Below are 288,358 nucleotides of genomic sequence, written 5' to 3' on the forward strand. Positions count from 1 at the left end.
TGAGCTCAGGTTCATCCTGTTTCTATTGATCATCCTTGAGATGTTTCTACAACTTGGAGTCCACATGTAGTCAATTCAATTGATTGGACATGATTTGGAAAGGCACAGACCTATCTATATAAGGTCCCACAGTTGACAGTGCATGTCAGAGCAAAAACCAAGCCACGAAGCCGAAGGAATTGTCCGTAGAGCTCCGAGACAGGATTGTGTCGAGGCACAGATCTGGGGAAGGGTACCAAAAAAATTAAGGTCCCCAAGAACACAGTGGCCTCCATTCTTAAATTGAAGAAGTTTGGAACAACCAAGACTTTTCCTAGAGCTGGCAGCCCGGCAAAACTGAGCCATCGGGGGAGAAGAGCCTTGGTCCAGGAGGTGACCAAGAACCCGATGGTGACTGACTGAGCTCCAGAGATCCTCCGTGGAGATGGGAGAACCTTCCAGAAGGGCAACCATCTCTGCAGCACCCAACCAAATCAGGCCTTTATGCTAGAGTGGCCAGACGGAAGCCACTCCTCAGTAAAAGGCACGACAGCCAGCTTGGAGTTTGCCAAAAGGAACCTAAAGGAATCTCAGACCATGAGAAACAAGATTCTCTGGTCTGATGAAACTCCTTGGCCTGAATGCCAAGCATCACGTCTGGAGGAAACCTGGCACCATCCCTACGGTGAAGTACGGAGGTGGCAGCATCATACTGTGGGGATGTTTTTCAGCGGCAGGGACTGGGAGACTAGTCAGTATCGAGGGAAAGATGAAAGGAGCAAAGTACATTGATCCTTGACGAAAACTACCTCCAGAGCACTCAGGACTTCAGACTGGGGAGAAGGTTCACCTTCCAACTGGACTACGACCCTAAGCACACAGCCAAGAAAACACAGGAGTGGCTTTGGGACAAGCTTCTGAATGTCCTTGAGTGGCCCAGGCTGAGCCTGGACTTGAACCCGATCGAACTTCTCTGGAGAGACTTGAAAGTAGCTGTGCAGCGACGCTCCCCCTCCCCAAATACAGTTGTGCCAAGCTTGTGGTGTCACACCCAAGACGACTCAAGGATGTAATCGCTGCCGAAGCCGATTCAACAAAGTACTGAGTAAAGGGTCTGAATAATTATGTAATTTTGACAGTTTTTTATATTTAATACAGTTGCACAAATGTCAACCTATTTTTGCTTTGTCATTATGGGGTATTGTGTGTAAATTGATGAGGGAAAACAATTGAATACATTTTAGAAGAAGGCTGTAACGTAACAAAATGTGGGGGAAAAAATCAAGGGGTTTGAATACTTTTCAAATGCACTGTGTGTGCAGATATATATCCACACACTACCAGTCAAAAGTTTGGACACACGTACTCATTCCAGGGTTTCTCTTATTTTTACTATTTTCTACATTGTAGAATAATAGTGACGACATCAAACTATAAAATAACACATATGGAATCATGTAACCAAGAAGTGTTCAATCAAAATATATTTGATATGAGATTCTTCAAAGTAGTCACCCTTTCCCTTGACAGCTTTGTACACTCTAGCCCTTTTCTCAACCAGCTTCATGAGGTAGTCAGCCGGAATGGATTTCCATTAACAGGTGTGCCTTGTTAAGTTCATTTGTGGAATTTCCTTCCTTCTTAATGCATTTGAGCCCATCAGTTGTGATGTGATAAGGTAGGGGTGGTATACAGAAGATTACCAAATATGGCTAAGGACCAAGTCCTAGAAGAGTGCAAATAAGCAAAGAGAAACAACAGTCCATCACTACTATAAGACATGAGTCAGTCAATGCGGAACATTTCAAAAACTTTGACAGTTTTATCAAGTGCTATGATTAAATTGGCTCATGAGTACAGCCACAGGAAAGGAAGACCCAGAGTTAACTCTACTGCAGAGGATAAGTTCATTAGAGTTAACTGCACCTCAGCTTGCAGCCCAAATAAATGCTTCACAATTCAACAGACACATCAACATCAACTGTTCAAAGGAGACTGCATGAAATCAGGCCTTCATGGTCGAATTGCTGCAAAGAAACCACTACTAAAGGACACCAATAAGAAGAGACTTGCTTGAGCCAAGAAACATGAGCATTGAACATTAGACTGATGGAAATCTGTCCTTTGGTCTGATTACTCCAAATTTGAAAATTCTTGTGAGACGCAGTGATGTTGAATGGATGATCTCTGCATGTGTGGTTCCCACCGTGAAGCATGGAGGAGGTGTGATGGTGCTTTGCTGATGACACTGTTTTATTTAGAATTCAAGGCAAACTTAACCAGCATGGCTACCACAGCATTCTGCAGTGATAAGCCATCCCATCTGATTTGCGCTTAGTGGGTCTATCATTTGTTTTCAACAGGACAATGACCCAACACACCTCCAGGCTGTGTAAGGGCTATTTGACCAAGAAAGCGAGTGATGGAGTGCAGCATCAGATGACCTGGCCTCCACAATCACCTGACAACACAATTGAGATGGTTTGGGATGAGTTGGACTGCAGAGGGAAGGAAAAGCAGCCCAGCATATATGGGAACTCCTTCAAGAATGTTGGAAAAGCATTCCTCATGAAGCAGGTTGAGAGAATGCCAATAGTGTGCAAAGCTGTCATCAAGGCAAAGGGTGGCTACTTTGAAGAACCTCAAATATAAAATATATTTGTTTAACACTTTGGGCTACTACTGTACATGATTCCATAGTTTTGATGTCTTCACTGTTATTCTACAATGTAGAAAATAGTAATTATAAAGAAAAACCCTTGAATGAGTAGGTGTCTACAAACTTTTGACCGGTACTGTATATGTTTATAAAATCTGGCTACGGATCCCCTGCAGTACCCCACCTTGAGAACCCGTGGTATACAGTAATTCTATACTGAACAAGAAGATAAAACGCAACATGTAAAGTGTTTGTCACATGTTTCATGTGCTGAAATAAAAGTTCCCAGAAGTTTTCCATATGCACAAAAAGTGTATTTTACATTTTGTGCAGAAATTTGTTTACATCACTGTTAGTGAGCATTTCTCCTTTGCCAAGATAATCTATCCACCTGACAGGTGTGGCATATCAAGAAGCCAATTAAACAGTATGATCATTACACAGGTGCACCTTGTGCTGGGGACAATAAAACACCACTTGTCACAACACAATGCCACAGATATCTCAAGTTTAGGGAGCGTGCAATTTGCATACTGACTGCAGGAATGTCCATCAGAGTTGTTGCCAGAGAATTGAATATTAATTTCCCTACTTCACATGCGGGATCGTCCGAGACCATCCACCCAGACAGCTGACGAAACTGGGTTTGCACACCAAAATAATTTCTGCACAAACTGTCAGAAATCGTTTTAGAGAAGCTCATCTGCATGCTCGTCATCCTCACCAGGGTCTTGACCTGACTGCAGTTCGGCGTCGTGACCGACTTCAGTGGTCAAATGCTCACCTTAGATGGCCACTGGCACGCTGGAGAAGTCTGCTCTTCACAGCTAAATCCAGGTTTCAACTATACCGGGCAGATGGCAGACAGCGTGTACGGTGTCGTGTGGGTGAGTGGTTTGTTGGCGGTGGGGTTATGTATGGGAAGGCATAAGCTACGAACAACGAACACAATTACATTTTATCGATGGCAATTTGAATGCAGAGAGATATCATGACAAGATCCATTATTGTGCCATTCATCTGCCGCCATCACCTCATGTTTCAGCATGATAATGCACAACCCCATGTCACAAGGATCTGTACACAATTTCTGGACGCTTGAAATGTCCCAGTTCTTCCATGGCCTGCATACTCACCAGACATGTCACTCATTGAGCATGTTTGGGATGCACTGGATCGATTTGTACGAGAGCGTGTTCCAGTTCCTGCCAATATCCATCAACTTTGCACAGCCATTGAAGAGGAGTGGGACAACATTCACACCAGATACACCAGACTGGTTTCTGACCCACACCACTACTTTTTTAAAGATATTTGTGACCAGATGCATATCTGTATTCCCAGTCATGTGCAATCAATAGATTAGAGCCTAATGAATTTATTTAAATAGCCTGATTTCCTTATATGAACTGTAACTTAGTAAAATCTTTGAAATTGTTGCATGTTTCGTTTATATTTTTGTTCAGTGTAGTTAAAGCCCATAAGTTTCCTACCCCTCTTGGGGTTGTTGTACCTTAAAATATATAATCTCACTTCATCTTAATTTGAATACAATACCTACTCGGCGGTAATTAAAAAAAAATAAAAAATGCCCCATGACCTGACAAGTAAAACATTGCTACAAATGATAAATTAAACATATCACAGGTTTTTGCTTTGTAATTAGGTTTGCTTTGCTACTACTGTACCCCTCATCAATGACTGCATGCCCATGTGACTGTGGTATTGTAATGAGTATTTTCCTTTTCTGACATCCATTTCTTTGTAAAAAGATGCTGTATATTTATATTATGCAGAAAGACAGTCTACTTCTTAAGGACAGCAAAATGTTTAGGATTATAGACTGGGCCAAGAAAGTTTAATTAAACCTAAAAAAACACTGACATGTAGGCCTAACACACAAGAACTGGCAAGAGTCACTGGCAAGAACTAGAGCAATGTAAAAATCACTAAAATGTGTAATACCACCTACTATAGTCAGTAACTCTTTGTGCCACTGTAAAATGGGCATTTCATTGGTTTTAGTCTTGCTTTGCAAATAATCACTTGGTTTAAAATGGAGGGAAGGGGGGGGGGGGGGGGGATTCTTTAAAGCAACATATGTTTAAAAACTAAACAGGAAACAAAAGACAAAAAACATGGTGTTCCTAGTATTTTTGTGTCGCAGCACGAGGGGTGTCTGCATAATGTGCCTGTGTATACGTTTAGTGCTAACTGCACGCGAGGAGGATAATGGCAAGAAGGACCTCATTCAACCTTGTGGAATGAAGGAACTAGGCAATTGTTTTGAATGCATCATGTCTCAGCTCCACCCTCAACAGACTGCAAAAATCCCAATACATGTGAGAGACCTGATGGAACACATGCCCCCCCCTTGCTAGAATTCGGAAAACTCCTTCGCACACTTTTCTGTGTCGGACACACGGACATCCTCCTCTTCGTAGTCGTCAAAGTTGCTTGTGTCTCCTGGTCCTCTGCACTTTGGTATGAAGGGAGCTTCCACCTGAAAGGCAACAGGACAAGTGTGGGAGTGGCTCTAAAGACCACAATACAATCACAACAGCTACACATTGTTTATGTGGCAAAGGCAATCAACCTATTTTGGTGATTGGGGTTAGAGGGGAAAGTACTGAACTCCCAACATCCTTGCCTACAAGCCTTGCAAAGCCTTTATAGTGCAAATGTGTTATATCTGGCAGTGTTTTTATGACGGTAAAGTTCATATTTAATTACACCTGGAATGTCAATCTTTCTGGGGATACATAATGTGTTACCTGTTTTTTTTACTGTTCCAAACTAACAGTGGTTATTTCACACTTAAAAAAAAATAACGATCGGGACGTACCTTCCTCTCGTAGATTGCGATCCAGTCTGTTGTGGCGAACCACTTGTGGTTCTTGATGTCATTCACCCCATTCTTCAGGTTGCCGTAGCGCTTCGTCAGGTCCACCTGGAGCAGGTTCCTCAGCAGGTCTTTCAAGTCTGAGCTGAAGTGGGAGGGGAATCGTACCTGGAACACAGGAGAGGAGTTGGGCTTTAACTGTGGAGCTTATTGTTAAAATATGGATAAAAGTCACTGGGACGATAGAAACATGCACAGCAATGTTGGCAAATAACCAGAACATCAAGGGACACCATATAGGCTAATAGCTCTGTCATTCTTGACAGTAGGGGCCGCTGCAAAATCTATAGGCAAATCAACCGTGAAGAAAGTTTTGTAGGACACTAATACGTATGCATTAGTTTTGCATAACATTCAAGAACGCATGGTGTCCAGTAACATGTCAGTCCAGACTACACATAACATCAATTCCTGGATACCTTGCCAGACACGATCTTCTCGTAGATCTGGATTGGCTGATCAGCGAAGAATGGGGGGTACCCAGCGGCCATCTCGTAGATCAGGACTCCCAGTGCCCACCAGTCCACAGCTTTGTTGTAGCCCTAGCAGAGTACAGCAGCGAAAACAAAGTTCAGCGACTTTCTTTGCACATACTGTGCAAACACTGGCAACTAATTCAAATCTACAGGTAGGTTGCAAACAGTCACACACACTATGTACAGCACACTATATTGGACACAATGGCCCACCTTGCTGAGGATGATCTCTGGAGCCAGGTACTCTGGAGTTCCACACAATGTCCAGGTCCTGCCTTTGACTCTTTTGGCAAAGCCAAAGTCTGTGACCTGAAACGGACCAACAAGGGCATTAGAACTATGTAATAATAGCAGTCCACATTTGCATGGACTGTCAACGTTAACGTGATGTCTAACCTCTCATTATTTGCTATTCAATCTCAAGACAGAAGTCTTAGATGAGAGTTCATAGACAACAAATGAGAATATGCTTTGGTTTGGATATCGCTGCATCCGTACCTGGATGTACCCTTGGTGATCAATGAGAAGGTTTTCAGGCTTCAGGTCTCTGTAGATAAGGTCTAGCGAGTGGAGGTACTCAAAAGTGAGTACTATCTGAGCTGCATAAAATCGTGCGTGATGTTCACTGAAGACAGAAGAAGAATTTAAGTTGACGTGATGTCAAACGGGCAGAATTTTTTTTAACCAAAGACAACACAGCACATACCTTATAATTCATAGATGGTGCCCATTTTTTGTATCTCAAGTATACAGACATACCAGGCTATGAACATGGTGTCAAAACTTTTTCGATTCACCTGAACCTCCCGATGCGTCTCAGATGCGAGAACATTTCTCCTCCTGGAACGTACTCCATCACCATGTAGAGGTTGGAGTTATCCTATGTTTCAAATAAAGTTAGAACACACACACACACACACACACACACACGTACCTTGGGTTGAAATTGATACAATATTATTTGTCAAAATGTACAAGGTCTTTTCCAACATATTTGCAAGTAGAGCGATAAATTACAATAAATAAATATTGGAATTAATTAGGTATTTCTCTAAATAATTAACACAGCCGTTCACAAAGGAGAGATGTTAATGCATCACTAATTTCACAGCACTGACAGATAAGCAACCTCTGTTGCTAGGTGGGATGGGAGGCATGCTTTCTTTTGGGAGGTGGGTCAGGGTTATCTTTGTATGCATTTATTTGATTGTTTTTGGACCTGTAAACCCCCCTCTGAAAAAAAAGAACAAAATAAAGTTGGTCACCAACTTTTTTACGCTAAATTATTTTGGGGGGGGGAGTTGCTAGAGCAGAGCGTTATGGACAAAAAGTAATATTGTGATAAATGTAACTATTTTGCTGGATAACAATAAATAAAACAATATTTGTATTTATTTCAATAGACAGTTACTTAACATTCGCATGAGGGCTATAGACAATTTTCCAGTACCAAGTAAGACAGGTGAGATGGTAGCCTATGATTAAAAAAGTAAGCCATTTCATCTAACATTTCCAAGGAAAGCATGATTGTGCAACTGGTTAAAATAGAATCCATTATTATCAGATTTCTTTTTGGCTCTTTGTGAATATTGGCCTATAGGCTATATTATTCAGCACCTGAGGAATTGGGAACTCAAAACACTTAGCTAGACTAACTCTAAACATGATATTGTTGCTATATAGCCATGTAGGCTAATTGATTCATCTATCGTACAAAAAAAATCCAGCGCTAGGCTTAGGCTACTTGATGTGGGCCTATTCACAGCAAATGGCGCACTCCGCGGGCGCATCAAAACCAAGCCATACTACAACTTACTCCAGTTGTAAAGTGGTGCCATGAATTCAATATTAAGAGTTGAGAAATAAAATACTCACAGAAAGCTCCTCTAACTGTAACAGTAGTTGCTTTGAAAACTGCATTTATATTTTTCCAGCAATTGCATTTTGAACAACGGTCCTATGCTTGTGTTTTGCAGAAAGCATCTCTCCCTCCTCCAGGCGCACAGTGGGGAGTGAAAGAGGCTCGCTAACACAGCAGCCAACAGGAAAACAGGGACAAGCAGATACTTTTATAGCAGGGATCAACATACTCTCCCCCGGTTTCAATCCCAGGCTGTGTCACAGCTGGCTGTGACCGGGAGACCCATGAGGCAGCGCACAATCGGCCCAGCGTTGTCCGGGTTAGGCCGGCCAGGATTTCCTTGTCACATCGCGCTCTAGCGACTCCACGTGGCAGGCCAGGCACCTGCAAGCTGACTTGGTCGCCAGTTGTACGGTGTTTCCTCCGACACATTGGTGCGGCTGGCATCCGGGTTAAGCGAGCAGTGTGTTAAGAAGCAGTGCGGCTTGGCAGGGTCGTGTTTCGGAGGAAGAATTGCTCTCGACCTTCGCCTCTCCCGAGTCCGTACAGGAGTTGCAGCGATGGGACAAGACTAACTACAAATTGGATGTCATGAAATTTGGGAGAACAAGGAATCAACATAATGCATAGGCTATTACTGTCGACCAAATAACGGTTTAGAACAATCTACAGCACGTGTCCAAATCATTCCACGGAGGGCCGGGTATCTGCAGGTTCTCTTTGAGACCCCTGATTTACAGTAACATTGTGTAGCAAAATAACGGAAAATTACCGACGTACCAAGGAAGGCCATTTTTGGTTTATCATCCAAACTCAATTTGCAGGGTAACACTGCTTATCTTTTTCACCAATCGTATGGTGCAGATTTTAGGACATCCTACTGCTGCTGACATACCTTGAAGGAATACTCTAGTCTCACGAGAAAGGGGAAGGACACCGCCTGCAGTATTCTCTTTTCGTTTAGCGTGTGTTCTATCTGCTTCAGCTTCACCACCTGTGAGAGCAATGAGAGAGGAGGCATAACGATGAGGAGAGGAGCACAATAGTACAGAGAAAAGTCACCAGTCATCTGATAAAACTAATGGATGTGACCGTACCGCTAATGAAGAATATGACCGTATCCCAAAGAATAATTTATGGTGGTGGCTAACTTTGGAGGAATGAGGGAATGAGTGCCTGGGCAATAGGCAATGTTTGTAGTACTTCAGTCCATTTTTTTTTTTTTTTTTTACATGCATTGAACGTGCAACTGGACATCTGTAGCATATTTGTTATCAGGATGCTAGTAGTGGGAATGTGTGATGCTTACAAATCTACACGCGAGAATAAAGAAAACAAAGTGTTTGCCTTTCCACTTTAATTAATTTGATACACAGGAAAATAATAATGTAAGAGACAATTTCAAGGGAACATCCCTACTACATTTGGTGGCAGCCAATGCGATCTAGTCACCACAAGGCAGCACCATTTACGATGATCAGGGCAATTAAATATCAATAGGCCAGTCCAATTGCTAATCTTCAACAGCTTTAGAATACAGCATGTGGTAAAAATACCACAGTGTAGGTTTAAAGCCAAACTGTCAGAGGTCATTTTCAAAATGTCAATGGTCATAGGTTCAAAAGGCACGTCAGTCACTGTTTGAAACCTGCATGGGATTGACATTTCCTAAAATATCCTTCAAGTTAACAGACCAAAAGCAGTCAACTGAAAAAAGGGAGACGCAAAACAGTTACTTTGTAGCTAACAGAATATTGTTGCCTCAATGACTGGTTTACATTTTTTCATTCAGATGTTCAACTTTTAACAAGGTACAGGATCTCTCATACTGTGTCTCATTAAGTTTCACTTTAAAAATGTCAGGCAAAAAAATACGAAATGTATTTTGTGGTTAACCAAGCCTCACAGTACCTGAGAAGATGCATTTCCATTAGAACTAGTGTAAACCCATGCTAGATAAAGCCAGGCTTTCTCTGACGCCAGCCAACTTTACTGTGCTAGGTGATTTAACCGGCCTAGGTTTTGTTCAACTTCATTCAAAACAAAACAGGGTCATGTTCATTAGGCACTAAACAGAAGAAAGCAAACTGAAACAGGGAAGGACTATCTGGACTTACCCAATAAGGAAAGCTCATTTTCTTTTTCCGTTGCCTAACCTAATTAACACAACCCAGTGCATGTTAATGCATGGTACCCACTTTCTGTTTGTCCAGGATCTTCATTGCGTAGAACTGTTCTGTTCCTTTATGTTTCACCAACATAACTCTACCGAACGAGCCTGTGCCCAGAGTCTTCAGCCTGTCAAAGTCATCCAGTCCAGTTGTGCTCTGAGGAGGAAAACACATCCTTAAAATGTGACAGCAAACAGTGAGCCGACATTAAAGCCGAAATTCAATACAGGGCAGAACACTTTAATAAAGGTAATTGTGTAGCGTTTACTGTCTATGCGATTTCCGCAAAGAATGGGTAATTTGCCTTTAATTAAAAAGGCACATTGTAGGCTGCTCATAGACTGTAGAAAGAATGGACAGAGCCATCGATGAGGACACCCCATCATTTACTTTGTGATGTCTCAGTGGCACATTTGAAGATCAGGAAGTGTCGTTTTAGTGTGTTGCCATCTTGCTTCATGAAAGTTTTTGGAACATTGCATGCGCAGTTTGAGCTACTCTAGGAAGTGATGTTCAGGGTTCTTCCAATGATTTTTTTAACAAGGTGGTGCTGCTGAGTACAAAGGCCAGAGATTTTCGTAAACACCTGTAACTGCAATTTTGTATTAGTAATTGTATTTTGTAATTAGCCACTAATTATATCCTTAAAGTTAAGGCTCAGCCATTTTGAATGTTCTATTGTTTTTGTGCATCTCTGTTCTATCGATTCTCTGGGTCATTTCATGTTTATGTGAGTTATTGGTGTTCAAGCAGGCAGAAATACGGCCGGTATTACGTAGCACCGTAAGTCAGTCAACTTACAAAGTTGTGAGAGCATGTCAGATTTGAATGCTGACCGATGTCATAACTCGGGAGAATGAGCCATTTAACATATTTTTGCGATATTCCTACATCGAGAAATGTGTCATTTAACGGAGGGTCTAACACATTTTTCCTATTTGTCAGCCTCTTCAGTCCAGGATGCATTGCATGGTACAGTTGCCAGAGATACAGTTGAAGTCGGAAGTTTATATACACTTAGGTTGGAGTCATTCAAATTTGTTTTTCAACCACTCCACAAATTTCTTGTTAACAAATATAGTTTTGGCAAGTCGGTTAGGACATCTACTTTGTGCATGACAAGTAATTATTCCAACAATTGTTAACAGACAGATTATTTCACTTATAATTCACTATCACAAATCCAGTGGGTCAGAAGTTGACATACACTAAGTTGACTGTGCCTTTAAACAGCTTGGAAAAATTCCAGAAAATGATGTCTTTGGCTTTAGAAGCTTCTGATAGGCTAATTGACATCATTTGAGTCAATTGGAGGTGTACCTGTGGATGTATTTCAAGGCCTACCTTCAAACTCACTGCCCCTTTGCTTGACATCATGGGAAAATCAAAAGAAATAAGCCAAGACCTCAGAAAAATAATTGTAGACCTCCACAAGTCTGGTTCATCCTTGGGAGCAATTTCCAAATGCCTGAAGGTACCGCGTTCATCTGTACAAACAATAGTATGCGAGTATAAACACCATGGGACAACGCAGCGGTCATACCACTCAGGAAAAAGACGCGTTCTGTCTCCTAGAGATGAACATACTTTGGTGCGAAAAGTGCAAGTCAATCCCAGAACAGCAAAAGGACCTTGTGAAGATGCTGGAGGAAACAGGTTCAAAAGTATCTATATCCACAGTAAAAAAACGAGTCCTATATCGACATAACCTGAAAAGCAGCTCAGCAAGGAAGAAGCCACTGCTCCAAAACCGCCATAAAAAAGCCAGACTAAGGTTTGCAACTGCACATGGGGACAAAGATTGTACTTTTTGGAGAAATGTCCTCTGGACAGATGAAACAAAAATACAACTGTTTGCTTGGCCATAAAGACCATTGTTATGTTTGGAGGAAAGAGGGGGAGGCTTGCAAGCTGAAGAACACCATCCCAACCGTGAAGTACGGGGGTGGCAGCATCATGTTGTGGGGGTGCATTGCTGCAGGAGGGACTGGTACACTTCACAAAATAGATGGTCTCATGAGGAAGGAAAATTATCTGGATATATTGAAGCAACAACTCAAAACATCAGTCAGGAAGTTAAAGCTTGGTCGCAAATTGGTCTTCCAAATGGACAATGACCCCAAGCATACTTCTAAAGTTGTGGAAAATGGCTTAAGGACAACAAAGTCAAGGTATTGGAGTGGCCATCACAAAGCCCTGACCTCAATCCCACAGAAAATGTGTGGGCAGAACTGAAAAAGCATGTGCAAGCAAGGAGGCCTACAAACCTGACTCAGTTACACCAGCTCTGTCAGGAGGAATGGGACAAAATTCACCCAACTTATTGTGGGAAGCTTGTGGAAGGCTACCCAAAACGTTTGACCCAAGTTAAACTATTTAAAGGCAATGCTACCAAATACTAATTGAGTGCATGTAAACTTCTGAACCACTGGGAATGTGATGAAAGAAATACAAGTTGAAATAAATCACTCTACTATTATTCTGACATTTCACATTCTTAAAATAAAAGCGGTGATCCTAACTGACCTAAGGGAATTTTTACTAGGATTAAATGTCAGGAATTGTGAAAAACTGAGTTTAAATGTATTTGGCTAAGGTTTATGTAAACTTGCGACTTCAACTGTATTATAGAAAGGAAATAGGAATCTAATGAATGAAGGAACGTACAACGCCCCACCCAGCAGACTGTCGACCAATCACGTTCACGTTGTCATGCAGTTGCTAAGCTAATCGTCACACAATCCTTTCTCAAAGTCAGTGTATATGTCGAGAAACCTGCCTATTTTCCTCAAAAGCACGTAATGTCACGATTTCAAAGCTATACGATTCAACAGATAGCAAGTTGATTATCTCACATTTCGGAAAGTACTGGTAATTTTGTACTTCTTGTTGACGAGATTCGTGCTAATGTTTTTCACTCCATGGAGTGCGCTCTTTGTTGCAAAAATCACCCAGAATGCACCGCGCGGCACATTGACGTAGTGTGGGCACCGTTTCCCTATCTCCTTAAAAGTATGTGCCGTTGCAAATGTTAGAGTCCACTCTGGCAGGGAACGAAATATAGCAGAAGCGGATGAAGTGGATTCTGAATACAATGGCGGTAGAATCAAGCAGAATTGGAGTATTGTCCAAAAGAATGGAAAACAGAGCAAAGTAGTGAACAGTGATGAGAATGACCCTTTGTATCTAGTAGGAGTACAGTTTGTTAATGAGGAGCAGCTGAGCAGAATCCCAATCTTGAAGAAACCATTGGAGTTACATTTACTTCATTTAGCAGACGCTCTTATCCAGAGCGACTTACAGATTGGGTGCATTCACCTTATGATATCCAGTGGAACAACCACTTTACAATAGTACATCTAGATCTTTTTTTTTGGGGGGGGGGGGGGGGGTTAGAAGGATTACTTTATCCTATCCCAGGTAATCCTCCGCTGTCCTGGCGTCGTGAGGGAGCTTGTTCCACCATTGGGGTGCCAGAGCAGCGAACAGTTTTGACTGGGCTGAGCGGGAACTGCGCTTCCGCAGAGGTAGGGAGGCGAGCAGGCCAGAGGTGGATGGACGCAGCGCCCTTCTTTGGGTGTAGGGACTGATCAGAGCCTGAAGGTACGGAGGTGCAGTTCCCCTCACAGCTCCGTAGGCAAGCACCATGGTCTTGTAGCAGATGCGAGCTTCAACTGGAAGCCAGTGGAGTGTGCGGAGTTAACCAAAATGGTGGAGAGAGTGCTGGGTAAAATGAAGGCTGTGAGGATCACTGGAGGCGGGCTTATTTTGATTTAGAAACATTCTCAGGGAAGCCCTTTTGTCCTTACCAGGGTCTTAACCTGACCAATGTTTGGCGTCACAACCAACTTCAGTGGGCAAAAGCTCACCTTAGATAGCCACTGGCACGCTTGAAGTGTACCTTCACGGCTAAATCCCGGTTTCAACTGTACCGGGCAGATGGCAGATCGCGTGTATGGCGTTGTGAGGTAGAGCAGTTTGCTGATGTCAACATTGTGAAGAGTGACCCATGGTGGCAGTGGAGTTACGGTATGGGCAGGCATAAGCTACGGACAACAAACCCAATTGCATTTTATCGATGGCAATTTGAATGGACAGAGATACCGTGACGAGATCCTGAGACCCATTGTCATGCCATTCATTTGCTGCCATCATCTCATGTTTCAGCATGATAATGCACGACTCCATGTCGCAAGGATCTGTACACATGTCCCAGTTCTTCCATGGCCTGCATACTCACCAGACATGTTAACCATTGAGAACTTATGGGATGCTCTGGATCGACGTGTTCCAGTTCCCGCCAATATCCAGCAACTTCAGACAGCCATTGAAGCAGAGTGGGACAACATTTCACAGGCTACAATCAACAGCCATATCAACTCTTATGCGAAGGAGATGTGTCACGCTGCATGACGCAAATGGAGGTCACACCTGATACTGACTGGTTTTATGATCCACACCCCTACTTTTTTATTTCTTTTTAAGCCATCTGAACAGATGCATATCTGTATTCCCAGTCATGTAAAAATCCATAGATTAGGGCCTAATTTATTTATTTAAATTGATTTGATTTCCTTATATGAACTGTAACTCCATAAAAACTTTGAAGTTGTTCCATGTTGCATTTTATATTTTTGTTCAGTGTGGTATTTTGTTACCTATGGGAAAGAAGTATTTTGTTATTAGTCTCTTACCTGTGGTGGGCACTCCCATTTTCGTAAAAAATCTTCTTTGGCTTTGGCTAAGAACTCTTTCACTGAAAGTTGAAGAAAGAAGACAATTAGCACAGAATAAACACAGGTTAGACAGGTCTATAGACCTATTGTCTTTCTACTTAGATCAGATTTGCTGGGTATTTAACAGTCAACATGTTCAGGGGATCACACTAACTACATAAACCGATAGTAAGGTCAGGCCAAAGTAGAGGTACTGTACTTAAAACATCTTTATTAGCTAGCAATTTACAACGAAGAGATGCAAAGAGCACTCACAGGCTTTATAGATAGCCAATTCAAAGAGCAACAACGGTACATTCCTTTCAGAGGGTTAACACTATTCAAGGGGGAAAAAAATTAAATAAAAAAAATTACAAAATTCAGCTAAAGTTTTAAAAGCCACAGCAAACTAACTACAGTGCAGACATAGAAAGTGCTTTGCGGAAACCACAGCAGACATGAGCAGTCCATAGTCACCGAGGAATGACAAAGTAATTGGCTAAATCCATGAGTTAGTCATGATGTTACTACTGAAGAAAATCCACAAATGCTAACCATTTGCAACATTTTCTACTGTTTTAGCAGCAGCCAGGTTGTAGTCCTAGACTATTTGTTGGGTGATATCTAGGCTATTGGCTGTCTGCTCTCTCTGTGACTTAGGACAGCTTATGGAAGAGAATGCGCATACCAAAAGTCTCTAGTTCACGAAGGGTTTTTCAGGAACATTCACCCACATGGATGGAAATGATGAAGAGGAGAAAAAGGGAAGACATTTTTATGTAAAAACAAGAACATTAGCTAGATACTTAAGTGGGTTAGATGTAACAACAAAATTACATTGGAGAAGACAACTTAAGACTGTGCAATTTCAAATAGCCTAACTCAAATGGATCAGCCTGAAACCACTGGACTTGGGGGGAATCTCAGTTTAATAAATAAACGTGGATTTAATTCTTGAATTGAAAGTCCACAATCTTCACAAAATCAACTCTCATTAAATGAATGAAACTTCAGTTCATTCCCGCTCTTGACTGGATTTGAACCTAACTATGTCTACATATCAGATTTTTCTAAATCTCGATTATGTCTCTAAAAGGCAATACGTTAAGACTGAGCTAGCTGTTGAGCTGACAGGGTTTCTGCATGCAGCCTAAGCCATGTCATTGGAGAACTTCCTGTCTGTCTGTAGCAGGAGTTGTAGCTCACTGCTGTAACTACACGATAATAGGGGCGTCTATTTCCATGAGCCTCATGTCTGACATGATAGTAGGCCTAACTGGTAAGGGAGACTACGTCTCTCACTAGCTGTTCGAAAGCTCACTGACCCCTCTAACTGACATTGAACGTAACATTGGACTGTTAAGGCCAGGTCATTAGAGACAAGAAGAGAAAAAAAATGTTTAAAAAAAATTACAATCAGAATAGAATACAAACCATGCACCCTCCCCGGCCAAGAAGTGGCACAAAGAAAATGACAGGACAGAGAGATCTCATTCAGACGAGGCGACAGACAATGCCACAATGTTGCTGTGCATTTACACTATTCATTACACGTTGTTGATGACAGTGCAGTTTGTATATTATGCATCTTCGAAGTTACAAAGAAGGTTTTAAGAAGAACAAATAGTTGCATAGACCTAGTTACTGGTGTGTTTTCTTCCTGGTGAATTTAATACATTATCTAATAATCTCCTGACTTTGGGCACTGGATTCCAGGGCACATAGCATTAGGTAGTGTTTTATGGGACTGACTCCGTGTAAGACCTAGCCTAACTCTCCATGCCATTTTAGATCCATGGTGAAGCTCAACCGAACACTTCTATAGTTAGTAACATTGAGGAATCAAGAAAGTTCCATGGTTGTCATATGAAAGAAAAAAAACCCAATGAAAACAAGTTTCAAGTAGGTCCCTCCTGGTTTCATACCATTTGCTTCTGATAAAACTTTAGTGTGTTTTAAGATTAATCTCTTGGTTTTTCAGACCCTGTGTCCCTTTAGTTTAGCCTAAACCACCAGTCTGGTCTCACTCTGGTTTAATTATCAGCCCTGACAAGTTTGAAGGAAACACAAGGCTCAGTTAAAGGGTATAGACTCATTTAGAAAAAGCACCAAAAAGTCAAGTGTTTCTGTGTCCATGTAGCCATAGAGATACCAGGGGTGTATTCACTAGAAACGTAATATTTACTGGATAGGGTTTTGCCAACGTTGACGTCAGCAATTATCAAATAAAAGCAGTTACACAAGTTGAGAGTTTGAGCTCGTCTAATAATTAGACTCACTTGGTCACACCTGGCTATTTCGATAGCTACAGCATGAAGAGTACACAGTAACTTACTCAATTTATCCCAAATGATGGTGAACTCTGAGACATGAGGCCCCTCACTCTCCTGGGCTTTTTGCTCTTGGTTGCCTTTGCGATACCTGTTGAAGAATCGGCTGGCAAGGTCGTCCAGCTTTAGGAAGGAATGATCCTTTCCCTGGGCCATTTAGAAATTAAATGGCGTTTTTCCCTTCCCAACGACTAGATCAAACTTACAGCTAAAAGGTAACCAAACCGTTTTTCAACTGGAGGCCATACAGAGTGATATACACTTCCTGTTTGTGATAAATTGCAAACTGCGATGCTTGGCTAACCACATACTAAAATGGTATGGGCTTCCTGTTCAAGTGTACTTCAGTTCTTGTAAAAGAAAGACGCTTCAGAACTCTAGACCACTGTCTAAACTATTTTCACTTTCATACTTGACATTTACAGCACTCATGGTTTTTTTTAATTAGTAAAAACAAAAACGTACAAAAACATTGCATCGCAAAACGATGTACTGTGTTCAAGAACGTTCAATATTTTGTAAACAACAGATCTAGGTCTATGATATAGGCTATTCTAACAAAGGTGATATTGCTCTCTAGTGGTAATGCATAAAAGTTCTCCAGAGTTTTATAGTCTGTTGCATGCCCATCACTACAACTTGATAACCTTATTTTTATTAGATTACATTGCAGAATGGACAAATAAATCTGGAACCTGTAGAATATATAGAAAAAATACAGTACCAGTCAAAAGTTTGGACACCTACTCATTCCAGGGTTTCTTTATTTTTACTATTTTCTACATTGTGAAATAATAGTGAAGACATCAAAACTATGAAATAACACATAAGGAATCATGTAGTAACCAAAAGTGTTAAAAATCTAAATATATTTTATATTTGAGATTCTTCAAAAGGAGCCACCCTTTCCCTTGATGACAGCTTTCCACACTCTTGGCACTGTCCCCCAGTCATAACGCTTTTGTGTGGAACTTGGGTTTTCAAAATCAACTTTATTTTATTGTCAAGCAGTCAAAGGCAATATCCTAGTCATATAACCAAGCAATGATAGTTGTTTGCATCTTCAGATATCCCCTCTTTCTAAATTTCGAACAGATATTTCCATCTTTGTCCATGAAACCAATCGCATGCGCATTTTAGAATGGCACTTTCCCACAAATTACATTTTGGAACATTCGCGCGTACCGCCATGTGGGCACATTCATACCTTCTGAACCATTTGGGCTAGAGACACACGGTTTTCAGTAAAGTAATGGTGAAACCATGCCAGTGACGAAGCTGTGCCCAGTTTTTATGGCACTCAGGCTGCACTAGGAAGGAACACAGTTTGACTGTGGAAAAAGTTGCCGGCTGAAAATGAGTCGTACAGGCTACTTGACCAGTGACCGGCACTTACAGAAAACAGAGCCGTCCCTATGCTTTTGGGCAGATTCAAACCCTACCGTTACGCTTGTTTACACTGAGCTGCACTGGGGTCGGAACGCAATCACGGGTACGTTAAGACACCGTGGACCCGGCGCCATATATGGGTAATGGAGTACAGTGGCATATCCAATCCCTTCATTGAGGTACATTTTCTGACAAATCTTGTGCCAGCTCCATAGTGTCTTAAGGGCCAGGGCCCGATTTGACAAAACATCTAAAGTTAATTTCCCCCTCATCTTTTCCCTTAAAGTTTCCTTAACTTTAAGTCAGTTGCACAAAACATGTTAAGGTTAATTTCCCCCTTAAATTAAGTGAAAAAATTAGGGGTGCCAATGACGTCCCTTAATAACCTGTTGGGGTGTAGGGGGCAGTATTTTCACAGCCGGATGAAAAACGTACCCAATTTAAATAGGTTACTACTCTGGCCCAGAAACTAGAATATGCATATTATTAGTAGATTTTGATAGAAAACACTGAAGTTTCTAAAACTGTTTGAATGGTGTCTGAGTATAACAGAACTCATATGGCAGGCAAAAACCTGAGAAAAATCCAAGCAGGAAGTGGAAAGTCTGAGAATTGTAGTTCTTTTGATTCTCTATCGAAACTACAGTGTCTGTGGGGTGACGTTGCACTTCCTAAGGCTTCCATTGGCTGTCAACAGCATTCAGAAAGTGGTTTGAGCATTCTCCTGTCACTGGGCAGATAATAGGAGCTCAGTTACTGAGTGGACTGCCTGTGGACAAAGGGATTGGATATGCGCGGTCACACGAGCGCGTCGTTCCTTCTTTTTCTTCTTGAATTAATATGCTATTGTCCGGTTGGAATATTATCGCAATTTTACATTAAAAATACCATAAAGATTGATTTTAAACAGCGTTTGACATGCTTCTAAGTACGGTAATGGAACATTGACTTTTCGTCTCTGGTACCATGCCTTTGGATAGTGACCTGAACGCACAAACAAAACGGAGGTATTTGGACATAAATATGGATTATTTCGAACAAAAACATTTCTTGTGGAAGTAGCAGTCCTTGGAGTGCATTCTGACAAAGATCAGCAAAGGTAAGACAATATTTCGAATACTAATTCTGAGTTTAGGTTGCCCCGAACTTGGCGGGTGTCTGTATAGCTCGCTGTGATGGCTGAGCTATGTACTCAGAATATTGAAAAATGTGCTTTCTCCGTAAAGCTATTTTAAAATCTGACACAGCGGTTGCATCCAGGAGTAGTCTTTGTTATATATTTTGTCAACGTTTATGATGAGTATTTTTGTAAATTGATGTGCACATTCACCGGATGTTTTGGTGGGAATACATTTTCTGAACATCACGCGCCAATGTAAAATGCTGTTTTTGGATATAAATATTAACTTTATCGAACAAAACATACATGTATTGTGTAACATAATGTCCTAGGAGTGCCATCTGATGAAGATCGTCAAAGGTTAGTGCTTCATTTAGCTGTGTTTTGGGTTTTATTGACACATGTCCTTGCTTGGAAAATGGCTGTGTGATTATTTTTGTCAATGTACTCTCCTAACATAATCGAATGTTTTGCTTTCGCTGTAAAGCCTTTTTGAAATCGGACAATGTGGTTACATAAAGGAGAAGTGTATCTTTAAAATGGTGTAAAATAGTTGTATGTTTGAGAAAGTTGAATTATGACATTTTGTTGTTTTGAATTTGCCGCCCTGACATTTCACTGGATGTGTCCCGCAGGTGGCCCACGTAGTCCATAGAAGTTATATAAGTGCTTAATTCAGTATGGATATCAATGTAAACAGCATTTGTGGAGGTGAATGTTGCTTTCATCTGCTCTGGTTACAAAAGGAAAACATCAACCAGCTAGCTACTGTACTTAGCTAAACAATGGAAGTTGCACAATCCATGGCTACAAAGTAGAGGTCGACCGAATAATCGGAATGGCCGACTAATTAGGGCCGATTTCAAGTTTTCATAATCGGAAATCGGTATTTTTGGACGCCGATTTTTAATTTTAAAAATTTTATTTAGACCTTTATTTAACTAGGCAAGTCAGTTAAGAACACATTCCTATTTTCAATGACGGCCTAGGAACGGTGGGTTAACTGCCTTGTTCAGGGGCAGAACGACAGATTTTTACCTTGTCAGCTCAGGGATTCAATCTTGCAACCTTACGGTTAACTAGTCCAACGCTCTAACCACCTGGTTTACATTGCACTCCGAGGTTATGCGAATGCAGTAAGAAGCCAAGGTAAAAGTTGCTAACTAGCATTAAACTTATCTTATAAAAAACAATCAATCATAATCACAAGTTAAACTAGTAATATCATCAACGTCCTGCGTTGCATATAGTCGCTTAGGTACACGTTGCTCCAACCATAAACATCAATGCCTTTCTTAAAATCAATACACAAGTCTATATTTTTAAACCTGCATATTTAGTTAATATTGCCTGCTAACATGAATTTCATTTAACTAGGGAAAATGTGTCACTTCTCTTGCAAACAGTCAGGGTATAGGCAGCAGTTTGGGCCGCCTGGCTCGTTGCGAACTGTGAAGACTATTTCTTCCTAACAAAGACAGCCGACTTCGCCAAACGGGAGATCATTTAACAAAAGCGCATTTACGAAAAAAGCACAATCGTTGCACGACTGTACCTAACCATAAACATCAATGCCTTTCTTAAAATCAATACAAAGAAGTATATATTTTTAAACCTGCATATCTAGCTAAAAGAAATCCAGGTTAGCAGGCAATATTAACCAGGTGAAATTGTGTCATTTTGCGTTCATTGCACGCAATCAGGGTATATGCAACAGTTTGGGCCGCTTGGCTCGTTGCGACCTAATTTGCCAGGATTTTACGTAATTATGACATATCATTGAAGGTTGTGCAATGTAACAGGAATAACGTTTCGAGATGATAGTTTCCGGATTGGACCATATTAATGACCTAAGGCTCGTATTTCTGTGCGTTATGTTATAATTAAGTCTATGATTTGATAGAGCAGTCTGACTGAGCGATAGTAGGCAGCAGCAGGCTCGTAAGCATTCATTCAAAATAGCACTTTCGTGCGTTTTGCCAGCAGCCCTTCGCAATGCATTGCGCTGTTTATGACTTCAAGCCTATCAACTGCCAAAATGAGGCTGTGTAACCGATGTGAAATGGCTAGCTAGTTAGCGGGGTGCGCGCTAATAGCGTTTCAAACGTCACTCGCTCTGAGACTGGGAGTAGTTGTTGCCCCTTGCTCTGCATGGGTAACGCTGCTTCGAGGGTGGCTTTTGTCGATGTGTTCCTGGTTCAAGCCCAAGTAGGAGCGAGGAGAGGGATGGAAGCTATACTGTTACACTGGCAATACTAAAGTGCCTATAAGAACATTCAATAGTCAAAGGTATATGAAATACAAATCGTATAGAGAGAAATAGTCCTATAATAACTACAACCTATAACATCTTACCTGGGAATATTGAAGACTCATGTTAAAAGGAACCACCAGCTTTCAGATGTTCTCACTTAAACGTTAGTTTTTTTACATGGCACATATTGCACTTTTACTTTCTTCTCCAACACTTTGTTTTTGCATTATTTAAACCAAATTGAACATGTTTCATTATTTATTTGAGGCTAAATTGATTTTATTTATGTATTATATTAAGTTAAAATAAGTGTTAATTCAGTATTGTTGTAATTGTCATTATTACAAATAAATAAATAAAAAATAATAAAATAAAAAAAATGGCCGATTAATCGGTATCGGCTTTTTTTGGGGGGGGGGTCATCCAATAATCGGTATCGGCGTTGGAAAATCATAATCGGTCGACCTCTACTACAAAGCTAGATGGCTAGTTAACTATAGGTACTCTAAACTAGCTTGACATACTAGAAAGTAATATAAAACTAGTTGCGAAAAAAGTTACTACAAGAATTGTGATTTATTTTCTTCTGAAGCAATTTGGTTATTCTGTCGTGATTGTAGAAGTTCTATTTTGCTATCTTACAAAATGAAAGAAATCTGACGAGACCTTTAGTCAGTGAATCAGGCAGTCTCCATGGTAACCAGATACTCTTTCTGCAATACATGCCTTCAAACTGCCTTAAAACCCCTTAAGTACGGCTTTACCTAAGGAAATATTTGAGGGGCTCTACGCAACGCCCTTAAACAATTCCCTTAGGTAAGGGAAATTATTCCTTAAGGTAAACCCCTTAACAGAAACAATGTTTTATGCAACCGGGTCCAGATCAAAATTTGGTTCAAACTATGAGAGGGTTGTGCTTTTAAAAAAAAAAAAAGTTTGTTTTTTTTGCTTTGGGAGGGTTGTGCTTTTTTTCTATTTTTTTTTTTAATTCGGCACAAACAAAGGTAGTGCATTTTTCCCTGGTTTACATTCACTCTTTTGCAGGTTTACTATTTAATTTCTTCCATCCTAGCCAAATTCCCACATCCGATTGTATACGCCTTCCCTATATCAAGGTGTTATGGTACTTTCCTTATGCACTACGCATTTCCCCACATTAACTTTTTTTTAAATAAATTGGGTGTTTCGAGCCCCGAATGCTGATTGGCTGACAACCGTGGTATATCAGACCGTATACCACCAGTATGACAAAACATGTATTTTTACTGCTCTAATTACGTTGGTAACCAGTTTCATAATAGCAATAAGGAACCTCAGGGGTCTGTGGTATATTGCCAATATACCACGGCTAAGGGCTGTGTCCAGACACTCCACGTTGCGTCATGCGTATAAACAGTCCTTACAGTCTACCAGACTGTCTATTCTGCCCGCCATCCAACATTCATAGTGACAATAGTGGTAGGTGGATTGTTTGTCCAGATCTGCAACAGGCTAAGTAGCAATCATGCCACACAAAAGCATTCAAAGCTGCATCAATTTTTAATATGAATCCACAACAAATAGGAACAGCTCATCGGCAGTGGAGGCCAGGTGCATCATTGTGCATGAAAGAACAGTGAAGACATGAGACAAGCAGCTCAGCTCAACTCTAGATTTCTTACATACTCATATTATTTGACTTATTCCGTTTACTCCAACACTTAAAACAACTTAAGTTAATACGAAACAAACTTCCAAAATGGGCTGACTGACCAAACTTAGATTGCTTGAGAAAATGTTTTTTTTTTTTTTTATCGCATTTATACTTTTTGTACCACAACATTTCAATGAGCTTCCAATGCATTTCAAATGGCAATGGAAATGCCATAGACTGGGCGAGTATCTCCTACACCATTTGTGACCATCAGGTCTTACGTAGCAAAATTTGAAATTGTGTTTTCTACATTGGATAAAATTAGAGACTCCAAGGTAGAAAATGGTATATCATACACTACAGATGAGGAACAATGGGAAAGTTATTCGGCTTTGAAAGTTGATAAACTTGCAACCTCACTTTTGAGAAAATGGTCCTTGAATATTTTGGTACTTAGTGAAGAGCTCATCTTTGTCTACACCTATTCAGCATCGTTCACACACTCTTAAGCCTTAGCGCCACCCATCTCTTTAAGGATTCAAATGTGAGGCTATGTACTAAACAACCAATGATTAAGACTAAAGGCTGGTTTACACTACGGGTGTGTTCTTAAATTTAAATCTGGAGTGCCAGAGAGTGCTCTGGGCGTTCGTAAACTCAAGAGCGTTTTGCTCTCGGAGCGCACACAGCACACTCTGGCCGAAAACTAGTGTTGATCCGAGCGTTCTGGCTTAACAGCAGCAGTCAAGCACCCAAGCTAACTGGATAATGTTGGCTAGCTTGCTTGCTACTTCCAGACACAAATGAGAGAACAGCTCACTCTGACCATTTTACTCAACCTAGCAGAGCTGGTTAGGCTGTTTTTATATTATCCAGAGCGTTGGCGACTGCAACTGTGCTGCTGGCAGCAATTGAACTACGCTTTTGTTGCCAACGCTTACTGACCCCGGCCATACTCAACGGGTGTTGAGCGTTCATAAATTTGTCAGTTAGTCTGCACTCTTGCATACTAGGATGAGAGTGCTCTGAAATCAGAGTAGATAGCCAGAGCAAATTTACCAGCTACATCTATCGATAGTTGCCGCAGTGACATCAAACATTCTATTGAAATAGTTACTTGCATAGTGGAGTCTTTTGTTTATACATGTAGCTAGCTAGCTAAACAATGAACCATAATCCCAACTCATAATGTTACTACCCTGCATGAATCTGCAGGTAGCTAACCAACCAGGTCAATGTTAGCTAGCTAACATTAGACTATAACTAGCAATGTAAATGACTGAGTTACGAATAATATTACTACACAGATCATACACAACGTTTACAAGCTAGCTAACAGTACACTAACTTGAAATGAAAACGACTTTTACAAAATTAAAAATGTGTAATATCTGAAAATGTAGCTAGCTCGACTCGCACCCATTTACATGGATGGACGCTTCTCCCTCTCTGTCACGGATGCCATGGTTGCCCTTAGTTTGAAGATGTAATCTGGAGACTTCTGGGTTCTCTTTCGACTCAGTCTGAATAGATTGCAATCTAACGGCAGAATTTTCTCCCTCTCCTTAGCCATCATACTCTAATTCCACTGATATCAAAACTCAGTCCTCCAGAAAGTAGAGAGCAACACTTATGCAATTCTACTACGTCATAGCTTTCAAAAAAGAAGCGTTAGAAAGGATTACCTACATATACTGACCAACTCATATTATAGACAGAAGCATGCTACATGGCAGACCAATCCAAACTCATCTCTCGGCATGTCCAGCCCACTTATTATCTCAGCCAATCACGGCTAGCGGGACGGTTGCTGTCTTTTTCCATGGCTCAACCAACTAGGCTCGTAATTTAACAATTGTATTCGTATTTACATATGGAATACAAGTTTGTTATTAAGACACATGAAAGTTCATGTTCCAGAAGGCATTTCTGCCAAAACAGTTCAAATGGCTCTCTTGTGAAGTAGTGACGTGCGACATACGCCTAGTTTCCTGAAACGAGTCACCATAACGCTAAACTAATGTTGAGATGTTCAGACTGACAACTTAAATTGATTGCATTCAGATTTGATACTATTTATACTTAATTTATGCAAATGTAAAATTATTAACATGGTTTGAATTAGAACCACAGTAATACAGTGGTAGCTATTTAAAATAGCCCTGCTCCTTGGACAGTTAAGTTACAAAACCAACTTTAAACCTTTCAGGCTATCCTAACATAAAATACTTAACTTCTTACAACTATTATTATAGCACCAACTCTTGAACCGTTTCAAGCTACAGACACCAAACCAACTTTCTCATGTTCAAGCTAACTTCAAATTCGTAACTTTCTTTTACATTTTTACTTCTGATACTGAGATGTGACGTCTCTTTCAGATCACTCACAAGTCGTCCTATAATACATGTGGCCAGATATGCTCCTGGCTGGTCCAGTTATTCAGGAAAGCTTAACACATGCTCTGCCTCCACTCCAATCATTGGTTATTCCTTGCGCACCTAGACCATAATGCTTCAAAATTGCCAAAATGTGTACAATTTAACTTTTTAAATGTATTATTTGTTATATGTGGCATGAACAAGTCACAATGTTTTATTTGGATTAGGTTACTTCAAAAGTCTCCTGTAGGCACGTGCACATTAGTCCAAAATATAAATTCCAGCATCCTCAAAATGGATTGACATCAACCAGGTTTCCATCTAACCTTTTTATGAGAGTAAAGTACATACTGGATTAAAAAAAATGTCACGACATCATGGGAAAGCATGCCGTTTATTAGGCTACAGATTAAAAAAATGTATGATGGACTTCACAAGGTGGTGAAAGTGCCGGGTGATGAACTTACTCTGGTGACATGATTGATGCTTGGCTGCCGTTTGACAAATCTAAATAATCATGCACTTTTGTCCATATAAATCTCATGTAGTAGGCTATACCCACACTGTATCTGCGAGCTGTTGGCTAGAATGCATGTGCCAGAGTGGGAATATTTGACATACCCTACTTAACATTTTTGGTGACAAAACCATCAGTAGGCCTAGAGTTGAAAATGCGATATATGGGTTTCTAACTAAACTCAGCAAAAAAAGAAATGTCCGCTCACTGTCAACTGCGTTAATATTTAGCAAACTTAACAAGTGTAAATATTTGTATGAACATAAGATTCAACACCTGAGACAAACTGAACAAGTTCCACAGACATGTGACTAACAGAAATTGAATAATGTGTCCATGAACAGGGGTGGGGGGACAAAATCAAAAGTCAGCCAGCATCTGGTGTGACCACCAGCTGCATTAAATACTGCAGTGCGTCGCCTCATGGACTGCATCAGATTTGCCAGTTCTTGCTGTGAGATGTTACCCCACTATTCCACCAAGTTCCCAGACATTTCTGGGGGGGAATGGTCCTAGCCCTCACACCCCGATCCAACAAGTCCCAGACGTGCTCAATGGGATTGAGATCCGGGCTCTTCGCTGGCCATGGCAGAACACGGACATTCCTGTCTTGCAGGAAATCAGGCACAGAACGAGCAGTATGGCTGGTGGAATTGTCATGCTGGAGGGTCATGTCAGGATGAGCCTGCAGGAAGGGTAACACATGAGATAAGAGGATGTCTTCCCTGTAACGCACAGCATTGAGATTGCCTGCCTGCAATGACAACAAGCTCAGTCCGATGATGCTGTGACACTCCGCCCCTGACCATGACGGACCCTCCACGTTCAAATCGATCCCGCTCCAGAGTACAGGCCTCGGTGTAACGCTCATTCTTTCGACAATAAACGCGAATCCGACCATCACCCCTGGTGAGACAAAACCGCGACTCGTCAGTGAAGGGCACTTCTTGCCAGTCCTGTCTGGTCCAGCGACAGTTGGTTTGTGCTAGAGGTCGTCCGATTTCAAGTTTTCATAACAATCAGTAATAGGCATTTTTGGACACCGATCATGGCCGATTACATTGCACTCCACGAGGAGCCTGCGTGGCAGGCTGACTACCTGTTATGCGAGTGCAGCAAGGAGCCAAGGTAAGGTGCTAGCGAGCATTAAACGTATCTTATATATATATATAAAAAAAAATCTTAACATAATCACTAGTTAATTACAAATGGTTGATGATATTAATAGTTTATCAAGCTTGTCCTGCGTTGCATATAATCGATGCGGTGCCTGTTAATTTTTTATTGAATCATAGCCTACTTCGCCAAACGGGGGATGATTTAACAAGCGCATTCGCAAAAAAAGCACTTGTTGCACCAATGTGTACCTAACCATAAACATCAACGCATTTCTTAAAATCAATACACAGAAGTATATATTTTTAAACCTGCATATTTAGTTAAAAGAAATTCAGGTTAGCAGGCAATATTAAACTAGGGAAATTGTGTCACTTCTCTTGCGTTCATTGCACGCAGAGTCAGGGTATATGCAGCAGTTTGGGCCACCTGGCTCGTTGCAAACTAATTTGCCAGAATTTTACGTAATTATGACATAACATTGAAGGTTGTGCAATCTAACAGCAATATTTAGACTTATGGATGCTACCCGTTAGATAAAATACGGAACGGTTCCGTATTTCACTGAAAGAATAAACTTTTTCTTTTCGAAATGATAGTTTCCGGATTTGACCATATTAATGACCTAAGGCTCGTATTTCTGTGTTTTATTAAATTATAATTAAGTCTATGATTTGATAGAGCAGTCTGAGCGGTGGTAGGCAACAGCACGCTCGTAAGCATTCATTCAAACAGCACTTTACTGCGTTTGCCAGCAGCTCTTCGCAATGCTTCAAGCATTGTGCTGTTTATAACGTCAAGCCTATCAACTCCCGAGATTAGGCTGGCAATACTAAAGTACCTATTAGAACATCAATAGTCAAAGGTATATGAAATACCAATGGTATAGAAAGAAATAGTCCTATAATAACTAAAACTTCTTACCTGGGAATATTGAAGACTCATGTTAAAAGGAACCACCGGCATTCATATGTTCTCATGTTCTGAGCATGGAACTTAAACGTTAGCTTTTTTAAATGGCACATATTGCACTTTTACTTTCTTCTCCAACACTTTGTTTTTGCATTATTTAAACCAAATTGAACATGTTTCATTATTTATTTGAGACTAAATAGATTTTATTGATATTAAGTTAAAATAAGTGTTCATTGTTCATTCAGTATTGTTGTAATTTTCATTATTACAAATAAATATATAAAACATCGGGTTTTTTTTGGTCCTCCAATAATCGGTATCGGCGTTGAAAAATCATAAATCGGTTGACCTCTAGTTTGTGCCCATAGGCGACGTTGTTCCCGGTGATATCTGGTGAGGACCTGCCTTACAACATGCCTACGCGCCCTCAGTCCAGCCTCTCTCAGCCTATTGCAGACTGAGTACTGATGGAGGGATTGTGCGTTCCTGGTGTAACTCGGGCAGTTGTTGTTGCCATACTGTACCTATCCCGCAGGTGTGATGTTTGGATGTACCGATCCTGTGCAGGTGTTGTTACATGTGGTCTGCCACCGCGCGGACTATCAGCTGTCCGTCCTGTCTCCCTGTAGCGATGTCTTAGGCGTCTCGGTACGGACATTGCAATTTATTGCCCTTGCCACAACTGCAGTCCTCATGCCTTCTTGCAGCATGCCTAAGGCACGTTCACGCAGAGGAGCAGGGACCCTGTGCATCTTTCTTTTGGTGCTTTTCAGAGTCCGTAGAAAGGCCTCTTTAGTGTCCTAAGTTTTCATAACTGTGACCTTAATTGCCTACCATCTGTAAGCTGTTAGTGTCTTAACGACCATTCCACAGGTGCATGTTCATTAATTGTTTATGGTTCATTGATCAAGCATGGGAAACAGTGTTTAACCTGTTAGGGCTAGGGGGCAGCATTGACACGGCTGGATAAAAAACATACCCGATTTAATCTGGTTACCACTCCTACTCAGTAACTAGAATATGCATATACTTATTACATATGGATAGAAAACACCCTAAATTTTCTAAAACTGTTTGAATGGTGTCTGTGAGTATAACAGAACTCAAATGGCAGGTCAAAACCTGAGAGATTCCTTTACAGGAAGTGGCCTGTCTGACCATTTCTGGAACTTCTTTGCCATCTCTATCATTTACTAAGGATCTCTGCTCTAACGTGACACTTCCCACGTCGTCCATAGGCTCTCATAGCCCGGGAAAAAAGAGAATGTCGTCATTCCAGCCCCAGGCTGAAACACATTATCGCCTTTCTCAAGTGGCCCATCAAGAGACACTAGCTTATGCGCGTGACCCCGACCGCCCCGCCTTTGGGATTTTTTCCTCTGTTTGCCGAAAAGGAGATTCCCTGTCGGAATTTTATCGCTTTTCTACGAGAAAAATGACGTAAAAATTGATTTTAAACAGCGGTTGACATGCTTCGACGTACGGCAATTGAATACTTTGAATTTTATTGTCAGGAATTGCGCCAAGCACGCGACACTTCTTTACTATTTCGGATAGTGTCTGGAACGCATACGAACAAAACGCCGCTATTCGGATATAACGATGGATTATTTTGGACCAAACCAACATTTGTTATTGAAGTAGACGTCCTGGGTGTGCATTCTGACGAAGACAACAAAAGGTAATGACATTTTTATAATAGTAAATATGATTATGGTGAGTGCTAAACTTGCCGGGTGTCTAAATAGCGAGCCCGTGATGCCTGGGCTATATACTTAGAATATTGCAAAATGTGCTTTCACCAAAAAGCTATTTTAAAATCGGACATATCGAGTGCATAGAGGAGGTCTGTATCTATAATTCTTAAAATAATTGTTATGCTTTTTGTGAACGTTTATCGTGAGTAATTTAGTAAAATGTTAGCGAATTCCCCGTAAGTTTGCGGGGGGTATGCTAGTTCTGAACGTCACATGCTAATGTAAAAAGCTGGTTTTTGATATAAATATGAACTTGATTGAACAAAACATGCATGTATTGTATAACATAATGTCCTAGGGTTGTCATCTGATGAAGATCATCAAAGGTGAGTGCTGCATTTAGCTGTCTTCTGGGTTTTGGTGACATTATATGCTGGCTTGAAAAATGGGTGTCTGATTATTTCTGGCTTGGTACTCTGCTGACATAATCTAATGTTTTGCTTTCGTTGTAAAGCCTTTTTGAAATCGGACAGTGTGGTTAGATTAACGAGAGTCTTATCTTTAAATGGCTGTAAAATAGTCATATGTTTGAGAAATTGAAGTAATAGGATTTTGAAGATTTTGAAAATCGCGCCACAGGCTGGCAGTGGATGTTACGTAGGTGGGACGAATTCGTCCCGCCGGTCCCATAGAGGTTAAACCCTTTACAATGAAGATCTTTGAAGTTATTTGGATTTTTACTAATTATCTTTGAAAGACAGGGTCCTGAAAAAGGGACATATCTTTTTTTGCTGAGTTTATTTTGGATTTACTTGGAAATTGAAGCGCAAAAGTACATTTTATGTGCACTATGTATTTACCCAAAGACTTTTATAAGCGACAAGTAAATACGATGGAAACAAATCTGATGGTTAAATGCGCATTTTGTTTTTATGCAGATTTTAAAATAGTTACATGAAAATCTGTCGCCAAGTGGATGGAAACCTAGCTATAGACACCCTAAAACTCTGGCAAGTGCGCTAGTCCAGTCTCACTTTAATTATGCCTACACATCATGGTTCACCAGCAGCCTGAAACATCTAAAGAATAAGTTACACCAGCTAAAACAGGCTTAAGAATTGTACTTAAGCCCCTCTATACTCATCTGGAGGTTGAGCATTTTTGGTAATCTGTATCTAAGACTGTGTCTATGTAATTGTATATGTATTTATGTAAAAAAATAGGGACACAATGGAAGTAAGCCTGACTGTGTAATCCAGGTCACTTAAATTCTGTACTGTCAGTATTTTTTATAACTGACAAATAAAATCAAACCTAACTGTGCAGCGGCCTTTTGAGGAATGGAAAGGGACATCTGTTACAAAACAAACACCAAAAATGTATGACATTCGGAGAATGTCAAGCCAAGCCTTTGATACTGGGTAGGCCTACAAGGTAGAGACGGATGTATTTTCTATTTGTTGAGATTGCCACTATTTATTGTGGTGTTGAAAATGCAACCATGATATTCAAGTGCCTGAAGTCAGTATGCTTTGTTTATTGGTTGTGTGGTGCTTTGGCACAGAAACGTATTGGTGGAAAATGTGTTGAATATATTTTATATAATTAGAAATATGGCATCAACACGTTTAAACTCTGATTTGCCCCTAGCTGATCATTGTCTTCTCTGATCGTAGTGTAATCAAACAAGCATGGAGAGAGCGTGCTCATCCTTGGTCAGGCAACCCTCAAACCTCTGGTCGTAACCCTGTGTGGCATCGACTATGCCACAAAAGCATGCTGAAGAGGCAGAGTCCATATCCATGTTTAGAAAAACAGGGTCGTAACATTATTTAGAGTCAATTCTATGAGGGGGAGGGTGGGCAATTTATTGAACTGTCCCTTATGTAACCATGATTGCTTTCTGAACCCAATGCAGCACAGTGTAAAAAAGCGTAAGGGTAGGGTCAGAATCTGCTGGCTAATGTATGATGGCCCCACCTAAAGCTAGCAGTCCAAAAGTCAGCTAGAACTTAAAACCATGAGCTACATAGCTAGCTAACATTAGCGAAATAAACACTGTTCCCATCTCTGACATTAGCAGCTAGTGGACAACTGCTAGGTTAGCTTGCTGTTACTGGCTTGTCTACCAGTTAAAGTGGAACTGATAACATTTTAGCACTATGAAATCAAATTAAAATCTGTTCAAATACACACCCAGATTTGTAATATTCTCTAAATCATTTTCTGAAAAGTGATCACTTACATATGGTCATTTTCACATTTTCATAAATTCTTAGTATATGTAATTCCCAAACATTCTAAGGCATTTGGATAAATTCTATAGCAATATAGAGTGGAAAAGCGGCCGAGCATTTCAAAATACATTTTATTGGTCACATACACGTGTTTAGCAGGTGTTATTGCTAGTGTAGCGAAATGCTTGTGCTTCTAGCTCCAACAGTGCAGTAATATCTAACAAGTAATATCTAACAGTTTCACAACATATCCCAAAATACACAGAAATCTAAGGAAGGAATGAATTAAGTACACACACACGCACCAGAGCGGCATTAGACTAAGATACAGTGGCATAGAATACAATACAGTATATACATATATGGGTGATGCAATATTTACACACAATTAAAGTGACTACGATACAGTAAAATAGTCTGAAGTGCAGTTTATACATATGAGATGAGTAATGCTAGACACGGAAACATTAAAGTGGCTAGTGATCCATTTCTAAAAGTGGCCAGTGATTCCTAATCGATGTCTATATGCAGCCGCCTCTGAAGTGCTAATGATGGCTGTTTAGCAGTCTGATGGCCTTGAGACAGGAACTGTTTTTCAGTCTCGTAGTCCCAGCTTTGACACACCTGTACTGACCTCGCCTTCTGGATGATAGCGGTGTTAACAGGCAGTGGCTCCGGTGGTTGACGTCATGGATGATCTTTTTGGCCTTCCTATGGCATTGGGTGCTGTAGGTGTCCAGGAGGGAGAGAAGTTTGCCCCCGGTAATGCGTTGGGCAGACTGCACCACCCTCTGGAGAGCTTTGCGGTTGTGGGCAGTGCAGTTGCCGTACCAGGCTGTGATACAGCCTGACAGGATGCTCTCAATTGTCCATCTGTAAAAGTTTGTGAGCATTTTAGGTGTTAAGCCAAATTCCTTTAGCCTCCTGAGGTTGAAGGGGCGCTGTTGTGCCTTCTTCACCACACTGTCTTTGTGGGTGGACCATTTCAGTTTGTCAGTGATGTGTACACCAAGGAACCTTCACTGCGGTCCCACGGCTGTTTCCTGAAGTCCACGATCATCTCCTTAGTTTCGTTGGCGTTGCATGAGAGGTTGTTTTCCTGGCACCACACTCCCAGAGGCCTCACCTCCTCCCTGTCAGCTGTCTCATTGTTGTTGGTAATCAAGCCTACTACTGTTATGTCATCTGCAAACTTGATGATTGAGTTAGAGGCGTGGTTGGCCATGCAGTCATGGGTGAACAGGGAGTATCGGAGGGGGCTGAGCACACACCCTTGTGAGGCCCCAGTGTTGAGGATCAGCGAAGAGGTGTTTCCTACCTTCACCACCTGGGGGCGACCCCCTCAGGAAGTCCAGGACCCAGTTTCACAGGGTGGGGTTCAGACCAGGGCCTCAAGCTTAATGAGTTGGGGGTACTATGGTGTTGAATGCTGAGCTATAGTCAATGAACAGCATTCTTACATAGGTATGCCTCTTGTCCAGATGGACAGGGCAGTGTGCAGGCGATTGCATCGTCTGTGGATCTATTGGGGCGGTAAGCAAATTGAATTGGGTCTAGGGTGGCAGGTAAGGTGGAGGTGATATGATTGAATTAAAACCTCTTTGGGCAAAGGGGCAGTATTTTGACGTCCGGATGAAAAGCATGCCCAAAGCCTGTTACTCAGGCCCAGAAGCTAGGATATGCATATAATTGGTAGATTTGGATAAAGAAAACTGTCTAAATTTCAAAAACTGTTAAAATAATGTCTGTGAGTATAACAGAACTGATATGGCAGCCGAAACCCCGAGGACAAACCAACCAAAAAAATATATATTTTCAGCCAATCACTGTTTCTAATAGCGCGAAATCCTCCCAGATTGCAGTTCTTAGGGCTTCCACTAGATGTCAACAGTCTTTAGAAAGAGTTTCAGGCTTGTTTATGGAAAAATGAGCTAGAATTTGTAGTTTTTCTAAGTGGCTCCCATTTTGGCCGTAGTGTTATCATGCGTGGATGAGTGCGCGTTCTTTGTTGTTTATCTCCAGTAAAGACAACAATTCTCCATCTTAAATTTTATTGTTTATTTACATATTAGGGTACCTGAGGTTTGATTATAAACCTTTTTTGGAGAAGTTTATTGGTAACGTTTGGGATTCATTTTGTATGCATTTTGAAGGAGGGGAACCGGTGGATTATTGAATGAAGCGCGCCAGCTAAACTGAGTTTTGGGGGATATAAAGGAGGAATTTATCGAACAAAAGGACCATTTGTGATGTAGCTGGGACCTTTCGGAGTGCCAACAGAAGATCTTCAAAGGTAAGGCATTTATTACATTGCTATTTCTGACTTTCGTGGTGCACCTGCCTGGTTGAAAAACGTTTTTCATGCTTTTGTTTGCGGGGCACTGTCCTCAGATAATCGCATGGTGTGCTTTCGCCTTAAAGCCTTTTTGAAATCTGACACAGCCGCTGGATTAACAAGAAGTTAAGCTTTATTTTGATGTATGACAATTGTATTTTCTATAATTTGAATTTCGCGCTCTGCAATTTCACCGGATGTTGTAGAGGTGGGTCGCCTGCGCCAGAATAGACACTGCAGTAAATTAAACATCCGTCACGTACAAGACCGGCGTCTACGCAGACCGGTGCACCATAGCCAATCAGAGCTATAGTAGTTATTTTTGCAAACAAGTCATTGCCACAGGCATGCCATCATTCATTTTGAACTGGACTGTGTGTTTATAGGCAGTTGCAACAGCGCAACTTTAGATCATTAGAACGCATTTGCGAAAGCCACAAAAGACACCTGAATGAATTAACCTGTTGGGGCTAGGGGGCCGTATTTGCACGGCCGGATAAAAAAACGTACCCGATTTAATCTGGTTACTACTCCTGCCCAGTAACTAGAATATGCATATAATTATTGGCTTTGGATAGAAAACACCGTAAAGTTTCTAAAACTGTTTGAATGGTGTCTGTGAGTATAACAGAACTCATTTGGCAGGCCAAAACCTGAGAAGATTCCTTACAGGAAGTGGCCTGTCTGACCATTTCTTGCCCTCCTTGATCATCTCTAACAAATACAGGGGATCTCTGGCATGACGTGACACTTCCTACGGCTCCCATGGGCTCTCAGAAGGCGGGAAAAAGCTGAACGATGTAATTCCATCCCCAGGCTGAAACACATTAGCGCGTTTGGCAAGTGCTCTATCAGAGGGCCATTAGACTGAGGCTCGTGCATGAGGGGATAGCATGCTTTTACTTTCACTCTCTTTGTAATAAAAAACGATTTCCCGGTCGGAATATTATCGCTTTTTTACGAGAAAAATGGCATAAAAATTGATTTTAAACAGCGGTTGACATGCTTCGAAGTACGGTAATGGAATATTTAGACATTTGTCACGAAATGCGCCATGCTCGTCACCCTTATTTACCCTTTCGGATAGTGTCTTGAACGCACGAACAAAATGCCGCTATTTGGATATAACAATGGATTATTTGGGACCAAACCAACATTTGTTATTGAAGTAGCAGTCCTGGGAGTGCATTCTGACGAAGACAACAAAAGGTAATCAAACTTTTATAATAGTAAATATGATTATGGTGAGTGCTAAACTTGCCGGGTGTCTAAATAGCTAGCCCGTGATGCCTGGGCTATGTACTTAGAATATTGCAAAATGTGCTTTCACCAAAAAGCTATTTTAAAATCGGACATATCGAGTGCATAGAGGTCTGTATCTATAATTCGTACAATAATTGTTATGCTTTTTGTGAACGTTTATCGTGAGTAATTTAGTAAAATGTTAGCGAATTCCCCGGAAGTTTGCGGGGGGTATGCTAGTTCTGAACGTCACATGCTAATGTAAAAAGCTGGTTTTTGATATAAATATGAACTTGATTGAACAAAACATGCATGTATTGTATAACATAATGTCCTAGGGTTGTCATCTGATGAAGATCATCAAAGGTTAGTGTTGCATTTAGCTGTCTTCTGGGTTTTTGTGACATTATATGCTAGCTTGAAAAATGGGTGTCTGATTATTTCTGGCTTGGTACTCTGCTGACATAATCTAATGTTTTGCTTTCGTTGTAAAGCCTTTTTGAAATCAGACAGTGTGGTTAGATTAACGAGAGTCTTGTCTTTAAATAGCTGTAAAATAGTCATATGTTTGAGAAATTGAAGTAATAGGATTTTTAAGGTTTTGACAATCGCGCCACAGGCTTCAAGTGGCTGTTACGTAGGTGGGACGAATTCGTCCCGCCTAGCCCATAGAGGTTAACCTGTTAGGGCTAGGGGGCAGCATTGACACGGCTGGATAAAAAACATACCCGATTTAATCTGGTTACCACTCCTACTCAGTAACTAGAATATGCATATACTTATTACATATGGATAGAAAACACCCTAAATTTTCTAAAACTGTTTGAATGGTGTCTGTGAGTATAACAGAACTCAAATGGCAGGTCAAAACCTGAGAGATTCCTTTACAGGAAGTGGCCTGTCTGACCATTTGTTGAACTTCTTTTCCATCTCTATCATTTACTAAGGATCTCTGCTCTAACGTGACACTTCCCACGTCTTCCATAGGCTCTCAGAGCCCGGGAAAAAACAGAATGTCGTCATTCCAGCCCCAGGCTGAAACACATTATCGCCTTTCTCAAGTGGCCCATCAAGAGACACTAGCTTATGCGCGTGACCCCGACCGCCCCCGCCTTTGGGATTTTTTCCTCTGTTTGCCGAAAAGGAGATTCCCTGTCGGAATATTATCGCTTTTCACGAGAAAAATGACGTAAAAATTGATTTTAAACAGCGGTTGACATGCTTCGACGTACGGTAATGGAATACTTTGAATTTTATTGTCAGGAATTGCGCCAAGCGCGTGACACTTCTTTACTATTTCGGATAGTGTCTGGAACGCACGAACAAAACGCCGCTATTCGGATATAACGATGGATTATTTTGGACCAAACCAACATTTGTTATTGAAGTAGCTGTCCTGGGTGTGCATTCTGACGAAGACAACAAAAGGTAATGACATTTTTATAATAGTAAATATGATTATGTTGAGTGCTAAACTTGCCGGGTGTCTAAATAGCGAGCCCGTGATGCCTGGGCTATGTACTTAGAATATTGCAAAATGTGCTTTCACCAAAAAGCTATTTTAAAATCGGACATATCGAGTGCATAGAGGAGGTCTGTATCTATAATTCTTAAAATAATTGTTATGCTTTTTGTGAACGTTTATCGTGAGTAATTTAGTAAAATGTTAGCGAATTCCCCGGAAGTTTGCGGGGGGTATGCTAGTTCTGAACGTCACATGCTAATGTAAAAAGCTGGTTTTTGATATAAATATGAACTTGATTGAACAAAACATGCATGTATTGTATAACATAATGTCCTAGGGTTGTCATCTGATGAAGATCATCAAAGGTGAGTGCTGCATTTAGCTGTCTTCTGGGTTTTTGTGACATTATATGCTAGCTTGAAAAATGGGTGTCTGATTATTTCTGGCTTGGTACTCTGCTGACATAATCGAATGTTTTGCTTTCGTTGTAAAGCCTTTTTGAAATCGGACAGTGTGGTTAGATTAACGAGAGTCTTATCTTTAAATGGCTGTAAAATAGTCATATGTTTGAGAAATTGAAGTAATAGGATTTTTAAGGTTTTGAAAATCGCGCCACAGGATAGCCGTGGCTGTTACGTAGGTGGGACGAATTCGTCCCGCCTAGCCTAGAGAGGTTAAGCTAAATAACAGAGTGACAAATACAGGTAGCCTAGTCAAATAATTGAAACCCAATCACATTACTCATTACTTTCTCGCAGGTATTCCACTAAAGGTCTGTATGTAGCCAAACATAGCTGCTGCTCATGTTGGCATCTGTGCTGATGGCGTAAAAGCCATGACAGGGAGACATAGTGGAGTGGTAACACGCGTGCAAGCAGTTGCTCCCGACGCCACTTGGGTACACTGCAGCATCCACCGAGAGGCTCTTGCTGCAAAGGGAATGCCTGACAGCTTGAAAGACATTTTGGACACTACAATGAAAATGGTTAACTGTTAAAGCAAGGCCCCTGAACTCTCGTGTATTTTCTGCACTATGCAATGATATGGACAGTGACCATGTAACACTTTCACAACATACAGAAGTGCACTGGTTATCAAGGGGCAAAGTATTGACACGTTTTTTTTTTTAATTGAGAGACAAGCTTAAAGTTTTCTTTACTGACCATAATGTTCACTTGTCTGACCGCTTGCATGATAACGAGTTTCTCACATGACTGGCCTATCTGGGTGATGTTTTTTCTCGCCTGAATGATCTGAATCTAGGATTACAGGGACGCGTCACAACTATATTCAATGTGCGGGACAAAATTGAGGCTATGATTAAGAAATTGGAGCTCTTTTGTGTCTGTATTAACAAGGACAACACACAGGTCTTTCCATCATTGTATGATTTTCTATGTGCAAATTAACTCAAGCTTATGGACAATGTCAAATGTGACATAGCGAAGCACCTGAGTGAGCTGGGTGCGCAATTACGCAGGTACTTTGCCGAAACGGACGACACAAACAACTGGATTCAGTCCACTTACCGATATCTGAACAAAAAAGCCTCATCAAATTGCAACAAGCAGTTCTGTGAAAATTGAATTTAAATCAGAAGCCACTGCCAGATTTCTGGACAGGGCTGCGCTCAGAGCTTCTTGCCTTGGCAAATCACGCTATTAAGACACTGATGCCCTTTTCAACCACGTACCTATGTGAGTGGATTCTCGGCCCTCACTAGCATGAAAACTAAATACAGGCACAGACTGTGTGGAAAATTATTTAAGACAGACTCTCCAATACAACCCAACATTGCAGAGTTATTTGCATCCTTTCAAGCATACCCTTCTCATTAACCCGTGGTGAGTTATTCACAATTTATGAACAAATAAAGTTTTATATGTAAGATGGCTAAATAAAGAGCAACATTATTGATTATTATTTGTGCCCTGGTCCTATAAGAGCTCTTTGTCACTTCCCAAGAGCCGGGTTGTGATAAAAACTCTCTCATTCTTATGTTAAATAAATATATTGTATAGTGTGTGTGGCTGGCTTACAATGACAGCACATAACTAAATTTGAGAGTGCGCTGACCCTGGTGCTAGAGGGGGTACGCAACTGGAGGTTGAATGTTTGAAGTGGTACGAGACTATAACAAGTTTGGGAACCACTGGTGTAGACAAAGAAGAGCTCTCCAGTTGGTGTACCAAAACATTCAAGCGCCATTTTCTCAAAAGTGGGGTTACAAGTTTATCAACTTTCAAAGCATGCAATGTATGATAAACCATTTTCTAGCTATGAGTCTCTACTTTTATAACAATTTCAAGTGTTGCGACATAAGACCAAATCGAGGCAGTCGGTCACATATGTCAACAACCTGGGTGGGAGTCCTCTTCTATTTGGGAACTTTACAGTCAAATTGCCAAATTGCCTATAGATCAAACAACCATGGCAAGGTAAGTCTTCTTATTCTGCGCTCTGGCACCTTCAGACAAGAGTGCTCTGAAATCGGAGTACATAGCTTGCCAGAGTGAATTTGCGAACACAAGCGATATGCTAACTGGACAACAGTCGTTCAGTATAGCTTGCGAGCAAAGTTATTCACATTTCATGCTAGTTAACAAAATGACACGTGCATCTCTAGCTGTGTAGCTACTGAAAAACGATACAAGGAGGAAAAAGCCAGTCAGTCATCCACTCCTCCAATGACATTACACCCTGCTAGCAGCTAGCTAGATAGCTAACATTAGGCTCTGTTTTTAGCTTGCTACATAAATATATATTAGCATATTAGTTATGACTGACTTGGGATCATTGCCCTTGCTAGTTTGATACATTGACATTCCCTGCCTTAGTTACCTTTGTCCATGTTATTAAGTCATTGAAACTTTAACAGTGCATCCCGAATGGAGGCATTAAACAACACACCAGGCCAGCTGTGATTTACACCCTGAAAATGTATTGGTGAATATGAATCATGCACTGAACTGCATCCATTTATTCTGCCACTAGACTAATGCCTTAGTGTAGCAGTAACTTACATCATGGAATGTTGAATTAAATAACCTATTTTTAAAACTTCAAAGTTGGTTTTGTATTATAAACTGGGAATGTTATATTTTTTACTGAAACTATGAAATGATGATTGTCTGTTTCATATCTGCAAAGTAGTTAAAACGCTGCCAGTTCCACTTTAATGTCAGCTGTTATCTGAAATAAAATAAAAACGTTAGCGAAGAGTTAAAGTTACCTAGCTATAGTAACGTTAAATTACTTTACTTACGTCGCTACTAAATTAGGTAGCTGGTTAGCCAACTACAGTAACTGGACCGCCAGTGTCTTCGTGAATATCAACATTAAAAATGTAAATTGTTATTTGTCTGACACTTTGCAAAAATGTTTAGCTAACTAACGTTACTCAAACACAAATGAATTAGTATACCCTCCCTCCCTCCCCCACCCTGTTGCACCGCTGGTAGTACAACCGCAGCATCATCTACCCAACTGTCAGTGGTAGTTAGCTAGTTAGCTCGTTAACGCACTGTTGCTAACGTCTGTTACGTTACTTAACTAAGCCAGTTCGTCCCCAAACGTTAGACTGCAATCCTTTATCAACTTGGTTATTGAAATAACGAACATCATTAGTTAGCTAGCTTTGCAGGCAAGATAGCAATAATCACTTACCGCTCTCTTGTTCGTTGCCTTTCTTAGCTGTAGCAGCATTTCCCATCGTACTAAAATGAAGACACGGCGATATATTTGAAACGATGGTGGTGTTGATGGGTCCGTAGCTAACAAGCTATTAGTCTTCAGACAGATACTTAATGTTCTGCTTATTAGCCAACGTTACTGTAGCTGGATGGCTAACTAACATTTACTCCGTTAGTTGCACTACCGAATGGGACTCTGCCAACCCCTTTTACCTTTTTTTGCAGTTTACTTTATCGTTAGATGCAAATTAGTGTAACACCTCTATGTCACTGACAAAGACATAGTCAGGCTTTTCACCTCAGCCTGTCGTTCCACCAGCGCAAAAAAAAAAATAGAAATATATTTTTGCTAACACCGGAAATTACGAAAACTTAATCTTCTTCTATAATATTATGACGGCCCGCAAACAAACGTTAGAGGTGAATGCCGCCACCTACTGTACTGGAGTGTGTAGTTAATCACAGTTTAGACTAAATGAATAAAGAAACATTGAGAAACTACACCCTACTATCTAATCCTGTACTACCAACAAAATAAAAAAAGAGCCCTACTAACTTCAAACCCTACCTCACCCCCCAAATCCCTACACATCAATCTTTCCCTCTCTTCTACATACCGGTACTTACAACAATACATCAACACATGCTTTACTGTTTCATCAACCATACATAAACCATTTGCATGCTCGCCAACCAGATATAAGGATATAATACATTCAATGTACAATTTCCGAGCAAACACTACCTCTTCCTTCCTAATCTGACCCTTGAATCTAAGTCCACCAACCTTTCTTTGGAGGGCATAAAAATGCCACCCTTGGGCTCTGAGTCCTACCTCTTTTGCCATACAGCTATCATAATGGCTCTAATCTTACATTTGGCTTCACTTCTACCCAGTGGAGTACGAATATAAATTGTATATCTTTTTAAAGCTCATTTGGCCCACACCCGAATGCACTACACCCTGTCTCTCGATTCTCCATAATAACAATACTGCCTCCAATAGTAGGTCACGTCTATTACATTTGCCAGATGACAAACTATTCAATACAGAATCTGAGCATACTACAATTCCTACGTCGACAATTTTGACTCCTTCTGGAATAGGCCTGGCTACTTTGTGGAAGACGGAATTCACCTGGGTGAAAATGGCTCCCGGCTGATGTCATCAAACATTGGAAAGGCTGTTGGTCAACTAAATTGATGCGAGGACAATATTAGCATTACATGTAAGTCAGTTTTTACCATCTCCTCTTTGGTCTCTATGAGAGTTCCACATGTTGTATCTGAAAGTGGTGACATGGCAAATGGTGCTAACTGGAGAAATGTAATTGTTATTCCTACTTTGTTTTATTTTCCTAATAGGTATAATCCAATCTTTCCTGTTGTTCTGAAATCTCAAAGTAATCTGACTTGTATTGAAACTCCATATGATTTTAAATGCAGAAAAGGTTTGCCATTTTTACTTTAAAAAATGTGTAGTTTATTACCTGAAATGGATCATGTCAAGATCTGGGCCTCTCAGGCTACCCTTATATTTTTATTGATTTTGAGACATGGTTAAATGATAAAACACTGGACTCTGAGGTTTCTATGGATGGTTACAATGTGTTTAGGGCGGATAGGAAAGGCAAAGTTAGTGTTGCTATTTACACAAGGAATATTCTTTCTGTGTCTCTGTTAAATGCTACCTCCAGTCCTAAACAATTTGAATTGTTGGCTTTTAATCTTCAGTTGGGTTGAAACTCAAAAATAACAGTTATAGGAATCTGTCATCCACCCTCCGCCAAGAAGTGTGTACTAAACAAACTCACTGATTTAATTGCCATTTTTACTACCCCAGAGGTGTTGATCACCGGAGATTTTAATCTTGCATGGGGAACGCAGGATGCTGACTATTTAAATGATTTTTGTACTAATCTAAATTTGACCCAGCTGATCACAAAGCCCACTCGTCCAAACATCAAAGTGGAATGATGAATTTCGAATAGACCAGCTAGAATACAGCGAAAGCTGATTATGGCAACTTGGTATGAACTTTGAATGATTATTCACTAAAGAAGAAGTGATACCTCCTAGACGTTGAGTTATCAGCTGCAGCTGTAAACGTATGTGGCCTAGGAAAGGACAGACAATTTCAGAAGAACAACAGGGTACTTTAACGTATCCACTCTACCCCAGAAAGATTCTTCAAAGGACAATGGCGATCTCTGCTGGGTAAACCAGTCTTCCATCTTCGACCCATCTATCAAAGCGCAGCTCAGAGTAAATATACAGTTGAAGTCGGAAGTTTACATACACCTTAGCCAAATACATTTAAACTCAGTTTTTCATAATTCCTGACATTTAATCCTAGAAAAAAAATCCCTGTTTTAGGTCAGTTAGGATAACCACTTTATTTTAAGAATGTAAAATGTCAGAATAATAGGAGGGAGAATGATTTATTTCAGCTTTTATTCTTTCATCACATTCCCAGTGGGTCAGAAGTTTACATACACTCTATTATTTGGTAGCATTGCCTTTAAATTATTTAACTTTGGTCAAATGTTTTGGGTAGCCTTCCACAAGCTTCCCACAATAAGTTGGGTGAATTTTGTCCCATTCCTCCTGGCAGAGCTGGTGTAACTGAGTCAGGTTTCTAGGCCTCCTTGCTTGCACATGCTTTTTCAGTTCTGCCCACACATTTTCTATAGGATTGAAGTCAGGGCTTTGTGATGGCCACCCCCGTGCTTCACGGTTGAGATGGTGTTCTTCGGCTTCCAAGCCTCCTCCTTTTTCCTCCAAACATAATGGTCATTATGGCCAAACAGTTCTATTTTTGTTTTATCAGACCAGAGGACATTTCTACAAAAAGTACGATCTTTGTCCACATGTGAGTTGCAAACCGTAGCCTGGCTTTTTTATGGCGGTTTTGGAACAGTGTCTTCTTTCTTGCTGAGCGGCCTTTCAGGTTATGTCGACAAAGGACTCGTTTTACTGTGGATATAGATACTTTTGTACCTGTTTCCTCCAGCATCTTCACAAGGTCCTGTACTGTTGTTCTGGGATTGATTTGCACTTTTCACACCAAAGTACGTTCATCTCTAGGAGACAGAACGCGTCTCCTTCCTGAGTGGTATAACGGCTGCGTGGTCCCATGGTGTTTACAATAGCATTCTATTGTTTGTACAGATGAACGTGGTACCTTCAGACGTTTGGAAATTGCTTCCAAGGAGGAACCAGACTTGTGGAGGTCTACAATTTATTTTCTGAGGTCTTGGCTTATTTCTTTTGATTTTCCCATGATGTCAAGCAAAGGGGCAGTGAGTTTGAAGGTAGGCCTTGAAATACATCCACAGGTACACCTCCAATTGACTCAAATGATGTCAATTAGCCTATCAGAAGCTTCTAAAGCCATGAAATCATTTTCTGGAATTTTCCAAGCAATTTAAAGGCACAGTCAACTTAGTGTATGTAAACGTCTGACCCACTGGAATTGTGATACATTGAATTATAAGTAAAATAATCTGTCTGTAAACAATTGTTGGAAAAATTACTTGTGTCATGCACAAAATAGATGTCCTAACCGACTTGCCAAAACTATAGTTTGTTAACAAGAAATTTGTAGAGTGGTTGAAAAACGAGTTTTAATGACTCCAACCTAAATGTATGTAAACTTCAATTTGTGTATTGCTGATTCAACTTATTAGCTAGGGTTCGTGCAGATAAACAAGTACTTACGACAATCAGAATGAGACCGATCGAGGTGACGATTAATAATTGACTGCTATTGATATAAAAGAGCTTCAGATCTTTAAGAGAGTGGATTCGGGAGATAACCGCTCTATATAAATGAATGCTTCCGTGGTGCCCCAGGTTATTAATGGTTTAATTGTTGCATGGTTTAATTCAATCACGTAATCAATTAAACGTTAGGTAATCGATTTGATAAAATAGCATGTCATATAATTTAAATCAGTCAGAGACATGACAATACATTACCTGAATGTACAGGGAACCCAACTACATTTTGGAAAGCTGTTAAATCACTGAAGGGTTGTGTCTCCTCTTCTCTCCCCCAATAAATGAATTTAGATTCTGGCCCCATTACTGACAAAATGTATATCATTAATGCATTTAATCACCATTTTATCCCTGCTGGCTTTATATTTGAATGAATTTCAAAGCCAGCTCTTGAAAAGAGTAGTTTAGATGTAAATGATGAAAATCTATTGAATGATACTGAAAATGCAGGTCGGGAGTTTTCTTTTCGGAAATTCACTGATAAACTAGTCCTGGATGCTTTGTTAACATTAGACCAAAAAAATCCACAGGGGCTGATAATTTGGATCCTGTCTGCTTAAGTGTGCAGCACCCCTTATTGCTGGCTCGGTAGCCCACATTTTTTATTTAACATTGTTATCAGGAAGTATTCGAAAAGCATGAAAATCTGCATATGTGCTGCCTCTCCATCAGGGTGGGGATAGAAATGATCTTGAAAACTATCGCCCCATTTCAAGACTACCTTGTTTAGCTAAGATTCTTGAATCCTTGGTTAATGTACGAATTTGTTCCTTTCTATCTGATAATTGTATTCTTAATATAAACCAATCAGGGGTTAGGCCTGGGCATGTACTACCACAGCAACCACGCTAGTTGTTAATGATCTTGTCAATGCCATGTATGCTAAAAAGAGCTGTGCTGCCTTGTTCATTGACCTGTCAAAGGTGTTTGACACTGTTGATCATTCTGTTTTGCTGAAGAAATTATCAAGAGTAGGCCTGGAATATACAGCCTGTTTATGGTTTCAGAATTATCTTAGCGACAGATAATTGGCGCCGGAGAAGATGGCTGACGTTTTACGTGCTCCTAACCAACTGTTTTTTTGGGGGGTTTTTTTGCGTTTTTTGTAACTTTTTTTTTTTAAACTTATTTTGTACATAATGTTGCTGCTACCATCTCTTATGAAAATAACTTCTGGACATCAGAACAGCGATTACTCGCCCCGAACTGGCGGGAGCTTTTTTTCCATTAATAAGTTCGACGAGCCCGGTGTGAAGGACATACTGCTTTCCTGGGAACAGGCCCAAATCCCCGTCATTTGCGTGAAGAGAATAAGGAGAAAAAGAGGGTGGAAGTTGGGATGCCTTCTGAGAATTCCTAGGCAATCGAATTAACCAACCACTGCCTTCCGTTCTACTAGCTAATGTGCAATCATTGGAAAATAAAATCGATGACCTACGAGGAAGATTAAATGACCAACAGGACATTAAAAACGGTAATATCTTATGCTTCACGGAGTCGTGGCTGAACTATGACATTATCAACATACAGCTGGCTGGTTATACGCTGTGTCGGCAGGATAGAACAGCGGCGTCTGGTAAGACAAGGGGTGAGGGACTATGTATATTTGTAAACAACAGCTGGTGCACGATATCTCAGGAAGTCTCAAGGTTTTGCTCACCTGAGGTAGAGTATCTCATGATAAGCTGTAGACCACACTATCTACCTAGAGAGTTTTCATCTGTATTTTTTTGTAGCTGTCTACATATCACCACAGACCGATGCTGGCACTAAGACCGCACTCAATGAGCTGTATTCCGCCATAAGCAAATAGGAAAACGCTCATCCAGAGCTCCTAGTGGCTGGGGATGTTAATGCAGGGAAACTTAAATCCGTTTTACCAAATTTCTATCAGCATGTTAAATGTGCAACCAGAGTGAAAAAAACTCTAGACCACCTTTACTCCACACACAAAGACGTATACAAAGCTCTCCCTCGCCCCCCATTTGGCAAATCTGACCATAATTCTATCCTCCTGACTCCTGCTTATAAGCAAAAATTAAACCAGGATGCACCAGTGACTCAGTCAATAAAAAAGTGGCCAGATGAAGCAAATGCTAAGCTACAGGATTGTTTTGCTAGCACAGACTGGAATATGTTCTGGGATTCTTCCGATGGCATTGAGGAGTACACCACATCAGTCACAGGTTCATCAATAAGTGCGTCGATGACATCGTCCCCACAGTGACCATCATACTCCACCAGAAGCCATGGATTACAGGCAACATCCGCACTGAGCTAAAGGCTGGAGCTGCCGCTTTCAGGGGTGTGGGACTCTAACATCCAAGGCTCATCGGATGTGGCAGGGCTTGCAAACCATTACAGACTACAAAGTGAAGCACACCCAAGAGCTGCCCAGTGACACGAGCCTACCAGATGAGCTAAACTACTTCTATGCTCGCTTCGAGGCAAATAACACTGAAACATGCATGAGAGCACCAGCTGTTCCAGATGACTCTGTGATCACACTCTCTGCTTCCGATGTGAGTAAGACCTCTAAACAGGTCAACATTCACAAGGCCAGACGGATTACCAGGACGTGTACGGCAAGCATGCGCTGACCAACTGGCAAGTGTCTTCACTGACATTTTCAACCTCTCCCTGTCTGAGTCTGGAGTACAAACATGTTTTAAGTAGACCACCATTGTCCCTGTGCCCAAGAACACGAAGGTAACCTGCCTAAATGACTACCGACCCGTAGCACTCACATCTGTAGCCATGAAGTGCTTTGAAACGCTGGTCATGGCTCACATCAACACCATTATCCCAGAAACCCTAGACCCACTCCAATTTGCATACCACCCTAACAGATCCACAGATGACGCAATCTCTATTGCACTCCACACTGCCCTTTCCAACCTAGACAAAAGGAACACCTATGTGAGAATGCTATTCATTGACTACAGCTCAGCGTTCGACACCTTAGTGCCCTCAAAACTCATCAATAAGCTAAGGACCCTGGGACTAAACACCTCCCTCTGCAACTGGATCCTGGACTTCCTGACGGGCTGCCCCCAGGCGGTAAGGGTAGGTAACAACACATCTGCCATGCTGATCCTCAACACAGAGGCCCCTCAGGGGTGCGTGCTCAGGGTTATCCGTACGGCCCAGTACATCACTGAGGACCTCTATACCAGGCGGTTTCAGAGGAAGGCCCTAAAAATTGTCAAATACTCCAGCCACCCATGTCATAGACTGTTCTTTCTGCTACCACACGGCAAGCGGACTAACCGGTGCCCCCGCACATTGACTCTGTACCGGTAACCCCTGTATATAGTCTCGCTATTGTTATTTTACTGCTGCTCTTTAATTACTTGTTCTTTTTATTTCTTATTCGTATTTTTTAGACTGTATTGTTGGTTAGGGGCTTGTAAGTAAGCCCCTAACACACCTGTTGTATTAACTTCAGATCTTAAATTAGTGTTAAATACAAGTAAAACCAAGCTCATACTGTTCTCTATGTCACGAAATGTTGACACTGAGGACCTGAATATTTAGCTGACAGTCTAGGTTTCTTCTTAACCTCATTAAGCTGTGCTCTTGCAGTCATCTTTGCAGGACGGCCACTCAAATTGTCTATCAACTTATAGACAATTTGTTTTACCATGGACTGATGAACATCAAGGCTTTTAGAGATAATTTTGTTAACCTTTCCAGCTTTATGCAAGTCAACAATTCTTAATCTTGGGACTTCTGAGATCTCTTTTGTTCGAGGCACGGTTCACATCAGGCAATGCTTCTTGTGAATAGCAAACTCAAATTTTCGGAGTGTTTTTTATAGGGCAAGGCAGCTCTAACCAACATCTCCAATCTCATCTCATTGATTGGGCTCCAGGTTAGCTGACTCCTAACTCCAATTAGCTTTTGGAGAAGTCATTAGCCTAGGGGTTCACATCATTTTTCCAACCTACATTGTGAATGTTTAAATTATGTATTCAATATAGACAAGAAAAATACAATCATTTGTGTGTTATTAGTTTAATCACACTGTGTTTGTCTATTATTGTGACATAGATGAAGATCAGATACAATTGTATGACCAATTTATGCAGAAGTCCAGGTAATCCTAAAGGGTTCACATACTTTTTCTTGCCACTGTATTCGCAACAGTCATCTAGAATAGCAGCAGTGAGATGACCAACCTCACAGCCATTCAGGCTAACAATTTTATTTCCTGTCTCTACTTACAGGTGTTGATTTAAATGCACCAATACATATCCTTAAAGCTCTATACCGGATTCTGTCCAGCCTCTGATGCCAAGTCGTCGCCGCTGTTCCATAAACTATACACCCATAATAAATTGTCATTCTGATCAGAGCTCTAGTCTTTTGTTTTGTCTGTAATTGTCACACCTGATGTGTTTCACCTGTCCTTATGATTGTCTCCACCCCCTCCAGGTGTCACTGATTTTCCCCAGTGTATTTATCCCCGTGTTTCCGGTCTCTCTCTGCCAGTTCATCTTGTATGTTTTTCCAAGTCAACCAGCGGTTTTCCCCGTTCTCCTGCTTTTTGCTATTCTCCTTTTTCTAGTCCTCCCGGTTTTGACCCTTGCCTGTTTCTGGACTCTGTACCCACCTGCCTGACCATTCGGTTAGCCTTGACCACGAATCTGTCTGCCACTCTGTACCTCCTGGACTCTGATCTAGTTTTTACCCTTTGCCTGTCCACGACCATTCTCTTGCCTACCCCTTTGGATTAATAAACATTGTAAAACTCCAACCATCTGCATCTGGGTCTCACCTTGTGTCATGATAGTAATAATAGCTATAGTCTTTAGTTTTGTATGTAATAGTAGTCAATAGAGCAATGATCGGTTCAATGCCCTCTTGTCCACCTATTGTAGACATCAGGAAGCAATTTGTGAGTATGTTTGCTTGACTGCAGTGCTGCTAAAGGCACTTGAAAGCTGGGTGTGGCATTCCAGTTGTTCTTGGTTAGCTAGCTAGCTTATTCAACCCACATTGACAGTAGTGAGTTCTAGTGACGATAAAATTGTAAACCATTTTACAGTAGTCAGAACACTCAAGAGGCAAAGCATAGCCCCAAAGCATCGGGAGTGGCTAACAAGCTCTTGCATGGTTTACATGAAACATGTAGGTATTAGACGGTCAGTCAGGGAGAGGTTGGAAATGTCAGTGAAGACACTTGCCAGTTGGTCTGCGCATGCTCGGAGTACACGTCCTGGTAATCCGTCTGGCCCCGCGGCCTTGTGAATGCTAACCTGTTCAAAGGTCTTGCTCATATCGGCTACGGAGAGCGTGATCACACAGTCGTACAGAACAGCTGGTGCTCTCATGCATGCTTCAGTGTTGCATGCCTCAAAGCGAGCATAAAAGGCATTTGACTTGTATGGTAGGCTCGTGTCACTGGGCAGCTCGCGGCTGGGTTTCCCTTTTGTAGTCCGTAAAAGTTTGTAAGCTCTGCCACATCCAACAAGCATCAGAGCCGGTGTAGTAGGAATCTTAGTCCTGTATTGATGCTTTGCTTGTTCGATGGTTCATCTGAGGGCATAGTGGGATTTCTTATAAGCATCCGGATTAGTGTCCCGCTCCTTAAAAGTTTTCCAGCCCTTGCCTTTAGCTTGGTGCGGATGTTGCCTGTATTCCATGGCTTCTGGTTGGGATATGTACGTATGGTCACTGTGGAGACGAAGTTGTCGATGCACTTATTGATGAAGCCGGTGACTGTGGTGGTATACTCCTCAATGCTGCGGCAGGTAGCTTAGTGGTTAGAGCATTGGGCCAGTAACCGAAAGGTTGCTGGAAATGAATCCCTGAGCTGACAAGATAAAAATCTGCCGTTCTGCCCCTGAACAAGGAAGTTAACCCACTGTTCCCCGGTAGGCCGTCATTGAAAATAACAATTTGTTCTTAACTGACTTGCCTAGTTAAAGGTTAAATACAAATGTTTAAATGCCATTGGATGAATCCCGGAACATTCCAGTTTGTGTTAGCAAAACAGTCCTGTAGCGTAGCATCTGCGTCATCTGACCACTTCCGTATTAAAGCGAGTCCCTGGTACTTCCTGCTTTAGTTTTGCTTTTAAGCAGGAATCAGGAGGATATAATTATGGTCAGATTTGCCAAATGGAGGGCGAGCGAGAGCTTTGTATGAGTCTCTGTGTGTGGAGTAAAGGTGGTCTAGAGTGCTGGTAGAAATGAGGTAAAACCGATTTAAGTTTGCCTGCATTAAAGTCCCCGGCCACTAGGAGCGCTGCTTCTACATGAGCATTTTCTTGTTTCCTTATGGTTTTATACAGCTCATTGAGTGCGGTCTTAGTGCCAGCATCGGTTTGTGTTGTAAATAGATGGCTATAGATAAACTCTTGGTACAGTTTATCATGTGGTACTCTACCACAGGTGAGCAATACCTCAAGACTTCCTTAATATTAGACATCGTGCACCAGCTGTTATTGACAAATAGACCCACACCTCCACTCCTCGTCTTACCAGACGTAGCTGTTCTGTCCTGCCGATGCACGGAAAACCCAGCCAAATGTATATTATCCGTGTCGTCTTTCAGCCACGACTCGGTGAAACATAAGATATTACAGTTTTTAATGTCCCGTTGGTAGGATAGTCTCGAACGGAGATCATCCAGTTTATTTTCCAGGGATTGCAGGTTGGCCAATAGAACAGATGGTAGAGGTGAGTTAACCAATCGCCGACAAATTCTAAAAGGCACCCGATCGCCTCCCACTGCATTTTCGTCTTTTCTTCACGTAAATGACAGGGATTTGGTCTCGGAGAAGCAGTATATCCTTCTCATTGGATTCATTAAAGAAAAAAATCTTTGTCCAGTTCGAGGAAGGTAATCGCTGATCTGATATCCAGAAGCTTTTTCCGGTCATAAGAGACCATAGCAGCAACATTATGTACAAAATAAGATACAATGTGAAAAACACAAAATAGCACAGTTGGTTAGGAGCCCGTAAACGGCACCATTGTATTTGTAGTTTGTAATCCTTTAACTGATTCTATCAAAAATGAATTATCCTCATGGTTACGGAGGGATTTAAGTCTTCAATGGATGGTGCTTTTAAACAAGTCTGAGGGGCTCTCTCATACATCCAATTTTTTTCATCTATTGACATTCCCAAATCCACTTGCCCTACCTTCGACTTCATATGGAAAAACAAGCCACATAAGATAAAAAAGAGACGTTATCACCAACAGGCATAGCCATGTAAGTAGGGGTGCTGAGAGTTGCTGCACCCCCTGAAATACAAATATATAAAAAGATTTGTTTTGCACAAAAGTAGTGGATTGGGCCTTTATCAGTCCTGTATTAGCAGACCGTTATCGACGTCTGTAGCGCAGGCAACATTTTTTTCAGCATCTCAGCTTTGGCAAAAAAGGTAGTTGTATAATTAGGAACAGTATCTTGCAGGGTTCAATAGTGGGAATTGTAAGAGTTGTTGCCCTGTCCCTTTCTCTGCGATCATCATTCTAATGGAATCCAGAAAGAACAATACCCTGTCCTCAAACATTTACATCAAAAGGTGCAGTTACGGGCAAAGACCCAAAACATCCACATCAAATTAAATATTTTTCTTGATCAAATAAGACAGAAAACAACCACTTTTTGTGAAGTATTAATTTACTATCCTTAAAAACCACTTAATGTAATGTATATTACTGTATTGTACATAGGCTGGTCATCTAGGTTTGTACCTGTAGACTTTCCATCACCATGATGAAAAACAATGACAATACAGTAACTGAGTACATTGAGACATCAAGTGGTTTGTGATGTGACGATGTCGCTCATTTGGTAGAGAATGGCGCTTACAACACTAGGGTTGTGGGTTTGATTCCCACGGGGGACAAATACAAAGACGTTTGAAAATGTATGCAGACAGTAATGCAAGTTGCTCTGGATAAGGGTGTCTACTAAAATGTGAAAGGAATGAATAGACCATTTCAGTTTCCACACAGATATAAGTTGCATCTGCAAAGTATTTCAATAAACTGGAAAACATATCAATCAAGTATTTAAATCTAGATAATTTTTATTATTCAGATTAAGTGTTTTATATAGATAATTATCAGGCTCAAATTACAAATGCTGGTACACACTGAAATACAAATACACAAAAGTAGTTCACTGGGACTTTACTAGTCCTGTATTAGTGGACGATATACATGTAGATGTCTTCAGAGCAAGCATTTTTTTCCCTTCTGCATTGCATCTTAACTAAATGGGATCTATTGAACACTTATTTTGTAGTTGTTTACATAGTGATGTGTTCTGGACTGATGTGAAGATATCTTGGCAACAAGATGCAAACAACCATTGAAATATCTAAGTTTGACATTATTTTACTACACTGATTACAATTGAACATGTTCATACACAAATAAAAATGTATAAAGAAAAAGCCCAATTTTAATTATGAGATTTCTGTTTTGAATTTAACTTCTCTGGGATATGTGGGACGCTAGCGTCCCACCTCGACAACAGCCAGTGAAATTGCAGGGCGCCAAATTCAAAACAACAGAAATCTCATAATTATAATTACTCAAACATACAAGTATTATACACCATTAAAGGTAAACTTCTTGTTAATCCAAAACAGTGTCCGATTTCAAAAAGGCTTTACGGCGAAAGCATACATTGCGATTATCTGAGGACAGCGCCTAGTCACAAAAAAACATACAGCCATTTTCCAGCCAAAGAGAGGAGTCACAAAAAGCAGAAATTGAGAAAATTCATTTACATTTACATTTTACATTTTAGTCATTTAGCAGACGCTCTTATCCAGAGCGACTTACAGTAGTGAATGCATACATTTCATACATTTTTTTTTTTTTTTTTCTGTGCTGGCCCCCCCGTGGGAATCGAACCCACAACCCTGGTGTTGCAAACACCATGCTCTACCAACTGAGCTACAGTTGGTAGAGTAACCTTTGATGATCTTCATCAAATGGCACTCATAGGACTTCATGTTACACAATACATGCATGTTTTGTTCAATAAAGTTCATATTTATATCCAAAAATCTCAGTTTAAACACCCTAACATGAACAGACCAGAGGCAGTGGTTGTGGTTCCTTTTCTTTTGTATCGTTTACTAAATGGGTCTTCTTTCAGCAGACAAATAACTCCAGTCCAGGGAACAGCCAATGCTGAAACACCAGCGTAACAAAACAAATAAACCAAAACTAAGCCGTTGACCTAAAGGCCATGGCCAGAAATGGAAAGCAAAACAACAAAGGCTACTCCTGTCTTAGACAATCATCTACCCATAACAGTAACAGGAGGAACACTTCTCTCTGCCTAAAGCCTGCCTAGGTTAACAGAGAGACAAGGTGCCCAGTCACAGACACTTTCTCTGAGGTAGGCAAAACCGACGTCCTTACAGTTCCCCGTCTCTACTCCCAATCCTCCCCCAGCTCCTCTCCTGGCACACCTATATAGAGGAAGACACAAAGCAATTAGTGGGCCCAGCTGTGTACTAATTGATTTTACACTGAGTACCTATCCCCTGAGGAGGGTGCTGTTGTATCGTCATCCTCCGGCTGATAACTGAACTCTCACAATTGCAATAAATGATACAAAGTCCACATTTTTAACATGCATTATATCATGATTCATTGGTTGCCGAGAAACATTCACTGGTGCAGGCTCTACTACCATTGCATCTTCAACGCAGCTCAGTCCTTTGACGCTTCTCATCGCCTTCGGATAGGAGACTTGCTGGCCAGCCATTACTCTTGCCACCTCTGTATCCTTCACCAACAAGGCAATCCGGGATTTCAGGTGCATGTTCGCCACCACAATTGCAACATACAGTGGCAAGAATTGGAATTACCTGGATTTCTGCATAAATTGGTCATAAAATGTTATCTGATCTTCATCCAAGTGTTAATGTTGCGACAGTTCGTTTCTGGTAAAAGAACAAAATAGTCATCACATAGTAACTTCTGATTTAGCTATACTTTAATTAATGCAAACACGTGTGTGGTATGTGTGTGGTTCGTATATATACGGTCTCGCTGTTTTACCTTGCAGGGCAAAACAGAGAAGAGGGCGTCACATTCTATTGTTCTCTCTTTTATACTGAGAGATATTTCCCGCTCAATGCCGACCTGTCCGAGGGAGGAGGAGCGTGGTTTAAACTTGCTCCTCCTGTCGTCGGCGTGTAGGCTGATCCCAGCGTCGTGACGCACTTCCTGTTGCCGGTTGTAGTTCTTGTCTTCAACAGATGATTTACTCGTAGTTTATGTACTTAGCATAGCTTCCCCAGTATATTATAAAGGTTATGCATATAAATAGCCAGTTCAACCCTAACACAAGTCACAATAATAGACGAACATAGTGTGCTTCAACTAATAACACACAAATGATTGTATTTTTCTTGTCTATATTGAAAACATCATTTAAACATTCACAGTGTAGGTTGGAAAAATGATGTGAACCCCTATGCTAATGACTTCTCCAAAAGCTAATTGGAGTTAGGAGTCAGCTAACCTGGAGCCCAATCAATGAGATGAGATTGGAGATGTTGTTTAGAGCTGCCTTGCCCTATAAAAAACACTCACAAAATTTGAGTTTGCTATTCACAAGAAGCATTGCCTGATGTGAACCGTGCCTCGAACAACAGAGATCTCAGAAGACCCAAGATTAAGAATTGTTGACTTGCATAAAGCTGGAAAGGTTAACAAAAGTATCTCTAAAAGCCTTGATGTTCATCAGTCCACGGTAAGACAAATTGTCTATACATGGAGAAAGTTCAGCACTGTTGCTACTCTCCATAGGAGTGGCCGTCCTGCAAAGATGACTGCAATAGCACAGCGCAGAATGCTCAATGAAGTCAAGAAGAATCCTAGAGTGTCAGCTAAAGACTTACAGAAATCTCTGGTACATGCTAACATCTATGTTGACGAGTCTACGATACGTAAAACACTAAACAAGAATGGTGTTCATGGGAGGACACCACGAAAGAAACCACTGCTTTCCAAAAAAAAAAAACATTGCTGCATGTCTGAAGTTTGCAAGTGCACCTGGATGTTCCACAGCGCTACTGGCAAAATATTCTGCAGACAGATGAAACTACAGTTGAGTTGTTTGGAAGGAACACACAACACTATGTGTGAAGAAAAAAAGGCACAGCACACCAACATGACAACCTCATCCAAACTGTTAAGAATGGTGGAGGGAACACCATGGTTTGGGGCTGCTTTGCTGCCTTGCTATCGTCGATGGAAAAATGAATTCCAAAGTTTATCAAGACATTTTGCATGAGAATGTCAGGCTATCTGTCCACAAATTGAAGCTCAACAGAAGTTGGGTGATGCAACAGGAGAACGACCCAAAACACAGAAGTAAATCAACAACAGAATGGCTTAAACAGAAGAAAATATGCCTTATGGAGTGGCCCAAGAGCGGTTCACACCAGACATCCCAAGAATATTGCTGAACTGAACCAGTTTTGCAAAGAGGAATGGTCCAAAATCCCTCCTGACCATTGTGGAGGTCTGATCCGTAACTACAGAAAACGTTTGGTTGAGGTTATGCTGCCAAAAGAGGGTCAAATAGTAAAATCCAAGGGTTTACATACTTTTCCCACCCTGCACTGTGAATGTTTACACGGTGTGTTCAATAAAGACATGAAAAAGTATAGTTGTTTGTGTGTTATTAGTTTAAGCAGACTATGTCTATTGTTGTGACCTAGATGAAGTTCAGACCAAATTTTATGACCAATTTATGCAGAAATCCAGGTATTTCCAAAGGGTTCACATACTTTTTCTTGCCACTGAACGTATAACCTCCACTGGCTTTTGATAATATTCCCGTTTGCATATATTTGCCACATGACCAAATCTTTTGCCCTTATGACACACTGGGCGAAAAAGGTCCATATTAAGGGATATCTTTACATTAAACGCTTTTGATATTCTAGAGAATTCAGACCATTTCCAATCCAAATTTTTTGTTTTGTGGCTATGCACCATATTTGTGGAAATGCACCACCATACAAATTCTGAATGCAGAGGTGTCTTTTAGACATATATGATATTGGGATTACTCCACATATCACACATATCACACACACTATGGCCGGATATGGAGTTATTCAATATCCAGAGATATGTGACATCTATATATTTTTTTATCTCTTCATGTTGACAAATACTCACTGCATAAGTCGCATATCTGTGTTTTCTCAGCACATTCAAGATATGAAGGTTTTCTTGGCTGAGGTTCATATTTGGATATGAGTTTTTAGCACATGGTCAATAATTTAACAAATATGAAATCCATATTTTTCTTTCATGCACAAATCATTTTTGGATTCCCTCAGGATATCATACATAGTATGGCCGGATATTGACTCATTAGATATCGTGAGATGCTTATTTGAGTATTGAGGACATGCTCAATAATTTGAAATATACAGTATTAAATCCATATCATTCTTTCAGACACTAGCTATAACTGTCCCTCTGCACAAAGGCGCCCTAAAAGCACTGTAACTGGTAGCCTAACAACAAGAATTGTGTCATTTTAGAATTTGGGCGCCACAAATGAGCGTGTAAACGGTGTGTGGTCGACAACTGACAACTGGAGAAACAAAGAAGTGAGAAGATGTTCAGAAAATAACTCAAAGAAGTTAACGCTAAAATGAGTAGCTAATTTGAGATTTTTCATTTATTTTAGCAACTAGAATAAAGAACGTTAATACATTTGGCCAGCAGCCATAGGGCTAGCTAGCTAGCTAGTTTTGTATTTGTATTTTTGCCAAGGCAGCAGCTACTCCTCTTGTGGTCCAGCAAAATTAAGGCAGTTTATACAATTTTTAAAACATGACAATACATTTACTGATTTCACAACACACAGTGTGCCTTCAGGCCCCTACTTCACTACTACCACTTATCTACAGTACATAATCTATGTGTACGTCTATGTACACTGCATTTGTTATCGTGTGTGTGTATGCATGTGTCTGTGTCTATGTTAGTGTTGCTTCACAGTCCCTGCTGTTCCATAAGGTGTTTTTTTATCTGCTTTTTAAATCAAATTTTACTGCTTGTATCAGTTACTTGATGTGGTATAGAATTCCATGTAGTCATGGCATTATGTGGTACTGTGCACCTCCCATAGTCTGTTCTGGGGACTGTGAAGAGACCTTTTGTGGCATGTCTTGTGGGGTATGCATGGGTGTCCGAGCTGTGCACCAGTAGTTCAAACAGACAGCTCGTGCATTCAACATGTCAATACCTCTCACAAATACAAGTAGTGATGAAGTCAATCTCTCCTCCACTATGAACCAGGAGAGATTTGACATGCATGTGAATAATATTAACTCTCTGTGTACATCCAAGGGCCAGCCGTGCTGCCCTGTTCTGAGCCAATTGCAATTTTTTGTCCTTCGTGTGGCACATGACCACACGAGTAAACAGTAGTACAGGTGTGACAAAACTAGGGCCTGTAGGACCTGCCTTGTTGTTAGTGCTGTTAAGAAGGTAGATCAGCACTTTATTATGGACATACTTCTCCCCATCTTAGCTACTGTTGTATCAAAATGTTTTGACCAGGACAGTTTATAATCCAGGGTTACTCCAAGCAGTTTAGTCACCTCAACTTGCTCAATTTCCACATTATTTGTTTAGTTGAGGTTTAGGGTTTAATGAATGATTTGTCCCAAATCCAATGCTTTTAGTTTTAGAAATATTTAGGCTTTACTCAAAGCCAGTGGCATGTCATTAGTAAAGATTTTAACAAGTAATGGGCCTAGACAGCTGCCCTGGGGAATTCCTGATTCTACCTGGATTATGTTGGAGAGGCTTCCATTAACTTCTATGGGCTAGGTGGGACGTTTGCGTCCCACCCTAGTCAACAGCCAGTGGAATCGCGTGGGCGAAATACAAATACCTCAAAAATGCTATAACTTCAATTTCTCAAACATATGACTATTTTACACCATTTTAAAGACAAGACTATCGTTAATTTAACCACATTGTCCGATTTCAAAAAGGCTTTACAGCGAAAGCAAAACATTAGATTATGTCAGGAGAGTACCCTGCCAAAAATAATCACACAGCCATTTTCAAAGCAAGCATATATGTCACAAAAACCAAAACCACAGCTAAATGCAGCCCTAACCTTTGATGATCTTCATCAGATGACACTCCTAGGACATTATGTTATACAATACATGCATGTTTTGTTCAATCAAGTTCATATTTATATAAAAAACAGCTTCTTACATTAGCATGTGATGTTCAGAACTACCATACCCACCGAAAACATCCGGTGAATTTACCAAATTACTCATGATAAACGTTGACAAAATATATTACAATTATTTTAAGAATTATAGATACAGAACTCCTTTATGCAAATGCTATGACAGATTTTAAAATAGCTTTTCGGAGAAAGCACATTTTGCAATATTCTGAGTACATAGCTCGGCCATCACAGGGCTAGCTAATTTGACACCCACCAAGTTTGGGGCTCACTAAACTCAGAATTACTATTAGAAAAATTTGATTACCTTTGCTGTTCTTCATCAGAATGCACTCCCAGGACTTCTACTTCAACAACAAATGTTGTTTTTGTTCCAAATAATCCATAGTTATGTCCAAATACCTCCGTTTTCTTCGTGCGTTCAGGTCACTATCCGAAGGGTAACGCGTGTGTGCATTTCGTGACAAAAAATTCAAAATATTCCATTACCGTACTTAGAAGCATGTCAAACGCTGTTTAAAAAAGATTTTTATGCTATTTTTCTCGTAAAATAGCGATAATATTCCAACCGAAAAAAATGGATAAGTCTTGTGAACGCGCATCTCAGTCTCACTTTCCCCAGGCTGACCACTTACAAACTCTGCTGCTGTACTTTGCACAGAGACAGCAGACACCCCATTCCACTTTCTGGCGGCTTTAGAGAGCCAATGGAAGCCTTAGAAAGTGTCACGTTACAGCACAGATGCTGTATTTTTGATAGAGATGCAACAGAAGGACAACAAATTGTCAGACAGCGCATTTCCTGTATGGAATCTTCTCAGGTTTTGGCCTGCCATATGAGCTCTGTTATACTCACAGACACCATTCAAACAGTTTTAGAAACTTTAGAGTGTTTTCTATCCAAATCTACTAATTATATGCATATTCTCGTTTCTGGGCAAGAGTAGTAACCAGTTTAAATCGGGGACATTTTTTATCCGGCCGTGAAAATACTGCCCCCTAGCCCCAACAGGTTAAAGAACACCCTCTGTGTTTTATCTCTTCAAGACAGATCATTTTTTGTGACTTTTTAAAATATTTTTTTCACATTTAATTTAACCTTTATTTTACTAGGCAAGTCAGTTAATAAAAAAAATATTATTTATAGTGATGGCCTACACTGGCCAAACCCGGACAACGCTGAGCCAATTGTGCACCACCCTATGGGACTCCCAATCATGGCTGGTTGTGATAAAGCCTGGAATTGAACCAGGGTGTCTGTAGTGACACCTCAAGCACTGAGATGCAGTGCCTTAGACCGCTGCACCACTTGGGAGTAAAGCCATCACACATATGTTTTTCCAGCAGCAGATTATGATCGATAATGTCAAAAGTTGCACTGAAGTCTAACAAAACAGCCCACACAATCTTTGTATCATCAATTTCTCTCAGCCAATCATCAGTCACTTGTGTAAGTGCTGTGCTTGTTGTACGTCCTTCCCTATAAGCATGCCGAAAGTTTGTTGTCATTTTGTTTACTAAAAAATAGCATTGTATCTGGTCAAACACAATTTTTTCCAAAAGTTTACTAAGGGTTGGTAACAGGCTTATTGGTTGGTTATTTGAGCCAGTAAATGGGGCTTTACTATTCTTAGGTAGCGGAATGACTTCTGCTTCCCTCCAAGCCTGGGGGCACACAAATTCTAGTAGGCTTCAATTGAAAATATGGCAATTTTCCTCAGTAATTGTCCACCCAAGTTGTCAGACCCCGGTGGCTTGTCATTGTTGATAGTTTTGATTGATAAAAAAAAATCTAATTTTTTCACCTCTTCCACACTCACGTTACGGAAATTCAAAATTACAATGCTTGTCTTTCATAGTTTGGTCAAATGTACTTGGATGTGTAGTGTCACCGTTTGTTGCTGGCATTTTCAATGCCTTTGTAATGTTGGTTTTCCTAGATATGGCTACTATATTGTGATCACTACATCCGATGGATCTGGATACTGCTTTCAAGCTAATTTCTGCAGCATTAGTAAATATGTGATCAGTACATGTTGATGATATCATTCCTGTGCTGTTTGTAACTACCTTGGTAGGTTGACCGATAACCTGAACCAGGTTGCAGGCACTGGTTACAGTTTGAAGTTTTTTCTAGAGTGGGCAGCTTGATGAACGTGCAGCCATATTACTTCAACAGTATTTAACATGAGATCCTCTCTAATCTTTACAGGAATGTGGTTCTGAATATAAACAGCAACACCTCCACCATTGGCATTTCCATATTTTCTGTAAATGTTATAACCTTATATTGCTACCACTGTATCATCAAAGGTATTATCTAGGTGAGCTATCAAGGTGAGCTGCACATAGTGGACTTTCTCCTAGGGCACACCGGCTCAGTGCTAACAGTGTAAATCTGGTTCATAGGCACATGATTACTGCATACAATAGCTGTAGGATCAGCAAAGGCATTCAGGGTACTTATAGGGACATAAATTAGGTTACTTATATTGTGTCTACCGATGCCCCTGGTGTAATGTAAATTTGCTGAAGCATTATGACAACTCTGCGCCACAATGGTAGGCATTAATCACAACAGATGTATTTTCGGTCAAAAAGTCCATACTTCACGTTCCATTAGCCTGCTGTTGGTAGCGCGTCCTATGGCTCTCTCCAAGCGCAGGGCTGAAGTTCCGGATAAAATGATATTCTCCCGCCTGTAGGTTCGTTCAAACATGTCAAACGTTGTAAAACATTAATCTTCAGGGCCTGTAACACCAAGAGAGCCAATAAGATTCGAGGGGGATGATTTCATTGCCTTTAAAACCGTTTCCAAAGGTGGGGGTAGACATGGCCGCCGGCGTCATAATGGTGATGGCCCATCCCCTGTGACCAATTTCCAACGCGTCTCATTCACTGAGTTTCGACTGTATAAGGCTCAAACCACTGTGAAAAGACTGGCGACATCTAGTGGAAGCAATAGGAAGTGCTCACTGAACCATGGTTAACGGTGTGATTTATAGGGAAAGATGAGAAGTCGAGTCCACAATTCTGAATTCCACTTCCTGTTTCAATCGGTCTCGGGGTTTTGACTGCCATTTGAGTTCTGTTATACTCACAGACACCATTCAAACAGTTTTAGAACCTTTAGGGTGTTTTCTATCCATATATAATAAGTATATGCATGCCCTAGCTTCTGAGTTTGATTAGTAGGCCGTTGAAAATGGGAACGATTTTTTTTCAAAATGCGCTGTGGCGCCCCCTATCCTAGGGTATCCTCAAGAGGAGGATGGATGATGGATGCGATGGGTGCAGATTGGGTCATCAGCGGCGGTCCCCTGGAAAAGGATGCAATTGCGCCCCACAATTCGGGGCGTTCCTGCATGTGGGAATTCCTGCATCTGCAGGAACCCCTATTTATACTTCTATTGTTTTTTTGGGGTTTGTACAGTAGGTGGCGGTAATGCACAATAATGCTGGATGCCAGCCGCCGATAAACCCCACAGAAGAAGGGGCAGGGGCGACAACGGTAACTAGCTAGCCGTACACCGGTAGGCAGTGTCTTTCGCCCCCGCCTATCGGGCACAGTTTTCCTACAGTTCCTTTAATGACGGCGAGGGCAGGTGTTCGGCATGTGGGAGTGAAGGATACTGTGTACTAGCTTACTAGCAAGCTAGCTAGCACACAGTTTCATTAACCAACAAGCCAGCTAGTACACGGTGTCTCCCTAGCCTCCTGTGCAAGTGGGAGGCGGGGGTGACCGGTAGATGGTGTCCTTCGCCCCTGCCTGTCTGGCACTTTTTTCATGTTGTTCTATTAATGACGGCGAGGGCAGGTGTTCCCCAGGCTTGAGTGAAGGACACTGTCTACAGATAAAACTTTTATTTCCCTTTTGATCCACATTCAAAAGTGTCACACAAGCATGAAAATATCGTGCTCAATGGGGGGCTGTTCATGCTGGAACCAATGGGGTGCTCGAGGGAAGGTTTCATCAGATACCAATGGGATGCTCGAGGGGGTTGTTCATGAAGGAACTAATGGGATGCTTCTTTTGTTTCCTATCTTTTTAGCCAATGTAGCCAACTCATTCTCACTGTCTGTGCTCTCATCTTCACCCGACATGCCATTGGTTTCAAACAGAACATCCACCGCCGCCATAGCTTTCCCACTCTCCAATCCCTTGCTCATCCACTCGATCAGCGACCATTTTTGTCCTCTTCAAAGGCTCGGATACAGATATTACATTTTTTCTTCTTCTTCTTCTTCTTTGAAGTTTATTGGCAGACTACAACCTATAAGGTGTATTTTCCCCACCTACTGTATGGGGAAGTTCGAGGGACTAAAATATGAATTAAGAAGGGACGTTGACAGGGAATGTCCCATTGTCAGGACTGACTTTGGAAAACCCTGCATTAGACCAAAGAGACTGAATATTACCACACACATCACTTTATTAGGTCATCTACAAGACCCTGCTAGGTAAAGTCCCCCCTTATCTCCGCTCACTGGTCACTATAGCAGCACCCACCTGTAGCATGCGCTCCAGCAGGTTTATCTCTCTGGTCACCCCCAAAGCCAATTCCTCCTTTGGCCGTCTCTCCTTCCAGTTCTCTGCTGCCAATGACTGGAACTACAAAAATCTCTGAAACTGGAAACACTTATCTCCCTCACTAGCTTTAAGCACCAGCTGTCAGAGCAGCTCACAGATCACTGCACCTGTACATAGCCCATCAATAATTTAGCCCAAACAACTCCCTCTTCCCCTATTGTATTTATTTATTTATTTAGCTCCTTTGCACCCCATTATTTCTATTCATACTTTGCACTTTCTTCTACTACAAATCTACCATTCCAGTGTTTTACTTGCTATATTGTATTTACTTTGCCACCATGGTCTTTTTGCCTTTACCTCCCTTATCTCACCTCATTTGCTCACATTGTATATAGACTTATTTTTCTACTGTATTATTGACTGTATGTTTGTTTTACTCCATGTGTAACTCTGTGTTTTTGTATGTTGTCGAACTGCTTTGCTTTATCTTGGCCAGGTCGCAATTGTAAATGAGAACTTGTTCTCAACTTGCCTACCTGGTTAAATAAAGGTGAAATAAAATAAATTAGTTGCCATACTGGCAAGGACCATCTGCATTATTTGTGCTTGTTCATATGTGTACAGGTATGTACTGCATTTGGACCGTATTTGTCCTGATACAGTACATGGTGTTCTTTCAGAAGTCCCATTGCTGGTGGTACATTTCTTCACAGATTTCCTACAATGTAAACGATTTAGTTTAAGGTTTTATTGCACATGGTGGTAATTGACAATGCATGGTCATGAAAGTCACAAATTCTGCAAATTATGGAGATATTACGTCAACCTTAGAAATAAAATATGACTTACTCAAATAAGTCACATTAACAGTGAAATATTATCATGATTATTGACATCTTTACACAAAAGTGTTGCCAATAATGCTGTCAGGAGCACCCGGATGGTACCATAGGCTGTGTATCCAGCGACAGAGTATGCGCAAAGACAGTACAGTATCAGTGGCGGTTCCAGACCATTTCAACTGGGGGGGGGGGGGGGGTAAGCTCGGGCCAGTTGTACTGTTAGAGGGGCCAGTTACATTAGACGTTACTGTCGTCATATCGTTTTCTTCACTGCATTGCAGGCATTAGCAGGCAAAAGACCATGGCCTTCCCTGTGGCTTAGTTGGTAGAGCATGGTGTGTGCAACGCCAAGGTTGTGGGTTCGATTCCCACGGGGGGCCAGTGCAAAAAAAAAAAAATGCATGAAATGAAATGTATGGAGTCGCTCTGGATAAGAGCGTCTACTAAAAATATATATAATATATGTTCATCATCATTGTTGCCACTGTCTAATAATGTTAATCATCATTGTTGCCACTGTCTAAGAATGATAACGAAAATGTGTTATGTAAAAATTCTTTCATACATTTAGGGGGTCCAAAATTGTTGCCCCCCGCAGAACCGCTAGTGTACAGTATGAAGATCCCCGGTCACGCTTGGAGGATATGTCTTGGCGACTCTGGCTAGCTAAACACGTCTTCGAGGCTAACGGTCGTCTTGCGCCGAACTGCGCATGTGCAAGCCGTCAAATCAAACTCAATGCTTCGAAATAAAAACAAAATTTACGAAAATGAGAACGTGTCAGTTTGTAAATTTCACGAGGTTTGAGTAATAACACGTTAAATTACATAAGACATTGACTCGAACATAGGTTGTGCCTTTAGGTTTCTAGAAAACTAAGAACTAAGGAATAATTTTTCACTTCTCAGACGTCGACCTGCTCTGCTTTGTAGTCGTTCCCGCAAATCTCGCGATGTTGCGACTCTGCGTATAGAAACTCTGTGGTATGCGATGGTTGCCATGTCTCCTGTTTGCACTGGAAACAGCAACTGCAGTAACGTTTGGGATTTTTATATTTATTGTAAAAGCATACCGTTTCGTTCTCTACAATGGCCAAATAATAAAAATGTGAATAATAAAAAATATCTGAAAATGTCATGCGCAATACGTCCGGTATTTGTCGTAAAGAGATAAATACACATTCAATTATTTACAACTCATGCCCACCTATCGAGGAATTGGTTTCACCCACCGTTGGACGCTTTCTCAGGAACTGAGCGCACGCCATAGGACAATATATTGACATAATTATGTGTATTTCTAGCTACATGAAATATTAGGATTTCCTATTACCTATAAATATTGAAAGTTAGCATTTACCCCAACACCATAGAACCACGCGAGACTGTGCATATAGGTTACTGGTTTATCATCACCATTTGTTTCGGCTGATCCAAGCACTAACGTTAGCTACAACTGCCTGGAAAAAATAAGGTAGCTACTCTCCTTTTCCCCTAAAATAACAGGGTTGTATCAGACTATTGTTCTTTCCAGCATGAGAAGTCTGCAAATATGATATTGTTATTCATGCATGTTTGGCTATGTGTCATCCCACTTTAGCTTACTGGAAGTGTTGCCTGCTCCTGTGGCTCTCTGGCTACTCTGCATGATGATAACGGGGGCCGTAGCTAGCATGCTATCTGGCTAGCTAGCTAGATGGCTAATTAACTAGCTACCTGGCTAAGTCAATGTATACACACATCTTTGGTAGCTGTACACTTCCGCATCATTTGGACACAATGGTGGCATCTATTTTTAAAACACACAATTACATAGTTGTATGGGACTCACTGACAGTTTCAATTTAATATTTGAAGCTAGCTATAACGTTAGATGGATGAGAATAATGCTGCAATCAGCAGAGATGGCCAGCTCCCATTGACATAATTTATCATGTCTGTATAGTTTCTCTGCCGATCATGGGACACCTGCACAACAGACTATGTATTTGTAGACTGTATCTGCTCATCCTCAATACAACTATTCAGGTGACCCTTTACTAATAAACAGGAACCTCGGATTTATCAAACTCCTTTCCTAGAACACCTTGAAGTAAGACTTTCTTAGGATACATGATGTTGTCAGGCAAAGGAGTAGGTTATGGCCTAGGGATGATTTGAGATGCTCAGGGGTGTCATTTCAGCTTACGCTGTGGTATGCGGAGGGGGTTCCCTAGCTACAGCCATCTTTATCTCTGAACTGTTTAGATGAAAAGTTTGCCAGCCTTCCTCCTGCTCCCAGGCGTCCGCATGGTCCTAAAGTCAGCGGGGTTGATTAAATGCTAAATTGCATTTAATCAGGATTGGAATGATTTTAGTATTCTATTGCAAATTGTTGGTGTTGAGCTAGGGTATGGCGACCCTTCCATACCCAGTTGACTCCCCTGGAGATGCCATCCGATGGCCTGGTAAGAATTTGAGATGCCAGTCAGTTAAGAACAAATTATTATTTTCAATGACTGCCTAGAAACAGTGGGTTAACTGCCTTGTTCAGGGGCAGAATGACAGATTTTTACTTTGTCAGCTCGGGGATTCGATCTAGCAACCTTTCAGTTACTAGTCCAACACTCTAACCACAAGGCTACCTACCACCCCGATAAATGGATGCATTGCATGAATGATTGTCTATCACAAATATATTATTGCTCACTCTGAATAATATCAATATTTGAGTAAGTCATATTTTATTTCTAAGGTTGACGTAATATCTCAGCCTACTGGATGTAGGCTATACCTTGTTACTCTTCTGTGTCACTGTGAGTATTCTAGTTTATTTGTTGTCTAGGCTACATTATATTGCTACCATGCAATCACTCAGTACCCATCTAGAAATGACAATCCCCAGGGCAAGTTGATTATGCAGCTAATCAGTAAGGTTTCAAGATAACAAGTTAGATTGTCACATCCATAAATTCAGCCGGGTCAGAAGAAACCGGAAACATCAAGTTTTCATTGGGAAATAACATGCACCTCACATTTTACAGTCCCCGGTGAAACATATAGCAGATGCCTATAGTGTCTTTTTTTCTTCGAGATGAAGTTCTTGCCACAAGTGTCAACTTTGTCGGAGATTCCATTATTGCTAGGTAAAGCTAGCTTATATCTGGCTAACAGCTAGCTACGGCACGTGCTAGCTTACGCTCTGAAGTTGTTTCCAATCCGTATTATTAACAAGAAAACACTCCATCTTAACTCCTCTACATTTACTGGATTGTTTGAACAGTCCAGAAGAGATCCTCCCCTGAGAGTTTCTTTCTTTCTTGTCATGATCAGAATGTGGGGCATTCAGTTCAAGCGTTTCTTTTACATCTGGTACGTTAGGTTTATAAATTATATGTATAGGCTTACTGCTTCATTTGTCTTATAGGGTAATCTATATAATAGCGTAACCTAGGCCTATTAGCCTATACAGTGCCTTTGGAAAGTATTCAGACCCTTGACTTTTTCCAGATTTTGTTACATTACAACCTTTTTCTAAAATGGATTAAATAAAAAAATACTCCAATCATACACAATACCCCATAATGACAAAGCGAAGACAGCTTTTTATAATACAGAGTATTTGCAAAAAATACAGAGTATTCAGACCTTTTGCTGAGACTTGAAATTGAGTGCATCCTGTTTCCATTGGTCATCCTTAAAATGTTTCTACGACTTGATTGGAGTCCACCTGTGGTAAATTCAATTGATTGGACATGATTTGGAAAGGCACACACCTGTCTATATAAGGTCCCACAGTTGACAGTGCATGTCACGCTGTAACATAACAAAATGTGAAAAAAGTCAAGGGGTCTGAATACTTTCCGAAGGCACTGTATGTTAATGTATTTAATAATATTATTTATTTAGCCTATCTATTCAGGTTTAAAGTATATCACAAGTCAAAGTATATTTTCTTTAAACAACGAGGCTATCAATTTGGCGTACTCCATCTTATGCACAAATGAAAAGTCTTCATGTTGATTTTGTGTAGAAATTGTTTATTATTCTCATTGCCAAATGCTAATATCTTCTTGTGTGAAAACCAGTGTGTGTGTGTGTGTGTGTGTGTGTGTGTGTGTGTGTGTGTGTGTGTGTGTGTGATACATTTTTGAGTAATTGGAAATGAAAATGAACCATACCCAGTTTTTGTAATTATTTAAGAGGTTTTACACTGCAAGACTGTCTTCAAATAGGTACAGTATAGCCTAGTCAGGCAAAACAGACGAAAAAGGTTATCTCACTGTAGCCCGTTCATATGCAGAAGTACTGTTCTAATCTGACAGTAATCACTGGATTAAAGGCAAAGCGTTTAAGCGTTTGATTAACAGTTTGAATCCATATTAATCTGTATAATCCATCCGCATGCTCTGTAAACAAAGCGCTGTTAATAACACTCTAGGAAACATGTTATAAACAATAAGGCAGGTCACTAAGTTAGATTTTGGTTTTAGTTCTAGGCCCAAGTTATTTATAGCCTAGTTTTTATAGGATAGCTAGTTCGGCCTACAACTAGTCAGTCTAATAGGCTAGATCAGCTGTTCCAAGCCTAGCTGGTGTACATAGGGGAGGGGGACCTTCCTTATTTTGAGGGGTAAAATAAAAACATTCTAAAACGATGCAAAAATCTGAGATGATTTAGGCTAGAAACAAGTGTTAAAATGCCAGAGGAAGACGCGACTCTGATGCACATGCAAATATATTTGGTTTGTCTTTGTCCCTCAGCTTCTGAATGTCATAATCTTTCTAAAGTCGAGGAGTCAAAGAATTGGACTTGGATTGGGTCGTAATCTTATACAATATGTGACTTTGTCACTACCAATTGATCTACTCACTTTCTGTAAAAGACTATATACAGTATAAATAAATTCAGGGTTCATATAAATTCAGAATACATATTTGGTAGCAGAATAACATTTGGGAAATTGGTTCTAGAGATTCATTTCCTTATTTATTATAATAATTATTATAATCATTAAATAGCCTACCTAAATTATTTCATGAGTCTCAAAACAACATTTTCTTAGGTCCCTCAAATTAAGCAAAATCAAGCTGGTGGTATAGGCGATCTCAATAAACAGTAAGAGGGCGTGACATTTTTCAAATGTGAAAAAGGGGGCCCTGGGGAAAAAAGGTTGGTAACCCCTAGGCTAGATATTTATTCTTTGAGTTTGTACACAGAATATGAAGTGCTGTGTCTTGATATGACACATGTGCATGTACAGAATGTTACGATACTGCAGCTCAGAAGGATAAGTGTAGAATCCAGCTCACCATCGGTTATCTCTATACCCATGACTTTACACCAGCTTCTTATATTAGCACATTATGAAGCCAGAGTCATATCGACAGTTTAATTTTAGACTCAGCGGCAACTTAAAACTGCTTGCTCCCTCCCAGTGCATGTGCACCGATCTCGAGACGTGCGTTTGCACCGATTTCACTGAAAAGACGATGTGGGGATAACTACAGTAGCCTATAGATAGATGGAAAGGTTACATAAGAGTTTGCTCCCCGCCTGAGTGTGCATCTAGCCATTGTGGTGCAGAAAGATGCCACAGTCATTGGGCTAAATGAGGATACCATTAAGAGCATGAACGATCCCATTGGCAATTCTTAGATGAGGCTAATTGTATAAGACATAATGAATACCCCTAGGTCTATTTTCTCTTGGAAGAGAGATACAGGAAGTTGGCCAATAGTAGGCAGCCTATATGTGACCCACCGGCTCGATTCGGTCTTATGTAGCAAAATTTGAAATTGTGTTTTTTACATTGGGTAAAAGTAGAGACTCGGAGCTAGAACATGGCATATCATACACTACAGTTGAGGAACAATGGGAAAGTAATTCTGCTTTGAAAGTTGATGAAGTTGTAACCCCACTTTTGAGAAAATGTTCACATGTGAGGCTATGTACTAAACAACCAAAGTTTTCAAGACTAAAGGCTGGTTTATACTATGTCAATCGACAGCTGTCGCAGTGACATCATGAACCTTCTACTGTCATCTGACATCCAACTTGTCGTTGTTGTATGAAAGAGTATAAACACAAAAACTACAGGCTATTTTGGACCACCAGGCTGCTGATATCATGCACATCAGCAGCCTGGTGGTCCAAAATAGCATAACTGGTGTATTTTAACACCAATACATCCACTTGTTTAAAAATGTATTTAGTCAATCTAGCAAACCAGGCAACTGAAAGCAACTTTCAATGTTTTGGTTAGCTTCTAGCTTGTTAGATAGCTAGCTAACGTTAGGCTATAACTAGCAATGCTAATTGCGATACGAATACTATTACTACACAGATCATACACGTAACGTAAGCTATCTAGCTAACAGTACGCTTTAACTTGCAATGAAAACGACTTTGACAAAATGAGAAATGTATGATATCTAAAAAATTTAGCAAGCTAGACTCTCTTACCCATTTACATGGATGAACGCTTCTCCCTCTCTGTCACAGATGCCATGTTTGCTCTTAGTTTGACGATGTAATCTGGAGATGGGCGTTTTGTACAACAGCCTTCTGTGTGTCCTCTTTTCGACTCCCTCTGCATATTTGCAATCAAACGCCAGAATTTTCTCCATCTTCTTAGCTTTCATACTCTGCTTCCACCGGGCATGCCATTGATTTCAAATCGCAGTCCTCCAGAAAGTAGAGAGCAACACTTTTGCAGTTCTACAACGTGATAACTTTCAAGAAAGGCTCATTAGAAAGGATTACCTACACATACTGACCAGCTCATGTTATAGACAGTAGCGTGTTACATGGCAGACCAATCCGAACTCATCTCTCGGCATGTCCAGCCCACTCATTTTCTCAGCCAATCATGACTAGCGGGAAGGTTCCTGTCTTTTTCCGTGATTAAACCAGCTAGGCTCGCAATTGAAAAAAAAAAGTGTATTTACAGATGGCATACAAGCTTGTTATTAAAGCACATTAAATTTCACATGTTCTAGAAGGCATTTCTGCCCCCAAAAAACACATTTTTATTTAAAAAAAATATTTACGTTGAAATGTATCTCCTGTGAATTAGTGATGTGCGACATACGCCTAGTTTCCTGAAAGCAAGTATTCACACCCCTTGACTTTTTCAGCCTGAATTTTAAAATTGATTAAATTTCAAATTCCAAACACATATTCAACCACAAAGACCAGGGAGGCTTTCCAATGCCTCGCAAAGAAGGGCACCTATTGGTAGATGGTGAAGTTGTTAATACCACTTTGGGTGGTGTATCAATAAACCATGTCACTACAAAGATACGTGTCCTTCCTAACTCAGTTGCCAGAGAGGAAGGAAACCGCTCAGGAATTTCACCATGAGGCCAATGGTGACTTTAAAACAGTTAGAGTTTAATGGCTGTTTTAGTAGAAAACTGAGGATGGATCAACAACATTGTAATTACTCCACAATACTAACCTAATTACACAGTGAAAAGAAGGAAGCATGTACAAATAAAAACAATTCAAAACATGTATCCTGTTTGTAATAAGTCACTAAAGTAAAACTGCAAAAAATGTGGCAAATAAATTAACTTCATGTCCTGAATACAAAGTGTTATGTTTGGGGCAAATCCAACACAACACATCACTGAGTACCACTTTTCACATTTTCAATCATCTTATGGTTATTTTATTGATTTATTTATTTCACCTTTATTTAACCAGGTAGGCAAGTTGAGAACAAGTTCTCGTTTACAATTGCGACCTGGCCAAGATAAAGCAAAGCAGTTCGACACAAACAACAACACAGAGTTACACATGGAGTAAAACAAACATACAGTAGAAAAATAAGTCTATATACAATGTGAGCAAATGAGGTGAGATAAAGGAGGTAAAGGCAAAAAAGGCCATGGTGGCAAAGTAAATACAATATAGCAAGTAAAACACTGGAATGGAATGGTTAGTGGAAGAAAGTGCAAAGTAGAAATAGAAATAATGGGGTGCAAAGGAGCTAAATAAATAAATAAATACAATAGGGGAAGAGGTAGTTGTTTGGGCTAAATTATATATGGGCAATGTACAGGTGCAGTGATCTGTGAGCTGCTCTGACAGCTGGTGCTTAAAGCTAGTGAGGGAGATAAGTGTTTCCAGTTTCAGAGATTTTTGAAGTTCGTTCCAGTCATTGGCAGCGGAGAAATGGAAGGAGAGACTTATGCTTGTCATTGGCAAGGACTAGGGCGTTTTTAATGATGAAAAGAAACAGAAAAGAGCTAAGCACAGGTACAAATCTAGAGGAAAACCTGGTCAGTTTTCTTTCCAACAGAAACTGGGAGCCAAATTCCCTAAAACACAAGGCCAAATATAAGCTGGAGTTGCTTACCAAGACGACAGTGAATGTTCCTGAGTGGCTTAGTTACAGTTTTGACTTAAAGCTGCAATATGTAACTTTTTGGGCAACCCGACCAAATTCACATAGTGAGTGAGTTATAGATTTGACATTCTTATTGAATGCAAGTCTAAGAAGTGGTAGATCTGTTCAATGTGCGTTATTTCTATGCTTCCTGTTCTAAAGTTTCGTTTCTCCGTCTTTTACTTTCGGCTTTGTACACCAGCTTCAAATAACCAAAAATATTGCATTTTCAGCTATGTAAAATATATTTCACAGCGGTTTAGATGCAGGGCTTGGCAAGTGGGGCTGATATTTTTTATTTTTTTTGTCAGAAACTGAAGATTCTGTAGTAGCAAAAAAACTTTTGACAGATGCGAGTTGATAATAAGTGGACAACCCCAGACTCTCCGACAATATGGAAACTATAACAAACTGAATGAATACAGTACATCAGTGAATTCATTGATGTACGAAACATGTAGGCACGAAAAATGTATGTACTCGCTACAGTAAGTCGCTCTGGATAAGAGCGTCTGCTAAATGACTAATATGTCAGTTCCATTTTCCCTTGTGTGGCAGAATTGATTAATTACTGTATAATACTGAATAGAATAATAACCTATGCCAACCTATGCCAGGCAAATTAAAGCTGCTTGTTACCATAGCGACATACATAGATAAAGAGATACATCTCTAAAGCACAGGGATCAAAATGTCCCTAAATGTTTTCTGCAACACCCCAAAGTGACAGTAGAAAAGGCAGGGGACCCTACTTAGAGAAATGATATTCCCTTAACACTGGCTGTGTGTTCATATTCTTGTATTCTATTTCCTGCAGGCTGTCCCAACACAAAGTAATAACATGATAGCAAGTTCTCATAGTGTAAACGTTTCTTAATTGACACTAAAGGGTTGTATTCTATAACCACTTAATTTGATACAATTACAGTTTTTCTCAGGGGACCCCACTTAAATTTCATGCCCAAGTTTACCCTAGAAGGCGCTAAACTCATACAATACTACAGAGCTGCAAAAACAAATATTTAGGCCATCCACTATTTATCACATTTGGTTACTCTAGTCTAGAAGTTAGACCAGAGATAGGAATTCCATTGGGCAATGAATGGAGAAATGTATAATGCCCCAACCAGCAGACTGTCGACCAATCGCTTTCACATTGTCATGCTGCGTTACACGGTTTCTGAACTAATCGTCATGCTAATGTTGGGTTTCTGAGCTAGCGCCCAATTGACTGCCATTCACTCTTTGAAGGAGAGCTCTCCTTGTCCCAGAATTGCCTAGAATGCATCATTGACGACGCATGGGCAATGTGCATATTGGGCATTAATACGATTCCATGGAAGTTTCCCATCTCCCCAAAACTATCTCTGGTTAGATGTAGTTTTTCTAGCTAATGGTAACTGGCGTTAGTGCAATTGCGCTAACTCTAGTTATCAACTACCTTCAAACTGCATGCAGACATACAAATGTTATCCACAAGTCCATCTGACTGTGAGGAAGTAGGTAAAGTGCTTCATTGCCAAAATCCCAAACTGTCCCTGAATAGCTAGCATATCAATGTAACCTGTTGGTGGCTAATTTACTCTAACGTTAGCTAACTTGGCCTGTGAACCTGTCAGTCAGTACCGGGTTGCTTTAATCAACATTCGCTAGAACAGTTTAAACTATTTTGATTAACTTACACGTCTGATATATTGGGGAAATCTGACATGTTGAGCAGTACATGATATCTCCCTCTGTGTCGACAGGTCGAGCCCATGGAAACTCCTCTTTCCAGGTCGGAATTAATTTTCTTATCCTTTTTCCTCGTATGCTACTTTTTTAGCAGCTGGTTCAAGGTTTGGTAGTTGTGGTGGACAATGGGGTTCTTTCTTGGTGCCTGGCCAGCTTTCGGTGCTTGTAAAAATATATTTTATTAGACTGCTATCGCCCGCTCTCCATTTCCCAGAGATAACACCGGCAAGAGAGTAGGCTACACACATTTGAAAACGGCACACACACACGGACACGTGATGAAAGAGAGACTTCAGAGGAGCCACCCAAACTCGCAGCTCAGTTAATTTCGCCCAATCTCTAGGCTACTTGCAGCGCACTGATAGATAGACAAGTGTCTCCGTGCAGAGATTGGGAGTTGACAGTGCGCAACACATCGCATCTTCAGTACACTTTGATCAAATTGATCGGATTAATTGTTGGACATTTTTTTGTTAGACATCCGAAAAGCTCAGTCTATATTCTCCTTGTCCGGCAATTTTTTCCCCTTGTCCCAGGCATGGGGACAAGCGTTAATGTCGAACCCTGCAATGATTCTCTAGACTATACTTGTTTTGTCACATAAACTGAAATTAAGCAAACTATTACAATTTTAGCAACCAGGAAATGGCGGAGCGATTTCTGCATAGTGCATCTTTAAATGGCCTTTAAAATCTATGGCAAGACATGAAAATGGCTGTCTAGCAATGACCAACAACCAACTTGACAGAGCTTGATGAATTTTAAAAGAATAATATGCAAATAGTGTACAATCCAGGTGTGCAAAGGTTGACAATTACATTCGGGAAGTATTCCGACCCCTTTTTCCACATTTTGTTACGTTAAAGCCTAAAATGGATTAAATAGTTTTTTACCCCTCATCAATCTACACACAATACCCCATAATGACAAATATTTTTTTCTTCCCAAAATGTATTACAAATAAAATGAAATCACATTTACATAAATATTCAGACCCTGTACTCTGTTGAAGCAACTTTGGCTGCGATTACAACCTTGAGTCTCCTTGGAAATGACACTACAAGCTTGGCAGACCTGTATTTGGGGAGTTTCTCCCATTGTTCTCTGCAGATCCTCTCAAGCTCTGTCAGGTTGGATGGGGAGCGTTGCTGCACAGGTATTTTCAGGTCTCCCAGAGATGTTCAATCAGGTTCAAGTCCTGGCTCTGGCTGGGCCACTCAGGAACGTTCAGAGACTTGTCCCGAAGCCACTTCTGCGTTTTCTTGGCTATGTGCTTAGGGGCTTTGTCCTGTTGGAAGGTGAACCTTCACCCCAGTTTGAGGTCCTGAGCGCTCTGGAGCAGGTTTTCATCAAGGATCTCTCTGTACTTTCCTCTGTTCATCTTTCCCTTGATCCTGACTAGTCTCCCAGTCCCTGCCGCTAAAAAACATCCCCAAAGCATGAGACTGCCACCACCATCCTTCACCGTAGGGAGGGTCCCAGGTTTTCTCCAGACGTGACGCTTGGCATTCAGGCCAAAGAGTTCAATATTGGTTTAATCAGACCAGAGAATCTTGTTTCTCATGGTCTGAGAGTCCTTTAGGTGCATTTTGGCAAACTCCAAGCAGGCTGTCATGTGCCTTCTACTGAGGAGTGGCTTCCATCTGGCCAATACCATACAGGCCGGATTGGTGGAGTGCTGCAGAGATGGTTGTCCTTCTGGAAGGTTCTCCCATCTCCACAGAGGAACTCTGGAGCTCAGTCAGAGTGACCATCGGGTTCTTGGTCACCTCCCGGACCAAGGCCCTTCTCCCCTGATTGCTCAGTTTTGTTGGGCGGCCAACTCTAGGAAAAATCTTGGGGGTTCCAAACATCTTCCATTTAAGAATGGAGGCCACTGTGTTCTTGGGGACCTTCATTTTTTTGGTACCCTTCCCCAGATCTGTGCCTCAACACAATCCTGTCTCGGAGCTCTACGGACAATTCCTTTTTCGTGGCTTGGTTTTTGCTCTGACATGCACTGTCAACTGTGGGACCTTATATAGGCAGGTGTGTGCCTTTCCAAATCATGTCCAATCAATTGAATTTACCACAGGTGAATTCCAATCAAGTTGTAAAAACATCTCAAGGATGATTAATGGAAACAGGATGCACTTGAGTTCAATTTCAAGTCTCATAGCAAGTGGTCTGAATACTTATGTAAGTAAGGAATTTATGTTTTTAATTTTTTTATAAATGTGCAAAAACTTCTAAAAACATGTTTTTGCTTTGTCATTAGTAGGCATTGTGTGTAGATTGATTAGGATTGTATTTAATTTAATCCATTTTAGAATAAGGCTGTAATGTTACAAAATGTGGAAAGAGTCAAGGGGTCTGAATACTTTCTGAAGGCACTCTAACCTATTGTCTTTGCCCTTTAAATGGCTATAGATACCCAGAGGTCTCAGGAATGCTGAAGTGACAAGGCCAGAGAGTACCACATGTAGATGAAAGACCTGGCTGATGTCTGCTAAACCCCCTTTCTCCAACATTACTTTAAAGCCCCACTCTGTAATTTGAACAACAACAAAATGGCAACCTTGCAATAAAGCTGAGGGATGGGGACTGATGGACAGTCCTTGAGGTGACCACCATGATAGTTAACATTTTTTTTTTTAAAGCCAAGTGTTTGTTTACAAAGACATTTTCATAAACAAAAACAACAACCATTTGGTTGTGATGGAGTTAGGCTAGACAGTTGAACTAAACTCATGAAGCATTTAGGGATATTCTTCAAGAATCAATGAGTAGGCTAGGCCAATATGATCAAGAACAGCTGTAAATATCAGAGGTGCGACCAAGTCACTATTATTCGAGTCACAAGCAAGTCTCAAGTCACAAGGTCCAAGTCTCAAGTTGAGTAGAACGTCTCGAGTCAGGTCCAAGTCGTGTATTCTATGGGCAAGTCTCAAGTCAAGTAAACAAAAAAAATCTATACAGGCAAATCTACGAAGCTTTGTCTATTTATTGAGGCTAACAAAAAACATTTTCATTATTTTGTCTACAACACATTTTGATTATGTAATTTATTTTAACAACAAATTCCAAATGCAAAAGCTTCAAAAGAAAAGTATCACTTTCATGCCAAAAAACAGTAGGCCTATGCTAGTAATTGTTGCTTGATGCCCCATTGCTGGTGAACTTGCAAAGTAAACGGTTAATATTCTTGATCACCTAAATGTTTTGGAGCTGCATATTCATTTATGGCATCTCCCCTACAATTTGATATTTGCGCTGCACCCGATCCAATAGCTGTACATCAAATCAGCAATCTGTTCGCTAGCACAGTGGTTTTACATTTTTTTCACCTGCGACCCCCAAAAAGGAGCTTGCGACGACAGCGCACGCACATGCGCTCGCGCACAGGGCGAACATGCCCCTACCATCGCTGCGCAAATGTGGCCTGTCATTACAGCCATAAATGGTGATGCATTTTCAAAATGCAAGATACAGAAATAAACTGTATTGCATTTTGAGCTGAAGGTCATTCATGTTAGCAGTCAATATCGACTACGGATATCATGTCCCATTGACACATTCTCTGGAGTCCAGAGCAATCTTACGGCCTGCTGGTCAGATGGAAAGCATGATCTGTTTGTAGACTTTTTCTTCATCACAAACATAATTATTAATTCACCAGAATATGTTACATCTTCATCCCATAAGTATGGGCGATGTTACAGCTATCTTTAGACATATAGCCAAAATAATAAAATATTTTCCAGATTCAGTTTCACACTCGCAACACCACAAAACCTTCTCACTGTGCTAGCTCAAGACTCGAGTCCACACCTCTGGTAAATATCACAGAGTGGGCCTTTAAGTGGTGTTCTCAGACCCCTCTATTGATTCTACGTTCTGCTTTGAAAACAAGTTTTCATGTGTAGGCAGACATGCATAAATCCTTTGGGGAGATCCTTTTAGCTTTGAAGCGTCTTTGTAAAGATAGCGTTGTGACACTATTGTATGGCTCAGATTTTTATTAAGGTAGTTTTAAGTATTCAACCTTTGCTGTGTCTTTTTAGTTCCTTCTTGTGCAGTGAGACCGAGAAATGTTTTGAATCCGTAGGCTAATTTCTTGTTTTGAAATGAAGACATGACCTATCTATTTTATGTATTCTACAATGTGTGATAGAAAACGGTCAGCCTTCCTGTCTTGAGTAAGACATGTGAGCCATTATTTTCATAAAATGAACATGACCAGCAGAGAACAGTGTTACAAAGTCTCAGCATATCTAGGCTTGCTAATGGGACAGGATGGGGAGCCAGAGTAGCACTTTACTGCGACAGACCAACAAACACACATTTGTTGTGAATGAGGGATAGTGAATGGAGAAGTGGATAGAGAGGAACTGGCCTTGACAATGACTCTTTAATTCGTCGGGCATTAGAGGGCGGGTATTGGCATGAGCTCACTCTGGCTCAGCGTCCATAGAAACTCAGCCATTCAGCATGTCAGTGCCACCTTTCTATGTCCCTCTGCCCGTCTAAATAGTTTTCTGAAGGTTGTGGATAATAAGCAAGCACAAATCATGTTGTCAAGAAAATAAATAAAGTAGAAGCCTATAATGTGATAATCATTTAAATGGTATGGTATAATTTCTGTAGGACTATAGTCAATAAAATGACAATCATCTGGTTGTAAATAAATTGTTGGAATTGTGCTCTGAATTGACGTAGAATCTTTCTTTGGTACCATACTATTTATTATCTTACAGGCCTAGCTCGTTTATAATAGTTTACTCTGCATAATAGCACCGTGTAGCCTAAATATGATTCAAGTAGGCCCTCTTGTGGTTGTTCATGCAATTACCAACCCGTGAGGCAACCTCAGAGACAGAGGAGCAGACTGACAGAGAGACAGACCAAGAGGCAAAGGCAAACAGACAGAGAAACCTAGCTAGAGAGGGGCTGGATTATTAAAGCAGACTAGGCCTATAGATAGCCTAATAGACACTATTCTCTTTCTTTCGCAGATTAACCATGCCATTACATGACATGGTTGCAAGATTGCAAGATCAAATGTTGCAAGATCGAATCCCCGAGCTGACAAGGTTAAAATCTGTCGTTCTGCCCCTGAACAAGGCTGTTAACCCACTGTTGCTAGGCTGTCATTGAAAATAAGAATTTGTTCTTAACTGACTTGCCTAGTTAAATAAAAGTTTAAAAAAACATAACAGTAACAGCTGCCATTTAACCCAGGACTTGTCCTTGACCTGCTTAAGGGTTGCTTAGTCCTTGGAATAAATAAGTAGGCCAGGCCTATGTCAATGAAGATAAAAATGTCCTGGGCTGCACATTACAGAAGCATTCTGATTGTAACCTGTAATAGAATCCGATTTTATTGAATTAAACCATTATTCTTTCACACATACCCTCTTTGTACAAATGAGGAGACTCCTGCACATATAAAGTGCTCACCTGTAACTCTTTCTACAGTACTTTACACCTACCCCCTGCTCTCTCCACCCCATCCCCCTACTGTCTAGGGAGAGAGCCCAGCCATGTGGGACTCTTATTATTGGCAGGGTCAGCTTTGGGCTCACACAATAGCTGTAACGGCTGTCGTAGTAATGAAACCAAGGTGCAGCGGAGGATGTGTGTTCATCTTGAAATTTAATTGAAAAAGAGAACACTATAAAAATAAACAAAAGACGACAGCAAAACAGTCCTGTCAGAAAATACTCTAAACAGAAAACAATCACCCACAAACCCCAAAGGAAAAACAGGCTGCCTATGTATGACTCCCAATCAGCAACAATGAACTACAGCTGTTCCTGATTGGGAGCCACACACGGCCAACCAAAGAAACAAACCAACATAGAAAAATAAACATAGAACGCCCACCCATGTAACACCCTGGCCTAACCAAAATAGATAACAAAAAAACCCTCTCTATGGCCAGGGCGTTACAATAGCAGATGCACAGTAACAGACAGATGCATACAGTAGTAGATTAATAGATGAGTTTGTACTAGAGGTCGACCGATTATGATTTTATGATACCGATTATTGGAGGACCAAAAAAGCCGATACCGATTAATCGGCCAATTTTTACATATTTATTTGTAATAATGACAATTACAACAATACTGAATGAACAATGAACACTTATTAACTTAATATAATACACCAATAAAAACTATTTAGTCTCAAATAAATTATGAAACATTTTCAATTTGGTTTAAATAATGCAAAAACAAAGTTTTGGAGAAGAAAGTAAAAGTGCAATATGTGCCATGTAAAAAAGCTAACGTTTATGTTCCTTGCTCAGAACATGAGAACATATGAAAGCTGGTGGTTCCTTTTAACATGAGTCTTCAATATTCCCAGGTAAGAAGTTTTAGGTTTTAGTTATTATAGGACTATTTATCTCTATACCATTTGTATTTCATATACCTTTGACTATTAGATGTTCTAATAGGTACTTTAGTATTGCCAGCCTAAGCTCGGGATTTTATTGGCTTCGAAGTTATAAACAGCACAATGCTTGAAGCATTGCAAAGAGCTGCTGGTAAACGCAGTAAAGTGCTGTTTGAATGAATACCTACGAGCCTGCTGCTGCCTACCACCACTCAGTCAGACTGCTCTATCAAATCATAGACTTAATTATAATATTATAACACACAGAAATACGAGCCTTAGGTCATTAATATGGTTAAGTCCGGAAACTATCATTTCGAAAACAAAACGTTAATCTTTTAGTGAAATACGGAACCGTTCCGTATTTTATCTAACGGGTAGCATCCATAAGTCTAAATATTGCTGTTAGATTGCACAACCTTCAATGTTATGTCATAATTACGTACAATTCTGGCAAATTAGTTCGCAACGAGCCAGGTGGCCCAAACTGCTGCATATACCCTGACTCTGCATGCAATGAACGCAAGAGAAGTGACACAATTTCCCTAGTTTAATATTGCCTGCTAACCTGAATTTCTTTTAACTAAATATGCAGGTTTAAAAATATATACTTCTGTGTATTGATTTTAAGAAAGGCATTGGTGTTTATGGTTAGGTACATTCGTGTGATTGTGCTTTTTTCGCAAATGGGCTTTTGTTAAATCATCCCCCGTTTGGTGAAGTTGGCTGTCTTTGTTAGGAAGAAATAGTCTTCACACAGTTCGCAACGAGCCAGGCGGCCCAAACTGCTGCATATACCCTGACTCTGTTGCACAGAACGCAAGAGAAGTGACACAATTTCACTAGTTAAAAGAAATTCATGTTAGCAGGCAATATTAACTAAATATGCAGGTTTAAAAATATATACTTGTGTATTGATTTTAAGAAATGCGTTGATGTTTATGGTTAGGTACACATTGGTGCAACGACGGTGCTTTTTTTGCGAAAGCGCTTGTTAAATCACCCGTTTGGCGAAGTAGGCTATGATTCAATAAAAAATTAACAGGCACCGCATCGATTATATTCAACGTTGCTGCTTGAGTGAAACATGTGCTTTAATAAGCCCAATCAACAATTCTAAAGGCATACTAAAACAAGGCATATAAAAAACAATTTCAATAAATGATATGCAACAAGCTAGATAAACTAGTAATATCTTCAACCATGTGTAGTTAACTAGTGATTATGTTAAGATTGATTGTTTTTTATAAGATACGTTTAATGCTAGCTAGCACCTTACCTTTGCTCCTTTCTGCACTCGCATAACAGGTAGTCAGCCTGCCACGCAGTCTCCTCCTGGAGTGCAATGTAATCGGCCATGATCGGTGTCCAAAAATGCAGATTACCGATTGTTATGAAAACTTGAAATCAGCCCTAATTAATCGGCCATTCCGATTAATCGATCGACCTCTAGTTTGTACTCCCTGGGGAGAGCTGTAGTGGAGAGCTGTTGTCTGTCTGTCTGTCCGCCTGCCCACCCGTCTGTCTGCCAGCCCGTCCGTCTGTCCGTCCGCCTGCCTGCCCCTCTGTTTCTCCTGTCTGTTTCTCCTGCCTGTCTGTTAGGCTAGTGACCAATCCTCAAAAAGGGATTTGTTTTTTGAGAAACACCTACCTGAGGTAGAATGAAAATCAACCATGTTTTTTCACAGCTCTTATGTTTCCCAAATATGAAATGGATGGTTGTGTAAAAAGATTTTATTGCAAAAGTTTATAGATATTGTGACACACATCCTAAAATAATTTTTTCATTCAAAGATTCCTCTGGATTTTATTTGATTTGTCTACTGTTCTTATGACCTGTACTCAACTATTTTTGTGTTCCTAGCTCCAACAGTGCTGTATTAACTAACAATACACATACATCTAAAGTAAAAGAATGGAGTTAAGAAATACACTGCTCAAAAAAATAAAGGGAACACTTAAACAACACAATGTAACTCCAAGTCAATCACACTTCTGTGAAATCAAACTGTCCACTTAGGAAGCAACACTGATTGACAACAAATTTCACATGCTGTTGTGCAAATAGAATAGACAACAGGTGGAAATTATAGGCAATTAGCAAGACACCCCCAATAAAGGAGTGGTTCTGCAGGTGGGGACCACAGACCACTTCTCAGTTCCTATGCTTCCTGGCTGATGTTTTGGTCACTTTTGAATGCTGCCGGTGCTTTCATTCTAGTGGTAGCATGAGACGGAGTCTACAACCAACACAAGTGGCTCAGGTAGTGCAGCTCATCCAGGATGGCACATCAATGCGAGCTGTGGCAAGAAGGTTTGCTGTGTCTGTCAGCGTAGTGTCCAGAGCATGGAGGCGCTACCAGGAGACAGGCCAGTACATCATGAGACGTGGAGGAGGCCGTAGGAGGGCAACAACCCAGCAGCAGGACCGCTACCTCCGCCTTTGTGCGAGGAGGAGCAGGAGAAGCACTGCCAGAGCCCTGCAAAATGACCTCCAGCAGGCCACAAATGTGCATGTGTCTGCTCAAACGGTCAGAAACAGACTCCATGTGGGTGGTATGAGGGCCCGACGTCCACAGGTGGGGGTTGTGCTTACAGCCCAACACCGTGCAGGACGTTTGGCATTTGCCAGAGAACACCAAGATTGGCAAATTCGCCACTGGCGCCCTGTGCTGTTCACAGATGAAAGCAGGTTCACACTGAGCACGTGACAGACGTGACAGAGTCTGGAGACGCCGTGGAGAACATTCTGCTGCCTGCAACATCCTCCAGCATGACCGGTTTGGCGGTGGGTCAGTCATGGTGTGAGGTGGCATTTCTTTGGGGGGCCGCACAGCCCTCCATGTGCTCGCCAGAGGTAGCCTGACTGCCATTAGGTACCGAGATGAGATCCTCAGACCCCTTGTGAGACCATATGCTGGTGCGGTTGGCCCTGGGTTCCTCCTAATGCAAGACAATGCTAGACCTCATGTGGCTGGAGTGTGTCAGCAGTTCCTGCAAGAGGAAGGCATTGATGCTATGGACTGGCCCGCCCGTTCCCCAGACCTGAATCCAATTGAGCACACCTGGGACATCATGTCTCGCTCCTTCCACAAACGCCACATTGCACCACAGACTGTCCAGGAGTTGGCGGATGCTTTAGTCCAGGTCTGGGAGGAGATCCCTCAGGAGACCATCCGCTACCTCATTAGGAGCATGCCCAGGCGTTGTAGGGAGGTCATACAGGCACGTGGAGGCCACACACACTACTGAGCCTCATTTTGACTTGTTTTAAGGACATTACATCAAAGTTGGATCAGCCTGTAGTGTGGTTTTCCACTTTAATTTTGAGTGTGACTCCAAATCCATACCTCCATGGGTTGATAAATTGGATTTCCATTGATTATTTTTGTGTGATATTGTTGTCAGCACATTCAACTATGTAAAGAAAAACGTATTTAATAAGATTATTTCATTCATTCAGATCTAGGATGTGTTGTTTAAGTGTTCCCTTTATTTTTTTGAGCAGTATATATAAATATTAGGACGAGCAATATCGGAGTGGCATTGACCAAATTCAGTAGAATAGAATGCAGTATATACATGCGAAATGAGTAAAGCAGTATGTAACCGTTATTAAGGTGACCAGTGATTCCATGTATATAGGACAGCAGCCTCTAATGTGCAGGGTTGAGTAACCAGGTGGTAGCCGGCTAGTGATGGCTGTTTAACAGTCTGATGGCCTGGAGATAGAAGCTGTTTTTCAGTCTCTCGGTCCCAGCTTTGATGCACCTGTATTGACCTCGCCTTCTGTATGGTAGCGGAGTGAACAGGCCGTGGCTCGGGTGGTCGATGTCCTTGATTTGTCTTTTTGGTCTTCCTTTGACATCGGGTGCTGTAGGTGTCCTGAAATTGTTGCATGTTGTGTTTATATCTTTGTTCAGTATAGTTTCAGTGGGGGAAAAGAGGGAGACGTTGTTGATATGCTGTAATTGTGTGAATGGGATTTAAACATGGACACATATTGAAAAGCTATTTGTCTTCAGGTATTCAAACACAACTGAGGCATGGCAGTGCCACTCAGTCCTAGATCAGGATTTCCGTAAGCTATTTGTCTTCTTTTGGCCAAAAATAAATAAATGAAAAAGACGATAAATAAAATCGCTGCCTGCCAAAAAACAATCCCATTGAGAAATAATGCTTTTTAGCCTATTCTTTGATTGAAATAATACCAGTGGATATAGCGCTAGAGCTGCTGATACAGCTCAAACTGCGCTTTGTTGTTGCTTGAGTGAAACATGTGCTTTAATAAGCCCAATCAACAATTTTAAAGGCATACTAAAACAAGGCATATAAAAAACAATTTCAATAATTTATAAAAGCTACAATTTTTCTTTGTCAACTGGTAATTGAAGCGCACTTCCCATTTGCCATTGAAGTGCATAGGCAACTAGGCAGGCTTCAGCATCTCACACATCACTTTGCAATGAGCTGGAGGCAGTATGCATTTTGAAAACATATACTTCATTGTTTGAAACCTGAATGCTTTACTACATATTATGAGGCATGTCTTACCTTGTTTCAAAGTAGCATTGCCAAAATCCAACAACGTGCATGCAGATATTTTATAATATATGCCATTGAAACTAGCATTTCTCTCATGTTCTATTGATTTTCAAATCAACTTTCTTTCATTGTCCAGTAACCAAAGGCACAATCCTAGTCATATTAGCAACCTATGATATTTGTTGCATATTTAGATCTCTGCTCTTTCTAAGTTTCTAATGGTTATTTTCATGGTTATTACATCAGATTCTCCTTTCTTTGCACAGGAAAATGTTAGCCTTTTATAAACACATTTCATGCAGTTCTACTACACTATACAGTATATGACTGGTGACATTAGCAAAATCATATTTTTTTTAACGACAAAAGTCGTTAAAGGAAAAAAATGACGTTGTCTTATCCGTATATTAGGCCTACGAGAAGGGGAGACGCAAACACAATGACGTCCATCGTCATTTTGTTTGACTCATTGATAAAGACTGTGAATATGCACACTCACCGGGAATATGGTCAATATTAGGCTACTTTTCTCCCAATTAAGTTGAACTAAAAGACAGATTGGAGTCTTTTCATTGTCTTCTCTTTACAGCAATAGGCATTTGTTTTCCAAACAGTTTTTTCTCACGATTTGTATTTATAAATACTGCTATATGCCTGGCTGGATCTCTCTGCTTTTCACTGACAGTCGCAACTCAACAATAATCTATTTGGTATTTGCTGCTCGCTCTGGCCAATTTGTGGGCCCATCCGACTGTAGGCTATGAGGGTTTAAACAAACCACAAAAACAAAACTAAAAAAAGATTATGCTTTCTGGTGTAGTAGCCTATTTTGAATGATTGTATTTATTTTTGTATAGACAGGAGTAAGCTAATTAAATCAAATCAAAATCAAATTTTATTTGTCACATACACATTGTTAGCAGATGTTAATGTGAGTGTAGCGAAATGCTTGTGCTTCTAGTTCCGACCATGCAGTAATATCTAACAAGTAATCTAACAATTTCACAACAACTACCTTATACACACAAGTGTAGGAATGAATAAGAATATGTACATAAAAATATATGAATGAGCGATGGCTGAACGGCCAATTTTGGTAATTTAATTCAATTTACTCCAGAGAAAGCTTCCCCTAGCCTTATGGACACGCAGCCTATGTATTCTAACATCTTCAAATTGCTCATCGGAATTCGGTAAGAATGTCGCACGGCGTTGCATACCATTTGCATGTTCTGTTAAGATTAATTACCATAAACTAAATGTGATTTCTTTCATTCTGAGAACCGTGGGTGGACGCCATAATCTGGTTACGCCACCAATGCATATGGGTCCGGTAAATTTCTTAAATGTCCGGTAAATTAAAATGTACTGGTCAAATGTCCGTCGCCACATTTTTCTAACGGAAACCCTATCCTAGCTATACCAAGAGCCTTATGAGTCCCTTATAAAGACCGAATAACACATTCAATACAAAATAAACAAGGGCAACATACGGTTGTGTAAAAAGGTACACCTATCTAGTACCGGGTCGGACCCCCCTTTGTCTCCAGAACAGCCTGAATTCTTCGTGGCATGGAAACATTGTTCAATTGGTGTCAAGGGACCCTAACGTGTGTCAAAAAAACATCCCCTACACCATTATACCACCGCCACCAGCCTTTACCATTGACACCAGGCAGGATGGGTATATGGACTAATGCTATTTACCTCATATCTTGAGTCTGCCATCAGTATGACGCACCGGGAACCGGGTTTTGTCGGACCAGACGATGTGTTTCCACTCATCAATTGTCCAGTGTTGGTGATCACGTGCCCACTGGAGCCGCTTCTTCTTGTTTTTAGTAGATCGGAGTGGTACCCAGTGTGGTCGTCTGCTGCAATAGCAGGACCGATTATTTGTGCGTTCCGAAATGCCGTTCTGCACACCACTGTTGTACTGCGCCGTTATTTGCAGGTTTGTCTCCTTCGACCTCTCATCAACAAGCTGTTTTTGCCCACAGGACTGCCGCAGACTGGATGTTTTTTGTTTGTCGCTAAACCCTAGACACAGTCTTGCGTGAAAAGCCCAGGAGGCCGGACGTTTCTGAGATACTGGAACTGTTACGCGCCTGGCACCGATGATCATACCACGCTCAAAGTTGCTTAGGTCACTAGTATTGCTCATTCTAATGTTCAATCGAACAATAACTGAATGCCTCGATGCCTGTCTGCCTGCTTTATATAGCAAACCACGACCACATAACTCACTGTCTGTAGGCGCAAATCATTTTTGTGAACGGGATGATGCACCTAATAAACCGGCCACTGAGTGTATATGCAGGCAAAGGTGTTTGAGTGTAATCATGTTGCCATATTGGATTCAGAATAAATTAGATTTACAACAAAACAGTCCCTATGGGCTTGATTACAAAATTCTGATTTACATGTGATTTAACCTCGTCAAATGGTATTATGGCAGCCATATTGCATTTGACGCAAAATCCATGGTGGCCCCAAAGATAATCTGGGGTGGCCCCTGCTAAAATACAAAATCTTTCAAGGAACCTTAGACCCCAAAAAATCTAATTGTCTGAGCCCACTTGTTTTCCTTAGAGCAGATTATACTAGCCACAACATCAAAAAACATGTGCAACTGTATGTATTTTTGTCAGGCAGGATGATACAGCACTGAATGAGAGCAAATTTGACTTGGAAAGTTGTCTATTAATCAGCCACGAAAAGGTAAAGCTTACATTCATCATAAATATTCATAGTTTACATTTCCGCATATTGTATCTCTGCGTTTACAGGTATTTATTTCTAAGATGTATTAAGATATCCTAATGCTGTTTGTTTGTGTATGTAGGACAGACAACTGACTACTTTTTTTCTAAATTGTTGCAATATCAGAGCTTGCAATATTGGGTTACATGAGCTTATGTGGCCCATCCACCCTCCAGCCAGTTATGTCACAATATCTATTTACTTTTGCAGTAAAATATTTTTACACAACCATTCATTTCATATATGGGAGATATTAGGAATATGAACAAACCTGGTTGTACATTGGGTAGGGGTAACTAAAAAATGTGGGAGCCTTGGCACTAGCCTATATCTGCCTGGGGCCTCAGGGCCATAGAGGGTTAATATGGCACCGGGAGGTGAATGCTCTCTGGCAATCTCTCAGTAGAAACAGAGAACAGTAGGCTACAACACCCAGGGGAGAGGTAGTGTCAGCAGTTCAGCTCATCCTTTCTCTCCCCCCCTGCACTCTCTCCATCCTCACTGTGAATAGAGGGTAGAGAGCATAGCAACCCGTTGTTTGGATAGGAGTGACCGGGAGTTATTGAGTAATGTGATTGGATTGTTTTCCCATTTTAATTAATTATGCTGACTTTGATGGAATCAATGGAGCTGCTTTGCTTTAGCTGGCTGGTAGTGTATGTTTGTGTGTCTGTGTGTGTGTTTGTGTTGTTCTTTCTGTATTGTATAGGCAAATGTGTGAATCACTTAAAGAGCATTTCACAATATGACCACGACAGGCTACTGTTGATCTCTACAGTGGCATTTTTTGTTGTTGAAATAAATAAGCTATGGTTAATCGAAAATATACTGTTGATCACAATTGACACCATACAAAATAAGAAAATGAGCTACAGGTATTTTGATAGCCTCCTTTTACTTTTCAACAACAGTTGTATCTGATTGTGTTCACTCAAGCCATTAACGGGCACAGATGGCACGATCACGAGACGTGGAGAGAGAAGAGGGACAAGCCTGTAACCCTTTTATTTGACAGCCACATTAATATTTAATGACTCTCCCATGGAGCTGTCCTGTATATGGGCTAGTTGTGATTACGGCATTGCATTAATTACTACATGACTGTACATCTGCTATAGCGCCAGAGGGGTGCAGTATTCAGTCACGCAGCTCCATACAGTGAAGCTCTGTCACAGTGAACTCATTCCATAGCAACGCTTTGGATGTATCCCAAATGACACCCTATTCCCTATATAGTGCACTACTATGGACCTTATGTGCCCTCGTCAAAAGTACTGCACTACATAGGGAATAAGGTTCCATTTGGGACACAGCGCTTTGTGTCAGATTGATTTATATAGTGTGAGATCTGTGCGTGCTGCACATGGAAAGGTTGTCCAGGGCAGCGAAGAGCAAAGCATGCATGGAGCCAAGTAGCAGTTATTCTCCCCCTACTCAACCTTGGCTGTAAAAAAAGCCTTCTTCTTCTCTTCCTCCACAGGCACTAGACACCCGACACATCCATCACTTTCTCTGCGGGCTCTAAACGCACTGTGGCTGGGCTGAATTCTAAGGAGGAGTCCCACTCCCCAGTCCCCCCCTCTACCTCCACCCCTCTGCTGTCCCCTCTTCACTACCTTCATGACCAGACTGAGGGAAGAGGAGAGGCTGGTGCTCAGATGATCCCGCTCTGGGCTGCCGTAACCAAATTTGTCCAGACAGGGAAGACATAAGTAGTGTCTCTGGAGGGCCCTGCCCGGTGTCCCCTCGGCCGCTAGCCTGGCAGAGTGCTCCGTTCCCCCCTTTGATCCCCCGGCCCGTGAGATGCCCTCTCCCCCTGACGATGGAGGTGAGTATGACACCTCTACTCTCCAGGCCTGACACGGCCAATTACCTCATAGAGCTGAGATGCCCTCCTCTCTCTATCTCTCAAACACACACACACACACTGCGATGGATGCCTTAATAGCGGGGCCTGACAACGCCTCAATGTCTAGTATATATGCACGCCCAGCGAATAATAATAGCAGGGTCACCTCCAGCATAACAGAGCAGGGCCTCCTTTCTCTTTTCCTTTTGTATGTCCGTTTGCATCCAATTGAGTCACAACTGGACTGTAGACAATGGCTGTATGAATATCCAACCTACCAATCACTACATCCTATCCTCCCACCCTGTACTGGGCTTATTAATTAGTGCACACCGTAGCAAAACGTTTTACAACAGGAAAATGTTTTGCATCGACAACTAGAGTTTCTGCCCGTTTGCTTTTTTTGGTTCGTAGTGAATTTACCCCTGTACTATAGCTAATCTTGTACTGTGGCTCCCTCCTTCAGAGGATCAAGGACCATCCCTCATGAACGGGCCATCTGCGGGCTCCCACCAGATCAGTGGAAGAAGGAAGGTCCGCACCAAGAAGAAGAAGGGGACCATTACAGCCAACGTGGCTGGCACCAAATATGAAATCGGTACGAGGGAATTTTGTGCTTTGTGTTGTGATGTTAAGTTGCCTTGCACGAGCGGGACAGAATGGCTCATAGGAGCAGGAGCCTGTCTCCTGTTTCTGTAGCGTGAGGCAGCTTGATGTACAAGTACACCACCTGGACAGGATGCTAGTCTATCTATCGTAGGGCCTTACCCCTAATATATCTCCTTAATGCTGAGTGCCAAGCAGAGATGCATCGGGTCCCGTTTTTACAGTCTTTGGTAAGACTCGGCTGGGGATCGAACTTCCATCCTTCCAATCTCAGGGTGGACACGATAACCACAAGGCTACGGAGTTGTGATGTTAGCTTCATCTTTAAATTGTAGGGAAAATTGTTAATTCAAAGCAAACGAATGTGATCCTATAGACAGTTTCTCATATTCAGGTGAACTCTCGCTCAGTGGTTGCCTAACTTTTTATGGAGTGACCCATCTAAAACTGGAGTTTTCTTGTGACTCATCAAGTAAACACAGCCTATGTTTCTGGCTAGTGTAATTGCTGGCTAGTGTTAAGTGGTGACCCAAAAAGCCACAGTAAATGTAAGGAAAACATTAATTGAACTATCTGATTTGGCAGACCATTTGAGCATTGCATTTGTTTTTGAAACTCTTAAAAACAATAACTAATTGAGTCAAGCCTTCGAAAAAATATCCAAGACAATTCAATACATTCTCAAGTGAAGTAATTTAACCTGGCAGTGGATTTTTCCAAGGAAGGTAAAAGAGCTGAGTAAGCGCTTTTCAAGTATTCTGTAAATTGGGTGATGGTATCTCAGGGGTGAACCCACCACCTACTAAAGTATGGAGTCAGCAACACAGAGAGAGGTTGATGGGTAGAGGGATGTTGTGGTGGGTACTGTAGTTGTAAGTCGTGCTGTGAATCTGTTCTCTAGCTGTGCAGAGACTCTCATTCTGGCCATATTGTAGCCATAGCAGGCGTCTAGTGTAGCAAATGAACATGAAGGACCAGATGGACTAAGCATTTCTACTAGAGCTAATCTTGCACCTGTTCAAAATGTATATCATTAAAGGTAATGATGAAAGATGGAACATAATAGTGGTGGAGCCGTTAAGGCTGCGGCACTTGGCATATATGCAATCCCCCTGCCAGCGAGGGATCGAATCCTGACCCCACCGGTCTTCACACTATGTTCTCCCAGCTCATTTCTGTCTATCCCTTTCAATACTTTCAAATATATATACACATTTAAAAACAGGATACAGTATACAGTTGGAGATATATTCTCGTTTTTGTAATGCTCGCCATAGAAATGGATGCCATAGAAAAAGCTTTATGTAAATAGAGCTATTGAACCACACCTTAGTTTAATTTCAACATATAACGACAATAAGAGTTACTGATGGGATTGTATGTCAGTCACTGCAGTGGATCAAAGGGAAAAGACAAACCCACATTGTTTTTTGCTTTAGGTTAGCTGAATGCCATTAGACATTCCAGTGTAATTGGACTGTCACAGTCACATTGGAAAGATTTGTACTTGTTAAAGTGCAATTATGCAACATTAGGTCCAGCGTCTCCAGGTTTGCCAAAGCTTTCAAGAAATGAATTAATACGTTGTTTCGTTATGGCATATACATTTTTAATTAGTCACTGAATAATGAATAGTCAGTCATTGGATTAATGTCTAAATGCGCCAGCCACCTATCTCTCATACTTCGGGTTTCCACTGGGATTTGAATACATTATGGGCCATTTATTTATCTTTTTTGTAAAATAGGGCAGGGGTAAACCTGTGTTCAGATATCTAAGCTAGGTTGGATATATTGAATCACTTCAAGGCTGCCGGGTAGAGCACTATGGATGCTGTCTTATTTGGCTTGTCACCTCACCACCATGAACCACACACTGGTACTCTTTAAGGTTCTTTAATGAACTGTAGGATGTTGTTCTACAAGCAATAGAAAAGGGAATAATATGCAATTATGACTATAAGATGCATGCAGTATAAAAGCTTAATCAGCTTAGCTTACTACAGTATGCAATGTAAACGTAATGAAATATGGCTTCACACAGATGTGAATACAATACTGACTTAAAATGATATGCTGTATGTAATTGGCTTCTATTACATCTAACTAGAAAGATTTTGCAGTATAAGAGGAAATAAATTACAATAGCAGAATACATCTGCAATCTATACACTGCTACACAATAAAGTTCTAGTATGCTAACATTGACAGTAAACTATAAAGTGGCCCACAGTGCAATAAACGGCATACTGACCATAGAATGGTAAATAAAGGTAAAATAAAATGGCAGACAGAGCGAGTGCACTCACTTATACAACTTTATACAACGGGTGGGTCTAATCCTGAATGCTGATTGGTTAAAACCGCATTCCCCGGTGTCTATTCCACAAGTTACCACCGGATAAATCTATGAAGTTAAAATGCCGATTTACTCTGTTCCATCTGACTGCGCAATCCACTGTCTCATCAGGCCAACCAAGCAATTTATAAACTTGATCTCCACTATAAAAAGCATCCTCTCACTGTCAACTGCGTTTATTTTCAGCAAACTTAACATGTGTAAATATTTATATGAACAAAACAAGATTCAACAACTGAGACATAAACTGAACAAGTTCCACAGACATGTGATTAACAGAAATGGAATAATGTGTCCCTGAACAAAGGGGGGGTCAAAATCAAAAGTTACAGTCAGTATCTGGTGTGGCCACCAGCTGCATTAAGTACTGCAGTGCATCTTCTCCTCATGGACTGCACCAGATTTGACAGTTCTTGCTGTGAGATGTTACCCCACTCTTCCACGAAGGCACCTGCAAGTTCCCAGACATTTCTGGGGGGAATGGCCCTAGCCCTCACCCTCCGATCCATACAGGTCCCAGACATGCTCAATGGGATTTCGATCCGGGCTCTCCGCTGGCCATGGCAGAACACTGACATTCCTGTCTTGCAGGAAATCACGCACAGAACGAGCAGTATGGCGGGTGGCATTGTGGCTTTGGCATTGCTGGTGGCATTGTCATGCAGGCATTGTCATGCAGGAGGGTCATACGCTCATTCCTTCGACGATAAACGCGAATCCGATCATCACCCCTGGTGAGACAAAACCGCGAGTCGTCAGTGAAGAGCACTTTTTGCTAGTCCTGTCTGGTCCAGCAACGGTGGGTTTGTACCCATAGGCGACGTTGTTGCCGGTGATGTCTGTTGAGGACCTGCCTTACAACAGGCCTACAAGCCCTCAGTCCAGCCTCTCTCAGCCTATTGCGGACAGTCTGAGCACTGATGGAGGGATTGTGCGTGCCTGGTGTAACTCGGGCAGTTGTTGTTGCCATCCTGTACCTGTCCCGCAGGTGTGATGTTCGGTTGTACCGATCCTGTGCAGGTGTTGTTACATGTGGTCTGCCACCGCGAGGACGATAAGCTGTCCGTCCTGTCTCCCTGTAGCGATGTTTTAGGCGTCTCGGTACGGACATTGCAATTTATTGCCCTGGCCACATCTGCAGTCCTCATGCCTTCTTGCAGCATGCCTAAGGCACGTTCACGCAGATGATCAGGGACCCTGTGCATATTTCTTTTGGTGCTTTTCAGAGTCCGTAGAAAGGCCTCTTTAGTGTCCTACGTTTTCATAACTGTGACCTTAATTGCCTACCGTCTGTAAGCTGTTAGTGTCTTAACGACCGTTCCACGGGTGCATGTTTATTAATTGTTTATGGTTCATTGAACAAGCATGGGAAACAGTGTTTAAACTCTTTACAATGAAGATCTTTGAAGTTATTTGGATTTTTACAAATTATCTTTGCAAGACAGGGTCCTGAAAAAGGGAAGTTTCTTTTTTTGCTGAGTTTAGACATTATTTCACTTTTCTTTTAGACTAACATTTAGTTTTCAACAATGGAGATTTGTATAAACCTTGCTGTCTGTCTCTCCAACATTTGCAATATTAAATCCATATTCAAATTCTATCTCCAGCTGTCCCATAGTAATGAATGTGTCGGGACGAAACATCATGAATCAGCTGGCATAATTTTTATGGATATATACAAAGAAATGTCATTGAAAAAAGGTGAAATGAAGTGCAGCTAGTTTGTAACCTTTCCAGCTTCAGTTTGAAGTGATTGTGTTAGCTGTGTTGTTGGCTGTGTTCTTGGCTACTTTGCTGTTATTCTGGCTGCACATTTTGACCTGACTATGTTAACCGTAGTTGGCCAGCTAACAAGCAAGGGATAATAACATTGCCAGCCAGTATGGCAATGGAACATTTAGAACGAACGACTGGGTCGTGTCTCTAGAAACCGAACCAATAGAACAAACGACCAGCCGGCTTGGGTAGCAACTCTAGATTTGTGTCGGGGCTATAGCTTGTGGAAGGATGCAGCAGTATGAATAAATTAATCAATTTTTTTTATGAAAATATGTTTATCATTAGTTGAATATGTTGGTAACTTGTTGTATAAAAGTGATAATGCCCTATCCCTTTTAATAGCCGGGCAACTGCACACATTTCAGCAAATAAACGCCTGTTTCAAATAAAAGCTCGGTCTAAATGAATTGTTTTTGAGGTTACCATGAATTACCATTAATTGTTTACAAGGTTTAATCTTTGATATGTGACATTAAATAAGTCAGTAATGACTCAAAAAAATGATGGCAATCATGCCTTTTTATCGCCAGTAAGAAACTGCTCACCATTGGCTGCTAACAGCTGAGAACTGCTAGCAAAATGGCGAGCACAAAAACAGTCACCAACTTCGGGAGTACAAATCTGCAGAAATCGACCGTCTAGTTGCGAAAGTAAGAACTGCCGAAAATGCATAGTCAAAGAGGAGAATAATTATTCTGTCATGGAATTTTGTATTACATTTTTTAAATAGAGCCATACTAAGACAAAAGAAACAGTGTGTAAATGATAACGCGTTAGTGCAGGTAATGAAGAAATGTATTAAAATGCTGGAATTAAACAATTAACTATGCAAATAAGCAAAAGCTGTGTGCATTAAGGAAATAGACGCCTTGCTTTAATTGAAGCCTGTCTCTAATAAGCGCCTGTTGTGATCAGTGACTTAACCTCTCTGGTATCATTGGGATGCTAGCGTCCCACCTCGACAACAGCCAGTGAAATTGCAGGGCGCCAAATTCAAACAAGAGAAATCCCATGATTAAAATTCCTCAAACATACAAGTATTATACACCATTTTAAAGATAAACTTCTTGTTAATCCAACCACAGTGTCCGATTTCAAAAAGGCTTAACGGCGAAAGCACACCATGCGATTATGTTAGGACAGCGCCTAGCCACAAGAAACCATACAGACATTTTCCAGCCAAGGAGAGGACTCACAAAAGTCAGAAATGGCGATTAAATGAATCACTAACCTTTGATCTTCATCTGGTGGCACTCCCAGGACTCCATGTTACACAATAAATGTTCGTTTTGTTCGATAATGTCCCTCTTTATGTCCAAAAACCTTTTGTTGGTGCATTTAGTTCAGTAATCCAAAGGCACAAAGCGCGCTCTCAACATCCAGACAAAAAGTCAAAAAAGTACAATAAAAGTTTGTAGAAACATGTCAAACGATGTTTAAAACCAATCGTCAGGTTGTTTTTGTCATAAATAATCAATAATATTTCAACCGGACAAACGCTTCATCAATAGAAAAGGAGAAACGAGAAAGGCGCGCTCCCGATCACGCGCTGGACTCATGTCTGGAAATTTCCACTGTCCACTCATTGAAAGTGCTGTATCTCCCTCATTTTTCTGAGTAAAAGCCTGAAACAATGCCTAAAGACTGGCCACATGTAGAAGAAGCCATAGAGATCGTGAACTGGGTCCTAAGTCTTTGTATGGTGGATAGGCTTTCAATGGAAAAACAGCCTTTCAAAATAATAGTACTTCCTGGATGGATTTTCCTCAGGTTTTTGCCTTCCATGTCAGTTCCGTTATACTCACAGACATTATTTTAACAGTTTTGGAAACTTTACAGTGTTTTCTATCCAAATCTACCAATTATATGCATATCCTAGCTTCTGGGGCTGAGTAGCAGACAGTTTCTCTTCTGGGCACGCTTTTCATCCAAAATTCCGAATGCTGCCCCCTACACTAGTGAAGTTAAGCAAATAATCGCCCAGGCTATTAATTTAACTTTTACGGTACTTCTGTGGAGAAATGAACGGTCTGTTCTGTCTTCACTGCAACTCACTGACTGGAGGCAGGACCTACAACGAGCAGGCTAAAGAGAACGTCTCTTGATTGCACAGAAAGTTAGGGGTGATTGACTGATGAGCTGTCGGCATTCTAAGTAAAGGGACAAACTAGGGGTGCATAGGGAACTCTAAATATGAAGGCCATCTCTACAGCCACCTCCTCATTTACAGTGGGAAACGTGTATCTCAAAAAATGCCACAACAAGGGTGTGACTACTAGTGACTAAGGCGTCATTTCCCAAACTAACGATTGTGACCCCATGTGGCGTCGGGTGATTTTAAAATGTGGTCACGAGACCTCGGTTCATAGAACAGTGCCTTAGGAACGTATTACTTATTCCACATTTTGTTGGGTTACAACCTGAATTCAAAATGGTTGAAATAGATTTTTGTTCATCCATCTACACACAATACCCCATAATGACAAAGTGAAAACATGTTTTTAGAAATATTTGCAAATGTATTGAAAATGAAATATGTAATTTACATGACTATTCACATCCCTGAGTGAATGCTAGAATCACTTTTGGCAGTGATTACAGCTGTGAGTCTTTCTGGGTAGTCTTTCTAACAACTTTGCACACCTGGATTATACACATTATTCTTTAAAAAAATGACTGAAGCTGTCAAGTTGGTTGTTGATCATTGCTAGACAGCCGTTTTCAATTCAAACCTGTAACTAGGCCACTCAGGAACATTCAATGTCGTCTTGGTAAGCAACTCCAGTGTATATTTGGGCTTGTGTTTTAGGTTATAATCCTACTGAAAACTGAATTTGACTCCTAGTCTATGTTGGAAAGCAGACTGTACCAGGTTTTCCTCTAGGATTTTGCCTGTGCTTAGCTCTATTCCGTTTCTTTTATCCTAAAAAACTCCAAAGTTCTTGCCAGTGACAAGCATAACCATAACATGATGTAGCCACCACCATGCTTGAAAATATGAAGAGTGGTACTCAGTGATGTGTTGTGTTGGATTTGCCCCAAACATAATGCTTTGTATTCAGGACATAAAGTACATTTATTTGCCACATTTATTGCAGTTTTACTTTAGTGCCTTATTGCAAACAGGATGCATGTTTTGGAATATTTGTATTCTGTACAGGCTTCCTTCTTTTCACTCTGTCATTTAGGTTGATATTGTGGAGTAACTATAATGTTGTTGATCCTTCCTCAGTTTTCTCTTATCACAGCCATTACACTCTGTAACTGTTTTAAAGTTACCATTGGCCTCATGGTGAAATCTCTGAGCGGTTTCCTTACTCTCCGGCAACTAAGTAGGAAGGATGCCTGTGTCTTCGTAGTGACATGGTTTATTGGTACACCATCCAATGTGTAATTGAATAACTTCACTATGCTCAAAGGGATATTCCATGTCTGTTTTTTTTCTTACCCATCAACCAATAGGTGCCCTTCTTTGCGAGGCATTGGAAAACCTCCCTGGTCTTTATAGTTGAATCTGTGTTTGAAATTCACTATCTGACTGAGGGACCTCACAGACTGCATGTGTGAGGCACAGAGATGAGGTAGTCATTCAAAAATCATGTCAGCTGCTCCAACATGGACAGTAAGGAAGGGACTCTAAGACCAAACATACAGAAAGCCTTAACATCTCAACTGCGAATGTCAGGGCCATCCATAAGCTCAGCAATGCGTTGCAGGGCCAGCTGATGGGGTTGTCCAAATATGGGTACCTGGAGTTACTGTATGAATCTACAATCAGCTGGACCTCTTCTAGTCTCAGGTGATCAGTGAGGATCTGGAACTTTAACCTTTCGGTTGCATCTGCTGACACAATGTTTTCTAGGGCTACTTTCAGATGTGCAAACTCCCCAAAGTCTGGTATGGTAGGAATGGGCTCCCTGTATGTTTTCTCTGGTTTGGGTGCAAGTGGGGGATGATGGGAATCAGAATGGCAGCGGTCAGGCGAGTCATGTCTGATGTGTCATAGTAGTCCTGACGTCGCCTGGGGGGGTGTGTGGGTTCCTGTCGAGGCTGGGCCCCCAGCCGTGACTGGGCGCCTACGTCTTTCTTCAGGGTGATGGTGCCACTGAGCGTTCAGGTGACACAACTGCTGCAGATCTGGAGTGGGCCTGTGCCATCTCTACGTGTCTTATGTGCTCTCTGAGTGCAGCCACAAGGATGGGGTCTGATGAACACACGTCCTCATCTTCGTCTGGAGGTTGGCTCCTTGTGTGTGGCGCAGGTACTGGTCTGTCTCTGACCTGCGTCTCATGGCTTTGGTGTGGCATACCGGTGCGTTGAGATGGGACAGGAGATGTGGTTGGCTGTGGTGACTTTAGCTGAGTAGAAACTGTAGCCCTGAGTTCTCGCACCTGCTTTATAGTTATCTCTGTCATGAAGTCGGGAATTTGGGCGGCCTCATCTCTTAGTTCTATTATGGTTTCTGATTTGTTCACTTGCCTTGCACAGGAGGGCTGCATTCTTCATTTTTATGTTTTTGTAAGCTGACCTCGCTGAGGTACTCAATTTCTTGCGCCATCTCTCTGAAGGTGACAGTCCACTCACGGGGACTACTGTTGGGTGAGGTGTAGAGTGATGAACGGGCCTAATCATATAAATCCTCTTCTCTTCTTGGTTGGACGTGGCAGTGTGTGGTGAGGTGGGTGGTGAAGAGCACCTAATATAACCTGGACCACTAAGGTCAGAGTCCATCACATTATCTGGGAGGCAAGTCTCACACCGGGGCTGTGTGACGGTCGGTCAGGCTGGTGCATCAAAGACGGATAAAACAGGGGAGGAGGGTAGGTGCCTTGTAAGAATTTGCCGACGAGTAGGTAAACCCCCACTACCCTCTGTATTATTGGCCAACGGGAAATCATTGGAATACAAACTGGACCATCTACGATTAAGATTATCCTACCAACGGGACATTAAAAACTGTAATCAAATCAAATTAAAATCAAATGTATTTATATAGCCCTTCTTACATCAGCTGATATCTCAAAGTGCTGTACAGAAACCCAGCCTAAAACCCCAAACAGCAAGCAATGCAAGTGTAGAAGCACGGTGGCTAGGAAAAACTCCCTAGAAAGGCCAAAACCTAGAGAGGAACCAGGCTATGAGGGGTGGCCAGTCCTCTTCTGGCTGTGCCGGGTGGAGATTATAACAGAACATGGCCAAGATGTTCAAATGTTCATAAATGACCAGCATGGTCAAATAATAATAATCACAGTTGTCGAGGGTGCAACAAGTCAGCACCTCAAGAGTAAATGTCTGTTGGCTTTTACATTTACATTTACATTTTAGTCATTTAGCAGACACTCTTATCCAGAGCAACTTACAGTAGTGAATGCATACATTTCATTTCATACATTTTTTTTTTCTGTGCTGGCCCCCCGTGGGAATCGAACCCACAACCTTGGTGTTGCAAACACCATGCTCTACCAACTGAGCTACAGGGAAGGCCTTCATAGCCGATCATTGAGAGTATCTCTACCGCTCCTGCTGTCTCTAGAGAGTTGAAAACAGCAGGTCTGGGACAGGTAGCACGTCCGGTGAACAGGTCAGGGTTCCATAGCTGCAGGCAGAACAGTTGAAACTGGAGCAGCAGCACGGCCAGGTGGACTGGGGACAGCAAGGAGTCATCATGTCAGGTAGTCCTGAGGCATGGTCCTAGGGCTCAGGTCCACCGAGAGAGAGAAAGAAAGAAAGAGAGAATTAGAGAGAGCATACTTAAATTCACACAGGACACCGGATAAGACAGGAGAAATACTCCAGATATAACAGACTGACCCTAGCCCCCCGACACATAAACTACTGCAGCATAAATACTGGAGGCTGAGACAGGAGGGGTCAGGAGACACTGTGGCCCCATCCGATGATACCCCCGAACAGGGACAAACAGGAAGGATATAACCCCACCCACTTTGCCAAAGCACAGCCCCCACACCACTAGAGGGATACCACCAACTTACCATCCTGAGACAAGGCCGAGTATAGCCCACAAAGATCTCCGCCACGGCACAACCCAAGGGGGGGCGCCAACCCAGACAGGAAGACCACGTCAGTGACTCAACCCACTCAAGTGACGCACCCCTCCTAGGGACGGCATGGAAGAACACCAATAAGCCAGTGACTCAGCCCCTGTAATAGGGTTAGAGGCAGAGAATCCCAGTGGAGAGAGGCGCACCGGCCAGGCAGAGACAGCAAGGGCGGTTCGTTGCTCCAGAGCCTTTCCGTTCACCTTCACACTGCTGGGCCAGACTACACTTAATCATAGGACCTACTGAAGAGATGAGTCTTCAATAAAGACTTAAAGGTTGAGACCGAGTCTGCATCTCTCACATGGGTAGGCAGACCATTCCATAAAAATTGAGCTCTATAGGAGAAAGCCCTGCCTCCAGCTGTTTGCTTAGAAATTCTAGGGACAATTAGGAGGCCTGCGTCTTGTGACCGTAGCGTACGTGTAGGTATGTACGGCAGGACCAAATCGGAAAGATAGGTAGGAGCAAGCCCATGTAATGCTTTGTAGGTTAGCAGTCAAACCTTGAAATCAGCCCTTGCCTTAACAGGAAGCCAGTGTTAGGAGGCTAGCACTGGGGTAATATGATCAAATTCTTTGGTTCTAGTCAGGATTCTAGCAGCCGTATTTAGCACTAACTGAAGTTTATTTAGTGCTTTATCCGGGTAGCCGGAAAGTAGAGCATTGCAGTAGTCCAACCTAGAAGTAACAAAAACATGGATTCATTTTTCTGCGTCATTTCTGGACAGAAAGTTTCAGATTTTTGCAATGTTACGTAGATGGAAAAAAGCTGCCCTTGAAACAGTCTTGATATGTTCTTCAAACGAGAGATCAGTGTCCAGAGTAACGCCGAGGTCCTTCACAGTTTTATTTATTTATTTATTTATTTGAGACGACTGTACAACCATCAAGATTAATTGTCAGATTTAACAGAAGATCTCTTTTTTTCTTGGGACCTAGAACAAGCATCTCTGTTTTGTCTGAGTTTGAAAGAGAAAGTTTGCAGCCATCCACTATCTTATGTCTGAAACACAGGCTTCTAGCGAGAGCAATTTTGGGGCTTCACCATGTTTCATTGAAATGTACAGCTGTGTGTCATCTTATGTGTCACAGAGACTTGGCATGGATAATATAGAACTGGCTGGCTTCTCCGTGTTTCGGCAGGACAGAGCAGCTACGTCTGGTAAGACGAGAGGCGGGGGTGTGTGTCTATTTGTCAATAATTGCTGGTGTGCAATGTCTAATATTAAAGAAGTCTCGAGGTATTGCTCGCCTGAGGTAGAATACCTCATGATAAGCTGTAGACCACACTATCTACCAAGAGAATTTTCATCTATATTATTCGTAGCCGTCTATTTACCACCACAAACCAATGCTGGCACTAAGAACACACTCAACGAGCTGTATAAGGCTATAAGCAAACAAGAAAATGCTCATCCAGGAGCGGCGTTCCTAGTTGCCGGGGACTTTAGTGCAGGCAAACTTAAATCCGTTTTACCTAATTTCTACCAGCGTGTCACATGTGCAACCAGAGGAAAAACAACTCTAGACCAGCTTTACTCAACACACAGAGAAGCATACAAAGCTCTACCTCGCCCTCCATTTGGCAAATCTGACCATAATTCTATCCTCCTGATTCCTGCGTACATGCAAAAACTAAAACAGGAGGTACCAGTGACTCGCTCATTACGGAAGTGGTCAGATGACTCGGATGCTACGCTACAGGACTGTTTTGCTAGCACAGACTGGGATATGTTCCGGGATTCATCCAATGGCATTGAGGAGTACCTCAGTCACCGTCTTCATCAATAAGTGCATCGACGACGTCGTTCCTAGTGACGGTACGTACATTTCCCAACCAGAAGGCATGGATTACAGGCAACATCTGCACGGAACTAAAGGCTAGAGCTGCCGCTTTTAAGGAGCGGGAAACTAATCCGGATGCTTATAAGAAATCCAGCTATGCCCTCAGACAAACTATCAAGCAGGCGAAGCGTCAATACAGGACTAATATTGAATCCTACTACACCGGCTCTGGCGCTCGTCGGATGTGGCAGGGCTCGAAAACTATTAAGGACTACAAAGGGAAACCCAGCCACGAGCTGCCCAGTGACACAAGCCTACCAGATGAGCTAAATGCCTTTTATGCTCGCTTCGAGGCAAGCAACACTGAAGCATGAATGAGAGCAACAGCTGTTCCTGATGACTGTGTGATAACGCTCTCCGTAGCCGATGTGAGCAAGACCTTTAATTAAACAAGTCAACATTCACAAATCCAGACGGATTACCAGGACCTGTACTCAAAGCATGTGCGAACCAACTGGAGAGTGGCTTTACTAACATTTTCAACCTCTCCCTGGCCGAGTTATGTAATACCTACATGATTCGAACAGACCACCATAGTCCCTGTGCCCAAGAAAGCGAAGGTAACCTGCCTAAATGATTACCGCCCCGTAGCACTCAGGTCGGTAGCCATGAAGTGCTTTGAAAGGCTGGTCATGGCTCACATCAACACCATCATGCCAGAAACTCTAGACCCACTCCAATTCGCCCCAACAGATCCACAGATGATGCAATCTCAATCGCAGTCCACACTGCACTTTTCCACCTGGACAAAAGGAACAGGTTGTATCACATCCGGCCGTGATTGAGAGTCCCATAGGGCGGCGCACAATTGGCCCAGCGTCATCCAGGTTTGGCCGGGGTAGGCCGTCATTTTAAATAAGAATTTGCTTTTAACTGACTTGCCTAGTTAAATAAATGTAAAGCACCTTTTGTGAGAATGCTGTTCATTGACTACAGCTCAGCATGCCCACAAAGCTCCCCACTAAGCTAAAGACCCTGGGCTAAACACCTCCCTCTGCAATTGGATCCTGGACTTCCTGACGGGCCGCCCCCAGGTGGTAAGGGTAGGAAACAACACATCTGCCACGCTGCTCCTCAACACTGGTACCCCTCAGGGGTGCGTTTTTAGTTCCCTCCTGTACTCCCTGTTCACCCACGACTGCGTGGCCAAGCACAACTCCAACACCATCATTAACCTCTCTAGGGTAGGTGGCACCAAATCGTCCCACCTACGTAACAGCCAGTGTAATCCCGTGGCGCGTTATTCAAAAACCTCAAAAATGCAAAAACTTCAATTTTTCAAACATATGACTATTTTACACCATTTTAAAGACAAGACTCTCGTTAATCTAACCACACTGTCCGATTTCAAAAAGGCTTTACAACGAAAGCAAAACATTAGATTATGTCAGCAGAGTACCCAGCCAGAAATAATCACACAGCCATTTTCCAAGCAAGCATATATGTCACATAAACCCAAACCACAGCTAAATGCAGCACTAACCTTTGATGATCTTCATCAGATGACACTCCTAGGACATTATGTTATACAATACATGCATGTTTTGTTCAATCAAGTTCATATTTATATCAAAAAACAGGTTTTTACATTAGCATGTGATGTTCAGAACTAGCATACCCACCGAAAACTTCCGGTGAATTTACTAAATTACTCACGATAAACGTTGACAAAATACATAACAATTATTTTAAGACTTATAGATACAGAACTCCTTTATGCAATCGCTATGTCCGGCGAAAGCACATTTTGCAATATTCTGAGTACATAGCTCGGCCATCACAGGCTAGCTAATTTGACACCCATCAAGTTTGGGGCTCACTAAACTCAGAATTTCTATTAGAAAAATGTGATTACCTTTGCTGTTCTTCATCAGAATGCACTCCCAGGACTTCTACTTCAACAACAAATGTTGTTTTGGTTCCAAATAATCCATAGTTATATCCAAATAGCTCCGTTTTGTTCGTGCGTTCAGGTCACTATCCGAAGGGTAACGCGCAAGCACATTTCGTGACAAAAAAATTCAAAATATTCCATTACCGTACTTAGAAGCATGTCAAACGCTGTTTAAAATCAATTTTTATGCTATTTTTCTCGTAAAATGGCGATAATATTCCAACCGGGCAACGTTGTATTCATTCAAAGGCTGAAAGAAAAAAAATGGAGAAATCTCGTGACAGCGCATCTCAGTCTCACTGTCCCCAGGCTGACCACTTACAAACAGCTGTTGTACTTTGCCCAGAGACAGCAGACACCCTATTCCACTTTCTGGTGGCTTTAGAGAGCCAATGGAAGCCTTAGAAAGTGTCACGTTACAGCACAGATGCTGTAATGTCGATAGAGATGCAACAGAAGGACAACAAATTGTCAGACAGGGCACTTCCGGTATGGAATCTTCTCAGGTTTTGGCCTGCCATATGAGTTCTGTTATACTCACAGACACCATTCAAACAGTTTTAGAAACTTTAGAGTGTTTTCTATCCAAATCTACTAATTATATGCATATTCTAGTTTCTGGGCAGGAGTAGTAACCAGATTAAATCGGGTACGTTTTTTTTCCGGCTGTGAAAATACTGCCCCCTATCCCAAAGAAGTTAACTTTGTTAAAGCAAGGCTCCTGAACTCTTGTGTATTTTCTGCACTATGCAATGATATGGGCTGCGGCCATGTAACACTTTTACAACATACAGAAGTGCGCTTGTTATTAAGGGGCAAAGTATTGACACGTGTTTTTGAATTGAGAGACGAGATTAAAGTTTTCTTTACTGACCATAATTTTCAGTTGTCTGACCGCTTGCATGATGACGAGTTTCTCACATGACTGACCTATCTGGGGGATGTTTTTCCTCGCCTGAATGATCTGAATCTAGGATTACAAGGACTCTCCGCAACTATATTCAATGTGCGGGACAAAATTGAGGCTATGATTAAGAAGTTGGAGCTCTTCTTCGTCTGCATTAACAAGGACAACACACAGATCTTTCCATCATTGTATGATTTTTTTGTGTGCAAAGGAACTCAAGCTTACAGACAATGTCAAATGTGAGATAGCGAAGCACCTGAGTGAGTGTGCAATTACGCAGGTACTTTACCGAAAATGGATGACACAAACAACTGGATTCATTATCCCTTTCATGCCCTGCCTCCAGTCCACTTACCGATATCAGAACAAGAGAGCCTCATCGAAATTACAACAAGCGGTTCTGTGAAAATTGAATTTAATCAGAAGCCACTGCCAGATTTATGGATAGAGTTTCTTGTCTTGGCAAATCGCTCTGTTAAGACACTGATGCCCTTTGCAACCACGTAACTATGTGAGAGTGGATTCTCGGGCCTCACTAGCATGAAAACTAAATACAGGCACAGACTGTGTGTGGAAAATGATGTAAGACAGAGACTCTCCATTACAACCCAACATTGCGAAGTTATGAGCATTCTTTCAAGCACCCTTCTCATTAACCTGTTGTTAGTTATTCACAATTTTCGATGAACAAATAAGGTTTTATATAAAAGATGGTTAAATAAAGAGCAAAATTATTATTATTATTATTATATTGTTATTTGAGCCCTGGTCTTCAAGAGCTCTTTGTCACTTCCCATGAACCGGGTTGTGACAAAAACACACACCCATTCTTATGTTTAATAAATGTATCGTATAGTGTGTGTGTGGCAGGCTTACAATGATGGCAAAAAAACAACATTTGAGAGTGCGCTGACCCTGGTGCTAAAGGGGGTACGCAGCTGGAGGTTGAATGTTTGAAGTGGTACGGGACTATAAAACGTTTGGGAACCACTGGTCTACACCCATTCAGCATCGTTCAAGCTTTAGCCCCACCCATCTCTTTCTCTAAGTGAGCGAGAACAGCTCATTGAACATTACTCGCCCTTGCAGAGCTGGTTAGGCTGTTATGTTATCCAGAGCATTGGTGACTGCAACTGTGCTGTCAGATTGTCTGTTCGTAAATTCAGAGCTTTTCAGGTTCAGAGCGCACACCGGACACTGGCCGATGAGTAAGGTTGATCCGAACGTTCTGACCTCACAACCGCAGTCAAGCTCAAGTCATTTTGTTCACCCGACCTAGAATACCTCACAATCAAATGCCGACCGTATTATCTCCCAGGAGGATTCTCTTCGGTTATTGTCAAAGCCGTGTATTTCCTCTCTCAAGCCGATACCACGTCAGCCTTCAAAGAACTTCAGTGGACTTTATACAAGCATTTCGCTACACCCACAATAACATCTGCTAAACACGTGTATGTGACAAATACGAAAAGAGCATAATTTGAAGCCCCCATGCTAACATTGGCTAGCTTGCTAGCTACTTCCAGACACATAATGAGAGAACACCCCACTCTGACCATTTTACTCCCCCTAGCAGAGCTGGTTATGCTATTTTCGTGTTATCCAGAGTGTTGGTGACTAACTGTGCTGCTTGCAACAATTTAATTACGCTTTTTTTGCCGACGTTTACTGACATCGGTCATATTCAACGGGTGTTGAGCGTTCATAAATTCATCAGTTATTCTGCGCTCTCTGGCACTCAGATGAGAGTGCTCTGAAATCTGAGTAGATGGCCAGACTGAATTTACAAACACACCCGAAATAGTTACTTGCATAATGGAGCCTTTTGTTAAGACTTGTAGCTAGGTAAGCAATGAACCATAATCTCAACGCATGACGTTACTACCCTGCATGAATCTGCAGGTAGCTAACCAACCAGGTTCAATGTTAGCTAGAATAAATATATTTAGTCAATATATTTTCAAATGTATTTGGAAATGTTTTGTAAAATATATTCTAACATGAATTTAATATTTTTTTATTAAAATGTTTGGTAAAAATCTTAAAATTTGTCAAATCATATTGTAACAAAATGGTGACTGTCTTTATCATGAAACTTTAGTAGGCTCTTTGGTATCACATGCACTTATCAGTCTCATTAAAACCTCTTAAGGATCGGACCCTTTTTTTCAATTTTCCTTTCAATTTTTCGCCTAAAATGACATACCCAAATCTAACTGCCTGTAGCTCAAGACCTGAAGCAAGGATATGCATATTCTTGATTCCATTTGAAAGGAAACATTTTGAAGTTTGTGGAAATGTTAAATGAATGTAGGAGAATGTAACACATTAGATCTGGTAAAAGATAATACAAAGAAAAAAAACATGCTTTTTTTTTGTATTTTTTTGTACCATCATCTTTGAAATGCAAGAGAAAAGCCATAATGTATTATTCCAGCCCAGGTGCAATTTAGATTTTGGCCACTAGATGGCAGCAGTGCACGTGCAAAGTTTTAGACTGATCCAATTAACCATTGCATTTCTGTTCAAAATGTTGTATCATGACTGCCCAAATGTGCCTAATTTGTTTATTAATACATTTTCAAGTTCATAACTGTGCACTCTCCTCAAACAATAGCATGGTGTTCTTTCACTGTATTAGCTACTATAAATTGGACAGTGCAGTTAGATTAACAAGAATTTAAGCTTTCTGCCAATATCAGATATGTCTATGTCCTCGGACATTTTCTTGTTACTTCCAACCTCATGCTAATCACATTAGCCTACGTTAGCGCAACCGTCCTGCCGGGGACCCACCAATCCTGTAGAGGTTTTAAGACTGCAGAACTGGCAGTATACAAGTTTAACCTTTAAGAACACAATATACAACATTACAACACACAGAACACAATATACAAAATTTACTGGTATGACAATCCGTCTCATGGGTGGTATTCTGCCAGTTCCGTATGCATACTTTTCGCAAAAGAGTCCCCTTCTTAGCTTAGCGGATAGATAAACCCGGTACAGCTACTGTAGTGTTGAAGGATGATTTATTGCCACCGCTTCGTAGGTACAGTAATAGTGACTGAAATTAGTAAAATGTAACGCCCTGGCCATAGAGAGGGGTTTTTTGTTCTTTATTTTGGTTAGGCCAGGGTGTTACATTGGATGGGCGTTCTATGTTTATTTTTCTATGTTGGTTTGTGTCTTTGGTTTGGCCGTGTGTGGCTCCCGATCAGGCACAGCTGTAGTTCGTTGTTGCTGATTGGGAGTCACACATAAGTAGCCTGTTTTTCCTTTTGGGTTTTGTGGGTGATTGTATTCTGTTAGTGTGTTTTCCTGACAGGACTGTTTTGCTGTCGTCTTTGGTTTATTTTTGTCAAGTGTTCTCTTTTTCAATTAAAATTCTAATGATGAACACATCCTCCGCTGCACCTTGGTCTAATTCTGACGACGGCCGTTACAGAATCACCCACCAACAACGGACCAAGCAGCGGAGGAAGGAGCAGCACCAGGAGGGGATGAAGCAGCGTGCTCGGGAGGTAATGGCATCCTGGTCGCTGGAGGTTTTGGAGTCAAGGATTGACTGGACATGGGATCAATTATTTGAACACTGCAACAACCTGCCGAGGGAGTGCGACGGACACGAGAGGCAGCCCCCAAAAAATGTTTGGGGGGGGGGCACACGGGGAGTGTGACAGAGTCAGGTTGGAGACCTGAGCCAACTCCCTGTGCTTACAGGAGGCAGCGTGGTACTGGTCAGGCACCGTGTTATGCTGTGAAGCACACGGTGTCTCCAGTGCGCGTTCATAGCCCGGTGCGCTGTAGGCCAGCCCCCCGCAAGTGCCATGCGAGAGTAGGCATCGAGCCAGGTCGGAGTGTTCCAGCTCAGCGCATCTGGTCTCCGGTGCGCTGTCTCGGTCCAGGCTATCTTGCACCGGCGATGCGCACTGTGTCTCCGGGGCGCTGGGAGGGCTCAGTTCGGCCTATGCCTGCGCTCCGCCCGTGCTGGGCCAAAGTGGGCATTCAGCCTGGAGTATGGGTGAATAGCCTACGTACCAGAAATCCAGTGCTCCTCCACAGCCCGTTTTATCCTGTGCCTCCTCCTCGGACCAGACCTCCAGTGGGTCTCCCCATCCTGGTCAGTCCTGTGCCTCCTCCACGGACCAGGCCTCCAGTGGGTCTCCCCATCCTGGTCAGTCCTGTGCCTCCTCCACGGACCAGGCCTCCAGTGGGTCTCCCCAGCCTGGTGAGTCCAGTGCCTGTGCCCAGAGCCAGGCCTCCGTCATGTCTCCCCAGCCTGGTGAATCCTGGGCCAGAGCCGTCAGAGCCGCCCGCCAGTCCGGAGCCATCAGAGCCGCCCGCCAGTCCGGAGCCGCCAGAGCCGCCCGCCAGTCCGGAGCTCCGCCAGAGCCGCCCGCCAGTCCGGAGCCCCGCCAGAGCCGCCCGCCAGTCCGGAGCCCCGCCAGAGCCGCCCGCCTGTCCAGAGCCGCCCGCCTGTCCGGAGCCGCCAGAGCCGCCCGCTGGCCCGGAGCCGCCCGCCAACCTGGTGAGTCCTGTGCCTGCGCCCAGAGCCAGGCCTCCTTCATGTCTCCCCATCCTGGTGAATCCTGGGCCAGAGCTGCCAGAGCCACCCGCCTGTCCGGAGCAGCCAGAGCCGCCCGCCTGTCCGGAGCAGCCAGAGCCACCCGCCTGGCCGGAGCAGCCAGAGCCGCCCGCCAGCTCGGAGCCGCCAGAGCCGCCCGCCAGCAGGGCGCAGCCAGAGCCGCCCGCCAGCAGGGCGCAGCCAGGGCCGCCCGCCAGCCGGGCGCAGCCAGGGTCACCCGCCAGCCGGGCGCAGCCAGGGTCACCCGCCAGGCGGGCGCAGCCAGGGGCGCCGCCTAAGTGGGCGAAGCCGAGGGTGGAGCGGAGGCCACGTCCCGCACCTGAGCCGCCGCCGTAGGAAGGCACACCCGGACCCTCCCCTTCAGAGTCTGGTTTTGCGGCCGGATTCCGCACCTTTGGGGGGGTACTGCAACGCCCTGGCCATAGAGAGGGGTTTTTTGTTCTTTATTTTGGTTAGGCCAAGGTGTTACATTGGGTGGGCGTTCTATGTTTATTTTTTTATGTTGGTTTGTTTCTCTGGTTTGGCCGTGTGTGGCTCCCGATCAGGCACAGCTGTAGTTCGTTGTTGCTGATTGGGAGTCACACATAAGTAGCCTGTTTTTCCTTTGGGTTTTGTGGGTGATTGTATTCTGTTAGTGTGTTTTCCTGACAGGACTGTTTTGCTGTCGTCTTTGGTTTATTTTTGTCAAGTGTTCTCTTTTTCAATTCAAATTCTAATGATGAACACATCCTCCGCTGCACCTTGGTCTAATTCTGACGACGGCCGTTACGTAAAACTGAAATATAGAAAGAAAAGAACAATGAGTATGACTTATAGCTGAATACTAGGCTTAATTCTGAATAATAACACAGCATGTACATTTTACATTTTAGTCATTTAGCAGACGCTCTTATCCAGAGCGACTTACAGTAGTGAATGCATACATTTCATACATTTCATTTAATTTCATGCATTTTTTATTTTTTTTGTTTTTTTGTACTGGCCCCCCGTGGGAATCGAACCCACAACACTGGCGTTGCACACACCATGCTGGCGTTGCAAACACCATGCTCTACCAACTGAGCCACAGAAATGTATACAAATGTATTTGTATACATGTTCATAAACACAGAAATATGCAGCATTATGCATTAAATCGGATGTAAATAATTCCGCTAAACATGACAAGATCAAATGCACTGAACAGATATCCATTTGGCTATCAAGAAGATTCATAAATGTCATTAAACGATCACCGTACAAAATATCATCATGAATTGAATACCAAATATGTTATGATTACTTTTACTTACCATGCTTCTACAAAATTATAGCAAGAAGGATGGAGTTTGATAACATCTGCAACTCCACAGTGTGACTTTCACCATTTTAGAATGTAAAAAATTATTCTACAGGATTTAGCATATTAAATGAACAATGCACATCAACACAGGACAGTGGCCCCCAAGTGGTCAACAATGGAATTACACGATGGCCTAATGGCAATCAAGCTCAGCTACAGGGGCCAGAACAGGGGGCCTAAGAAACAATATGTGCTGTCAAAATGCATTTTTATTGTACTTGACACATACCAAAAGCATACCAAAAGCACGAACATGCATTTAAATGACTACAAACATGATACATTATCGTAATGTACTGACTCCATGACTTTCATGTGCTTATGACAAGTAAACAAACTTGATGAGAGCATTGCAACCAATGTCCAACAGGCAGAACTTAACGTGTACTGGGTTTTTCCACGAAATGAGTGCCTTTTTGCATCCTTTTGATATGTTAAATAGAAATTATGCACCAATATTGAATTTTAAAAGCCTGTTAGGCCTATATGAAATTAAGTGCCCTTTAATATAGACCACATGGAGAATTCACTAAATCTGTTTTTCAATATGAAGAAAGACTTTCTAAAGTGACAATTCAGCATTTTGACATGTCCCTCCGTGCACCCTCTGTGACTTTTAGGAAGATTTTAACCTACTAACTCCCCAAAATACTCAACGTTTTCACCATTATTGAAAAGCCCTATTTTGTTGCTTTGACAAAGTAATTTCCAAAGATGATTATTTATTTCATGTGATTTAGTGATTCATATACGTCTGTCCCTCATTTAAAGGTCAACCCTGTTAAGTGAACTGAACTCTCATTTTAATATGAAACATTGAACATCTAATAGTCAAATCATAGTGTAAAAGCAGGTGAGCTGGTTCTTCTCTATTTGGCCCTTTCCTGGTGTTTTGTGGTAAAAAATGGGCACGTTGAGCATAACATGTCAACTCTGTTGCCCACAAATAGACAGGCTAGAAATGTTTTAACAGTTAAAAACATTTTTTTGTGAATCTTTCATTCAATTGCCCCTTCCTGTTGCACACAACAAGCTTTCCATTTCCCCTGTCACAAAGGGATTCAGGCTGATTTAACTAGTAAATACTTGTTTGAGGGCTGTTCAAGTGGATTTTTTCCTGATATGGTAAATTCCCACTTTTCACTTGGTTACGAACTCACCATAACACCGCTAACCATCCACTGTAGAGCCGTATAATACCACTCCTTGGAAGCACAAGACCTAGACCTACACTTTGACATATGGAGCGTTGTATGATTGATAGTTTTTGTTTAAATACATAAACTAAAATACTCACCTTCACAATTTTAATTATATCACTAACCACATTTCCATCCACAGTTTTTATGTGAGTAAAGTCATACAGTATATATAAAAAAAATCATGACAGCTGTGATGGAAACAATTATATCAATGCCAACAGATCATTTGTTCATTCGACATGGTGGGATCTTTTTGTGTCAGTAAAATTCATTATGTGAGAAATGGTGGTGGAAATGCCTTTATGTGCAAATATTGATATAATAACCATCATATCAAAGTAAACTTGGAGTCACTACAACTAGGGAAACCATGCAGTTCATTAGGCTACAGATTAAATAAGTTATAATGAACTTCACAGGGTGGTGAAAGTGCATGATGATGAGTTTGATACTTCTTTCCAATAAATATTGAGGGTCTAATTCTGGTGACATGATGATCGATGCTTGACTGCTGTTTGGCAAGTAAACATATTCTTATCCATAATAATTATGTAGACTCTAGTCTACCCACACAGCCTACTACCTGCACTGTCTGCGAGCTGGTGGCTAGAGCGCACATGTCAAGCACAAAGTAGGCACATTTGGTATTTTACGCAATAGTTTTTGTGACAAAACTATCGGTAGAGTTGAAAATGTGATGGAAACACATTGAACTCTAGATTTTTATTCGGTTTGCATTAAGTCCTCACACACTGATTTGTGTCCAAAACAAGTCAGTTTGGTAGAAACACACCACTTTTGGGAAAATGTGTTTATGCAGATTTTAGAATATTTGCATGAAAATCTGCCACAAATTGGATGGAAACTTGGCTACTGACAAAGTTTTTGCTTGGTAGCCAAAATAATTATAATCCATTGATCAATATGTAAAAAGTGTAATTTAAGAAGCCGAATTAGGAACCAACCTGGAGATTAGATGTCATAGCCATGCATTTCTGGAATATTGTCAGGCCCAACTGTCATGGATCCCTCCGGTACTGTTGCTCATTCCGTGCACCAGTCACCGGCCTCTAGGAACTGAACTGTGTCATTACGCACACCTGGTCCCCATATTCTCCCCTGATTTAGTAATTGTATAAGTGTGCCCTTTGTTCACCATTGTCTTGTCGATTATTGTTCCCATGTCCGTTTGGTCGTCTGAGTATCTATGCGTTGTCTCAGCCTGTGCTGCGTGTTTTGTGCTTTGTGTATTTCGGGTCTCACCCTGTGTCGTTCTCCGAGGTTTACCCTCGCTCTTTTGTTTGGGTACATCCCAGTGTTTTGTATGCGTGTTTGTTTTGAGTGTATTAAATACCCAGATAATGTATTCCTGCACCTGTCTCCAAATCATTTACACCAATAATAATATACATTTGAGCAAAGACGCAAATGTATGTACATGCTAGGGATGTGAATGTTTTAAACGAAATTGGGATCCTTAGCATTAAGAAGAACAAAAAAAACTGAAAAACTATGTATACTGAAAAAATATATAAACTCAACATGCAACAATTTAAAGATTTTACTGAGTTACTGTTCATATAAGGAAATCAGTCAATAAATTAATTTGTCCCTAATCTATGTATTTCACATGACTGGGCAGGGGGCGCAGCCATGGGTGGGCCTAGGAGGGCATAGGCCCACCCACTTGGGAGCCAGATCCACCCACTGGGGAGCCAAGCCCAGCCAATCAGAATGAGTTTTTTCCCACAAAAGGGCATTATTAGAGACAGAAATACTTGTGGCTGGTGGCTGGTGTCAGACGATCCCGCAGGTGAAGAAGCCAGATGTGGAGGTCCTGGGCTGGCGTGGTTACATGTGGTCTGCGTTTTCTCTAAAAGGACAATGGAGGTGGCTTATTGTAGAGAACTCAATTCTCTGGCAACAGCTCTGGTAGACATTCCTGCAATCACCATGCCAATTGCATGCACCCTCAAAACTTGAGACATCTGTGGCATTGTGTTGTGTGACAAAAATGCACATTTTAGAGTGGCCTTTTATTGTCCCCAGCACAAGGTGCACTTGTGTAATGATCATGTTGTTTAATCAGCTTCTTGATATGCCACACCTGTCAGGTGGATGGATTATCTTGGCAAGGAGAAATGCTCACTAACAGGGATGTAAACCAATTTGTGCATAAAATTTGAGAGGAATAAGCTTTTGTGCGTGTGGAACATTTCTGTGATCTTTTATTTCATCTCATGAAACATTTTACCAACACTACATGTTGCATTTATATTTCTGTTCTGTATGTATGTATGCATGTATGTATGTATGTATGTATGTATGTATGTATGTATATATGTACGTACGTACGGTGGGGGAAAAAAGTATTTGATCTCCTGCTGATTTTGTACGTTTGCCCACTTACAAAGAAATTATCAGTCTATCATTTTAATAGTAGGTTTATTTGAACAGTGAGAGACAGAATAAAACAACAACAAAAAATCCTGAAAAACGCATGTCAAAAATGTTATAAAATGATTAGCATTTTAATGAGGGAAATAAGTATTTGACCCCTCTGCAAAACATGACTTAGTACTTGGTGGCAAAACCCTTCTTGGCAATCACAGAGGTCAGATGTTTCTTGTAGTTGGCCACCAGGTTTGCACACATCTCAGGAGGGATTTTGTCCCACTCCTCTTTGCAGATCTTCTCCAAGTCATTAAGGTTTCGAGGCTGACGTTTGGCAACTCGAACCTTCAGCTCCCTCCACAGATTTTCTATGGGATTAAGGTCTGGAGACTGGCTAGGCCACTCCAGGACCTTAATGTGCTTCTTCTTGAGCCACACCTTTGTTGCCTTGGCCGTGTGTTTTGGGTCATTGTCATGCTGGAATACCCATCCACGACCCATTTTCAATGCCCTGGCTGAGAGAAGGAGGTTCTCACCCAAGATTTGACGGTACATGGCCCCGTCCATCGTCCCTTTGATGCGGTGAAGTTGTCCTGTCCCCTTAGCAGAAAAACACCCCCAAAGCATAATGTTTCCACTTCCATGTTTGACGGTGGAGATGGTGTTCTTGGGGTCATAGGCAGCATTCCTCCTCCTCCAAACACAGCGAGTTGAGTTGATGCCAAAGAGCTCCATTTTGGTCTCATCTGACCACAACACTTTCACCAGTTGTACTCTGAGTCATTCAGATGTTCATTGGCAAACTTCAGACGGGCATGTATATGTGCTTTCTTGAGCAGGGGGACCTTGCGGGCGCTGCAGGATTTCAGTCCTTCACAGCGTAGTGTGTTACCAATAGTTTTCTTGGTGACTATGGTCCCAGCTGCCTTGAGATCATTGACAAGATCCTCCCGTGTAGTTCTGGGCTCATTCCTCACCGTTCTCATGATCATGGCAACTCCACGAGGTCAGATTTTCATGGAGCCCCAGGCTGAGGGATATTGACAGTTATTTTGTGTTTCTTCCATTTGCGAATAATCGCACAAACTATTGTCACCTTCTCACCAAGCTGCTTGGCGATGGTCTTGTAGCCCATTCCAGCCTTGTGTAGGTCTACAATCTTGTCCCTGACATCCTTGGAGAGCTCTTTGGTCTTGGCCATGGTGGAGAGTTTGGAATCTGATTGATCGATTGCTTCTGCGGACAGGTGTCTTTTTTAAAGGTAACAAGCTGCGGTTAGGAGCACTCCCTTTAAGAGTGTGCTCCTAATCTCAGCTCGTTACCTGTATAAAAGACACCTGGGAGCCAGAAATCTTTCTGATTGAGAGGGGGTCAAATAATTATTTCCCTCATTAAAACGCAAATCAATTTATAACATTTCTGGATATTTTTGTTGTTATTCTGTCTCTAACTGTTCAAATAAACCTGCCATTAAAATTATTGACTGATCCTTTCTTTGTCAGTGGGCAAACGTACAAAATCAGCAGGGGATCAAATACTTTTTTCCCCCACTGTATGTATGTACTGTATGTATATTCATTTTTATTTTTTTCTCCACAAAATGTAAATCGCAGTGCAGTTATCACAAAACATATTATTCTCTGTGTTATATCCTAACTAGACGATAGGCTATAAAGACCTGGGAAAAGTTGTTTAATTTAAATAAAACCAGAGAGGAAGAGGCAAACTTTAGGCTACTTTGGTGAATTTGCGAGGCATACAAGACAGATTTCCAAGACATAGAGTGCATTCAGAAAGTATTTCAGACCCCTTGACTTTTTCCAACTTCTCTGTTACGTAACAGCCACATTCTGAAATTGATTACATTTAACATTTTCTTCAATCTGCACACAATGCCCCATAATGACAAAGCAAAAACAGGTTTTTAGCCTCTGAAACACATCCCCACAGCATGATGCTGCCACTTCCATGCTTTACCGTAGGGATGGTGCCGGGTTTCTTCCAGACGTGACACTTGGCATTCAGGCCAAAGAGTTCAATCTTGGTTTCAACAGACCAGAGAGTCTTGTTTCTCATGGTCTGAGAGTCCTTTAGGTGCCTTTTGGCAAACTCCAAGCGGGCTGTCATGTGCCTTTTACTGAGGAGTGGCTTCCGTCTGCCCACTCTACCATAAAGGCCTGCTTGGTGGAGTGCTGCAGAAATGGTTGTCCTTCTGGAAGGTTCTCCCATCTCCACAGAGGAACTCTGAAACTCTTCACCTCCCTGACCAAGACCCTTCTCCCCCGATTGCTCAGTTTGGCTGGGCGGCCAGCTCTATGAAGAGACTTGGTGGTTCCTAACTTCTTGCATTTAAGAATGATGGAGGCCACTGTATTCTCGGGGACCTTCAATGCTGAAGACATTTTTTTGGTACCCTTCCCCAGATCTGTGCCTTGACACAATCCTGTCTCGGAGCTATATGGACAATTCCTTCGACCTCATGTCTTCGTTTTTGCTCTGACATGCATTGTCAACTGTGTGACCTGATATAGACAGGTTTTTGCCTTTCCAAATCATGTCCAATCAATTGAATTTACCATGGGTGGATTCCAATCAAGTTGTAGAAACATCTCAAGGATGATCAATGGAAACAGGATGCACCTGAGCTCAATTTCGTGTCTCATAGCGAAGGGTCTGAATACCTATGTAAATAAGTTATTTCTGTTTAAAAAAAATTATGCTTTTGCAAAAATGTCAAAAAACGTGTATTTGCTTTGCCATTATGGGGTATTGTGTGCAGATTGATGGGGAATTTGTAATTTAACAAAATGTGTAAAAAGTAATGGAATGAATACTTTCCAAATGCACTATATGCACGCCACATTTTTTTATTTTTGCCCTCGCATTGGCTCGCCTGGGGGCGTATTCATTACGCCGATTCTGTTGCAAAACTTTTCTTAAAATAGAAGCAAACGGAAGAAAACGAAGAGGGACATTTTTGAATTTGTCCAATAGCAACTCTTGTTTCGTTTTGCAACTGTTTGGACTCTCCTGTCTTTGCTCTGTTACGTGTAGAATATCCTAGCCTATTCATAGATGATATACCCTGCTTTACTGAAGTTGTGAGACATTGCATGCCATGAAATTGTAAGATACAGCATTCCATTGCCGATAGATAGGCCTAGTGCACGTTTCTGACTCTCTGCCTGGTGGCCGACCTGCCTATATGGTGCTCCTCCCCTCTCTCTGTCCCTCGCTCGCTATGAAAAATGCGAGTGTTTGTGTTCTCGGAAGTACAAATCAGTCTACACCGTTCCAAAAGTACTGAATCTTACGAATCGATTCCTAGCGGAATCTAATCTTGACACTCAGAAATGGAAGACGAGCCAGGGTGTCGACGTGCAAGGAGTTGAGGAAACAATTATTTTGGATGCAACTCTCCACCACTACGTTGCAACTGAATTGTGAATTCCTGTGAAATTTTATGATTTTTTCTTATAGTTTTATTGGAAAACCCCCCCAAAAAATGCAGTTTAAATGTAAAACAAAATTGTCCATTTGTCACAACCCTAGTACAAGCATCTCTGGAATACATTTTAAGGCATTACATGCATTTTAGCATAGATGCAAATGTATCTACATGTATTCGAAATACATTTTACATAAAATACATTTTACAAATAACAAATTGGAATTCCATCAACTGATCTGGGCCCAGTTTTTCCCAAAATGTTGGCAATCTATGTGAAGTATATTCAAATGGCGTTTCTGTGAAGTAGTGATGCACGACATACGCCTAGTTTCCTGAAACAAGTCACACACACATGAGAATATATAGGCCTTCTGCCTATGTGATAATAGAAAGCATATTCAGATTACCTTCACAGTACAGAAAAATGTCCTACCTTATTTTTGAAAACCTTCCACAATGACTTTCCCCATGTCAAGTCCATTTAACTCCTGAGAGTCAATTTGTTGCTCAAAGCCATGAGCAGGCCTGAGGCTGTAACGTTTAGCCTCCTTCTAAGGCTGTTCTCAAGACTATGGCTGTAGTGTCTATTTTCTTCATTTTGAGTGTTAACTATAACCAGGAAGTCCTTTTTAGCCTTGTCTACAAGGCTTGCTGCCACCAAATGTGCCTTGGTTCGGGCATGTTCACAAACCTTTTTTCTGAGGGCTCTTTGTTGTTGTTTTTTTACTTCTGAGGCATAGGATGTTAATGTACACACTCGTTTGCTAGTTTAATCCCTACAGCCGTTTCTAGACCCAAGCTCCCTACCTTTTTGCATGCCCAACTTTGAATTCTGCATGACACGCCAGGGGTTATACATTTGCTTGTTCTTGAACTTCAAATTGCACCTGCTCCGAGCACTTCATCGGTGATGCACTGCCCTCCTCCCCCCAGCTCCCCGTCTCCCTCTCCAGCTGAGTCTGACTCGCTAGTAGGCCTACTAGCTAGTGGAGGTACCGGTGGTGATGCTGAACTGGAGGGATTAGCAGTGCTGCTAGCTAAGGCATCGCCATCAGGAACAGTTTGCCTCTCACTCCTCTCCTCCGACACTAACAGTTCTCTGGCTCGTTCTGGGTTCGATTCACCATCTTTCTTTGGATTTTTGAACTTAAAAAATGGATAAGAAAAGGCAATTGAGTTTGATTAAATTTTTTATTTGGCTTTCCCACGATTCAAATTCAGTAGGGAGACGACTAGACTAGGCTACGTGACGTGATAACGTAGGGACCTGTTCACTAGCTGACCACCACTACCAAGACCTGTGTCAAGATCAGTTACTTACCCCACCAGCCCTCCCCATAACCTCTTAACAAATAAGAGCAGGTCTGGAATTAGTGTGGCAGGATAGGATGATTACACAGAAGGATCACCGCGCATGATGGTCTTTCTGGGGGGGGCGGGAGAATTAACGAGGAGGCAACTTGAAAGCTGATCGCTTTTATTAGAATGTCTACAGTGCGAACAGTGAAACAATAATGAATAAATCATGCTGCGAGTGGTACCGGATCCAGGCAAATAGGTGCTGGAACAAACAAAGTAAAATCTGAGAGGAACAGGATCCGGCTCAAATTAAGTATGTTTTATAAACATCATGGAAGGATCTTATAGATTGCATTCGCACAGGTAGCCTAGTGGTTAGAGCGTTGGGCTGGTAACCGCAAGGTTGCTGGATCAAATCCCCGGGCTGACAAGGTGAAAATCTGTCGTTCTGCCCCCGGTAGGCCATCATTGTAAATAAGAATTTGTTCTTAATTATCTGATTCCCCTAGTTAAAGGTTACATTTAAAAAATGTGTACTTTTAAAAAAAATCTAGAAATAGCAGACGACTCCTAAATTGCATTGCATGCGAGCCATGGACATTCTCACCATAAAGCCAAGGAAGGTGAATCATTGCAATAAGTTTGGTTTTTAATCAAATTAAATGGAAAACAAACAATTGTTACAGGAAAATAACTTAAATGTTTCTGAATATGACTGTGGCTCGCACAAGCCACTTACATTTATTTCTAAATACGAGTGTCACCGGCATCATCTCATCTCTCATTTCATGATTGGCAAAATAATAATGGGAGCTGGCAAAAATAATTATAAAAAGGGGATGTCCGCTCACTGTTTTGCTGCTCCCAAACTTGAGGGGAGACTATGCTTGGTTTTTAATCAAATGAAACAAAAACAAGCATTCTGTTTTGTAAAACAACAACAATATTTCTAAATAGGATGGGGTCAGAATCATGATATCATAAATCGCATCCCTCGTTCTATGGCACTGTGTGCACACCTAGGCCTAAATGTCTTTGCCCATAACATTCACACGTCTATACAAAATACTAGGCTCCTGTTTAATTGTATCGTTTCCTATGTGCAAGGCACATTCTCAAAAAGAATGTGCCGTTGATATGGCATTATAGGAGCACTGAATAGTTTTGAGGACAGCGTCTTTGGTAATCGGACGAGGGGCGCTCTTTGGATGGATAGCCTACTTTAACTAGCGAAATGAAGTATGCAGGTATGTCAATTGTGAATCATGAAAAAGCATGAGGGCAAAAACTCCGGCGACGGCCTGCAGCCCTGAACCTCCGGCGACGGCCTGCAGCCCGGAGTCTTCGGCGATGATCTACAGTCCGGTTCCTCCGATGACGATCCACGGTCCGGTGGTACTGAAGCAGAGGGATCAGCGGGCGGAGCGGGGGTTACGCCCCAAACCGAAGCCGCCTCTGTGGGAGGATCTGCTGGATGATAGGGTTCTGGGTACTGCACCAGAGCCGCCATAGACAAGTTACCCACCCTGCCCTCCCCCTTTTTTTGGGGGGGGGGGGGGGGGGTTTGTTGTTGTTTTGTCTAGGTGCGGTCGGAGTCCGCACCTTTGGGGGGAGGTACCGTCACGTCCTGACCATAGAAAATAACATCTTTAGGTCAGGGCGTGACAGTTTTTTTTTTTCTTCTATGTTTTCTATTTCTATGTTTAGGTTTTAGTTTTGTATTTCTATGTTGGGGTTTTGTTTGGGATGATCTCTAATTAGAGGCAGCTGGTCCTCGTTGTCTCTAATTGGAGATCATACTTAAAATTATTAAGTAGGGGTTTTTCCTCCTGGGTTTTGTGGGTGATTAATTTTGAGTTGTGTATGTTTCACCTCTGCGTCACGGTTTGTTGTTTTTGTCCTTCAGTTTATTTATGTATTGCATAGTTTCACTGTATAAATAAAATGTGGAACGACACACACGCTGCACTTTGGTCTACTCCTTTCGACAACCGTGACAGATAGGGTGCACTTCCGCTCTCAAAATCCATGCGTTAAGACTATTAATCCATACTGTTAAGACCTGCTTTTGGTGGGTCTTGAAACTCCCTTCAGCACTGCATGAAATTGTCACTTTTTCACTTGTTTTTAAGGACACACCTTAAATATCCCACCTCAGCGTAAATTGCTGAACCTGGCATAAGTGGTGGAAAATGCCAGTGCTCCAGTTTTTACATTATGAAATTGCAAACTAACTTGCATTTGACACTTGCACCTCTTTACCACCAGCCAAAAATAGAGCCTGAGATGCATTAATGAAGTAAAAAAATATATATGAATAGAGATAACCTACTTATTATTAGTGAGATGAATGTCTACTCACTAGGCACAAACTGGTTGACTCAACATTGTTTTATGTAATATGTCAACGTATTGTGACGTGGAACCTAGGTAGAAAATACATTGGATTAGAAAAAAGTCATCAACGTGCATTTCATGTTTTGATTTATTTTGATCTTTGGTTGAGATGGAGACGTGAACGAACATTTTGATTATTAATTTGTAGACAAACTGGAATTAAAGCCAGACTAAGTCAGTTGCACACATGGAACTATCCAAGCAGTAAATACATCTCCTTTAAATGTTGATATTTGGTTGCGTTGCCTACCAAACATAATTCAATGTTACTTTTGTAATACATTAAATAGCCTAAAATGAAGGCTATTTTACGAACTAATGTAACATTAAACCTTAAAATGAGTAACATCCATGGCCACATTTAGAGGTTACTGTAACTATACATTTCTTCTTATGTGTAGCGTGCATGTTCAAGATAGCATGGATAGCACGTCGCAGGTCTGTGGAGGTCTTTACAATTGCTGTAATAATCTGTGCTGAATCTTGAACGGCATTGATCACATGCACCATGTACTTTTAATGTGATCTCAACTGCAATACAGGTCATTTGTCTCTAAAGTGATAACACAATCTGTTGTACAAATATTCCATTTGGACTTTGCTGTGCTTTTAAATGGTTGAAAGCATATTGATACCATATTGGAAATTCAACACATTTTTGGCTGTCTTTTTGAGTGGGTGAACATTGTTTGTAATCTCTTTGAATCAACGTCTTAACCAAATATTTCCCAATTATCCACGTTGAAATTATGTGGTGTGACCAGTGGTTAATGACTTGACTAACTTAGTGACTATTCAATTATGTTATGTTTTCCAGTTCGGATAGCGATCAATGAAATGGCCTTCCTGAAAACCCGAGATGAGGACGAGACAGCCAACCTCATCTGGAGCGACTCGGCTGTGCAGCACGAGAAAATCGCTGATCTCAGGAACTACCAGGTATGTAGGGAACAGTTTGACACATCTTTGCCTTGGTATGCCTGTGACCTTCCACATGGTGTGGGGTAGAATTTCTTTCTTTAAAGTAAAGTGTTTGTTTGTGAAGTAAGTTCTAAAGGGGGAAGGGTGCAGTATAATTCGTATTGAGGAATTCATTAGAAAATAATGCAGTACATCTTTGCCTCAAACGCAATAGAGGTGAACACTTTTCAGAGAACATCGGAGGGTTTCCATGTCTGTGGTTTTCCCGTCAAATTGGGCTACTTTGATAACGATGCCACTGGTGAAAATGTATTAGTTGCGGGTTTTTGGGCTACTTCTAAATTGGTCAGTTCTATCTGGGATCCTTGGGACGTCCCTACCTTAATCTTAACCCTTACCTAAACCTAACCTTAAACATTTTACATTTTGACTTCAATGGGGTGGGGACGTCCAAAGGACCCCGGATACCATGGACCCTTCTAAATTACACCTCAGCCACCAAGGCATTTAAAAGCATAAATATATTTCACTGACCTGCTGCTGACTATCAGGCAGTGAGGCAGGCTGTTGCTGAGTGAGTTAGTGAGTGGAGGGGACGGGCCAGAGGGGGGCGTGTGTGTGTTGAGAAAGTGGTGCAGCAGGCAGCTGAGTCACATGAGTGAGAGGCGTGCAGCAAGTGCGCACATCAACAGGTGATGTGAGAACAACAATCTAACCACACAAGTGTTGTGGAAGCTACTCTGCAAATATAGTTTACCAAGGTACCAATTACTTTACACTCAAAGAAGTTAAGCTGCGCTAATGCTACCATTAAACTGTAATACTTACTTTAGTTACTTTGAAAAGTAGATCACTACATCCAAGCTACTTAGTGATAAATTATCATATCTAAACCTGAAATGTCATAGACTACTAATTGCAAGAACACATGTTAAGAGTGTGCAATTTAGCCTATTAAAAACAAAAACAATGTTTGAAGTGAGAATTAATCAGGTCTTATGCCAAAAAAGAAAGGAAATTCTTGCTTACTTCACCGATATTTAGGGGTTCACAGCAAAGCTGAGAAACCTATTGTTATTCTTAGATGTTTTTTTTCCTTGACATAGTCAAACAACTCAAGCATACACTGAGTATACAAAACATTAAGAACACCTGCTCTTCCATGACGTAGACTGACCAGGCAAATCCAATTGAAAGCTATGATCCCTTATTGATGTCACTTGTTAAATCCATTTCAATCAGTATAGATGAAAGGGAGGAGACAGGTTAAAGAAGGACTTTTAAGCCTTGAGACAACTGAGACATGGATTGTGTATGTGTGCCATTCAGAGGGTGAAAGGGCAAGGCAAACTATTTAAGTGCATTTGAATGGGGTATGGTAGTAGGTGCCAGACGCACTGGTTTGTGTCAACAACTACAACGCTGCTGGGTTTTTCCACACAACAGTTTTCTGTGTGTATTAAGAATGTTCCACCACCCAAAGGACATCCAGCCAACACTACTGTGGGAAGCATTGGAGTCAACAATAGCCAGCATCCCTGTGGAACGCTTTCGATACCTTGCCGAGTCCATGCCCTGACGAATTGAGGCTGTTCTAAGGAAAAAGTTGCGGGGGGAGGTAGGGCTGGTCAATATGGCCTAAAAGTAATATCTACATTTTTTTCAGAGGTTTGGACAATTCACGATATATATCTCGATTTTTCTTGTTTTTCTCTACACAAATTAAAAATGGCCAAGACATAATTCTTAATTGAATTTTCTTTATTAAAATGAAAGAATATACAAGGTCTCAAGGCCTATTTGTGCAAAACATCATCATTGTATGCAAATCAAATAAAAAATTAAGAATGAAAACATGTATCCCTAAGAAGAATTTGCACAATAATAAATCAAATAATAAATATTCTGTCAAACAAAATGTCTTCCTTTACTTTGTTCTTCACAAGTTTCTGGCAAGGAACACAAGCCTGTCTAATGACTCTGGCTTGAGGCATGCCCTGTGACATGTCACAATGTTCCCACCTGTGCTAAAGACCTCTGAAGGGGCACTTATAGCAGGAATGCACTTTTTTAGCAAGCTTACTCAGTCTTGGGAAGTTGGCCTCATGGAGCCTCCACCACTCAAGTGGGTCTTTGTCTGGGTCTGTGTCAGGGGACATCATCAAGTAACTTGACAACTCAGTTTTTTATGTTGTCCTCTTCTGACTGTGGGCCAGACAGCACTGTCTTCTTGAAGAAGCTTACAAGTGTTTTCTTGCCCTTCTTAGACACAGATTCACTTTCTTCTTCTTGGTGCACAGTTGTGCCAGGGTGACGTGTGCTTTCCTCAGCTAGCAGAGACTTCAGCTCCAAAACAGCTCTTTGTTTGATGCTCTCAATCTTGTCATCTGCTATATATGTTGTCCTGAACCAGGGATCCACCAGCGAGGCCATATCAAGGAGTTCAACTGTGAAAGGATCTTCGTACTTGTCGTTGAGATACTGTAGTGTGGCACTCTTGGTTTTCTTTGTGAGCGTGCCCTCACCTTCCTCTGGCTACAGGAGGCTGCTGTTGAACAGGTTTAGCACAGGCTTGAGGTATGAGACGCTGACATAGTTCTCCCCAGACAGCGTGTCAGTGAATTCCTGTAGTGGGCCAATGGCTTTGTTCACTGACTCCAACACATCAATATCCTGATAGTTGGGCACCAGGTGCCTGCTTTTTTTCTCTGAGCTCAGGACTCGGGCTATGGCCTTTTCCTGTTCCAGTATTCGTTCTATCATCTTCTGTCTTGACCCCCACCTGGTTGGGGACTCTATGATGAGCTGGTGAGTGTGTAGACTGAGCTCAGTCTGTGCTAGAAACAAGTCTATCCTCTTCTTCCAGCTGAAGGAAAAGATACTGACCACCTTCTTGCACAACCCAATGGCACGGTCAACTCAGGGTCTTTCCCACCATTCTCTGAAAATACTGAAGAAAGAAAGGATTCTAAGAATGGCAGCATGTTCAATAATGTCACAAGTACAGCATTCAGTTGACCTGTCAAACCAACACCAATGCTTTTATCATGTTGCTCCCGCTGTCAGTTGTCATGCACACCTGTCGGTCTTCGCTCATCTTCCACGATGCCAGAGAGTCTTTTAGACGCTGGGCTATTACTTTACCCGTATGATCATTGGGGAAGTAAGACGTCTGGAGGCAGACATTTTGCAATTTCCAGTCTTCATTTATGTAGTGGACTGTAAAACTTAGGTATGGCTCTGACGTTCTGCTCGACCGTAGATCGACTGTGGTGGAAAAATAGGAAACACTAGCCAGCTTCTCTGCGACTCTTTTGCGGGTAGCAGTATATAATCGCGGCAGGGCTTCTTCCGTGAAATACTTGCGGCTTGGCAGCTGATATTTGTGATCAACTGTACGTAGCAGCTTTTTAAAGCCTGGCTTTTCTCCTGTAAAGATTGGGACCATATCTTTCGCTATGTAATAGGTCACTGCATCCGTTATCTTCTTCCACCTCAAACTTTTCTTGTCATAAGGGATTAAGTTTGAAAAGGATGCAGCTATGGTAGTTTGTCTTTTAGCAGACGTTTTGGGAAGCGAGCGACTGGAATCGGCATTGCGTAGTCTCACGCATTCCTCCCATTCCACCGCATGTTTCAGTTGCAGGTGATGGGAGAGGTTGGTTGTCCTGCTGCTTTTCGTAGCAATTGTCTTTCAACACGTTTTACACAGGACATTCATTTGCTGAACATCAGACCTCTTAAACCCGAACCACTTCCATATTACTGAAAAAACATTGCTGTCCTTTTTGGGGATGATAGAGAGCAGTAGAGATGCTATGAAAAGCCAACTGACATTTACTCCTGATGTGCTGACCCTCGACAACCACTGTGATTATTATTATTTGACCCTGCTGGTCATCTATGAACATTTGAACATCTTGGACGTGTTCTGTTATAATCTCTACCCGGCACAGCCAGAAGAGGACTGGCCACCCCTCATAGCCTGGTTCCTCTCTAGGTTTCTTCCTAGGTTCTGGCCTTTCTAGGGAGTTTTTCCTAGCCACCGTGCTTCTACACCTGCATTGCTTGCTGTTTGGGGTTTTAGGCTGGGTTTCTGTACAGCACTTTGAGATATCATCTGATGTAAGAAGGGCTTTATAAATACATTTGATTTGATGATTTCCTCACGAGAGGCCTCACTTTCCATTTTGGTGGAACTCTTAACACCGCTACACTTCTGCGGCGTGGTTACAATTTGTGAAAGGCTGTCTAGGGTTGTGATTGGTGGATAACCTCTGTGCACGTGTTGTCACGCAATTGGGACATGATTCGACATTGGGCTGATAGAGAAGAGACAGTGAGATGCTGCATTTGTAAAACATTGCAACATTATAACAGAACCTCGATTCTTGCGATACAGGCATTTTCCATATCGCACTAAAACATAGTCGAATATATCGAGAAAAAAAACTTGATATATCGCCCAGTCCTAGGGGGAGGGTTCAACTCAGTGTAGGTGTTCCTAATGTTTGGTTTACTCTGTAGATTGGTAACATTATTTCTAATTTGGCACACAGAAACTAGAGGCCATGAGTAACTTGGTCAAAAAGAATGGTGCTGATTGGCCTATAGGCGGTGCTGGGGCGGCAGCGTAGCCTAGTGGTTAGAGCGTTGGATCTTGCAACTGAAAGGTTGCAAGATCAAATCCCTGAGCTGACAAGGTACAAATATGTCGTTCTGCCCCTGAACAAGGTAGTTAACCCACTAGGCCCTCATTGAAAATAAGGATTTGTTCTTAACTGACTTGCCTAGTTAAATAAAGGAAAAAAAATAAGCGGTCTCACTAAAACTCTCACCCGCCACCCCTAGAGACTTGAAATTGTATATGTAGGTGTCTTTCCTCATGCTGATCAAAGGCCTCAAGGACCCATCGGGATAGATTTTGGACATTTTGGAAAACCTTTTGAAAAACATATTCTAATGAATCATAGGTCCAAATAACACCTACATCTCTTATCTTAGTTTGAGAAAAGCTAAGGGCTAGAGTTAGCACTAACAGTTAGCTACATACTTCTCCAGTCCTACCAATCAAATGGAAAAATGCAGAGAACAAGGTGAAGCAATTTTACATTGTCATTATGGAGACCCCTACTGGATAACTGTGGGCACTCCTCTCTTCCGGCAAAAAAAAAAAGTGGTTGAGTGATTATTGGGCTAAATTATTTTGCTAGATCTGGCAACCCTTGAGTCTTGTGACACACAGCTCTACTTCCTTTACACACAAATGTTGCTTATCCCACTGTCATTATATACAATGGCAAGAAAAAGTATGTGAACCCTTTGGAATTACCTGGATTTCTGCATAAATTGGTCATAAAATTGTATCTGACCTTCATCTAAGTCACAACAATAGACACACACACACTTAAACTAATAACACACATATTATTGTATTCAATATAGACAAGAAAAATACATAATTTAAAAATTCACAGTGTAGGTTGGAAAAAGTATGTGAACTCCTAGGCTAATGACTTCTCCAAAAGCTAATTGGAGTCAGGAGTCAGCTAACCTGGAGTACAATCATTGAGATGAGATTGGAGATGTTGGTTAAAGTTATACAAAACACTCATAAAATTTGAGTTTGATATTCACAAGAAGCATTGCCTGATGTGTACCGTGCCTCGGACAAAATAGATATCAGAAGACGAAAGATTAAGAATTGTTGACTTGCATAAAGCTGGAAAGGGTTACAAAAGTATCTCTAAAAGCCTTGATGTTCATCAATCCACAGTAAGACAAATTATCTCTAAATTGAGAAAGTTCAGCACTGTTGCTACTCTCCCTAGGAGTGGCCGTCCTGCAAAAATTACTGCAAGAGCACAGGGCAGAATGCTCAATAAGGTTAAGAAGAATCCTAGAGTGTCAGCTAAAGACTTACAGAAATGTCTGAAACATGCTAACATCTCTGTTGACGAGTCTACGATACGTAAAACACTAAACAAGAATGGTGTTCATGGGAGGACACCATGGAAGAAGCCACTGCTGTCCAAAAAAAACCATTGCTGCATGTCTGAAGTTTGCTGTGAAACATCCAGCACCTGGATGTTCCACAGCACTACTGGCAAAATATTCTGTGGACAGATTAAACTAAAGTTGAGTTGTTTGGAAGGAAGGAACACACAACACTATGTGTGGAGAAAAAAGGCACAGCACACCAACATGAAAACCTCATCCAAACTGTAAAGTATGATGGAGGGAGCATCATGGTTTGGGTCTGCTTTGCTGCCTCAGGGCCTGGACATCTTGCTATCATCGACGGAAAAATTTATTCCCAAGTTTATCTATACTTTCTGCAGCAGAATGTAAGGCTATCTGTCTGCCAATTGAAGGTCAACAGAAGTTGGGTGATGCAACAGGACAACGACCCAAAACACAGAAGTAAATCAACAACAAAAAAATATGCCTTCTGGAGTGGCCCAGCCAGAGTCCTGACCTCAACCCGATTGAGATGCAGTGGCATGACCTCAAGAGAGCGGTTCACACCAGACATCACAAGAATATTGCTGAACTGAAACAGTTTTGTAAAGAGGAATGGTCCAAAATCCCTCCTGACCGTTGTGCAGGTCTGATCCGCAACTACAGAAAACGTTTGGTTGAGGTTATTGCTGCCAAAAGAGGGTCAACCAGTTATTAAATCCAAGGGTTCACATACTTTTTTTTACCCTGCACTGTGAATGTTTACACGGTGTGTTCAATAAAGACATGAAAACTTGTAGTTGTTTGTATGTTATTAGTTTAAGCAGACTGTGTTTGTCTATTGTTGTGACCTAGATGAAGGTCAGATCAAATTTGATGACCATTTTATGCAGAAATCCAGGTAATTCCAAAGGGTTCACATACTTTTTATTGCCACTGTACAACATATCTTGTAAAACAATTGTAGTTCCAATCCTTTAAGACCATCATTGGCTTACCTATTAATAAGTGACCAACCTCACTTGGTCAAGCCCAGGGACCAGCCAGAGTTGCCCCCTGTTGCTTGCATAGTTTTATGACCCTTCAGTGCTGTCGTGTCACACCAGGTGAGAATGGCCACGGTCAGACAAGGTGAGCGCCTCAGCAGCAGCCGGTGTACCATGAGGGGAGCAGGAAGAAGCTTTGATTTTTACTTTAACTCGTTTTAACTAGTTTCCTTGGTTCAACCCCCACGGCCCAGTGCTGCTTACACACTGCTCTGCTTCGGCACCCGAGAAGAGGAGATGGAGGGGAGGTTTGGAGACAAGGCATGTCAGAGTCCCTGCTGTGTCCCCGGGCTCCTCCAGTACAACAGCCAGATCACATGAAGAGTGTGCCAGCCTGTCATAGTGCCAGTCACTTTATAATGGCAGACTCTCTCGCTCTCTCGCTCTCTCCAAATCAAATTGTATTTGTCATATGCTTTGTAAACAGCAGGTGTAGACTAACAGTGAAAGCTTACTCACTGGCCCTTCCCAACAATGCGGAGTAATAATAGAAAAATTATAAAAAGATGAATAAATACACAATGAGTAATGATAACTTGGCTATATACACAGGGTACCAGTACCGAGTCGTTGTGCAGGGGTACGAGGTAATTGAGGTGGATATGTACATATAGGTAGGGATAAAGTGACTAGGCAACAGGATAGATAATAAACAGTATCAGAGTCAAAATAGTTCAAAGGAGATAGTCTGGGTATCTATTGGTTAACTATCTAACTATTTAGCAGTCTTATGGCTTGGGGGTAGAAGCTGTTCAGGAGCCTGTTGGTTCCAGACTTGCCGTGTGGTAGCAGAGAGAACAGTCTATGACTTTTTAGGGCCTTCCTCTGACACCTGGATGGCAGGGAGCTCGGCCCCAGTGATTTACTAGGCCGTAGGCACTACGCTCTGTAGCACGTTGCAGTCGGATGCCAAGCAGTTGCCATACCAAGCTGTGATGCAGTCAGTTAAGATGCTCTCAATAGTCACAATGCTCTCAATGGTGAATTGTAGAACGTTTTGACGATCTGACGGCCCAGTCTCCTAAGGGGGAAGAGGTGTTGTCGTGCCCTCTTCATGACTGTTGGTGTGTGTGGACCATGATCATTCCTTAGTAATGTGGACACAGAGGAACTTGAAGCTCTCAAACTGCACCACTACAGCCCCGCCGATGTGAATGGGGGCGTGCTTGGCCCTCCATTATCTGTAGTCCACGATCAGCTCCTTTGTCTTGCTGATGTCCGTCAATTCAATTCAATGGGCTTTATTGGCATGGGAAACATATATTTACATTGCCAAAGCAAGTGAAATAGACAATAAACAAAAGAGAAATAAACAAGGGGAATAACCAATTAGAAATTAACAGTAAACATTTCAAATGTTATATTATTGTCTATGTACAGCATTGTAACAATGTGCAAATAGTTGAAATATGAAAGGGAAAATAAATAAAGAGATAAATATAGGTTGTATTTACAACAGTGTTTGTGCTCCACTGGTTGCCCTATTCTTGTGGCAACAGGTAACAAATATTGCTACTGTGGTGGCACACTGTGGTATTTCATCTAATAGATATGGGAGTTTATCAAGATTGGATTTTTCTTTTTCAAATTCTTTGTGGGTCTGTGTAATCGGAGGGAAATATGTGTCTCTAATATGGTCATACATTTGGCAGGAGGTTAGAAAGTGCAGCAGGGTTTTGCCTTGATGACAGCTTTGCACACTCTTGGCATTCTCTCAACCAGCTTCACCTGGAATGCTTTTCCATCAGTCTTGAAGGAGTTCCCACATATGCTGAGCACTTGTTGGCTGGTTTTCCTTCACTCTGCGGCCCAACTCATCCCAAACCATCTCAGTTGGGTTGAGGTCGGGTGATTGTGGAGGCCAGGTCATCTGATGCGGCACTCCATCACTCTCCTTCTTGGTCAAATAGCCCTTACACAGCCTGGAGGTGTGTTGGGTCATTGTCCTGTTGAAAACAAATAATAGTCGCACTAAGCACAAATCAGATGGGATGGCGTTTCGCGGCAGAATGCAGTGGTAGCCATGCTGGTTAAGTGTGCCTTGACTTCTAAATAAATCACAGACAGTGTCACCAACAAAGCACCATCACACCTCCTCCATGCTTCACGGTGGGAACCACACATGCGGAGATCATCCGTTCACCCACTCTGCGTCTCACAAAGAACCAAAAATCTCAAATTTGGACTAAAGGACAGATTTCCACTGGTCTAATGGCCATTGCTCGTGTTTCTTGGCCCAAGCAAGTCTCCTTCTTATTGGTGTCCTTTAGTAGTGGTTTCTTTGCAGCAATTCGACCATGAAGGCCTTATTCACGCAGTCTCCTGAACAGTTGATGTTGAGATGTGTCTGTTACTTGAACTCTGTGAAGTATTTATTTGGGCTGCAATCTGAGGTGCAGTTAAATCTAATGAACTTATCCTCTGCAGCAGAGGTAACTCTGGGTCTTCCTTTCCTGTGGCAGTCCTCATGAGAGCCAGTTTCATCATAGCGCTTGATGGTTGATGTCATAAAGTAATGATGGACTGTCATTTTTCTTTGCTTATTTGAGCTGTTCTTACCATAATATGGTCTTTTACCAAATAGTGCTATGTTCTGTATACTCTCTTGGGGCTCTGTGGGGTCTGTTTGTGTTAGTACCAGCTGTCTGAAGGGACTCTTATTTAGGCTAATCTCTCTGTAGGTGAGGGCTTTGTTATGGAAGGTTTGAGAATTCCTTTTAGGTGCTTGTAGAATTTAATTTCTATTTTCCGGAGATTGATCATTTGTGGGAAACGTCCTAATTCTGCTCTGCATGCATTATTTGTTGTTTTACATGGTTCACTGAGGATGTTTTTGCAGATTTCTACATGCAGAGTCTCAATTTGGTGTTTGTCCCATTTTGTGAATTCTTGGTTGGTGAGTGGACCCCAGACCTCACATCCATAGAGGGAAATGGTTTCTATAACTGTTTAAGTATTTTTATCCAGATCCTAATTGGCAAAATGTTATGTTCCTTCCGTAGAAGGCCCTTCTTGCTTTGCCTCTCAGATCGTTCACAGCTTTGTGGAAGTTACCTGAAGTGCTAATGTTTAAGGCCGGGGTATAGTTTTTTGTGTACTTTAGGGCAACACTGTCTTAGGTGGAATTTGTATTTGTGGTCCTGGCAACTGGACCTTTTTTGGAACACCATTATTTTTGTCTTCCTGAGATTAACTGTCAGGGCCTAAGTCTGACAGAATCTGTGCAGGAGATCTAGGCACTGCTCTAGGTCCTTCGTTGGAGACAGAAGCTCTCTCTCTCTCTCGAAAATAACTGAGACGTCAACAGTGATGCTCAGTCAAGTTCTTTGTGTTCCTTTGAAAATGGCCCCAACTGCATTTGAGCTCTCACTGCTGTGTGAACTTGACCTCCTCAGCTAGCGCCATGTGCTAGCCATCCATCTTCGGAATCAGCTATTTGATTACCCCGGACAGTAATGGTCGATTAAAGCACTGCAGAGTCAAAGGGAATTAGGATTAGCTAAGTGAAGATACAGGAAGTGTAGGTTGGAACAAAACTGGTTGAACATTACTTCTGTAGGGTATATGCTCAACATGTCTCTCTGTGGCAATTGGAAGTATCACGACATACTTTGCATAGCTAGAATGATTCGACTTTCAGATGCAATAGTCTCATAAGCTTACAACAGAAAAAAAGGAGAATAAAAGGAATCCCTGAACAAACGGTTTTGATTTTCACTCATGATGCCTCTCACATGCACAGCTTTCAGCCTAATTGTGAGATTTCTTCCAAATCTCAGAGCACCTAATTACATCTGTCTCGTATGTATAATCACAGATTCCTTTCACACACGTGTTCGTGTTTATTTTCTTCATTCCTTCTTTCTCTCGTTCTGTGATTTACTTAGAAAGTTTGCTGTCAAGCTGCAGTTCATACGAGCCTAATTAACACCCCTGTTCAACCTCATTTGGTCAAAGAATACAGAAAACCCAGGCTTTTTTCTCTCTCCCACATTCAAAGCAATTCATTCATCTGTCACTGCCTACAATTGCCGGAGCTCCGATGCACAACCAATTACCTCGCCCCTTGGAGTAAAGATTGATCGTCTTTTTTCGTTTTAAATTAAAAACGATGGGGTAAACCAAATAAAGATTAAGAAATGTCTAACAGTCACCTTTTGTTTTGAGTCCGTAATTGGGCATAAATGTCAGAACATTGTAATCTCACATCAGGGTTTTCTCTTTTAATGTTACAATTTTGGGGGCGAAGTTGGAGGTAAACGGCGCAATGGCCTCAAAAACATTATTATGTCTGCATGTCTTTTTCTGTAGAGAATTAACCATTTCCCTGGGATGGGGGAGATTTGCCGGAAAGACTGTTTGGCAAGGAATATGTCCAAGTAAGTGCTTTTCCTGTTCTTTTACACCACTAAGTTGGTTACTAGTTTGTAATTGGCTAAGCATTATACAAAGCTTTGGGGTTTGTTATATAAACATTTTTACAGTGAAGATATTTATTCCTCTTATTGTCCCCACTCCCTTTCTCTTCTCCCTGCACACAGAATGATCAAGAGCCAGCCTCAGGAGTACAGCTTTATTCCCAAAACGTGGATCTTCCCCGCCGAGTACACCCAGTTTCAGAACTACGTGAAGGAGCTGCGGCGGAAACGCAAGCAGAAGACGTTTATCGTCAAGCCTGCCAACGGAGCCATGGGTCACGGGTAGGTCAAGGGTGGAGGGTGAGGATGGATTGACGGGCCGTTACAAGTGACTGACTGAGAGAAAGATAATAGGGGGAGAGATGGCCCTGACATAAGCTTGGAAATAATAACGTGCCAGGGCCTCAATTATATAATTCAGTCAAAAGAATAAAGCGATTCTCATAGCAGGCCTCGTTATCAACTTTCCGTACATAAATCAGTGGATAGCGAGGACGCGGCTGGCACCCTGGCAAGTCCATTCCCTGAAGGTCCCTGCATGTGATTGTTGAATCACCACAGATCATCACGGAGACCGGGTCTGACTAGAAATAGACCCTGCTGCCCCGGGCTGCTTCTATCTCTCCTTCAGAAGGCAATGGCAGCCATTTTAGGCCAAATGCAGGGTCATTATCATTTGGCACCAAACGCAAGAAGACAGCCTGGAACAAGGTGGGACTGTACCTGGACTTTTCCAATAACAAACGTACCTATTCGTTGTCTGTTGTAAAACGTTTTTAAACGTTTTCCGTTGCTGCACAAATTATCACAGCCCAGGTCGATCACAAAGTCCAAAGGGTCTTTCAAAAAAGTATTAGCCTAGTATTATGGCCCACCATTGCAATGATGTAAGACAAGAGTTGGCTACAGCACAGACAGTATGCATACGATGCTACCCTTTTTTATTTTTAAATATCTGATTCCTTTGGTACGCATTATTTCCAGCACTATGTAGACAATGTATAGGCTGTTTTTCAGGGTTTGTAGTATTGTAAATGCTTGAAAAGAAGCCTTTTCAGCCTTGTAGTATTCTAAGGGAGCTTAGGCTGTATTTTGACTTTGCACCAATAGATGGAGGTATTGAAGTGCGTATAACACTTGTGTGTGTATTGGCCCACACTCATTTCTGTTTGTCCTTGTGGGATATGAGCAATACTTATGGCCCCATGCTACAGTCAGTAAGCCCTTATTTATTAAAAAATAAAAGCCGGCAACGGCTGAATTATTGCAACACATTACAAAAGTGAAAGATGATGAGATTAGCTCGGCCATTTGGAGGGGGATGCGAGAGATTTAGATTTGAGAAACGCACAGCGTGACGCAGGAAATTAAGTTATATCTTCCCCAGTAATTTATTTTCAGTCTGAGAACTAAATGAAGTTATTGTTTGTGTCTGAACCGAAGCTTGTTAAAAAGTGTTGGGCTTAAACACAAGATCCCCACTGGTGCCAAATTAAACCCAGGTTTTGATTACTTGACATGTGTGCTCATCAATCATGTCCTCTAATCTATAACCGCTCCGGCTACAAATACTTTTTAACCCTGTCCACATCATCTATCTTTCTATCAAAGTTATACCACTGACTTCTCAGATCTTCATCATACTTCAGACCTAAACGCAAAATGTAAAGTGTTGGTCCCATGTTTCATGAACTGAAATAAAAGATCCCAGAAATCTTCCATACACACAAAAAGCTTATTTCTCTCAAATTTTGTGGACAAATTTGTTTACATCCCTGTTAGTGAGCATTTCTCCTTTGCCAAGATAATCCATCCATCTGACAGGTGTGGCATATCAAGAAGCTGATTAAACAGCATGATCATTACACAGGTGCACCTGGGGAAAATAAAAGTTCGGCTTGCAAGCCTCCCCCTTTTTCCTCCAAACATAACGATGGTCATTATGGCCGAACAGTACTATTTTTAACTCATCAGACCAGAGGACATTTCTCCAAAAATTACGATCTTTGTCCTCATGTGCAGTTGCAAACCATAGTCTGGGTTTTTTATGGCGGTTTTGGAGCAGTGGCTTCTTCCTTACTGAGCGGCCTTTCAGGTTATGTCGATATAGGACTGATTTTACTGTGGATATAGATACTTTTGTACCTGTTTCCTCCAGCATCTTCACACGGTCCTTTGCTGTTGTTCTGGGATTGATTTGCACTTTTCGCACCAAAGTGTGTTCATCTCTAGGAGACAATACGCGTCTCGTTCCTGAGCGGTATGACGGCTGCATGGTCCCATGGTGTTTATACTTGCATACTATTGTTTGTACAGATGAGCGTGATACCTTCAGGCGTTTGGAAATTGCTCCCAAGGATGAACCAGACTTGTGGAGTTATGCAATTTATTTTCTGAGGTTTTGACTGATTTCTTTTGATTTTCCCATGATGTCAAGCAAAGAGGCACTGAGTTTGAAGTTAGGCTTTCAAATACATCCACAGGTACACCTCCAATTGACTCAAATGATGTCAATTAGCCTATCAGAAGCTTCTAAAGCCATGACATAATTTTCTGGAATTTTCCAAGCTGTTTAAAGGCACAGTCAACTTAGTGTATGTAAACTTCTGACCCACTGGAATTGTGATACAGCGAATTATTATAAGTGAAATAAGTCTGTAAACAATTGTTGGAAAAATGACTTGTGTCATGCACAAAGTAGATGTCCTAACCGACTTGCCAAAACTATAGTTTGTTATCAAGAAATTTGTGGAGTGGTTGAAAAACGAGTTTTAATGACTCCAACCTAAGTGTATGTAAACTTCCGACTTCAACTGTATATACTGTACTCTATACAATCTACTGCATCTTGCCTATGCCGCACGGCCATCGCTCATCCATATATTTATATGTACATATTCTTATTCATCCCTTTACACTTGTGTGTATAAGGTAGTTGTTGTGAAATTGTTAGATTACTTGTTAGATATTACTGCACTGTCGGAACTAGAAGCACAAGCATTTCGCTACACTCGCATTAACTAACATTAGCTAACCATGTATATGTGACCAATAAAATGTTATTTGATATGACTTCCACATCCAGCTTATTCACCTGAAGACCAACCACCTCGACAGCTGATTTAACTGAGGAGTATTTCTGTGTGTAATTTGTATTTGTATTTATTAGGGATCCCCATTAGTTCCTGCCAAGGTAGCAGCTACTCTTCCTGGGGTCCAGCAACATTAAGGCAGTTAAACATTTAAAAACATTACACAACATTCATAACAGATTTCACAACATATTAGGTGTGTGCCCTCAGGCCCCTACTCTACTACCACATATCTACAACACAAAATCCATCTGTACATGTGTGTGGAATGCGTATGTTATCATGTGTTTGTATGCATGTGTCTATGTTTGTGTTGCTTCACAGTCCCCGTGGTTCCATAAGGTGTATTTTAATCTGTTTTTACATGTAATTTTACTGCTGGCATGAGTTACTTGATGTGAAATAGAGGTCCATGTAGCAATGGCTCTATGTAGTTCTGTGCACCTCCCATAGTCTTTTCTGGACTTGGGGACTGTGAAGAGACCTCTAGTGGCATGTCTTGTGGGCTATGTGTGTCCAAGCTGTGTGCCAGTAGTTCAAACAGACAGCTCGGTGCATTCAACATGTCAATACCTCTCACAAATACAAGTAATGATGAAGTCAATCTCTCCTCCACTTTGAGCCAGGCGAGATTGACATGCATATTATTCATGTTAGATCTCTGTGTACATCCAAGGGCCAGCTGTGCTGCCTTGTTGTGAGCCAATTGCAATTTTCCTAAGTCCCTCTGAACAGTAGTCCATGTGCGACAAAAGTAGGGCCTGTAGGACCTGCCTTGTTGATAGTACTGTTAAGAATGCAGAGCAGCACTTTATTATAGACAGACTTCTCCCCATGCTGGCTACTGTTGTATCAAAATGTTTTGTAATAAAGCCCTTTTGTGGGGAAAAACTAATTCTGATTGGTTTGGCCTGGCTCCCCAGTGGGTGCGTCCCTGCCCAGTCATGTGAAATCCATAGATTAGAGCCTAATTCATTTTTTTCAATTGACTGATTTCCTTACTGTACATGGAGGATTTGTAAAGCCAGGCACATTTAACAGTTAGGCTGTTAACTATAGTCTTAATAAAGTTAGACAATTATGGCAAGGGCTGTTTTCTCGTCTCCTAACTCAACTGCTGCCTCCGACCCATTGTTCTCAACACCTATATGCTGGGTAACTTTGCTATTATGCACATACTGTATCTACATTGTCTAGGAAAAGGCGCCAATTCAACAGCACACTGATGTTTCAGAACCGCGGACAGCAACCTCTATCCGATGTAGGAGAAAGTGCATTTGTTATGAAATAATGTTTTTTTATTAGTGTTGCACCATTTTTCTTATGTAAGAACCATATCCAATTTCAGTAGCACATGTCTTAGGGTGGTGGACTGTGCCATCCCCACGGCCTCCACAATGGATTAGTCCACTCAGCCAGGTGAGAATCAGGCAGGTGTCTTGTACACCATGAAACTTTAGAAAGAATATACAGTACCAGTCAAAAATGTGGACACACCTACTCATTCCAGGCTTTTTCTTTATTTTTACTATTTTCTACATTGTAGAATAATAGTGAAGACATCAAAACTATGAAATAACACATATGGAAACATGCAGTAACCAAAGAAGTGTTAAACAAATCAAAATATATTTTATATTTGAGATTCTTCAAAGTAGCCACCTTTTGCCTTAATGACAGCTTTGCACACTCTTGGCATTCTCTCAACCAGCTTCATGAGGTAGTCAACTGGAATGCTTTTGAATTAACAGGTGTGCCTTGTTAAAAGTTAATTTGTGCAATTTCTTTCCTTCTTAATGTGTTTGAGTCAATCAGTTGTGTTGTGACAAGGTAAGGGTGGTATACAGAAGATAGCCCTATTTGGTAAAAGACCAAGTCCATATTATGGCAAGAACAGCTCAAATAAGCAAAGAGAAACGACAGTCCATCATTACTTTACAACACGAAGGACAATCAATCTGGAAAATTTCAAGAACTTTGAAAGTTTCTTCAAGTGCAGTAGCAAAAACCACAAAGCGCTATGATGAAACTGGCTCTCATGAGGACCGCCACAGGAAAGGAAGACCCAGAGTTACCTCCGCTGCAGAGGATAAGTTCATTAGTGTTACTTTTCTCAGAAATTGCAGCCCAAATAAATGCTTCACAGAGTTGAAGTAACAGATGCATCTCAACATCAACTGTTCAGAGGAGACTATGTGAATCAGGCCATCATGGTCAAATTGCTGCAAAGAAACCGCTACTAAAGGACACCAATAAGAAGAGGAGATTTGCTTGGGCCAAGACACGAGCAATGGCCATTAGACCGGTGGAAATCTGTCCTTTGGTCTGATGAGATTTTTGGTTCCAACCACCGTGTCTTTTTGTGAAACGCAGAGTAGGTAAATGGATGATCTCCATTTAGAGATCATCTCCACTCTATTTAGAATTCAAGGCACACTTAACCAGCATGGCTTCCACAGCATTCTGCAGCGATACGCCATCCCATTTGGTTAGCACTTAGTCCCACAATCATTTGTTTTTCAACAGGACAATGACCCAACACACCTCCAGCCTGTGTAAGGGCTATTTGACCAAGAAGGAGAGTGATGGAGTGCTGCATCAGTTGACCTGGCCTCCACAAGCACCTGACCTCAACCCAATTGAGATGGTTTGGGATGAGTTGGACCGCAGAGTGAAGGAAAAGCAGCCAACAAGTGCTCAGCATATGTGGGAACTCCTTCAAGACTGTTGGAAAAGCATTCCAGGTGAAGCTGGTTGAGAGAATGCCAAGAGTGTGCAAAGCTGTCATCAAGGCAAAGAGTGGCTACTTCGAAGAATCTCAAATATAAAATATATTTTGATTTGTTTAACACTTCTTTGGTTACTGCATGTTTCCATATGTGTTATTTCATAGTTTTGATGTCTTCACTATTATTCTACAATGTAGAAAATAGTAAAAATAAAGAAAAACCCTGGAATGAGTAGGTGTGCCCAAACTTTTGACTGGTACTGTATAAACTGCTCAACTAAAGAAATGTTGGTCGACCAACAGCCTATCGACCAAACAATCGACCAGTTTACTAAATGGGTTCAGCCCTAGCCTATACCATACCTCTATTCCCTTGGATGTGATCAGGACAACATTAGAAAACCTTGTAAATACATGGTTTCCTCATTTTCCTGTTGTGGCTTAGTGCCTCCATACCTCCCTATAAGGTCCTACAGCCTCCATCCAGGCCAAAGCTTCTGTCTACCCAGAAAATAGTTTTATTTTGTAGTTTATTTGAAAATACCAACTTTTCAAATACTCAAGGTAGTCGAATCTAGAGTTTCAAGCAAAGGTTATTATTTTCTATGATATTCAAATACAGGTCTCAGAAAAACAAATAATATTACAAAATATTTTAAATACCTCTCAGAAAACCAAATAATATTTGAAGGTATTTGAAAATATGCAAGTTAGTTGAAAACAAAACAAATACTTATTGATGGCTGCCAAATATTTGCTGAAGAACCAAAAACCACAACAAGCAGTTGAATTAGTCTAAATATATGATCATGACCACATAGTTTGGAGGGCTATCATATATGAATCTTAATATATAGTCTAGAATTAAATACCTGAGGGTCGTGGAATCATCTCAACATTAGAGTAAACCACTTTTGCAGTTTAAAAATTATATATTTTCATATGTTGAGACAAGGTAATTTAGTAACACTTGACATCAAGTTCTTATACAGGTGTAGGAACTTCGTGATTACTACAATAATAACATTGTTGTTACATAGGACTTTGGAATTGCTTTATGATTGCATAATAATACATACAAGTCACTATTCCTCTGATGTACAGTAGTTGCAAAAACTCAGCTCATTGCTATGCAATTAAAATGCAATTACCAAAGTATTATTTAACAGCATGCTAATAAAATGTTCCAAAAGTAATTAAAGTGTTATTACACAGGCACAAGAACAGGTTCATGTTAATTGCTACTAAGAATGCTAACAGTAACAACATTTGTCTATTAACTGTGGAAAGGAAACAAAATATCCAAAAAACTGCCTTCTTGAATGAATTACAGCCAAGGTCGATGGAAAATCATGTTTGTTTGTATACTGAGTAAACTATCTCTATAAAGATGGTATAGGGTATGTTTGTAACAAGATGAGCAAAGAGGTTAAAAGTTGTTTTTGCTAAGCTTCCAGCTTTCTGTTTGCAATGTTTGGAAAGGGCTTTTAATTTCTCTGCAGTATTTTCAGGTGTCATAAAATCAATTGCAGCTTTCAACCTTTTCAGTGGCATGTTGAAAGAGTCATAGAGTAGTTGAGAGTCACAACTTATTTATAGTTATCTGTACAAAATATCATTGGTTGATTGGTTTGACTTGATTATCTACACCAGGGGCAATGGACATCCAGGAGAATGAACATTTACAAAATGTTAAGATATAAATGTATCATGTAGATCAAATATGATATAATGTCAGATAGATTTGAATAGTATAGGAAAAAATTATATACTTTCCACAAAGCATATTTAAAAGTATAGTTATCCAATGTCTGGTCTACTCCCATGAAACAAAAAGGGGGGGGGGGAATGCACCAGTATGTAACCAATTTAGCTCTGAGTGATGGTGATATGTTTTATCCTGGACCAAGTTTTCTTAGGGATGGCTGTTCAATGGCCACAAGTCAGGCTAACCGGGGGGAACTGCAGCCTGCATACAATAATCCCTGAGTGCCAGTGACAAGAGACCAAAGCAAATCAATTAAAGTAGAGGTTGAAATGGACAAGCATTTCCTTTTCTATTAACCTGCACATAGTCAGAGGCCATGGAACAGCATTTGATGTCGTTTACTGCTCCCAAGGATGGAGTTTTTCGCTTTTGGACTGTTTGCTTTGACCAGAAATGTAAATCTTACAATCCTCTCCAGATGCTGCACTAGTGCTCATACAGGCTTTCATTTAAGTTATTCGTAGGACTTTATGTGTTTGTATATTTGTGTAGAGCACTTGTAAACCGGAGCATTAGTGAGAAAGATTTGGCCTTACCTTTTCTTTGTACTCAATCATATAGAGCATATTTTCTGTTTCCAAATTCTCAATACACTTGAGGATTTGAAGCTACGTCAATAAAAGTAGTTAGAGACAAAGTCCTTATGTTGTTGTTCTTCTGTCAGGATCTCCTTGATACGAAACTGTGAGAAGCTACCGGCTCAAGCTCAAGACCACTTCATAGTGCAGGAGTACCTAGACAAACCGTTCTTAATGGAGGGCTACAAGTTTGACCTCCGGATCTACATCCTTGTAACGTCCTGTGACCCTCTACGCATCTTCCTCTACAATGACGGCCTCGTCAGGATGGGCACAGAGAAATACCACACGCCCAACGAGGCCAACCTGGTGAGTGTGAAATACACACACGGGGATGCACATACACACACGGGGATGCACATACATACACACACACTTACGGAAATACACACACTATAAAGGGCATATGGTGCCATTATCCGATGCAGCCCATGAATGCCAGCCTGTTACTGTATCAGGGAATATAGTGACCATGTTATTACTGCCATGTAGGCAGGGATGTCTTGTCTTCTTGTTTGAGATACTGCCCAACTACAAATGACATTGGTCTTAGTACCAAAGTTTTTTTTTGTCAATATACTTTTATCATTGGCTTTATGAACAAAACATAAAAAGAGACAAAAAATATAGGACATACTGTATTTGTAACAATATGCAGGATTAAACAAATAAAAGCAAAAGGAGTGAGTAAGAACTAGAGAAATGTGACAAACATTTTGTTAACTCTGACCCGGGCCCGTATGGGTCAATATTTAGGATCAGTTTGGCTATTTAGATCACAATGAATATGATTTAGATGGACAGAGGGGATCTGATCCTAGATCAGCACTTCTACTCTGAAACGCTTGATACATACTGAACTAGGGATTTGAAACGATTCAATCATTCATTAAACCCCCTACTCTCTCCACAGAGCCAGCTGTACATGCATCTAACAAACTACTCCGTCAACAAACACAACGAGAACTTCGAGAGGGACGAGACGGCAGACAAAGGCAGCAAGAGGTCCATTGGTTGGTTCACTGAGTTCCTGCGCATGAACGATTACGACGTGGCCAAGTTCTGGGGCGATGTTTCCGTAAGTGTGAGCACAGGTACACACACACACACACACACACACACACACACACACACACACACACACACACACACACACACACTGAGCATCCGCGTACCATTCCAGTTTCGGCCAAGGTTTGAAGACTTTTGTTATGACAGGGATTCAACTTGCTTGTTTGGCTTGTTTGGCTTTTGGATGGGCGAAACAAAACAATTGGAGGCGTCTCTTGGAAGTCTCACGTACTCGTTCTGCTTGCGGTTTGGCCATCCAAACACCTTTCTCCAGTATCTTCCATCTTGTCTGAATCGGGATGTTCGTATGGTTTGCGTTCTCTCTCTTAAATCTCGCTTGGTGCAGCTGTTCCTCAACTCCTCCTGTAATCTGTTATTATCTATGCATACATGTAGTCACTTTAATAACTCTACCTACATGTACATATTACCTCGACTAACCGGTGCCCCCACACATTGACTTCTTACCGGTACCCCCTGTATTAAGATTCGCTATTGTTATTTTACTGCTGCTCTTTAACTACTTGTTCCTTTTATTTCTTATTTGTATTATTTAAACTGCGTTGTTGGTTAGGGGCTTGTAAGTAATCATTTCACTGTAAGGTCTACACCTGTTGTATTCGGCTCATGTGACTAATACAATTTGATTTGATTTAATCATCTCTCCACTGTATACCCCTCAGTCCTCCATTTTTATTTTCATTCTATCAGCCTTCATCCCTTTTCAATCTCATTGTTTGTTTCTCACCCTCAAATCAAACACCTTTTCTCCCTCTTGAATTCCTGCCTCATATTATCTCCTCTAACCTCCAACATCCCCTAGCTTTGAAAACTTTTACTTCTGTCTTTACTTACTTCTTAATCTCTCATCCCCATTTTCTCCAAATAGGAGGCCTTATTTAAACTCATGGCTGCCAATTTACCCTGTAATCCTTGTCTTCATAACAATCGGTGTGTCCGTAATATCTCTCCTTTCTCCAGGTTTATAATTGTTCACTTTCCTATAAGGATTTGAAAGGAAATGACTGGTGCATACACCAATCCAATGCTTTCAAATTTGTTGGTAGTAAAGAACGAGTGCACAATTCAGGAGAAAGGAGATATTATTGGGACACACCCTTACTCTATCCATCTCTCCTCTCGGCACCCCGCTGTTGTTGTGTCCAACGTTTTCATGTATCACCTCTCGTAACCTCTTGCTCTCTCATCTCTCCCCAAAACGCTTACTTTTTTCTGTCAGTCTGTTCTGCTGACACCTCCGCTTTAGACGTTTCATCCCTCCACTTCTCCCTCTTGATCCTCTTTACCTCACTCTCCTTCCCTCTGTAGTGACATGATGCTGTGCTGTTGATGAGAACATTGTCAACATCAGATATAAATTCCTGCTGTGCCCATAGAAGAGGAAGCAATGTGAATTATATTGTGCTTACTGAATTAAGTAAAGTGAACCATCCATTACCAGCTTTACTGATTGAACCTACCATATCAACTACATTAGGACAGTCACATATCCACGGAAGTTGTGTCATAGGACTTCCAGTGACTCCATGGAGGGGTGCGTCTGTCCTAAAATTGAAACTGTATCAGCTAGTTAGTTACTGTGTCCTCTGTGTACCCTCCGTTTATGGTGCCCATATTTGGACAGACACATGTCCATAGATGTTGTGTAATAGTAAGTCACTAGGACTCTAACTCAACCTGTGTTTCTGTCCTAATATGTACACCGTATCGGCTAGTTAGTTACTTTATCCTCGGTACACGGGCTCAGCAAGACACTGGCCGCGCTCTTTGTTCTCTTCTAGAGACTTTACTCTGTTCTGCCACCTACTACCTAATAGCTCTTCACACTGCAATTCACATACTGTATTCTCACTGCCTGCTTCCTTTCAACCATCCTTCATATAGCTATAAATCTGACCATTTCAAATCTCTTTCACTCCCTGTCAAGGACAGAGATGCTATTAAAAAGGCAGGATTCAAGCTTGAGAAATGTGCATGTCATTTACATTTTTGTGTAATTCTCTCGTTGACATAAATGCATCATGTATACAAATGTTTGAGTTATACGCTGGATTCTGAAGTTACTATAGGATTTGACCGGAAGATTTGACCTGAACAATCGTGCCGGGGCTGGTCTAGTGCTGCCGCCCCTGGACAACATATGCCGCTGGAGGCAGCGGTTCGATCCCCCGTTTCTCCGCTCACTTTCTGCACTGCCTCTCTCATCTATCTCTTCTTAACATCTTCAGGTCAAATCCTATATTAACTTCAGAATGTACAGTGCATTCGGAAAGTTTTCAAACCCCTTAACTTTTTCCACAATTTGTTACGTTACAGCCTTATTCTAAAACATATTAAATTGTTTTTTTCCTATTTTTCCATTTCCATCGGGTTCAAGTCCGGGCTCTGGCTGGGCCACTCAAGAACATTCAGAGACATGTCCCAAAGCCACTCCTGTGTTGTCTTGGCTGTATACTTTGGGTCGTTGTCCTGTTGGAAGGTGAACCTTCACCCCAGTCTGAGATCCTGTGCACTCTGGAGCAGGTTTTCATCAAGGATCTCTCAGTATTTTGCGCCGTCCATCTTTCCCTCGATCCTGACTAGTCTTCCAGTCCCTGCCGCTGAAATACATCCCCACAGCATGAGGCTGCCACCAGCATATTTCACCGTAAGGATGGTGCCAGGCCAAAGAGTTCAATCTTGGTTTTATCAGACCAGAGAATCTTGCTTCTCATGGTCTGAGAGTCTTTAGGTGCCCTTTGGCAAACTCCAAGCGGGCTGTCATGTGCCTTTTAATGAGGAGTGGCTTCCGTCTGGCCACTTGACCATAAAGGCCTGATTGGTGGAGTGCTGCGGAGATGTTTGTCCTTCTGGAAGATTCTCCTATCTCCACAGAGGAACTTTGTAGCTCTGTCAGATTGACCATCAGGTTCTTGGTCATCTCCCGTACCAAGGCCCTTCTCCCCCAATGGACAATTCCTTCGACCTCATGGCTTGGTTTTGCTCTGACATGTATTGTCAACTGTGGGACCTTATTTAGACAGGTGTGTGCCTTTCCAAATTATGTCCACAGGTTGATGCCAATCAAGTTGTAGAAAAATCTGAAGGATGATTATTGGAACAGGATGCACCTGAGTTCAATTTTGAGTGTCCAAGCAAAGGGACTGAATACTTATGTAAATAAGGTATTTGTTTTTTTTATTTGTTTAAATTTGCTAACATTTCTAAAAACCTGTTTTCGCTTTGTTATTATGGGATGTTGTGTGTAGATTGATGAGGAACATGTTTTATTTAGCCCATCCATTATCTCAGCCAATCATGGGTAGCAGGAAGGGTCCTGTATTTTTCTGTGGCTAAACTAACTAGGCTTGTAATTTAACAATTGTATTCGTATAGACAGATGGTGTACAAGTTTGTTATTAAGGCACATAAAAGTTCACGTTCCAGAAGGCATTTCTGCCAAAAAATGCATTTTGATCAAAATAAACTTTCAGACGCCTCTCCTGTCAACTTGTGACGTGCGACTTACTCCTAGCTTCTTGAAACGGGTCTCTCACACACACACACACACACACACACACACACACACACACACACACACACGTGAAATGTCAGAATAATAGTAGAGAGAATGATTTATTTCAACTTTTATTTCTTTCATCCCATTCCCAGTGGGTCAGAAGTTTACATACACTCAATTAGTATTTGGGAGCATTGCCTTTAAATTGTTTAACTTGGGTCAAATGTTTCGGTAGCCTTCCACAAGCTTCCTATAATAAGTTGGGTGAATTTTGGTCCATTCCTCCTGAGAGAGCTGGTGTAACTGAGTCAGGTTTTTCAGTTCTGCCCACAAATTTTCTATAGGATTGAGGTCAGGGCTTTGTGATGGCCACTCCAATACCTTGACTTTGTTGTCCTTAAGCCATTTTGCCACAATTTTGGAAGTATGCTTGGGGTCATTGTCTATTTGGAAGACCCATTTGCGACCAAGCTTTAACATCCTGACTGATGTCTTGAGATGTTGCTTCAATATATCCACATAATTTTTCTCCATTACGATGCCATCTATTTTGTGAAGTGCACCATCCCTCCTGCAACAAAGCACCCCCACAACATGATGCTTCCACCCCCGTGCTTCACGGTTGGGATGGTGTTCTTCGGCTTGCAAGCCTCCCCCTTTTTCCTCCAAACATAACAGTGGTCATTATGGCCAAACAGTTCTATTTTTGTTTCATCAGAACAGAGGACATTTCTCCAAAAAGTATGATCTTTGTCCCCATGTGCAGTTGCAAACTAGTCTGGCTTTTTTATGGCGGTTTTGGAGCAGTGGCTTCTTTCTTGCTGAGCGGCCTTTCAGGTTATGTCGATATAGGACTCGCTTTACTGTGGATATAGATACTTTTGTACCTGTTTCCTCCAGCATCTTCACAAGGTCCTTTGCTGTTGTTCTGGGATTGATATGCACTTTTCGCACCAAAGTACGTTCATCTCTAGGAGACAGAACGCGTCTCCTTCCTGAGCGGTATGATGGTTGCATGGTCCCACAGTGTTTATACTTGCGTACTATTTGTTTGTACAATTGAATGTGGTACCTTCAGGCGTTTGGAATTTGCTCCCAAGGATGAACCAGACAGTTTTTTTTTCTGAGGTCTTGGCTGATTTCTTTAGATTATCCCATGATGTCAAGCAAAGATTCACTGGGTTTGAAGGTAGGCCTTGAAATACATCCACATCGCTGCTTGGCGATGGTCTTGTAGCCCATTCCAGCCTTGTGTAGGTCTACAATCTTGTCCCTGACATCCTTGGAGAGCTCTTTGGTCTTGGCCATGGTGGAGAGTTTGGAATCTGATTGATTGATTGCTTCTGTGGACAGGTGTCTTTTATACAGGTAATAAACTGAGATTAGGAGCACTCCCTTTAAGAGTGTGCTCCTAATCTCAGCTCGTTACTTGTATAAAAGACACCTGGGAGCCAGAAATCTTTCTGATTGAGAGGGGGTCAAATAATTATTTTCCTCATTAAAATGCAAATCAATTTATAACATTTTTGACATGTGTTTTTCTGGATTTTGTTGTTGTTATTCTGTCTCTCACTGTTCAAATAAACCTACCATTAAAAGACTGATAATTTCTTTGTCAGTAGGCAAACGTACAAAATCAGCAGGGGATCAAATACTTTTTCCCCTCACTGTATATATATTATATATATGTGTGTGTGTGTGTGTGTATGTATGTATGTATGTATGTATATATGTGTGTATGTGTGTGTATGACCTCCCTACAACGCCTGGGCATGCTCCTGATGAGGTGGCGGATGGTCTCCTGAGGGATCTCCTCCCAGACCTGGACTAAAGCATCCGCCAACTCCTGGACAGTCTGTGGTGCAACGTGGCGTTGGCGGATGGAGCGAGACATGATGTCACAGATGTGCTCAATTGGATTCAGGTCTGGGGAACGGGCGGGCCAGTCCATAGCATCAATGCCTTCCTCTTGCAGGAACTGCTGACACACTCCAGCCACATGAGGTCTAGCATTGTCTTGCATTAGGAGGAACCCAGGGCCAACCGCACCAGCATATGGTCTCACAAGGGGTCTGAGGATCTCATCTCGGTACCTAATGGCAGTCAGGCTACCTCTGGCGAGCACATGGAGGGCTGTGCGGCCCCCCAAAGAAATGCCACCCCACACCATGACTAACCCACCGCCAAACCGGTCATGCCGGAGGATGTTGCAGGCAGCAGAATGTTCTCCATGGCGTCTCCAGACTCTGTCACGTCTGTCACATGTGCTCAGTGTGAACCTGCTTTCATCTGTGAAGAGCACAGTCTTGGTGTTCTCTGGCAAATGCCAAACGTCCTGCACGGTGTTGGGCTGTAAGCACAACCCCCACCTGTGGACGTCGGGCCCTCATACCACCCTCATGGAGTCTGTTTCTGACCGTTTGAGCAGACACATGCACATTTGTGGCCTGCTGGAGGTCATTTTGCAGGGCTCTGGCAGTGCTCCTCCTGCTCCTCCTTGCACAAAGGCGGAGGTAGCGGTCCTGCTGCTGGGTTGTTGCCCTCCTACGGCCTCCTCCACGTCTCCTGATGTACTGGCCTGTCTCCTGGTAGCGCCTCCATGCTCTGGACACTACGCTGACAGACACAGCAAACCTTCTTGCCACAGCTCGCATTGATGTGCCATCCTGGATGAGCTGCACTACCTGAGCCACTTGTGTGGGTTGTAGACTCCGTCTCATGCTACCACTAGAGTGAAAGCACCGCATAGGAACTGAGAAGTGGTCTTTGGTCACCACCTGCAGAACCACTCCTTTATTGGGGGTGTCTTGCTAATTGCCTATAATTTCCACCTTTTGTCTATTCCATTTGCACAACAGCATGTGAAATTTATTGTCAATCAGTGTTGCTTCCTAAGTGGACAGTTTGATTTATTTGCAGTATATATATATATATATATATATAATATATATGTATGTATATATATATATATATATATATATATATATATATATATATATGTATGTATGTATGTATGTATGTATATATATATGTATGTATATATAATATATATATAATATATACGTATATGTATAAATAAAAATATATTAACAAACGAGGTAACGGGTTTGTAGGATTGTTTACTGATAAGTAGAGATTTTCTCCTCTCTGTCCAAAGTGGGCCAAAGCTACCTGGTTTGAAAACACAAACATCTGGTGAAACACACAAACACATATCAGTCTCCAGCCTGGCGAATGACCCAAGCCAATGTTACACTCGGCATCTCTTGACAGGGTACCTGCCTGCATCTCTCTCGTATACCCCCACTGCCTACATGAGATACACATAGACCTGTCCTTCCTGCTGTACACACACCGCAGGCCGTCCCTGAAACACAGTCCGTCTCATGGGGAGCCCACGCCTGCCTCAGCCCTGATAAGAGAACACAGGGTCTGGTCTGTGCTAGGCCTGTTTTCCGTGTCTCTCTCTCTCGCTCTCTCACTCACTCACTCACTCACTCACTCACTCACTCACTCACTCACTCACTCACTCACTCACTCACTCACTCAAAGACCAGCTTTAACTAATGTTACTCCTCACATTGCTCTGTTCACTGCCTACAGTCTTTTGTGAGCTTGTGTGTATCATGTTTATGTGTATCTTGTGTGTGTTTGAGAGAGCAGGCAGTTATATCAACAATACATTTTTCCTTTTCTTTACACATTAGATAATGTACGTAAAAATTATGTCTCAGACCTAGACAATGAATTAGATGTTGTTTTTATTTACAATAATTCATAACAAAATTAAAATGTTCTGAGTTCTCTGCAGTGCAGACTTCAGATTCTGGCATATACCACTTAGAATGCAGGCCTAATATGTTTGAATAATTGTTGAATAATTAGAGGTAGAGGAAAGAGAAGAGGAGGTTTGTGTGGGTTGATAGGATCTTACTATCTGTGTGTGTTAACAGGAGCTGGTGGTGAAGACTCTGATAGTGGCTGAGCCCCACGTCCTCCATGCCTACCGCATGTGTCGCCCCGGACAGCCACCAGGGAGCGACAGTGTCTGCTTTGAGGTGCTGGGCTTTGACATCATCCTGGACCGCAAGCTCAAACCCTGGCTTCTGGAGGTACGACATGCACTGAGACACGCACAAATGCACACACGTTTTCAGATTTTTGTTGTTATTAAAAACATGGTTGGGGTCTTTGCCGTTTTGATTCAGTTTGAACTCAGGAATTGAACTGAAAATCCATTTCAGGAATGGAAAATGACAATTTATTTTCAATGAGGATATTTCAATTCCAGTAGTAATAATTTACAATAATTGCTCCTTTTATTCTTGCTTCATTCTTTAAAGTTTGTTGAGCTCCTTTTAAAAAGCTATTTAAAAAAATGGAGTTGACACAAACCCTCATTGAAAATGAGCAAGCTTCCAGGTAGAATATTCCTGGGAGGTTATTGCACCGTCATTGTAGAATTCCCTGAAAATGTTGAACTTTGGTATCTGGACCCAGTTCCCATCAGCTTTATTTTTTCCTAATTCAAAACGCACAGCCGTGTGTTATTAAGTAACTATCATGGCTACTGCAATTGTACATTTTAATTTAGTCATATGTAGTGGGAGAAGTGAAGTGCTATTTATTTTTTTTTCATACTTGCTACTAATGCAGGCTTGTGAACATACAGTTGACATAGATAGGAGTAATGATGTATCTTTCTGGTTATGCCCGTCTCTCGGTCTGAGAGAGTTGAGGCACCCCTGTCTGTGGTGTTTCAAATGTCCGATAGTTTGACAACGTGACAGCGGGGATAAACTGAAATAATGCGGCATCAGTGGGACAGTGAGAGTGACTACCTCACAGTGACTGCTATCATAAACACAGGCTGACTTTGCTTAGACTCCACCCCGGGTTTGTGACTGGTGCGCAAACACCTATACTCACAGAAGCAAACAAATGGACACAATCACACACATACACACGTGGGGACCCTCCCCCAAAATCTTTCAAAATCGTATTTTCCCTAACCCCTGACCCTAACCCCTAAACCTAACCCTAGCGCCTAAATGTAACCCCTAACCCTAATTGTAACCTTAACCCTAAACCTAACCCTTAAGCTTAAAATGGAAAGTTGCAATAGGCCCGTGCAACCCAAGGTTTGATACCAGCATAAACAGAAACCCTCTTAAACCTAAACCTAACCCTTAAGCTTAAAATGGTCTTTGTCCTCATGGGAAAATGACCCCACGAGGGAGAATGTTCCTTGTTCTACTATTCTTGTGGGGACTTTCAGGTCCCCAAGAGGATAGAAGAACAAGACCACACACACACACACAGGTCGGTATTGTGGTGAAATGGAAGAGGAAAGAATATGTAACTATTGTGACCTTGAAGAAATAGAAAATGGAACAAATTTGATCCTCTATCCCCCTTATTACCACAATATATGCTTGCTCTTATTCCAGAAAGATCACCTGATATACCCTGGCATTATGTGGCTGAGCAATGAGGAGAAACTGAAATGTTTTTTTGTCCATTGTGTATTTCCATTTGTGGAATATTTAGATAAAGCCTGTAATAAACGAAAAAGGGTTACCTATAATTAAATTATAAACATATTTAGCTTCTATGTGGCAAATGGCACAATTGTATGTAGATTGTGTGCAGGCCTGTTTCCCACATGAATCTTTTCTTTGTGCCGGACTGCGTTCAAATACCTTCTGTTAAATTTTTCTGTATTTATTTATCTGTATATGTTATGTATGCCTGTATGTATGTATATTTTTTACAGCTCTAGGGATGTAATTATTGTTTGGATAACCTTATTTACTATTATGTACTGATTTATATTTAACTAATTCAAAAATATATATATATTACTCTATGTTATGCAGAATAATTATCACTGAATTATCACAGTGAATTATTGTGATGTTTGTTTATGTGTCAATTATTCCCATAAGGGATGGGCTACTAACTGGCGATTTGACATGAACATTTCATTCACACACACACGACAGACAGAAATACAGGTCAGGACTGAAGTTTGACCCAGTTCCGGTTGGGAGCTTAAAACTCCAGTCCAGGATTTCTATCTTCCTAATACTGATGTCAGCCAGTTAAAGCATGACCTAAATCAGTGGTCACCAACCTTTTCTGAGCCGAGATCACTTTCAGTCAAAATGCAGGCCAAAATCTACCTCTCAGATTTTGGTTTTAAACGTCACTTAAAAAATGTAAGCCTATGCAACATTAACCTATTCAAAACAGTTCTGTAGCAATGACGTTTGTGCAGTAGGCCATAGGCTCAATACATTATCACTATTCTTGAGTTGCCCTGCCAATGTTCTTCAGATCATTTTAAAATAATATTTCAAAACTTGAGGTATATGATCACACAAGTAGTAGATCATTTGTTGTATTACTCGTGAGGCATACATTTAAATCATTTTACTGGACTGATGGTGCCTGCATCTGATGTTCAGTCTCAGCGGAGGGAGAGCGAGACCAGCGGAGAGGCTGCCTCTCACCGTCCCTCAGCTCTCCTTCCCTCCGCTGAGTGCTGACTGGCCAGAAAGGGGGCACCGTCTTCCAGCTAATGACGAAACTCGAGTCACACTCTATTATTTCTGACTCATACACCAATTCATGTTGTTACTCGTATGACCAGAGAACGTGAAATATTCCTTGATATTAAAAAAACACAAGGAAGTCTATCGATACACTTTGTAGCACGAGTGGATAGGGAGAGGGCGTTTTATAGTGTATAAAATTGTTGAATGAAGTGTTGACAGTGTTGAATAAAATCTTAAACATGAATTCACTAATAAAAAGAGCAGTCTCTCTAGTCATGGTTTTTAAAGTTTTGAAATCTCACACCGTAGAGTCGACTATCAACTTCGCTTTGGGCTCGTGGAAGCTGCAGAACAATGACTGTATATACTGCAGACATGGTGATCGGAGCTATCTGATTGACCAGCGGTATACCTATAGGTGCACTTGATTTGGTCTCCGGGCTTGCTGGGTAGGGGGAGTTTGTACCTTCAGACACATGAAATGGTTAAAAATGGGAACACTACAACTACTCGGTGCGCAGGGCAGCTGAATCAAGTGCACCTATCGCAAACAGCGTGACACAAAGAAAAAAATAGAAACGCAAGCCTCTGGGCTTTTTACAGAAATGTTTGGTCGACCGGTTGGTGACCACTGACCTAAATCCTTTAACCCAAAGTGCTGCACGCCGTTTTCTTTCTCCTCTCACAAATTGACTCTAGGATGTGAAATGCCTCTGTGATAATTCTTTGTTTTCACTATTGCGTCAACCCAAAATAATAATAATATCAATTTTTTTAAAGTCTCAGTTTTAAAAGCGCCGCTCTTCCTGGGACGGTCATGGTGGAACACAAATGTCATGTAACTACCTGACTGTGTGTGTGTGTGTGTGTGTGTGTGTGTGTGTGTGTGTGTGTGTGTGTGTGTGTGTGTGTGTGTGTGTGTGTGTGTGTGTGTGTGTGGTTGAATGACAAAAGGACACAGAGAGTGAGGCGCTCTCAGTGACTGCTGATGCCTTTGCCGTGTAAGTTTGGAGTTTTGAGCCATGTGTGTGTGCGTGCATACTTTTGTGTTCATGCGTGTGTGTGTGTGTGAGAAGGCAAACAGCCGTGGATGCAGTTGTTACACTTCAGCAGTAATGATTCCCCCAGTGCAACTAGCAGCCCGCCTTAACTCTCATCAATTAACATCCTTGCCAGTTTCACAGCGCCCCCCAAAAAACGCTTCTCTTTCACGCTACATTTACAGCAACAATAATTTATTTCCAAAATTCAAGTGATTACTCAGGATACACTTGTGAGTGCAGAAACCCTCCCCAGCCCTCAGCGCGTATCCTACGAAGCCTGAAAATAACTTTAGTAGTTTTCTTTGCAGCTGCTTGGCTCATGGTAGTGGTTGTATGAATTTAGTAGTGAAGTAAATATTTGTTTACTCACCTGGAATTTTAACAATTTGCAAACCCTGTCCCTGTATCCCATCCCCTCTGATACGCATTTTTATTAAACTAAAGCATTACAACATTTTAGGGCAAATGTAATATTCTCCCCAGTCTATTACTTTCTACTTTTCTTTTTAGATTCCCACACAATAAAAATTATACTTTGTTTGTTTGTGTGTGTGTGTGTGTGTGTGTGTGTGTGTGTGTGTGTGTGTGTGTGTGTGTGTGTGTGTGTGTGTGTGTGTGTGTGTGTGTGTGTGTGTGTGTGTGTGTGTGTGTGTGTGTGTGTGTGTGTGTGTGTGTGTGTGTGTGTACACTTGTGTGTGCGTCTGTGTATGTGTTCAACATAATCTAGGCAAGATTGTTTAACTGTGGAGACTTCATATCTCAGGTTACTTTATCGGTGTCAGCCCAGATTACATGGAGTCTCTATATTCTGTGCGTTTACTCTCCTGGTGTGTCTGTGTGAGCTGGTCTGGGGAGACTGACAGGCAAACTTAACCAGGAAATGAAACTTCAGGCCATGCCAATTCAGAGCATGTTGGCTTTAGAATCTGACTTGACGTTCATTTCTTCTCTCTAGTCAGAATGGTGCTATGTCTTGATAAGGACAGCTCTGAGCCGGCGCAAGATATGACTGGGAAAACTACCTCAATCCAGGGATGGGAGATGGCGCTGCACTCCTAATTATCCAATTATCCCAAATGACATGTCGAGATGCTTGAAATACTGCTAGTTTTTAATGAAACGCCCTTGTTCGTCAGCATGCTAGGCTAGCTAGTGCTATTAGCAGCCTATTTGATTCCATGAAAATGCGATGCCTAGCGTTGTGGTGAGTACCGGTAGCTACCGTAAGTTTTGAATCCAATGGGTTGCTTTAGCATTAGCAAGCATAGCATGCTGACGACAAAGGCAGTTTCATAAAAAAAACTAGCAGTATTTCAATCTTTTCGATGTGTCAGTTGGGATTATGGGATAATTAGGAGTATACTGCCATTGGATTGAGGTACGTTTTCCGAGCCATATCTTGCTCCGCACTGTCCTGATCATGGCATAGCACCGTTCCAACTAGAGAGAAGTATTGAACTTCTAGTCGGATTCTTATGGCTACCTGAAAGGTAGATGGTATCATATTAAAGAAAATGTAAAATACGATTAGCTTTGGTGTGTGTGTGTGTGTGTGTGTGTGTGTGTGTGTGTGTGTGTGTGTGTGTGTGTGTGTGTGTGTGTGTGTGTGTGTGTGTGTGTGTGTGTGTGTGTGTGTGTGTGTTTCTTTCTGGGGGTGGGTTTCAAGAAAAGAACATGATTGCGTTTCACATCCTACAATTACGCCTGAAAAGGCGCCACACAGCTTTGACAAGGCATTCGCCATTGTGTGGCGTTGCAAACACCCTTGATTAGGGACACTTGCTCATAGCTGAACAGACCCTCGGCAGTCTCGAGCTCCTGCGATTTCCCAATGAACGGACACAAAGGAAAATCAACTGAGCTTGAAAAATATTGAAAATAAGTGCTGATACTCAGAAAAAGGGACTGTACATTTGTACAAACACACACCTGCTCGATAATAACCAAAGCATTACTTCAGCATTGTGGCTGTTAGGTTGAAGATGGAGGAGAAAATGGAGAAGGCGGGAGGGAGCGATTCAAGGCGAACCAAAGCCACATCAGACGCAGGGCTCATTGTACTGAGCAGGGAGAGAAAGACAGGCTTTGTGCGATCCTTATCTTAATTCCTTGGGTTTTCAACACCGGTTCTACCTCCTATTGACAGTCAAAACACCAGCATTACACAGGGAGAGACACACAAATGGTGTAACCCAAGAAACCTCACTTTCATTGACCCGCCTGGGTTGATGCACACACACAAAGTCATACATGCGCACAAACACACACATACATGCATACGCAGGCAACCACGCACGCACACACACAGCATCTGCATCTTGTCGACAGCTTTTCATTCATCGCCATTCGACGCTCACCAACTGGTTAGACTGTTGTTGGCTTTCTAATCGTTGTAAGGGTTCATTTTGCACACATGCGAGAAAAGGAGAAAAAAATCTATGAAAATAATTAACGCTGGTGAGGTAAACTGGGGGCTTGTGAGGAAATAAAACTTCCACTGAAAAAAAAATCTAACAGATACAAGCAAAGGTATCTTGGGATAGTGTCGAAAAGAAAAGGGTCAGAGAGAGAGAGAGTCATGCGGGATGATGCTTTTGCTCATTAGCTAAATATTGCAGTGCGACGCTGATATCATTCCCCCCCATATCATTCCCCCAGGGCCCTCGCTTTCCCATTGTTTCTCAAGTCTTTCCAGGACCCCAGTCACACTGGAGATGTTAAGCCAGCATGACGAATAATGTCAAAAGCGGGCGACGGGAGAGAATATTCAGGGCGCACAGCGAGAGGGAGAAAAGGGAGAATATACATGCAAACTGTCCAGTTAAATTATTTGCCATGTCTATCCCACAGCAGGAGCGCCTGGGTGTGAGCATATTTATTGTTTAGGAATTATTAGTGGGTTTTCTCTGGCCGGGAACACTGGCCTGTGGACCACTCGTCGTCATTAAATCCTGTTTTGCTCTTTTTCTCTGTGTGTGTGTATGTGATCAAAAGAAAGACACCTGGTTCTCCAAATAAAAGGAACAACTGTTTGCAGCTAGCAGGAATAATTCCTGGGCTGGGTTCCAAGTGGCAATCTATTACCTATATATAGTGCAATACTTTTGACCAGAACGTTATGGGCCCTGGTAAAAAGTAGTGTATTATATGAGGAATAGGGTGCCATTTGGGATGCAGTCCTGGAAGGTCGCTGTGAGGATGACTCGAGTCTCGTGCCGCGGCACCGGTCTCCAGTGCCTCAAAGACATCAGGGAGCTTCTTAGGGCAGCCTCTGCATGTTTTGTGCATGCAGAACTCCTGTGTTTGTGTGTGTGTAGGGGTTACTCTTTCTCTCCAGGGTAGCCACTGTGACTTACTCTGATCTCTCCCATCATCAAACCCATCCTTTCATACTTCAGGAGGAGCTGGGAGGGACTTGACACTTGTAAAACACGCAGCAGACCCATAACAAAGTGGGAGGTGGATAAAAATAAGAAAAAAAGCTCACACACACAAAAGTGTTTTGCCGCCTTTGTTGACGCGGCTGTCTGAAAGAGGTGGTGTGTGGGAATTTGAAAACACACTCTCACGCCATATGTACACACACACATAGTGATGAGTGATGTCACTTCTCTCCAATGTGAAGCGCACTCATTACAGGGTTTGTTTGTTGAAGGCTGCAGGGTAATTGCCCACCTCCCGCCTCCCCCTCCTCCTCTCAGCCATCCCACCATTTCACCACCTCAGGGGCGTGTCGCAAGGAGTGATTGGCAGCTAATGAGGCGGGCGTGCTTTGAGTCAAGCGTGCTGCTGGTGTTTGGGACGGGCGACAGCTCCGGCCGCCACCCCCCCCCCACGGTGGTCTCCGATTGTTTCAAGATGAGTTTGGTTCGCTTGTCCCTTCCTGAGAGCCTATATAACCAGACATCCTTTCTGCTGCTAGGGGGGTGAATGGAAATGATCTGCACTGGCGAGCGTAAACAAATACTGCAGCTCTTTTCAAGGCACGCACAAACACACACAAACACACTCGCTCGCTCGCTCTCTCTCTCACACACATACACACACTTTGATCTTCTGCTGTTATCCTCTACGCAGCGCGACGGCTACTTCCCCTCCTTGCCGCTGTGTCCAGTCCAAAGTTGTCTACATCAAAAGGCAGACACATCCAATAGTGTCCCTAAAATACAATACCCTAAAATACCTCAGTCTATTTTCATTTCAGAAAAGATTAAGTAGGTCGTAGTTGCATAAACTTTCATAAAATTATATTTAATCTTTGGAGATAACATTGGTTATTTTAAGCCCTATTTATTATATTATATCATATTTGTATTTATGGAGCTAAAAATACATATTCATAAATGTAGGAATGTGAAGTGTAATATTTAGGGGATAAAGAAAACAGTGCCCTGCATACTCTTTTTGTTAGAATACCTCTGCTTTATAACTTCAACAAAGCTTTGAAATACATTTTGTTCCTTAAATATCCAAGGTGAATTCAGGGTGATTAAGAATGAATTGGCATGTTCCTTTTCCTCCTTTCAAGACATTTCCACCATCTTGATTTAATTTCCAATTCAAAAACATACATATAGTTGTACATATTTCATTATATTTGAGTTTCTTTGTCCCCGAATATATTTTATTAATATAAGTTATTGCACTGATTAAATCCATTATTTTTGATTCCTGTCATATTTTAAATGTTTATGAATAATATGTACCTTCATGCCCCTGCCTATTTAATCTCCTATGGAACTCTAGATGGCAGTATTCACCTTCCAGCTGTACGGCTTCATAAGGGGTTTATTAAAGCAGCAATCAGCAGTTTGAACAATAACAAATCTAACTCGCTACCTCTGTTTTGGGAAAATCTGATGAATAGGGCTGGAGAAATGAAACCACTCTCAAATTCATTGACCTATCTATGGATGTGAGGACCATGATATACAAATTATAGTTTTAACCATGTTTTGAGGTTATATAGTGTTTATTTACATTTACTTTGTTTACAAACATTGGAGTGAAACAAGCTTATATTTTGGGTTTGCCCCTTTTAAAGAAAAATTACAATGATCCATGGGATCTGTTTGTCTCCATCCATAACCATGGCAAAACTAAGTTAGGTGATTTAAACTTTTCTTTTGAAACATTACTATTTCACAGAATAAGCATCAAATTAGGAATGTACAGATCTGGTATATGGGCCAGTTGAAAACGAGCACCAGCATTTAGTCATTTATCATCAGGCTGCGATGGCAGCAACCGTGTGTGTGTCTGTGTTGTTAGCCTTGGACAAGCATGTGTACAAGCCATTCAAAACGGGTCGAGACAGGTAACTTTTTGTGAAGTGTTGGTCTGGTAAGTCCCAGGACCTTTAACATGCTCTGGACTGCTCCCACTCCCAGCTCAAGTTTCTCTGTCGGAATTAGCCATTATAAATGCCACAAAGGAATAAAACAGTAATTGAGAAGGCGGCGAAACCGGAGCCCCATTTAACCGGCCGACCAGCTGGATCACCGCGCTCCCTTTTTGCCTTTGTGCTGCAAAACAGTCCATTCTGGTGGCTGTTGAACTGCGCCGATATCCCTGAGTGTTTGAGGCCGTATCGGAGTTTGAGAAAGCCAGGGTTTGTATACACTAATGTAGGCATAATAAGGCGGGCTAATCTTACTGAGAGAGATTAATCACGACCGTGCATTTCAGTGTCTGCAGAGTATTTAAACACAAACACAATGGTAGTCGAGCATGAGCACTGATTCATTGATCCATTAATGCGTATATTATTATAGGGCTCTCTCTGGGCTATCCAATGCCCTTAAGGCCCTGCTGAGCTCACTGTGAGTCAGACAACTATGTGGGGAGAATTTTTACTTTTTCTCTTATTTTTATTTTGACTGAACTGTCCAAAATCCATCCATCATATGAATTCGCTGGGTTGCTCTGTGCGCCCTTCTGTTTGTGCTTTAAGGTTAATAATCAGGATCATTAAAGCGCGAATACATCAAAGTCGATTCAAACCAAATGGTTGATTCACGTGGGGCTAATCGCACGCAGAATGCCCGACCACAGAGCTACATTTTACATGTGCCTATAGAAACGTTGGCAGGTTACTTATGCATCAAAGACACGTATCCAGGTGCAAAAAAAAAGAGAAAGAGACATTTTCCTGGGGTATGTAACTGATTCACTATGTACCTAGCTGACATTCACTCTGATCCCAACCTTTAAATTGGAAGAATTGAAATCGACCGGGGGAAAATAAATAAATAAAACGATGATATAAACATGTATGTTTTGTTTGTTCTCGTTTGCTCTCTCACTCTCTTGCAGTTGGATTGATATATTCAGAGTTGTCGATGCGAATTTGGGAAAAACTCAAAGGGTAAAATGTATAATCTTTTGTTTTTATTGAATGTCTCTTGGAGCACGCGCTCTTTAAGCCCCTGACTGAGACACTTAAGGAAATCAGAGCAGGATTTTAGAGGCTGCGGGGGTTCATTAGGCCCAGACTGGCCTGACTTCCTACCTCAGAGCAAGAGAAGAGGGAGAGAGAGGGAAGGAGAGAAGGAGATCGAAAGGGTTGAGAGAGAGAGGAAATAAGGAAATAAGGAGAGAAAAGAGACAAAGTGAAGGAGATCAACAGAGAGCGAGAGAAAGAAAGAGCGAGTGTGTTATGCCGCCTGTCTCCCCGTAATAGATTGACACCACAAATCACACTGAAAAATTAGACAAGCTAAGAAAAACGCAGCCGGGATTACCAATGGCAATTGCACTAACCATACAGCATACAGTACAGTACATACCCCCATGCTCTCTTTGTGTGTGTCATACACTATGTGAGGGGCATATAAATGAAAATCACACTTTTCTCCCTTTCTCTTTCCCTTTCTATTCTGTTCTCTCTTCTGAAGGTGGGACATGAGGCTAAAACCTCCCAGGCACTGGGAAAAACATAGTTGACTGAGCGGGAGAGAACACTGGGATAGGAAAAGCTAAATGGCTGACACTGTAAATCTATGGCATCTCCTGCGTTGTCAGACCTTGATGAGTGCTCTTTGTTGGTTTTTGTGAGGCTGGGCTATCTGTGGGCCGGCAAGGTTGCTAGCTCTTTACGGCTACCTCAACCCTGTGTGTGTGTGTACGTACCTGTGTGAAGGGACAGCTCTCTGATGGTACTGTTGCCCGTCTGTGTTCAAAGGGCCCAGGGGCAATGGGGCAACAGGACCTGGTAGTGTTACGGCCGCTACAGTAAATTCATTGATTTAGCTCACTGTTGCCAACCCTAGCTACATTACGCTTAGTGGTGCATGGAGCCTAGGTTGTGATGTAAATATGATCTACAGCAGCGCTCCCTAAGCCCTGGTACACATCAGCAAGCACCTTTGTGCTGGGGATTAGTGATTGGCCGGCCAGGAGAGAAACGGCGAGCCTTGGTACCTAGGGAGCATTTCCAGTGTTTCTGTCTTGGGGCCATTTGCTGACGTAAATACAGTGTGTAGATTGAGCTTACTACAGGAAATAGAATTGAAATGAACTGACCCAGTGTGTGCACCTAGAGGTTTCCCTTCTTGTTTGTGTAAGTGGAGCATTATTGAAATGTCTGTGTGTGTGCATATGCGTGTTTTCACAACCTAATGCTAAACTAATTACACCAAATGGTGGCAGTGCTGTGTGTATGAAAAGGTGAAGAGGTGGCGCGAATGTGTCACCGGGGGAGCAGTCTTATCTCGTTGTGGCGCTCAAGGACTGAAACCTGATCCCGCCGTTAGCGCTGGCTGCACCGCCGTCATTTGAACTCCCTTTTAGGCAGAATTCAATCAGTGTTCTCTCCTTTATATGCTGGCCCCTTTTTTTTGCCGCTCACAATTCCCCCACCATCTGGGGATGAGAACTTTTGTCATGTCAGGTATAATGCTTGATATCTGAATCCGTCGCCCCGACTGACAACATTTTTACCCTTTTTCCTTTTTGAGAGAAAGGAGGCCATTCTTAAATTTTGCAAGAATGAAAACGAATGATATAGGGTTTTTGTATGGAGCACTGTGAGTGAATCCTCTGAACGTTTTATCCCATTCATAGGGCTTGTGCTGCTTGTACTGAGCTACTGTACTGTGTTATTGGGCTTGTTCGACATTGTAGTCGACATTGCCGACGGACTGATCTACAAATCATCTAGCATCATAAATAAATATTCCTTATTATTTGTAGATCAGTCAGTCAGGCACAATTTACCCACAATGGTGCACAGGTTTGATGCTCTCAAACACGGAGAGATAACAGCCTGTTTGTATTGGCTGGAGGTGCCAGCGTCCCATAGGACAAAGGGGGCAGTAGCATGCCACGGACCGAGCTACCAGTCACTGTCATTGGCTCACAGCAACGGGGTCACGTATTTGGTGACAGCTGCCCCCCCCCGGCCCCCGCCAGACAGGATGTGGGCTAAGTCAAAGGTCACAGGACCAGGCTCTAAAGTGTCCTCCAACCAATAAACACTAACCCCCTCCCTAACATACACTCACTCACGCACACACACACACACACACACACACACACACACACACACACACACACACACACACACACACACACACACACTCATCCACCTCCCTCCTCTCACTAATCTCCCTAAAGTGCACTAGCAAAGACCACATTGGAAATAAGTGTTGAATAATTTTGCATAATCCATTCTTATAATCATAAGAAACACAACATAAAGAGGGATGTTACAATGTTATCCTCTGGGCTTTGTACTTCATCCTCTGGGCAACTGTACTATGTCTTAAGACAATAAATAAATCAATTCAAAAGTGTTGCCCATAGGTCATGTTTTTTCAAATTGTATTTCTCTGTTGAATTTTTATTTTTTTGAATCTTTTCTCCCGCAGATCAATCGAGCGCCGAGCTTCGGGACCGATCAGAAGATTGATTACGACGTGAAGAAAGGGGTCTTGCTCAACGCACTGAAACTTCTCAACATCAGGTAGGCCTATAGATGCTGTGTAGCAGCAACACTTCTACAATATCATCCGCACAGCCTCCCGAGGCCCATTATGAGTTCATCAAAAAGCATACGCTGAACTTTTGCATGGCCAAGGCTTTTGAATGTTTTAGATTTGTATTGATTCTCTTTATTTCACCACAAACATTTTCAATTCTTTGATGTGCGCACTATCTACCCCTCTTGTTATTCGTTTCAGAGTGATTTCATTAGTATACGAGTGCTTTGTTTACTAGGCTTCTGTATTTTGTTTTAACAACTGCTAAAGCTGCAGTCCTTGTAAAAGTGGGTTACGTGCTGGATTGTTGGATGGCGAAAAAAAAGTTATAAAGCTTAGGCCCTCTCCATTGTTCTCTTTGTGCATTGTTCAATCGGGCGTTGTGTGTGTTGCTTACAGTATGCTGTGTGTGTGTGTGTGTGTGTGTGTGTGTGTGTGTGTGTGTGTGTGTGTGTGTGTGTGTGTGTGTGTGTGTGTGTGTGTGTGTGTGTGTACAGTGTGTGTGTATGTGTGTACGCTGTGTGTGTGTGTGTGTGTGTGTGTGTGTGTGTGTGTGTGTGTGTGTGTGTGTGTGTGTGTGTGTGTGTGTGTGTGAGTGTGTGTGTGTGTGTGTGTGTTGCTTACAGTATGGTGTACTGAGTGTGTGAGTGCAGAGTTTCCCCTATATTCCTTTAGCAGCGGTGGCCCACCCCTACTAAATTATTGCCACTTCTGCTAAAAATAAATACTAAATAAATAAAAAAAAATGATGTATATATCTGCCGAGATACGCTTTTAAATGGATAGTCGTTGGTTCAATGACTGGAAGTATATGGAAATAAAATAAAATATCAAATACATTTTTTTTTATTGTCACGTACACATATATTGTTGATGTTATCGCGGGTGTAGAGAAATGCCTATGTGTCTAGTTCCAACAGTACAGTAATACAAAACAACACACAGAAATCTCCAAAATATAGACATTTAGAAATAGTAGAACGTCAGAGTCTGGAATATACATTTTTATGAGTATGATGGTGTGTATAGAAATGATGGACAGTATATGAATAGAAAAGCTTTGTACAGCAGTAGTTATATAGGATGAGCCTTGACTAGAATACAGTCTATACAGTTGAAGTGGGTAAAACATTATGTAAACATTATTAAAGTGACCAGTGTTCTATGACTATGTACATAGGGCAGCGGTCTCTAAGTTGCAGGGTTGAGTACCGAGTGGTAGCCGGATAGTAACTAAAGTTCAGGGCAGGTTACTGGGCGGAGGTCGGTTAGTGGTCACAATAGGTGTATGTATACGTGTCTGTGCGTGTCTTTGTGTGTGTGCATGTGTGTGTAAATGTTTATGTGAGTGTGTGTGTGTACACGTTTGCGTGTGTGATTGTATCCATACTGACTAGTTGTGGTTGTGCTGTCCCTGGGCTGCCTTGAGTCTCTACACTGATTGATCATCCCAGACCTGACCTCCAGCTCTCTGCTCTCTCTGTGCCTCTCCATCACATGGCTAAATATAGTCCCCATACACTCCCCATAAACAACAAGGAATGCCACTACATTAGGACTTACACACTGGAGTGGATCAAATACACCCCTACAATAGATCTGTTTACAGCACTGTGTCACGGTGATACACAGTGATGCACAGTGATACACTGAACGCAGCTCTATCCCAGTGCAGTACAATATAAATACCTTATCAGAAAAATTTCAAAAGATCTGTTTGGCAGCGCTGTGATACACTGTGATACATTGAACGCAGCTCTAGGTCAGCCCAGTACAGTGTAGTAAATCATTAGGAGAAAAAGCATTGTTTAACAGCTCTAGCGCAGTACAGTACCATTAATCCCTTATCAGAAGAATTTGTTTCATTGCCGGTGTTTACTGCGTTCATAAAGACAAAAGGGGAGATTTGATTATTTCCCAACAAATAAATCTTGGCCTGGTGATAGAACATTGAAACAACGTCTGGCACCAGACAAACTGCGTATGTTCACTGAGTGAAAGAAACGTTGTTACATTTCTTTATATAGTAATACCTTACCTCTGTAAGGAGTGGGCCATGGTGGCTGGGTGGGCTTGTGACTTGGTTCAATTGGAAAGATGTAGAGCTGTGCGATATGAAAAAAAAATCCATATTGCCTAAATTGATGTGATACGTTTATAATTTTAATGTGCAACAGTTTTTTTTTAAATTATCCTTTAAACTACTACTACTAGTGTGATGGTTGTAGTCATCACTTGTCCCCTTAACAATCACTGATATTAGCACACTGATTTCATTTCAAACTTCACATTTCTCCAGTATAGGCTACTTATTGTAATGAACAATATCAGCAAAATGCCTGCGATAAGTGATCGGTATGGTAAGTGTCGATAACTTTCGGTTTAGTCTCCAGCTCTAGAAAGGTGTCAGAAGACAATCCGTACTGCTAGGGCAGTTCCCGGGGAATCCAGGACACAGAGTAACCCCAGTGCCCACAGGAGGGCACAATATTACATTTAAAGGGCCAGTGAGTGGCTAAAATAAATTGCTCCCACTAGGTCAGAGAGTTAGGACCTTTGACTTCTTTATTAGGAATATGAAGAAAGTCAATGGTTCTGACTCCTTCCAACTTTGCTTTTTTCAAATGCTTTGAGCATTTGATTGGGCCTGTCAGGAGTGTGGGTTTGCACTTTTTGGATGATATTCATTCCATTACTCCAGGGCAAACTTAAGTACAGCTGTGGTTTTTGAAAGAACCCAGGTTTGGTACGTTCAGCATTCCACTTTTTGTGCTTCAATGCCAAAAGAGAGAGGCTGTGGGCTTTGCAAGATTAATCAAATTATACTTTATAGAGTACGTAAATAAATAAAGGTATTGGAGGGAAGCTAAATGAGAGAGAGAAAGAAAGAGAAGGTTTGCTGTTCTCATTGTTTGTCTCTGCTGTGTTGTGGTTTCTTCTTTCAGAGCGAGCGACAAGAAGCGTAACCTGGCCCAGCAGAAGGCAGAGGCCCAGAGACGGCTCTACGGCCAGGGCTCCATGAAGAAGCTCTCGGCCGCCTCCTCCGAGGCAGAAAAACAGCGCCACACACTGGAGCGAAGGAAAGAAGAACTGGTGCGTAATGATAGTTATAATTTCAGTAGTAGGAATTCCCTCTGCTTTAGTATTTTTTTACGCATAATAATATATAATATAATATATACCATTTAGCAGATTATGCACATTGATATTGAACACATATGGAGAGATCGACAGAAAGATGGATGAGATGTGTTAAAGGACAGTAGGCCTAAATAAAACCAATGTCGGCATAGCCTTAACTGTGCCGGTGGCAGCGACCCGAACAAGAAAAACAATTTTTGATAGAATGATAGAAACTACTGCTTTTTCCTTGCCCTTGTCACTGTAAAAGTAAAAGTTTCAGTCGACAGCGTAACATTTCATTATACATGCGTTAGAAGTAGGCTGGACAAGGTTGTCGCGTGCTCCAGGTTTAAGTAGCTAGTGGGTTCCACCCCTTGATTAGTCCCTTGATCAACCTTTAGCGGTCTGAACGGAGGGGGCACACGGCAACACAAGCTGTATTTTATTTTAAAAGGGCACGGTGATATCCAAGTGTGGGTGATACATACGCCACTACCCAGGGATGAGTGTACGGACATGTACCGGCGTTTAGCCGATCAGTGACTGTAATTGGAGGAACCCTTACTCTCTTCATAAAATTTCCCACTTGACCTTCTCACAATTATTGCTCTTTGATGTATAAAAAATGGGAATGAGGGAGGAAAAATCCATGTGAATTTTAAATTGGCAGGGCCGGTGTAAAACAGGTGTTGAGGACGGAGGACGACCCCTTTCTTTTCAACACTAGGCCTTTTGTGCTTCTCCGCTCTGTGCCTCTGACTTCATTAGTCCGATTCTAAATAGAGAAAAGTGTCATTCCTTCAGTTATTGTTATTCAGATAGAGGTGCATGGGGGGGAATTCAGTCCCAAGTTACTTCTGCCTTATTCCATTTTTGTGTATTCTGACCTTGAACTTACGCATGGGGAAAGGCCAGTGCCAGCAAGGTACCCATTGGGGTGGAGTTCAAATAAATGGAGGTATGGCGGAGGTGTAAACAGATATGCCATATTCTGACCTTGACTTAATTCCCTAGTAATTCCACCATCTTTACACAAGTGGAAACCATGAATAAGGTTAAGCACCTGTCGGTTTCAAGTGAAAAAACATCTACTATTTCCATTCGGATAGAAATCTGATAGAAATAATACTATTCTCCAAACACTGTAATTTATAAATTGATAAGAGCTAGGTAAATGAGTAATCGATTTGGAGAAGGCGATTGTGAATACAAATAGCAGTTGTTTTAGATAATTTTTCCTTATGATCGCTGGAGATTTAAGTGAAACCAGTCATATGGAAGCGAACTGAAAATCCTATCAACATGACGTGTATTGCAGCCCCTTTTCCAGTGAAGTAGGCTATAAATAGCTGTGCCGTTATTCTGAATTTTACAGTGCCTTCATAAATTATTCACACCGCTTGACTTACTCCACATTTTGTTGTGTCACAATATCCCATAATGACAAAGTGAAAACCCATTATTTTGCAAATGTATTGAAAATTAAATACAGAAAATATCTCATTTACATAAGTATTCACACCCCTAAATCAATACACGTTAGAATCACTTTTGGCAGCGATTACAGCTGTGAGTCTTTCTGGGTAAGTCTCTAAGAGCTTTGCACACCTAGATTGTACAATATTTTCCCATGTATTATTTTCTAAATGCTTCAAGCTCTGTCAAATTGGTTGTTGATCATTGCTAGACAGCCATTTTCAAGTCTTGCCCTAGATTTTCAAGCAGATCAGCCACCAAGGAACATTCACTGTCTTCTTGGTAAGCAACTCCAGTGCAGATTTGGCCTTTCTTTTAGGTTATTGTCCTGCTGAAATGTGAATTAATCTCCCAGTATCTGGTGGAAAGCAGACTGAACCAGGTTTTCCTCTAGGATTTTTCCTGTGCTTAGCTTCATTCCGTTTCTTTTTTATCCTGAAAAACTGTGCTTAATGGTTACAAACATACCCATAACATGATGCAGCCACCAATATGCTTTACAATATGGAGAGTGGTACTCAGTAATATGTTGTATTGGATTTGCCCCAAACATAACACTTTGTATTCAGGACAAAATGTGAATTGCATTGCCACATTTTTTGCATTACTTTAGTGCCTTACATTACTTTAGTGCCTTGTTGCAAACAGGATGCATGTTTTGGAATATTTTTATTCTGTACAGGCCTCCTTCTTTTCACTCTATCAATTAGGTTAGTATTGTGGAGTAACTACAATTTGTTGATCCATCCTCAGTTTTCTGCTATCACAGCCATTAAACTCTGTAACTGTTTTAATGTCACCGTTGGCCCCATGAGCATTTTCCTTCCTCTCGGGCAACTGAGGAAGGATGCCTGTATCTTTGTAGTGACTGGGTGTATTGATACACCATCCAAAGTGTAATTAATAACTTCACCATGCTCAAAGGGATATTCAATGTCTGCTTTTTAAAATTTTACCCATCTACCAATAGGTGCCCTTCTTTGAGAGGCATGAAAACCTCCCTCGTCTTTGTGGTTGAATCTGTGTTTGAAATGCACTGCTCGACTGAGGGACCTTACAGATAATTGTATGTGTGGGGTACAGAGATGTGGTAGTCATCCAAAAATCATGTTGAACACTATTATTGCACACAGAGTGAGTCCATGCAACTCATTATGTGACTTGATAAGCACATTTTTACTCCTGAACTTAGGCTTGCAATAACAAAGGGGTTGAATTATTTTTGACTCGAGACATTTCATCTTTAAATTTGTATTAATTTGAAACAATTTTGAAAAACATAATTCCACTATGACATTATGGGGTATTGTGTGTAGGCCAGTGACAAAAAAATCTACATTTAATCCATTTTAAATTCAGGCTGTAACAAAACAAAATGTGGAAGAAGTCAAGGGTGTGAATACTTTCTCAAAGCACTGTAATTGTATGTCCTAATAATTTGCAGGGATGAAATCTGGAGACCCAAGCTATAGGCTGTAGTGCTGAACCTACCGAGTTGATTTATGCGCTTTAGAATGTTTTAATTGTATGACCGGGCTTTTAAAAAAATGTTCAACAATTTGTATCATGTTAAATATTAGCTACTATTGGGAGCCACAGTCAGTAATACCCGCGTACATTGATAACTGTCACTTTAGTGTTACTTTCCTTCAATTTGTAGCCTACATTTTGCAACATTCAGTTCTGTTAACCTTTCTTTCCTCTGTTACGTCCGTGAAGTTGTTGTTGAGGGTTGCTAGCAATACTGGATTATATTAGACTAACGTGTGTATTAATTTAGAACATGTAGCCTATTTGAATCATAATGGAACTCACCCCACAGGTAGCAGTTCAAACCTGGAGCCTGGCGCACGGTTCACGACGACTAGACCGTTGTTATTACAGTTCCATGATTAGTGAGGAATAGAGTAGATGTATAGGACTATTATTATTATTCATTATTAATTCATTATTAAGTATTATTATTATATTACCCTATTGTGCACTTTTCTCACCTTCCAATATTTCATGGATTGAACTTGAATATGTGTCACAAGGTGTGGCTCAAGGAAGCAGGAGAGGTAGAGTCAAGCGCAGGAGACAGATGATTCCGTGAATACTTCTTTAATATATCCACACGGAAAAAATACAAGCACGGTCGGGCAGGGCATATAAATAAAACGCACACCCTCTCCAAACATAACGCAGGGACGCAGCCCAATATAAACTCCGCGTAAAACACTGGCAGAGGAAAAACACAGACCCTCACTTCCAAACATGAGCCCTGACAAAAACAATCCCGCACAAAACACAAACCTACCTAGCTAGCCTAAATCCCCCCCCCCCCCCCACTAACAACTAATACAAAACAGGTGCGTGCCTTTCCCAAACCTAACTAACAGCACGTGAAACAGAGGATCGGTGGCAGCTAGTAGGGGCACCACCTTCCGTAGGTGTCGTGACAATATGGCAACTTTCAGGATGAATCAAACCACTGTATTTGTGATTCATCAATATATTTTGTTTATATGTATTACAATATCAGAGTATTTTCCATCTACCAATTGGTGCTGAAACAGAGACTAATATGCATATATTTAATGTCTTTCTTTCATTGATCCCTAATATTTTGAACCCGTCCTCTCAATATATTCTTGTGAGTTTGTTGACCAAATTCTAATGAAAGGTACACCGTATTTAACCCTATCAGTCCCGAGACCCCAGAAAAAAACAGCTTTTCACTTATCTCACATTCATTTAGCCGTTATATTTAGTGTCACAATGATGTGTTTTACCATTTTCTTTTCAGGACAACCAGGGCTACAAGTAGAGCAGAAAACAATTTGACAAACAGTAAACAAAATAAGTCCGCCAAAGCAAAAACCTGATAGAAATGAATTCATGTGAGTGCTATAAGTACAGAAATGGTTTGCTCAGTGTGAAATGAATATCCAACTAGTCAGTGACAACTGTGTGGAGTTTGGAGTTTGTGACAGCAACTGTCAGTTTATTACAGTATTATAGACACTATGTCCTGGGATTTCCTATGATCGTCTATGTAGAAGAACCCTTTATCTTCTAATGACTTTTGTGTAGCCTGTGAGCTGCATAGAGATAAACATGTGTGTGTTCGTAAGAGTCTCAGCTTTTCATAGATATATTTTAATAGTGTGTAGCTCAAACCATTCTGACTCTACAGACGTTGTTGTAAAAAACTCTCGGCCCCTTTGGGATCCGCCCTTGTCTCACAAACACAGCTCTAGCTCATCCCCCGTTAATCACACAGACTAATGGTTGGTACCAATGATTGCAGAAGAAATAGACAAAACCAATGGTACCTTGAAGTCTGTAGCACAAACACACAATATTTAAAAGGGGATAGAAGTCCAAAATCACGCCAGCACAATGGTGGGACTCATTGGGTTAAAGGTGGCTTAAATCGATTTTGCACCATTTAAATCTTATTCAAATCTGTTCATATACACCCTCAGAAAGAATGTCAATTTTTTGGGTTTGTTTGTTGTGATAAGCGAACACATAGATATGTTAATGTTTTCATACATTCATAGAATGTTTGGAAATGACGTAGAGTCAGGTATTTGTGAAAATTCAATAGTAATGTGAAAGACATGCATTTGAGCAATTAATAGACACTGCAGTCAATAAAAGCTCAGTCTTGTCCAGATCCGGACTCTACACAGACTGGTGCGCCATAACCAATCACAGCTATTATACAAATAGGCCATGCCATATGCGAATGTGCCATTCACGTTGATGTTGCACTGCACTGGACTGTGTTTCCAGGCAGCAGAACAGCAACTTTGTTTGGATCATTGTTTAGAAAGCAGTAGCAAAAGTCACAAAAGAAACCTGAATTGTTTTCTGCAAATATATAAATAACAGGAGTCTTACTTTTTGGAACTTTACAGTCCTATTGCTCAAACAACAAACTATTTCATGAAGGTATGTTCTGGCCGGTGGAGTTTTGTTAAGTGCCTCTTGTTCTGAAAGGTAACAGGCATTGTTTGCGGTACATTATCTTTCATATCAGCAATAAATAATACAAATCAAATAAAAGGTTCATATTACTTCACACTTTTATAGAGTTAGGGTTATTGTCTTTTAAAAAAAATATTATTTCTCACTGATATAAAACATTTGTTACATATGTTTCAAAAACCTTCGTACAGGCAATGAGGTTTCTAAATGTTAAAACGGAGTGTCGGGATTGTTGTTCACCTGGTCCCACTGGTAAGCGATGCTTGTAGCTGAGAACCCTAGGGATAAGGCAGAATGCCTTGTTAATGCCTTGGGTTCTCGAGAACGTCAGCCTGTGCAGAACAACAACAACAACAACAACAACGATATTAGCCTGAGCCAGATGAGCGAAAATCGAGCACAGGGGACAGTAGATAAACCCTCTCATACTTGTTCAGTGTTTCGTTGACAGTCTACCACTCACCCACTTGTCCAGGTGATAACATAACATCTACAGTACAGGTCTCTGTGTTATTTAAGGTTCTAGATAGCTAAATGACTTAGCTATCAATTCATATTGCCAGCTTGCTAAGTAAATTGGCCTATATAAATAGATAAGCCAAAGCCTTAGCCACGTACTGCATAGCTAGATTGATTGTGTTGAGATTCAACAATCACTGCCCTCTTCATCCTTTTTTCCCCCAGAAATATTGGGTTTGTGAATCTGAAACAGTTCATCTCCTGAATTGCTGGAGGCAGCAAACAATGTACTAGGTGTGATTTACAACTGATAACAATATTTATTAGACTACCTAGTGATTTATTGTTGAATTTTATTAATCATGTATTGACTGCATCCTTTTAATTCTGCCAACAATGCTTTACTCTACGTAATGGAATTTTGGGTCAAATATAACCTCTTTTTTTTTTTCTTTTTTTTTTAGTCTTTTATGAAGTTGGTTTTGAAACATAAAATGAAAATATTAAAATATCTGTTGGTTTAATTTCTGCAAAGTAGTAAAAACAGTGTCAGTTCCACTTTAAGATAAGATAAATGTACTGAGAACCCGATTGAATGAAAAATCAGCAAGAAAATCTGTTGGCCAGCAAGCGAGAGGGTTTTCAACAGTTTAATTAAATGTTTTCACTGTGTGCAAGATAGCCACATCTGTAGAGTGTGTTACTCGCCTGCGTAAGGTAAGTCTGAATACCAACTACTGAGAACTGCATCGGAAAGGCGTGCGTAGGAAGGCATATATTTCCTAAGTCTGAATTGGCCCCATGGTGAATTTGGGCTGGTAATATATTTATTTATTTTCACCCTACGTTTTTTCTGTTACCTGTGGGTTTTTTTTCTGCAGAAAGAGCAATTGACTCAGGTCCGCAAGCAGATCTCCCGGGAGGAGCATGAAAAGAGACATCTGGGGAACTACAGGTAAGGGGGGAAGAGGCACTGAGTGAGGAGGGCTCCGTTTACATTTACGGGGTCACATGCGGAGCACCCGGATCTCAGGAGGATAAATAACATTGGGAGAGAAAATAAATTGAATGTTTGAGTGGGACGAAAGTGAGAAAGCGACAGAGTGAGGGGGTGCGTAGGCTTGAGTTGTGACTCTTATGCGTGAGTGTTACCAAGGAGTTATTGAGAGAAAGAAAGAGAGAGTGTGCGTTGCAGAGGTTTGAGTCATGAATCCCGTGCATTCACAAAGTCAGTGCAGCCACGTCATGTGAAAAGAACAGGCAAATGAGTAAGCGTCTGATCTCTCTCCTCCTCCTCTTCCTCCTCTCTCTGATAAAGACTTCAGAAGATTTACGTAGGCCAGTCATTTCTTTATAGTATCGTTGACGTGTCTGAGTCAGAGCTTGTTTTTTGTTCATTGTTAATACTCTCTCCATCCCTCTGCTTTCTCTTTCTGTCTCTCTTTTCCTCTCTCTCCCCCCACCTCTCGCTCGCTCTCCCTTTTGCATAAGTGACCTCTTCCCTGAACACTCAATGAGCGGATAGTCTAATGGCGACATGCGTCTGTGAATTATTGTCGGTAGCTAACCCTGCCAGACACACCAGTCTGGAACCTGAGCTAATAGACCCTGTCTGTGTACCAAGTGGCACCCTATTCCCTTTATAGTGCACTACTTTTGACACGGGCCCATAGGGCCATAGTGCACTATATAGGGAATACAGTGCCATTTGGGAAGCAGCCCCTGGGATTCATACACGGCATCGGGATCTGATTTAGGCTCGCTCGTTAGTGTCTCTTAACGAACTTAGCCCGTCATTAGATGAAATGCACTTCAGGTACGGGAGTCAGACGAGAGACCGGCATCAAAGGGAGCTCAGGTCCAGTGCCTGTCACCGTGTTTGGTTTATCAAACTTCTCAGAAGTGTGTGTGTGCATGCCTGTGTGTGTGCATGTCTGTGCGTGTGTGTGTGTGTGTGTGTGTGTGTGTGTGTGTGTGTGTGTGTGTGTGTGTGTGTGTGTGTGTGTGTGTGTGTGTGTGTGTGTGTGTGTGTGTGTGTGTGTGTGTGTGTGTGTGTATTAACCAGTGTAGGGGACTTAATAAAAGGCTGGGAAGGGACAAGTCAAGTCGAAACTCATTGAAATTGGTCAAGTTTTTAGCTGATGTAATTGCGAGTTCTTACACGATCCCCAACTAATCAAAACAAGGGCTGAAATATGCAGAAACATTCTGAACATGAACAACTCCTTCAGAAGAAACATGTGGGTCAAATCGCAGATTAAGCAGCCATATGTTTAAAAGCTGGGGCCAAAATATGAGCGACGGCGAACACACAGGATGCGTCCCAAATTATACCCTATTCCCTATATAGTGTACTACTTTCACTAAACTTTGCCTCTCGAGTTGAGCCATCACTCACATGTGTAGCTCTTAAAGGATTGACAGCTTTATCCCCCCACGATCTCAACATTTACATTGGTTTATCCCCTTGATTATGGTGGGTGAGGGGGCCGTTCCAACCCCAAAAGCAGGCTGTTCGCGCTTCCAAATGACTGGCTATACAGATGTTTGATCACCCTGTTGCAGGAGAACTTTCCTTTAATGCCAAACTTATTTGAGGTTTAAAAAGGCTTCTGAAGATTGTAATTTCCACTTTGAAATATCAGGCTTGATTTCCCCTTGCAAAAAATGCATCAACCCTGCAAAAAGGTCTATTAATTATAAAGTCACATTTCCTGTTGCTGCAGGATTATTTTCCTGCTGCAGCAAACTGGCTAAAATGTAAAATCCTACATTTAAGCCAGTCTCCACCATCAATTCAATTAGCCATCTATTCGCACTGAGCCCACTGAGCAAAAACTGGTTGAATCAACATCGTTTGCACATCATTTCAACCCAAAAATTCAATATGATGACATTGAATCAACGAGGAAAACTGATTGGATTTGAAAAAAGTAATCGATGTAAGATAGTTTACTCTTTTTTTCACCCAACTTTTAACTTAAATTCAATATGTCATTGAATGTAGGTGCCATTTTTTGTTGATTTTACATTGAATTCACATTAGTTGACAACTCAACCAAATGTAAATCAAATCTATACGTTGAACTGACGTCTGTGCCCAGTGGGAGGGAACTTAAACTTACATTAAAAAAACGGCAATAGAAAAAGGTACTGGTTGACTTTCCTCGGCGGTTACTGATTATTTTAATTCATGTTATGTCATTGTTTTTGTTCCCTCTCTCTCCTCCCACAGACGTATTTACCCCCCAGATGACAAGCTTCTCCTGGAGAAGTATGAAAGCCTCCTCTCAGCTGCCTTTCAGACCTTCCTCGCCGGCCGAGCGGCCTCACTTCAAAAGGAAATGAATAATCCTCTGAAACGAATGAAAGTATGTACCTGAGAATGAACAGCACACATACACACTCTCTCCTCTCTTTACCTCTCTCTCTTTTTCACTCGCCCTCCCTATCTATCTCTTTCTCTCTCTCCATCTTTCTCTTGCGCCTCACCTCTGTTTAGATGCTCTCCTCTGCAAAAAAAAGAAGAGAGAAAAATACATACAGAGAGAGAGTGTCACGCCCCCTCCTCGATCCGTGTTTGTCACCTTGTCCTTGAAAAGCATCCATTGATTGCAGATCATAGCATTTGTTAAAAGCAGGACGAACCCGTACAACCTCCATCTTTGTTTCCTGTTGCTTTGTCTGGCTCTGGCCTTTCCCCTTCTCCTCAGTCTAGGCGTTCACTGTTATTCCTTAGCGCTTTGTGAATTATCACAGTGTTAATTTGAAGTGGTTTCTCAAAGATCTCAATGTATTTGAAGGTGCTTGTGATGGTTGAATTTTTTATGGAATGCAGTAGAAGCAGCTGTGTTGCTGCGGTTTGTGGTGCGAGGGTACGTTCATAGAGAAAATAATTGTTAATAGGGAAATCGCAGGGATGCTCTGGCATTGGGGGAGAGACGGACTGCATCCCAAATGGCACCCTATTGCCAATAGTGCAGTACTTTTGACAAGGGCCCATAGAGCTCTGGTCGAAAGCTGTGCTTTATGTAGGGAATAGGGTGCCATTTAGGATGCACACAGGCTTTCTGAGGAGTTTTATTCATGATGCATTTCAGATGGAGTGGTGGTATTTGGTTTCTATACTGCGAGAAAGGGAGAGAGAGAGAGAGAGCGAGGGGGTAGACAAGGAGGAGTATGAGAGAGACGAGAGAAAGCGGTAAAGTGGTATGGTTGATACTTGGGGGGTTTGGACTGTTAGGGAGTTAGCAAAAGGGGAGAAAGTGTGTTTGAGTAGGAGAAAGGGAGACCGAGGGAGGAATAGAGAGAGACAGAGGGAGTTTTAGGAGAAGGGAGGGTGAGACAGATAGACAAACAGAGAGTTAGCAATAGCCTTGAATGGAGGGAGAAGAGGGAAAGAGAGCTGGAGGGAGGGAGGGAGGGAGGGAGGGAGGGAGGGAGGGAGGGAGGGAGGGAGGGAGGAGGGAGGGAGGGAGGGAGGGAGGGAGGGAGGGAGGGAGGAAGAGAGCACGGCAGAGGGATTTGGAGGGATCTGCCATATGTACATGTGGCTTTGAGTCTATATGAGCTAACCTCCTGCAGAGCGAGAGGCTGGCTGCGCTGGTTGGTTGGTTCATGATCAGGGATTCAACCAAATGCCAACACAGCTTTGGCCTTATGACCCTGGCACACAAACACATGCATGTGCACACACACACACACACACACACACACACACACACACACACACACACACACACACATAAACACCCACACACAAGCAGACCCACACATACTTTTGTCCCCGCATTTGACATTTGAGCAGCCTAAAGCTACTTGATTGCTAATCTGAGAGACCACAGTCACGTTTAATCTGTATTTGAGAGACAATGGGAGGGTGCCATGTGCGACAGCAACATTAATCACCCTCTCTCTAATTCAGCTGCGGCCAAAAAGGAGAAGGGGCCCAGCGTATTGGCTACGGGTAACATAATGTTTCCAGATTGATCATGGCTGTGTTCCAGATGGCACCCTATTCCCTACATAGTGCACTATTATAGGGTATAGGGTGCCATTTGGGATGCAGCCCATACATCAATAAAGAGTCAGCCCAAAGAGCAACACATGTTCTGCCAGGTCTTTCATGGTCTAGCTATGCAATGGTACTGAGGCATTATGGAAGTGGAACACCTGAGTTTTCACGTCTGCTTGCAGGTCGGGAGTAGCAACAGAATCTTACAACCCTTATTAGTGGTAGTTGATTGATTGATTAAATGTGTAATTGATAGAATTCATAATTTGGCAGTTGCTTTACAGTACCGTGTTTTACGGTACCATAGGCTATTATACTGACTTGAGATCTGCACTCATACTCAAACTTCTGGTTAAGTCTCCCATTGACGTTAATGGATGATTTACATCTCCATTGAATCTATTTATTAACGGTTTCATGACGTTTATCAAGTACTAACCTACTGTATTCTGTGTGTTTGCAGGAGGAGGACATCTTGGACCTGTTGGACCAGTGTGAGCTGGACGACGAGAAGCTGCTGGGGAAATCGTCACGGCAGAGAGGACCCAAGGTGAGATAGAGAGGGAGGGAAGGAGGCAGGGAGGAAGAGATGCCTCTTCATCTTCTCCAAACATCTTTGGGTCCATGAAAAGTGCTATGCAAAATCCATGTATTATCATTATTAACAGAGAAAAAGAGAGATGGAAGAATGAGAGAGAGGAGAGTATGAGGAGGAGGAAGGTTTGAAAAGCGAGGAATGAATGAAGGAAGGAAGGGAGGTAGAGAAAGGGGACAGATGCCCTAAGGGAACACACAGAAAGAGAGAGGGAGAATGTCTGAGAGAAAGGGAAGAAGGAAAAAAGGCAGAGAAGCAGATGTATAGAAGGGCTGATGCCTTAAGGCAGGCATTCCCAACCTTTTTACCACTGGTCCGCCTTTTTCACATTTGAAAAATGTCACCCCCCCCTCTTTTTTTATGTGATTGTTTATTGAGATAGCCTATATTAAATACACCACTAGCTTGATTTTGTTTTAATTTGAGGGACCTAGGAAAATGTTGTTTTGAAACTCATTTCCTGCAATTATACATCCTGCAACTCATGACATCTTTTAGGTAGGCTTTTTAGTAATAATAATAATTATGAGGAAAATAAAGTCTAGACCCGATTTCTCCAAATGTTATTCCCCTACCAAATATGATTTATTATGATCATTTATATGAACCCTCAATTTAATTATACATAGTCTTTTACAGAAAGTGAATAGATCAATTGATAGCAACGGAGTCACACATTGTATAAGATTACTTCCCAAGCAAAGTCCATTTTCTTTGACTCTTCGACTTTAGAAGGCTGTAGCTCAGCTTCTGAATGTCATAGAGACAAACCAAAGATATTCCAATGTGCATCAGAATCATGTCTTCCTATGGCATTTCACCTCTTGCTTCTAGCAAACATTGAAGATATTGGCGTTGTTTTATGTTTTGCTAAACATTGGCGCCCCCTAGGTTAGGAACCCCTGCCTTAAGGTATCAGAGAGAGAGAGAGAAAGTGATCCAGAAAAAACACGTAATGGAGATGGAGAGTCAAAGCAAGAAAGGCCCTGGTACAACCAATCCCCTAAGGGAAGACCTGTCAGCTTTCCCTCTCCCTCACTTCCCCTCTCCCTCTCTCTCAGTCCGTTACCCCACATGCCTCAATCCCCCCCAATCCCCCATCCCCATGACAGCACATTACTCTCCCCATCGCCATTCCCCTATCTCCCTTTCTCCATCTTTCTCTCCACAACCCTACATCTAAACCCTTCCCTCACTCCTCCGCTGAAGTGGGGGAAACGCACGACGGGTTGCATCCCTAATGGCACCCTCTTCTCTACGTGGTGCACTATTCCTTACCAAACATACTACACAGGGAAAAAGGTGCCATTTGGGACATAGTCACCAAGTGTGCGTAGCGACTCAATGGGACAGTTTTCTGCTGTATTAGGGCCCTTTCCGCGAGGATAACGACTCGTTCAGACACAATTGCTTTTGTCGAAATTAATTTGTGCCTGTCGCTTTGGACCATGGCAAGTGCGGGCTGACGTGGACTGACTGGCCTGCTGGCCCTCCTCTGAGTGCTCTGATGGATCGACACACTCCCAGGGGCTGTATTACGGGCCATCTGGAAAAAGAGGGAGAGAAGGAGAGAGGGGTTGAAATGAAGCAATTTAAATACTGTGGATTCATACTTAAGCAGTGTAGAAAGGGTTGATAGAGGGAGAGAGAGAGAAGGTGATAGAGAGAGATGGTTTTCTTTTCTCCTCTTTCTCTTTTTTCTGTCCCTCTCTTTCTATCCTATGCTATTTTTGTCTCTCCCTTTCTCTCTTTCTTCCCCCTCTCTCACTCTCGCCACTTTGTTCCCCCCTCCGGTGATTGTATATAAGCTCATGACTAGGATCACATCCTGCACATACATTTTGTACGCGAGAAGCGCTTGCTAAATTAGCTGATGAATAACAGATGTGAATGCTTTATTAATGCTAACAATGTGTTCCTTCCATGGTGTGAAATAGACATTCAATTTAATTAACTTTTTTTGTGTCTGGTGGTGAGGGGGGAAATGATAAATTCATGCTACAAAGGCCAAGAAGGAGGATTTGAGTGGCCGCTTGGATTTAATTAATATGTCTCTCTCCACCGTCGCTTTAATCACAGCTACAGAGACAACACACACACACGGCTCATTGGGTGTGTACACATTAATGGCGTATGGAACATGCTCACATGTGCGTGCGCAGACGAGCACAGATGCACATACCGAAGTAGAATCTTCATTTGATCACTCTTTTTTTTCTGAGAATTTACCTGCATAGCAGGAAATGCAAAATATTAGTGTATTCATGGATTTAAAAAGGCCTATTAACTTTGTAATTTCCACTTTAAAATGTCAGACTTGATTTGCCCTAACGAAAAATGTATTAACCCCTACAAAAAATGTCCATTAATTATAATCCACCTAATAATTCACATTTCCTGTTGTTGCATGATTATTTTCCTGCTGTAGCAAACTGGCTCAAATTAAGTTTGTACATCAGTACACATAGACAGCCACACATATGCATGCATGCACAAACACTCATACATATAGTACAGAGACAGACACACACCACATATACTCAGATACACACACACAGTCATACACTTACAATCATAGTCATACACTGACACACATACACACCGGTGCACACGCGTATTTGTAGACACATGAACACTCACACTGACACACACACACGTACGGGCCCGTGGTGTCACCTCTGCTTCTCACAGTGACGGACGGTAATTGGCTAGGGTTGAAGGGTGTGTCTGTGGGTGCTGACATAATCTTCGCTCTCTCTCTTTCTCTCTCACTGTGTGTCCGTGTCTCTCTCTCTCTGTCTGTGTGTCTCTCTGTCTGTGGGTGTGTGTCTCTCCTTGTGTGTGTGTGTGTGTCAGCCCCTGTCCTCCATGCCTGAGAGCGCCCAGACACCGTGCGGCAGGAGACAAAGGGAGTACGGAGGCGACGGAGGAGACGCCAGCGGCAGCAGCGTCAACAACAGCAGCTCCGAGGAGGGCCCTGAAGAGGAGGATGACAGGGAGGATGAGAGGGAAGGAGGGAAGACAAGGGAGAAAAAGAGTGTCTCTTACGACCTGGGAGAGAACAAGTATAAGTCATTGTCGGAGCGCTCAGGTGAGGAGGAGAGGAGGAGAGCACCCCATACACGCACCGAAACACACAAATGCACAGGCGTACACGCACAGAGACACAGACAGAGACACGCACAGAAACACACAAATGCACAGGCGTACACGCACAGAGACACAGACAGAGACACGCACAGAAACACACAAATGCACAGGCGTACACGCACAGAGACACAGACAGAGACACGCACAGAAACACACAAATGCACAGGCGTACACGCACAGAGACACAGACAGAGACACACACAGAAACACACAAATGCACAGGCGTACACGCACAGAGACACAGACAGAGACACGCACAGAAACACACAAATGCACAGGCGTACACGCACAGAGACACAGACAGAGACACGCACAGAAACACACAGGCGTACACGCACAGAGACACAGACAGAGACACGCACAGAAACACACAAATGCACAGGTGTACACGCACAGAGACACAGACAGAGACACGCACAGAAACGCACAAATGCACAGGTGTACACGCACAGAGACACAGACAGAGACACGCACAGAAACACATACACACACTCCTTCCCCCTTCACACACACACACCCTCGTAAAATGGAGGAGGGGGTCTGGGAATGTCTTTATTAGCAATCAGAGGCCTCTTCTATAAGAAGGACATTTCACAGACATTCTCTCCATTTCCTCCTTTCTTGGACTGCTTCCCAAATGGCACCATATTCTCTATAGAGTGCACTACTTTTGACCAGAGCCCCGTGGGCCCTGGGCAAAAGTAGTGTACTAAGTTTATATAGGGAATAGGGTTCCATTTGGGATGTAATCCTGGTATATTGGGGAGAAGGCTGTTATATGAGATGGCTCTCTCTGGCCATGATGCCTTCCAGATGACTACAAGGGTCCAATAATTACTAAAACAAACTTGTGTCACACACGTACACGCATGCAGACACACTTACGCTGTCCTATACACGCAGGGAGGTTGGTAAGTAGGTAGGTGCCCATGCACGTATACTCACACACCTTTTCTCTCTAATACACGTCTGCAAATACTCATAGGCATTAGACACATGATTGCTCTATATTACCCTCACACACACATACTCTCTCTCTCTCTCTCTCTCTCTCTCTCTCTCTCTCTCTCTCTCTCTCTCTCTCGCTCTCTCGCTCTCTCTCTCTCGCTCTTTCTCTCCAGCATGCCAAGTTCCTAGATATACTGCAGTGTTGGGTTTGGTGGTGTCGGCCAGGTCCCGGTCTAGCTAAATTAGTGATGTAAATCTGTACAATGCATTTGTTTACCTAATTAATACATGAAACAGGATAAATCCATATTTTTTAATTAGGGTCATCGTCTGATGATTGCTCCATGGGAAAGCTTTTTATTCTACTAGTTGTCGTCGTGTGTGTGTGTGTGTGTTTGTGCTTGTGTGTGTGGTGTGTCTCGATTTGAAACCGAGTGTGTGTGTGTGTGTGTCTGGATATGAAACTGTGTGTGTGTGTGTGTGTGTGTGTGTGTGTGTGTGTGTGTGTGTGTGTGTGTGTGTGTGTGTGTGTGTGTGTGTGTGTGTGTGTGTGGCATGTAATACGGTGAGATAGAGGCTTGTGGCTTACCTTGAAAACTCTTTCTGCAAATTGTCCTGAAATGTGCTCTTCGGGAAACTAGAGGGAAAGATTGATAAGTTGGACATTCCTACAGGTTTATAAGGTAATGTGTCTTTTCCACCAAGTTTCAAAGTCCCAGTCTAGGTAGACAAAAACACACAAAAATGTATTTGTGTGTTGCATTGTGAAATATTGGGTGGTTTTCTACTCTAGCATTATATTTTCCATTAGGGGTATATCCCAAATGGCACCCTATTCCATATATAGTGCACTACTTTTGACCAGAGTCCAATGGGCCCTGGTCAAAAGTAGAGCACTACATAGGAAATATTGGGCCATTTTGTACACAGCCTAGGTCCAGAATGAAGGACAAAGAAGTGATTTGGCTGGATTTGAGGGGCTGCTCTTCGCTGGAGTGACTTTGCCTCCGCCGACCGACTCCATAAGCGCCCATCTGGGGGCGGCCTCAGCTAAGCCCTATAATGTGGCCGATTTGGCAAGTTCCGTGCTCAAGGTTCGCTGGTGCAGCAGCAACACACAAACACACACACACACACACACACACACACACACACACACACACACACACACACACACACACACACACACATATACACGAGCAGACGCACACACATGCACACAAACTTTCATCTCCAGGCTTACACACACACACTGGGCTGGCTGGATGTGCTGCTGGAGGTGGTTCAAGCTCCGTGGTCCTGGGGAGGTTCTGTGGCTGTGACTGGGCTGGAAGGGCCCACTGCCCTGCTCTCTAATCCGGCCTGAGGAGGGAAGAGAGCAGCCGGCCCACAGCCACAGAAACACATGCTTTAGTGATTAATGAAAGCCACATTCAATAGGCCACCACGTCGAGTCCCGGAATGGGACTTTTAATGCCACACTTCATTTCCAACGATGGAATGAAAGTGGACAGTATGAAAAGCAGAGCATGAGAGGACAGATGAGGGGGGGAGAAAAAGAGAGAGAGAGAGCGAGAGAAGCGAGAGAGTTCCCCCTCTTTGGACTAAGTTATTTAGGTCACCACTTTATTCCTTCATTTCATGTAATCTTTTTTTCTTCTCCTTTTCTTCATCCCTCTCTCAGGACGGGTTCACTGGAAACCTCTGATGAAGCCGGTCAAGGCCGGCCTCTCTGCCTCCTCCTCTCCGACCCTTTCTGGGCCAATCAGACGTTCCATCTCCTGCCCGCGTTCAATCTCCTCCCTGGCCGCCCAGTCACCCACCAATGAGACGCGAGCCTCGCTGGCCAGGCACTCCGTTCCTGCGGCGACGGCCCTCGTTAGGCCAAGCTCCGCTTCTCTGCGCTCTCATTCGCTCAGCCGCAGCGGCTCCACCCACAGGGTGCCGCACAGCAGTAGTCTAGGTACCATCCACGCTAACATGGTGAGTTACAAACATACACACACACACACACACACGCACTTATCATTACACTTTCTACATTCACACGTTCTACACTCTCTGTCTCCTGCTCTTTCTCCCCCTCCCTCGGGAGCAAACAGTAGGCTACCATTACCATACCATATAGTGCCAGACGAAACCTTTCAAGTTGCTAAAACTATCATTCTGTGGATGGCCCTTCTTTGGATGAGGCCCTCTAAGCCTGTACAGATAGCTGTCCCCCTAACCCAATGTAGCTCTGTGTCTGGCCTCTCTTGACACACACACATTATGCCCATTCTCTTTATATTCCCAGTCTCAGTCTGTTCCTGGAGGTCTCAGCGATATGGACTCTGATGAGCTGGAGTGCTCTCCAATTACCATGGCCACACTGTCTTCTCTCGCTCTCTCTCTCTCTCTTTCCCTCTTTCTTTCTCTCTCTCTCTCTTCTCTCTTTCTACCCCATCTCTCTCTCTAGCTCTCTTCTCTCTGAGATCTCAGCTGAAACCATTATTTAAAGCATTTAAACCCCATTCATGTTCTTTTCTCTCCTCTCTTTCCTTTGTGTGTCTGACCCTTGTGTGTGTGTGTTTGACCTATATGTGTGTCTGTCGGGCCTGTATTTATTTGTTTTGTTAATTTGTTTGGCTTATCTATGTGTTTTGAACATTTGTGTGTGCAGGGTGATCCCGTGCTGATCCTGAGGAGTAAAGACCAGGAGACAGAGCTGACAAGACAGAGCCTGGCCGCTCTCAGCGCAATGAGGATCCGCTTCCCGGGGAAGACTGAGGAGGAGGCCGAGGCCGTTCTGGATGAGGTGTGTGTGAAAGTATATACAGCGTATCTCCAAAAAGAGACAATGGCCAGAGCCAACCATACAGTATGGGACTATTCCTGACCTCCCAGCCCCTCCACAATGGCCTCCTGACTGCCTATTGTCTTTGAAAACTCCCTCATGGCCAAAACGTGGGCAGCAGAAAGCCTCACTGTATTCCCCTCAGCTCCTGTGTATTTATCAATGCCTCTTTCCCCCTCGACGGATCTCCTCCGCTACATTGGTGTCGAGGTCGTGTGACACAATTACAGTTCCAACTGTTCCGCTAATAAACTCTTAATAGGTGCGCAGATGAGCAGCCGCACCTGGCTGACTCGTTACCTCACTCGTGAAATGACAGTGTAAAAATAGTGAGCCACCGTGGTTGACTGTGAACTTCAAGCTGCAATAAGACACTTTTTGGGCGACCTGACCAAATTCACAAAGAAATGTGAGTTATAGATCTGTCATTCGCATCGAAACCAAGTCTAAGAACCCATAGCTCTGTTCAATGTGCATTATTTCTATGCTTCCCGTGCTTAAGTTTAGTTTTTGTCTTTTACTTTCAGTTTTGTACACCAGCTTCAAACAGCTGAAAATACAGTATTTTTGGTTATTAAAAATATATTTCACAGCAGTTTAGATGGTAAAATGATTCTCTACACTTGCTTGTTTTGTCACATAAAATAAAATTCGGCAAACTATTAGAATTTTAGCAACCAGGAAATATTATATTGCACCTTAAAAATATGTTATATTCATAGTTGACTATGGTGGCTTGCTATTGTTATATTCAAAACATTGCCAGCAACTTGCTCCTACCTACTGAGCCACACAGTAAACTACGGGGACTTGCTATTTTTACTTTAAACGTGGTTTCAAGTTGCGAAAATGACAAATTGAGATGGTTTTGTGATTGATGTTATTTTCAAAGTAATTTTGATATCTGTTACAAATCATGAGCCAAGTATTATTCAGAACCACAGCAATCATGTGGAATCGTTGTATCCCAAATGGCACCCTATTCTCTTTCCCACTGTATTTCAAACATAGCGATTGGTAAAATAGCAAGGTTAGCATCGTAATAGAGAAGAAATAAAGTATGTACATGTTAATGTAAATTAGGTGTCAGTTTGATTTCATATAAGTTCAGCTCAGTTTCAGTTGAACACTTTCCCCTCACAGCCCGTCATCCCGTCTACGGGTTGAACATGGCAGATTTTGTCATTGATAAGCGCCTAAATTGGAACGCAGTGGCTGTACAGCAACATGCTATACATGACGTCAGAGCTCAGATTCTCTGCTTCACAGCGCTGTATGGGTTTTGACTGAGAGCCGTTTTAAACCTGAGCACCACGCGCGGCAAAAAGATGCCCCATCCCTCCCGCTAATTGAGCTACTTTTGCGCATTTGTTGATGTCTGAGTGAAGGGAATGCTATACATTTAGAGGAGTCGATGTGTTTTGAAACATAAGATGTTGAGGATAATATTATTAAAAAAATACAGCTTTGATGTCATGCAAGAAAACCACACACCCATGAGTCCAAATGTGCACTTCACATTTCCATATTTGAAAACTCATGTCATTTACAGTATCAACATTTATGATCGTTATGGTTGATCCACAGTTAGAAGGATGACACGCATTATACCCCAGGTTCTCCTGAACAGAATGAGCCTACGTTTGTCATATTGTGCAGATAATTTGCACCAGAACACGCACTTGAATGCACACATGACTCCATGCTACACTCTTAGGGGGAAAAAATGCTATCTAGAACCTAAAAGTGTTCTTCGGATCTCCCCATAGGAGAACCCTTTGAAGAGTCTTTTTTGGTTCCAGATAGAACCCTCTTGGTTCCAGGAAGAATCTGGATCAGGTGGGCATAAATTAAAAGCTTATTCTATTGCCAACGTGTGTATACAATCTTTCAAAAAATTTAAATGAATATTATTCTAATGTTACTGAATGTATCAAGAGTATTTTTAGATTTTGTTATTTCCCCATAATAAAGTTTTCTCTTTCATTTGCTACCATGGTCATGCATATGGTTTTTATAGTTCTTCTGTTAGAAACATTTTAATTTGGCCCTATCCATATAGGCCAATTTCGACGAGTGTAAGGGGGTAAGGCCTTTCTTCACTGGACACATTCACAGCCACGCCATAAAAGAAGAAAATAAAAAATGCAGGTCAATTATAACCGTCCTAACACCAGATTCCACAGATTGACAGACGGCCATAGACTGTGAAAAGGTGCGGTAGTCTGAGGCGGCCGGGTCTATAGAATATAGTTTTGGGTTGTGCGTCTTGGATGAAAAGGCCTATTCGGTTGCAGCCGGCCTTGTTCGCGGTTCCCAGCGTCTCTACCGCAAGACATTGATTTAGTCTCCAAGGCACAACGCAAATGCAGACCCTGAACTGTTTGAATACTTGAGTAACAATACCCCGCCGGTACCATGGGCTGATTGCTGAAAATGAGGGATGAGATGGAGAGGGAGAATAGAAATGGGAGAGAAATAGTTTTTTGCTTCCATGAGCTGATTGCTGAGAACGGGGGGATGAGTCAGAGAGAGAAAACTAGAGAAAGCGAGAAAAACACACACACATATAGGAAAAGGAGATCATTTTAATTTTTGTCTCCTTTCTTTGCAAAATATTGCAGGGGGGTCTAAGTTTTTGTTCAAAGGCTACTCCTCTTTGCACAATGTCCCAACTGGTGAATAATACAGTTATTGTTGAGTTATTGTTGCAGATTGTTGATTTTATTCTGTGCTTTTCTCTCTCAGATACTAGACAACTGGAAGTACCACAAACCCAAAGTGGCCTCTTACTGGCTGGTGAAGTTGGATTCCACCAAACAAAGGAAGGTGAGTGTCATCAAAGCCACTATACTGATTTGGATAGTGGCTCTTGATTCATAATGAAGATGAGAGATGGGGCTGGGGAAATGTACCCACTCTTTTATAACCTACAGTATATGGGTATGAAGTATATAATTTATTTAAATTGTCATTGAACAGCTGTAAATATTGCAGATTATACCTTTAATGCTTGTATTTATTGTCATATTGAGACATTTGGTAATTCAGTATACCAGCGTTTCTGGATGTGTGCAGATTTATTAGTGAATGCTATCAAAAACTTTTCATTCCATGCATTTCATACCAAAAACTTGCTCCTCCCTTCTGGCCTCCCCATTCAGTCCCCTTGACAGATCTGGTTAGGTGAAAGCAATATGGTGGAAACTAGGAGGAGCTGTTGCTTACACCTGCCTTGTTGTCTCAGATCTGTTCAGGGGAGTGAATGATGACTGAGGGGGAGGGAGCAAGTGGATTTGCCTTGCATCACCGTCGTTGACAGTCTTAGCTAGACGTAGCGAGGAATAACAAGCAGTAAACAAAAACAAAGTCACATCTGAAATGACATGAATGTTGTTGATCTCATATGTGGGCTGTGGTAGTGGAATGTGCTGGAATGTATGCTACAGACTCTCTTGTCCCTGGCCCTTCTAATGAACACCATACATTGGCTGGGCTTGTAGCTCTCCTAGCACTCTGCTATCTGATTAGCATTGGAGGCTGCCTAGTGATGGTGGAGGTAGCAGTCAAATAGAGACAACGTTTTGCTCTATACCCTACGCTAGCCCATTAATAGTGCATCTCTGCCTTTAGAAACACACATTCTCCGATATCGACACACACACATACGCCAGCACACACGGGAACACACACACACACACACATCATGGCCATCAGTAATAAGACAGGAAATCAAAGGCTCCACAGCAATAGCAATTACATTACTCTGAAATGAAAGAGAATGGAAAGGAGGGATGAGGGATCCCTCATTGACCGCCTGCAATCTCTGGTCCCTGTACTTCTCTTTCTGCCTTCATCAGATACTGCCTACCTACACACCCCGCCTGATTTCTGTGTGTGTGCGTGTGTGCGCGTGCGTGTGTATTATGTGCTTCTTTTTGTATGCATTTGTGTCTGTGTATTGTGTGTGCATCGGCTTCCAAGTATACACAGCCACACCTGCCAGCTAAGAAAGAACTCTCCCAGTAAACTAGAAACCTCAGGTTAAAACTAGAAAAGTAAGTTTCAGTAGAAACTTTGTTTGCTTGCTCAGCTGGCTGAAAGTATTATTATTAATGGTAGTGAAAACTGCTCGTTTTATAGTTATAGGATAGCCTATACGCCCTAATCGATTATAGATATTGCTTTCCAATTATTGAATTGACATAAAATTTAACAACAAGATATCCTACATGTATAGGCTGTTGTTTGATGACTTCCATTTAAACCCCAGGCTTGTCCCAAAGGCTTAGACTACAAATGGTGTAGTTTTCCAGAAGTATTTTTCGCCCTTAGCGACCACTTTTTATCTCGCGCCTCTGTTGATGATTTTGATCCCACAATGTTGGCAATTCTACAGTGGGAAACACCTCTGTTGATCCCTCAATGTTGGCAATTCTACAGTGGGAAACAACTGTTGATCGGATACAGTTTTGACTATTGGTTTTCTGAGATGAGTGTCTACACATTATCTACACAGTGAACATATTCCTATACCCCTATGTAAAAAAATATTTTTGGATTGGACACCAACTTTTTACGTTGAATATGATCCGCGATTGCCAGTGACCCTAAGTAGTCCTACATTAATAATACAGGCATTTACAGATGAGAAAGTTTTTTAAGTGAAATTGTATAATGTGGTCAGTAGTTGCGTGGTTGTGGTCAGTAGTTGTGGGGTTGTGGTCTGTAGTTGCGTGGTTGTGGTCAGTAGTTGTGGGGTTGTGGTCTGTAGTTGTGTGCTCAGTAGTTGTGGTCAGCAGTTGCGTGGTTGTGGTCTGTAGTTGTGTGCTCAGTAGTTGTGGTCAGTAGTTGCGTGGTTGTGGTCAGTAGTTGTGGGGTTGTAGTCTGTAGTTGTGTGCACAGTAGTTGTCGTCAGTAGTTGCGTGGTTGTGGTCAGTCGTTGTGGGGTTGTGGTCTGTAGTTGTGTGCTCAGTAGTTGTGGTCAGTAGTTATGTGCTCAGTAGTTGTGGTCAGTAGTTGTGTGGTTGTGGTCAGTAGTTATGGTGACTAGTTGTGTTGTTGTGGTTGTGTGGTTGTGGTCAGTAATTTTGCGGTTCAGTAGTGGTCAGTAGATTTCTTAAAAGACAGAGCTAGCTAGCTAACTAGAGACATAAGAACTAGAACGAGCTAACTAGCTAGCTACATTTTTGGCGTGAGAAGAGGGTCAAATGCGTGTCTCACGGCCAATGCACTTCTTATCTCACGCATTGAAAAGTACTGCTTTTATTTTTTTGATTAGTCAGCTCGTTAACTTTCAACTGCGCTCCAATTTGTTTTGAAATTGGAGCATCTGCGCCTGTAATTTAACATCATGAGCGGAACCTATCATTGTCCTGTCTTGCCACAGCGCTGTGAACTGCAGCACATTGAAGCATACAGTATTATTGGTCTATTTATGTAAGGTATGAAGGAGATTAGATGCATGTTTTAAACAAATGCTCCTCAAGATTAGAGTGGCGATGAATGGAGAGAGAGCACATTCTCTGCTGAGTTTATAAAACTGTAAAAGGAGTAGCACAGTGGCACTGTTTTATCGACAATGTTGCTGTTACTCCCATCCCTATTGCAGAATGCAGCCTTTTGACAGCATGTTCTAAAGTGGATTTAATCCACACTTGCATTAGTCCCCTCGTTTGGTGATTGGCATTTAGGCTGTGACAACGAAAAGGCAGAAGACAGTATGTTTTATCAGGGAAGTTTGGTATGGGGACCTGATCATTTTGTCAAATAGCTTGTGAACCCAAAAGTGTAAGTTTGATTCCGAAAATAATGTGGTTAGGGTATAGGGGCACATTTACGTAATCTTGTCTTCATGAGATGTTTTCTATTGAATACGATGAATACTTTTGCAAGGCACTGTACTTTATTTAGTCTGATCAGTGAAACAATTCTCATTCTTTACATTGGGCTAAAACACAAAATTACTGCTCTTGTCAGCGAGAACACTACTGATTACACTACAGTGTAATCACATATTTGAAATCTGATGTGCCTAGTTGTGTCTTTGAAAATGAATTATATAAGGCTATGTATTTTTGCAGCCATTCATGGACAGTTTTGAATACAAATAACCATTGGATATTAAATGCTCCAGGAATGAAATATAATTTTTGACATTTTAACATTGTGCACATGCTAGGCAGAGATTGTATGGTGGGTCACAACTCAGAAACGCTTCATATTTGTCTATGTAGAGTAAGACGATGGCAATGATCTTCAACTAGTAGGCATAAACCACCTGAATTTTGATTTTCATTCGATTTTTCTTGAAGGTTGGGTGATTGTGAGAAACACCCAGGACTTGGGAAACATAGATCAGGGGTGGCCAACCCTCCTGGAGAGCAAACAGGATTTTGTAGAAAAAAAAGAAGAAAGATTTTAAAAATATATTAGCATACTTTAAGTTTCATCCCCCCAAAAACTCAAAGTTAGAATGTCATCAAATTATGAGTGTTCATTTCATGTTCAAAACATCCTGAATCCACCTGACCTGTGGTTTTTTATTACAATACAGATCACCCTGGTCATAGCCTAAGCCATGTCAAAATACATGGAATTGCAGGAAATGAGCTTTAAAACAGTGCAATTTTCCACCGTCTAAGAGTTGTGCCCTTGAAATTCACAGCAAATCTCACTCCAAGCTTTCTTCAAAAGTTGGCAGCCCTATAAACGGCTTATTTTATCAGTAAAAAAAGCATTAGTAGGACTATAGGAAACATCAGGTATTGAATTTACAAGTGTTATTTTGACAATATTTGCATACTTCAACTTATAAAAGGAGTTACTTGTTCATATAAAACTGGTTTCTGAGTTGCTAGGCAATTAAGTTTAGTTTTGAACCACCATGTTAACTAATGGGAGTTTTTGGAATTACAAAAAGTTAAATATTGTAAAAGGAGGTATAATAGTTATCAGAATGATTTTTGCAGGGTTTGTAATTTGGAGTGTTCTGTATCGTAAAAGGTGTATCAATAGCAATGTTTCTAAAATGTAATATTTTGGTCACCCAAGACCTCCATGTTAAAATTAGCATTTTTAAGTGATTATATTTGTAAAAGTATGATGAGTATAAAAATCATATGTCAGCAACTCAAGTTAGACCTCTGTGCACATTGTAAAGTTAAATGGTATGTTTCACATAAAAGCTGTAGGAGGAGTAGCGGTGGGAATAATAATAAGAAGAAGAAGAAGTAATTGAAGTATGACGAATAATAGTAGTGTGTTGCTTTGGTCTTTCATGCTGTCCCCCTGGCGTCTGTTCAAACCTTGATTTATTTTTATTTTCTTTCTCTCCCTCCATCTTTGTGTGTTTTTTTTTTATGTTTGATGAAGTTTCTTGACATCATACATACTAACGTTTTTCTCTTCCTATCACTTTCCCTTTTTTTCGTCTGTTTCTTTAATGTCTCATGAAGGTTCTGGACATCGTCCGTACCAACGTACGCTCGGTGCTGCAGCGGCTTTGGAGGGAGCCCGACGTGGACAGTTTACATTTGTATCGCCTTTTCAACCGCGTCTTTAACCGACTGCTCTGGAGCCACGGACAGGGCCTGTGGAACTTGTTCTCCAACACTGGGTAGGTCTCATTCTCTCTTTTGTTGTCTCTCCGAATCAATCTCTCTCTCATTCTCTTTCTGTCTCTGTCTGTCACTCTCTCTCTCAATACCTGATTTCTCTTCAATACTTGGTACTGTAGTGCTCAATCCCATATCGACCTCCACCCACTATCCCCTATGCACCTGCAAAGATATGAGAGTATTAACAATATGGTAATAGCAACACCTTTCCCCCGTCCTCTGATAGACTAAGTGGAATTTTCACCATTGTTCTTACACCTTTCCAATTCTCTCAGATCACCCCAAGTGCAAAGAGGGTAGGAACTATGGATCGATTTGGGATTGTGCGTGTCTTTTTCTGCCTTGATAAGTGCATATTTCAGTAACAAATGTCCAGAAAGTATGTAGCAATCAAGTATGTAACAACTGAAATCCATGCTACAGCATGATGAAATCAGCATTTATTAGGCTCCACATTCTGCCCAATGCATGTTTGATTGACAGCTGGTGCACTTATTGACAGGCCCAGCCATGCACTGCTGTGGAGATCACAGGCAGACTGGCAGACATCCGGACAGACAGAGTAGACAGACATCCGGACAGACAGAGTAGACAGACAGGCAGACCATATAGACAGACAGAGTAGACGGAGTCCCTCTCATCCTGCAAAGAGCTACAGGGATGAAAGCAACACGTGTCTATCAGAGTCGAGACACATTTCTCAGTCTGCGTAATGTGGCCACAGATCTTGTTTTCTTATCATCGGGGCTTTTAATGTGTCAGAAAGGAAGGAAGGAAGGAAGGAAGGAAGGAAGGAAGGAAGGAAGGAAGGAAGGAAGGAAGGAAGGAAGGAAGGAAGGAAGGAAGGAAGGAAGGAAGGAAGGAAGGAAGGAAGGAAGGAAGGAAGGAAAGGCTAAAGTAGGTCCCATACTCTTCTTTCCTCACTCACTTCTGTTTGTAGAAAGGTCCTTTGATGTCTCTCCCGACTTTTTTTGTGTGCCATTTTTGTGCCGACTGTAAGTGGCTTTCTACATAGTGACTCATCTCACTCTGCATCCTTATAGAAACACACACACTCCTATTCACATATCTACAGACACACACACACATACATTATATTATATCATCTTCAAGAGCCAGCTGTGGTGCAGCAAGCTTCTCATCTCGTTGCTGATAAAGGTTCAACCTTTTCCTCCCTCTCCATATTCTTTTTGTAAGCAGTTAGCAGCACTCGTCGTGGGGGGCTACGTGGGTTTTTGTATAGCTGCCCCGGCAACTGCCACAGCTGGTAATTGATTGTCAATGACCGAGTGTGCCGTACTGTAGCCTTGTTCGAGTCAGTGAGTGGCTTTATTTCACTTGATGAGAGTCCGAGTCTCCGGGCGGATTAGCCAGCAGATGCGGCTCAGGCACCACATGCTGCTTGCGTTTAATTAGGGAGCGCGCTCCGGAGGACGTGGGCCGCCGTAGCTACAGGATAAACGCTGCAGGGGGGCCCGGCGTCATGCAGCGTTGGAGCCCACCTCGCTACTCGCTAAGACCAGGCGGTGTAAACGTACACTTGAGATCCACGAGACCCCTCGTTTGATATTTCATCTGAGCAACTTCGACAATCAAACGCCGCCGCGACTATTGCGGTCGGAATTTAACAGGGCTTTGAAAGAGAAAGAAGAAAAAACTGTCTCTAAACCGTTCAAAAACCCAAAGAATTGAGAGGGTTTATATTAAAACGCCCCAACCCCTCAGTTCTCTCACAGTTCTGAGCGCCTCACAGTCGGGGGGAATGGCCAGTGTGATAAAGGGGGTTAAATGTACAGCATTTGTTTTATCCCCTCTTATGTCTTTGTGTGTGTGTGTTCTGTGGCGCAGCTCGTCGTGGGAGACCATCTTCAGTAAGAGCAGTGAGGTGGTATCGCAGCAGGAGCTCCAGTGCTGCCAGAGGCTGGTGCAGCTGTGCAGGGACTGCCTCCTCGTTGTCTACAAATTTGTCTCCGAGTCCCGGGGCTCGCTCACCGGCCTCAGCCCCGAATGGGACGACACTAGGTGAGGATCAACATCCAATCAACGTCCATTCTTCCTTTGTTTTCTACTGATGAAACAAATCATTTTTGCAACTGATATGCTTCCAACTTCAGTTGTAAAATTCTGTACCCTTTAAAAAAATCTTGGTTGGAGGATGAAACTTTCCTGATGTTCCTTGGTTTTTCCCGAAATCCTGGTTGGAGGTAGAAACTTTCCCAGTTCCCAGGTTTTACAGAATTCCTGGTTTGAGGTGACTATGCTAATTCCCTCCTGATTCTGGGAAGCCTCCAAATGGGATTTCTGAAAAAAACGTATGAAATTAAGGAATTTTTTACTCCAACTCCCAATATGGAGTTGTTAGTGAGACTTGGACAATGTTATGATTCCCATTGGTATTACAATGTTTCGAATCTCAGACCTGATGAAAATTCTAGTATGGATCAGAATGTTACGCAAGTGTTGTGCACCACACCAATACATACTTTTTTTTTCATTCATTTTCTTTCTCTATCTAGCACCTGAACCAAGTGGTATGTGTTTATATTTTCTCTTTCAGTGTTTCTCCTAACAATACCTGGGCTAGGTGGTACCCCCACTTCCCTGCCTAACTCTGTTGCCCCCCTGCCAAGCTTTAATATTACTCCTTAAACCCCCAACACGTCTACCCTTCCTAATCCCTAAAAAAGTATGGTTTTCATTTGAAACTTTTTATGCAGGCAGCTCACAATGTTATTTCCGAACCTTTGTACCCCGACAACTCCCCATTCCGCCCTAACTACAATTCTTCACAGGAATCTCACCTGACCAACAACTGACCCCAGCCTCTATACCCTTTCTATAACTCTTCTATTTTTAATGTCGATCCTCATAAGACTTGGTGGGGGATTGGTTTTGAACGTGTAAACTTTTAAGATGCGTCCCAAATGGCACTCTATCACCTACAGTACCAGTCAAAAGTTTGGACACACCTACTCATTTTTCTTTATTTTTACTATTTTCTACATTGTAGAATAATAGTGAAGACATCAACACTTTGAAATAACACATATGGAATCATGTAGTAACCAAAAAAGTGTCAAACAAATCAAAATATATTTTATATTCTTCAAAGTAGCCGCCCTTTGCCTTGATGACAGCTTGGCATTCTCTCAACCAGCTTCACATGAAATGTTTTTCCAACAGTCTTGAAAGAGTTCCCACATATTTTGAGCAGGCTGCTTTTCCTTCACTCTACGGTCCAACTCATTCCAAACCATCTCAATTGGGTTGATGTTGGGTGATTGTGGAGGCCAGGTCATCTGATGCAGCACTCCATCACTCTACTTCTTGGTCAAATAGCCTTTACACAGCCTAGAGGTGTGTTGGATCATTGTCCTGTTGAAAAACAAATGACAGTCCCACTAAGCGCAAACCAGATGGGATGGCATATCGCTGCAGAATGCTGTGGTAGCCATGCTGGTTAAGTGTGTGTTGAATTCTAAATAAATCACTGACAGTGTCACCAGCAAAGCACCCCCACACCTCCTCCTCCATGCTTCACAGTGAGAACCACACATGCGGATATTATCCGTTCACCTACTCTGTGTCTCACAGCATTTGGAACCAGAAATAAAAAAATTTGACTCATCAGACCAAGGAGAGATTCCACCGGTCTAATGTCCATTGCTTGTGTTTCTTGGCCCAAGCAAGTCTCTTCTTCTTATTGGTTTCCTTTAGTAGTGTTTTCTTTGAAGCAATTCAACCATGAAGGCCTGATTCACGCAGTCTCCTCTGAAAAGTTGATGTTGGGATGTGTCTGTTACTTGAAATCTGTGAAGCATTTATTTGGGCTGCAATCTGAAGTGCAGTTAACTCTAATGAACTTATTCTCTGCAGCAGAGGTAACTCTAGGTCTTCCTTTCCTGTGGCGGTCCTCATGAGAGCCAGTTTCTTCATAGCGCTTGATGGTTTTTGTGACTGCATTTCAAGAAACTTTAAAAGTTCTTGAAATGTTCTGCATTGACTGACCTTCATGTCTTACAGTAATGATGGACTGTCGTTTTTCTTTGCTTATTTGAGCTGTTCTTTCCATAATATGGACTTGGTCTTTTACCACCATAGGGCTATTTTCTGTATACCACCCCTACCTTGTCACAACACAACTAATTGTCTCAAACGCGTTAAGAAGGAAATAAATTCCACAAATTAACTTTTAACAAGGCACACCTGTTAATTAAAATGCATTCCAGGTGACTTCCTCATGAAGATGATTGAGAGAATGCCAAGTGTGTGCAAAGCTGTCATCAAGGCAAAGGGTGGCTACTTCGAAGAATCTCAAATATAAAATATACTTTTCTGGTTACTACATGATTCCATATGTGTTATTGCATAGTTTTAATGTCTTCACTATTATTCTACAATGTAGAAAATAGTAAAAATAAAGAAAAACCCTGGAATGAGTAGATGTGTCCAAACTTTTGACTGGTACTATATATAGTGCACTACATTTGACCATAGCCTATGGGCCCTGGTCAAAAGTAGTGCGCTATATAGGGAATTGGGTGCCATTTGGAACACAAGCTAAGAACACACAGGGCTACAATGTTAACAGGAAGTAATGACCTTGGGATTAGCGTGCAGGTTAGCAAGCCCCCTGAGGCCAGTTTAATTCAATTATGAGCCAGATGAGGCGCGCCACAAATGACCTTACGCCTGCTCCATCCCCCAGAACGCTTTAGATGATTCATAACCAGCGTATATTTAACAGGCTATCACTTTGCACTTTCTAATTTAGTCATTAAAAAGGGTGCGGGTCGGGGGGATTTTGGATAGTCTGTATTAGGTCCTGATCATCATCATGAAGGGAAAAGAAAAATGTAACAAATGCCTACATTAGTTTAAAAAAACGAGCTTTAGCTACTTTGTTAACTGTGCGCTTTCTCCCCTTCCCATAGTAAATAACAACTCCATTCAGATTATTAAGTAGCAGCCTACCTGTTTTTACGCCTGTCCTTCACATTTCACTTTTAGTTCTGTCATTTTAATTCCATCTTCCATTGATTAGCTTAGATATCTCCTAATAACTTGCAATACGGTGGCTCTAGCTCTATGACTTGTGATTGGACGACAACAACAGCAAGCTACACACGCCACCGTCATGAAAAGAAAAAGCAGCATAAAATATAAAAATGTCTCTCTTTCTTTGTGGGAAGCATGATGTAGACCATCTATATTGTGAATTTAGATGGAATTGTATGATTTCTTTCTTATAGTTTTAACAGAAAACCAGCAGTTTAAACATTAAGAAAATGTTTCCATTTGTCACATCCGTAGTCTGGATACACCGACTTTGTATGCGTTCCAAATGATACCCTTTTCCCTATATAGTGAACTATTTTGGACCAGAGCATAATAGTCGACTGTGTTGAAGAATCTCTTTTAAAGAACTTCATGCCTTATCTTTGAGGAACTTGACGCCTTTCAATGGCAAGAGGCAGGGGTAGGAGTGGGGTGGTGTGTGTATTTGTGTGTCGGACTAAACAATTCTTTTTAGGGTATTTTGAAGTTTCTATTGACAGGTATTATTTTAGAATATGAGATGGGGAGCTAGATGAGAGGGATACAGCATAGAAAAGTGAGTGTCGGAACAGGTATTGAACCACTGCCTCCAGGGGAATATGTGGCTCGGCACCGACCAGCCAGCGGCCCACGTTTAGCACTCCTATGGGGAAAGTCATGCATATGAAAGAGAATTAAGCAACCTGCCTGAATTAATACTATTTACCTGCTTACCCCCTGAGGGGTATCCTTCCTTCTGTCCATTCAAATAATACATTGGTCTATCTCTCAACTTCCTGTGTGTGTGTGTGTGTGTGTGTGTGTGTGTGTGTGTGTGTGTGTGTGTGTGTGTGTGTGTGTGTGTGTGTGTGTGTGTGTGTGTGTGTGTGTGTGTGCTCACCACGGAAGCTCACCATTGGCTGCAGGACCAGCCACCTCCGCCCATGGCTCTTCTTCCTCTGCCATCGCGCCCGTTGACGCAGGTCTATGCTCGATTCAGTGACCTCTATTCCTCCCCTCACTCTGGCCTCACCCCTTTGCTGCCTACAGTCTGACTGAGTCCTCAGCAGGGTTGATCTCAATATGCTTGGAAAGACCACATGTTGCAAACATCGAAATGTTAGTAGAGACCACTTGCTAGTTTTGGAGGCAGCTTTATGTTTTCTAGCAAAGAGCGGTGTGGTAGCTGACTATCTGTGAATAAGTTAATTGTTTTGCCCCACAGCTAGTCAAGTTAGTTAGCTACCTAGCTAAATGCAGCATTATGTTTGCTAGTAAAGAGCAGTGTGGTAGCTAACTAAATGTGAATAAGTTCATTGTTTCGCCCCACAGTTTTCCAAGTTAGTTAGCTAGCTAGCCAAAGGCAGCGTTATGTTGCTGTGAATTATTTCGCCCCTCAGCTAGCTAGCTAAATGCAGCATTACGTTTGTGAGAAAAGAGAAGTGTGGTAGCTAACTAACTGAATAAGTGAATAGTTTCACCCCACAGTTAGCCAAGTTAGTTAGTTAGCTAGCTAAAGTTATTTACAGTTAGTTAGCAACTGCTCCTACACTCTTTCACTAGCTACCATAATGCTTTAAAAAACGTGGTAATGAGGTGTCTCCAGTTGTGTTTACACTTTCCAAGTGTATTCCATTTAAATTCAGTCAACTCTGGACAGGAATCGAAATAAAAAATTCAAGAATCCAAACATCTTGGACCCTTGGACTTTCAATTCATCATCTGAATTTGACTGAAATAAAAATGGAATTGAGCCCTACCCCAATCCCCCACTGCACACCTTCATGCTAACTGTGGCTTACTGTAGCTGTGTCCCAATAGTCTCAGATAGATTCCTCACCTTGTCTCCTTTTTTCGTCAGACTTAGTCTAAAGGTCAAGAAAGCTGACTGGTGAAAGGACAGATTAGAGGTTATGTAGGAAAGGAGGCAAGGAAAGTAAACAAATTGAGACTGTTGGGAAGCAGCCTGTCAACATGCAATCGCAAGAGACTGTGAGCCCTGGCCGACCAATAACCTAACCTCTTCTCGTCACTGACACAGAATGGCTTCCATTGCACTGCGTGCTTACCACAGTTTCACAACGATGGCCATCCTTCCTTTGAGTCCATCAGACACTTGTGAATGCCCCATGGCCACCATGGGGCTGGTTACGGTTCTTTTGTCATTAGCCACATGCTTTGTCTCGATGGGGTGACATTATGTCTGCCTATGAGAAGAGCACCATCTTGCACCTGTCACCTCCTTCTGCTAGCCTGTGACTCATACCCTACTCACTGCCGTTGTGTCTGGACCCCCTGACCTGCATCCTTATGCTGCCTGCTTACCTGACACACACACACACTAACACTCATAAATGCACACATATGCAACACACACGCGCATGCCGAACACACACACTCACACTCTCACATACGCATTTTACACAGACATATATTCTGCAGTACACACACACACACACACACACACACACACACACACTGGAGTGGGTCTCAGTGATGAGAGACTCTCTAACTTAAGCACTTCTCATGGTAGGAGTACAGAACACGTGTGTCAGTGATCACATACAGTAGGTCTGAGAACAGGCCTTCTCTTTCTGTGTGGGCAGAACATATGAACATAGTCACACAACAGTATTATTGTGAGCCTAGATGGCTTTTCACGCTAGTGAATTGAACCAAACCGAACAGACCAAGATGTACTGACCTGGCCTGGTTACACATCCACCATAGTTGCTTGAATCCAGCTGAAAAGTACAATGTGAATTATTCTATTCAGTACAGTTAAGGTTTTGGACCTTATTTCATTTTCCCCCATTTTTTTAAAGGAATAACAATCAGGTTAATTGGGTTTTGTCTGTGGAATCGGTCAAAGATGACCTTCTCTGTACGGATTTTGATCATGTTCACTTCTTTCACTTAGTCAAGACTCTGTTATTCTGCTTGGCAGTTGTGTCGCTAACAGAGACCTTGAACAGTGCAGGGCCTGTTGGAGGTACTCCACATAATGCAGGGGCGAGTTTGGAGCTCGGTCTCTTCACACTGACGATTTGAATTGAAGCAGGGCTCCACAGCAGTGGCTTCTCCTGGACTTTCAACTGGCAGGTTACTGCAAGCAGCTCATCCATGATCAAAAGCCCAAGACCTGGAAGACGTGTTACAGAGGGTCCAATTAACTATAGCCCGCAGAGTGATCAGGGTTCTGCGTGCTATAGTGTCGGGACCATATCACGCGATTGGCCTACCTAGTGTGGACAGAATGTTCTCTGTGTGAATTCATGAGAAATAGAAAGGGAAAATAGTACAGACAATCACTAACCACCACCCACAAGCATCACCGCATAGTTCATGTTTGAATTTCATTTCTTGCAGTGGAATTTCCATACATTGGCCAACAAGTGTTCCGTGTAAGAAATATGGTTATGCCTTCCAGGAAGTGTAACACACACCAAAGTTTCAGACTGATCCCCTTCAAACACGGTCTAGGGGGTTTGTAATAAAACTCAAACAGAACGGATATCAGATACAGAGGAAAGCCTTCAGGAGAAATCAAAGCTTCTTCCAGAAATGGATCCCTATTCCCTATGTAGTGCACTACTTTTAAACAGATTAGGGAATAGGGTGCCATTTTGGACACAGACCAACATAATCAGAAACGAGGAAAGGGATGAACCCGAAAGGTGACAGAAAATCCTGCAACACCATCCTACTGTAAGTATAAAAGTCAATGTCCCATCGGAAACCATTGTAAGCAGTGCCCCTGAAGTTGCGAGGATGTAGTGAAGCAGTGCAGCAATTCGAGAGGGTATTGGCTAAGTAATCCACCCTCCCTCGCTCTCCTTCTCTTCCGGCCTTGCTCCATTGAATGGTTGAGCTCTAGAACAGGCCAAGTAGTACTGTGGGTGGGTAGTTTAACAACCGCAATCGAAAGTACCCGCACGGCCCACTTGAGTGGTTTTCAAGGACATTCTTCTTGAACTAAATGAAGTTAATTTGAATCCTGCCCAACTCTCCTGGGTCGGGCTCTGTTGCGGCAGATGCCCTCGACGCAGCAATTCTTTTTTTGGTCGACTTTAAAAAGAAGAAGAAGCAGCTCGACTAATTTGTCCAGGAGATATTTTACAGGGAAAGTATGTCAGAGTGAACAGTGTTATCTGCCAGCTAACAGAAGAACATTAATTCGCACCATAATCCATATGGTTTAGTTGACAAACTGTTTTATTAGTTAGCCATTCAGATCTGTAAAATTCGATCAAGCTTTTTACTCAAATGCCATTTTTGTTCTCCCTGAGTTAATTCATTGATGTCCCTTGCCATTTTGAATGAGTTGAAATGTTGATACAAATAGTTAAATAACATATTATGCGCCTTGTTATAAGACATTATACAGGTGCATACATGCTTATAAGTTATAAAGCAAAGTGTTACAGTGAGTTGTTTCTGGTTGAGCTGTACTCGTATTTAAAGAGGAAATCTGCAGTTCAAACAATAACAAAGTGGTGAACACGCCACTTTTTTGGTAATTAGCTTAGGCATGGGGCTGGAGAAATGTAACCACTCTCAAATTCATAAACAGAGCAATGGATGCAAGAATTGACCATGCATGATCTCAGAATTATAGTTTTAACCATTTTTTGAGGCTATACAGTGTTTGTTTACAATTACATTGTTTACAAACAAGGGATTTAAACAAGCTTATATTTTAGGTTCTGATGGGGGTAGGACAGTTGATCTAAGCTCATTAGGCATTTGTAAGTTATATTCTTCATCAATCAATGGGTTTACAGCATTAATTTCAAAGTACAAAAATGGGCAAATCAATCACAGATTGCTGTTTTATTCAAGCTCTCCGTAGCCGATGTGAGTAAGACCTTTAAACAGGTAAACATTCACAATGCGGCAGAGCCAGATGGATTACCAGGACCCGTACTCAGAGCATGCGCTGACCAGCAACTGACATTTTCAACCTCACCTTGACCCAGTCTGTAATACCTACATGTTCCAAGCAGACCACCATAGTCTCTGTGTCCAAGAACCCCAAGGTAACCTGTCGAAATGACTATCGCCCCGTTGCACTCTGAAAAGCTTTGAAAGGCTGGTCATGGCTCACATCGACACCATCATCCCAGACACACTGGACCCACTCCAATTCGCATATAGCCCCAACAGATCCATAGATGACGCAATCTCTATTGCACTCCACACTGCCCTCTCCCATCTGGACAAGAGAAACACCTATGTGAGAATGCTGTTCATTGACTACAGCTCAGCGTTCAACACCATAGTGCCAACACCAAGTTCATCACTAAGCTAATGGCCCTAGGACTGAACACCTCCCTCTGCAACTGGATCCTAGATTTCCTGACTGGCTGCCCCCAGGTGCTGAGGGTAAGCAACAAAACATCCTCCACACTGACCCGCAACATGGGGATCCCTCAGGGGTGCGTGCTTAGTCCCCTGCTGTACTCTCTTTTCACCCACGACTCCAACACCATCATTAAGTTTGCTGACGACACGACGGTGGTAGGCCTGATCACTGATGTCAGTGAGACGGCCTATTAGGTAGAGATCAGAGATCTGGCAGTGTGGTGCCAGGGCAACAACCTCTCCATCAACGTCAGCAAGACAAAGGAGCTTATTGTGGACTACAGGAAACGGAGGGCCGAGCACATCCCCCATTCACATCGACGGGGCTGTAGTGGAGCTGGTCGAGAGCTTCAAGTACCTCGGTGTCCACATCACTAAGGATCTATCATGGTCCACACACACCAACACAGTCATGAAGAGGGCACAACAATGCTTCTTCCCCCTCAGGAGGCTTAAAGGATTTGGCATGGGCCCTCATATCCTCAAAAAGTTATACAGCTGCAACATTGGGAGCATCTTGACTGGCTGCTTCACCGCTTGGTACGGCATCTGCTTGCATCCTACCGCAAGGGGCTACAGATGGTAGTGTGTATGGCCCAGTACATCACTGGGGCCAAACTCCCCGTCATCCAGGACTTCTATACCAGGTGGTGTCAGAGGAAGGCCCAACATTTTTTCAAAGATTCCAGACACCCAAGTCATAGACTGTTCTCTCTGCTACCGCACTGCTTCTACTGTTTATTATATATCCTGTTGCCTAGTCACTTAATTCCTAGTTATATGTACTGTACATATCTACCTCAATTACCTTGTACACCCGCACATTGACTCAGTACTGGTACCCTGTGTATATTGCTAAGTTATTGTTACTCATTGTGTATTTATTATTACAATGACCAAAAATATTAATGCAACATGCAACAATTTCATGATGAATTGTAGACCACACTCTCTACCAAGAGAGTTCTCATCTATATTATTCGTAGCCGTCTATTTACCACCACAAACTGATGCTGGCACTAAGACGTACTCAATGAGCTGTATAAGCCTATTTGGAGGTCAGAGACCTGACCGTGTGGTGCAAGGACAACAACCTCTCACTTAACGTGATCAAGTCAAAGTAGATGATTGTGGACTACAGGAAAAGGAGGACCGAGCACGCCCCCATTCTCATCGACGGGGCTGTAGTGGAGCAGGTTGAGAGCTTCAAGTTCCTTGGCGTCCACATCACCAACAAACTAACATGGTCCAAGCACACAAAGACAGTCGTGAAGAGGGCACGACAAAACCTATTCCCCTCAGGAGACAGAAAAGATTTGGCATGGGTCCTCAGATCCTCAAAAGGTTTTACAGCTGCACCATCGAGAGCATCCTGAGTGGTTGCATCACTGCCTGGTATGGCAACTGCTCGGCCTCCGACCGCAAGGCACTACAGGGGGTAGTGCAAACGGCTCAGTACATCACCGGGGCCAAGCTTCCTGCCATCCAGGACCTCTACACCAGGTGGTGTCGGAGGAAGGCCCTAAAAATTGTCAAAGACAGCCACCTGGGTACCGGAATGCCAAGTCTTGGTCTAAGAATTTCCTAAATAGCTTCTACCCCCAAGCCATAAGACTCCTGAACAGCTAATCAAATGACTATTCACATTGACACCCCCCCCCTTTTTGTTTTTACACTGCTGCTACTCGCTGTTTATTATCTATGCATAGTCACTTTACAAATGACCTTGACTGACATGTACCCCCCACATTGACTTGGTACAGGTACCCCCTATATATCCTCGTTATTGTTATATCATTTTCTTGTGTTACTTTTTGATTTTATGAAGAAAAAAAAAATACTTTTGTTTATATAGTAAATATTTTCTTAACTCTATTTCTTGAACTGCATTGTTGATTAAGGGCTTGTAAATAAGCATTTCACGGTAAAGTCTACACCTGTTGTATTCGGCGCATGTGACAAATAACATTTGATTTAATTAGAACAGATCCAGGCGCTCTAGATTCACTTGCTCACGCCATCTCACCTCACACTGGAGTTATTCCCACCTTCTCTACCTACTGTATATATTTTTGCCATGTGTCTATTTGATGGCTGCAGATCTCATAGTCATAGCTCATCATTAGAAAGGTGCTGTATTTTAGTCTAGGCTGGAACAAAAGGGGAGACGTATCTTCATCTCGTGAATGTGTCGTCAGCTTGCAGGGATAATGGGTTAATGCGGCCATGATCTCTTCACTGTGACCCTTTGGGCCTCTAATCCTCCCCTCATTATGTCCCTTGTCCACCTTCCCCCTCCTCTCTTCCCTCCATCCTTCCCTCCGTATGTGCAGGTATCTGCTGCCAGTGACCTCCCAGTTCATCATGAAGTGGCCTTCATCCAGCTTCGGCCACGTCTCATCGGCCATGCCGCGCTCACGCAGTCTGTTCACCACCCGGATGGGTCAGTTCTGACTGACCGCCCAGGCCCACCCTCATGAGCTGTATCCCCCAGCCAATCCCTCCTCCCCTCAACTAACCAGTTGAGAGGGCTGAACTGGTGGACCTTGGACCCCACAGCGGCCCCACAAAGGCTAGAGCATATGGGTGAGATTAGTGACACCCTTGCTCAGCCCAGAACACTCCAATGTTCCAACAGGACTCTTGATCTGAGCTCCACTTAGTGTCAGACAATGGGTCATTCTCATGTCCCCCGACCCAGTCTTTCTCTGTATCTCTGTCTCTCTCGATCTCACTTTATCTCTCTTTCTTTCTCTCTCTCTCATTGTACCTTACATTGCTGTATTATATACGCTCACTGTACAGTTACAAGTCAAGGTACTGTAAAGGAAAAAAACTAACAGAACAACGTTTCTTACATTTATTTTGTAAAATGTTCCATGAATGCAGTGAATGCTGATGCAGTATGCAGATGGAATGAGATTAACAGGTTATCCCTTTGTTGAGAAAAAAATACGCTTTTTTTTGCTGGCTATGAAAATTGCTAAATGTATTTTGGTGCTGTTTGTATTTTATTTATTGTCTAACTTATTTCAATGTGATGCTTTAGTTTACATTGTTTTAACAGTCACTTCCTGTCAATACAACCCAAAGTACAGTAGAGCGAGGAAAGACTAACTTATTTAAAACCATTGGGTCAATTGCAACCAACAGGTAGAACGCGCAGCTGCAGGTTAGCGCTGGATTTCTTAAAACGCTGCTAAAGGGAGATTACATGCACTTGCGTGTTAAAACAAACTAGCTTGCAACCAAAAACCCACCAGAATAAACCAGCAGATCAGTTGAATTAATCAATATTTATTGTAAGAATATAGACCCAGTGAATTGTAAGAAACTTGAGTATAGTATAGTTCAGTACAGGGACGTAGAGTATAGTACATTACAGTAGAGTACTAAACTGCAACTGCACTATTCTGCACTCTACTGAGATATACTCTACTCGAGTACAGTAAAGTATAATACAGTACATTATAGAAGTTTATGTTTGGGCCATATTAGAATATAATTTGTAATTTGACATACCTTGATTAGACTCTAATTGAATAAAAATATAGGTTTGTATTAACAAAATCATGATTGGTTTGATTAAGTTGATTTTAGTTCAGGAATAGTTTATTTTCCCCTTTTGATAAGAAATTACCATACTGTATTAAGACAAGTTATTAATGGATTAAATATTGGAAATGAAAAGTAAGTATACCAACACAAGCTTCACATTAATAAAATGTATAGCGTAAATTGCCACAGTAGATTATCGCTGGTAAACGAGGAATTACCTCATTTCAGTTGTACGGAATGATTATCAGATATTGAAATCTGTGCTTAATCTGCTCAAATATTAGGTTTCATTTATACCGAAGATAATACCCAGAGGGCTAAATAGCCTTGAAAATGTTTGGCAGCAACCGGGACTTAAAGGTAACATCCACATCAGCTTTAGGGCGGGGTAATATGGTCGCCAATAGGGGTTGCAATTGAGATCAGCAGTGTGGGTTATTTTAGGGCATATTGATGGTTTAACGAGAGATCACCTCATTTTGAGACCGTGCTCAATGTTGGTTGCAGTTGACCCTTAAACTTTTAACTATAGCTTATATTTTGGGTCTGTAATGACAAGTGCAGCACAGTATAGCCACAGAGCGTCTAGAATGTTTATTTCCAACTAGCGAGCCAAGCATCCCTGCTACCCAGTGAATGAGTTGACTTTGCAGCCTCACCGTAGGGAGCCAAAATGGAGTCTCGGATATTGTCCTGTTGAATATGCAGTATATCACACCGTTTCCGGGTACCAGGTCGACTACATTGTTGACTACATTGCAGTCGCCTGCCAATTCTCACAACGTCTGGATAGGTGTTTATAGAAATCTGACGCCCGACTGGGAAGTTGTTGACATGGCACGCATGGTTGCTGTGTGCAGCGAGACTGCAATATAGGTGATCTGGAACATGACCAAGGACTTACTCCACATACTGCTTATGATGCTGTAAGCAGTAGTTCTTGCATGCATAGATTATAGTTCTACACCCAGACGTTGTCCATAGACAGAACAACTGCATTATGGGAAATACTTGAATTTTTGTGTTGTTAAATCTTTTGGTCTGCGCTCGCATTAAATACACAAATTTAGATTTGTGGGTATCTTAAATTTCATATACAGTACCAGTCAAAAGTTTGGACACACCTACTCATTGAAGGGTTTTTCTTTATTTTTACTATTTTCTACATTGTAGAATAATAATGAAGACATCAAAACTATGAAATAACACATATGGAATCATGTAGTAACCAAAAAAGTGTTAAACAAATCAAATTATATTTTATATTTGAGATTCTTCAAAGTAGCCACCCTTTACCTTGACGACAGCTTTGCACTCTTGGCATTCTCTCAACCAGTGTCACCTGGAATGCTTTTCCAAAAATCTTAAAGGAGTTCCCACATATGCTTCGCTTCACTCTGCAGTCCAACTCATCTCAAACCATCTCAATTGGGTTGAGGTTGGGTGACTGTGGAGGCCAGGTCATCTGATGCAGCACTCCATCACTCTCCTTCTTGGTCAAATAGCCCTTACACAGCCTGGAGGTGTGTTGGGTCATTGTCCTGTTGAAAAACAAATGATAGTCTCACTAAGCGCAAACCAGATGGGATGGCGTATCGCTGCAGAATGCAGTGGTAGCCATGCTGGTTAAGTGTGCGTTGAATTCTAAATAAATCACTGACAGTGTCACCAGCAAAGCACCCCCACACCATCACACCTCGTCCTCCATGCTTCACAGTGGGAACCACACATGCAGAGATGATCCATTCACCTACTCTGCGTCTCACAAATCATCAGACTAAAGGACAGATTTCCACCGGTCTAATGTCCTTTGCTCATGTTTCTTGGCCCAAGCAAGTCTCCTCTTCTTATTGGTGTCTTTTAGCAGTGGTTTATCTGCATCAATTCGACCATGAAGGGCTGATTCACGTAGTCTCCTCTGAACAGTTGATGTTGAGATGTGTCTGTTACTTGAAATCTGTGAAGAATTTATTTGGGCTGCAATTTCTGAGTCTGGTACCTCTAATGAAATTATCCTCTGCAGCAGAGGTGATTCTGGGTCTTCCTTTCCTGTGCCAGTCCTCATGAGAGCCAGTTTCATCATAGCGCTTGATGGTTTTTGCGACTGCACATGAAGACATTTTTAAAGTTCTTGAAATTTTCCAAATTGACTGACATTCATGTCTTAAAGTAATGATGAACTGTCATCTTTATTTGCTTATTTGAGCTGTTCTTGCCATAATATGGACTTGGTCTTTTACCAAATAGGGCTATCTTCTGTATACCACCCCTACCTTGTCACAACACAACTGATTGGCTCAAATGCATTAAGAAGGAATTAAATTCCACAAATTAACTTTTAACAAGGCGCACCTCTTAATTGAAATGCATTCCAGGAGACTACCTCATGAAGCTGGTTGAGAGAATGCCAAGAGTGTGCAAAGCTGTCATCAAGGCAAAAGCGTGGCTACTTTGAATAATCTCAAATATAATGTTTAACACTTTTTTGTTTACTACATGATTCCATATGTGTTATTTCATAGTTTTGATGTCTTCACTATTATTCTACAATGTAGAAAATAGTAAAAAATAAAGAAAAACCATTGAATGAGTAGGTGTGTCCAAACCTTTGACTGGTACTGTATGTGTTGTATCACATATGGATTGTATGACACATAATTAGTGTGTGTTATTTATGAGTGGGGGGCAAAAGTGGTTGCGATAATGTAATTATGTCATTGGCACCTCTGATGTCATACTTGTTGTCAGAGGTTGGAACTAAAATTATTTTCCAATCGTTCCGAGCAGAGCCCTTATTTTTATGTTCCATTCCGGTGATCCCACCAGAAAATAAAGTTCTGAACCGATTCGAACACATAAAAGTAATGTTTCATATAGTTCATTTTTTGTAAAAAAAAAAAAAATGGAACATGGGAAATCAACTTCGTTTTTACATTCAGCTCATTATTTTACTCCTCCAATTAGCGCTGATAGTGTAGCTTGCTCTGGAAAGGGTAAAATAGTTTTGACTAGTCAGATAAATGCAGGCACGAGATGTGACTGAATTTTCACGGGTGAGGAGAGAGCAAGAGAAGAGGGGTGGACATGGAGAGGGCTTGGCTAGAAGCGCTGAACATCATGACATGAATTGGAATATGTTTAGGCTATTAGTAGCATTATAACATCACCGAATTACAGAATTATATACTAAACTTTAGGAATATTTTTTGAAGTAGATATAACATTATTAAATGTATTTCAAGATTTATAGATACCGGTTCTGTTCCGGAACACTGGAGATCACTTTCGTTCCTGGTTCTGTTTCCGTTCCTCTGACAATGTCGTTCGTTTTCGGTTCTGTTCCCTGAACCAGTTTGAACCCCTGTTGGTTGTAATAGGAAGTTTTGTAAATGTCTTGTTATGTAAAACAAATCTTACCAGATAACAACAATAATATGATTTATTTTCCATGACGTGATATCGTCATGAGAAAGACATCTTTACCTGGTTGTAGACATTCTCAATCTACAACTAGAAAAGGACATCATTATGATGTCACATGTCCATTTTTGAGTCTCTTTGGCGATTCTCTGTAAGTCGTACTGTTACTGCAGTGCTTTGCCTCGCCCGAGGAGCTGCCATTGCGTGTTTTAGCAGCTGTGTCCTATTTCCCACACCCGCAGGTACAAGTGCCAGTGCAAACAGTGATGTGCCAATACACCGCATATCCATTCACTAATGTGTTCCATTGGTCTTTAATTAAGGTTAATTAAAGTTAATATGTGATCAATTACAGTAGAAACCCTCATTAGGAACTATTTAAATGTTAATAGGGAGAAATGCAGTATTACGTGTCTAGGCTAGATTGTGTTACTTTTCTCACATAATTTATGGGTTCGATTTTCAACGGTAATAGGAAGCAGTCAGACTTCGTGATAAAGTACACTGTACGTTTTACAACAACTCTCTTACTAATAGGTGTGGCGGGAATTATGTGCTAAAAATGTATTTTCCCCTTACACTTTGATGAATATTAATTCACAATGCCAAATATTTTATTTTTCCTGAACTTTGTGTTATTTAAGAGTAATACCTTTTCAGTTGAGGTATGGATTTTTAAGTTTACATAGCAATAAAATGCTTAAAACAAATGAGGTTCTCAAGTTTATATTATTATTTATCCTATATCAGCATAAGGGTGCTTTGCGGTTCCATGTAGAATCTTTTTGACTGCCGTATTCAGTATGAAGCGAGCCATTGAATCCTCTTTGGTTATATATGGAGCCTTTACTTCAATCCCATTAGTCCATCTGAGTGACTGTGCTTGGTCTCTGTGCCTTTGATAGCCTGACAGAGTGACTACACGACACATAGCTATGACAGGCTGTCCATGTTAGCCCTAACCTGGATCACATTTCCCATTTGGAAATGTCAAACGTCACTCATGTCAAGGAGTGTGAGAGAGAGACCCGCAGCCCTGTCTTGTTTTGACCCGGACCCCCGGGGAAGACAGGTGAGCCCGGCCTTTATTTGCCATCTCTACACCGGACTGGCGTCCAGCTTCCTCTGGCCTCTCAGATGACGCAGTGAATTTCCCCCAATCCCTTCCTCCCTCCCTTCTTCTCTCTGTTAGTAGAAGAGGTGGATGAGTTCACAACCTTGAGTTCCTACTGCATCGTGGTCAGAGGCCTCTGCACCAAACAGGCAGACACTGACAGCCAGCCTTGTGTTTCAACTAGTCCCAAAAATATATCCCCTGCGCTATGGCGCTGCACTGTCCTTTTGACCTTTGTCCCCCTTCTACTCTTTCTCCCACCCTCACCTGTCCTGGATCCTGGTCCAGACAGTTGTGCAAGCAGCCAGGGTCCAGTGTACGCTCAAATCCACAAGCCCCTCATCTCTGATTCGCCATCCCTGTGACCTGAGTGAAAATTGGCCTGGGAGCAGAGTGTGAGAGGTGGATTGCTCAAATGTGATAAAGCGGTACACTTTGACCGTTTGTATGTGTGCATGTGCGTGCGTGCATCTACAATGACATGCTTCACAGGACTGTATCAGGAGGCAGTGGTTTACAGCATCGTCGTCGCAGCTGGGGGCCGTCTACTGACAAACACACACTCCACATTGCACACCACCTAACCATCTCAGGACTGATAACAGGCATTTGCCTCCTGGATACCAAGGACTCCTTTAATTTTCTCCCCGACACTCCTCCAAGCACCGTGAAACTATTCCAAGGTGATTTTTTTTAAAGGTTATTCCCTCTTCCATAAGCTGCACAACAAAAGGCTACATTCATCAACTAACAAATTAAGAAATGGCTGCTATACTTTAATGTAAGGGAGTCCTCTGATCTGGAAAGTTTTTTTTTTTTTTTACAATGACGGCCTAGCAAGAGGTAAAAGGCCTCTTGTGGGGACGGGGGATAAAAAATGTAGGCCGAAACGCACATAAAGAGAAAAGACTACATAAAGAGAGGCCTAAGACAACAACACAACATAGCAACACAGCATGACAACAACACAACATGGTAGCAGCACAAACATTGTTAGGCACAGACAACAGCAAAAATGAAAACAAATAGTAGAGTCGTGTCTGTGACTATCATTAAATGTGTTAGACTTATTATGTCAAATCAATTCTCTGTGTAATTATTATTACGTGATTAAACTAATCATGTAAACCTTAATTAACTAAGAATTCGGGGCACCACAGGTAAATGTTTATAGAGTCTCTATTTCCCGAATCGACTCTTCAGATATTTTCATATCTTATCGAGTAAAGTATTAATGTATTATTATTAACTCATCAGATGAACGTGGTACCTTCAGGCGTTTGGAAATTGCTCCCAAGGATGAATCAGACTTGTGGAGGTCTACATTTATTTTCTGAGGTCTTGGCTGATATATTTTGATTTTCCCATGATGTCAAGGTAAGAGGGACTGAGTTTGAAGGTAGGCCTTAAAATACATCCACAGGTACACCTCCAAATGACTCAAATGATGTCAATTAGCCTATCAGAAGCTTCTAAAGTCATGACAATTTTCTGGAATTTTCCAAGCTGTTTAAAGGCACAGTCAACTTAGTGTATGTAAACTTCTTACCCACTGGAATTGTGATACAGTGAATTACAAGTGAAATAATCTGTCTGTAAACAATTGTTGGAAAAATTACTTGTGTCATACACAAAGTAAATGTGCTAACCGACCTGCCAAAACTATAGTTTGTTAATTAACCTCTATGGGCTACTCAACAGCCAGTGTAATCCCGTGGCGCGTTATTCAAATTCCTCAAAAATGCAAAAACTTCAATTTTTCAAACATATGACTATTTTACACCATTTTAAAGACAAGACTCTCGTTAATCTAACCACACTGTCCGATTTCAAAAAGGCTTTACAACGAAAGCAAAACATTAGATTATGTCAGCAGAGTACCCAGCCAGAAATAATCAGACACCCATTTGTCAAGCTAGCATATAATGTCACATAAACCCAAACCACAGCTAAATGTAGCACTAACCTTTGATGATCTTCATCAGATGACAACCCTAGGACATTATGTTATACAATGCATGCATGTTTTGTTCAATCAAGTTCATATTTATATCAAAAAACAGCTTTTTACATTAGCATGTGACTAGCATGTGACTAGCATTCCCACCGAACACTGCCGGTGAATTTACTAAATTACTCATGATAACCGTTCACAAAAAGCATAACAATTATTTTAAGAATTATAGATACAGAACTCCTCTATGCACTCGATATGTCCGATTTTAAAATAGCTTTTCGGTGAAAGCACATTTTGCAATATTCTCAGTAGATAGCCCGGCATCACAGGGCTAGCTATTTAGACACCCAGCAAGTTTAGCACTCACCAAAGTCAGATTTACTATAAGAAAAATGTTATTACCTTTGCTGTCTTCGTCAGAATGCACTCCCAGGACTTCTACTTCAATAACAAATGTTGGTTTGGTTCAAAATAATCCATAGTTATATCCAAATAGTTGCAAATGAGAACTTTTTCTCAAGTAGCCTACCTGGTTAAATAAAGGTGAAATAAAATAAATAAATAAAATACAGTTTGCACTATGCATTGGGGCAGGTAGCGTTATTCTGGTATCTGCCAAACCCAGATTCGTCCGTTGGACTGCCAAATGGTGAAGTGTGATTCATTGCATTTGCACTGCTCCTGAGTCCAATGGCGACGAGCTTTACACCACTCCAGCCGACTCTTGGCATTGAGCATGTTGATCTTAGGCTTGTGTGCGGCTCCTCGGCCATGGAAACCCATTTCATGAAGCTCCCGACTAACAGTTATTTTACTGATGATGCTTCCAGAGGCAGTTTGGAACTCGGTAGTGAGTGTTGCAACAGAGGACAGACAATTTTTATGCGCTTCAGCCCTTGGCGGGCCTGTTCTGTAAGCTTGTGTGGCCTACCACTTTGTGGCTGAGCCGTTGTTGCTTCTAGATGTAACAGCACTTACAGTTGACCGGGGCAGCTCTAGCAGGGCAGACATTTGACGAACTGACTTGTTGGAAAGGTGTCATCCTATGACAGTGCCACGTTGAAAGTCACTGAACTCTTCAATAAGGCCATTCTACAGCCACGGTTTGTCTATGGAGATTGCATGGCAGTGCGCATGATATTATACACCTGTCAGCAACGGGTGTGACTGAAATAGCTGAATCCACTAAGTTGAAAGGGTGTCCACATACTTTTGTATTTATAGTGTATTTAGCTAACTCTCGGCTGACAGAAACCATAATATGAATGAGCTAATAGCAATTACTATTTACAAATCACCCCATCACGAAAATCGAAAGTAATCTGACAATGGGTAGTTTGTGTGCGCCGCAATGTTTTTCGCAACAACCAAAGATAAGAGGTTACAAGTTGAATTGGGTATTTTTGCAGTATGCATGTTGAAGGGAGTGTAGTTATAATATCTTTGGTCTGACAGACGTTTACGTGACAATCAAAATGCATTGTATGATGTCAACAAAGAAGGCGCCACACATAGCTGGTAATTAGCTTAGCATCAGCTCATTATAATAAGTATTTTACACACATTATGTGTCCATTACAATCTATGCAAGAATTGGAATGCATGATTTGTCACCAGAACTTGGAAATGTGAAGAAAACAGTAAATACATTATGCTCCCATGCATACAGTGCCTTCAGAAAGTATTCAGACCCCTTTTCCACATTTTGTTAGGTTACAGCCTTATCCTAAAATGTATTAAATCGTTTTTCCCCTCATCAATCTACACACAATACCCCATAATGACAAAGCAAAAACAGGTTTTTACAGATTTTTTCTAATTTATAAAAAATATCAAAAATGAAATATCATATTTGCATAAGTATTCAGACCCTTTACTCAGTACTTTGTTGAAGCACCTTTGGCAGCGATTACAGCCTTGAGTCTTCTTGGGAATGACGCAACAAGCTTGGCACACTTGTATTTGGGGAGTTTCTCCCATTCTTGTCTGTAGATCCTCTCAAGCTCTGTCAGGTTGCTGCACAGCTATTTTCAGGTCTCTCCAAAGACGTTCGATCGGGTTCAAGTCCGGGATCTGGCTGGGCCACTCAAAGACATTCAGAGAGTTGTCCCGAAGCCACTCCTGCGTTGTCTTGGCTGCGTGCTTAAGGTTGTTCTCCTGTCAGAAGGTGAACCTTTGCCCCAGTCCGAGGTTCTGAGAGCTCTGGAGCAGGTTTTTATCAAGGATCTCTCTGTACTTTGCTCCATTCATCTTTGCCTCAATCCTTACTAGTCTTCCGGTCCCTGCCGCTGAAAAACATCCCCACAGCATGATGCTGCCACCATCGTGCTTCACCGTAGGGATGGTGCCAGGTTTCCTTGAGACGTGACGCTTGGCATTCAGGCCAAAGAGTTCGATCTTGGTTTCATCAGACGAGAGAATCTTGTTTCTCATGGTCTGAGATTCCTTTAGGTGCCTTTTGGGAAACTCCAAGCGGGCTGTCATGTGCCTTTTACTGAAGAGTGGCTTCCGTCTGGTCACTCTACCATACAGGCCTGATTGGTGGAGTGCTGCAGAGATGGTTGTCTTTCTGGAAGGTTCTCCCATCTCCACAGAGGAACTCTAGATATCTGTCAGAGTGACTATCAGGTTCTTGGTCACCTCCCTGACCAAGGCTAGCTCTAGGAAGAGTCTTGGTGGTTCCAAACCAATTTTAAGAATAGTGGAGGCCACTGTGTTCTTGGGGACCTTCAATGCTGCAGACATTTTTTTGTACCCTTCCCTAGGTCTGTGCCTCGACAGAATCCTGTCTCTGAGCTCTACGGACAATCCTTTTGACCTCATGGCTTGGTTTTTGCTCTGACATGCACTGTCAACTGAGGGACCTTATAAACTGTAGATAGGTGTGTGCCTTTCCAAATCATGTCTAATCAATTGAATTTACCACAGGTGGACTCCAATCAAGTTGTAAAACCATCTCAAGAATGATCAATGGAAACAGGATGCACCTGAGCTCAATTTCGACTCTCATAGCAAACGGTGTGAATACTTATGTAAATAAGGTATTTCAGATTTTTTTTTCATTAGCAAAAATGTAAAAAAAATCTGTTTTTGGGGTTTGTCATTATTTGGGTATTGTGTGTAGGTTGCTGAGGATTAAATGTTTTTTAATCCATTTTAGAATAAGTGAAAATGTGGAAAAAGTCAAGGGGTCTAAATACTTTCCGAATGTACTGTGCTGCAGCAGAAATGACAACACGATATACAGAAACTACACTGCTCAAAAAAATAAAGGGAACACTAAAATAACACATCCTAGATCTGAATGAATGAAATAATCTTATTAAATACTTTTTTCTTTACATAGTTGAATGTGCTGAAAACAAAATCACACCAAAATAATCAATGGAAATCCAATTTATCAACCCATGGAGGTCTGGATTTGGAGTCACACTCAAAATTAAAGTGGAAAACCACACTACAGGCTGATCCAACTTTGATGTAATGTCCTTAAAACAAGTCAAAATGAGGCTCAGTAGTGTGTGTGGCCTCCATGTGCCTGTATGACCTCCCTACAACGCCTGGGCATGCTCCTGATGAGGTGGCGGATGGTCTCCTGAGGGATCTCCTCCCAGACCTGGACTAAAGCATCCGCCTACTCCTGGACAGTCTGTGGTGCAACGTGGCGTTGGTGGATGGAGCGAGACATGATGTCCCAGATGTGCTCAATTGGATTCAGGTCTGGGGAACGGGCGGGCCAGTCCATAGCATCAATGCCTTTCTCTTGCAGGAACTGCTGACACACTCCAGCCACATGAGGTCTAGCATTGTCTTGCATTAGGAGGAACCCAGGGCCAACCGCACCAGCATATGGTCTCACAAGGGGTCTGAGGATCTCATCTCGGTACCTAATGGCAGTCAGGCTACCTCTGGCGAGCACATGGAGGGCTGTGCGGCCCCCCCAAAAAATGCCACCCCACACCATGACTGACCCACCGCCAAACCGGTCATGCTGGAGGATGTTGCAGGCAGCAGAATGTTCTCCACGGCGTCTCCAGACTCTGTCACGTCTGTCACATGTGCTCACTGTGAACCTGCTTTCATCTGTGAAGAGCACAGGGCGCCAGTGGCGAATTTGCCAATCTTGGTGTTCTCTGGCAAATGCCAAACGTCCTGCACGGTGTTGGGCTGTAAGCACAACCCCCACCTGTGGACATCGGGCCCTCATACAACCCTCATGGAGTCTGTTTCTGACCGTTTGAGCAGACACATGCACATTTGTGGCCTGCTGGAGGTCATTTTGCAGGGCTCTGGCAGTGCTCCTCCTGCTCCTCCTTGCACAAAGGCGGAGGTAGCGGTCCTGCTGCTGGGTTGTTGCCCTCCTACGGCCTACTCCACGTCTCCTGATGAACTGGCCTGTCTCCTGGTAGCGCCTCCATGCTCTGGACACTACGCTGACAGACACAGCAAACCTTCTTGCCACAGCTCGCATTGATGTGCCATCCTGGATGAGCTGCACTACCTGAGCCACTTGTGTGGGTTGTAGACTCCGTCTCATATTACCACTAGAGTGAAAGCCCCACCAGCATTCAAAAGTGACCAAAACATCAGCCAGGAAGCATAGGAACTGAGAAGTGGTCTGTGGTCACCACCTGCAGAACCACTCCTTTATTGGGGGTGTCTTGCTAATTGCCTATAATTTCCACCTGTTGTCTATTCCATTTGCACAACAGCATGTGAAATGTATTGTCAATCAGTGTTGCTTCCTAAGTGGACAGTTTGATTTCACAGAAGTGTGATTGACTTGGAGTTACATTGTGTTGTTTAACCTCTTACATCTAGACATTCCGCTAGCGGAACACCACTCCAATATCCAATGATAGGGCGTGGCGTGAAATACAAACTCCTCGAAAATCCGAAAACTTCAATTTTTCAAACATATGACTATTTTACACCATTTTAAAGACAAGACTCTCCTTTATCTAACCACACTGTCCGATTTCAAAAAGGCTTTACAACGAAAGCAAAACATTAGATTATGTCAGCAGAGTACCCAGCCAGAAATAATCAGACACCCATTTTTCAAGCTAGCATATAATGTCACAAAAACCAAAACCACAGCTAAATGCAGCACTAACCTTTGATGATCTTCATCAGATGACACTCCTAGGACATTATGTTATACAATACATGCATGTTTTGTTCAATCAAGTACATATTTATATATAAAAAAAGCTTATTACATTAGCATGTGACGTTCAGAACTAGCATTCCCACCGAACACTTCCGGTGAATTTACTAAATTACTCACGATAAACGTTCACAAAAAACATAACAATTATTTTAAGAATTATAGATACAGAACTCCTTTATGCAATCGCGGTGTCCGATTTTAAAATAGCTTTTCGGTGAAAGCACATTTTGCAATATTCTGAGTAGATAGCTTGCCATCACGGAATAGCTAATTTGACACCGACCAAGTTTGGTACTCACCAAACTCAGATTTACTATAAGAAAAATTTGATTACCTTTGCTGTTCTTCGTCAGAATGCACTCCCAGGACTTCTACTTCAACAACAAATGTTGGTTTGGTTCCAAATAATCCATAGTTATATCCAAATAGCGGCGTTTTGTTCGTGCGTTCAAGACACTATCTGAAGGGTAACGAAGGGTGACGCGCGGACGCGTATCGTGACAAAAAAAATCCAAATATTCCATTACCTTACTTCGAAGCATGTCAAACGCTGTTTAAAATCAATTTTTAGCGATAATATTCCGACCGGGAGTCGTTGTTTTCGTTCAAAGACTGAAAAAGTAAAATGGACTCTTCATGTGCACGCGCGCACCCGTCTCATTGTTCTCAGATCGACAACTTACCAAATGCGCTACTGTTTTTCAGCCAGTAACTGCAGAGTCATCATTCAACGTTCTGGCGCCTTCTGAGAGCCTATGGGAGCCTTAGAAAGTGTCACGTTACAGCAGAGATCCTTTGTTTTGGATAGAGATGACAAAGAAGGCCAAGAAATGGTCAGACAGGGTACTTCCTGTACAGAATCTTCTCAGGTTTTGGCCTGCCATTTGAGTTCTGTTATACTCACAGACACCATTCAAACAGTTTTAGAAACTTTGGAGTGTTTTCTATCCAAAGCTACTAATTATATTCATATTCTAGTTTCTGGGCAGGAGTAATAACCAGATTAAATCGGGTACGTTTTTTATCCGGACGTGAAAATACTGCCCCCTATCCATAACAAGTTAAGTGTTCCCTTTATTTTCTGAGCAGTGTATAATGATAGCGTAATAAGGCACTTCCTTTGATAGGAATGCACACGTCCAAAGTTATTATTAGTAGTGAATGCAATGCGTGCGCCAGCCAGACAATGTCCCAGGGAGGATAAAGTTTGTGCCTGGGCTCTTGTCAAAGAAAGAAGTTTGTCTGTGTACACAACAGTGAAATGGGCTACTTCTATGTGAATTATGAGGAGGCGGAACACACCTCAATTCAAATTTATTAGAAAATAATTTAAAATTGGCGAGTTGAATCAACCTATAGATAATTAGCAGGCAGCGTGCCTTGGTTTGAGGGCAGCATGGGTTAACTCTCCTGTTGTGTAACAATCACATTTCGGAACAGTAGGTGCATTCTGACATCACGCACATTAAAAAAACTCACGCTGGGGCGACCGTAAGAGATACTGTATTTGGAACTCTCACGTGAAAAGTTTAAGGTTGCAGTGACACATCCATAAACAGAATGGAAACCAGATTACGCACCCAAGAAAATACTACAGACATCAAGAAAGGCAGGCAGTTGATTATTGACAAGTTTTTCAAACACTTTTGATAAACAGGGCAAGATAGAAATAGGCCTAAAAAAGTTAAGATCAGCTACTTCAGAAGACTCATAAGAACATAGTCCTAATGATCAGTTATACATGAGGGAGTACTTTAGGCAGAGCAAAATATATTTGGGGTACATTCACCCCAATAAAAATAATCTACGTACAATTGTAAGGCAACGAGCTGCAATAACGATTGTGAGTTTGCTCAACATTTGGACATATACAGTGAGGGAAAAAGTATTTGATCCCCTGCTGATTTTGTACGTTTGCGCACTGACAAAGAAATTATCAGTCTATAATTTTAATTGTAGGTTTATTTGAACAGTGAGAGACAGAATAACAACAAAAAAATCCAGAAAAACGCATGTCAAAAATGTTATAAATTGATTTGCATTTTAATGAGGGAAATAAGTATTTGATCCCTCTGCAAAACATGACTTAGTACTTGGTGGCAAAACCCTTGTTGGCAATCACAGAGGTCAGACGTTTCTTGTAGTTGGCCACCAGGTTTGCACACATCTCAGGAGGGATTTTGTCCCACTCCTCTTTGCAGATCTTCTCCAAGTCATTAAGGTTTCGAGGCTGACGCTTGGCAACTCGAACCTTCAGCTCCCTCCACAGATTTTCTATGGGATTAAGGTCTGGAGACTGGCTAGGCCACTCCAGGACCTTAATGTGCTTCTTCTTGAGCCACTCCTTTGTTGCCTTGGCCGTGTGTTTTGGGTCATTGTCATGCTGGAATACCCATCCACGACCCATTTTCAATGCCCTGGCTGAGGGAAGGAGGTTCTCACCCAAGATTTGACGGTACATGGCCCCGTCCATCGTCCCTTTGATGCGGTGAAGTTGTCCTGTCCCCTTACCAGAAAAACATCCCCAAAGCATAATGTTCCACCTCCATGTTTGACGGTGGGGATGGTATTCTTCGGGTCATAGGCAGCATTCCTCCTCCTCCGAACAGGGCGAGTTGAGTTGATGCCAAAGAGCTCCAATTTGGTCTCATCTGACCACAACACTTTCACCCAGTTGTCCTCTGAGTCATTCAGATGTTCATTGGCAAACTTCAGACGGGCATGTATATGTGCTTTCTTGAGCAGGGGGACCTTGTGGGCGCTGCAGGATTTCAGTCCTTCACGGCATAGTGTGTTACCAATTGTTTTCTTGGTGACTATGGTCCCAGCTGCCTTGAGATCACTGACAAGATAGTGTAGTTCTGGGCTGATTCCTCACCGTTCTCATGATCATTGCAACTCCACGAGGTGAGATCTTGCATGGAGCCCCAGGTCGAGGGAGATTGACAGTTCTTTTGTATTTCTTCCATTTGCGAATAATCGCACCAACTGTTGTCACCTTCTCACCAAGCTGCTTGGCGATGGTTTTGTAGCCCATTCCAGCCTTGTGTAGGTCTACAATCTTGTCCCTGACATCCTTGGAGAGCTCTTTGGTCTTGGCCATGGTGGAGAGTTTGGAATCTGATTGATTGATTGATTCTGTGGACAGGTGTCTTTTATACAGGTAACGAGCTGAGACTAGGAGCACACTCTTAAAGGTTGTGCTCCTAATCTCAGCTTGGTATCTGTATAAAAGGCACCTGTCCACAGAAGCAATCAATCAAGCCAGAAATCTTTCTGATTGAGAGGGGGTCAAATACTTATTTCCCTCATTAAAATGCAAATCAATTTATAACATTTTTTACATGCGTTTTTCTGGATTTTTTGGGGTTATTCTGTCTCTCACTGTTCAAATAAACCTACCATTAAAATTATAGACTGATCATTTCTTTGTCAGTGGGCAAATGTACAAAATCAGCAGGGGATCAAATACTTTTTTCCGTCACTGTAGCTAAACCAACATACAGTACCAGTCAAAAGTTTGGACACACCTATTCATTCCGGGTTTTTCTTTAATTTCCCTATTTTCTACATTTCAGAATAAAAGTGAAGACATCAAAACTGTTAAATAATAGATGGAATCATGTAGTAACCAGAAAAGTGTTAAACAAATCAAAATATATTTTATATTTGAGATTCTTCAATGTAGCCACCCTTTGCCTTGATGACAGCTTTGCACACTCTTGGCATTCTCTCAACCAGCTTTATGAGGTAGTCACCTGGAATTTGAAGAATTTCTTTCCTTCTTAATGCGTTTGAGCCAATCAGTTGTGTTGTGACAAGTTAGGGATAGTATACAGAAGATAGCCCTATTTGGTAAAAGACCAAGTCCCTATTATGGCAAGAACAGCTCAAATAAGCAAAGAGAAACAACAGTCCATCATTACTTTAAGACATGAAGGTCAGTCAATCCAGGAAATTTCAAGAACTTTGAAAGTTTCTTCAAGTGCAGTCACAAAAACCAACAAGCACTATGATGAAACTGTCTCTCATGAGGACCGCCACAGGAAAGGAAGACCCAGAGTTACCTCTGCTGCAGAGAATAAATTCATTAAGAGTTACCAACCTTTAGAAATTGCAACCCAAATAAATGCTTCAAATAAATTAAAGCAAGAGACATATCTCAACATCAACTGTTCAGAGGAGACTCCGTGAATCAGGCCTTCATGGTCTAATTGCTGCAAAGCAACCGATACTAAAGGAAACCAATAAGAAGAGGAGACTTGCTTTTGCCAAGAAATACGTGCATTGGACATTAGACCTGTGGAAATCTCTCCTTTGGTCTGATGAGTCCAAATTTTTGGTTCCAACCGCCGTGTCGTTGTGAGACGCAAAGTAGGTGAACGGATGATCTCCGCATCCCACTGTGAAGCATGGAGGAGGTGTGGACAAATTCAGGTATGTTTATCCCCATTTCGTTCTGTTTGCCTCTTTTTAAGCAATGTTTTTCAACAGAATCGGCGGAATGAAAACCCCTCTTATCACACCCCTTATCATCCAATTTGGGTAATTTGTTAACCCAGTGCTGGGTAAATATTGGACAGAACACACACTGGGTTGCGTGAATAACCCAACATGTTGGGTTGTTGGGATTACCCAAACATGGGTTAATTTAATCATCGATTGTCTTTTTATTCACTTTAATGTAATCTATAGGTTATTTTCAAGAGGTGTGGCTTATTAGGGCCGTGGCTTTCCGATAGTTTGGCCACCCGTGAGAGTAAATGTCCTTCCTGTTGATCATGTTACGTTTGTACACTGCAAATTTCAACTTTCCTTATGTTATTGCACATTACATAATCTAATATAACATTAATACAATCATTATATACATATTGTAAAAAAGTGCTAACTATCCCAACATTGGCTACAAATGTGACCCAATGCCTGCAACCCAGCATTTTTTAGACTGCATCCTATCCTCTCCTCCTCTCTCATTCTACCGAGCCCCCCTCTCCCTCTCTGCCTCTTTCTATTTCTCTCACTTGTTCTCTCAATTCAATTCAAAATGCTTTATTGGCATGCATCTCTTTTCCGCTCTCTCTTTTTCTGTCTCCCTTCTATCGCCTTCTCCCCTCCCCCATCTCTCTTCCAGCCAAACGGCTACCCAGGGACTCCTTGTCCTCTCCCTCGCTTGCCCGCCCCTCCACCAGCGCTCCCTTTAGGGGGGGATTGAGACATCCTGGCGGATATTATCAATACATCCCCTCCAGCCAGGCTGCGAGACATGAGACAGGGCCGCTCTGCCTATTAGTCAACCGCTGAGCGCGAGGACAAGGGGAGCAGCTGTCTGGCTGGCTCCTAGCTCTGCCAGCCACACTCATTCACTCCTTCTATAACTCCCTTCCATCTCTCTCTCCCTTACTGCAGGACTGCCACCGACTAGAGGCACACCTACACCCTTCTTCCCTCTCTCTTTCGCTCCATACCTCCCTCTATCTCTCTCCTTCCTTCCATCTCTCCCTTCTTTCTTTCCCTTTATACCTCCGTCTCTCACTGCCAGACTGCTGCTGTTTCAAGGCACACCTACACTCACTCCTTCTCTCCCTCTTTCTATCCCTCCATCTATCTCCCTTCCTCACTGCTGTACTGCTGCCGACTTGTGCTGAGGCACACCTACATGCCCGCTCCAGTAATTAAAAATGTCTCATTTCACAGGGAAACCTCTGGCCCCGGTCTCACAGTGAAGGATGCTCCTCTGAATGGGAACGGACGGCTTTATTGACCAATTAGCCGCAATAGTGTTTTTTACCTCTGACTCCTGTCTCTCCCTCTTGTCTGGTCTGGTGTATCTGGGTGTATCTGGTTTTAAACCAGGGGTTGTTGTTGACCATGCCCTCTGTCTACTGAAGATGACACCCTTGTGTTATTCTGTCTGTCTGAAGCCTAGAGTGCTTTACTTTTACGTAGAGGATTAGATGCTAATTGTCTACTGTATATGTTGAACTTAGGTTAGAACAATTCTGTGAAGCCATTATAGGAAGAGATACAGTAGGTAGATAGTTAGATTGATGAATATACAGTACCAGTCAAAAGTTTGGACACACCTACTCAATCAAGAGTTTTTCTCTATTTTTACTATTTTCTACATTGTAGAATAATAGTGAAGACATCAAAACTATGAAATAACACATATGGAAACATGTTGTAACCAAAGAAGTGTTAAACAAATCAAAATATGTTTTATATTTGAGATTCTTCAAAGTAGCCACCCTTTGCCTTGATGATAGCTTTGCACACTCTTGGCATTCTCTGAACCAGCTTCATGAGGAATGCTCTTCCAACAGTCTTGAAGGAGTTCCCACATATGCTGAGCACTTGTTGGCTGTTTTTCCTTCCCGCTGTGGTCCAACTCATCCCAAACCATCTTAATTGGGTTGAGGTCAGGTGATTGTGGAGGCCAGGTCATCTGATGCAGCACTCCATCACTCTCCTTGGTCAAATCGCTCTTACACAGTCTGGAGGTGTGTTTTGATCAATGCGATCAGGCCTACCACCGTCGTGTCGTCTGCAAACTTAATAATGGTGTTGGAGTCATGCGAGAACACGCAGTCATGGGTGAAGAGGGAGTACAGGAGGGGATTAAGCATACACCCCTGAGGGGCCCCCGTGTTGAGGGTCATGTGTTGTTGCCTACCCTCATCACCTTGGACGGGCCGCCATGAAGTCCAGAATCCAGTAGCAGGGGGAGGTGTATAATCCCAGGGTCCTTATCTTAGTGATGAGTTTGGAGGGCATGATGGTTTTGAACGCTGAGCTGTAGTTAATGAACAGCATTCTCACATAGGTTTTCCTTTTGTCCAGAGCAGTGTGGAGTGCAATAGAGATTGCGTCATCTGTGAATCTGTTGGAGCAGTGTGTGAATTAGAGTGCGTCCAGGGTGTCTGGGATGAGGGTGTTGATGTGAGCCATGACCAGCCTTTTAAAAAATGTAATGGGTACAGATGTGAGTGCTACAGTGTGATAGTCATTTAGCCTGTTAGGGCTAGGGGGCAGTATTGACACGGCTGGATAAAAAACATACCCGATTTAATCTGGTTACCACTCCTACCCAGTAACTAGAATATGCATATACTTATTACATATGGATAGAAAACACCCTAAATTTTCTAAAACTGTTTGAATGGTGTCTGTGAGTATAACAGAACTCAAATGGCAGGTCAAAACCTGAGAGATTCCTTTACAGGAAGTGGCCTGTCTGACCATTTCTTGAACTTCTTTTCCATCTCTATCATTTACTAAGGATCTCTGCTCTAACGTGACACTTCCCACGTCGTCCATAGGCGCTCAGAGCCCGGGAAAAAACAGAATGTCGTCATTCCAGCCCCAGGCTGAAACACATTATCGCCTTTCTCAAGTGGCCGATCAAGGGACACTGGGCTTAGGCGCGTGACCCCGACCGCCCCCGCCTTTGGGATTTTTTTCCTCTGTTTGCCGAAAAGGAGATTCCCTGTCGGAATATTATCGCTTTTCTACGAGAAAAATGTCGTAAAAATTGATTTTAAACAGCGGTTGACATGCTTCGAAGTACGGTAATGGAATATTTAGAATTTTATTGTCACGAATTGCGCCATGCGCATCGACACTTCTTTACTATTTCGGATAGTGTCTGGAACGCATACGAACAAAACGCCGCTATTCGGATATAACGATGGATTATTTTGGACCAAACCAACATTTGTTATTGAAGTAGCAGTCCTGGGTGTGCATTCTGACGAAGACAACAAAAGGTAATCAAACTTTTATAATAGTAAATATGATTATGGTGAGTGCTAAACTTGCCGGGTGTCTAAATAGCGAGCCCGTGATGCCTGGGCTATGTACTTAGAATATTGCAAAATGTGCTTTCACCAAAAAGCTATTTTAAAATCGGACATATCGAGTGCATAGAGGAGGTCTGTATCTATAATTCTTAAAATAATTGTTATGCTTTTTGTGAACGTTTATCGTGAGTAATTTAGTAAAATGTTAGCGAATTCCCCGGAAGTTTGCGGGGGGTATGCTAGTTCTGAACGTCACATGCTAATGTAAAAAGCTGTTTTTTGATATAAATATGAACTTGATTGAACAAAACATGCATGTATTGTATAACATAATGTCCTAGGGTTGTCATCTGATGAAGATCATCAAAGGTGAGTGCTGCATTTAGCTGTCTTCTGGGTTTTGGTGACATTATATGCTGGCTTGAAAAATGGGTGTCTGATTATTTCTGGTTTGGTACTCTGCTGACATAACCTAATGTTTTGCTTTCGTTGTAAAGCCTTTTTGAAATCGGACAGTGTGGTTAGATTAACGAGAGTCTTGTCTTTAAATAGCTGTAAAATAGTCATATGTTTGAGAAATTGAAGTAATAGGATTTTTAACGTTTTGAAAATCGCGCCACAGGCTGCCAGTGGCTGTTACGTAGGTGGGACGAATTCGTCCCGCCTAGCCCAGAGAGGTTAAACAGGTTACCTTGGTGTTCTTGGGCACAGGGACTATGATGGTCTGCTTGAAACATGTATGTATTAAAAACTGTGCTAGGGAGAGTTTGAACATGTCAGTGAAGACAATTGCCAGCTGGTCAGTGCATGATTCGAGTACGCATCCTGGTAGTCCGTCTGGCCCTGCCGCCTTATAAATGTTAACCTGTTTAAAAGTCTTTCTAACATAATCTTTGGAAAGTGTGATCACACAGTCATCCGGAACAGCTGGTGCTTTCATGCATGGTTCAATATTGCTAGCCTTGAAACGAGCATGGAAGGTGTTTAGCTCATCTGATAGGCTTGCATCACTGGACAGCACGAGGCTGGGTTTGCCTTTGTAATCCGTGATAGTTTGCAAGCCCTATCACATCCGATGAGCATCAGAGCTGGTGTAGTAGGATTTGATCTTGGTCCTGTATTGATGCTTTGCTTGTCTGATGGTTCGTTGGCGTAGCGGGATTAGTGTCCCACTCTTTGAAAGCGGCAGCTCTATCCTTTAGCTCAGTGCGGATGTTGCCTGTAATCCATGGCTTCTGTTTGGGATATGTACGTACGGTCAATGTGGGGACGACGTCGTCGATGCACTTATTAATGAAGCCAGTGACTGATCTGGTAAACTCCTCAATGCCATCGGATGAATCCCGGAACATATTACAGTCTGTGCCTAGCATCTGCTTCATTGGACCACTTCCGTATTGAGCGCGTCACTGGTACTTCCTGTTGGAGTTTTTGATTGTAATCAGGAATCAGTTGGATAGAGTTATGGTCCGATTTGCCAAAAGGAGGGATAGGGAAAGCTTTTTATGCATCTCTGTGTGTGGAGTAAAGGTGATCTAGAGTTTTTTCGCCTCTAGTTGCATAGGTGACATGCTGGTAGAAATTAGGTCAAACGGATATCAGTTTTCCTGCATTAAAGTCACAGGCCAATAGGAGCGCCTCTGGTTGTTAGCTTATGGCCCTATACAGCTAGTCGAGTTCGGTGTTAGTGCCAGCATCGGTTTGTGGTGGTAAATAGACAGCTACAAAATACCTGTATATAGATGAAAACTCTTGGTAAAAAGTATGGTCTACAGCTTATCATGAGGTAGTCTAACTCAGGTGAACCTTGAGACTTCCTTAATATAAGAGATCGTGCACCAGCTTTTGTTAACAAAGAGACACACCACCTCCCTTGAGCTTTCCCGACACCACCGTTCTGTCCTGCCGATGTATAGAAAAACCAGCTTGATTTATATTTACTGTCCTTTTTCAGCCACGACTCTGAGAAACATAAGATTTTACAGTTCTTCAGATCACATTGATAGCAGTTGATGTTTTTCTTCAATAACACAGACCTCAAGCAAATCCAGGGGAGAAAAATAGATTTATTTGAAAAAGACAAATCATAGATGTGATGAGAAGTAGGTGTTCACCCTTCCCTGTCCTCAGTTTTTCTCCCCTAACACTCGTTCCTGTGGTTCTCTCCAGAGAACAAAGGGACAGCATGTAGTTTTATAACCCAGCCCTAGCCTGTGGTTGACCAATTTTTTTTTCCTTTTTTTCTTTTTATTTCACCTTTATTTAACCAGGTAGGCCAGTTGAGAACAAGTTCTCATTTACAACTGCGACCTGGCAAAGATAAAGCAAAGCAGTGCAACAAAAACAACAACACAGAGTTACACATGGGATAAACAAACGTACAGTCAATAACACAATAGAAAACTCTGTATATAGTGTGTGCAAATTAAGTAAGGAGGTAAGGCGATAAATAGGAAAATAGTGGCGTAGTAATTACAATTTAGCAATTTACACTGGAGTGATATATGTGCAGATGAGGACGTGCAAGTAGAAATACTGGTGTGCAAAAGAGCAGAAAAACAAAAAACAAAATATGGGGATGAGTTAGGTAGTTGGTTGGATGGGCTATTTACAGATGGGCTGTGTACAGCTGCAGTGATAGGTAAGCTGTTCTGACAGCTGATGCTTAAAGTTAGTGAGGGAGATATAAGTCTCCAACTTCAGGGATTTCTGCAATTTGCTCCAGTCATTGGCAGCAGAGAACTGGAAGGAAACGCTGACAAATAGGTGTTGGCTTTGGGGATGACCAGTGAAATATATACCTGCTGGAGTGCGTGCTACGGGTGGGTGTTGCTATGATGACCAGAGAGCTGAGACAAGGCGGAGCTTTACCTAGCAAAAACGTATAGATGACCTGGAGCCAGTGGGTTTGGCGATGAGTATGAGAGTGTACAGGTCACAGTGGTGGGTAGTATATGGGGCTTTGGTGACAAAACAGATGTCACTGTGATAGACTGCATCCAATCTGCTGAGTGGAGTGCTGGAGGCTATTTTGTAAATGACATCGCCGAAGTGAAGGATTGGTAGGATAGTCATGTTTGGCAGCATGAGTGAAGGAGGCTTTGTTGCGGAATAGGACGCCGATTCTAGATTTAACTTTGGATTGGAGATGCTTAATGTGAGTCTGGAAGGAGAGTTTACAGTCTAGCCAGACACCTAGGTATTTATAGTTGTCTACATATTCTAAGTCAGAACCGTCCAGAGTAGTGATGCTAGTCGGGCGGGCGGGTGCAGGCAGTGATCGGTTGAAGAGCATGCAGTTCGTTTTACTAGCATTTAAGAGCAGTTGGAGGCCACGGAAGGAGTGTTGTATGGTGTTGACGCTCGTTTGGAGGTTTGTTAACACAGTGTCCAAAGAAGGGCCAGAAGTATACAGAATGGTGTCGTCTGCGTAGAGGTGAATCAAAGAATCACCCGCAGCAAGAGCGACATCATTGATATATACAGAGAAAAGAGTCAGCCCGAGAATTGAACCCTGTGGCACCCCCATAGAGAATGCCAGAGGTCTGGACAACAGGCCTTCCGATTTGACACACTGAACTCTATCTGAGAAGTAGTTAGTGAACCAGGCAGGGCAGTCATTAGAGAAACCAAGGCTGTTGAGTCTGCCGATAAGAATACGGTGATTGATAGAGTCGAAAGCCTTGGCCAGGTTGATGAAGACGGCTGCACAGTAGTCTTTTATCGATGGCGGTTATGATATTGTTTTGGACCTTGAGCGTGACTGAGGTGCACCCGTGTCCAGCTCGGAAACCAGATTGCATAGCGGAGAAGGTACAATGGGATTCGAAATGGTCGGTGATCTGTTTGTTAACTTGGCTTTCGAGGATGGATATACAGTTGAAGTCAGAACTTTACATACACTTAGGTTGGAATCATTAAAACTCGTTTTTTCAACCACTCCCCAAACTTCTTGTTAACCTGTTAGGAATAGGGGGCAGTATTTACACGGCCGGATAAAAAACGTACCCGATTTAATCTGGTTATTACTACTGCCCAGTAACTAGAATATGCATATAATTATTGGCTTTGGATAGAAAACACTCCAAAGTTTCTAAAACTGTTTGAATGGTGTCTGTGAGTATAACAGAACTCAAATGGCAGGTCAAAACCTGACAGATTCCTTTACAGGAAGTGGCCTGTCTGACCATTTCTTGAACTTCTTTGCCATCTCTATCTTTTACAAAGGATCTCTGCTCTAACGTGACACTTCCTACGTCTTCCATGGGCGCTCAGAGCCCGGGAAAAACATGAATGTCGTCATCCCAGCCCCAGGCTGAAACACATTATCGCCTTTCTCAAGTGGCCGATCAAGGGACTGTGGGCTTTGTGATTTTTCCTCTGTTTGCAGAAAAGGAGATTCCCGGTCGGAATATTATCGCTTTTCAAGAGATAAATTGCATAAAAATTTATTTTAAACAGCGGTTGACATGCTTCGAAGTACGGTAATGGAATATTTAGAAATGTTTTGTCACGAATTGCGCCATGCGCACGACCCTGATTTACCATTTCGGATAGTGTCTGGGACGCACGAACAAAACGCCGCTATTCGGATATAACGATGGATTATTTTGGACCAAACCAACATTTGTTATTGAAGTAGCAGTCCTGGGAGTGCATTCTGACGAAGACAACAAAAGGTAATCAAACTTTTATAATAGTAAATCTGATATTGGTGAGTGCTAAACTTGCCGGGTGTCTAAATAGCTAGCCCGTGATGCCTGGGCTATGTACTTAGAATATTGCAAAATGTGTTTTCACCAAAAAGCTATTTTAAAATCGGACATATCGAGTGCATAGAGGAGTTCTGTATCTATAATTCTTAAAATAATTGTTATGCTTTTTGTGAACGTTTATCGTGAGTAATTTAGTAAATTGTTAGCAAATTCCCCGGACGTTTGTGGGGGGTATGCTAGTTCTGAACGTCACATGCTAATGTAAAAAGCTGTTTTTTGATATAAATATGAACTTGATTGAACAAAACATGCATGTATTGTATAACATAATGTCCTAGGTGTGTCATCTGATGAAGATCATCAAAGGTTAGTGCTGCATTTAGCTGTCTTCTGGGTTTTTGTGACGTTATATGCTAGCTTGAAAAAATGGGTGTCTGATTATTTCTGGCTTGGTACTCTGCTGACATAATCTAATGTTTTGCTTTCGCTGTAAAGCCTTTTTGAAATCGGACAGTGTGGTTAGATAAAGGAGAGTCTTGTCTTTAAAATGCTGTGAAATAGTCATATGTTTGAAAAATTGAAGTTTTTGTATTTTTGAGGAATTTGTAATTCGCGCCACGCCTATCATTGGATATTGGAGCAGGTGTTCCGCTAGCGGAACGTCTAGATGTAAGAGGTTAAACTGAGTTTAAATGTATTTGGTTAAGGTGTATGTAAACTTCCAACTTCAACTGTAGGTCTTTAACAGTTTGGGTCTAGACTGTCTCCCCCTTTGAAGAGGGGGGTGACTGCGGCCGCTTTCCAATCTTTAGGAATCTCAGACGATACGAAAGAGAGGTTGTCTAGCCCAGCTGATTAGTAGGGATCCAGATCTTGCAGCTCTTTCAGAACATCAGCTGTCTGATTAGAATACCTTGCAATAAAACTGCCCAATGGCAAAATAACAAGTATCCTGCTCCAGACTCAATGTACAGACCAAACATTTACATTTTAGTCATTTAGCAGACGCTCTTATACAGAGCGACTTACAGTAGTGAATGCATAAATTTATACACTTTCATTTCATACATTTTTTTTTTTTTCCCCGTACTGGCCCCCCGTGGGAATCAAACCCACAACCCTGGCATTGCTAACACCATGCGTTGCAAACACCATGCTCTACCAACTGAGCCACAGGGAAGTCAGAACCATTGTCAATTTCTATTGGTCCAATTGAGATTGATGCAGGAATCTACTGACAAGTACTAACGATCAATGGAACTTGTGTTTTTTCTGTAATAGGGAATTATCAATGGAAATAGTTTGTTTTCAGTTCAACAACTGTTAGGAATGTCAGTCCTGAACTTATGGTGTGGAACGTTCTCATTGGTCCAACCTGAAATAGGATAGAGTTTTATTGAAAGGAATTCTAATTAGTCAACCACAGGCTAGGGCTGGGTAATAAACTACATCCTGTCCCTTTGTTCACTGGAGAGAACCACATTGGGAGGGAATCACTGGAGAGCATCACTGAGGACAGGGGAGAATGACCATCTACCTCCCCGTATGATTTGTCCTCTTCGAATAAACCTATTTTCCTCCCCCTGATTTGCTTTGAGGTCTGTGTTATTGAAGAATAACATCAACTGCTAACAATAGGATAGTCTTGGACAGAGCTCATCCAATTTATTCTCCAGTGATTGCATGTTCACCAACAGAACAGAGGGTAGTTGGGATTTATCCACTCTCCGACGTAGTTTTGTCAGGTATCCCGCACTCCGGCCTCTATTACGCCGTCTCCTCCTTCTTCAAATGTTGGGGATTTGGTCCAGGATAAGCAACATGACTTTTGCCTCCGACTCATTGAAGTAGAAGTCCTCGTCCAAATCGAAGTTAGTGATAGCTGTTCTGATGTCCAGAAGCTCTTTTCGGTCATAGGAAACGATGGCGGAAACATTATGTACAAAATAAGTTAAGATCAGCGCAAAAAAAATTGCACAATTGGTCAGGAGCTTGCGATAGTAATTCTTGCAATAGTACATTGGTAGTAGTCAGTGACAAATATGAAAGCTAAGCAGGGCTTGATTAAAACCCTGGATGGGAGACCAAATTAATGGTTATAGATTAACTCTCCAGTAGAAGGTGCTGCCCAGCCTATAGTGTATATAACGTTGAAGATCTGACATTGTTTCAAAGTTACAAATTCAACATATACTATATATACAAAGGTATGTGGACATCCCGTCAAATGACTGGATTCGGCTATTTCAGCTATACCCGTTGCTGACAGGTGTATAAAATCGAGCCCAGCTACGCAATCTCCATAGACAAACATTGGCAGTAGAATGGCCTTACTGAAGAGCTCAGTGACTTTCAATGTGGCACTGTCATAGGATGCCACCTTTCCAACAAGTCAGTTCGTCAATTTTCTGCCCTGCTAGAGCTGCCCCGGTCAACTGTAATTGCTGTTATTGTAAAGTGGAAACGTCTAGGAGCAATAACGGCTCAGCCACAAAGTGGTAGGCCACACAAGCTCACAGAATGGGACTGCCGAGTGCTGAAGCACGTAGCGTGTAAAAAGCGTCTTTCCTCGGTTGCAACACTCCCTATCGAGTTCCAAACTGCATCTGGAAGCAACGTCAGCACAAAAACTGTTCGTCGGGGGCTTCATGGAATGGGTTTCCTTGGCCAAGCATCTGCATACAAGCCAAAGATCACCATGCACAATGCCAAGCGTTGGCTGGAGTGGTTTAAAGCTAACCGCCATTGGACTCTGGAGTGATGAATCATGCTTCACCATCTGGCAGTCTGACGGACAAATCTGGGTTTGGCGGATGCCAGGAGAACGCTACCTGCCCCAATGCATAGTGCCAACTGTAAAGTTTGGTGGAGGAGGAATAATGGTCTGGGGCTGTTTTTCATGGTTCGGGCATTGCCCCTTAATTCCAGTGATAGGACATCTTAACACTACAGCAGACAATTCTAGATGATTCTGTGCTTACAACTTTGTGGCAACAGTTTGGGGAAGACCCTTTCCTGTGTTAACATGACAATGCCAGAAATGGTTTGTTGAGATCAGTGTGGAAGAACTTGATTGGCCTGCACAGAGCCCTGACCTCAACCCCATCCAACACCTTTGGGATGAATTTGAACGCTGACTGCGAGCCAGGCCTAATCGCCCAACATCAGTACCCGACCTCACTAATGCTCTTGAAGCTGAATGGAAGAAAGTCCCCTCAGCAATGTTCCAACATCTAGTGGAAAGCCTTCCCAGAAGAGTGGAGGCTGTTATAAAGGCAAATTAGGGACCAACTCCATATTAATGCCCATGATTTTGGAATGAGAGGTTCGACAAGCAGGTGTCCACATACTTTTGGTCATGTAGTGTATTTTGTCTACGTTGAAAATTGGTTACAATGATGAAATAATCCTGTGGTTGAAACGTCACCCTCAAAACAACAGATACATTTTTTCAAAAATCAATGTATTTTCCACTAAATTTCCATGTCACAATACGTTGACAAATTACGTTGAAACAGCATTTGCCCAGTGGGTTATGATCTCTGTTTCTTTTTCAATCATCACTTCAGCTCTTTTGCTCATATTAAGATGGCATATTATCTATTATATCTTCTCTATTAGGTCACTAAACAGTTCCTAGTTTCCCAGTGTCATCCATCGACTCTTAATTGTTATTAATTAAGGCAAGCAGTTGTTCTTCTACTATTTTTGATATCTGCCATTTTATAAACGTTTTGCTTCTGCGTTATGGGGAGAGTGAATTTTTTGCATCTTAAAAAAATTAAAATTATACAAATACAAACGTATTCAAAGGTGTTTTTAACACTCAAACTTTCCTATAGCATATGTAACTTCATATTGTCCAATTCCACCTTTGGTCAGTCTCTGGTGTTGCTTATTGCTGCGCTTGTCACCCCCATCTCCCTCCCAATTCTTAATCTGACCTGGCTGCAATACAGAGTCCAAAACATTTGGTTAATCTGGGCTCAGCACTCGCTTAGGGAATCTCTGAGTTCTTCTGACTCAGCTGGATGAGTTCTTGACAGATTTATTTTACTCCAGACTCCAGTTGTGGGTATTTTAGCGATGGGGATCTGAATCGCTTTAACAGACTGTGACCTCATCCACTCTAAACAGAGTGGACTTTTAAAAGCGCATCCCCACCAAATGAACCTTGGTTACAAAAACACCCTCTTTCAGTCTGAGTTTTTCCTCATTCTTTGTGTGGCTCCACCGCAAGGACCTGTCCGTCATCATTAGGTCTGGTGCAGTCTGACGAGGACGCTGCCCATTGGTCACAACAATATGATGGACACAGGTCACTGCTACTCCTCCCAGATGACTCAGCTATTTGAGTCAGACACACACACACACACACACACACACACACACACACACACACACACACACACACACACACACACACACACACACACACACAGGGTTGGGGATTAACTGATTAGTGTAATAAGTTAGATACCTTGGATTACTTTTAAATGTAGAAAGGATGTTTATGAAAAAAATACATTATGACACCTTTCTGTTTTCTCAATGACATTCAATTCAGCATTGAAAAAAGGCGCAAGTTTAAGTTTGTTCCATCTGAGTGAGTCTGACCACATGTCAGAGACCACTATGATGACACACCAAATGCGTTTGATGGATCCTTTTTTCTTCTTCTAAGGCCTCTTAAGGGGAAAGTAATCCAAAATTAACAAAGTAATAAGATTACGTTACTGAGTTTGGGTAATCTAAAAGTTCCGTTACCGATTACAAATTTGTGCAGGTAACTGTTATGGATTACATTTACAAATAACTTACCCAACCCTACAAGTCTGGTCTGGTGCGTGTGTGTGCATGTGCTCGCATATTAGAATGGAGGAAAACCTGTGTATTTGAGATGGACTGGTTGTTGTGATGATGTGTAGTAATTTTGCATGACATCAATTCAGTAAATATAGCTGTTATCTTTTTGCTATTATGAGTCAGACGCTAGTCTTCTAAAGCTCACACTTCGGGTAGACATCCCCCAAGGACAATTCTAACTGTTGAAGGTCTTCCAAAACTTGTATTTACTTTCCTATTTCATAAAACTGGTTCTTGGTGAAGAGTTGTTGGTTACATTTGGTTACATTGGATACATGTTCTCAACTTGCCTACCTGGTTAAATAAAGGTAAAATAAAATAAAAAAATAAACATTTGTAGTTTCAAAGGCCTAAATCTGAGGATAAAATGGACTTGAGTTTAAATCGTTAAATCAGTATGTTGTCCTAGTGCAGGGGTCTCCAACAGGTAGATTGCAAGCTACCAGTAGCTCGCAGCCCACCTATGTATGATTAGTTAGCCAAGGAATTCTGAAAGTACGTTCATTTTTTATGTCTTTCATCTCAAACTGTCATAAACATAATGCTCCCAGCTGCTATCCAAAGACACATTGACATTATTCTGCCCCTGGTTAGCCACTATTGGCTTAAAAAGCCAAACGTAACACAATATCATAAAATTAATTACCTGCAATTTTGCCCTCGTCTATCTGTTTTGTGCGCGCATTTGTCTATCACTCTGTATGTAGCCAGTTAGTGATGCTAATGATAACCGTCTGTGGGTAGAAAGAAAGACTTTCCCCAGAAACATTCTCAATTAAATGTTAATTGCAAAGTAGGCTTACCACATGATTATTTTTAGCAATTAGGTGGCGATTTTTTTGCTAACCCTGCCATGACGTGCTGCAGCTAGATGCGCAGCTAAAGGGGATTTTTTCAGACCTCAAACATTTTCTTCTGATGGAATCAACAGTTGAAGTCGGAAGTTAACATACACTTAGGTTGAAGTCATTAAAACCCGTTTTTCAACCACCACAAATTTCTTGTTAACAAATTATAGTTTTGGCAGGTCGGTTAGCACATTTACTTTGTGTATGACAGAAGTAATTTTTCCAACAATTATTTACAGACAGATTATTTCACTTATAATTCACTGTATCACAATTCCAGTGGGTCAGAAGATTACATACACTAAGTTGACTGTGCATTTAGGCAGCTTGGAAAATTCCAGAAAATAATGTCATGGCTTTAGAAGCTTCTGATAGGCTAATTGACATAATTTGAGTCAATTGGAGGTGTACCTGTGGATGTATTTCAAGGCCTACCTTCAAACTCAGTGCCCCTTTGCTTGACATCATGGGAAAATCAAAAGAAATCACCCAAGACCTCAGAAAAAAATGGTGGACCTCCACAAGTCTGGTTCATCCTTGGGAGCAATTTCCAAATGACTGGAGGTACCACGTTCATCTGTACAAAAAATAGTACGTAAGTATAAACACCATGGGACCACGCAGCCATCATACCGCTCAGGAAGGAGACGCGTTCAGTCTCCTAGTGGCAGCATCATGTTGTGGGAGTGCTTTGCTGCAGGAAGGACTGGTGCACTTCACAAAATAGATGGCATCATGAGGGAGGAAAATGATGTAAATACATTGAAGCAACATCTCAAGACATCCCTTAGGATGTTAAAGCTTGCAAATGGGTCTTCCAAATGGACAATGACCCCAAGCATACTTCCAAAGTTGTGGAAAAATGGCTTAAGGACAACAAAGTCAAGGTATTGGAGTGGCCATCACAAAGCCCTGACCTCAATCCTATAGAACATTTGTTGACAGAACTGAAAAAGCATGTGCAAGGAGGCCTGCAAACCTGACTCAGTTACACCAGCTCTGTCAGGAGGAATGGGCCAAAATTCACCCAACTTATTGTGGGAAGCTTGTGGAAGGCTACCCGAAACGTTTGACCCAAGTTAAACAATTTAAAGGCAATGCTACCAAATACTAATTGAGTGTATGTAAACTTCTGACCCACTGGGAATGTGATGAAAGAAATAAAAGCTGAAATAAATAATTCTCTCTACTATTATTCTGACATTTCACATTCGTAAAATAAAGTGGTGATCCTAACTGACCTAAGACTGAATGTTTACAAGGATTAAATGTCAGGAATTGTGTTAAACTGAGTTTAAATATATCTGGCTAAGGTGTATGTAAACTGTATGCATTGACATGGAATCAGAACATCAATATTCATTGTTTGTCTATGAATAATTGTAATGTTGAGAGTAAAAAAAGGAGAGAAAAAAAACTGAATTCATGAAAATACTAAATATAATTTTACGTTCACTAACCATTCTTTTACCATGTGTATTGACAGAAAACATCTTTTACACCAAGGAACCAGATAAGAGTTGCTCGTTAAAGGAGAAGAGAACAATGTGCCTTTTATAAAGCTATACAGAAGAAAAAAAAGGCTTTTTAAAAGTAGCTCTCATGCTAGAAAATGATGGAGACCCCTTTCCTGAAATTACATTATTTATTTAACTTGTGAGAGGCACCCCTGATCATGTAAGAAAGTTTTATAGTAAAACTGAACTCAATTATGCTTAGTACTCAATGTGGTAATTTGTTTCTGCACATTCTCTCCAGCTTCTTAGCAAACCTGGGCAAATCAAGACTTCAATAATTGCCGGAATGTTCCTTCTCACTCTGCAACTTGAAATAATTGCCGTCTTTACTTACACTGCGAGTGGCGGAGTATCTTTTAGATCACACACGGCAGACTTATCTTTGAACTGCACATACCGTATATGGTGTGTGATTTAGAAACTGATTAACAATAACTTAGGTAGGTTCAAAAAATCATATCTACTCTCAATCAGATTTTCTTATGTACATTGAGAGATGTGAATATTGAATGTCATCACTTTGTTTAATTCATATTCTTTCCCATAGAATTAGAATATTGGAATGGACATGAACCTTGTTATGATGGTCCAAAGGTCAGCCATGTTGGTCAGGGAGTTGCTAAAAAAAACTTTTAATAAAATGTTGTAAAATAATGAATGTGAAGAATTGCATTTATAATTATATGACTATTTTAGGTTGACTATAATTTCATAACACAATTTATGATACATCACATGCCTTACTTTTATTTTCCTGCAAAGCAGGAAATCCATCACCAATGTTTCTTTTGCCATTCATTCCATTTAGGATTTCTCTCTGACCAAGATGGCTGCCATTTTCACCCCATTATGTAACTTTGAGGGTTTATGACATAGCCCTTCTTGTAATTTAATAGGATCTCTATGCTCATTCCATTCAGGTGATTAATTGAATGTGCGTACTGTAAAACATCTGGTGAAGGCAACAAATCTAATGCAACCTTTCAATTATTCATTTGATTACAATGAGAGTAAATTGTTTATTTTTAATTAGCTAGATGTTTTTACCCTTCTTGGACATACACATATTGACCTTTGGCAGAGGTGGATTAAAGTACTGTGCTTCAAATACATTGATTTGTTGTTATTCAGATTTAATCGATATCCACAATGAAAATTACACTTTGATCCATTATAAATGTATTGAACTCTATGGTGTGCATATTAGGACAACCTTGATTGAAAAAATTCCTGCTGAGATTGAGGCTGTCCTAATATCGAAAACCGCGGTGTCAAGGGCCATTGAAGGTAGGCTCGAGAGAGAAGGAACCTTTTCGTCAGTGTTACATAAGAATCCTCCTCACATTTCAGAGCACGGAAAATGAGGAAAGCATGGTTTGCTTTATAATTCTGGAGGAAACGATGCTAGGAAAATGGCATTTTGGCATTGAGTATCAGGACATTTGCCTTGAGCTATTGGATAAACCCTGCTATAAAACCCACTATCTACTCTAGGTGATGATATTATATCACAGTCTGTCACATTAAGATACATTACGGGATTATTGATTTATTTTTGTTTGCTATTTCATGATCCAGATATATTTGCACATACAGTAGTTATTTGTTTGACGCTTCTGGACTTTTTCGAGCATCCAGTATTCAGCGCAGACTTTGCGGTGGTGGAAAATCATCAGAGAGGAAGGATGTGATAAAAAGCCTTTCAACCGGAGTTGAAAACACTGAAACTTCAAATGGAGTTCAAACATACAGAAAAAAAGAACTGAAATTATTTCAACTCTGCTTTAAAATCAGAGATCATTGAAAAATGTTTTTCGTTTGCCACATAATTATTTCAATTGCTGAACACACTGACTTCAATATTCAGATGATCTGAGGTATTATAAGCTTGAAAACCTTGGTGATGGTGGAAGGAGAGAAAGAGAGAACATCTTCCTTCAACTGAGAATTCCATTCTTTAAGCGCATCCACTGATGTTTAATTGATCCCATCCTTCAGTCTCTTCCTCTGAGGAAATCCTAGCAGACGACAAATACTCTTCCTGCTCTCTCACAATTGCCAGAAGAAGACAGGGGGGTGAGAGAGTGAAAAAAAGGCCCAAACCTCAATTGACTAGTAACTAACGTGTAGACTACACTGAGTATTAAACCCAGGGGAAGTGTAATTGACTCGTTGCCTAAACCCAGCCATCAAAACAAAATCCCACTGTCTGTGTCTGTGCTCTCCTCTGTCTTGTCTGAGCACTTCATTCCCTGGGAGAGCGACTTGTCTCGAGCTCTGGAGTTGGGGGAGTCGTAAAGCCCCAAGACGGTCAAGCGTTCAGTGGGCCTTTAGCAGGATAAAACCGACCCTCCGCTCAGACATCAGACATAACATAGCTGAAGTTAGGGAGAGGTGAGAGGAGAGTTCGGGGACTCCGGCTCCTCTGCATCCTCTCCCAAGATGAAAGTATTAGGGTCTTTCAGCAGCGGAAAACTAGTCCTCCATGTTTTCTTCTTCCTCTCTCTGAATCGCGAGCCGTCAATTAAACTGGGGGTTGGAGAGAGCGAGAGAAAGAAAAAAACTCTTGAGGCTGGGTTGGGGTGTTCTACGAAGGTTTCCGGGGGTGTTAGGTATACTAAATTGCATGTTAGGATCTAGTAGCGACTCAAAATAGGCTGCTGAAATATCCATTTGATGAATATTACAATTTTAAGAAAATAAACTCCTGCAGTCTCCCTGAAATTGATCAGTTTCTACCCTGAAAATATCACCTCCACACATTTAATAGAGAACTAATTATAAAAAACACCTGTGCACAATATTCTAAACACATAAAAAAACGGAGATAGGTATTTTATTTTGAGACTCCTCTGAAGGTGACTATTATTGCGTCTGCCTGGCTTTGGGTCTGGTTATTGGATATGTGGTTGTGTGTGAAAGAGAGAGAGAGGATCACCTTCTCAGGCACAACTCTGAGTTAAAAAGCTGAAGAGCCCAAGGGGTTGGTAAAAATAGCCTGGAGGCTGATTAAGGGAGAGGCAGCAGGAGGATTTGAAACTCCTGATTACGACACCTGTACGGCCCCTTTAAGTAAACCTTCTCAAGAGCACAGCTACTCACATCTGCCAAAGCTGTCCGTGACGCCAGTAAACTTCCCTCCCCGTCCATTCTCCAGGGGGTAGCGGGGACAGAGGGAAATCATACGCGAGAGAAGAGAAGACAGTGCCGTAAAGGCTTTAGCTATATCCTCAATATGCCCTAAATCTTGATCTGTGCCGACCTTATACGTGCTACTATTTTATATGAAGGGTTATTATAATACCTGAAGCTTACCCCAAAATCTACATTTTTCTGGCATTTTCATAACTCAAAAGTTAAGTTGAGTCCATGTCCCACACCATTTGTTGTCTATATACAGGTAGACATTAGGAGGAACCAACAACAGGCCTCATTTTCAAATTAATTGCACAGATTATCCCCATCTAATGTATTTGGGCTAAACTATCCCTTTAAGCTGTGAGATCAAACAATGTGAGAACAGCGTTTTACCACTGTATTCATACAAGTCCTTCACTGTGCAAACACTATATCTCTGCTAAGCTAGTATTGCTGTTGAAAACCAATCTGGGGTCTGAGGTGAATGGCCCACCCCGAGCCAAATTGAAGCTATGCATTCTCAGCTTCTCTTGAACCTAGTTGACTGGTCCTTTGCCTCCTACAGGGCCAGTAAAACAAACAGGCTCGCCCACAGACAGGGTGTTTGGAGATGTTTGGAGATGCGCTTCGCTAAAGTCCGCATGTCCCAGGATGCCTCTCAGGGAGAAAGAGAGAGGGATAAATAAAGAGAGAGAGAGTGGAGGGACATGGACAGGTCATCATGGGGCACTTGGCTCCACTGCTAGTGTTCCCTTTGCAATCGCAACCTGGGGGTGGAAAAATTGAAAAAAGAGCAGGTCCCTGTCTTGTCCTGTCAAATAGAGGAAAAGGGAGAGAGCGCGAGAGGAAGGAAGAGAGAGAGAGTGAACCTGAGAGCCCCCAGTCCCAGCTGTAAGGCTTCCATGATCCCTCGCTCCTCTCATCTTCAGCCTGAACTCGACCCCTTGCGGAGTTCAACCCGCTCGTCTACGTTGTGTTTTCACAGGGCATAGCAAAGAATATCATCTGGGGCCTGTACGTTGGACTCAATTTGGGCCTAAGGATTCATACAGGTTTTATTATACTGTACGTCAGGTAATGGATACAAATTATTTAGCGGTGCATAACTGAATGAAACAAAAATGGCTGGCAATCTCTTTTTCTTTCTCTCTCTCTCTCTCTCTCCCTCCCCCTCTATCATCATTGCTCTCTATCACTCCTCTCTCTCTCTATCTCTCCCTCCACTTCCTCTCTCTCTGAATATAAACCATTGGACACACTACAATCCCAGGCTCCCAGCATGTTCTTTGTGTCCCTGCCAACAGAGCTGACCAGCTCAGCCCTCCGATTCCACGGCTCTAGTTCACTCTGCTCTGGCATTGCTCGCATGCTGACCAGACCAGATGGTGGCAAGCCTGTGGCCAGACGTTTCCTGGTTCCTGGTCACCTGAGCAGCATGCGGCCAGTGTGGCCCTTCCCCTTCCCTGGCTCTTCCTGCTCGGCTTGGAGGTTCCTGAGAAGGGTCAGTGTGACCCAGTGTGCTCAGGATCCATACCGGGATATTTATTATTTCATTTAAATCCTTCTTTGGCTCTGGAGAGCAGAGGGTCATCAATGTCTCTCAGAGGTTACAAAACGTGTTCATGAGGTAACAGCGTGAACTGCTGAACCCGAAGCAAGGACTGGGTACCTGTTTTTTTCTGCACACTTAAAAGGGCCCCCGAAGAGCTTAACAACAGAGTGTTTATGTGGCATGATAAATTCAGCAGACAACACACATGAGCAAGCACACACACACACACGCCAAGATAGATATGTGCTTTTAGAAAAGGGATGTTTACTGGTCGCTTGCTGGCTGACATGGCTTTTAGGTAATTGCATAATTTATTTGATGCTGTTGGACAAACAGGAACATGCACTAAACTGTCCTCCCCCACCCCTCAGAACACACTGTTATTACTTTAAAGCTAGAATCCTTAATTGAAACAATAACAAAGCAGTCACCCCACCTCTGTTTTGGTATAAATCTGAGCGATGGACCTGGAGAAATGTAACCACTCTCAAATTCATAGACAGAACTATGGATGCAAGGACTGACCATCCATGATATCAAAATTATAGTTTTAACCATGTTTTTAGGCTATGTTTACAAAAAGAGTAAAACAAGCATATTTTGGGTTATCATGGGGTATGGCAGTTGAACTAAGTTCATGGTGCATATGTAAGTTATATTCTTCAAGAATAAATTAGTATATATCATTAATCATTAAGTCCAAAAGTGTATATAGCAACTCCTCCTCTGTTTTTATAGATATCCATATGGGGTGGGGTACACCGTTACGGTAGCCTTGTAAAGATAAGGTTTAGATTATTAATGGAAATATTTACCCTGCCCCCTCCCTCTCATTATTAGTTCCCCCCTCCACGTCAATATCAGTAGTCTCTACACTCCTCCCCCTTCACCTCACATTACCCTCCCAGCCATGACATGAGTTCACAGGGGAGGGAGAGGAGCAAAGTAAACGAGGGACAGAGGCCTAACCATGTTTTGTGAGATTACCTCCAACAAATGTGCGGACACTGGCTTATGTGGATAATCGTTCATCGCAGACAAAAGGGGACTGATTTAGGTCCCGGCATCTGGTTACAGGCAAAGGTAAGGTCCACAGAAGCTGATGTACGTTGATTGTTGGCTATGCGGCATAACCCAAGCACATCAGAGGGAGAGAAGACTGATGATGGCAGGAGGACACAGATCTCTGATTTCTCATCATCTCACGTCTACATGGACACATACACACCATGAACACACACATGCTCATACACGCCCATACACACTCTCGTACACACACACACACACACACACACACACGCTCACACACGCCTATTAACATAAAATGGATTACGCCTTAGATTTCTCAAAAGATCTATTAGGCCTCGAGCCTGTCATTGAGCAGACAGGTCCAGTCTGTGATCTACAAGTCTACAAACAGTTGCTCCTTGGCTGAGTGAGATTAATGGTTTTATAAACATGATGAATGACTATGATGTGTGATGACAGCCTTTGAGTGACTTGTTACAGGTGTCTGCCCCCCGCAACCCCCTTGCCTCTTCCTCCTTTACTCTATCCATCTAGAGAAAGAGCGAGACAGTTGTTCCCTCCAACAACCACCTTGCCCTCTCAATCAGCCACGACAGAAAGTCCTTCTTCAGATTATGGCGAGGCATAACCTTTGATAGTGATGATAAACATTAGCTAGCCATGTCTATGAAGTTTTTGTGTGCCCTTAGTTCCGGCCGAATCCCTTTGGCTTATCTGCTCGTTTGCTGTCCTCGGAGGCTTGACCAAGCAAAATAAATAGCTATGCTGTCACCCGTGAGAGTGGATACACAACAGCCCTTCAGACATCCAGTTGGCAAGGGTGTTGGGGAATAAAATATCAAAGGGGCCTTAAAACAGCTGCAAATGGGTTTACAGAATAAAGCTGACATGGCACAGAGCAGACTGGTCTAGTATTATGGAGACTGTCAGTGATCCATTTCAAGGTAGTGTTTCACACACTGAAAATCCAACTCTCCTCAAATGGCCTTCACTCATTGTCACCCAGCAAAATTTGAATTTTGTGATCTACACAGCCGTTTCTAATCAATTGAATCATATATACCCATTGATTCTTGAAGAATATCACTTATAAATGGTCATCTGTCTAACCCATGATAACCATAGCCAACCATATCATGCAAAACCATCAAGTATGGAACCACAATTTGGATCATTATCAAACGCTAATAGAAAGTGGTTGGGAAAAGTGCAGAAATGTACACTTAAAGTCAATAAATAACACATATACCCACAGTAGCTGTCTGGCACAAGGCAAGGCAAGCAAGAGGTCTTGGGACTGTGATGAAGGTGAATGGCGGGGGAGAGAGGCTAAAGCCTTTCTTCTTGGCTGCTGAGCCTCCCCTTTGGTTCTTCACTGACACTACCTTTTGCTCTCCTAGCAGAAATGAAAGGGGGGGAAACAGGGAGCGTGAGCTCAAATCACGCTGTTCTGTAAACGGACTTGACAACCTCTGATATTGCATCACTTAAAGAACCCTGGAGCTTTTCTCAATAACCCTGAAAGGCGTGGGCTACTTGTTTTCTCTTGCACCACCTTACACTGATAACATTATCGGAAAGAGAAAGGTAGGAATACAGCAGAGCTACAATGCCCAAGATTGTAAAATTGGAAATAAAGAACTAGAAGCACTTTAATAATGTTCATTTGTAAAGACAGTGAATAATATATTGGGGAATTAAAGAGAGCGAGAGAGTCAACTTCCTAAAAGTAGGTCAGTTGGAATTGCCCCCACCCCCTCTAAACATTTATTTATTTATTTCCAGTCACCTTGGATACGGGCACGGCGATAACTTCAAGCCCCAACATCTCACACATTTAGAAAGGCATGAGACGTGGACTTCCAACATCAACGTGAAAGCTCATAAAATATGTCTGTCATGGGTTTGACAAGTACCCTTCACAAAGCAAATGCAATCTGTATGTTTAGCGGCAGGCAAGGACCTTGTCGGATGCTAATGCCGGGGCCACAGCGGAGGTTGCTATTTCTACATTTCCAACACAGTATGTGTTTGTTGTGCTAGCAGTACCTTTGGAAGCCAGATGGTGGTGGTCTCTGCACTTGCTACATGAATCACGCCCTTATCGCTCTTCTCTTCCCTCTCTCTAGCTCTTGTTATTCATTAAAGCGGCGCGGAATAATAAGTCCCTAAGAAACTAGGAACATGTGATGAAGCCATATTTAATAATGTATACATCCCCCTTCTTTTTCTCCCCCTTTTCCCCGCCTCTCCCTCTTCCTCGGCCCCCTCTTTCCAAAAGCTGCAGTGTGCTCCACCAAACTCCTCTCTCAATACACCCGTGCCCTTGTGGTGAATGGGGTAAACACACATTAACATATTTATACTTTGCTGCTACCAAAATGTGACAACACACAAGTGTAAATGCATTCAATTGAAGCCTTGAGCACACAACTCCTTTCACACCCCATTTCAGCCCCGTAATTATGCTATTTAATGTGTTCGGGGAGGACAGAACCGCCGTCTGACATTTGGGAATGGCCATCTCTGAAGATGGCCATTCTAGATTCTGCCCATTAACACGTTCAATAACGAATGTGATGCTGTGCGATCACAGGGAAAGCATATCATGGTATGTATGAGCGCATAGTGAGAGTGATGTGGGTGCTCTGATACGTGATATTTCACTGTAACGTCCTTTGTGAGATAGAACGCAATGGATTCAGTGGGCTCATCGTTTTTTGTCTTTGGCAGGATGAACATACAGTTTGAGCTTATGCAGATACAAAATCACACATGCATGTGTCACGCGACATATCAAACAGTGGGAATGAACACAAATAACGTGTTTAATCCATCAGGGCTTTTTTCTTCTTCTCTTTGCCATTATGTGATGAACCGAAGAACAATGACTTTGATTCACCTGCAAAATCCTTATGGCCTGTGGTAGAGGATCTAGGAATGTTTTTTATAACTGTTTAAAAATCCATACATGCTTTTTATGATTGTATTTTTTTCATTTCCAACCTTGAATTTTTTTCCCACCTTGCATTTGAACCAATCATTTGTGTTGTGACAAGGTATGGGTGGTATACAGAGATACCCCTATTTGGTAAAAGACCAAGTCCATATTATGGCAAGAACAGCTCAAATAAGCAAAGAGAAATGACAGTCCATCATTAGGTTAAGACATGAAGGTCAGTCAATCCGGAAAATGTCAAGAACTTTGAAAGTTTCTTCAAGTGCAGTCGCAAAAACCATCAAGCACTATGATGAAACTGGCTCTCATGAGGACCGCCACAGGAAAGGAAGACCCAGAGTTACCTCTGCTGCAGAGGATAAGTTCATTAGAGTTAATTGCACCTCAGATTGCATCCCAAATAAATGCTTCACAGAGTCCAAGTAACAGACACATCTCCACATAAACTTTCAGAGGAGACGGCATGAATCAGGCCTTCATGGTTGAATTGCTGCAAAGAAACCACTACTAAAGGACACAAATAATAAGAGACTTGCTTGGGCCAAGATACACGAGCAATGGACATTAGACCGGTGGAAATCTGTCCTTTGGTCTGATGAGTACAAATATGAGATTTTTTGTTCCAACTGCCTTGTCTTTGTGAGATGCAGAGTAGGTGAACGGATGATATCCGCATATGTGGTTCCCACCGTGAAGCATGGAGGAGGAGGTGTGATGGTGTTGGGGTGCTTAGCTGGTGACACTGTCTGTGATTTATTTAGCATTCAAGGCACACTTAACCAGCATGGCTACCACAGCATTCTGCAGCGATACACCATCCCATCTGGTTTGCGCTTAGTGGGACTACCATTTGTTTTTCAACAGGACAATGACCCAACACACCTCCAGGCAGTGTAAGGGCTATTTGACCACGAAGGAGAGTGATGGAGGGCTGCATGAGATGACCTGGTCTCTACAATCACCCGACCTCAACCCAATTGAGATGGTTTGGAATGAGTTGGACCGCAGAGTGAAGGAAAAGCAGCCAACAAGTGCTCAGGATATGTGGGAACTCATTCAAGATTGTTGGAAAATCATTCCAGTGATTTTAGCTTGCTGTAAAGCTGTCCCAGACAATCACCTACACAAGCAGCAATACAGGAACAACATTCACAGAGTTTAATTCAATTAAGGTGAGACTGTCTATTTCACCTTTTCAGCAGAAATTAGAAATCCTGAAGAAATTATATATTTTTTGTCCATAAAACAAATGTGTTGGTTTGCGAAGTACATTATTTATTTTCAAATTGGCTGTCTCATTCATGCTTCTCTCATAAGCTCCAGATGCAAATGCAAGATGCTTCCTATAAATAGCTTCTGCTAGAGGGTTTCTCTTCCCAGTCAGGCACAGTTTTCATACCAAAAGGCAGAGGGAAGGGTTTGAGAGCAAAGTGAAGGGAAGGGTTTGAGCGCGACACATATCACAATACCATGTGGCTCACATCACATCAGTAGACATTGGAGTGGTTAGAATATTTCATTAGCAAGGAGATCAATTCTGGGAAATAAAGAAAACATGCTCAACTGATTCTGTCAACAAGGCAACATTGCAGAGCAGATGTCTGTCTAGGGCTTTCCTTCATGATACTCCACTTTGATAGGCTGACTCACAGCCCAGATTCATTGCATCTACTCTCTTTCCGCACGTCAAATAGCACCCGATATTCTACATAGTGTGCTAGATTTGACCAGAGCCATGGTCAAAAGTAGTGCAATGTACAGTAAATAGGGTGTCATGTGGGATGCATTTGGGACCTGGTGACTGAGACACACACACTCATCCTTTAAACCCTCTATGCTCTTTTTCGAGACCCTTCTTTCAAAGTCATTGAGATCTCTTCTAGCCAAATTAATGGGCAACTGGGCATTTTTATACATGACCCTAAGCATGGATGTTAATTGCTTAATTAACTCAGGAACCACACCTGTGTGGAAACACCTGCTTTCAATATACAGTACTTTACATCCCTCATTGACTCGTGTTTCCTTTATTTTAGCAGTATGTTTCTATTTTTCTCTCACTTCCTTATCACACTCTCTTGTTCTCTTTCTCTCTCTTACTGTCTCCATTTTACTCTTACCTTTCCCCCTCTCTCTTTACTCTCTTCTCCTTCGTTCTCTCTCAATCTCCGTATATAGGCTACTCTCTCTCTCTCTCTCTCTCTCTCTCTCTCTCTCTCTCTCTCTCTCTCACACACACACACTCTCCCTCTCTTCCTTACATTCTCTCTTTCTCTCTCTCTCTCTCTCTCTCTTTCTCTCTCTCTCTCTCTCTCACACACACACACACACACTCTCCCTCTCTTCCTCACATTCTCTCTTTCTATCTCTCACACTTCTCTTTCTCAGGCTATACTCTCATTACTGCTGAGGGATTGTTTTCCAAATAATTGCGAGGAGGCTGTTCTCTGATGTTGATTAAGTCTTTATTTCCATCACAGTCAACTAATTAAATTATATTTTCTCTCCCCCACTTCTCTTTTTTTTTCATTCCTAATAGCCTGAACAGTGAGTCTAACATAAATGGAAATATGTTCATATACACACAAGCATCCTGAACATAAATCGAGACTACAATCATAACACTCTGTCTTAATTTGTAATCATTTCATAAAATGTAAGCAATGGCTGTGGCTCTGTCTGATATATGTCACTTTCCCTATCAGGCTTCGCCAATGAAATTACAATAGCTTTTTCCAGAGAATGTGTGAAAGTTCAATACTTCAATTTAGCACACAAGTAAAATGTTTATGTTATTCGTGCATTTCTGTGAATAGAATAGAATGGATGAGAAAACATGTAAGAAAGACTATCCACAACCCCCACCCATTCATATTCTGTATCCAAAAGTAACTTTTCATACTAATGCTAAATAAGTGCAATTTTTACTTTATGCATTAACACCAACAAGAAACACACACTGTGAATAATGAATTGTGAACTTCGGCACAGCCAGAAGAGGACTGGCCACCCCTCATAGCCTGGTTCCTCTCTAGGTTTCTTCCTAGGTTTTGGCCTTTCTGGGGAGTTTTTCCTAGCCACTGTGCTTCTACACCTGCATTAGGCTGGGTTTCTGTACAGCACTTTGAGATATCAGCTGATGTAAGAAGGGCTATATAAATACATTTTATTTATTTATTTTTATTTCACCTTTATTTAACCAGGTAGGCAAGTTGAGAACAAGTTCTCATTTACAATTGCGACCTGGCCAAGATAAAGCAAAGCAGTTTGACACAAACAAGAACACAGAGTTACACATGGAGTAAAACAAACATACAGTCAATAATACAGTAGAAAAATAAGTCTATATACAATGTGAGCAAATGAGGTGAGATAAGGGAGGTAAAGGCAAAAAAAGGCCATGGTGGCGAAGTACATACAATATAGCAAGTAAAACAATGGAATTTGATTTGATTTGATTTGAACAGACTGTATTGGAACAATTCTTTGTGTATTTTTTTCCGCCCCTTTTCCCAGAGCATGAAACAGACATGATACCCTATCACCATGGAGTCAAGCCGCTTTACTCCCTGAAACATTGCCCTTCAAACCACTGGCTTTTTAAAATCGAGATAAGGGGGCAATGGAGTGCACACAAGTGCAGATTTTAGTGGAGCAGCTAAGCTATAGTAAAATATTTGGGCCCATCAGTGAAAGGATTTACATTTAAATAACTTTTGTATAACTTCAGCCAGTAGTTTTGAAAGTGCCAAAAGGGTCCCCGGTTTTTGTGTACTACGTCATCCAATTGTGTACCACGCCATCCATTTTGTGTGATATGCTGTGGCTAAGATCCCAGAGTGCATTTTAAAGGAGTACACACTCCCCTAGACACCATTCATGATATTTAAATATATGGGAGTCATACTGTAGTGTGTAGACGATTCGGCTCATATCTTTTACATATTTATTTTCTGTTTTGACAGTGTTAGAGTTTAAAGAGAAATTGCATAATGACTATTTTACAGGGGTAATCTATGTTGAAATCGTTTATATGTCTTACCAATTATATTCCTTTTTTTGTATGTCAATAAACTATTCACTTGGCTCTTAACTAAGGAAACCTTACAGTTGACTATGTTCACCGTCTATATGCCCCCCCCACCTGACATATTTGCAAGTGATGAAATGAAGTACTGAAATTTCAAAATAATATTTAAACTGTATCTCTAATGCTGTTTACCTTTTCCACCACTGGGGTTATTAACAGGATTCTAACATTTTAGTGTTGCAGTAATCCTAGTGATTAAGACCTGCTGACAGTTCAGACAACGTTTATTGTTACACTAGGACCCACAGTGCTCTGCCATATTAAAAACTGGGACTGCACGCAGGCTTGTGCCTGAAACCAAATACAACAAAAGTTCAGATCAAATGACTGCCTGGTGCATACTATACTAGAATTGTACTGTATTGGTAAAGCACATACACACGCATGCACGCACACACGCACACGCACACACACACACTTACAAACTAAATAATAAAAGGATAATAAAAAGTTTAAATTAATGTTTTCAGGGCACTTACACTATAAAACCTATTTTTTTTTAGATGGTTTCACCAACCCGATGAAAAAACCCCAGAATATATATATTTTTTTTGTGGCCAATCAGATTCTCAGGTTGTGAGATGAAAATGCCACTTCTCCTGCAGGCAGCCCGAGGCATGTCATTAGGAGGGGAATGTGACGTCCCACGCCAGTGCTTGCAACTATTAAGTGCGGTAGAAGTGAAAACTCATCACTTTCCCCAAAATCTCAGCATGTTCTTGGGTAAGTTGCTTACTTCACTGACAGGGGTACAGTGGGGCTGTAGGATTAGCCTTTAGGTGTCACTGTACTTTCAAGAATATGTCCCTGTCCCCAATCACACACAGTGTAACAAAATGGTGTCTCACTGGGGCAGCTATTGTTCCCAGTCAGCTCGGTGCAGCTTTGAGACACATGACAACAGAAAGAGACTATGCTGCACCAAACTCTGCTCTCCAGAGGCAGAAGATTAATGGGAAAAGAAACATCTTTGGAGATTTTCAGAAAATCCCATTTCTCCATGAGATGTCAATCCTGATAAAACTACAATTGCCACTGTCCCAGCCCACATAAATTTTGCTTTTTTATTGGCACAAACTTTTTTTTGCTTGACAAATGTTTAATTTTGAACCTTGGTTTCCCTCAAGTGAATTGCTGCAGGGCTGGACATAACAAAAGTAACTGTCTGGTTTATAAAATATAATTGCAACAAATTACACCAATGCTCGCTTGTAGTATACTATACCTTATAATACAATTCGCACAGTCAGAGTAAAACACTTTCAAAAGGAGGAGAATGGAGGAAAAAACACATGAAAAGAAGCTTTTAAGACTTGACATTACACATTCAACACTGCGAGAACAAAGAGTCTCCATAAATACTTCCATATGCTTTCTGTTTGTGGCTATGCATATTTCTATTCAAAGAAAAACAAAAAACATGTGGCTTCTGCCAGAATACTTACTATTCAGAAAATAACCTTTGTAGATGAGAAGATTTGAGGGAGAGTTTTCCTTCTGCCTCTCTCTCTCTCCCCCTCCCGCTCTGTCTCTATCTCAGCATGACTTTACTGCTGTATCACCACAGATTGAATGTGTTTACTGTGATATGGTTCAAGACCTATCAGCCAACTGCATTCTTGTGCCGTTCATTTTCACAGCATCTGCAGCCATATGCAGGACAGACATAATCAAAGCCTGAGTGACAGCAACCCATTTAGAGCTCAGTCAAGCAACACCAGCCTTGACAAAATAGAACTAGATAAACGCATGCGAATAAAAAAGTAATGGAGGTGGTGGGCTAACAGTAGTGAGTGAGTGATCTAAGGGAGAGAGGACGGCTATAAAAAAACAACAAGTAACCCACATTTTTGGGCTTGGTTGAATTTTGTCTATTTATTTGAGAGCTGCTCATGTTGAGGAAATGTCACGTTTGGAGGCTCGCTGTCGTCAGAGTATCAGTCGCACCTCATTAGTGGACTTACGAGACATTGTTTGTGTGGTTGAGAGGGGGCTTGTGAAAGCTGCAAATAAAGTAAAGTACCAGCAAAATCTCACAAGGGTAAACTGAAAATATAGAGAGGTTCCAGGTTCTTGGCAGGATGGCGAATGGCGTTTTATGGACATGCACGGCAACGGCATGGCAGTGGCTTCTGTGACAAAACAAATTAATAGACTAAATATGTTTCACTCACGCAGAGGAAAAGATAGCTCCTTCGACTTGACAGTTCCTTAATGAGAATAAAATAGATTCATGTTTTTGTTATTTAAATGAACAATATAGACTTTCTCTGGGACACAATAGTGGCCTAGGTTTTGTTAGGAAAACTGCTTGTATACTCTATGTCAAGCTTGAATCAGATAGTTCTGACTGTAGCCTGGTGAGGTGAGCTTGTGCTCCTCTGCCTTACAACAGAGACTCCCAAATACACGTTGAGGACAGTGCGGGCCAGCATTTCATAATAGTATCTCTCTCTCCTTCTCCCTCCCTGTCTACTTCTATTCTCCACTCCTGTTAGAAATTAGCCAGAAGACAAAAATAATGTGTTTCAACATGGCACAGAAACTGTGGTCGTGTGGTTTTTGGATTTCCGGTGTTTGTACCTCACAGGCATCACTGCATCACTGTTAAGGTCATTAAAGCTCATTTTTATTCCTTCTTCCTCTCTGTTTCTTCTCTCTGGGCTGTTCGGGGCAACATTTTAGAAACAAAAGCATGTGGACACCTTGGGGGGGGGGGGGGGATTGTAGCTCCATGGTCCATGGTCGGTGTTGGAGGGATAAAGACAGAGGGAGAGCGAGAGGGGAAAGACGGACTGAGAGGTGGAAGACAGACAGAGGTAGAGGAGAGAGAGGGAATAAACAGAGGGTTAAAGAGCTAGACAGAGGTGTTAGAGAGACAAAACAAGAGGGAGTTAGAGAAAGAGAGGTAGACAGAGGTGTAAGACAGCGAGACAGAGTGAAAGGAAGGGAAAGTTAGAGATGCAAAAAGAGAGAGAGAGGGAAGGGAGGTGGGCAGAAAGTGTTGGGTTTCAAATCCAGCGCTCAGACAGCGCCTTGCCAGATGACCTTGGGCATGTCAGGCTGCCATCTGCTGCCTCTGTCTCGCCTGTCAGCACACCTCGGCGGCGGCCCAAATGACACCCTATTCCCTATATAGTGCACTACCTATGGGCCCTGGTCAAAAGTAGTGTACTGTGTAGGGAATAGGGTGCTATTTGGGACGCATCCCTTGAGTGGAGTTAAAACATGACAATCCAGTTTCCTGACACAGAGAGGTACTCATCATCACCCAAAGAGACGACAGACAGAGAAAGGGAGAGAGATGGAGAGAGGTCAGATTTAGGAAGAGACGGAAAGATCGAGAGGAAAGGGATGAGAGACAGCTAGAGAGAGGGGGAAGACAGAGAGAGGGAGGGAGGGAAAGAGGGGAGAGAGTGACCTTTTACTGAACGGGGGCCGTCTCTATCGTCTCTATGAACTGATGTTGTTATCAATGTATGACTCCCTTGGCTCCACTACACTGCTACAATAAAAGCATTATATAGACGGTATATCATCATAGGACAAAGAGGGGTGCTAACAGAGACATCCATTGGGGTATTGGGTTACACTGATTGCTCTCATAAATGAGGGTTGCTCTCATAAAATCATGTGTTAACGGCTTAGTGGTGCTGGATGCAATGGCGGCAATGGCTGTGTTTTCTTGTCTATAGCTGGATTGTCATTCCATCATTCATGTGGTATGGAGTTCCTTAGAAATGGAACGGGAAAAGAGAATAAGGACTATACTCGAGAGTGCAATGCCATTGTGAAGAAATGGGATGAGAAGCAAGTACACATACAGTAAATGACAGCCAAGGCTATACGTTCAGACTTTTTAATCAGGTATGCCATTGAAAAGCTCCCTGCAGGTCCGTTATGACCTCTCGTTAAGACCAATCTTAAAGATGTAATGTCTCAGCCATTGGCTGGTACAGTGTCTATATTAGGATGTAATTGTCAGGTACGGTGTCCATATTAGGACAGTCACACATCCATGGAAGTTGAGTCTCAGGGGTTTTCTTTCAATTATTTGTTTTGATATTTCACATGTGGGATTCATCTGAATCTCAGAAGTTTGAAACCCCTCCCCTTATTATATAGAGCCACTCGCCCACATTCTGGTAATTCTCATCTCTCTTCCTCACAAAGAGTTCTACTCTCTAAGTTATCATCAGCATGACTTGATCCCTGTTTTCCTGTTCAAGTGTTCACAGGTGTGCTGCGAGGTTATGCCACCAAGCGCAGGTTTTTCAGCTCGTTTTTTGTTGGGTGACTTTACCTAAAGTAAATTTTCGCTTCGGGTAAGATTTATCTTTTTCTTCCCTTTGTCTCTGGTGGTAGCTAGCATCACACGGCTAGCTACTGAAACTTGGCTAGCTTAGCTGCAAGGCTTAGCTAGCCTGGCTAGCTCGCCAGAAGGCCAGCTATCCTACCGACTAGCTTTTCTACCTGGAAGGGTAGAATTACGATCTCACTCTCTCGTTTAGCTGAACCCAGCTAGCTGAACCCAACCCTCTCGTTTAGCTCTCGTGTATCCCTGGTTAGAACGTACCAGACACCGTTGAAGCTAGTGCCCCTCCTGTCCACAATAAGGACAGATCCCTAGCTGTCTACGACGGCGTCGCTCTGTCGCGGAGAGGCGTGTGACCCCCACCTCCATGGGTTCAGGCTCTGACTCCCGAAGCAGGTTATTCAGATGGATGGCCATCGCGATGAGGGCGTCCAAGGATAGGCACGCCAACTCCGTCTGGACCTCTTTGCGCAATCCTCTTCTGAATAGGGTGCGGAGAACTGGCTTATTCCATCCTCTGGATGCTGCCACTGTCCGAAAGGTGAGTGCGTACTCTGACGCGGTCTGGCCATCCTGCCATAGTTGGACTAGGCGCTCACCCCCTCTCTGCCCTCTGGTGGATGGTCGAAGACCCCCCCTGAACAGAGCCATGAAACCCTCATAGGATCCTCTCCTCTCTCCCAGATGGCCATGGCTCACTCAAACGCCTGTCCGGTCAGCAGAGAAATAACCGTGGCAACCTTGACCCTTTCGGTGCTAGGGGCTCCCATCTGATGAGCGAAATAGAGGGAGCAATGGAGTAGGAAGCCACAGCATTTTGATGGAGTCCATTCATATTTGCCCAGGAGAGACAATCGGGCATCGCTGATCAGGACGGACTGGGGTACTGGTTCGCTGGGTCAACTTGTGGTAGAGAATCATCCGCTCTTCGGAAATGACACCCCTTGAGTAAGGTCGACTGATTGAAGAACATGGAGGACCTCATCCATAGCGGTTCCCAAATGAGCCAGCTGGTCATGGTGATGACAAAATAGGTGTCCCTGTTTGCCAACCATCTGGGAGATGTCTTGATTTTTTATTTTAAATGTAACCTTTATTTAACTAGGCAAGTCAGTTAAGAACAAATTCTTATTTACAATGAAGGCCCACTGGGGAACAGTGGGTTAACCTGTTCGCTATAGGGGGCAGTATTTTCACGGCCGGATGAAAAACGTACCCAAATGAAACTGGTTACTACTCTGGCCCAGAAACTATAATATGCATATTATTAGTAGATTTGGATAGAAAACACTCTGAAGTTTCTAAAACTGTTTGAATGATGTCTGTGAGTATAACAGAACTCATATGGCAGGCAAAAACCTGAGAACAATCCAACCAGGAAGTGGAAAATCTGAGAATTGTAGTTCTTCTTTTGAATCCTTATCGAAACTACAGTGTCTGTGGGGTCACGTTGCACTTCCTAAGGCTTCCATTGGCTGTCAACAGCCTTCAGAAAGTTCTTTCAGCCTTCTCCTGTTACTGGGCAGATAATAGTAGCTCAGTCAATGAGTGGACTGCCTATGGACAAAGGGCTTGGGTATGCGAGATCCCGCAAGCGCACTGTTGCTTCTTTTTCTCCTGGAATGAATACGCTATTGTCCGGTTGGAATATTATCACAATTTTACATTAAAAATACCCTAAAGATTGATTGCAAACAACGTTTGACATGTTTCTACAAACGGTAATGGAACATTTTGACTTTTCGTCTCTGGTACTGCGCTCGCGCGTTATGCCTTTGGATAGTGATCTAGGTATTTGGACATAAATATGGATTATTTCGAACAAAAATAACATTTCTTGTGGAAGTAGCAGTCCTGGGAGTGCATTCGGACGAAGATCAGCAAAGGTAAGAGAATATTTATAATCCTAATTCAGAGTTTTGTTGATGCCAGAACTTGGCGGGTAGCTGTATAGCTTGCTTCGATGGCTGAGCTATGTACTCAGAATATTGAACAATGTGCTTTCTCCGTAAAGTTATTTTGAAATCTGACAAAGTGGTTGCGTCAAGGAGTCCTGTATCTATAATTCTTTAAATAATTGTTATATATTCTGTCAACGTTTATGATGAGTATTTTTGTAAATTGATGTGCACATTCACCGGGAGTTTTGGTGGTAATACATTTTCTGAACATCACGCGCCAATGTAAAATGCTGTTTTTGGATATAAATATGAACTTTATCGAACAAAACATACATGTATTGTGTAACATGATGTCCTAGGAGTGTCATCTGATGAAGATCGTCAAAGGTTAGTGCTTCATTTAGCTGTGTTTTGGGTTTTTGTGACACATATACTTGCTTGGAAAATGGCTGTGTGGTTATTTTTGTCTATGTACTCTCCTAACATAATCTAATGTTTTGCTTTTGTTGTAAAGCCTTTTTGAAATCGGACAATGTGGTTACATTAAGGAGAAGTGTATCTTTAAAATGGTGTAAAATAGTCATATGTTTGAGAAATTGAAATGATTCGATTTTTTGTGTTTCGTGCCCTGCTGTTCACTTTTACATTTTAATCATTTAGCAGACACTCTTATCCAGAGCGACTTACAGTAGTGAATGCACACATTTCATTTCATGCATTTAAAAAAATATATATATCTTTTTTTGTACTGGCCCCCCGTGGGAATCGAACCCACAATATTCCATTGGATGTTGGCTAGGCGTTCCGCTAGCCAACAGGTTAACCTCTTATGGCTAGGGGGCAGTATTTTCACGGCTGGATAAAAAACGTACCTGATTTAATCTGGTTACTAATCCTACCCAGTAACTAGAATATGCATATACTTATTATATATGGATAGAAAACACCCTAAAGTTTCTAAAACTGTTTGAATGGTGTCTGTGAGTAAAACAGAACTCAAATGGCAGGTCAAAACCTGAGAGATTCCTTTACAGGAAGTGGCCTGTCTGACCATTTCTGGAACTTCTTTGCCATCTCTATCTTTTACTAAGGATCTCTGCTCTAACGTGACACTTCCTACGTCGTCCTTAGGCGCTCAGAGCCCGGGAAAAACCTGAATGTCGTCATCCCAGCCCCAGGCTGAAACACATTATCGCCTTTCTCAAGTGGCCGATCAAGTGACTCTGGGCTTAGGCGGTGACCTGGCCGCCCCCGTCTTTGTGATTTTTTCCTCTGTTTGCCGAAAAGGAGATTCCCGGTCGGAATATTATCGCTTTTCTACGAGAAAAATGGCATAAAAATTGATTTTAAACAGCGGTTGACATGCTTCGAAGTACGGTAATGGAATATTTAGAATTTTTTTGTCACGAATTGCGCCATGCGCGCGACCCTTCTTTACCATTTCGGACAGTGTCTGGAACGCACGAACAAAACGCCGCTATTCGGATATAACGATGGATTATTTTGGACCAAACCAACATTTGTTAATGAAGTAGCAGTCCTGGGAGTGCATTCTGACGAAGACAACAAAGGTAATCAAACTTTTGTAATAGTAAATCGGAGTTTGATCAGGGCTAAACTTGGTCGGTGTCTAAATGGCTAGCCGTGATGGCTGGGCTATCTACTGAGAATATTGCAAAATGTGCTTTCACCGAAAAGCTATTTTAAAATCGGACATATCGAGTGCATAGAGGAGTTCTGTATCTATAATTCTTAAAATAATTGTTATGTTTTTTGTGAATGTTTATCGTGAGTAATTTAGTAAATTCACCGGATGTTTGCGGGGGGTATGCTAGTTCTGAACGTCACATGCTAATGTAAAAAGCTGTTTTTTGATATAAATATGAACTTGATTGAACAAAACATGCATGCATTGTATAACATAATGTCCTAGGGTTGTCATCTGATGAAGATCATCAAAGGTTAGTGCTGCATTTAGCTGTGGTTTTGTTTTTTGTGACATTATATGCTAGCTTGAAAAATGGGTGTCTGATTATTTCTGGCTTGGTACTCTGCTGACATAATGTAATGTTTTGCTTTCGCCTGTAAAGCCTTTTTGAAATCGGACAGTGTGGTTAGATTAACGAGAGTCTTGTCTTTAAAATGCTGTGAAATAGTCATATGTTTGAAAAATTGAAGTTTTTGTATTTTTGAGGAATTTGTAATTCGCGCCACGCCTATCATTGGATATTGGAGCAGGTGTTCTGCTAGCGGAACGTCTAGATGTAAGAGGTTAACTGACTTGTTCACAGGGAGAACAAAAGATTTTTACATTGTCAGCTCAGGGATTCGATACAGCAACCTTTCGATTACTGGCCAAACGCTCTAACCACTAGGCTACCTGCCCGCGAGTTGATTAACTGCTGCTTCCATTTGTTGAGGTAGTATTCTGTAACATAGATGCAGGAAGTCAGGTGCAGTTAGTGAGTTTAAAGATAGTGAACTTGGAACGATACAAAACAAGAGAAGCATCTGACATGGAGACCCAAACAATACTACCTGATGACTGACAAAACAGAGTGCTAGATAAATGGTAAGTAATGAAGGTAGTAATGAAGACCAGGTGTGCGTAAAGATGGGTTGCCAAGACTGGTGGTTAGTAGACCGGTGATGTCGAGCACTGGAGAGTGGGAGTAGACGTAACAGCTGAGAATAACATTCTAGAAGTTGACTCTATGAAACTATGGCACTCTATTAAAGTGACAACAAACATTAGCTCTGCTAAGAAATCAGTATAAACCTAATAAACTTGACAAACCAAACTAATTTAATGACTTTATCGATTTGATGTCCGAGATTTTTTCTACAAAGTGCATGGAGGTGTTAGGTACAGAGGTCTGTGATTCTGATTCTGATAAACTACAAATTGAACCAAATGTTGTCACAAGGGCTTTTAAAGGCATGCGTACTAAGAAGGCCATAGGACCTGATGGAATATCAGCATTCCTCCTCAAGATGTTTGTGGAGGAGCTTACACTAGCTTGGCATCCTCTCTTTCAGCTTGCTGTTGACATACACATGGTCGCCCTGTTGTGGAAGAAATCAACTATCACTCCAGTCCCAAAGAAACCATGCCCTGTAGTCAATAACGACTTTAGACAGATCACATACACATCCATAGTCAAGTCCTTAGAGCAAATCATGGCTGGAAACCTATGCACCGATGTCCAACAATCTCTAGATCCCTATCAGTTTGCATACAAGGAGAAGAGGGGCACGGATGACCCTATTAGTACAATAGTTCATCTTATCTTAAAACACCTAGAAAGCCCAGTAGCATACGCAAGGCTCAAGTTAATTCCTTCAGCTCCGCCTTTAATATAATCCAAGTGCATATCTTACTGGAAAGCTAAAACAGATGAAAGCGAACCAATTCACAATAAGGTGGTACCACTCCTTCCTTACCAACAGGATGCAGCAAGTCGGAGTTAACTCTACGCTCTCTGATGCCCTGACAACCACCACGGGGGCGCCCAGGGCTGTGTGAGTTCCCCTTTCCTTCTCACGGTGTACACTAACAACTGCATCAGCATGCACCCCAGCAACTATGTGGTTAAGTTCTCGGATGACACCGCTGTCCTCGGGCTCTTAAACAAAGGCTCTGACACCAATGGCTACAGGGCAGAGATCAAAGGATTCATCAGATGGTGTGATGAACATCACCTATAACTGAATGTGAAAAAAATGAATGATATTATCCTTGACCCTAAGTCCATTGGGGACCACAGCCCCATAGTGCTACAGAGGGAGAACATTGAGCAGGTGAACTCATACAAGTACCTGGGGGTCCACATTGACAGTGAGCTGTGCTGGTGCACCCATGTGGAGAGCGTTTGCTCATGCATCCAACAGCGCTTGCAGTTCCTGCATCTACTCAGGGTCTATGGAGGCTTGCTCCTCTTTTATAGATACAGCTTTGAGTCAATCCTAAAATATAGCATTGTTACAGGGTTTGGTAACCTGACAGTGCAGCCCAAATCTACAGACGGACCAAGACAGCAGGGAAGATTAGAGGCATGGCACTTCCCTCGTCTCTCCAGGACATTATCGAGGAGACTATCATCAGACAGGCCAGAAAGGTCATATCGGATCCCACACATGCACTGAACACAGAGTTCCAGCTGACGCCATCGAGGAGGCGTTATAGCGTGCCCATATGCGGGCTGAACAGATATAAACATTTGTTTGTACCCCTGACAATAAAACTACTTAACAGCAGTGGAGACATCGAGGCAGACGAGGGAGTTGGCAATGATGGACTGGAGCCTCGCCCGTGAGCCTTCATCATGTGGAACTGCCACCTAGTCACAGCCTTGCCTGGCATTAACTTATTAACTTTTTGTGTGGGTAGGGAGGGGGTATATGATGGGTTGTTATTCTCAATTGATTTTATGTATTTATGTGAGAGCAGCAGCACTCTCTATTGTCCAAGTCAAATGTCCCCTCTGGGACAATAAAGTATATTATATATATCATATCATAATCAAGATGTGACAAGACCAGAGCCTGAACTAGTACAATTGATTTTTGTGTAAAAAACGCAGAACATATTTTTATAAGAGAAATACCCCTCCCTATCTTCACAACAACTTTGTAAATACCCATAATAATTGACCATCCAGTGTTATACCTAGGAGTTTAGCTTCCTAAACTTGCTCAATGATCACACCCTTTATGTACAACTCCAGTTGAGGTTTAGGTCTTAGAGAATGTTTTGAACCAAATGCAATGCTTTTAGTTTAGGATGTATTTAAGACCAGTTTATTAGTAATCACCCATTCTGATACTGTGTCGTGTCTTTGGGGTACCATTAAACTGAAGACATGTTTATCAATTAACTCACTGTAATTATTATCACGCGATCAAACTGATTCATCGTTTAATTGTAATTAACTAGGAGATCGGGGCACCAACGAAAATATTCAGATTACAAAGTTATAATTTTCCTAATATAACTTTCCTATATTATAACATTATATATTATATTCTATTATAGTATAGGCCGATTATCTTCTGGTTTAAATGGTGTATTTTACCTCGCGTCCAGTCTCATTCCAAACGTCGTAAATTGTTGTATCTGCACGAACCCAGTCTTTACTAAAATCATCCATACATCAATTGTCTTAAAATCATTTATTTACCCAAACTAAGGAATTCACAGAAAGTATACAACCAGTAATTATCATCACAAAGAATTGGTAGAGTAATGTGCCCTAGTGGCTAACAGGCGTGGCTGGTGTCTTGTTGAACAATGGGTCATAAAGGGCAGCTGAGAAGGTACACAGAGTGCATTAATATTAACAATTGAACGCTCACTCATTCGGGAACAATTGCAATCAATATATATTTACGCTCAGTGTGTCGTCGGGATCCTTGTTGGAGCGTCGTTCGGTTGGAGAGTTTCTCTCTCTCTCTCTCTCTCTCTCTCTCTCTCTCTCTCTCTCTCTGTTAAAATTGATCTTTCAAAGCGACATTCATTAATGTCGTCATAGAATGGATGTCTCGTTGGTCTTCGCGTTCAATGATATAATTTACTTAGCTGCAGACTAATAATTAATATCAAAGACTTGTTCTTATTCTGTCGGTATCGATAGTCTAAAAGTTAACCACGTGGTATAGTTCACTTTCAGTAGAGTACTTGGATGGTCAAACCTATTGGCCAACTCGCAATGGAGTGGAGGCCGGGGTCTAGAGAAATGTAAATCAGGTTATAGTTTTATAGTGACATGTCACATGACGCCTGGTCCTGTCTGTGTCCCTGGGGGCGTGCCGATGACTGAGTTAAGCTTGGTACAGAAATATAATTCTATCACATTAACCTCTTACATCTAGACGTTCCGCTAGCGGAACACCTGCTCCAATATCCAATGATGGGCGTGGCGCGAAATACAAACTCCTCTAAAATCCGAAAACTTCAATTTTTCAAACATATGACTATTTTACACCATTTTAAAGACAAGACTCTCGTTAATCTAACCACACTGTCCGATTTCAAAAAGGCTTTACAGCGAAAGCAAAACATTACATTATGTCAGCAGAGTACCCAGCCAGAAATAATCAGACACCCATTTTTCAAGCTAGCATATAATGTCACAAAAAACAAAACCACAGCTAAATGCAGCACTAACCTTTGATGATCTTCATCAGATGACAACCCTAGGACATTATGTTATACAATGCATGCATGTTTTGTTCAATCAAGTTCATATTTATATCAAAAAACAGCTTTTTTACATTAGCATGTGACGTTCAGAACTGGCATACCCCTCGCAAACATCCGGTGAATTTACTAAATTACTCACGATAAACATTCACAAAAAACATAACAATTATTTTAAGAATTATAGATACAGAACTCCTCTATGCACTCGATATGTCCGATTTTAAAATAGCTTTTCGGTGAAAGCACATTTTGCAATATTCTCAGTAGATAGCCCAGCCATCACGGCTAGCCATTTAGACACCGACCAAGTTTAGCCCGGACCAAACTCCGATTTACTATTACAAAAGTTTGATTACCTTTGTTGTCTTCGTCAGAATGCACTCCCAGGACTGCTACTTCAATAACAAATGTTGGTTTGGTCCAAAATAATCCATCGTTATATCCAAATAGCGGCGTTTTGTTCGTGCGTTCAAGACACTATCCGAAGTGTAAATAAGGGTCACAAGCATGGCGCAATTCGTGACAAAAGATTTCTAAATATTCCATTACCGTACTTCGAAGCATGTCAACCGCTGTTTAAAATCAATTTTTATGCAATTTTTCTCGTAAAAAAGCGATAATATTCCGACCGGGAATCTGCGTTTAGGTAAACAGACGAAAGAAAACATAGCATGGGGTCGACGCGGGCACGCGCCTGAGTCTCACAGTACTGTAACCAGCCACTACCCAAACGCGCTACTTTTTTTCAACCAGAGACTGCAAAGCCACGATTCAGCTTTTTGCCGCCTTCTGAGAGCCCATGTGAGCCGTAGGAAGTGTCACGTAACAGCAGAGATCCTCTGTAATGGATAGAGATAATCAAGAAGGGCAAGAAATTGTCAGACAGGGCACTTCCTGCATGGAATCTTCTGCCAAATGAGTTCTGTTATACTCACAGACACCATTCAAACAGTTTTAGAAACTTTGGAGTGTGTTCTATCCAAAGCTAATAATTATATGCATATTCTAGTTTCTGGGCAGTAGTAATAATCAGATTAAATCGGGTACGTTTTTTATCCGGCTGTGAAAATACTGCCCCCTAGCCATAACAGGTTAACATCAGTACATAGCATCTCAATGTATTACAAATAGCTTTATCCTTATTAATACATTCTATACAACCATGTGAATGCAAGTCTCAAGTCTGAGGCTATTATATAAACCGTTTTATGGTAATATGGCTATATTGTCTCTTCTGAGTATCACAAAATTGTACCAAGCGGACCAGTTCGTAGCTGGATTCTTCACCAGTCTTCCATACCTTCTCCAGAACACAATTGTCGCTTGGCTCCCCAATTCTGTGAGTTGGAAGAATTTCCTGTGTCTCTCTATGGGCCATGTGGCCACAGACTCTCCTGGAATTTTACCACTCCTTCACACAGGGACTGGGTGGGGGAAGGTAGGTTGGGGGATGGTGCAAAGGGGGGGAGAGGGTCAACTGTCCTCCCTGTACTCAAAGAGGCCAACGTCATGACAACTGACAGTAACTCCCACTAGCTTTGGGTGCTGACATGTAGAGTGTGGAATCATCCGCATACAAAGTCATGCTTTGTGTAAGACCAGTGGCAAATCATTTGTAAAAATAGAGAAGAGCAACGTCCCAAGGCAACTGTCCTAAGGGACACCGCACTGTGCATTACAGATATTAGAGAACTTTCCATTGAAGAACACTCTGGTTTCTATTGGATAAATAACTCCCCAACCATGTGATGACAGGTGATGTAAAGCCATAGCAAGTGAGTTTGTCAAAAACAATTTATGATCAATAACATAAAGGTTGCTCTGAAATCTAACAATACAGCTCCGACTATCATCTTATTATACATTAATTTCAACCAGTCATCAGTCATCTGAGTCAGTGCAGTACAATTTGAGTGCCCTTCTCTAAATGCATGCTGAAAGTCAGTAGTTAACCAGTTAAATTGGGACCAAATGTAATAAGAAATGTAATCTACGTAATCCCCAAAAGTAATTATTTATCATGAGAGGACCACAAACAATAACTAGTAATTCTGCATACTCCAAGAAAATCTCACCTTTTTGGTAAAAATAGTTATAAATTGTTGAGGTGTAGCCACTTTTGAGGACACAAGTACACTGTACAAATATGATAAAAAATATGAAAATATGAAACATTTTATATGATGTACTTCCTATTCAACAAAACTGTATGAATAAGGCTTGAAATGACTTATATGCGTTCTCAATATAGTATATTCAAATTGTAAAATGACTAGCTATAAGAATTCCCCTTCCTTATAACTGTAAAATAAGTATTTGCATGTTTAGTGTTAGAGAAAATGTGCATATTTTCTAAAGGTCTCTCTTGATCAAAATGTCTGCCCCCATCATTGTGAATGTCTCACAGAGATCTAGCTTGGCTTCCTGAACTCGTTAAGAACTCGCCTTTCATCTCTTATTAATATTGTCCGTCTATGACGAACAGAAAGTGTGTTTAGTTTAAAATCTATTATTTTAGATGAATGTCTATAAATCGATCTCTGAATGTGCTACAAACTACTCTCTCCTGATGCACTACAATGTAAGGTTTGCAGGCATTGTCAGGGGCTTTTGTCAGTGGCTACACCATAGTGTTCAGCCAGGAATTGATGAACAGTCAGAAGAGCGAATTAAATGGTAGGAGGGACATCCCAGCTTCAAGTGGTTTCAGATTTCACATACTACGTCACACAGGCTCAGAAAATATACTACCACGTCCATGGGAATCAGGGCTATCACTCAATGCAAGACCTTTCCATTTCCATCTGTCCACATATCGATTTATAAGTGAAAATGTTGGTCGGAACCGGTACCAGAAACACGCAGGTATCCTAAACAGGGGATTTTACATCTTGTTCTCTGAGAAATAGCATTGTATTTGGTCAAAAACTATTCTCTCCATCAGTTTCAGGGCTGTCGGCAGAACAAATCAATATGACAGGCCTTTGATTTCCATAGATGGGTACATTATTTCAAGATATTTTTTTTATGGGTGTTATGGTAAAGACCTTAAGCAGCTAGTAAGTTTACATTTTGTGGAAGCTTACAATTTATCCTACCATTTCTACTGATCAGCTTGCCAGTTATCAGTATTCTTATATGCACATTTTCCTGGAACAGTTTCATTTCAATAATTACGTTTTTGGTTTTCAAAATCATTGTCACGTGGGTAGTCATAAAAATCGGAATAAAAAATTATACAATTCTAAAAGTTTAAATTCAACTAAGGCGAGAGCACCAGCCTCTGTCATGTGGACACATTGATAGCCTACACAGTGATACATTGGCGGCTAAAGAAATGAGCGCATGGAACTCAGAAATAGCCTATAGGCCATTGCAGCAGTAGGCCTATAACTTCCATCATCAACTAAGTAAAATAAAATATGATGAAAATTCCATCTCTTCAAATAATATTAATCTCTCTACTCCGCCTGTCTGCCTACAGTTTCCCGCAGCAGTGAGCTTGGGACAGACAGCTGTTTTTTTCTGACATTTCTACTTGATATAGTGTATGGGATCATCAGATCATGATATGTTTCTCTTTTCACACCGAGTCTTGGTGATTATTGAGGCCGGGAGAGTGTTGGAAAGATGTTTTCAAATACTGTGAAGAACTATTTGGCTATTATTAGCGAAGGATAATAGCCAAATAGTCACTTTGTGAGGTGAACAATGAATGAATGAGTGAATGAGAAGCTCAGCTTATTAGTGGTGGACGTGGTGAGTTAAGACAATCAGAAATCAGACATCCCAAATGGGGAATTTCCAACATTTGCACTGCAGCAGGACAGGTAGGCCTACTTCTATGCTTGCTCAGGCATGTGCTCCCTCTGTATGTTTCTAGAGAGAAACCAGACACATGCTCATTGCTCACATGGAGCACTCCAAACAATGGAAAAATGTACAAAACTAATAAATTACGGTTATGAAATAAACAAAAAAACTTGTTTCTCACAACTGTAGCAGGTTGTGAACTCTACAAACAAAGTGTCCACTCCAGTATTGAAAACGGTAGGCTAAAAGACTGTAATTAATAAATATGAATTTAAGCTTACTGGTAACTTATTGGGAATTGATTAAAAAAAAAGATATACAATCAAATGGAAAACATTTCACACAGAGCTGAGTGCATGCTTTCTGGAGAGAGACTTCACCACACACCATACACCCCTCACCTTATTCTTGTTACAACATTGTAAAAAATAATCAAGACAACTTATCTTAACACATATTTTAGAAGCCTTTCACTGACAGCCACAATAGCTAGACCTATTGCCACACGTTTTGCCCAAATGTCATGCTTCCCAAATAGGCATAGCCTAAGCACTTGAAACAGATTTTATTTACACAGGAGAAATGATCTAATTTTGGCAAAACATCAATGAGCTTAAGGGGAAGACAGAATCCGAAGTGCACTGTGCAATCGCCAACTTTCCTTTCCAATTCGCTAGAGGCTGAAACAAGAGATCTGTAAATAATAACAAGATGCTCATGTCTTCGCCCTAACAATGGGAGTCGTTGTCCCAAATGCAGGAAGGCAGGCTACAAGCTTAGGTGTGCATAATATGCCCATAAAAATGCAATGTAAGTATTCTGGACAGATTTTGGAGAGAGTGAGCCCTCAAGCTTTGCTTCTTCCCCTTTGCTGAAACTATCACATGAGAAAGCATCCGAGTGTGCCAAACAGAGCACATCTGTCTTTCTATACATAGTACATGTAGGTGTATGGCCAGACATAGTATGACATGCCATACTCTTTTTGCCCAGACACCATCAGATACATGGTCTACACAAACTGAGAGAGAGGGCCGCTGTTTCACTGTCCAGACAGCATCAGATTCATGGTCTACACATACTGAGACAGAGGGCCACTGCTTCACTGCCCAGACAGCATCAGATACATGGTCTAAACACACTGAGCCAGAGGCCTGCTGTTTCACTGTCCAGACAGCATCAGATACATGGTCTACACATACTGAGACAGAGGGGAGCTGTTTCACTGTCCAGACAGCATCAGATACATGGTCTACACATATTGAGACAGATGGGAGCTGTTTCACTGTCCAGACAGCATCAGATACATGGTCTACACATAATGAGACAGAGGGCCGCTGTTTCACTGCCCTGGCAGCATCAGATACATGATCTACACATACTGAGATAGAGGGCTGCTGTTTCACTGCCCAGACAGCATCAGATACATGGTAAACACATACTGAGACAGAGGGCCGCTGTCTCACTGCCCAGACAGTATCAGATGCATGGTCTACACAAACTGAGATAGAGGCCCACTATTTCACTGTCCAGACAGCATCAGATACTTTGTCTACATATACTCAGACAGAGGGCAACTGTTTCACTGCCCAGACAGCATCAGATACATGGTCAACACATAATGAGACAAAGGGTCGCTGTTTCACTTCCTAAAAAGCATCAGATACGTGGTCTACACATACTGAGATAGAGGCCCACTATTTCACTGTCCAGACAGGATCAGATACTTTGTCTACATATACTCAGACAGAGGGCAACTGTTTCACTGCCCAGACAGCATCAGATACATGGTCAACACATTCTGAGACAGAGGGGAGCTAATTCACTGTCAAGACAGCATCAGATTCATGATCTACAAATACTGAGACAGAGGGGAGCTGTTTCACTGCCCAGACAGCATCTGATACATTGTCGACACTTTCTGAGATAGAGGGCCGCTGTTTCACTGCCCAGACAGCATCAGATACATGGTCTACACATACTGAGACAGAGGGCCGCTGTTTCACTGCCCAGACAGCATCAGATACATGGTCTACACATTCTGAGACAGATGGCCGCTGTTTCACTGCCCAGACAGCATCAGATACATGATCTACACATACTGAGATAGAGGGCTGCTGTTTCACTGCCCAGACAGCATCAGATACATGGTCTACACATACTGAGACAGAGGGCTGCTGTTTCACTGCCCAGACAGCATCAGATACATGGTAAACACATACTGAGACAGAGGGCCGCTGTCTCACTGCCCAGACAGCATCAGATACATGGTCTACACAAACTGAGATAGAGGCCCACTATTTCACTGTCCAGACAGCATCAGATACTTTGTCTACATATACTCAGACAGAGGGCAACTGTTTCACTGCCCAGACAGCATCAGATACATGGTCAACGCATTCTGAGACAGAGGGGAGCTAATTCACTGTCAAGACAGCATCAGATTCATGATCTACAAATACTGAGACAGAGGGGAGCTGTTTCACTGCCCAGACAGCATCTGATACATTGTCGACACTTTCTGAGATAGAGGGCCGCTGTTTCACTGCCCAGACAGCATCAGATACATGGTCTACACATACTGAGACAGAGGGCCGCTGTTTCACTGCCCAGACAGCATCAGATACATGGTCTACACATACTGAGACAGAGGGCCGCTGTTTCACTGCCCAGACAGCATCAGATACATGGTAAACACATACTGAGACAGAGGGCCGCTGTCTCACTGCCCAGACAGTATCAGATGCATGGTCTACACAAACTGAGATAGAGGCCCACTGTTTCACTGCCCAGACAGCATCAGAAATATGGTCTACAAATAATGAGACAGAGGGCCGCTGTTTCACTGCCCAGGCAGCATCAGATACATTGTCAACACATACTGAGTCAGAGGGCTTGTGTTTCACTGCCCAGACAGCATCAGATACATGGTCTACACATACTGAGACAGAGGGCCGCTGTTTCACTGCCCTGGCAGAATCAGATACATGATCTACACATACTGAGATAGATGGCTGTTGTTTCACTGCCCAGACAGCATCAGATACATGGTCTACTCATACTGAGACAGAGGGCCGCTGTTTCACTACCCAGAGAGTATCAGATGCATGGTCAACACATAATGAGACAGAGGGTCGCTGTTTCACTTCCTAAAAAGCATCAGATACGTGGTCTACACATACCAAGAAAGAGGGGAGCTATTTCACTGTCCAGAGAGTATACGATACATGGTCTACACATACTCAGACACAGGGCCGCTGTTTCACTGCCCAGACAGCATCAGATACATGGTCTACATATACTGAGACAGAGGGGAGCTGTTTCACTGCCCAGGCAGCATCAGATACATGGTCTACACAAACTGAGACAGAGGGGAGCTGTTTCACTGCCCAGGCACATTCAGATACATGGTCTACATATATACAGACAGAGGGCCGCTGTTTCACTTCTCAAAAAGCATCAGATTCGTGGTCTACATGTACTGAGAAAAAGGGAGCTGTTTCACTGTCCAGACAGCGTCAGACACATTGCCTACACATACTGAGACAGAGGGCCGCTGTTTCACTGCCCAGGCAGCATCAGATACATGGTCTACACATACTGTGAAGGAGGGGAGTTGTTTCACTGTCCAGACAGCATCAGATACTTTGTCTACACATACTGAGACAGAGGGGAGCTGTTTCGCTGCCCAGACAGCATCTGATACATCGACAACACATACTGAGACAGAGGGCCGTTGTTTCACTGCCCAGACAGCATCAGATATTTGGTCTACACATAATAAGAAAGACGGGAGCTATTTCACTGTCCAGAGAGTATCCGATACATGGTCTACACATGCTCAGACACAGGGCCGCTGTTTCACTGCCCAGACAGTATCAGATACATGGTCTACACATACTGAGACAGAGGGGCGCTGTTTCACTGCCCAGACAGCATCAGATACATGGTCTACACATACTGAGACAGAGGGGAGCTGTTTCACTGCCCAGAAAGCATCAGATACATGGTCTACACATACTCAGACTGAGGGCCACTGTTTCACTTCCAAGGCAGCATCCGATACATGGTCTACACATACTCAGACTGAGGGCCGCTGTTTCACTGCCCAGGCAGCATCAGATACATGGTCTACGCATTCTGAGACAGAGGGCCGCTGTTTCACTCCCCAGAGAGCATCAGATACATGGTCTACACATACTGAGACAGAGGGGCGCTGTTTCACTGCCCAGACAGCATCAGGTACATGGTCTACACATACTGAGACAGAGGGGAGCTGTTTCACTGCCCAGACAGCATCAGATACATGGTCTACACATGCTCAGACACAGGGCCGCTGTTTCACTGCCCAGAGAGCATCAGATACATGGTCTACACATTCTGAGACCGAGGGGAGCTATTTCACTGTCCAGACTTCATCAGATACATGGTCTGCACAAACTGAGACAGAGGGGAGCTGTTTCACAGCCCAGACAGCATCAGATACATCGTCTTCACATACTGAGACAGAGGGCCGCTGTTTCACTGCCCAGACAGTATTATATGCATGGTCTACACAAACTGAGACAGAGGGGCGCTGTTTCACTGCCCAGGCAGCATCAGATACATGATCTACACATACTGAGAAAGAGGGGAGCTGTTTCACTGCCCAGACAGCATCAGATACATGGTCTACACATACTTAGACAGTGGGCCGCTGTTTCACTGCCCAGGCAGCATCAGATACATGGTCTACACATACTGAGACAGAGGGGAGCTATTTCACTGTCCAGACAGCATCAGATACATGGTCTACACATACTGAGACAGAGGGCCGCTGTTTCACTGCCCAGTCAGTATCAGATACATGGTGTACACAAACTGAGACAGAGGGGAGCTGTTTCACTGCCCAGACAGCATCAGATACGTGGTCTACACATACTGAGACAGAGGGCCGCTGTTTCAATTCCCAGACAGCATCAGATCATGAGTCTACACATACTGAGACAGAGGGCTGCTGTTTCACTGCCCAGACAGCATCAGATACATGGTCTACACATACTGAGACAAAGGGGCGCTGTTTCACTGCCCAGACAGCATCAGATACATGGTCTACACGTACTGAGAAAGAGGGGAGCTGTTTTACTGCCCAACCAGCATCAGATAGATGGTCTTCACATACTGAGACAGAGAGTTTCTAATTCACTGCCCAGGAAGCATCAGGTACATTGTCTACACATACTGAGACAGAGGGCCGCTGTTTCACTGCCCAGACAGCATCTGACACATAGTCTACACATCCTCAGACAGGGGGCCTCTGTATCACTGCCCAGAAAGCATCAGATACATGGTCTACGCATTCTGAGACAGAGGGGAGCTGTTTCACTGTCCAGACAGCATCTTATGCATTGTCAACACTTTCTGAGATAGAGGGCTGCTGTTTCACTGCCCAGACAGCATCAGATGCATGGTCTACACATACTGAGACAGAGGCCCGCTGTTTCACAGCCCTGACAGCATCAGATACATGGTCTACACATACTAAGACAGAGGGGAGCTGTTTCACTGCCTAGACAGCATCAGATACGTGGTCTACAGATGCTGAGATAGAGGCCCACTATTTCACAGCCCACACAGCATCAGATACTTTGTCTACACATGCTGAGACAGAGTGGAGGTGTTTCACTGCCCAGACAGCATCAGATACATGGTCTACCCATACTGAGACAGAGGGCCGCTGTTTCACTGTCCAGACAGCATCAGATCCATGGTCTACACAAACTGAGACAGAGGGCCGCTGTTTCACTGCCCAGACAGCATCAGATACATGGTCTACGCATTCTGAGACAGAGGGCCGCTGTTTCGCTGCCGAGACAGCATCAGATACATGGTCTACACATACTGAGACAGAGAGGTGCTGTTTCGCTGTCCAGACAGCATGAGATACTTGGTCTACACATACTGAGACAGAGTGGAGCTATTTCAATGCCCAGACAGCATCAGATACATTTTATAAACATACTGAGACAGACGGGCGCTGTTTCACTGCCCAGACAGCATCAGATACTTGGTCTACACATACCGAGACAGAGGGGAGCTATTTCACTGTCCAGACAGCATCAGATACATGGTCTACACATACTGAGACTTAGGGGAGCTATTTCACTGCCCAGACAGCATCAGATACATTGTCTACACATACAGAGACCCGCTGTTTCACTGCCCAGTCAGTATCAGATACATGGTCTACACAAACTGAGACAGAGGGGAGCTGTTTCACTGCCCAGACAGCATCAGATACATTGTTTACACATACTGAGACAGAGGGAAGCTGTTTCACTTCCCAGACAGCATCAGACACATAGTCTACACATACTGAGACAGAGGGCCGCTGTTTCACTGCCCAGACAGCATCAGATACATGGTCTACACATACTGAGACAGAGGGGCGCTGTTTCAATTCCTTAGGACAGCATCAGACACATTGCCTACACATACTGAGACAGAGGGCCGCTGTTTCACTGTCCAGACAGCATCAGATACGTGGTCTACACATACTGAGACAGAGGGCCGCTGTTTCACTGTCAAGACAGCATCAGACACATCGTCTACACATACTGAGACAGAGGGTCGCTGTTTCACTGCCCAGACAGCATCAGATAAATGGTCTACACCTACTGAGACATAGGGGGAGCTTTTTCACTGTCCAGAGAGCATCAGATTCATGGTGAACAAAAACTGAGACAGAGGGGAGCTGTTTCACTGTCTAGGACAGCGTCAGACACATTGCCTACACATTCTGAGACAGAGGGCCGCTGTTTCACTGCCCAGACAGCATCAGATACGATGTTTACACATACTGAGACAGAGGGTCGCTGTTTCACTGCCCAGACAGCATCAGATAAATGGTCTACACATACTGAGACATAGGGGAGCTTTTTCACTGTCCAGACAGCATCAGATACATGGTGAACGCAAACTGAGACAGAGGGGCGCTGTTTCACTGCCGAGACAGCATCAGATGCATGGTCTACACATACTGAGACAGAGGGCCACTGTTTCACTGCCCAGAAATCATCAGATACATGGTCTACACATACTGAGACAGAGGGGAGCTGTTTTACAGCCCAGACAGCATCAGCTACATGGTCTACACATACTCAGACTGAGGGCCACTGTTTCACTGCCAAGGCAGCATCAGATACATGGTCTACACATACTGAGACAGAAGGGAGCTGTTTCACTGTCCAAACAGCATCAGATAGATGGTCAACACATCCTGAGATAGAGGGCTGCTGTTTCACTGCCCAGAAAGCATCAGATACATGGTCTACACATACTCAGACAAAGGGCCACTGTTTCACTGCCAAGGCAGCATCAGATACATGGTCTACACATACTCAGACAGAGGGCCACTGTTTCACTGCCCAGGCAGCATCAGATACATGGTCTACGCATTCTGAGACAGAGGGCCGCAGTTTCACTCCCCAGACAGCATCAGATACATGGTCTACACATACTGAGACAGAGGGGAGCTGTTTCACTGCCCAGACAGCATCAGGTACATGGTCTACACATACTGAGACAGAGGGGAGCTACTTCACAGTCCAGACAGCATCAGATACATGGTCTACACATACTGAGACAGAGGGGCGCTGTTTCACTGTCCAGACAGCATCTGATACATCGTCAACACATACTGAGACAGAGGGCCGTTGTTTCACTGCCCAGACAGCATCAGATACATGGTCTACACATACTGAGACAGAGGGGCGCTGTTTCAATGCCCAGACAGCATCAGATACATGGTCTACACATGCTCAGACAGAGGGCCGCTGTTTCACTGCCCAGACAGCATCAGATACATGGTCTACACATTCTGAGACAAAGGGGAGCTATTTCACTGTCCAGACAGTTCATCAGATACATGGTCTGCACAAACTGAGACAGAGGGGAGCTGTTTCACTGCCCAGACAGCATCAGATACATCGTCTACACATACTGAGACAGAGGGCCGCTGTTTCACTGCCCAGACAGCATCATATACATGGTCTACACAAACTGAGACAGAGGGGCGCTGTTTCACTGCCCAGGCAGAATCAGATACATGATCTACACATACTGAGATAGAGGGGAGCTGTTTCACTGCCCAGACAGCATCAGATACATGGTCTACACATACTTAGACAGTGGGCCGCTGTTTCACTACCCAGACAGCATCAGATACATGGTCTACACATACTGAGACAGAGGGGCGCTATTTCACTGTCCAGACAGCATCAGATACATCGTCTACACATACTGAGACAGAGGGCCGCTGTTTCACTGCCCAGACAGCATCAGATACATGGTGTACACATACTGAGACAGAGGGGCGCTGTTTCACTGCCCAGACAGCATCAGATACGTGGTCTACACATACTGAGACAGAGGGCCACTGTTTCAATTCCCAGACAGCATCAGAACATGGTCTACACATACTGAGACAGAGGGCTGCTGTTTCACTGCCCAGACAGCATCAGATACATGGTCTACACAGATTGAGACAGAGGGCCGCTGTTTCACTTCGCACAAAGCATCAGATACATGATCTACACATACTGAGACAAAGGGGAGCTGTTTCACTTTCCAGACAGCATCAGATACATGGTCTACATGTACTGAGAAAGAGGGGAGCTGTTTTACTGCCCAACCAGCATCAGATAGATGGTCTTCACATACTGAGACAGAGAGTTTCTAATTCACTGCCCAGGAAGCATCAGATACATTTTCTACACATACTGCAAGACAGAGGGGCGCTATTTCACTGTCCAGACAGCATCAGATACATGGTCTACAAATACTGAGACAGAGGGCCGCTGTTTCACTGCCCAGACAGCATCTGACACGTAGTCTACACATCCTGAGACAGAGGGCCTCTGTATCACTGCCCAGACAGCATCAGATACATGGTCTACGCATTCTGAGACAGAGGGGAGCTGTTTCACTGTCCAGACAGCATCTTGTGCATTGTCTACACATACTGAGATAGAGGGCTGCTGTTTCACTGCCCAGACAGCATCAGATACATGGTCTACTCATACTGAGACAGAGGCCCGCTGTTTCACGTCCTGACAGCATCAGATACATGGTCAACACATAATGAGACAGAGGGGCGCTGTTTCACTGCTCAGACAGCATCAGATTCGTGGTCTACAGATGTACTGAGATAGAGGCCCACTATTTCACAGTCCACACAGCGTCAGACACATTGCCTACACATGCTGAGACAGAGTGGCGGTGTTTCACTGCCCAGACTGCATCAGATACATGGTCTACACATACTGAGACAGAGGGCCGCTGTTTCACTGTCCAGACAGCATCAGATACATGGTCTACACAAACTGAGACAGAGGGGCGCTGTTTCACTCTCAAGACAGCATCAGATACATGGTCTACGAATTCTGAGACAGAGGGCCGCTGTTTCGCTGTCGAGACAGCATCAGATACATGGTCTACACATTCTGAGACAGAGAGGTGCTGTTTCACTGTCCAGACAGCATGAGACACATCGTCTACACATACTGAGACAGAGGGCCGCTGTTTCACTGCCCAGACAGCATCAGAAACATTTTATAAAAATACTGAGACAGAGGGGAGCTGTTTCACTGTCCAGACAGCATCAGATACATGGTCTACACATACTGAGACAGAGGGGAGCTGTTTCACTGTCCAGACAGCATCAGATACGTGGTCTACAGATACTGAGACTTAGGGGAGCTATTTCACTGTCCAGACAGCATCAGATACATTGTCTACACATACAGAGACCCGCTGTTTCACTGCCCATACAGCATCAGACACATGGTCTACACATACTCAGACAGAGGGCCACTGTTTCACTGTCAAGGCAGCATCAGATACATGGTCTACACATACTCAGACTGAGGGCCACTGTTTCACTGCCCAGGCAGCATCAGATACATGGTCTACGCATTCTGAGACAGAGGGCCGCTGTTTCACTGCCAAGACAGCATCAGATACATGGCCTACACATACTGAGACAGAGGGGAGCTGTTTCACTTCCCAGACAGCATCAGGTACATGGTCTACACATACTGAGACAGAGGGGAGCTATTTCACTGTCCAGACAGCATCAGATACATGGTCTACACATACGAGACAGAGGGGCGCTGTTTCAATGTCCAGACAGCATCAGATACAATGTAAACAAAACTGTTTCACTTTCCAGAAGCATCAGAACATAGTCTACAATACAAAGAGGGCCGCTGTTTCACTGCCCAGACGCATCAGATACATGGTCTACACATACTGAGACAGAGGGGAGCTGTTTCCACTGTCAGGACAGCGTCAGACACATTGCCTACACATACTGAGACAGAGGGCCGCTGTTTCACTGTCCAGACAGCATCAGATACGTGGTCTACACATACTGAGACAGAGGGCCGCTGTTTCACAGTCAAGACAGCATCAGACACATCGTCTACACATACTGAGACAGAGGGTCGCTGTTTCACTGGCCAGACAGCATCAGAAAAATGGTTTACACCTACTGAGACATAGGGGAGCTTTTTCACTGTCCAGACAGCATCAGATTCATGGTGAACAAAAACTGAGACAGAGGGGAGCTGTTTCACTGCCCAGACAGCATCAGATACATGGTCTACAAATACTGAGACAGAGGGCCACTGTTTCACTGCTCAGAAATCATCAGATACATGGTCTACACATACTGAGACAGAGGGGAGTTGTTTTACAGTCCAGACAGCATCAGCTACATGGTCTAAACATACTCAGACTGAGGGCCACTGTTTCACTGCCAAGGCAGCATCAGATACATGATCTACACATACTGAGAAAGAAGGGAGCTGTTTCACTGTCCAAACAGCATCAGATAGATGGTCAACACATCCTGAGATAGAGGGCTGCTGTTTCACTGCCCAGAAAGCATCAGATACATGGTCTAAACATACTCAGACTGAGGGCCACTGTTTCACTGCCAAGGCAGCATCAGATACATGGTCTACACATACTCAGACTGAGGGCCACTGTTTCACTGCCCAGGCAGCATCAGATACATGGTCTACGCATTCTGAGACAGAGGGCCGCAGTTTCACTCTCCAGACAGCATCAGATACATGGTCTACACATACTGAGACAGAGGGGAGCTGTTTCACTGCCCAGACAGCATCAGGTACATGGTCTACACATACTGAGACAGAGGGGAGCTATTTCACTGTCCAGACAGCATCAGATACATGGTCTACACATACTGAGACAGACGGGAGCTGTTTCAATGTCCAGACAGCATCTGATACATCGTCTACACATGCTCAGACACAGGGCCGCTGTTTCACTGCCCAGACAGCATCAGATACATGGTCTACACATTCTGAGACAGAGGGGAGCTATTTCACTGTCCAGACTGCATCAGATACATGGTCTGCACAAACTGAGACAGAGGGGAGCTGTTTCAATGTCCAGACAGCATCAGATACATGGTCTACACATACTGAGACACAGGGCCGCTGTTTCACTGCCCAGAGAGTATTATATGCATGGTCTACACATTCTGAGACAGAGCGGAGCTGTTTCACTGCCCAGACTTCATCAGATACATGGTCTACACAAACTGAGAAAGAGGGGAGCTGTTTCACTGTCCAGACAGCATCAGATACATGGTCTACACATACTTAGACAGAGGGCCGCTGTTTCACAATGCCCAGGCAGTATCATATACATGATCTACACAAACTGAGACAGAGGGGAGCTATTTCACTGCCCAGACAGCATCAGATACATGGTCTACACATACTGAGACAGAGGGCCGCTGTTTCACTGCTCAATCAGCATCAGATACATGGTCTACATTAACTGAGACAGAGGGGAGCTGTTTCACTGTCCAGACAGCATCAGATACGTGGTCTACACATACTGAGACAGAGGGCCACTGTTTCAATTTCCAGACAGCATCAGACACTTTAGAGTCTAAACATGCTGAGACAGAGGGCTGCTGTTTCACTGCCCAGACAGCATCAGATCCATGGTCTACACAGACTGAGCCAGAGGGCCGCTGTTTCACTTCGCACAAAGCATCAGATACATTTTCTAAACATACTGAGACAGAGGGGAGCTGTTTCACTGTCCAGACAGCATCAGATACATTGTCTACACTGTACTGAGACAGAGGGGAGCTGTTTTACTGCCCAGACAGCATCAGATAGATGGTCTCACATACTGAGACAGAGAGTTCTAATTCACTGCCCAGAGCATCAGGTACATTTTCTACACATACTGAGACAGAGGGCCACTGTTTCACTGTCCAGACAGCATCAGATTCATGGTCTACAAATACTGAGACAGAGGGCTGCTGTTTCACTGCCCAGACAGCATCTGACACGTTGTCTACACATCCTCAGACAGAGGGCCTCTGTTTCACTGCCCAGATAGCATCAGACACATTGTCTACACATACTGAGACAGAGGGCCGCTGTTTCACAGTCAAGACAGCATAAGACACATCGTCTACACATACTGAGACAGAGGGCCGCTGTTTCACTGCCCAGGCAGCATCAGATACATTGCCTACACATACTGAGACAGAGGGGAGCTATTTCACTGCCCAGATATCATCAGATACATGGTCCACGCATATTGAGACAGAGGGCCTGTCACGAATCCCACCGAAGGTGGCTCCCCTGCCTGCTCGGGCGGCGCTCGGCGGTCGTCGTCACCGACCTACTAGCCGCCGCTGATCCTTTTTTCCTTTTCGTTTGGTTTGTCTTATTGGTTGCACCTGTTCCTCATTTGTCTTTTGATTTTGGTTATTTAAGCCTGGTTAGCCCGCCCAGTGTTGTGCGGGATTATTTAGCGTCAGGTTGTGTTTTGTATTTGGATGTGCTGGCGATCTACTACTGTTCTATTTTCATGCATGCTGTGCACCTGTTGTTTGGGCACTTTGCATTTTTGACGCCCGTTGTGTTGGCGTCGATCGTGTTGTGTTTTTATTGAATAAACACACAGTTCCTCACCTCTGCTCTCTGCGCCTGACTCCTACCACCACTCCTAGCAACGACTGACAGAATCCCGCACCAGCTATGGAGTCAGCAGGAGCAGCCTCCCCTCCTCTCCCATCGATGGAGGAACGGGTCCTTCACCATACCACCATCCTCCACCGAATCGGCTCAGCGATGGAGCAGATGATGGAGAGGATGGACCGATGGGAGAGGAGTGGCCTCCCTACCGCATCCCCAGCACCAACTCCTCCTCCACCATCTACCCCTCCACCGACGTCCGGACCCGGAGCCCTACGCCTGGCTCTCCCCAGGGAGTACGATGGAGCGGCGGCGGGGTGCCAGGGGTTCCTGCTACAGTTGGATTTGTACCTGGCTACCGTTCATCCAGCTCCCCTCCGGAGAGGAGAGCGTAAGCGTCCTCGTCTCCTGCTTAACGGGACGTGCCCCTGGGTGGGCCAACGCAGTGTGGTACGGCCCAGACTCGGCAAGGGATCACTACCCTGAGTTCACCCGCCGGTTCCGGGCCGTGTTCGACCACCCAGCAGAAGGCCGGGCGGCGGGTGAAAGGCTGTTCCACCTGCGTCAGGAGACGAGGAGCGCACAGGACTTTGCTCTGGAGTTCCGGACCTTGGCTGCTGGAGCGGGGTGGAACGACAGGGCCCTGATGGACCACTATCGGTGTAGCCTCCGGGAGGACGTCCGCCGTGAGCTAGCCTGTCGGGACACTACCCTGTCGCTAGACGAACTAATCGACATGTCCATTCGTCTTGACAATCTGCTGGCTGCACGCGGGCGTCCAGACGGGGCCCTGTTGGTTCCACCTCCAGGTCCTCCAGCTCCCATTCCTATGGAGCTAGGGGGGCCGCGTCCAGGGGAACCGGAGGAGGAGGCTCCCCTTGTATCCAGTGTGGTCGGAGAGGACACACTACCGACAGGTGCTGGGGAGCTCCTCTGGGAATCGGGATGGCAGGCGGAGCACTCCTCGTCCATCTCAGGTGAGTAAGCACCAACCTCACCCAGAGCTCCCTGTTGGTCACATGTTCGTTTTAGTAACTTTCCCCTTGTTTTCTCCCTCTTTCCAGCATAAGGCGCTAGTCGATTCAGGCGCAGCTGGAAACTTTATGGATCGTGGGCTCGCATTAAGGCTAGGGATTCCCCTGGTGTCATTGGACCAACCTTTCCCCGTGCACTCCTTAGATAGCAGACCATTAGGGTCAGGACTGGTCAGGGAGGCCACGGTGCCACTGGACATGGTAACGCAGGGGGATCATGGGGAACGGATTAGTCTCTTCCTCATTGATTCTCCTGCGTTTCCGGTGGTGCTGGGGATTCCCTGGCTGGCCAATCACAATCCCAATATTTCGTGGAGACAGGGGCTCTCAGAGGGTGGTCAGAGGAGTGCTCAGGCAGGTGTAAGGGAGTTTCCATCGGTGCGACGACGGTGGAGAGTCCAGACCAGGTTTCCACTGTGCGCATTCCCTCAGAATATGCCGATTTGGCTATCGCCTTCTGTAAAAAGAGGCGACCCGATTACCACCTCATCGACGAGGGGATTGCGTGATAAATCTCCAGGTAAACGCTGCACTTCCCAGGAGTCACGTGTACCCATTGTCACAGGAGGAGACGTTGGCTATGGAGACATATGTCACGGAATCTCTGAGACAGGGGGTATATTCGGCCCTCCATGTCACCCGTCTCCTCGAGTTTCTTTTTCGTGAAGAAAAAGGATGGAGGGTTGCGTCCGTGCATTGATTATCGAGGTCTAAATTCCATCACAGTAGGGTTCAGTTACCCACTACCTCTCATTGCTACGGCGGTGGAATCATTTCACGGCGCGCTTTTTCACGAAACTGGACCTCAGGAGCGCGTACAATCTGGTGCGTATCCGGGAGGAGACGAGTGGAAAACCGCATTTAGTACCACATCGGGCCACTATGAGTACCTCGTCATGCCGTACGGGTTAAAGAATGCTCCAGCCGTCTTTCAATCCTTTGTTGACGAGATTCTCAGGGACCTGCACGGACAGGGGTGGTGGTGTATATTGACGACATCTTGATTTATTCCGCCACCCGCGCCGCGCATGTCTCCCTGGTGCGCAAGGTGCTTGAGCGACTGCTGGAGAATGACCTGTACGTCAAGGCTGAGAAATGTGAGTTTTTCAAACGAGCCGTTTCCTTCCTGGGGTATCGCATTTCCACCTCGGGGGTGGTGATGGAGGATGACCGCGTTAAAGCCGTGCGTAATTGGCCGACTCCGACCACGGTAAAGGAGGTGCAGCGGTTTTTAGGGTTTGCCAATTACTACTGGAGGTTTATCCGGGGCTTTGGTCAAGTTGCTGCTCCCATTACCTCACTGCTGAAGGGGGGTCCGGCGCGCTTGCGCTGGTCAGCAGAGGCGAACAGAGCGTTCAGTCGCCTGAAGGAGCTGTTTACCGTCGCTCCAGTGCTGGCTCATCCGGATCCTCTTTGGCATTCATAGTGGAGGTGGACGCGTCCGAGACTGGGGTGGGGGCCGTGCTATCACAGCGCTCGGGCACGCCACCCAAACTCCGCCCGTGCGCTTTCTTCTCTAGGAAGCTAGGGCCGGCGGAGCAGAACTATGATGTGGGGGACAGGGAGTTGTTAGCTGTGGTCAAGGCTCTGAAGGTGTGGAGACATTGGTTTGAGGGGCAAAGCACCCTTTCCTCATCTGGACTGACCACCGTAATCTCGAGTACATCCGGGCAGCTAGGAGACTGAATCCGCGTCAGGCCAGGTGGGCCATGTTCTTTACCCGTTTCCGGTTCACCATCTCTTATCGGCCAGGTTCACTGAACACGAAGGCCGACGCACTGTCCCGCCTATATGACACCGAGGAGAGGGCCATCGATCCGGCTCCCATTCTTCCGGCGTCGTGTTTGGTAGCTCCGGTGGTGTGGGAGTTGGACGCGGAGATCGAGCGGGCGTTAAGGTCGGAACCTGCACCATCGCAGTGTCCGACAGGGGTTCAGTACGTACCGCTTGGTCTCCGTGATCGATTGATTCGATGGGCCCATAATCTCCCCTCTTCGGGTCACCCTGGGATCGAGAGGACAATGCGGAACCTGAGGGGGAAGTACTGGTGGCCCACCTTGGGTAAGGACGTGCGGTTTTATGTTTCCTCCTGCTCGGTGTGCGCTCAGAGCAAGGCTCCTCGACACCTGCCTAGAGGGAAATTACACCCCCTTCCCGTTCCACAGCGGCCGTGGTCACACTTATCAGTGGACTTCCTCACTGACCTTCCCGTATCACAGGGGAACACCACTATCCTGGTCGTTGTGGATCGGTTCTCGAAGTCCTGTCGTCTCATCCCGTTGCCCGGTCTCCCTACGGCTCTGCAGACTGCGGAGGCCCTGTTTACCCATGTCTTCCGGCACTATGGGGTGCCCGAGGACATCGTTTCTGATCGGGGTCCCCAGTTCACGTCCAGAGTTTGGAGGGCGTTCATGGAACGTTTGAGGGTCTCGGTCAGCCTGACCTCGGGTTTCCACCCCGAGAGTAATGGGCAGGTGGAGAGGGTGAACCAAGAGGTGGGTAGGTTTCTAAGGACGTATTGCCAGGACCGGCCCAGAGAATGGGCGAGATACGTGCCATGGGCAGAAATAGCCCAGAATTCTCTACGGCACTCATCAACCAACATGTCACCGTTCCAGTGCGTGTTGGGCTACCAGCCGGTCCTGGCTCCATGGCACCAGAGCCAGACCGAGGCTCCTGCGGTGGAGGATTGGGTGCAGCGCTCGAAGGACACCTGGAGAGCCGTCAAAGACGCACTTACAAAGGCGAGTGGATGGCAGAAGAAGAGCGCTGACCAGCACCGCAGTGAGACCCCTGTGTTTGCACCAGGGGATCGAGTCTGGCTCTCGGCTAGAAACCTACCCCTCCGCTTGCCCTGCCGGAAGCTGGGCCCGCAGTGTGTAGGGCCGTTTAAAGTCCTGAGGAGGATAAACGAGGTGTGATACCGGTTACAACTTCCATCTTACTACCGTATTAACCCCTCGTTTCATGTGTCTCTCCTCAGGCCGGTGGTGGCTGGTCCCATGCAGGAAGGTGAGGTGCCGGAGGTTCCTCCCCCCCCGCTGGACATTGGGGGGTCCCCGGCGTATAAAATACGCGCCATTCTGGACTCCAGACTTCGGGGGCGGGGCCTACAGTACCTCGTCGACTGGGAGGGGTACGGCGCGGAGGAGAGGTGCTGGGTACCCAGGAGGGACATTTTGGACCCTCCACTACTGAGGGAGTTCCACCGCCTTCATGGGGATCGCCCTGCGCCTCGTCCTCCGGGTCGCCCTCGAGGTCGGTGGCGGCGCTGCGGGAGCCGCGCGTCAGGAGGGGGGTACTGTCACGAATCCCACCGAAGGTGGCTCCCCTGCCTGCTCGGGCGGCGCTCGGCGGTCGTCGTCACCGACCTACTAGCCGCCGCTGATCCTTTTTCCTTTTCGTTTGGTTTGTCTTATTGGTTGCACCTGTTCCTCATTTGTCTTTTGATTTTGGTTATTTAAGCCTGGTTAGCCCGCCCAGTGTTGTGCGGGATTATTTAGCGTCAGGTTGTGTTTTGTATTTGGATGTGCTGGCGATCTACTACTGTTCTATTTTCATGCATGCTGTGCACCTGTTGTTTGGGCACTTTGCATTTTTGACGCCCGTTGTGTTGGCGTCGATCGTGTTGTGTTTTTATTGAATAAACACACAGTTCCTCACCTCTGCTCTCTGCGCCTGACTCCTACCACCACTCCTAGCAACGACTGACAGGGCCGCTGTTTCATTCCCAAAAAGCATCAGATGCATGGTCTACACATACTGAGACAGTAGGCCGCTGTTTCACTGTCCAGGCAGCATCAGATACATTGGCTAAACATACTGAAACAGAGGGCTTCTGTTTCACTGTCCAGACAGCATCAGATACATGGTGTACACGTACTGAGAGAGAGGGCCGCTGTTTCACCTGCAAGACATCATCAGATTCATGGTCTACACATACTGAGACAGAGGGCCGCTGGTTTTCTGGCCAGACAGCATGAGAAAAATGGTCTACACCTACTGAGACACAGGGGAGCTGTTTCACTGTCCAGACAGCATCAGATTCATGGTGAACAAAAACTGAGACAGAGGGGAGCTGTTTCACTACCGAGACAGCATCAGATGCATGGTCTACAAATACTGAGACAGAGTGCCACTGTTTCACTGCCCAGAAATCATCAGATACATGGTCTACACATATTGAGACAGAGGGGAGCTGTTTTACAGTACAGACAGCATCAGATACATTGTCTACACATACTGAGACAGATGGGAGCTGTTTCACTACCAAGGCAGCATCAGATACATGATCTACTCATACTGAGAAAGAAGGGAGCTGTTTCACTGTCCAGACAGCATCAGATAGATGGTCAACACATACTGAGACAGAGGGGAGCTGTATTACTGCCCAGATAGCATCAGACGCATTGTCAACACATTCTGAGAAAGAGGGGCGCTGTTTCACTGCCCAGGCAGCATCAGATACATGATCTACACATACTGAGACAGAGGGCCGCTGTTTCACTGCCTAGACAGCATCAGATACATGGTCTACCCATACTGAGACGGACGGGATCTGTTTCACTGCACAGACAGCATCAGAATCATGGTCTACACATGCTGAGAAAGAGGGCCGCTGTTTCACTGTCCAGACAGCATCAGATACGATGTTCGACACATACTGAGACAGATGTTCGCTGTTTCACTGCTTAGGCAGCATCAGATACTTTGTCTACGCATACTGAGACAGAGGTCCCACTATTTCAATGTCCAGACAGCATCAGATACTTTGTCTACACATACTGAGACAGAGCGGAGCTGTTTCACTGTACAGACAGCATCAGAAACATGGTCTACACATACTGAGACAGTGGGGAGCTTTTTCACTGTCCAGACAGCATCAGATACATGGTCTACACATACTGAGACAGAGGGATCGCTGTATCACTGCCCAGACAGCATCAGATACATGTATCAACACATACTGAGAAAGAGGGGAGGTGTTTCTCTGCCCAGACAGTATCAGACGCATGTTCAACATTTCCTGAGAAAGAGTGGAGCTGTTTCACTGTCCAGACAGCATCAGATACATGGTCTACACATACTGAGACAGAGGGCCGCTGTTTCACTGTCCAGACAGAATATGATACATGGTCTACACATACTGAAAAAGAGGGGAGCTGTTTCACTGCCAAGACAGTATCAGATCCATGGTCTACACATAATGAGACAGAGGGCCACTGGTTCACTTCCTAAAAAGCATCAGATATGTGGTCTACACATACTGAGACAGAGGCCAACTATTTCACTGTCCAGACAGCATCAGATACTTTGTCTACACATACTAAGACAGAGGGCAGCTGTTTCAAAGCCCAGACAGCATCAGATACATGGTCTACACATACTGAGACAGAGGCCCACTATTTCACTGTCCAGACAGCATCAGATATTTTGTCTACACTTGCTGAGACAGAGGGGAGCTGTTTCAATGTCCAGACAGCATCAGACACATTGCCTACACATACTGAGACAGAGGGCCGCTGTTTCACTGTCCAGACAGCATCAGATACATGGTCTACACATACTGACATTGAGGCCCAATATTTCACTGTCCAGACAGCATCAGATACTTTGTCTACACATGCTGAGACAGAGGGCCGCTGTTTCACTGCCCAGACAGCATCAGATTCATGGTCTACACATACTGAGCCAGAGGGCCACTGCTTCACTGCCCAGACAGCATCAGATACATGGTCAAAACATACTGAGCAAGAGGCCGCTGTTTCACTGTCCAGACAGCATCAGATACATGGTCTACACATACTGAGAAAGAGGGGAGCTGTTTCACTGTCCAGACAGCATCAGATACATGGTCTACACATACTTAGACAGAGGGCCGCTGTTTCACTATCCAGACATCATCAGATACATGGTCTACACATACTGAGACAGAGGGGAGCTGTTTCACTGTCCAGACAGCATCAGATACATTGTCTACACATACTGAGACAGAGGGCCGCTGTTTCACTGCCCATTCAGTATCAGATACATGGTCTACACAAACTGAGACAGAGGGGAGCTGTTTCACTGTCCAGACAGCATCAGATATGTGGTTTACACATACTGAGACAGAGGGCCACTGTTTCAATTTCCAGACAGCATCAGACATAGAGTCTACACATACTGAGACAGAGGGCTGCTGTTTCACTGCCCAGACAGCATCAGATACATGGTCTACACAGATTGAGACAGAGGGCCGCTGTTTCACTTCGCACAAATCATCAGATACATGGTCTACACATACTGAGACAGAGGGGAGCTGTTTCACTGTCCAACCAGCATCAGATTCATTAACTACACATACTGATACAGAGGTGAGCTGTTTCACTGCCCAGACAGCATCAGATTCATGAACTACACATACTGTTACATAGGGCCGCTATTTCACTGCCCAGACAGCATCAGATACATGGTCTTCACATACTGAGACAGAGAGTTTCTAATTCACTGCCCAGGAAGCATCAGGTACATTTTCTACACATACTGAGACAGAGGGCCGCTGTTTCACAGTCCAGACAGCATCAGATACATCGTCTACACATACTGAGACAGAGGGCCGCTGTTTCACTGCCCAGGCAGCATCAGAAACATGGTCAACACATACTGAGACAGAGGGCCGCTGTTTCACAGTCCAGACAGCATAAGATACATCGTCTACACATACTGAGACAGAGGGCCGCTGTTTCACTGCCCAGGCAGCATCAGAAACATGGTCTACACATATTGAGACAGAGGGGAGCTATTTCACTGTCCAGACAGCATCAGATA

At 42.4% G+C, this 288,358-nt stretch overlaps 2 protein-coding genes across 6 annotated transcripts; one reads left to right on the forward strand and one right to left on the reverse strand.

Annotated features, from left to right (window-relative positions):
- Positions 1-4,479: 4,479 nt before the first annotated feature.
- On the reverse strand, positions 4,480-41,427 carry prkacba (protein kinase, cAMP-dependent, catalytic, beta a). 4 transcript variants are annotated; one of them, XM_014215645.2, is made up of 11 exons: positions 41,061-41,427; positions 15,452-15,460; positions 14,743-14,804; positions 10,076-10,204; positions 8,773-8,871; positions 6,814-6,896; positions 6,515-6,641; positions 6,230-6,325; positions 5,960-6,082; positions 5,484-5,648; positions 4,480-5,141 (listed from the first exon to the last, which is right to left on the reverse strand). In XM_014215645.2, the coding sequence occupies exons 1-11, from the start codon at positions 41,104-41,106 to the stop codon at positions 5,016-5,018; spliced, it is 1,065 nt and encodes a 354-aa protein (XP_014071120.1). In that variant the 5' UTR covers positions 41,107-41,427; the 3' UTR covers positions 4,480-5,015. The 4 variants fall into 4 exon arrangements, with proteins under 4 accessions (XP_014071120.1, XP_014071118.1, XP_014071121.1 ...); XM_014215643.2 differs by lacking the exon at positions 41,061-41,427 and adding an exon at positions 17,099-17,397; XM_014215646.2 differs by lacking the exon at positions 15,452-15,460.
- A 24,253-nt stretch (positions 41,428-65,680) lies between these two features.
- ttll7 (tubulin tyrosine ligase-like family, member 7) lies at positions 65,681-208,272 on the forward strand. Of its 2 annotated transcripts, none has more exons than XM_014215640.2 (21): positions 65,681-65,950; positions 89,755-90,102; positions 90,590-90,721; positions 123,064-123,185; positions 134,486-134,553; positions 134,716-134,874; positions 142,845-143,067; positions 143,672-143,836; positions 151,303-151,461; positions 163,823-163,917; positions 166,879-167,026; positions 173,851-173,924; positions 176,205-176,340; positions 178,447-178,533; positions 181,435-181,669; positions 184,361-184,659; positions 185,339-185,473; positions 188,261-188,341; positions 192,970-193,130; positions 194,980-195,153; positions 205,866-208,272. In XM_014215640.2, the coding sequence occupies exons 2-21, from the start codon at positions 90,078-90,080 to the stop codon at positions 205,984-205,986; spliced, it is 2,799 nt and encodes a 932-aa protein (XP_014071115.2). In that variant the 5' UTR covers positions 65,681-65,950; positions 89,755-90,077; the 3' UTR covers positions 205,987-208,272. The 2 variants fall into 2 exon arrangements, with proteins under 2 accessions (XP_014071115.2, XP_045543221.1); XM_045687265.1 differs by lacking the exon at positions 205,866-208,272 and adding an exon at positions 195,648-196,048.
- Positions 208,273-288,358: the final 80,086 nt, after the last annotated feature.

This window comes from Salmo salar, chromosome ssa10 (genome assembly GCF_905237065.1).
Source record: "Salmo salar chromosome ssa10, Ssal_v3.1, whole genome shotgun sequence".
Classification (NCBI taxonomy): Eukaryota; Metazoa; Chordata; class Actinopteri; order Salmoniformes; family Salmonidae; genus Salmo; species Salmo salar.

Bases quoted from the DNA above. Each gene is read 5' to 3' on its own strand.
- ttll7 (XM_014215640.2), top strand. From the start codon at position 90,078: ATGCCCTCTCCCCCTGACGATGGAG. The intron at 90,103-90,589 runs GTGAGTATGACA...TCCCTCCTTCAG, and splicing joins CTCTCCCCCTGACGATGGAG to AGGATCAAGGACCATCCCTC. The intron at 134,875-142,844 runs GTAGGTCAAGGG...TTCTTCTGTCAG, and splicing joins AACGGAGCCATGGGTCACGG to GATCTCCTTGATACGAAACT.
- prkacba (XM_014215643.2), bottom strand. From the start codon at position 17,249: ATGGCCCAGGGAAAGGATCATTCCTTCCTAAAGCTGGACGACCTTGCC. The intron at 5,649-5,959 runs GTATCCAGGAAT...CCTGTGTTCCAG, and splicing joins AGAAGATCGTGTCTGGCAAG to GTACGATTCCCCTCCCACTT. The intron at 5,142-5,483 runs GTACGTCCCGAT...GTTGCCTTTCAG, and splicing joins TCGCAATCTACGAGAGGAAG to GTGGAAGCTCCCTTCATACC.